This window comes from Barbus barbus (genome assembly GCF_936440315.1).
Source record: "Barbus barbus genome assembly, chromosome: 39".
NCBI lineage: Eukaryota > Metazoa > Chordata > Actinopteri > Cypriniformes > Cyprinidae > Barbus > Barbus barbus.
The window spans coordinates 16440310-16728667 of record NC_136717.1 but is presented as its reverse complement, the minus strand read 5'-3'; the positions used below and the strand labels follow the sequence as shown (position 1 = coordinate 16728667).

At 39.3% G+C, this 288358-nt stretch overlaps 1 protein-coding gene across 2 annotated transcripts; it reads right to left on the bottom strand.

Moving 5' to 3' along the window:
* Positions 1-69523: 69523 nt before the first annotated feature.
* Positions 69524-279793, bottom strand: plxna4 (plexin A4). Of its 2 annotated transcripts, none has more exons than XM_079398683.1 (32): positions 279309-279793; positions 262667-263980; positions 247864-248046; positions 161050-161181; positions 146117-146217; positions 125199-125322; positions 118852-119005; positions 116147-116246; positions 115932-116046; positions 110313-110513; positions 109820-109916; positions 107885-108075; positions 104455-104606; positions 103646-103763; positions 102010-102146; positions 101388-101555; positions 101091-101184; positions 99392-99631; positions 99158-99304; positions 98475-98709; positions 98112-98254; positions 96580-96848; positions 92650-92716; positions 91066-91212; positions 89234-89393; positions 85463-85566; positions 83005-83104; positions 81371-81561; positions 79182-79351; positions 75461-75673; positions 71498-71648; positions 69524-71341 (listed from the first exon to the last, which is right to left on the bottom strand). In XM_079398683.1, exons 2-32 carry the CDS (start codon positions 263879-263881, stop codon positions 71246-71248), a joined length of 5715 nt encoding a protein of 1904 aa, XP_079254809.1. In that variant the 5' UTR covers positions 263882-263980; positions 279309-279793; the 3' UTR covers positions 69524-71245. The 2 variants fall into 2 exon arrangements, with proteins under 2 accessions (XP_079254809.1, XP_079254808.1); XM_079398682.1 differs by lacking the exon at positions 279309-279793 and adding an exon at positions 275051-275120 and having other exon boundaries at positions 101388-101558.
* Positions 279794-288358: the final 8565 nt, after the last annotated feature.

Sequence of the window (288358 nt, the reverse complement as noted above, 5' to 3'; positions counted from 1 at the left end):
AATATTTCAAAAGGCTTTTATTAAAACAACCCGACTGTGCCGTTATAGTAATATATTAAGATCCAGGCCCCATCGATCCTGTCTTCGTATTCCGGTTTGTTCTACAGAATCCAACTCGGCAAATCATTAAATTTTTAGTGTCTACTTATATCCAGCTGAATAATTTATCAGGCAGTGGGGCGAGTGATTCAGAAAACACTTGATTGTCTGCATGCTGGGGGTCTGGGGAGGTATTGAACCAGGAAACATGATTTAGAAAATGTATTGGATGGAACGGTGGCAGTACGAAGATGATTGAGCAGAAGGACAATGTTAATGACTGGAGAACTCTGTGCAGAATCTTTTTGATTCAACATTACTTTCCAATGTAATAAAGAAGACATGAATTAAAAAAATTTTTTGAAGTTGAAGCACCATGCATTTCTTTAATTAAAATAAAACATAAAGGTCAGTTTTTGTAAATTGAGATTTATACATAATCTGAAAGCTTTCCATTGATGTATGGTTTGTTAGGATATGACAATATTTGGCCGAGATGCAACTATTTGAAAATCTGGAATTTGAGGATGCAAGAAAATCAAAATATTGAGAAAATCGCCTTTAAAGTTATCCAAATAAAATTCTTAGCGATGCCTATTACTAATCAAAAATAAGGTTTTTATATATTTACGGTCTTCATGGAATATCTTCATGGAACATGATCTTTACTTAATATCCTAATGATCTTTGGCATAAAATAATTTTTTTTGACCCATATAATTTTGGCTATTGCTACAAATATACCCGTGCTACTTGAGACTGGTTTTGTGATCCAGGGTCACATATGTGCTTTTACCTTATAGCCAATCCAATTATTAATTTGAAAACCCCAAACCCCCCAAATTCTAGTCTGAATGCTACAGGTGAATGTTAGAGTAGTGTAGGCTGAATCTTACCTGTAAACTTTTGAACTTCATTTGCTACATTTTGACCATATTAGTTCCTACTCTTATATGAAATTTCCATCTTTAACTGAAACAAAACAAGAACATTCAGTTCAGCTCATCAGAACCTCCCTAAATCCCTCTAGATCCAATTAAGTCGGCCGTCCAGAGTGAACAGGCATCGTTTTCTCTGACAACTCAGTTTTGACAAAAAAAAAAAGAATTGGAATGAATTGCTTTTAAATATTCAGAGATTTAATGCAGAAGTTGAAAGAAGCGTGACGCCATCAGTGGAAATCAGCAGCATCCAGTATAGCTGTAGTGAGAATGAGAGAAAAATTTAGCCTCACCTCCTCCTTCCTGCCACCTCCTCCTCTCTCCTTCCTGCCTGCTCGTTTGATTATTTTTACATTCCCGCATTATGTAAATATGTGCATTGTGATTCTTTGGGGAGCATCTGAGCATTAGCCAGGGCAATCTGGGCCTTTGCCAGAAATGCTAGATAACATATGTCCACTTGTCACGCAAACACAAACACACAAACAAATGGACATTAATACACTCGCGACCAGGTCACATCTGCAATCGCGCACCATTTGCGGGGACCCCCAGGTGTCATTTACGAATGCCGAACTTACGGCTGTGAATAGACATTATTAATGGAGCCCAAAGTGGAGATACAAGGAGCTGCTTAGCCCTGAACCCTTAGCGAATATGGATAACAATGGGTGAGGGATCATTACCTCGGCCTGGAGGGAACATTTAATCAGGTTTTGCGTAATGAATGCTGTTGGCGTAAATCGGGCGCATGCATAATGTTCTGCTGACGTGTGCTCAGCATTGCATTAGCATCACTGCCACTGCCATGTTAGCAGAGGTGTAATTGAGTCAACGAAATCTGAAGTCCAAAAGAACAGCCTTTAACAGAATCCCCCCCCCCCCCCCACTGTCATCAGCGCAATATTCACAAGTAGGTTAGATGAATTGAAATGCTTTTTAAATTCACAGGCATGAAACAACATTGATTTATCCACATTATGCTAATATCAGTCAAGATACCACAAATTCCTTTTTTTAATATCGAAATAGCTTTTAGTTTGTCAAAACCACCCTTGACAAGTACTGTGGACGAAAGCAATGAAGTCACTTTCAAAATGAATGAATTCTAGCCACTTCCTTTGCAGCATATTGATGGCCTGGAAAAAGAAAATAAATTATGAGCATTAGTGTTACTGAAGGCACACCGAACCATGATTTTCTACTTACTATTGCAGAGCCAGGTGGTTATTATGGTTTAGGGGGAGGGACATTCTTGTTCTAGAGCAGTGGTTTTCAACCAGGGGCCCAGGGCCAACTTGGGGGCCTCCGCAAACTTGTAAGTGGGCCTCATGGTGACTAAAAACTAATAAATGTGTTATTAGTGTTATTTTAGTGACATTGAATATTTGAATTTATTTGAATTTTATTTTCATTTTAATTTTTTTATTATCTTTATTTTAATTTTAAACACCTTTTTTAAAAGAAACTTTAGGGTCAAATATGGAATTTTTTAAATTAAATTTTAAACCCAACAATTGGGTTAGTCCATATTTGACCTAAAATTTGGTTGAAACAAGTTTTAGTATTTTTATTGTGTGTTTTTGTCATTTTTGTAAAATATAAAATATGTATAGTTTTTATTAATTTTTATTTTAGCTTTAATTACTTTAGTACATCAAGTTATACTAAATGAAAATGAGAAATGTCGCCCTGGCAGCTTGCTGAAATAAACCATGTTTTGTATTAAAGGTTATTTATCAACTATAATGACCTTGTAAATCAATTAAACTTATAAATAATTAAACTTTAAAATAATTAAACTTTAATCTAAATTGAAATGCTAAAAAAATGAAATATAAGCTTAAATTTAATTCAATTATTGAAATTTAATAATGATTTTAAAGTATAGTGTTGTTTTTAATTGAAGAAAGTTGAGTTCTTGAAACTTTTGAAATCACACAATCAACAGTCTCAGTTTGTGTTAATTAAAAAATAGCAAAACAAACAGCTTTGTCATAATTATGGTAGAAATACTGAATATAGCCTAAATTGCGGGGTTTTCAATTATTGTGTTGGACATATTGGAGCCCTTTGTGTCAAAAAAGATTGAGAAACACTGCTCAAACTGTATTCCGTTTTCTATTTAAAAGTGTGTGTGTATGTGTGTGTGTGTGTATATATATATATATATATATATATATATATATATATATATATATATATATATATATATATATATATACACACACACACACTACATTAATCAAAAAATCTCTTTGGTTTCAGGACAGGTTTCAGTTCTTTACATGGTAAGCAAGAGGAAAACTCTGGAGTTGTTTCAGCAGGACACTTTCAAGATGATGGTTGATACAAAATACTGAAGACGTCAAAAGTAAGTAAAAAAATAGTTTAGTCAAGTTCAGAAAATGCTGTTTTGCAAGGAAGATGCTGGACATGAATAAATATGATGCAGATCAACACGAATCCTTTTTTAATTCTCTGGAGTCAATGCGGCAGACGAGTCAAAGCTGATGCGTTTACCCAGCTGTTCTGACTAATGAAGTGCAGCGGTGAACAGCGTGTCACTCTCATGTCCGTTTGATGTCGGCACGTCCTTCCTTTGTACAGAGGGAACAACAGCGGGGGCCTCGATCACAGCCAAACCCTGTTTAATCTAAATTAAAACTCACTAATCTTGTTATTATGCTGACCCCTTTGTGAGACACACTTCCACAAGGCCCCCTCATCCCTGTTACCCAAACATTTTCATCCGACTGAGACAAAAGGATATGGCGGGGAATTAGATGACAGTGTGGTAGTCTGAAGTGGGAACATTGATTTCAACAGGCTTGTTTTGATCACGAAGGCTTTTGAGTGATTAGGGGTTTCACTTTTTGTCCCTTTTGAATGTTTGTAGTAAGTTGCATGATGAAACGTCTTAGGTCTGTTCGAAAATGAGGGTGAGTTTCATTGTCAATGCCGATTTAGGATCAGCCAGTTTGGGTCACATTGCTTAAGGTTAGGATTTGGGAATGGAATAAGCTGTGTATGGTGCCGTGAGGATGAACGTGTGACCTCCTCCTAATCCTGTGATGTGTCCTGCATAAGACTTTTCAGAGGACAGGCCAGACCCCGTGCTGGAGATGGAGAAAGTCCCATTTCCATATGCATGAGATGAGCCGTTGTTATTTTAATGAAGGGCATCCTCCCTCGAGCAAATAAAAAAGACTGAACTGATGCTAGACATGCCTCTGTGATCAGCTTTAATGGTCTATCTTTGTAAAGAGATGTGGCAGAAAGAAACACATTAGGGTGATGCCTGTGTGTGTCTCAGGAAGTCTCATTTGAATCATTGCTGTGATAATCCTAGACAAACGAAAAGTGAAAAACAAAATAGAAAACTTCCACATTTATAATGTCTCTGCAAATGTCCTTGTAAATGCATTTTTTCTTTTATTTCTCCCGCTGTTTTTTTGAGGAATGAACCTGGAGCATTTGTCACAAACATCCCCTGCTCAGAGAAAGGGTTGTCTATTGTCTGATGTGCACAGGCATTCGATTCTTTTGCTGTACATTTTTGTATTTATATAGTTACCTTCGATCCTGTGAAGTAATTGCTACTTTTTTAATGAAGTTTGTTAGAAGGTAGTAAGGTAGGTCCGAAAATATAATATAATATAAGATAATATTAAGTAAAAATAAATGATTAATTAGCTTGTACCATAGCAATTTATTTTACAGTATACTTAATACAGTAGCAGTCTTCAAGGGTTTTCATACTAATTTAATATTTTATCCTTTACCCAAACCGAATCTTCATAATAACCTGTTAACATTATTAGATTTAAAGAAAATGTGCTTTGGCAGATTTATGAACTTTTTAAATAGTGAGGACTGCTTAAAATGTCCTTTATTGTTATTATTAATATAATTAAGTTGGCTTGAGAAAGCCAACTTACTGAAATCCCATTTAAACTTATTATTATTATTAGTGGTGCTTGCCAAAGGCAAGGCATCACTATTGTTATCTTGCATACTACACATTCTTCTTCTTCTTCTGGACAAAATTTCGGCGCGCTACTCCTCCCGCACAGTTTGTCACAGACCCATGAATGAGGTGTCAAATCGACCAGCTCACTGAGGATGCTATATCTTTTCTAAGCGATCGCACCTACGATGTTCACACAGCAGACGAGAAAACAGGCAAAAAAGTCCCATTGACTTACAATGGCGTAATGTTCGTGCGAATCTCACACACAAGCAGGCCCTTAGGAACCCCTTCTCTCTCTCTCTGTAACTCACACACACTTATTTGACTCATCTTTTAAGTAACCAATAAGTAATGACCTATGATCTTCATTGCCACACCCTAGCAACCACTTACAGCACCCTAGCAACCACCCCATAGACCTCCATTGAAAACAGATCAAAACGGACATCTTTGGAAAGAAGTGTCATAGAAACGTGTGTTTTGCTCTTTTGACTCATGATCGCAAACAGGACTTCCCTCATGCATGCTACACATGCTAGCAGTGAAAAGCTACATGCTAATAGTGATTAGCTAAGTGTTAAATCAGGTTAAGAATATACCAAGAACTCTATAAAACTACATAGTAATGTTGGCGTTGGGCTCTGTTGATTCAGACTGTCAAATAGTCTTTAAATACCATCCCATCAACTGTATAGCCACACCATAGCAACCATTTAGAGAACCTTAGCAACTGAACAAACATATGAATAAGCAATTTCTCAGCACCAGAATGTGGTATAGATATGGGGGTGGCCTCTTTTGTTTGGGCTGAAAAACCAGTCTGTAAGTATCACCATGGCGACTGTGCAGCTGCACCCTAGCAACCTTATAGCAACATAAAGAAGCCATATCTCAGCTCCACAACATTATACAGACATGGGAGTTGGCTCTCTACAATCACGCTGAAGACTCTACTGATGGCCTAGTGCCAAGTTTTGCCACGGTAAGCACCACTCACATTTTCTTCAGGAAATGTACATTCTAATTATTATTCTTCTGAGACTAAATTTCTGACTGCTACTTTAACTCTACAGACTCCAAACTCAGCCCAGTTCTTAAGACTGATCTGACCGAGTGTGCTAACTGATCTGATCAGACTTACGGTTTTCATAAAAATGAGGATTAAAAATCATAAAAATCCCATAGACTTACATTGATGGAATGCTCAGATGAGCCAAGACTATTCAAACTCCAACTGTCAAAATTCTATCTATCGATCTATCGATCTATCTAGCTAGCAACACTATAGCAACTATCCAAACCAACCTAGCAACTGCCCAGAGTACCTTAGCAACCTCATAGCAACACTCTAGCAACCGTCCCAGGCACACTAGCAACCACTCCAAGTACTCTAGCAATCACATAGCAACACCCTAGCAACCATCCAGAGCACCTTAGCTACAACATAGCAACACCCTAGCAACCACCTAGAATACCCTAGCAACCACTCTGCGGTTCTTAGCATCTATCTATCTATCTATCTATCTATCTATCTATCTATCTATCTATCTATCTATCTATCTATCTATCTATCTATCTATCTATCTATCTATCTATCTATCTATCTATCTATCTATCTATCTATCTATCTATCTATCTATCTATCTATCTATCTATCTATCTATCAAACTTTAAGCTTTTAAAACTACTTTAAACTTTTAAAACTTTTAAAAACTTTCTGGTCTGGCTTTCTCAAGCCAACTTAAAGTTTGTCTCGACAAACTTTTTTTATCTAGTTGTTATTATTATTATTATAACAATGTTTCATAATTTTAGCCACACAAGTGTAGTCAAACCTGCACTCAAAAACACACAAATTACAATAATCTATATCATCATTAAAAGTTCTATTCATTAAACAAGTATTTTCATAAATAATATGCAAGTGTGTCTCATTAATGATTAATGTATTTTGAGGTTAATGGAAAGCTTGAGTTGCTTTATGATACAATATGCATGTGATGTTCTTTACAATATGCTTTTGTGTCAGTTCAGAGTAACTTGAACTTTATAGCACTGGCCATGTTCATAACACTGAATAAAGCCTTATGCTGTATAGATGCCTGTAGTCATGAAGAGACATCTACTCAGTCACTTTACACATAAATACTAGTGTAATTGATTCTACAAGTTCCTGCTGGGTTTCTGAGCTCTCAGGAGAGTTTCTCCTCAGTAATAATTTTTCTCAAAGTCAAGTGTGAAAAGATGGGATGTCGTCTCCTTTTGTATTTGTATTATAATAACCTACCTAATGATTATGCGGCAGCAAAAGTGATATGAATCATAAGTAATGAAAGAACAGGGACCTTGTAGAGATGAGAAATTCATAAAATGAAATTATTATTCAAACAAGACTGAAGAAGAGGCGTCCAAAAGCCTAAGTAAGAGGGAGAATAAAAAAGGAACTGTGGACAAACCTCTTATAGATGTCTTTTATTTTGGTTTTGAATTACGTTTATGTTGACTTTGTTGTGCATCCATATTAATGAAACTTTGTCTAAAGGTCTATGTCTGAAAGTTGTTGGTTTCTACTGTAGGTTTTCTAAGTTTAAACTGTAAATTTGTCACCAAAAGGTCATATTGAGCTGTACTTGCTGATGACGCCCTGAACCTGTCCAAAGACGGAAACTATTGATTATTTAATTTGGCTCTCAAAATAACATTCTCTATCTGTCAGTCTGGAAACATTTCAGATAAAGGTCACTATTTTATAAATAGGAGAATCTAAAATAGACTTTCAAGGTTAGATTTTTTTTTTTTTTTAAACTAAATGTACAAGACTAATTTGGGAAGAATATGTGTGTCTGCATGTATGTTTGGATTCTTGAGTTAGCAAATATTAATGAAAGGATAGTTAAACCTGAAATCAGCTACTGAACATTATGGAAAATGGCTTATCAAACAATATCTTAACAAAAATTTTAAAATGCAAAAAGATTTCTGTGAGTATGAGATTTAGGGGTAAGTGATGTAAAATTTAATTAACTCGGTACAAAAACAATAGAAGTCAATAGAAAGTCCCCACCCTGATAGAAAACCAAATGTCTCTCTGTGTGGGTGTGTGCTCATGAGAAGCAGTGAAAGAATGAGTGCCACCTTTGACTTGCTCCTCATCCAGCCTCAGATCACTCACTGTCAAGATTTTCAAATTCAGTTTATCTATAGATATTTCAGAAACTCATTTGGAGGTGATTTTCTCCCTCTCCACACCCGCTGGCTCCGGCTCCAGTCATATACACCTCTCCCGTAGGCGGCCGTAAGCCCGATCCTGAGCTGTACTATTTGATTTAATTTGAAGGGCCATCTGTAATCCCCCGCGGCACTCACTGAATCCCTGGGCCCCTCTGCTCTGCTGTGCTGCGAGTGTTTGCCCGTTATTGTGCTTGCTGCTGTGCAGGGCTCCTTTGTCATTTAGGGCTCACACTGCTGAAAAACCAGCAGCATTCGGAGAAGGTTTGAAAGAGTTTTCAGCTGCTGTTTATCTGCAGGACTCAATATGACTCATGTAGGAGTATTTATCTGTCACGTCATGAAAAATTCATTATATCGCACAACAACATACATATTACACATGCACAGAAGTGTATGAATCAGCGACTTAATTAGGAAATAGAATCTTTTTTTTTCAGTTATATTTGGATATTTTGACTTCTAGTCCAGTAATGATTCTCTGGTTTTGTTTCAGGACCAAGTTTTGATATTTGACACCAAGTGGCGACTCAACATGGTATCGAAAATGTTTAAGTATCAAATGTGTAATATTGAAATGTATTTAAATGATCATGACTGCATAAGCTCAACAATAGGCATGATTGTTAACGTATTGTTAATAGGCTTATCAACTTTTCTGTTAATTTAGCAGTTTTTTTCTTCACATTTTAAAGTTTCATTTAATTTACTGTCATAAAGGCACAATTACACTATAATTTAAAAGTTTGGAGACAGTAAGATTTAAAAAAAAAAAGAAATTAATACTTTAATTCAAAGATGATGCATTAAAATGGTTCGAAAAGTGACAGTAAGACATGTATAATGTCACAAAACATTAACACTATTTTAAATACGTTTATTAATTCAAAGAATCCTGAAAAAAGTATCACACTTCTATAATAAGAAATGTTTCTAAAGCACCAAATCAGCAGGTAAGAGTGATTTCTTAGGATCATGTGACACTGACTGAAGACTCGAGTAATGGCTGCTAAAAAATTCAGCTTGCCATCACGAAAAATAAAATACATTTCAAAATCTATTAAAAAAAGAAACCAGGTATTTTAAATTGTAGCAATATTTATTTAATATTTATTAAATAAATACAGCCTTATTATGTGAAAAACATCAAATCTTACTGACCCCAAACTTTTAAACAGTTGGATTTTATTATTTGCATTTTACCATTGTTTTTTCCTGCTACCCATGACTCTTCGAACAAGTTACAACTCACCAGTTGAGCTCCACTGTTTAAATGAAATATGAATTTGTTTTATGTTGTTATATTACTTCAATGTGTCTGTTAGATCCCTCTAGTGGCTGATGCTGGTATTGCTTCAATTCTTCTCTTGTGGTTTTCAATCTGAGGGTGCAGTGCAGGGTCGAGCAGGGAGTCTCTCAGGGTGAACAGCCAGATCTGTGAACACTGGGCAGAGATAAGCACCTGGAGAGCTTTTATATTTTCTTTTTAAAGTGTCCAGTCAAGAGGAGAGTGATTCGGTAGCACAGAGGCCCTAAATCCTGTCTCCTCTCTTCCTCTGCCGTCCTTTTTGCAGTGAACTAAATATGTTTGAGTACTAGAGTAATACACCCATGGCCAATCAAATGAGCTGTAAATACCTTGTGACTAATGATGTTAATGGATTCAAACTAAAAGGAATACATTGAAGAAGTAATGTTAATTGAAGAGTTGATAAACTGAAGATGATGAAATCTTCATGCTAAGTCTCAGTCAGTGTGGATGGTGAGGGTAATAACCCTTTTCTGTGCAGAGGCAGTGAGTCAGCAGTAATTACGAGTGCTGCTTTGACTCCCCTGACCCTTAAGTTCTTGTCTTGCATCTATAAATAACAACAGTGATGGGTCAGCAGCATCACCCACATGAGCACCATCACAGCATAGCAAATGAGATCCCATGAGCTGCGTGTAGTGTACATTTAATGATACAGATTCTGCAACCATAGGTTTGTCTGTGTGTGTGCGTTTATGCATGCGTATGCATCACACGTGACCCCAGAAAGGGCTGAATGTATGATTAATACCGTGTTTGAATTTGTAATTCATAGAGTGTAAATCGGTTGGGCCATAAGTGTCAGCGTCAGGGTTGTAACAGAGAACTGCTGTCTGCACTGTAACTCCTTCCCCGATCGATCCACACGCAGAGAGCTTGATAAAAGGATCGAGCCGGGCCGGACCTCAGGATCTGCTGCAAAAGCAGTTGAGGTGTCAAGTGGGCTGGAGAGAGAGGGGGGTTGATAACTTATGGGTACCCTCGCCGTTTCCCGCCTACTTCTTAGTTGTGTTCTGGGTTTTCTGTTGGATGAGTGATTAGAGCCACGGTTCTCAACCTTGGTTTGTAATGGTTTTTTTAGGTTCCAAAATTTTTACAATCTCACACGCCTGGCTCACCCACATAACATTAAGCTGGTTTGGATTTCACAGATGGCAAATTATGTTGTATTAAATTCTTAGGAGTAAGAACACATCTGAGTTTAGATAGTATTATTTTTTTTTTATGTATATTATTTATTAAAATATTTTTTGTGTTTATAGAATATATGAAGAATCTTTTTATCCTTGTATGTATATAAATATAAATGATTTTTTTATTTTATTATTGTCACGGTGCACATACGAGGAGGACACAGGAACACGCAGACGAGGATATAACTTCAAATAATAGTCCTTTACTGGAGACATCAAGGCAAGACAAGGCAGGGCAAGACACAGACAGGAAAACCAGGGAGTAACGAGTAGACCAGACAACAGGAAACTCAACAAGCAGGAACTTAAATACACGCGTTAATGAGACAAACACACCTGAACAGAATGAACTAATAATCACATGAAACAAGGACAGGAAACAAACCAAATAAGGAAACATGAGGCGGGAACACATGACAGACATGACAGAACCCTGACAATTATGTATCTATTACTTAATTATATTTGTTTCCTTTTTTAGTATAGAATATTTACAGATCATAATACATAAAGAAATTATATTATTATTTATGGTTATTTAATAATAATCATTTTTATCATTTATTGATATCTAATTTTTTATCAAAAACAAATACAATTATTTTTGTTATTTTTATTTTATTTGTTATTTGTTTATTATATTATTTATTATATATATTTGATATAAAATGTGTCTTAAATTAATATGTTTGTTATATAATAAATTAATAAAATAAATGACAATTACATTTTTTATTTTAGAATATATATTTATAATTTTATGTATTTTATAATTTATTAATAACATATTTATATAATGTTTCTAAAATGTTTTATATATATACAATTTAATAAAATAAATGATTTGAATAATAATACACAATAATATGATAATTGTGTGTTTGTGTGTATATCATTGTAATCATTTTGAACAAATCAGCTGGGGCACAGCACAATTCAATTTTGATCTATTACAGACTCTTGTGACAACATCCTTTATTTGGTATTTAAAGACTCAGTGCCGCCCTCAGACTTATTATTATTAATTCATGCTTGGTGTGATGGTGAATTTCAGATTACTCTCACTGTCTCACATGTCTCATTGTGTTTCAGGTAATGATTGTTTTATTGACAAGGCCCTTGTGTTTACGGAGTGAAGCTGTTGGCTTTGTTTGTCACACTGAAGTCTCAAGGACATGGATGGATTTTAGTCCAAGTCATTAATATGTATTGGAAATTATTTTCTTCTTTGTAGAGAATTCTAACAGCTTTGAAGGCCACTGAAGTGTTGAGGAAGGTTAGAGCGCTTCGTCATGTTCATTCTCTGGCACAAAGGTGCTTGGTATTAGACTTTCTGCCCTGATTCACAGGGCCTGGATCATCTCATTCTGTCTGTGGGCTTTTTTTTCCTTGTCTGCTTTTTGGCTGGCGGGTGGTAGAGACTCTTATTGCACTGCCCTGACGCGAAGTAGAGAAGAAAAATGATATCCAATTCGAACAACAAACAGTTTGTGCCCGAGAGATATTTTTGAGGAATTCATTTTGGAAGAATATAAACCTTGTAATTAGTTTTAATGTCTGTGTATAACTTTAATCCACTTAAGTTTTAATCAAACCTCTTTTTGTAAATCTCATTAGTAACTTTAATATGAATTTCTGAGTAAGTGCTCTTTATGCCTTTTGTAAAGTCTTAAATCTTCTCTCTCTTTTTCTTGGTTTTCATTCATTGTTGTTGAAGAGAAGCTGTAAGTTTTTTTCCTGATGGAGTGTGATATAGAGATTGCTTGGGGTGTAGCTGATTTTAATAACCCTTCAGATCCTTTCTAAAGCTGTTTATTAAACAGTACAGTCGCAAACAGAGAAGACAACCTCCATGCATTTATTATTTCCAGAATTAATGAAAAATGAAAGGATAATGCTGATGTTAGATTTCATTTATATTCTTCACATAGATAAATGATCACAAACGTAATCCTACTTTTGTGTAAATGACATTTTCATATTGCTATATATATATATTAAAAAGTGAATCATGTTTATTGTGCACTCTCAGAGGAATGGGACCTTAAACATATATTTCCCATGATTCTCTTGCTGTTTTTTTTTTTAAATAACACTTTTATATAAAAGCGTTAAATTATAGCGCTAGCATAATTTAGAGTAGATTTAAGCACTTTGTGGACCGTTTAATCTAATAAAATCCATCAGTCAAACTTATAGTACAAATTAAATTAGCTTTAAATAACATCTTATGCCATCAGAACATTAGAGCTAATTTTATAAGAATAGCATCAGAAAATGGGCTTATTAGATGTTTAGAATTAATACATTTCAAAGTACAAATTTCCCTAAAGTAACAAAAAATATTTGATATAAATGTCTATTGGTAGCAATGTCATTATTTTAAAGGATGTTGGTTACTGTTAAATGAGTCTCATTATTGGATTGATATAGTGCATGTACATAAGCCTAATTTACACTGAAAAGAGGCATATTTATGCTGCAAATAAGATGGTGCAATGCTCTTTCAACACATTTAACACCTGGTTAAGCTTAGGACACGGTTTTGCACTAATTTGGTGCAAATGTTATAAATTCATCTCATAACATTTTAGAAGGTGTTCTGTTATCCAATTGGTAAATGTCACTTAATTCAAGAGGATATTGGTTACTATTAATTGATAAATGTTAGGATTTTTTCTTGTTCAGTGAATGAGGCACATGGTTTTGCACTGTAAATTGGTGCAACTGTTGTAAATTCACCCCGTAATATAGAAAAAGTAAAAGCATCTCAGAATGTATGTGAACGAGAGCAAGTGTACATGGAAGAAAGCAATGATCTTCGGCCTGCATCTCTTTAGAAATAAGAGGCAAACATTTAAATGGATATGTCAGTTTGAAGATGGATAGGACTCTGTTAATGCATTTTCTCTCACACGGCGAGGAATTAACTCTTCGCCGACTCTCCCGCCCCGGATTGAGGCTGTGTAATGAACCTGAAACAGAAAGTGCAGAATGTGTTTATCTTTCTTTTCGCCTTTCCACCGCCAAAAATAAGAAAAAAAAGGAAGGAGAGCTTGAGAAAAATGCCTTGACACAGCTTTGACTGATTGGAAATGCAGCACTCAAAGCCCATTTGAGCCACACAACAGAAACTCTTCCTTTAACTCATTTCTGTGAGCTGGGAGAAAAAGTGAGGTGTGGAAATGAGAGTGTGTGTTCTGAAGATGCATGGAGGGAACTTGTGAAGGATATCCAACAATTGGAGAATGTGTGTGTGTGTGTTGGTTTGTGGGATTTATGTATGTTCCAGTCTCCACAGGGGCTCGGGAAGCAAATCAAATCGGTGTGTGTGTGCGTCTGTGCAGACAGATCTCGGTACTGGGGATGTGAGTAGTTTTGAAATGCATGGCTTCTCCATGCCGGCCACCGGTCATGTCTCATTTCTGGATGAAAGCAAAGAAACCCCCACCCCGCTGTTCTCGTCCTCCATTTTAAAAGCTGGATGCTGAAGCTTCCCATCAGAGCAAGGAGGCCCTGCTCCTCTTCATCTGCGTATGAGGGAGGGGGTCTCTCTTCTGTGTCCCCCCCATCAAGCTGCCCCCAGCCGGGCCTTTGTCCCGTTCCAGCATCTTTTCTCCAGCACTGCCGCTTCAAACATCTCTCACGATGCTGTGAGGACTGTGAACTGTTTCAGCAGGGTAAAGCACAGTCTACTGGAATGTATGTGTGTAAAAAAATGTGTATATCTTTAGACTGTTACCTCAATCCAAACTAGGCTGGCCAAAGGACTTCATGTGGTGACACATGTGGCATATTCATCGAACTAAGCTACTAATACGGGGGAAGTCACGGGGAAGTCGTGGCCTAATGGTTAGAGAGTCGGACTTGTAATCCGAAGGTTGAGTCTCCGGCCGGCAGGAATTGTAGGTGGGGGGAGTGAATGTCCAGCGCTCTCTCCACCCTCAATACCACGACTGAGGTGCCCTTGAGCAAGGCACCGAACCCCCAACTGCTCCCCGGGCGCTGCAGCATAAATGGCTGCCCACTGCTCCGGGTGTGTGTTCACGGTGTGTGTGTGTTCACTGCTGTGTGTGTGCACTTTGGATGGGTTAAATGCAGAGCACGAATTCCGAGTATGGGTCACCATACTTGGCTGAATGTCACTTCACTAATGTGGTAAATGAGAGATGTGGTCTTGAAAGGTACTTGAATTGATATTAATACTTTGTTAAATCTTTGTTAAATAATAGGGCAGTCACAAGGCTACAATTAATCAAATTCATTTCATGATTCGTTATAGTATTTAAATTACATGAATTATGTATTTTTAAAAGTATATTTATATATCTATTTTATATTTATATTTTTTCTTTTTCATTTTCACTTTTTAATATGCCATTCCCGTATGTGACCCTGGACCACAAAACCAGTCTTAAGTCGCTGGGGTATATTTGTAGCAATAACCAAAAATACATTGTATGGGTAAAAATTATGCATTTTTCTTTTATGCTAAAAATCATTAGGATATTAAGTAAAGATCATTTTCCATGAAGATATTTTGTAAATTTTTTTACCATAAATATATTAAAACTTCATTTTTGGTAATATGCATTGCTGTGAACTTCATTTGGACAACTTTAAAGGCGATTTTCTCAATATTTAGATTTTTTTTTGCACCCTCAGCTTCCAGATTTTCAAATAGTTGTTGCCAAATATTGTCCTATCCTAACAAACCATACATCAATGGAAAGCGTATTTATTCAGATTTCAGATTTTGAAAAATTGACACTTATGACTGGTTTTGTGGTCCAGGGTCACATACAATATCATTTTAAATTTATGGTTAAAAAAAAAAAAACTGCCAGAAAAACTGCCAGAAATTCACTGTAAAAAATTTACATATTAGTGCCAGCATTATAATTATATACTGTAATGTTTAATATAAAAATCTACTTTAAATATCTACTTTGTACCTTTAAAACATACTAAGAACCGCTACATTTATGTAGGTGGTACAAAGGCACATGTTGAATTAGATTTCATTGTAAGTGGTTTGTCCATTAAACATGGACGATACTTGTATATACAGGGTCATACACAAGACAAAACATCATTAGGGTAACACACACCACTAAAATAATGCAATAAATGTGATCTGAATAACATAAAATGTAAAACAAAATCCTAAGGTACAAAGTACAAAAATGAGAAGAAACAGACCTTTTAATAAAGTATAGTATGTGATGTCACACAATGACTTCTGGGAAAGTCCTTTTACTTTTTCACCATAAATTACATGATAGTATCATAATTTTACTGTAAAATACTATTGAATTGATGGCAAATACTGGGAATTGATGGCAAGTAAAAACCAAGTATACTGAGGTGTTATACCAACCTTCACCATATAGTAAAGTAACTTACAGTTAACTGATTGGGTTTTTCTTGTAGCATTTTTTGCAGCTATAGATAGATATATAGATAGATATTTTGCATTGTTTTATTCATGTACATGTATACAGTGGTCACAAAATACCGTTTTCATGGCTTATAAGACATATTTATGGATGGTAATTTTTCTGAATGTACCTGCCATGTCAAAAGTTAATTGCAGACCCTGCACATTCCCATAATTATTTTCTGCACTCCAGGCACTTAAGCCTGCCCTTATAGACAACTTTGATTGATTTTGGTGCTAATTATTGCTTCTCTTGCAAACCATCCTCCACAGTTTCTCTGCATGGTTTGTCTATCCATTAAAGTTCTGTAATGTGCATATTGAATATTTATTTTTTTGTAACAAGATAACTCTTCATCTGTCATTGAACAGTATTGAGCTCTGCTTAATGAATGGCTTTGGCTATAATCACAAATAATGCTTTTACCCTCTATTCTATTTAGCATGATCAACCTTATTGATGCTTTCAGCAATAGTGTATTTGATCGAACTGATTAAAGGGATAGTTCATGAAATGAAATTTCTGTCATTTACTCATTCTCATTTCATTCCATTCCTTTTATTGAAGAATTGTACAGGTAGTCTTTCACTCCACATATGTCCACAGGTATGTGGAAATGTGTATTAAGAAAGTTAGTTAGGTTAATTTTGATTTCATGTTAACTTTAAAATATACGGTGAATGATAGTGATGACATCAGTAACACTATTAACTCTTTGAGTCTCTGATGATCTGACAGAAATGTTGTTTCGCATCACACGAATGTGCGATTCATTCCTTTAAATATTACAGCCTCCAGTGAATAAATGTAAAATCTGCCCCCTTCCCTGTTATTTCCCCTGCCAGCTGTCCTGAAGTTAATCTCTGTGGGTAATGACCAGAATTTGATTTGCCCCCGAGGAAATGTATTAATTTAATCCTTATCTCTTGCTTGTAATAGATCTGTGCTCTGATTGCTTTGGGCAGCATTTGACGAGATTAGATGTTTTTCGCATTGTGTTTCTGAGTATATGCCTGGAAAAATTGTCCCGTATGCTTATATTTATATTTAAAAAAATGCATGCATATATATGATGCGCAATTAAATACAAATAAAGATGTTGTCTCTTCTGACAACTCTAATTCCTAATGTTTTTAATATTAAATGATCTGCAGGAAAACCCTTTCTCTTCAGTGAAACAAATTTGATAGGATTTACTTTGAAACAATTTTCACTCAGAAACTGCCAATAAATATCACAAATAATAACAAAGAAACAGCAAGTAACACATTGAATTAAACATGAAATATATAATATACAATTAAACACACATATATATGTGTATATATATATATATGTATGTATGTGTATATATATATATGAACACTTTTATACTTCAATTCAAGTTTATTTGTATAGCGCTTTTTACGATACAAATCGTTGCAAAGCAGCTCTACAGGAATTTAAGTTTCCACAATATATTTATATATTGCAGAACCTTAATATGCTTGACTTATGGTTCATCCTCTGACAATTTAAACATGACAACCTTTCTAGCAAGTGAATACAGTGAGCAGCTGATGCTCGTTTCAGTGCAGTGGGTTGATTTGGACAGTGGGAAAGTACACTAATCTAGGGAGCTGATTGAGATGCACCTGTAAGGTTGTTTTTGCAGCAAGTCCTGTAAACTACTCACAAGGAAAACTGTGAGACACGGGTCGCACATTTGATTTGGCATGCTGAGACCGCAGATTTACCTTTCATCCCTTGCAGAATAACAATAACAAGATAACTCTGTTTGTCTGTTTTACTCCAGCTTCCTGAACAGCCCGGTCTCTAGGTTTATGCTGGAAAGGCTGCTATGAGTAAATATCTCACAGATAAGAGTGTGCACACACGCAACCGCATTCATAGTCATAACCACTCTTAAAATGAAAAACAAGCAAAAAACATAAATTTTTAGCTTGGTATTCCAGCAGCCTTGAAATATATCAGCCTGGTGATTTCCGTGGTTTTACTTTTGAGTCACCATGTAAGCTGATCTTTTCAATATTAAAGAAGGATTTTGAGAGGTATCATGTGCTTGATCCTGCACTTCAGATTACATTGAAAAAGAGCCACCTTAACTATACTTTCATATTGGTGACCTTCATCACTGCTATGTTTCTTTATTCTAATCTGCGCCAAACATCATATTGAGTTTTGGACCAAGGAACGGACTTCCTGTTTATAGTATTGTGATGATTTCTCTGGTCCTCCGAGTGTGAGACCCAGAAAAAGAAAGCTGATAACTCTCTTCACAGGCCTCACATTTCTCTATCAGCGATCTGTCGACATGCCATGCACTCTCCGACTCGGAATGTCATTTTTATTACCAGCTTGCCACAATATTGGACTTTAAACAGCTCACTCTCACCTTCTCTCTCATGATAGACACCGGCGCATATAGCACATGAAGACCCCAGCCAATATCAAAGTTTAGATAAAAGACTGTTTGTGATTAAAGTAGGAAGGGGTACGGACGGAACGTGATGGATTTGATACAAATAGGCTCCTCTGGATGTAATGCATATCACAGCCTGGTGTGGCTTCAGCTCAGAAGATTGCTTTTCCCTTCTGCCTGCTGTTACAACCCACCCCAAAGTGACCGGCACTCTGTCACTTTCTCAAAAGGATTGGTCAAGATTACCGCATTACGCGCCGTAGAACCGAAAGGCCTCGGGGTGAATTTAATTGGCAAGAACAGGAGTCGGCAGTACACTGACGTACACTGTGATGTAGCATTTAATATTACATATTTATATAGATAGCCTAGAGGACATCTATAACTTTCATTTAATTTTCTTACATCTTATCTCTTCACCTCTGGCAGCATTTTCCATTTTTCCTGCAAGTTTTATTTCATTTCGATATTTTTTTTTAAATGCCATTATAATTTTTCTTGGTATTATTATTACTATTTTTCTTTGTAGTAGAAAACAACAAAAGAGTTATGAATGAGGACAGTACGTTATGTGAAAGGTACTTTGTACAGAGTGCTAAAAAAAAAAAGAACACAATTTTTCAGCTGTTTTCTCCGTGTTTATACTCTCTTTTATTAATATTATGTGACTTGCCATCAAAACGTAGTATCTTTGTTTTAAACGATTCATTTCAAAATGTATCACAAATGAACTATTTTTATTGTGAGAATTTCTTTTCTCGATTCAGTTGCACTTCTGGATATGCCTTAAGAGGCACTACAATAATCAGAGTGACGATTGGTTTATAAATCACAAGTCCAGAAGTAATTGGCTGAAGTGAGTATAATTTGATTGCTAATTGGTCCATGCGGCAGAATGTAATAATGAAAAGCCTAATTATCTGACAGTTTAGATGTGGTGCCATAATCCAGTGTCTGGCAGAATCGGTATTTATAAACAGTTTAATACTTCCAGTCCCATGATTCTGAGTAACATTAACAAAGCACAAGGAACTGATACAGGAGTTACAGTGGCAAGTGCAATTGTGTCAATTATGTTCTCGTTTACTGTTTCCTTGAAAAATTGCTCTGCAATTAAAGTTGTTTTCTCTCTTTTTCTCTGACTGTGTGTAAATTTATGAAGAAAATAAGTGAGGAGAAATTGAATTGTTTTGTAAATGTTTTTAAGAGTTGCAGTTGATCCAGACATTATTTCATGTACTGATCTGGGGTGCGTTTCCCAAAAGCATCATTAGCTAACTATATGGTCGTTAGTTCCATTGAACTCTATTGGTATAAAGACGAAACTTGCGACCATAGTTGTTTTTGGGAAACGCAGCCCTGGAATGGACTGAGATCTCTGTAGTTTTTTCTTTAAAGAAATTTATTTTAAAGAAATTCAGCAAGGCTTAATTAAAGTGATGAAAAATGATAAACATTTGTTATTTCTATTTCAAAGAAACAGTATCATTTTGACTTTCAACATTAATAATATGAAATGTTTCTTCAACAGCAAATCAGCATATTAGAATATTTACACTGAAGACTGGAGTACATTCAGCTTTGCTAGAAACAGGAATAAATTAGATTTTAAAATATATTAAAATACATTTGTATGTTTTAATGTTTATAGTGTTTTTACTGCATATTTGATGAGATAAATGCCTTATTAAACATGAAAAAAAACAAAAAAATATTACCAACCACAGCTTTTTAAACTGTTTTATTTATGTGATATACATCATTTAATGTGGATATATTATATAAAATTATGTCTATATTTAAAGGACAGAATTAAGGGTGCTACTATAATGAACTGAGCAGTTTGTGATCTGACTCTTCTTATTGATTTAATCAGAGGAGTTCCTATTCTGGCAGTTTTGGATTTCTCTGAGGACTCCGAGTGAGCTGCAAAAACAGCAGGCGATTCACTCTGTAAAAACCCATAATGTGTGCAATTCAGACAGGATTAAAATCATAAAATGCATTTGTGAAATGTCCAATTTACCTCGCCCCAGTGAAAACTAGTCCAAATAGGGTTATTCGCTCTTTTTTTTTTTCCTTTTTTGTCTGCTTCCCTCCCTTTCCTCCAGTTCTCCTTTCATCTATCGCCCCCTCCCTAAAATAATCCTCCCTTTTTCAACGGTGGTTCTTTGAGCAGTAACTGCAGGAAACTAATCAGAGGATCAATACTGTGGATGTAGCGGCCGGCTCATCCCTCTGATCGTCAGCAGAAACAAAGTGTTTATATAGCAGAAGCCCTGGCGATGCAGCAGTGGCGCAAGCGTCAGAGGCTAAGGCTCTGCTGGCCCTCCTCCTGTCGATACCCCCTGAGTGTAAAGCATGCCTGTAGAATCTCGAGAGGAGTTTATCTGACAGCATTCTTAATTGCCTGATCCTTCTTTTTTCGCTTACACAAACACTTTCCCTGGTCACTGAAGCAAAATGTTCTTTGTTTTGTGTCTGACGCTGCAGCGGGGTTGAACTCCCGAGGGCAAGTTTAGCTCTCAGCAGCAGAGATTGATATTTCTCATTCCAATCGATCAGCTGATATTGGTGATTATCAGGCAGATCATAAATGGCAGGTCTTTGTGGTTGGTCATTGACGGCAACAACCACAGCCAGTCTTAACCTTTTCTACACAGAATTATTTCATGGCAGATTAAATGTGAAAGGAGGAAAATGATTTTCTGTGGAAGATGGAACAATGGCAGGATCACATGCGTGGAATTAATGATCGATTCATTCATTAATGTGATTTACTGCTTCTTCCATACATTATTGCACCCAGTTTATCAAACTTATTATCAGACGATATTTGTGTTACATGCATGTTTAAAAAAACCATAAATAGCAATTATAGGGATGCACAGATATTAAAATTCTGATACTGATTTTTATATTTTTTATTTTATGAGCTCTATTATCATGTTATAGCTGATAACTAATAAATGGATGAAAATTCTATACTATTTAATAAATTCAAATATAACATTATAAAGTCAAATTAACTGCTTTAAATGCAGCTGTTTTAAAATTGGCCAAAAATGTCTTATATTGGCATGTTATCCAATATAGTTCCAATATATTGTGCATCCATAATATACATGATTAGCATTTTGAGACTATGTATGTTTATGTCGTAGCTAGGAAATATTTTGCATGGATTTTTTTTTAAATGATGGCTCTAATCATGTTGGAATGAAACATGTTCACACTAATTACCAGTGAAAAAGTCTTTATTTGAACACTGACTTGTGAATTTCATAAAATTTGCATGCCATTTTATTGTACTATTAAATGCATTTTTATTGAATTTGGATCACTGTGTTCACTGTGTGGTTTCACTTGTAAGTTGAAACTTCCCAGGAGAACACAGACAGCGTAAGGCCTAGTTTAGCAATCTATCCTGTGTGTGTGTTCTTAACTCCCTGCTCTGGTATTTGCCAATAATGTGATTGTGCACTGCATAGCAAGTAATTCTGGTAAGAAAAGATCTGCTAAGAACATAAATGTACCGCTGTTTTCCCTGATTCTGCGTGATAGACAGAGGAAATAGATCTATGCCACTCAGAGCTCCAGCTAGGCAGTGGAATAATCAATCTCCCATTAATGGACTAAGTGGCTGTGCAGGGATATTAAATGTTAATTGCTGTAAAGTATTGATCACGTCCATTGATCCCCATGATAATTGCAATCGGTGCAAACAAAGATACATTATACAGGGTTTGTGGAGCTTACCTTACAGTGGATCATGGACTGGAAGAAGGGATGGAAGGATAAAGAGCTTTAAATGGATGGGTTTGAATGGGTTTGATTTATTGATCTTTTGATTAATGTTAAAAAGTCATTTCCCATTACCTGCTTTTGCATTTATTCTTTAATATGTTTTTATTCTGTACTCTTGGGACTTCCTGTGAATAGTTGTAGATGTTACAACAGACTGGTTTGAAAACCAAGTCGCCAATTTGCTCAGGTTTGTTTTTTTCCGTTTTCATGAATTTAATTAAGAACCGAATTTCAAGATTATAAAGGAAAGCAAATTATATAATTATCACATCAAGTGTGCGAATAGTTGTATAAGTGTCCACAGACATGATAGAAAACAAGAAAAGCAGGGCGACAAGTGTCAGACTTGCCATGCCAGGTCAGTCTTCAGACTTTCAGATGGTTGCTCTGGATGTTTGACTGGTTTTGTTCTTGTTGTTTTCCGCCCTCCACTGGGTCAGAGCAGGGGGGTTGTGATCTCAGATTGTCTGCTTCATTTTCAGCAGGTATAGACAACTAGTCTGTGCGCAGTTCATATATTAACCTCTGGCTGCTTTGGGTCGATGAATTCTCAACAACAATCTGGCACCAAAGCGGGCTAGCCAGGGGCCAGTGGGTATGTGAGTGAGCGAAAGTGTGTGCGCGTGTGTGTGTGTGTGGCCAGGGAAGTTAGTCACAGCTGAGCTCCTGTTGCCCTGGGATTGCTGGCTGCCAGTAGAGCTTGTCAGCTGCCTGTTGAATAATGCATGGTAGAACGGTTTGGGTCCTAATACCGCATGACTGAGACATCCCCTACAGGTCCCAGATCAATAGCACTTAGCTGCAGCTTAATAATCAAGAAGACTTTAAAATACCATCATCATGCAATTAGATTGAGTCTCCAGCCATCTTTATTTTTCTCTCCGACATCCACAGCCTACTTACCCCCATTCACAACCCATTCATGACCCACAGGCCATCCTTTCTTCAAAGACATCCTACTCATAGTAAGAAACACGTTTTAATGGTGAATTCCGATTAATTTAACGAGGCAAATGTCAAGCAGTTTACGTTCAGGAATGTTTGGAGAGATCTGCCAGGGAAACATGAGGGCTGCTAAGGCCTAAAGCCTGTTTCACATTGCATGGGAAAACAGTGTGTATTTATTCCGGCACCCATGTTAACAGGTTGCAGTATTGACAGACAGCAAGTGTGAGTAGAGTTTTCATCCTAAGCCACACACTAACCATGTTGATAACTCAACAGAAAGTGCATTAAATATATTTATTAACATAGCATTTTGTAATATAGGCACACACAGTGACAAGTGCAAATAGCATATTTTTTTGGCAGCGGCTATTTGCACTAAGTGCAAATAGCATATTTTTTTGGCAGCGGCTATTTGCACTAAGTGTAAATAGCGATAGACGCTATTTACACTAAGTGCAAATAGCAATAGATGCTATTTACACTCAGTGCAAATAGCATATTTTTTTAGTGACAGATGCTATTTACACTAAGTGCAAATAGCAATGGATTCTATTTACACCAAGTGAAAATAGCAGTATTTTTTAACGATATGCTATTTACACTAAGTGCAAATAGCTATAGATTCTATTTACACAATGTTAAAATAGCAAGATTTTCTGCTATTTATACTACTTATTGCAAATAGTGGCAATTATCTGCACCTCAGTATTGTAGTACATTATAAAACAGTACGCAATAATAATGTACTGAGTGTAAATTTATAATTTTAATTCAAATTTATTAAATGGATGCCACCTTATTGGGACTATAAAGGCCTCCCTACACCTACCCTAACCCTGCCCGATACTTTTTTTTCAACCTTTTGATTATTTCCTTCATTTTATTGAAAATAAATGCCTTTCTGATGCGATATGAGATTTGAAAAGGGAGAAAAAAATGTTTGGCAAAAGGTGGGCTCGAACTCGGGTCGATCGCGTCAAAAAGCATGCGTCTTACCATCTACGCCACTGAAACTGATATTGAACTAACTTCTTTTTTTTATTGTTGACTAACCCAATCACACGTTAGTGGGCGGAGTTAGTGTAAATAGCCTTTGCCAACAAGTTGGCTATTTGCACTTAGTGTAAATAGACACTCCGTACATAAAATGGTTGTTTCTGTTTAGTAAATCTGACTGAATCCAGATGATTTAAGCAGTTAGCTACATTTTGGGGTTTGGCAGGTTTGAATACAGTTTTTGCACTAAGGTGAACACTTACCATGCTGAACTCAGCAGAAAATGTTAAAAAGTCATTTTAAATCTATTTATTATCATAATATTTTGTTTTATAGACACAGTGACAAGTATATAAAATGGTTGTTTCTATTCAGTAAATCTGACTGAATCCAGATGATCTATGCAGTTTATAGCTACATTTTGGGGTTTGGCAGGTTTGAGTAGGCTACAGTACAGTCGCACACTTACTGTACCATGCTGAACTCAACAGAAAATCTGTTAAAATTCATTTTAAATCTAATTATGAACACACTATTTTGTAATATAGGCACTCATAGTGACAAGTACATAAAACGGTTGTTTCTATTCAGTAAATCTGACTGAATCTAGATGATGCGGTTTATAGCTACATTTTGGGGTTTGGGTTCTGTTCTGAATAGATTAATTACCATTTGTACATGTGGTCCTCCTCATGTAAATTAGATTTCATAACATTTATCATGAATTCTTTGGAATCTTCTTATGCTTAGCTGCTTTAAGTACTTTTCTGTATATTTGAGTTGCACCTGAGTTTAAGCTTCCTTGTGTGTGAAGCTGAAATGCATTTTCTAGCATGCCATTTTCTGTAGATTGAGTTAGTGATTGTAGCCTCAGGCAGATGCAATAAAATCTAAAGTCACTGCATGTACTGTGAGTGGTATGGACGCATGTTAATGTGAGTTCACATCTTTGTGGTTTCACATGAGTGACTTTCATTAAATGGCAGGTCTAATGGTGCAATCCATGATGGCCTGAGCAAATGAAAATGCCCTAAAGAAAAACAAAATATGCAAGTATGTTAGCAATAGCACTATAAAACACAGTCACTTGACACAATGGCAAGTAAGCCTAACACTGAACTGGTTTTAACAGTATTCAGAACTGACATACTAGTCATACAAATGCAATTCAAACAATGTTAAAAGAAGGAAGTCATACAGGTTTGGGATAACATAAGGGTGAGTAAATGGTGTCCAACTTTTAATTTTTTGGTAAACTATAACTTAAAGATTTGAATGCAGAACAATGAATGTACATCAGAGAAGCATCTTACATTTTTTCAGGGCTGTTTGTATTTGCTCTGATGCCAAACTGTTGAAAGATATCTAATGTGACCAGAGTAGACGTTAGCACACGACTAAGATCAGTCAGTAAGGTGGAGACGGGCACTGAAGATTGAGGTCAGTTCATTAGTACATCCTGCCAACATAAAGATGGCCTGGATCATTACAGTCCATTATGTATGGTTACATCATCCCATGTGGTCAGATTTAAGTGCTTCTCAAAGTCCCTGGACAGATGATCTTATCCACTGAAAGTGTCTTCTCCCTATAGGGGGAGGCATTAGTTGGGAAATAGTTTCAGGATATTTCAGAGAACATACAAATCTTAAAAGTCTTAGAAGACATCTCCGTTTTCAGAAATCCAGATATTGTCAAGAACTTTTTTTAATTTATGGAATTCATTTGGAATATTTTGTATACTTTTATAAAGCAAAGCTACATTATATTGATTAAATGAGACCGTAAAGAAATGTATGTTACAAAACAAACAGCCACTTTTCTAAAAAGACAATAAATGGCACATTTGGCATCTACAGAGCTCTCCTCAATGTCAAGAGCAGCTCTCCACTGTACCACCCCCTCTATCTACATTTACATTTATTCATTTAGCTGACGCTTTTATCCAAAGCGACTTACAATTGCTATATATGTCAGAGGTCGCACGCCTCTGGAGCAACTAGGGGTTAAGTGTCTTGCTCAGGGACACATTGGTGTCTCACAGTGGATTCGAACCCGGGTCTCTCACACCAAAGGCATGTGTCTTATCCACTGCGCCATCACCACCCTATCTAATTCATATTTGGCATTAATATACATCTAATGCATTCATCTCCAGTTCTGCAGCATGCAGAGTGGAGGAGTGGGGCCTTCAGCTGAAATTGGCCAGCTCTGCGGATTCTCATCACTGGGCAAGAGACTGGCGCCGTTCCTCAGTCAGCTCTGAAGAGCTCTCCTCATCGCTAAAGACTACAAGGTTACACCTGTGGCAGAAGCCTATCAGTCAATCTGCAATAATAGAATAATTGCGTAATTAACAGGGAGGAAAATTGCCCCGGGCGAGAGCGCTCAGTCTCTGCCATTAAAGGAGATCATAGGGCCATAATTAGGTCTTCGCCGGCCACTAATTGTCCTGCCGTTATGGCACTGGGGTGTTTCTGTTATTTATAATGAGGGCGCACACTCACCCACAGAGCGGGGTCAAACTCTAACACTCGGGGGTCCGTTTTGGAGAAGGCCTACTGTGTATGTTCATGATGGATAGTGAGGGAATGAGAGGGGAAGAGACAATGAAAACTAAAATATTAAATCAATAAGCTATGAACGAACTGGCAACATTTTGTCTGAAATGTAAGTTACTCGATATTATTGCTTTTTTATTGATATTATTACTTTTATACAACAGTTTTGCAAGCAAGGTCTTATTCAAAATCAATTCACCATTTCAACCCAGGCTTATTGAAAAAACGTTCCTTTGGCGACATTGCTGCAAAATGACATTCCTTTGCCTCTTGCATGTTTCGCAACACTTTCCAGGTGAAATGTCCAGTTAGTGAGCTAAAAGCGTTTTCTGATTGATCCAAAACAGATGAAGGTAAATCTTGCAATGTTTTATTATGCTGGTAGTTGTATGCATCGCAGCAGTTCAGAATAATGGCAGTTAAATGTTCTATCGCATAAAAATAACGTACCACATACACTAAATCTACCCTAAACCTAGCAGATAATGTTATCCAGAGCAAATGTGAGATGAAAACCTAAGTTGTTAAAGCAACCATGCCATTTTAGCTTGTTTAGCTCTTTAATAGTCACCCTTTCATGCGACGGTTTCATATCCAAATGCACTATATCGCAAGTACAATGCTGTACCAGGTGAGCTACCGAGCAAGTTTACCAAGTCAAAAAATCCATACATATGGATATGTTTTTGAGATGTAAATATTAAAATGTATTTGCAAATTATGTTAATTGATAATCTTCCCTGGAATCAAAATTTGTGTGAATAGGAATAAACATTGGTGGTGTTTTACCTCCAGTATTTATTTCAGCTGGAATGACTGTAAATATTGTATTGGAGTTTATGTTGACTGTTTTGTGTTCATTTTCACAGTGAACACTAAAGCCAAATAGCTTTCTTTTCTACTTAAATATTTTAATAAAATATTCAGTTAATGTGCAATCTAATCATAAAACTGTTTGTGTTCTTAAGAGGGAAGCAAATCATTTGCATTCTTGTTCATTTGTAGCAGCTAAGAATGTGCTCTAAATCAAGCTGCAAAAATTGCAGCACAATGCCAATGTACCGTTTACTCTGTAGGGTTTTTGTAGAAGAGATCAAGATGCATTAGGCAAACTCTCTCTGTGTGACTGATTACCTTTTTTGTGAGGAGACAAAATCCAGCTGAAGTGACAATTGGCAATAGATGTTTGAAAAATGCTTTCAGCAACTATTGTTACACGTCAAGTTAAAATGGCTCTGTCACGTAGGACAAAAGCGAAAGGAGATGGAGGGAGAGAGGAAGAATGAGAGCATGATAATGAAAGGCGAAGATTAGGAGAGGTGTGTAAGAGAGGGAGACAGCATTGTGATGAACCGCAAGTTTGTGCTGTTCTGTTGTCATAAGTGCTGCTCTGCGAGGACCGTGCACGCAGACACTGGCGCATTGCAGTAGAGAAAGTGAGAGGAAAAACGTGAGAAGAGAGTGTGTGAGTTGAGGAAAATTTGACAAGCTTTTCATTTACTGTCTCTGTAAATCAACTCATTTCAGTTCTCTTTCTCACACACATGCACACAGGCTCGCTCTCCCATGTCTGGGCTCAAAGATGTGCCTATTGACCTTTCATGCTATTTTTTTTTCTTTCTCTGCTGTAAAGAAGGAAAATCACTTTGAAATGTAAATGTCACATTCAGCTCTTTTTTTATTAAATGAAGTGTAGAAAGAGGAAAGAGTCAGAGTTTGAGGTAAATGACACTCCTCAACTTTAAAGAGTTTGTTCTTCATGGAATGTGTTGTAACCCTGTCTACTGATGTGACCGTTCTTTAATGCATTTGAGGGGTGAAATGAGATCGAAATGAAACAAATCCATCAGAAACAAAAGACATTTGTGAAATGAATTCAAGCAGACTTGGTTAAGGCAGACTCTTGAACCTTTTCCAGGCCAAAGACCCCTTGATGGATAAAGAGACGGATCAGGGATTCCCTGCATATTGTGTGAAACTGAGTGTTGCATATTACATCTGGCCTATAATGTCATGCATATAATATTTCCTATAATGCTGTATGAACACACTTTATGATGCTTACATTGCAAAAGGCATCAACAAGCTATAATCATTGATATAAGCCATGCACATTATATTTTAATTTTGCTTAATATATTTTAATATGCACAATAAAACATTAATATGGAACAATGAAACATTATGGACATCACAAATTTTTGTTAATGCTTATATTATTTTATTCCTTTCTCCTTTCGCTTTTGTCCTTTCCTTTTGTATTATTTTATAAAATAAAATAGTCAAACCAGATTGTAAGCTGTGCCACATTTTATTGAAGATGTACTATGAGAAAGAGTTATGAATAATATAAATAATATGAATATGCCATATATTATAGGTTGCATCCTAATTTAATTTATTTAATTTAAACTGACATTATGATACAAATCTACAACAAAAGAACTTATAACTTCTGATTTATCAAGAAGAAAGAAAGAAAGAACTGCAACTAACCTCCAACATGGGCTCAGTTTGTTTGTTTCTTTCTTTTGAATCAGAAGTTATTTTATCCTTTTGTAGATTTTTGTCATAATTTCAGTTTAAATTAAATAAATGAATTAAATTATAATATTAAATTAGTGTCAAGTTAAGCACTGACAAATAGGTAAAAGATTTGCATTTCAATTACAATGCGAACAAGAAGTCTTTGTCGGCACTGGATAATTTTTTTATCATGCTGTATTTTCCTTTTTCACAGACAAGTAAGTTACTAATGAAGATGGGAACTTATTCAAAACGACTGTTTCTGGAATTGTGTGTTTTTGTGCTATGAAGTCTTCCTGTGTGGCAGATATTGCAGCGGTTCAGGGATGGTGCTGGTCTTCGTGTTTGCTATAGAAACAGTAAAAGCCTAATTTCATGACTGGCTGGGCTTTATGTGTGAGACATTATTTAAAATGTGCAAAAGTCCACACAATATATCAACCGGTTTTCTCTCTCCCCCATCATCTGTACTTTTTATAGCGCCCTCAGCATCAGCTCTTTCTTTTTCCATTACTTTCCCCCCTTTCTCTTCTCTCTTTTTTTCCCTCACCACCCTCCTCATTTTTTGGTCTCACGAGTTCCTTCAGCACAGCTGATGACAGAATTTGACTAGCTTGCAGCAACCACAAATAGATGTGCTAAAAAGCAGAGAAAAGTGTTTTATACTATAAAAACTAAAAAAAGCTTTAGAATAATGTAAGCCTGAAGAACCAAGGTCAAAAATATACTGTATGTGCCTTGTCAGTTTGCTGATTTACAGCGGTTTCTCTGACAAAGGCAAACATATTAGCGGGACCAGGGCTAGTTACAGTTATTAGTTACAATATTTGTTATTCATGTCTGAATAATTTCCACCTTGACTACATGTTAGTAAATATTTGTTAGTTCATGTATTAATTAACACATTGAGGTAAGTTTTCACACATGAATTCATAAGGTTAGTTCTGTATTAACTCATCATTAACTCAAATTAAAGTAATATATAATTCAGGTATCACTACATGATTATTCATGTACTCTTACTGTATAGTAAAGTGTTACAACATTTTTTGTAGAGACTAATGTTTTTGAAATAAGTCTCTCATGCTCACCAAGGCTGCATTTATTTGATTAATAATACCATAAAAACAGTAATATTATAAAATATTATTACAATTTAAAATAGCTGTTTTTTTAATATCTTGTAAAATGAAATTTATTCCTTTGGTAGCGAAGCTGAATTTTCAGCATCATTACTCTAGCCTTCAACATTTAACATTACACTTAACATTTTTTGCATGATTTTGTTTTGCTGAACATTTTGCAAAATTTTGACATGCTAATTTTTAATGTAGAAAAAAAAAAAACTCATAAAATCTCACATGATTTAATAATGCTATTTAGTAAATCCCCAGAGAGCCTCTTCTGTTTTGGGGAAAAATTAGTATATTATACTGCTTGTTTGCTCTGAGCCAGTGTAGAGATTGAGCTAACATGTTTACGGTGGACTGCATAATCCTGCATAGCACTTTGTCACATGCCCGCAAGGTCCAGAGACTGATAACCTGAACCGAAGATCTGCAGAGGAGCTGAAGTGTGCTTATAGCCCTTAGCATTTGTTCGTCTTTGCTGTCAGAACACAATCTTGTCAAAATTTGCTGGTACTTTACATTTTAAATGTGGAGATAATCCTTGAAGCACATTTACAGGAATAAAAAGTGAAATAAAAGAAATAAAAATTCATGCAAGACCTTCTAAAACAAAAATATAAAGGCACCAAGTATCCTTGGTTGTTATTGAACAAGCCATTACAAAAACACAAAAACAGTCTTCAAGTCAAGCAGATCTTTAAAAACGGTCACGACTAAGTTCATATTGCACAAATCGGACTTCAGAATTGAGAGAAGAAAAATCTTGAGTTGAAATGCAATGTAAACTTGCAGTTGCAATGAAAAAAGTCAGAATTGTGAGATAATGTACAGTATATCTTTTTATAAGCGATTAAAAACCTTTTTATTTCATAGTGGAAACAGAAAATAGAATTGTGAAATGTGAGATAGAAACTCAGAATTGTGAGATATAAACTCAAAATTCAATTTAAAAAGGCAAAATGTGAGATTTCTAATGTTTATATCAAATACAAACTTAAAACAGCAGCTCACCCTTTTAGAGAGAATAATTTGACACCAGAATATAAGTCGTATATGTTTTTTTGCTAATTTATTTGATTTATTTATTTTGCTATTTAAATTTGTCAATCTGCTAAGTTTGCTGCTGGCAGAGGTCTTATCAAGGCCACCAGGTGACGCTTATCCAGCGCTCTGGGTCAGTCCTTATTCCCCATAGAGCCAGACTACACTGTAAAAAAGATTTGTTTTATCATCCACATAAAATCAGCATGGTGAATGATTTAGCAAGTGTCTGTTAAAGCAGCAGAAATACTTGTCAATTATCGCTTGGCCCTTTGTGTAGAGTGCGCATGATGTTTACATCTTAATGCCCCAGTTTGCTCTTCATTAAAGCTGAACGCAACAGTTCAAGATGTCAAAGAGAACCTCAGGCCTTCACACGTCTCAACACACAAAACTGAGACGCAGCTGTGACCGAGCCCCATCCATCCAACCTAACTCGCCCTGCAAACTGTGGTGTCAGTGACTGAGATGGAGGGTTTCATTAAGAATAATTAGATATAGCTGTTTTTGAGGAGCGCGTGGGAGGCAGGAGCGCGTATGTGTGCCGCAGGTTTGAACGCTGGCATTCGCTGGCTCCTATCCTTCTGTGCCATGAGTTTTCCCTTCACACTGATGCACAAGATTCAGATGCCATCTGTGGTCGTTCTTCTGCAGTATGTGTGTGTCTTGTGGATGACAGCGCAGTGTGTAGCTCAGATGTATAGTGGCGATGGATGAGCCGGGTCAGTGCAGAAATAGAATTTGGAACACGCTGCGGCTGTGACTGTATCTTCTGGCTATATTATCATAACAGTAAGCAGAGAGACTCTTAGAAATCAGCGGTTAGAAATGAATGCATTTTCAGATTCTTGGCTTTGAATCACAGATTTGTTTTTATAGGCTTAGATTTAAAGCTTTGGATGAAGAAATGCATTCAAATTAGTCCACATCTGCTGCAATCAGGCTGTTTTTTGGCTTGTTGTTCGACCTATTTGTTTTGTAATGGCACAGTATTGATGCTTCAGTCAAACCCTGAAAATATACGCGGTTCTTGCTTAGTAACCATAGTTTAATTATGGTGTTTTAGGAAGAGCATAGGTGAAACTTTGGATGGTTCCTAATTTTCATTGTTATATCAACAGGTGTTTTATAACCAACTCATTTACTCCTTTGTTACATGAATGTCACATTTAAAGTATGTTTATTTATTTATTATTGATTTAATTAATTATTTTATTTATTTCATGCCTTTATTTATTTTTGCTATTTATTTCAGACCCACCCTTTTACTCTTAAAATAAGAAAATGCACCATATACGTATATACATTTTTAAACAAAGATTCAACTGGCATATGATAATTTCAGTATTTATTTGAAAAATATTGCTTTTTCAAAAAGTTAGTGTATTGTATGCACTACAAAAATGTGTGTTAATACTTTAGAACAGAATATTTTTTGTACATAATTACAAGTCAAGATTTAATTTTGTCAAAAAAATATCTAAAGAATATTGTGAGTGTGTGCATGCATTAAGGATACATAAATTTGCTTAAATTAAAAAAAATCTATAAAAAAAGCTTTGTGGCTATGTGGACATGTTGCAGCGGGCATCTCTCTTGACTGAGGGCCCTCGTCTGTGCAGTAATGACTGGGTCTTTCTGCAGAACAATGCTGTAGTTCACAACAACCGCCTGATGAAGGCCTTCTTCCAGGAGAATAACGTCGCTCTTTTAGACCATCCTGCGTGTTTCACTGATCTTTTTTGGGTCTACCACTTGACTTTTTTGTCCCATAATACTCAGGATCTTTTAAGAAATGTAAAATGCCCGGGGGAGCAGTTGGGGGTTCGGTGCCTTGCTCAAGGGCACCTCAGTCGTGGTATTGAGGGTGGAGAGAGCGCTGGACATTCACTCCCCCCACCTACAATCCCTGCCGGCCCGAGAATCGAACCTGCGACCTTTGGATTACGAGTCTGACTCTCTAACCATTAGGCCACGACTTCCCACAAGGCTATATAAAGGCTATGGTCTTAAACTCTTGATCAGCTGATGAACAGCTTGTTTGAGTTTAAATGCAGTTTTCAATAAATTGCTTATTCTCTACTTTTTGTCTCTTGCTCCTGTTTCTTCTTTTGGCATTTTGAAGCAGCACTTACCACCTGGTTACGATCCACCAGCGCAAAATGCAAATACTTGTAATGTTTCCACCGGTCTTAAGATTTTGTTCAGGAGTCTATATATATACATACATATTTACATTTATTCATTTAGCTGACGCTTTTATCCAAAGCGACTTACAATTGCTATATATGTCAGAGGTCGCACGCCTCTGGAGCAACTAGGGGGTTAAGTGTCTAGTCTTGCTCATGGACACATTGGTGTCTCACAGTGGATTCGAACCCTGGTCTCTCACACCAAAGGCATGTGTCTTATCCACTGCGCCATCACCACCTCTGCTCATCAAGGCTGTATCTGTTTGATCAAAAATACAGAAAAAAATGTTATTTTGTGAAATATTATTGCAATTTAAAATAACAGTTTTCTATTTTAAAATACTCTAAAATAGAATTTATTTCTGTGACGCAGCGCTGAATTTTCAGCATCATTACTCCAGTCTTCAGTGTCACATGACCATTCAGAAATCATTCTAATATGCTGATTTATAATCAATGTTGAATCCGTTGTACTGCTTCATATTTTTTTGGGACCTGTGATTTTTTATTTTTATTTTTATTTTTAAAGGATTCACTGATTAATAAAAAAGTTATAAAGAACAGCATTTATTAAAAATAATAATTTTGTGTTACAATATACAATGCTATTCAAAAGTTTGGGGACAGTACGTTTTTTCTTTTTTTAATGAAATTAATACGTTTATTCAGGAGGGATGTGTTAAATGAATAAAAAGTCATAGTAAACTTATATTGTTAGAAAAGATTTCTATTTTGAACAAATGCTGCTCTTTTAAAACTTTGTATTCATCAAAGTATCCAAGAAAAAAGTATCACATGTTCCAAAAAACAATATGAAGGAGCACAACAGTTTCAGCACTCATAATGAATCAGCATATTAGAATGATTTCTGAAGGATCATGTGACACTGAAGACTGGAGTAATGATGCTGAAAATTCAGCGTGCGTCACAGAAATAAATTCTATTTTAAAGTATATTAAAATAGGAAAGCAACATTAGAAATTGCAATAAGATTTCTCAATAATACTGTTCTGTATTTCTGATCGAATAAATACAGCCTTGATAAGCAGAAGAGACTCCCTTAAAAACATAAAAAATCTTCCTGATCCCAAACTTTTGAACGGTAGTGTATATTTAAAGATGAAATAAAACCGTAAACACTATAGGTGGCAGTAAAAAGTAAATACCAAATATACCATAATTATCACAGTTAATGTTACTTTACTAACATTTTCATATGTGACCAAAAAATGTTTTCAATACTAAGATTATCTCTGTTTTTTATAATATACAAACAGAAATTTGTCTTTTAAAGTAAAGGGATTTCAAAGCATTGAGTTTCCATGCAAGAAAACATTTGCAAGTGCAAGATATTGTTTTTATGTCATCTGGAGAGTCTAAATATGATGATATAATCACTCAGAAGCAGCATCACAATAAATCAGCTCAGGCTCTCCATTCTGGCACTCAGCATACTATTCTCAAATCAGATTGCTTCATAAGGATCGTATGTGAGGCCCCGGCGATGGAATGGCATCTTTTGTGGTTGACTGCAGTTGTGTGTCTAGCCTGTCAAAACAAGAAAGTGATATTTTCTTTTCTCTGCCTATAACTCCTTTTCGTCAAATCCAGTGTTTACCATTATTTAATCACTCTATCTGTGCACCAGCAGATAATGGAATAAAAATGAGCCATGCCATCATCATCATGTCTAAATCATTAAATCATACAAATGTGTGTGTGTCTGACTGCCTTCTGTGCTGGCATGTAATTACAATCAAAAAGTCTGAATGACGCTCGCCTTTTTCCCTTCTGCCGCACAGCCTCTGCCGAGTGTCTTTAGCAATTCGTTAAAATTCAGCATGTTTTCTTTGTGTAGGCATATTGTCCTCCTCGCTCATCATCGTGTTGCAAACCGGTTCAGTTTTAGCAGTTTTTGTCATCACGTTCAGTTACATTTATTGTGCAATAATTTGACAACAAACCCTTGCAAACCCCATCAGCTGACCACTAATTTGAATATTGAGTGTGGACGTGTTTAAGGTGGTTACAACCCGGCGTTCAGTATTTGTTGCCATTATGTAGGTGTGCAAGTGAAATGTTGTCAGCATGATTCATCAAAGTCAGCCCACTAGCTAGATTGTCATAGTTTATCTGGCCTGTGAATGAAGGTGGGCAGCAAAATAAGCCATTCTGCCCATAAAATGATTGTTGCAATCACACAAGCCTGTATTTCCAATTTCTCCCCAGCATACAGTGCTATACAGGTCCTTTTAAAAAAATTAGCATATTGTGATAAAGTTCATTATTTTCTGTAATGTACTGATAAACATTAGACTTTCATATATTTTAGATTCATTACAACACAACTGAAGTAGTTCAAGCCTTTAATTGTTTTAATATTGATGATTTTGGCATACAGCTCATGAAAACCCAAAATTCCTATCTCAAAAAATTAGCATATTTCATCCGACCAATAAAAGAAAAGTGTTTTTAATACAAAAAAAGTCAACCTTCAAATAATTATGTTCAGTTATGCACTCAATACTTGGTCGGGAATCCTTTTGCAGAAATGACTGCTTCAATGCGGCGTGGCATGGAGGCAATCAGCCTGTGGCACTGCTGAGGTGTTATGGAGGCCCAGGATGCTTCGATAGCGGCCTTAAGCTCATCCAGAGTGTTGGGTCTTGCGTCTCTCAACTTTCTCTTCACAATATCCCACAGATTCTCTATGGGGTTCAGGTCAGGAGAGTTGGCAGGCCAATTGAGCACAGTAATACCATGGTCAGTAAACCATTTACCAGTGGTTTTGGCACTGTGAGCAGGTGCCAGGTCGTGCTGAAAAATGAAATCTTCATCTCCATAAAGCTTTTCAGCAGATGGAAGCATGAAGTGCTCCAAAATCTCCTGATAGCTAGCTGCATTGACCCTGCCCTTGATAAAACACAGTGGACCAACACCAGCGTCACTGACTGTGGGTACTTGACACTGGACTTCAGGCATTTTGGCATTTCCCTCTCCCCAGTCTTCCTCCAGACTCTGGCACCTTGATTTCCGAATGACATGCAAAATTTGCTTTCATCCGAAAAAAGTACTTTGGACCACTGAGCAACAGTCCAGTGCTGCTTCTCTGTTCAAAAGTGGCTTGACCTGGGGAATGCGGCACCTGTAGCCCACTTCCTGCACACGCCTGTACACGGTGGCTCTGGATGTTTCTACTCCAGACTCAGTCCACTGCTTCCGCAGGTCCCCCAAGGTCTGGAATCGGTCCTTCTCCACAATCTTCCTCAGGGCCCGGTCACCTCTTCTCGTTGTGCTGTGTTTACTGCCACACTTTTTCCTTCCCACAGACTTCCCACTGAGGTGCCTTGATACAGCACTCTGGGAACAGCCTATTCGTTCAGAAATTTCTCTCTGTGTCTTACCCTCTTGCTTGAGGGTGTCAATGATGGCCTTCTGGACAGCAGTCAGGTCGGCAGTCTTACCCATGATTGCGGTTTTGAGTAATGAACCAGGCTGGGAGTTTTTAAAAGCCTCAGGAATCTTTTGCGGGTGTTTAGAGTTAATTAGTTGATTCAGATGATTAGGTTAATAGCTCGTTTAGAGAACCTTTTCATGATATGCTAATTTTTTGAGATAGGAATTTTGGGTTTTCATGAGCTGTATGCCAAAATCATCAATATTAAAACAATAAAAGGCTTGAACTACTTCAGTTGTGTTGTAATGAATCTAAAATATATGAAAGTCTAATGTTTATCAGTACATTACAGAAAACAATGAACTTTATCACAATATGCTAATTGTTTGAAAAGGACCTGTATTATGATAATAGGTGTTTCTGCTAGAGCCTGTCTTTTATTTTAACCCCCATAGAAATCTGCAATTAAGGGGTCCCCTAAAATTGTACATTTATGTGATCTCTCCTCACATTTGGTAAAAACAGTGGGAGCAGTAAGATATCAGGTCATTTTGACTCTGAATCTTCTCTTCCCAGTCATTTGAAGTTTGTTACAGTAAGTATTACTTTCACCATAGACAGTGTTTGACCCAGTCATAGGGTGGTAAAGTTCGTCAGTCTCTTATCCGGATGCTCTCTTTTTCAAGTTAAATCTCAAAATAAAGTGCAACCAAATACTGATGTACTGATATACAGACTAACAAATGCAGTAAGCTATTTCTTTCTTTTTTTGCTCTGTTGTGCAAAATCACTTAAAATTGTCTTGTGTTTTTGAATGTTAAGGTGCAGTCATATTTACCAATTTGGCAAATTTTACAAATTATATAAACACATTTTCTCTTAATGACCATTGAAATTATTCACCAGCATATACTGTATAACCACTGTGGTTGTGGTTCAGCGTATCTAAATTAGTTAATACAACAGTATAATTTTTTTTATTAATAGAGCAGCAATATTTTTAGATATAATACAATACATCTAATATGATGATTTATGCTTTTGATTAGGATAATGATATGATTATTGAAATATTTCACATGAGACAGATGTTGGTATATCATTGACATTTTAGATTTTATTTTCATACGTGAACGGAACACTTTACCGTGCTTTCTGGACATTTTTATGTATTATTTGTTTTTTATTTAGTCATGGCAACCAATCCAACAATTGCATTATTTAATTTTTTTAAATATACATTTTCAATATACAATAAATATTTGGATCACCTTCTTTCTCATAAGATTTTAAATATTCTTATGCTAATATTTAGCAGCTTGAATGTACTTAACATAGCAGGTGCGTCCCAAATCGTGTACTTATGCACTATTCTATGACGTTTTGTAGTATAAATAGTGCGAGTAGTGCGTTCACACTGAAAATTCCAAAAATAAAAAGTGCACTTTAAATACTCGGATGATGCACTTAAATAACCAAAAAAATTAAGTATGGAATGTTAGACACTTCATGCACTCAACTGTCCCAGCTTTAATTGCGTCGCGAAGGGGGAGGAGCTATCAGACTCCGATTATAAATGACAAAATATCCTTAAATAATTCATACACTACATTGTTGAGAACATAAGTGCATAAGTGTATAGTGCGTTATTTGGGATGCAGTAAGCTTCAATATTTGCTAAAATACCGTGTCATCATGTGTTTATGATACTGTTGAGGTGCTCACTGGCGCCCCCTCTAGCTGGTGGCACTTTAGGCAACTGCCTAGTTTGCCTATGCCTAGAAACATAGCTATACTATTATAAATAAAAACTAACCTTTTTTTGCAGAAATTCTGCTACTGTGACTGCACCTTTAAGCAAGTATTGGTGTTGCTAGAATTAATGGACTCTGTTAGACACCTAGTATTTGTGTTGCTGCTTTAGATGAAGGTGCTTCCAGTAAGTTCCAGCGGCTGTTGTTTTCTTCCGTTTGGGAGAGTGATGGCTCGAGATGTTGTAAATTAGTTCGCTAATCACAAACATATTAGCTGCTCTCATATTACTCCCGCCCACTCCCACTTCTCTTGATTATTATGCCTGAGCTTTAATAGAATCTCTAAAACTCCCCTAATTGAGAAAGAGAGATGAAGATATGTGAAAGTGGGAGACGTGAGATTAAAAAAAATAATTTCATCTCTCAATTACTCTGCAGTAATTTGTTTGTCCATGCGCATATTGTTAACACCTGTTGCTATTTTGTTTGAATTCAATTTCAGATTGAACTTTTATAGCTTGCAGTATTGGCTCATTCATATAGCAGTAATGCTAGTTTTGTTAAAAGTTTGGTTTGCAGTGTCACTTTATGCAGGCGTCCCACCAGCCAATATTTCAACATATTTTCTTCATTTACATAATCAGGAGTTGGTGTGAATGGCTGGGTGGGTGTTAACAGCTTCTTCGACTGAACTCTCTTCAGAGTTAATGGCCTTATCGGCCCTCAGACAACATACAGCAAGTTTGGAAGTATCGGAGGCAGTTGATACTTTGCATCCTGCATCTGATGCAGACTTTTCCAAACACGAAGTCACATATTACAAACACTGATTGTTACCCATGGTGATTGTGTAACCAAGCATTTTTTATGAGGTTCACCTACACTTACTGTAAATAACTGAAGCGAAGGCAGAACAGTTTGTTATTACTTGCAAATGTTTTATTCCTTGCTGAATCTGTGTAGAAATATAACTATATTCTGAAATATATAATTAATCATTGAATGTTTCTTTTTAGAAAAAGAATTTACAAATACAACATTGTACTAAACCTGTAATATTCCTAGTGTGACAGGCCTCTGACAACAGATGGACAGATTTCAGTAAGTTTTTATATATATTTGTCAGTTAATTTACATGATATGCTGTCTGACTGATAGGTAGAAACAAAAGGCCCCTTTTCACCAATGGGAATCATTTTACTAAATCAGATCTGGGGGTTTGGACAGAAAAGGTACTTACAATGTTTGACAGTTTCATACTTTCTGAGCTCCTCTGTCATCTAGTCCACTCATAATAATTACTGCAGATCTGTTCCTTACTCTGTACGTCCTGGTGAATTGTTGACCTTCATTGCATTGTGGGATTTAGATGGCCAGCCATTTATCAAACACAGGTCTGACTGAAAGTGCCTTTCACAGTGCCGCACAAAAAAATAAATAAATCCCATATTGCAGACTGATGGAGAGGGAAAGTGTGTGCACGGCTGCGCACATTTTTAGTCCTTAAACTAGATTTTGCTTTTATTTGCTCGGTTGCATCTCACACTATCGTCCTTTTGGTACCTCAGGGAATTTCCACAACAAAATTAGCCTAAATGCAGACAGAAGTTTATCGCAAACTTCTTCTACTCGCTCGTTCGCTTACTTTTTTCTTGTCTGTAATAAATCGCCAGAGGTCTGCACATCCGAGATTTAACGCTTTCCCTCATCGGCTGCTTATAAACTGAAGATGAGTGACACAATCTAATATTCGGCACTTAAATGATGAATAATGTCAGACAACAAGCAGCGGAGGGTACCGAAGCCTCTGAATATTAAACGCCCAAACTCAATTTGGATCCGAAGGGAAATGAGTCGTTAATGGGGAGAGAGAGGCATGCTGTCGTCTCCGTATGAGATTTCAGGTTTGTTCCATCAATCCAGACCCCCAGCCAGGTAATGGCACTGTGGCCACAGAGTGGCAGCTTATCTGCCCCGTCATTAGGCCCTTAAGTGGCGGCCCCTAGTGTCACAGCTTGTCTATCAGGAGCTATTTGGAGAACAGGGGTTTCCTATTAAAGGCCTGGAGGTTAAAAGAGGAGTAATGGCCTCCAGAAATGCTGATAGAGCAGCACGAGGAAGAGTAGCGCAGGGTATCAACTGCTCTTGGAATTTACCCTATAACGGACACTTAGTATCAGCACCTCTTTCCTGTTCTTTCTTTATCACAATCTCTCCAAGGGTTGAGGAGATAAAGCATCAACAGTCCAGCAGCTGTAGTTTTTCTGTTTTGCTTGCTAACGTGAATGAGATTTGCCAAGGACTTCCTCATCCAGATCAGATTTCAGGTCTGCTGGCTAATTAACCAGACTTAGTTTTGCATTGGGTCTGATAAGGGAATGAAAGCTAGAACAGCACACCGGAAACAACAGAGACAAGGTTTGATTAGCCAAATTAGTCTACTTTATCTTCTTCTTGTTTTCATAGGTCTGACTCTTTTATTGAGTAATCTAGAAGGCTGATAACAACGTTCCCTTTGATTCTTTTGCTGCAGTGCTATAATTTGATGTCTTTAAAGTCAACATGAAACAGCATTTTACAACACATTTTGCTTCTATAATGGGTTTGTTCACACTGGTTCAACACAAAAATCTATATATATTTTTTAAAGTTAATAATTCATATTTATTTCAAAAGAATATATACATTTACACAAAACAAACAAAAAAAATAGGGTCAGTAAGAAATTAATACTTTTATTTAAGATGCATTAAACTGATCAAATGTGATAGTAAAAAATGCTGTTCTTTTTGAACATTAAATTAATCAAATAAACCTGAAAATAATTCCTTAAAAATATGAAGCAGCACAATTGTTTTCAACATTAAAAATAATAAGAAATGTTTTTTGAGCAACAAATCCGCAAATTAAAATGGATTGTTATTCATGTTATTAAAGGATTATTTATTATTATTATTATTCATATGACTGTTTTTACTTAATTTTTTTTATCCAAAATGCCCCGGAAAGCATAAGAGACTTTAAAAAACAAAAAATAAATAAAATAATACCAACCCTAAACTTTTGAACAGTATTTATTAATTTAATTTTACTTATTTATTTTTTTCCACAGAGAACCAAATAATTAAGCACTGGCCCAATAAACAGGTGACCGTTCTATCAACTGTCCTATAAGCTACTCCCATTGAAATCAATGAGAATACTAATAGATAGCTTTCTCAATATATTATAGACCTTCTTGGTTGTACAGCAAGGGCAGTCTGAATGTACTGTAGCTTTTTATTACATTTTTGTGTCATCACTATTTGATTTTTATCACCGACTAAACTACTTTAAGGAGATGCTAATTGGTCTAGACAGAATTATCCTCTTGAACCTGTGGAGAAAAGCGATGTGGGGGTTGGTGAAGTTCAGTGTATTATTTCGATGGCCTGCTCATTGCTCATCCATTGAGAATATCACCATGCTCTGACACTGCCAACACTCTCGATTGAGTATCCTGACAACACTCACATCACCACTTGCTTTTCAAATCTCTCTGTTTGCTTCTCTCTTGTCCTCCCCTTTCAGTAGTAATTAGTGCTTCCATCACATTGCTGTGAGCTGATTGGACCTTATGTCATTGCGCTGGCTTTATGTCTGCATGAAATGTGGGGTAGAAACAGGGAAAAGCAATAGGTTGCCTCCCATAGCGATCAATGCTCAATCACCAGAGAGCATTTTTCTTCTGTCGTGCCATCTTTTTTCCCCTCGATGTCTCTGTCATCTTTTCTTTCTCCATGATTCCACACATGATTAAGGCCTTTAGGCAATTATGATTAATCTCAGTGTAGATGGGGAAAAGAAGTATCAAGATCAATCTTCTATAAGCTCCCTCACTCTGCCCACCCCAAAGCAGATTGTTAAATCTTTTGTGTAAAAGCAGCATTTTTTTCTTTATTATCTGCTAGACTGTAAGCATTATAACACCCATATATTATTTTTTTCCCAAAGCTTACAGTCTGTTGTTTGATACAAGCTTTTACTGATTGTCTGATTTGACATTTGTTTTACTGAGAGATCCTGTTTTTTTTAAAGATGTGAAGCTGGAAGATAAATCAAACAGTTTGGATGAAGGCCAGATATTCATACTCCATAAAAACAGGATATTAGAATGGCCTTTCATGAATACAGAATCTCAAGAAAGATTGTCTTGAAGAAAAAAAAGTGCATTTCCCTCTTTGTATCTAGAAAATTATTCTAAAACCTACATATTTCTAATTAAAATCGCATTTGCCATCCTCTTTTAAATTGGTAAAAGTTTATGAGCAACATTTTAGCTTTGTGTTCCTCTGAAATAGTCTCTGTTCCCATTGAAGACATTCTCATAACAAACAATACCCCTGATGTTTTAGACGCCTCCAATAATGCCCTCTCGTCCCCCATCTACTCTGAGATTCAATTAAGCTTCGGTATACAGTTTATGGAATGTGTTCTAGCGCACAGGCCTTTGTGTACATGCCCTAGTGTGTACAACGTGTGTGATGTGGAATATGTGTGTATAAGGGACAATTTGTCAGTGTGTCTGCTGAGGGGCACAATAGCTCAGGTCCAAATCGTTTAAGCGAGGCAGGTTTGTGGGTCATTAACCTAGCTGGCTAATGCTTTAGTGTTCATTACATTGGAATGGGTCTGAATAGACACAGGGCTCATTAAAAAAAAAAAAAGATAATTGAGAGAGATGTGAGAATAAGAAACCATGCTTTTATTGAAAAATGCAGGCAATTTTTTGAAATAGGAAAAAATATATTTCTCTTTTCATTTTGCTTCTATGTATTAAAATACATTTATTTTATATGACTTTAAATATATTGTTTAAAGATTCCTAATAATTTATTGTGATTATATGTTTTTCTTGCTGTGGGACTTTTCCCATTATATTAAAACAATTACTCATTGAGATGCATTAAATCAGTCTTTAGTGTCATGCATTCTTAGGTGTCAGATCAGTTTTTAGCTGTACAGATTACAATTGATACTTTTTAATTACTAGATTCAGCCAGTAACACACAATGATGTTTGGGTGAAATATTTGGGGCAAATTAACCATAAACTATGAAAATGAAATGATATAGCATTTTAGAACAAAGAATATTGGAGCTTAAAAAATGGAGGAAGATATAAAATGCAATAAATATATCAAATATAGAGCAAAGAAAGAAAGCTGTTATTGTAACATTGTCTTCTCATGTACCAGTCAAGGTCTCCTCCAGTTTCCTTGTTTCCTTGTTAATCAATTTAGTAGCATGTGATGTCATTGGCCATCCCACTAATTAGGCCAGTGAGCGGTTCGACACTGATCTCAATTGTCAGAATGTAAATATCTCCCATTTCCATGACGAGAAGTGCCTCAGTCACACAGCAATGCAATTATGCGATGGGCCGCAGAATGTGCTCTGTTAGGAGACCAATTAGCTTATCTCCATGTCCATTCAGTCTTTGTTTTGATACCACATTACAGCATCTCCATTTGCATTGATGAGGGGCTTGTCAGAGAAATAGGAGAAATAATGCGAGATGGATTTTTTCTTTCTTGGTTGAGTGGAATAAATGTCATTAATTAGAATAAAGGCTGTGAAGAGGATTTAATTTTCTAAAAATAGCAAAATGAGAAATCCTGCTTTTAGGAAATGTAACTATGGTCATGCAATAACTAGACCAGGGTTTTTTAAAGTCTTGGTGGTCCTATCCTCAGCTATTTGTTATTTTATCAAAATGTATTGTATTTTAGCTGCTGAATATTTCACAAATAATGATCAACAGCTTTCAATTCAGTCTGACAGGCATAGTTGGCAATATTTCATACATGGGTGAGGGGGAAACAATCCTATTAGATCAAAATTGACTTACTATTGCCACTGTATGACATCTATCATTGGTGGGTGAATTGAAAAAAAATATACCAGCTATAAATATTTCTTATATATTTGTCTCTATGACAACATAATTACTTTTCCTTGCAAATTTGTGGCAAACAAAAGGTAACTGTGCCACTTAAGATGATGAGCAGGTGAAACTTCACCTCCTTAAGATTTTGACTTTTATATCATTAATGACCTATATTTTTAGTTTTTCTTCTGTGGAAGCCTATTTCTTTCTCAAAAAAGTGTAAGTATTTATAAGAAAATAAAGTCACATTGTGAGAAATACAGTTGCATTCAAGAGATATGAAGTCACTATTGTGAGAAATAGTTTTTTTCTTGTCTTTATTAATATGACAGTAAAGCTGACAATTCACATCCAATACCTTTTGTTATTTTATAGGTAGTTCAGTATTAGTTTAGTATTTATGTTCCATTATAGTATTTAATAATTGAATTAACTTTTAATTTTTTTATATATATATATATATATATATATATATATATATATATATATATATATATATATATATATATATATATATATATATGTGTATGTTTTTTTTTTTTTTTTTTTTTTTTTAAATAATTTTAGCTCTTCAACTTATTTCAGTTAGCTGCCAAGGCAACATTTCTAATAATAAAAAACAATTTATCTGATATTTATATTATTTTATTTTATTTCAGATTTATTTTAATAATAAAAGAAAAAGAAACATTTGTAATTTTAATTTTAGTTAACAGTAACAATACTGGGAAATCACTGGGAGAAAAAGTCTAACCAAAATCAGGCTAAGCAGGACTCAAAATTAATGCAAAAGAACCTATCAACATATGCATATGCAAATATTTTTTTTTTCTCCTGAACTGTCATTTCAGTTTAATAGAAGAAATTCCACCAGCATGTTGACAATAACAATTTTTGTTCCAGTGGTGGATGGTTATTTATTTATTTGTGGTGCTGCTGTATTATTAGAGGGCTTTTGAGTTTCTCTGACTTTGCATCAGCTGAATGATGTTTTTCAAGGTTGACTTCAGGCTGCTGTGGTCAAGACATAATTTAAATGTACTATCAGCAAGCCTCTGCCCCCAAGCCCCAGCGGCCACAAATACTCGACTTTAAACAAATTGGACTCCACCATCTCTGGAGTCTGCGGTTATCAAGTCATTTCACAGGCCATTTCCTAATTGCCATCTGAAGCCCATTCGAGCGTGCAGGTGCTCTGAAGAACACTTTAGCATTCAGGGTTTTCGAGTTCTGCTCTCGTTTTTCGAAAGCAAAACGGTGGAATGGATTTCTGCCAAATTGGAACATGTTGAATAAACATGCAAAGAGGCTTTAGTAAAAAAAAAATACAGACAGCTATTTAATGAAGAGCACATAATCGTTAATTCAAGCTTGATTTCTGTGCATTAGGGCCTATGTATGTTATGGTTATAGTGGGTTAAACCTTTAAAATCTTACCTGTTGTGCCTTTTTGTTTTATTGGGTTTTACTATAGGTCTGGTTCTGTTAGACATCAGCAGTGACCTTTTTTCATCTCAAAGTCAGCTGTCAACCACCCAGAGGTCACAGTCTACAAACTGAGTGCTGACCGTCACCTCTCTGGTCCAAGGCTTTGGGTTGCACAGACATTTCCGTCTCCCACCTTCTGCTCCAAACCCCTAGAAATAACCATATGGGGTCTTGACTCTGGGCCTGTGACTCATGATTCGCCAAGCAACAGATGGACGCCTCCTAGAATATACAACAACAGCTTCGACTCACTCTAGTGAACATAACGTGTCTTATTCACCCTGAACCTAGAGTCAGATATGGTACAGTGCATGTCTAGCATGTAGAGACAGCACCTACACTGCAAAAAACTATTTTCTTACTCAGTATTTTTTACTTGTTTTACAGTACAAATATTGTGTTATCTAATCAATGTATTCCAATCGAGTTTATACTTAAAACAAGAAAGCATATGTCAATATGTTGAGGAAAAAAGTAATTCAGAGGGAAAAAACAAGACTTTATATCTTGTAATTTTCTCAAGTAAAATGAACTTGATTAAATGATTCTTTAGATTTTTTTAAATCAAAAACTCAAAGACAACATACTTGTTTAAAAAGAGTGTGCAGTGTGTATAATGCACATCTGCTTTATAGAGGAATAATAATAATTTTCTCTTCCTTAGGAAGTGAACTTTGGGATTTGTTCAAATCCCACAATTAGCTTTTTAAAAAAAAAAATCATATAAAACAGAGTTATCAATAAAACTGTCCACAACCCTCATAAAACTACACAAGACTTTGATTCAGTGCATAAAACACATGTTGGTTGTGGTAGGATTATGCCTTTAAATCCAACTCTTGCGAATGTTAAATTGTTGACAGTACATCCAACAAAATATCCTAAATGCCATCTCTTGTTGTAAAAGCCACGATGGCGCGGTGGTTTAAGCATACTCTAGTTGCGTACTTGTTAGATTGCAAAATTGCAGTGGAATTATGGATTCAAATCCCATTCTTGCACGTTTAATTGTTGTCATTATTTCTAACAAAGTGCACCAAATGCCTTCCTGCAATACAAAAGCCATGATGGTACAGTGGCTAAATGCACATTAATTGTGGACATGGTTGCAATGGAGTAATGAGTTCAAATCCCACTCTTGCATGTATTAAATTGTTGTCTTTATATCCAACAAAGTGCCCCAAATGCCATCGCTCAGTGTGAAAGCCGTGATGGTGCAGTGGCTAAACAGATGTTAGTTGTGGACATGGTTGCAGTGGAGTCATGGGTTCAAACCCCAGCTCAGTTTGTAACTTTAATTGATTTATTGTAAAATCCCAAGTCACATACAACTGAATAGTGAAATATAAGTTCCTGCACATGGTCAGACAAGAGATCTGTGGCTCAGTGGTTAGAGCGCTGCCTCATGGCTTCAGAGGTTGTTGGATCAAGTCCAGCCAGATCTCCGCGATATGAGTGAATGGTCTGATGTGAGTGAGAAGGTGTGGGGGATCATGGTCCCCCCCCTGAACTCCAGCACAATGTCCAGCAGGGGTTATACTTCTGCCTGAAGAAAATAAAATTTGCTATAAATTTTTTCAAACCCTGTCCCTTCCCCACCTACTTAGGTTACCATCATTTGCTTTTCAAAGGGGGGGGGGGGGCCTTCAAAAAGAAAACGATAGTAACCTATACATTTACAAGCCAACAACACAGATTGAAATGTTATAAGCATTACCTGTGCATCAGCAGATGTCCATCATTACAGTCAATGTCTGTCCACATGTCCTAGAGCTCTGTTTCTGTTGGCTAGATGTAACGATTCAGACACATCCCTTAATCTGCAGGGGAAAGACAAAAACACAGATGTTACTTCATACTGTACATGTAAGAACGCAGGTGTCTACCACTCAAGGTTTTTGAGGTCTGTTTGCCTGCTTTAACTCTACATTGGATCGGTCAGTATTTTGATTCGGTTTGTTTGCCCAGGCTGCTACAGTGGATGTTGAGTGCGATACACAATTATCTCACTTCCTCAGGCATTTGGATTATTCCATTCCATTCTGTCTCCTAACATTCCTCCATGTGCCCAAAGGATTGTGGGAAATCTGATAAGAATACATGTCAGACTGCCTGAGGTTTTCTGCCCTGAGATAACACCTGTGTTTTCTGAGACTGCAGCATCCTGTTGTGCAATAAGGCTAGACTGAGCTGATGTGTTCATGTATTGTCAGGCTTTTCATTCAAACTGTAGCTGAAAGTGATTGCTTTCCCCTGTTCTGTGTGCCAAAAGGCATGGTGTTTATAGCGTTCTCAGACAGTCACGGATATGTTTAGATGTGTAATCACTCTCATGCCATTCCAAACCTGTCTTCAGAAGACAAATTAAGATATTTTTGATGCAATCCGAGAGCTCTCTGTCCCTTCATAGTCAGCAACACAACTGTAATGTTCTCAGGACCAGAAAGCACATCAATAAAATAGTCCATGTGACATCAGGGGTTCAACCGTAATTTTACGAAACCACAAGAATACTTTTTATGCGCAAAGAAAACAAAAAGAATGACTTTATTCAACAATTCTTCTCCTCCGTGTCACTCTATAGAGCCATTTTGAAGAGCATCACAATGCATGTGCGTACTCTCCTCTGAATGTAAACAAGGCGCAGCGCATGCGCACAAAAAGTATTTTCATGGCTTAAAATTATGGTTGAACCACTGATGTCACATGGACTATTTTAACGATGTCCTTACTACGTTTCTGTGCCAAGTTGATCGTGGTAGTACCCTTGCTGTCTTACGGGTTTGGAATGACATGAAGGTGAATAATTAATGACAGAATTTTCATTTTTGGGTGAAATATCACTTTAATTTTCTGTGATTCTCTGCTAGTTATGGAGGGATTTGGCCGAGCAGATCCACAACAGCTTTGCCTGTTATGCTCTAATGCTATAAACTGTCATGATTGTTTTTGCGTTCTTATTGGTTGGCTTGCATGTGTTTGATTTCATGCATAAGAAAAGCTGTCTGTGAATTGCACTCCCAAGTGTAAAAATGTGTTGTTGCTGGCAGATCTCGATTATCGAAAATTGTATTTAATGCAAAACTAACTTGACTAAATCAAAAAAAATTTTTTTTTTCGTTTTCTCAAGAAAAGCAAATCTGAAAGTCCACTGTTAACGTACTATGTTCTTACTGTTTTCTGGCTTTGACAAAGTATTGTGAAGGTACACATTATTTGGCAACATAATTGAGCAAACTAATCAAAGTGAAATTTTCAGAAGATTTTTGTTCCATTCGTTTTCTCAAACACAAAAATCTTGTGTTTGTGACGTTTATATAATTATATATACTGTATGTGTGTAAGCATATGAAGGCACTGTCACCTAATGGCTATTCCTGGCAACTTACTTTTAAATCGACACCTGCCATGGTGTTTCTTAAATGCCAGTTTTGTGAGAGAGGAACAGTAAGCTGACAATAGATTTGAAATATTATGGGAGAAGCTAGAATAAAAGGCTGAACATATTCATTCCCCAAAACCAGAGGATAGATAATAAAGAATAAAGTAGATACATTACTGATGATGACCTTCAATGCCATTTGCTTATCACGTCTCCCACTTTAACACACCTATAGAGGCTATAGTTTTCCTGGATCAGAGATCATCTTCAGTGGTACCTTACATACCATGTCCATTTACGTTTTCTGAAGACATATGAGTGGTTCTAGCCTATGCAAAATATGCTGCCATAATATTAGTGTATTCTGGATGTCATTGCTTGCAATACTTTTCATATAGGCTAACGTCTTTCTGTTAAAAGATATTTGTCATGTCTGAATTCATCCCTAATCCTAAATATGTTTTTTTTTATAGCTTGCCCTAAAAATGACCTTTAACTAAAAATCTGTAATAATTGACATAGTTGCAATTTGTTAACATATGATAGATGAGTTCCTCTAAGGATCTAAATTTAATTTGTAATAATAAGTTGAATTATACATTACACATCAATTAGTTTTTTATTCTCAAATTTGATTGACTAATGTCACTAATCTCAGTCAGGGCATTAGTGGTGAGGATTTTTTTCAGTGACTCTTTCTATAATTAGGTTATTGCGACAGTAGGTGGCACCAAGTGACTTTATAAGTCTTTATAAGTGAATCATGGAATCGTTCAACCGATTCATTTACAAACACTGATTCATTCAGGAATGAAACAAGTGAATGCCTTTATAAGTGACTCATTGAATCAACTGATTTATTTAAAAACACTGATTTGTTTATCAACAATTATTGTGATGAATCAATTAATGAATCATTTATTTAATCGATTCATTCAAAAACACTGATTCATTCAGGAACAATAACTTGCTTGATTGTTTTATTGTTAAACTTTGTTGTTGTACTGACATTCTCACAGGCAGTGAGTTTACAGTGATAACAAATTTGCTTTCTCAGGTTTTTAATTAATTGAGAACATATGGATCTCATTTCAACAACAGCTGCAATGCTCTGCTTTCGAGCCAGAAATAACAATACAGAAGATTAACCAGAAAGGGTCACTTTGTATAGTAATTTTTGAACCTGTCAGTAATTGGGTTTGTCTGGGCAGAAGGCCATACTGCCTAAAAGATGTGCTGCTGATTTGACCAATTTGCATGAAAATTCATGAAAACACATCAACCATCATATATTTTCTAATACATGTAATCACATCACTATAGTTCTATCTTAAGTGCAATGTTAATTTTTGCATGTGCAGGTACTAAAATGTGCCCCTGATTTTCTGTGTTAACTAAATAAACACTGCAGAATCTAATCACTAAGTCAAGTCATTTTAAAACAGTAATTGCTAAAGGTGTACTTTTCTATTACCTTTTAGAGTCAGCATAATGCAATACATTAGGGCTGTACAAAAAAAAAAAAAAAAAAAAAAATCGAATTTCGAATATTCTTCGAATTTAAAATAAAAATCCACATTCGAATGCAAAACGTTGCATTCGAATTTTAGGTGTGCTCAGGCAGCCTTATCAGTGGCGCACGAGATGCGATGAAGATGTAGGTAGGTGCCATTGCATTTTAATGCTTTTTTAACCTATCCAGTTGAACCCACTGGATACATTGTTCATTCAAAATACTGCGGAAAAAGAGAACATCAATGCGGAGATGATGTTGTTTACACACCGTTCACACAGAACGCATATTTTGCGCATTTTCTAGAGGGACATCTATCACCGGTGCACTCGCGTCTCGCAAAAGGAGTCGGATATTTAGAAAGCCATTTAAAATTATTGTAAGTTCAACTTTGAAAAAAAAAAAACATGTCTCTCAACTTTATGGCGGAACGGGTCTCTCCCCATTCCACTGCATCTCATGTTTTAAATGAAAAAAGTAACGTTACTCTTTGTGATTGCTATTCCGTGCTTTGTATTACACTGTGTATATACATGATGCTTTTTGTTTCTAATTGTTTAAGCAACTTAATCAATAATTATATATGCTTAAACATCATTTTAAATATCATGCACATTTTTCAAAGATAGTCGTGTTATTTTATGCTTTGAAGAACCGTGCATTAGTAATATTTTGCTCGATGCGCCCTCGTGTGGCCTCAGGAGAGAAGCCAAAAGCTTTTTTCCCTCTTAACTCACTGGTCTCAAACTCAATTCCTGGAGGGCCACAGCTCTGCACAGTTTAGCTCCAACCCTAATCAAACACACCTGGGGCCCGTTAAGTTAAGTGAAAACTCTGAGTATGTTAACCCTGAAATCAGGGAAACTCTGGGTTTTCTGTTTCAAAATGGGAGGTTTGTGAAACCCGGGAAAGCAGGGTAAGTCAAGCCCGTTTCTGAACGAGAGGTAACTTATACTCAGAGTCAGTTATCGTGGTAACTTACTCTGTGAACCTAACCTGGCCGGGAGCAGGTTTTCTTTGGTAAACCCAGAGTTTCTTTCCGTCTCCTTCCCCTTTTTAAAGTGTAAGCGATGTTTTAATACCTCATTCATTCATTCACGCTGCAAAATTGCTTTTCTTACTGAGTATTTTTGTCTTATTTCAAGTACAAACAAACGTTAAGTTAAGATGCATTTTCTACAGATGAAAAATGATCTAGATATTTAGTCTTGTTAAAATATAAAATTGTTCTCCATAGGGTAAGAAAAATAATCTTAATGCAAACAGAAACAAGAATAGGCTATTTTTAATGTCTTACCCCATTGCCAGATAATTTGGAAAATAAAATAAAAAAATCACTTACATATATTTTTCCCCTTCATGGAAACAAGACTAAATACCTTATAGCCTATTATTTATGTTATTATAATTTTTTTACACCGTATTCATGTGCATATTTATTTGAGCGGTAACATTTTAAATGGTTCAAGATTCAAGATTCAAGAGTTTTATTTGTCACATACACAATTATACAGAGTATAACCAGCAGTGAAATGTAGGTCAGGTCCGCTCCAAGGACAATGCAATTATAAAGTATACAAATATTAAGAGAAGAAAAGTAGAAAAAATAAAATAAAAGAATAAAATAAAAAGATAAGATAAAAAAATATAAATATAAATGTGCAGGTCAGTATGTTGTTGACTTAAATAGTACTAAGAGGAATGTGCAAAATAATGTGCAAAAAAGTTGTACAGGGTATATAATAGCAGCAATATGAGGTAGAGAAATTATGAATAGCTTATTGATATGGTGATATTTACATGGAGTCAAGTGATGTTATGACACAGAGTTAGAGTTTAGGAGCCTGATGGCCTGGGGGAAGAAGCTCCTCCTAAAGCCGGGCTCACACTGTGCGATTTTTAATAATCTTTTGCGATTGCTGCTTGTCACACTGTACGAACATGATCCCCATGTCAGACTGTAGGATCTCAGTTGTCTTAATGTCAGACTGTACGACAGTCAAGACGCGATAAAAACGGACGTACTCAAGAAGACTTGTCCGGAGTTTTACGTCATCAATACGTGACCCGCGTTCTCTCGCTATAATGGTAGCTAGCAAACAACAGCAACGTGTAGCGTTAGTTTTATTAATTACATGCCTTGATGTTAAAAAAAAAACGAAAAAGACGACGTGTGTGGAGCAAGTCATGGCTGGGCAAAAGAGGACTTTATGGACTTCCGGTTCTACAGAACGAACTTGAGGTAATTTTGTTATTCGAGTTTAAACATCCTGCCCCTTAATAAATAAACTTTAAGTAAACTTTACGTTGTACATATATTGTTTTTACAAATAATGAATGGTTTGAAGTTGTCGCGCTAATTGCGTCATCAAGTTCAGTGCTCCTATTGGTTCTTGGTTTGACGGTCGTCGTAGGAGATGTCACACTGCAGGAAACTTGAGGAAAGTGTCTGAAATCTTCTGACACTGCCAGAATTTAATCGGAGGAAAAAATTGATCGCAACGGCCATTAATCGGCTGTCGGTGAACATGTCAAACCAGCGATCTAGACAACCGATTTTAGCCTAGGATTATAGAAATCTTTTAGGATGTTAGGATTTTCAAAATTTGTCTCAGACGAACAAATCGTGGCCAAAATCGCACAGTGTTAAGTCTCTCAGTTTTTGCCATCAGGCTACGGAAGCGCTTACCAGATGGAAGCAAAGTGAATAGACGGTTACCAGGGTGATTTGAGTCCTTGATTATTTTGACAGCTCTATTTTTGCAGCGTTTGAGGTAGATGTCCTGCAGAGAGGGGAGAGCAGACCCTGAGATGCGCTCAGCTAAGCGCACAACTCTCTGTAGTGCTTTGCAGTCCTGATTGGAGCTGTTTCCATACCACACTGAGATGCACTGAGTCAATACACTTTCTATGGTCCCTGAATAGAAAGTTTTCAGGATTGCTGGTGAGACCCTGAATTTCCTCAGCTGTCGCAGATGGTACAGTCTTTGCCTGGCTTTCTTAACCTGTGTTTGGATGTGTGTAGTCCAAGTCAGGTTCTCGGAGATGTTTACACCGAGGTACTTGAAGCTGCTCACCCTCTCCACAGGGGTCCCACTGATCCTGAGAGGAGAGTAGGGCTGCTGCTGTCTCTTCCTAAAGTCCATGATCAGCTCTTTAGTTTTGCTCACATTCAGAGAGAGACAGTTGTCCTGGCACCATGATGTGAGTCTCTCTACCTCATCCAAGTATGCGGTCTCATCGTTGTTGGAGATGAGGCCCAGAACCACAGTATCATCAGCGAATTTGACAATAGATGTGGAGCTGTGAGAGGACACGCAGTCATGCGTGTAGAGAGAGTAGAGCAGGGGACTCAGGACACAGCCCTGTGGGGCTCCTATGTTCAGAGTGATGGAGTTTGAGGTGAACTGGCCAACTTTCACCACTTGAGGTCTGCCGGTGAGGAAGTCTTGAATCCAGTCACAGAGTGAGGAGTTTAGGCCGAGGTCTGTGAGTTTAGATGCCAGCTTGGTGGGGACTATAGTGTTGAAAGCTGAGCTATAGTCAATGAATAGCAGCCTTACATAATTTCCATTGTTGCTATCCAAGTGTGTGAGGGAAGAGTGGAGAACGTGAGAAATGGCATCGTCCGTGGATCTGTTTGGGCGATAGGCAAACTGAAGAGGGTCCAGAGTATCAGGGATGGAGGAGCAAATGTGGCTCTTTACAAGTCTCTCAAAAACCTTCATGACTATAGATGTGAGGGCAACTGGGCGATAGTCATTCAGGCAAGAGGGTTTATTGTTCTTTGGCACAGGGATAATGATGGATTTTTTGAATGAGGTGGGAACCACGGCGGTAGCAAGGGACTCATTAAAGATAGAAGTGAGCAAACCAGCGAGCTGATCGGCGCAGGACCTCAGAACACGGCCGGTTATCCCATCAGGTCCGGCTGCTTTCCTGACGTTCACTTTCTTTAGCGCCCTCCGAACCTCATCCTCCGACACGGTGATTACAGGATCATCGCTGCTCTGCCTGCTGCTTCCTGACGGGCTGGTCGGCAGAGACGCGCTGCCGCCGTTGCCATCGAAGCGGCCGTAGAAGATGTTTAACTCGTCGGCCAGCAACGGATCTGCTCTCACCTCCGCGGAGGATTTGTTTCCGAAGTCACAGATGGTCCTCAGTCCCTGCCACATCCGTCGAGAGTCGTTGAGCTGGAAATGAGACTCAATTCTCTCTCTGTATCTGTGTTTGGCGGCTCTTACTGCAGAGCATAGCACGATGCTTTGTACTCGCTCGTATTCCCAGACAGAAGAGCCTCATTGTAAGCGGCGGTGCGTGTGTTAACCGCGGCACGGATTGTTCTGTCCACCCACGGTTTCTGATTGGAGAATGTCCTTATCGTTATTGTTTCTGTAGCTTGCTTGGTTAGCGTGTTTACGAAGCTTAATGCTACATCCGTGAACTCGCTGACGTCAGAAGAACTCGCCCGGAACATGTCCCAGTCGACGTCATCAAGCGCCGCCTGCAGCATAGTCTCTGAGTGGGAGGACCAGCGCGTCACTACTCTCTGCACCGGAGGTTCCTGAACGAGCCTTTGTTTGTATCTCGGTGTTAGAAAGATGGCGGCATGGTCCGATTTGCCAAAAGCCGGTAGTGAGCGGGCTTTGTAGGCATCCTTGAACTGAGTGTAGCAATGATCCAGTGTGTTTGGTCCTCTAGTTGGACAGGATACATGTTGATAAAAGTTCGGCATGACCTGCTTGAGGTTGGCTTTGTTAAAGTCCCCCGCGATGATGAAGGCAGCGTCAGGATGTTTGTTAATGTAGCCGCTGAGCACATCGTGAAGCTTAGACAAAGCCAAGCCAGTGTCCACCTGTGGTGGAATGAACACAGCAGTAGGGATGCAGCGATTAACCGGTTCCGCGATTAACCGCGCTTTAAAACGTCACGGTTAATTAATCGTAAAGGTTTCGCAAAACCGAGTGTTTCTGTTGCACGGAGCTGAACTGTTGCAGCCTGTGCAAAATTAAAACAAAGGTCACACTAGTGGTGCACCAGCTTCAAATGACGCGCTGCTTATCAGAGACACAGAGGCTACTACACTAATTATATTAGTGACAGAGGGACTAAACAGCAAAGCTTTATTTCCACCAAAGAAATGCCTGTCGATAGTAGTGTGCAGGGCTCCACAGTGCGAGCATTTCACTCGCATTTGCGACTAAAAATAGATGTGTGCGAACTGGAAAATGTATTTAGGAGCACAAGTGCAAATACAAAAAAAAAAAAAAAATACAAAACAGCCTAACTTATACAGTAGCCTATAACAAACGTATTAATTTATTATGTTTATTTACGGAAAAATTGCGATGCAGCCTCATATGATTACTTTAGAACTTTAAAAAGGCAACGGTTTAATTTAAATGAGCACAGATGAGAAGAAAAGCGGAGCGAGTTAAAGTGAAGACGCGCTGAATGACGCACATTCGCCACTAGAGGGCGCTGCCGTTACCCCGGTAACCCAGCAAACAAATCAGCTGCGCTAATTTCCTAAAACTGTGTAAATAATGTTTCACACTCACAGTCATTTATATATTTATATTCGCTTTAGTCTTCACAATAGCATCAAATAATTCTTACTTAAAGACTTAATGAGCTATTTATTTTCAAACATTATTTCTAAGCTAAAGCATGGCCCATCCACTGATCTATAATAGAGAACAGTGGCCTATCTATATATCAACGACTGATTCGTTATTATTGTTCAGTAACACAAGTTCCATTAGTTAACATGAAAAAAACAATGACTGCATTTATTAATAATGCTATCTTAATTTAAACTTTTAATAATACATTATAAAATCAAAAGTTGTCTTAATATAATTCAATGGAGCTAACATTAACTAACATAGTTGTATTTTTTATTAATCAACATTAACAAAGAATATTAACTACTGCAACAATTAGCTATTGCACATTTTTAGTTAATGTTAACCTGCTTTAACTAATGTTAATAAATGGGACCTACCTATTGTTCTTTCGTTCATTATTTTCAAAAGAGAAATACTGTCATGGATGTTTACAGAGCAGCGGTCACCTTTTTTAATTCTAATGGAAGAGATGGACTTTTGTTTGTTGTTTACTTTGTTTATTATTATTTTGTGCTGTATTGTTGGTTACTGTGTTATTTCTGTTTCAAAAGCCAGCAATAAATAACACTTTAACATCCAAAGAGTGTTCATGTGATTTTATACATTATTAATGTTGGGAAATGAATAAATGCCTAATAATCGTCATAATCGTAAAACCGTGATTATTCATCAGACAATAATCGTACCAGCAAAATCTATAATCGTTGCATCCCTACACAGCAGTAACTATGATCGATGAAAACTCCCGGGGCAGATAAAACGGGCGGCAGATAATGGAAAGATGTTCCAGATGAGGCGAGCAGGAACGTGACAGAATGGAGATATTCCTGGGATCACACCATTTCTTGTTGATCATGAAACATACTCCTCCACCCCTGGATTTACCGGCCTCTGCTGTTCTGTCCGTCCGAAAGACAGAGAAGTTATCACTCGGCATTACAGCAGTGTCCGGGACCGAGGACGAAAGCCACGTTTCTGACAAACAAAGGATGTTACAGTCCCTAATGTCCCGTTGGAAACTAATCCTGGCTCTAAAATGGTAGTTTTTTTTTTTAAAACATCGGAGATGCCGAGCACATTATAAGTCCTGTATGCAGATTTTAAGGAAAGTGTGCATCGCTCTCACGCTCTTTCTGAGATTTTTTTCCTGGGCACAAATCCATCAAAGAGGAGTTTTCACAGGACTGTAGGTCAGTGGTGTAGCAATGGGTTTAAATGAGGCTAATCTGATAAATGATGTTCGTTTGATAACATCTTTCTGTGACCTGTGGAAGTAACCCGAAATAATCAGAATTTCCTTCAGGATTTCCAGTGTGATTGGATGCATTGATGACAAGCATATCCCCACCTTTTGAAACTGATTACTGTATGAAATAGAAGGATGCCAGATGGAGGGGTAGTACGAGCCATAACCACCACCTCAGCTGTTAAATAAAAAAAATTCACAATTTTTTGGTCATCTTTATTTCCTAATACAAAAGCAAAAGTTATTCTTTTTACTTTTGGATTTTAGAAATCTTCCAATACTTGAGCATCTCCTCTTCATCTGTCAGTGGTGCTGGTGCAGGTTCTCCCTCTGCCTTCTTGCTGTCCACAAGTCACTAGTTAATTTTATTACTCTAATTAAGAAATGTAACAGGTTGGATTAGAGAATATTTAATTATGTGAAAAGAGTGTTAGACTATGTGGAAAAAGCTGCAGCGCATTGAAATAGACATTGAATGATATTTAATGTCAAATGTCAGTAAAGTCATTTAGCCCACACCCATGAACCTTTCATGGTTAAAGCTTTACCTTGATTTAATTGTTTTTATACTTCATTTTTAGCTGCTGCCATGTTCTTGTTTCTTTTTCTGTCTTTTTCCTTTTTTTGTGGCCATGAGACCATTAAAATGAATATTAGTTCAATAATTTACAGTTTTCACTTCTGATATTATAACAGTTATTAAGTTATAGACAGTTATTAAGAATTAATGTTGCCATGGTGAATCGTAATTTCGGTGCTCCGCTGATCATGACTTTTCATAGTCGTGGTGCTCATGCTTAACTCAGAGTCAACCTACTTAGAGTTGAGTAAACTAACTCAGTTCAGCTGTTCTGTAACCGAAATCTCAGAGTAAGTCAACTCAGAGTTCACGTTTAAACTCAGAGTTGGTTGAACCTCCTTATTGAAACGGGCCCCAGATCCAGCTTATCAAGCTCTTCAGGATCACTAGAAACTTCCAAGCAGGTGTGATTTGGAGCTAAACTGTGCCCCTCCAGGAATTGAGTTTGAGACCAATGCTTTTAAATTTGAATATAATTTGAATTTTTATAATATTTAGGTACAAAAAATTACTTTTTCAGCCATTTTGACAGCCCTACAATACATTAATGTCTTAACTATATTTTAATTCAAAGCCTACTATATAATATTTGATATGCGGTTTTTATATTGGAAGTAATATTTCAAGACAAACATTTATTGAACCAAATCACACAACTTTTCTTCAAATTGTGAATGGATTGTATACAAAAAGCGAGCAATAGCGCTTCAACAAAACTCTCAACAGACATGCCTGTGACTGCCTGGATACAATACCGAAACCTGCAAAATCACACTGTAAATAGAAACCTTTGCCTTCTATTAGCAATGCTGAAAAAGGCTTAATGTTTTTGTGGAAACTGATTATTTTAAATAGGAATCTTTTGTAACATTTTCCTTTACTGTAACTTTATAAAAGTATTGATTTTTGAAGTATTGAAAAAAAATCTTTAAAAAATTAAACTTTATAGGTATCTTTAACTTCAAATGAACTGTCATATGCACATATGAACTACGAGGACTTCAGCAAACACGATTGGCAAGCTCTGTTAGTTTAAGCTAATTCACTAAAAAGGATCATTTGGATCATTCGTTCGGGAATCGGACTACATGCGGTGTATGTCAGTCTGTCATACTAGTTGCTTAGCACTTAAAGTTTATCAGTTGTAATCTAATTTATACAGCCTATGGTTGTAACATTTGTCATTTTCAACAGAATTGATTATCGGTTCATATTTCCACTTAGGAACGCCTGGTTACTAACAAGAAGACCCTAACGACGCCTGGAACAGACTGTCTTTAACATAAGTAAACACTGACAGTCTGACAAATACAATGCGATTAAATGAAAAAGAGACAAGCGACTCACCTGTAAGTAGGCTACGTTTCCGCTTGAAGCCTGTCTACTTGCATGCATTATAAAGCAGTAAGGCCTGTTTTACAATAAAATGACTTTAAAATGACTCCGTTTTGCTCATAGCGATTAAAGCCGAAGATCGATGTTTTTGCTCTGTAGCAGTGTTTCCTGCGCTGCTGTCATCGAGGGCGCACGGCACAACATCTTTGCAGTTCAAATTGAATGTGATATGATTGTACCTGCGCAATAATGTCAAGAAAACATGTATTTTTCTTGAGTTGTCACTGTTTATATCACTCTGATTACCTGTGTTTGCGCGTTTTCAGAGACTCCGTCTGCTGTTTATATCGTTACGCCAGTAGCCGTGACTACGGTGGCCGAGAAAGCTCAACGCGCTGCAACTTCAGAAAACATGCAAATAGACAAAGCACCAGCAAATCAAGAAAACATCTTCATCAGGTTGACAGCAGGGGCCCGTTTCAATAAGGAGGTTCAAGGCGCTGCAGCTTTTTCCACATAGTCTAAACACTCTTTTCACGTAATTAAATATTCTCTAATCCAACCTGTTACATTTCTTAATTAGAGTAATACAATTAACTACTGACTTGAGAGCGTGAGAGCCATGCACACTTTCCTTAAAATCTGCCTACAGGACTTATAATGTACTCTGCATCTCCGATGTTTTAAAAAAAAACTACCATTTAAAATGTTACCGCTCAAATAAATATGCACATGAATACAGTGTAAAAAAATTATAATAACATAAATAATAGGCTATAAGGTATTTAGTCTTGTTTCCATGAAGGGAAAAAAATATTTAAAATATTATTTTATTTTCCAAATTATCTGGCAATGGGGTAAGACTTTAAAAATAGCCTATTCTTGTTTCTGTTTGCATTAAGATGATTTTTCTTACCCTATGGAGAACAATTTTATATTTTAACAAGACTAAATATCTAGATCATTTTTCATCTATAGAAAATGCATCTTAACTTAAGGATTTTTAAACGTTTATACTTGAAATAAGACAAAAATACTCTGGGTTTGAGTATTTTTGCAGCGTGAATGAATGAATGAGGCATTAAAACATCGCTTACACTTTAAAAAGGGGGAGGAGATGGAAAGAAACTCTGGGTTTACCAAAGAAAACCTGGGGTGTATTCCAGAAAGCAGTTTATGTGACATACCCAGGTAAGTTTGAGGATAAGCGAGCAGATAAACTCAGCTTTCGGTTCCAAAATCTGAGGTTAAGTAATCATAGTAACTTGCTTTCTGAAGATAACCTGCTCCGGAGCTAAGATAGATGAAAAAGAAAAGTGGTACAACTGTGGGATTTGAACCTATACTTGTATTGTGGTTTTGTTTGTCAAGGAATGTATGCTTGTGTTGTAGGGTTTTTTTTTTGTCAAAGATTTGCTATTAACCACCACACCAACTGGTCTTTTAGGAAAGCAGTTGATATTTTTTGGTGAAAACTCTGCTTTTATATAATGAAACCTTTAAACATTATGGGATTTGAACCAAGACATCCAGGTTGGAAAGCAAACAATTATTCTGTGCGCTAATTAATTACTGGATGTCAGTATCTACTTGTTCAAATATATGTGTATGAATTTAGGCTAGGTTAAAGTTAAAGACTTAAATCTGTGGGATTGGAACCCACATTTGTGTTGTGGAATTGCTTGTCAAAAACCTGCTGTTAACCACCACACCAACCAGCCATTCACAGAAGAAAAGGCAACATTTTTGAGATAAAACAGAAGCCTGTATGACTTTGTTTTATATCAAATTTTAAAAGTTACATAATTTGAAAGAAGCCTTTAGAATTGGAAGGCAAACAATTACCCTTTGTGTCAGTGAATCGTTCAACATGTAATGGTACTTGTATATGGACAAGGAAAAAAAAAAAAAAAAAGAACACCTAATCTACTTGGTTTGTACCTATGCTCTTGTACAGTAGCTTTTTAACAAAGACCTGCAATTAACCACCACACCAACTGCTCTCTCATAAAGAGCTAGGGCAGTTTCAGTGTGCCATATGTTTAATATGATGAATAATAATAAAAAAAGATATGAGTGGCGGAACTTTGAAAAACTAAAAATAAATCAGCATTTGTGTCTTGATTGATGTTGGCATCTGAGTCTCTACCATCTCAAAGACAAGGATCTTTCTGCCCCTCTCAACAACATTATACTAAAGATTAAACGGAACTTTCAAGAACGCCACCTTGAAGGGCAATGTAATAATTCATCAGTTTGTTTTAATTCAGCATGACCCTTTATTTTTTAGATACAAACACAGATGGTGACACAATAACACATTAATTAATGGTTAAAACCTTGTCGCATAACACAAAGGCGGCAACAACTTCAGAGCAAATAATGCAGTAAAGAGTAAAAACATTGAACAATGTAATTTGCATGATTCATTCATACAGTGCATTCTGGGAAAGTCCAATAAATTGGTGCTGTAAAAAGTCTAACCTAACACTTGGTAGCAGAAAACAATACTGTTCCAGAAGGCCAGCTACAAAATAGCTGTCTTCAGATGTATTACTTGGTCAGGGGCAACCAAAAAAGCTCCATCATGTGTTTGATCTGTGCATTGCCCACTGGGGGTGGTGAGATCAGTCAATGTCTAAATCAGGGGTGTCAAACTCAGTTCCTGGAAGACCACAGTCCTGCAGAGTTTAGATCCAACCCTGCTCCAACACGCATATCATGTAGTTTTCAAATAAGCCTTTAGGACCTGATGAGCTGGATCAGGTGTGTTTAATTAGGGTTGAAGCTAAACTCTGTAGGGCTGTGGCCCTACAGGAGCTGAGTTTGACAACCTGACCCCTCTAACAAACACCTTGATTTTAACCCCTTGTTTGCAATAATGCTGAAAAAATTTTCTTCCAAACCTTGATTCAATGAAAAGGGTTTTGAACCAGCAAGTTCAGTGTCATAGTCAGGACTCAAACCCAAACTTTTTGTGACTGAACTTGACTATAGTACTCAATGGTAACCTACCAGCTCCTTAGACCGTTTCTGGTAAAGTCTTAATTTCATCATACAATCATAATTTCCAAGCCCCATGTCTATGACTGAATGACAGTATGGAGTGTAAAACCTTCAAACTTCAAACTTTCAGACAAGGCATTGTCAAATTATTTTCAAACTTTGTCTTGACAAACTTTACCCATCTAGTTGAATGACTGGTTTGTCTTCAGGTCTTGCTGAAGTTGATAGTTGTGGTGCTTTTTTGTTTCCCTTTTTGTATCTCTATCCATCTAAATGACCAAGAGAGAAAGCCAACCATTTTTTCTCAGTATCACACCCTATTTTCCCACGAAAATCGATTGATTTTGTCTGACTATTAATCATTTAAAGTATCATTCAGTGACAACTGGAAGGTCCTTGCCTCCCCTGACAGGATTGATTGATGTGTTTTGAAGCCAATAGGAGGTACAATGTCAAACTTTTAACTTGATAGTAAATGTCATATCAAACATTAGCCTCACAGAAAGCTAATAGTAAGAGATGTGGATTTGTATTGTGACATTCATTCTCTCATGAAGATAAATGGAAATTTTTATCTTAGCAGGTGTTTAAGTTATAAAACTCATATCAATAGACAAACATTATGGGCAAATTGCTCTCATGAATTGTAATGTCTAGTCATGAAAAAGGGTTTCTGTGTTTGCTGCTTAGATCTAATGAGATTTCCAGAGGGTTACCGGCCAGCTAACATCATTCGCATTCTGCCTGTCTTTATAGTTAATGGTCCTCGAGGCAGTGGTAGTGTTTAGACAGTGTTTAGCATTCTTACATAGTACTTCATTGTATTAATATTTCTTCATTGTAAAGGATTTATACTGTGCGCCAATTTTTTATAGAATAATGGAATAACTGGCTGCATTTGCAAAAAAGAGCATTTTTGATTATGTTTTAAAAAGTAGTCAGCTGGTCATTATGGCAAAACAAACTCCAATAGGGTAACCAATGTGACCAATCAGAATCAAGTATTCGAATCATTTTAATTACTCATTGAAAATGGAAGCCCCACACCTTTTCCTGCCCCATAGACAAACATTTTATGAAAAACAGAAACCACTGAGTTCATGTTGATGAGCTTGATATTTTGAGTTCATTTTGGCCCTTATTTGGATAGGAAGCAAAGGGAGAACACAAGCCAGGATTTGAACTCCGAGCACTACCCACAAGGCTATTGGCTTCAACAGTAAGCTTCATATTTTGCATAATTTTAAAACGCTTGACTAAAAGTAAGGTTTTGAAGGAGACAAAATGGAATGTACTGTACTATACTATACTATACTAACTGTAATATAACAGTTTCTCATCGACTTGCTGAACTCCTTACCGTGCCTTGACCTCTCACCCATCACAGTGTGACAGTACCATCAGCAGAACGAATAACATGCAGACAACTTGCCACAATGATGTACTTTTAACGCAGAGGGATGTGAAGAAAGTACACTTTGCATAAAGGGCACTGCTGTTGATTCGTTTTCATGCCAGCCTTCGCCACAGAGTCTGTGTGAACGATGACTTCCCCATATGGGTGGATAAATTGAAATGAGCTCCAACAAAGTATGGTGTTGCAAACTTTCTTGGATGCACCTATCTGCTTCACAGCGGCCGTGTGCTGACAATCTCTGCATTTTAATCTCATACCCAGTGGGTGAAAGGAAAGGAAACTTTACAGTGCGGATGAAATATGAACAGTGCAGCGTGTGCAGGGTTGCAGGGGGTACGAAGATGTTAGCATATTTTATCTAGCTGGGTTGCTGTGAAATACGGGCAATTGAATCCTCATCCATAGAAGTTTATTTGCTGGATCACAGGTCACAATTCATCAGACGCACACTCACCTCTATACGCATCCTCTCAAAACCGTCCCACACTATCTGAGAGACTCATTGGCGATGTATTGATTAAGCACATGAAATTTGAATAAATGAGTCATAGAATCTGTATGGAGCTTTTGTAGACACCCAAAGCACTTTACATGCAAATGAGACTCACCTCACCACCACTGCCCACATGTGCGCATTGCAAACACATGAATATGGATGAGCAGACAATTTTAAGATACAGTACACAAAGCTCATCACAGGTAGATGCAGAAATCCTACACAGCACTGTGTACCACTCAGCTATGGCTGAAGTAATGATCTTGTAGCAGCATGCTAACTTTTTATTGGTTGCATGGCGAAATCTAAGTGTATAAGAGGCTGTGAACTTTTGTAACCACCTGAAATATGTCTCCATTGATATTCAAATTGACATTGTTGCTGCTTTTCATTAGAAAATATTGTTTGTTCTTCCCAGTGCACATGTAATATTCCCAAAGGGATTATTACCTAACCCTAACCGCAACAAAGACATGGCAGTCATGTCTGTCGGCTTTTCTGATATTAATCAATAGTATGAAAATGAATGCACAGTCAGTTGTTGATGTTTGAAATGAGTTTATTCAGGCAGTGCCGGGAGAGGGTGGCCAGACACAGGTGATGGGCATCTTTCCACTGTTTGACTGAAGCGATGGGGAAGGAATTTAATTACAGCAGTGTTCATATTGGAGAAAAGAGTCACCGGCATTGGAAAAATGAGATTCAGATGGATTGAGTGCATATGTTTGACAGAAAAAGTACAGGTAGCCAGTTGCAATCAAGTGCCGTTATGCTTTCATGTACAGAAATGCTAGTTCTACACTGTTGATTGTTGAAGCTTTTTGCATAAAAAAAATGCAGAAATCATATTAATGTGTGACATACGGGCTTTAAGCTTGACAAACGGGCTCATATGTTATGGAATGTTTGTTGCCAGACAATATATTCCGAAGGACGTTTTCAATTTACACCAACATCAGTCAGTCCCTACAGCGTTTAGGGTTGTTTTACAGTGCTTGGGCATAATATCCCTAAAGTTGCATAATGAGTCATATAAAACAGAGAATCTCTGCAGAAAATGGTTTTGCTGCAGGACCCACATTTTACTTTGGATATCAAACGGCAAACCAACACTTTACCAGAATTGATTTTTGCACAAAAGTAAAGAAAAATTAAATGTATTCATATTACCAGGAACTTAATAGACACAACAATATGCATTATTAGGATAAGCTAAAAAGGCACAGATGTATTATGCCTGTTTGATCTCTGACATCATCAACAACAAATGATGATACTTTTTATTGTTAGCATTTTATTGTTTCCTGATTGTTTCCTTTGATCGGTTGTGATGTCCACAACCCATCAAAACAGAATTGCAACCCATTTTTAAGGTTGCAAACCACCAGTTAAAAACCACTGATATCAAACAAGAAGTTTTCTGCATTTTACGACACATTATATACTCGTCTATTGAATCCAATATATGCACTCTTTGGGAGAATACTTATGTTAGATCTCACCACACAAGAAAAAGATAATTAGACTATTAAACAGCCAATTCTGTCGGAGACATGCAAACATAATAATGCAATCAGAAATTGAACATGGTCTGCGCCACAATCAATTTTTCCTCATATGAAACATGCATTTGCCAGAGTGTCACGCATTTATTAGGAAATTAAGCATCGCTGTGCACATGATGAAATCCATTTTGAAAATGAACCTGGGCTGGTAACTGATTCCAAAGCAGACACTACTTGTGAGTCAAACCCATGTTTTGGTGCTGAAAAGGAACAGATCAATAGTTTTAGAGGGGTTGTGTTTGGTAGAGACAGAAGCAGTGGAGGGCAGTGCTGCTCTATCACTGATACAGAAATTTACAGTGGATGTGTAAAAGCTGTGTGCTTTCCCATTTTTCAACTGCGCAACTGAAATGGTACTTTTGGAAAATGAGCAGCACCACAAGGGATTCAGCATGACTTTAGACACTCAGAAGTCTAAGAGTTCTTATTCAGCTGTCTGTTTCTTAGCTCTACCTTTTGGACCATTTCTGGTGAATTTGATAATGATCGTGTCTCCGTTCCTCCAGATGGGCGCAGACAGCATGTTGATATTTTTATCAAATTTATTTCTAAGCTGTTCGGTTTTCTGTGTGGGCCGTAGATGGCAGATCTCATTGCTGTCTGCAGCGTCTCTGTTCAGTTGAGCTGTTTGGTTTCTCTGTTTACTCGACGGGAGCCTTTGCCTGATCTGTTGTCTTTTCACAGATGTTTACTTAGACAGATAGGACAAAGCACAACCAACTAATAATGCTAATTGCTTCCATCTGCTCCCCCGCAGCTGTCAATAGCCATTTTAGTCAATCCCAGGAATTAGTCCACCATCGTTCACCCTGCATTCTTATTAGCCGGCCCGCACTGCATCTGCAGCTGGAGATAATTCTGCCGGAACGTTTCGGAATTAACAGATGCGGAAGAAAACGAGTTTGTAGATTGGAACAGAGGAACTAGCTTTAACATTTGAAAAGAATCAGTCAGACCACTATGTGGAAAATCCTTGCTGTTACGATGACCTTGCGCTCAAGGCTAAAAGGCAAGAAATCACTCAAAAGGGGCAGACGCTTTTAGCACCTGTTGTGAGGTGGCATTTTTGTGAATGGGTTTTAAATCTCGCTCTAACCTTCCTCCAAGAGAGCCCAGAGACAAACGCTGAAAGGTCAGGAGGAACGTACTGGAGTTGTGGAGGGGAATGGTTTCTCGTTAACTGTGAGAAGCGATACAGTGCAATGAGATGAAATGTAATAAAGGTGGCAATTGAGCCCTCTGGCACTGTGAGACAGGAGGAGGTTAAAGTCTGAGTCTTTGTTTTTCTGCAAGATGACGGTTGTAAAAATGCTCTAGTGTTATTGAAGCAGGAAAAGAAATAGTAAAGGTCTGGTTTAGAGGAGTGGACGTGAAGGTTGAGGCCTTATCCAATTTAGATTAGAGGTTGGTGCACATAATTGAGATTATATTCTTTCATAGACAGCTGTGTTGAAAATAGTTTATTTGGAATTGTTTTGAAAGTTGTGCAAATGGGCTTTGTGGGAGCAAGTGCTGCTGAGCTCTTTTGCCGCAATTTCTGTTTCTATGGAAACCGCCACTTCTCTGACTTCCCCATTAGGCTAATTCAAAGCAAGGTAGAGACACAAAATGAAAGACAGAAAACTCAATTTTTTTCATAATAAAGTTTATTCTATATTACAAATAGTATTTTGTTCTTGACTGCAAAATAGGAATGCATTATATTTACATACACAGGTATACAATTAATTATAACAAAGTTAGAGAAGCTTGCATTTCCGCTGGTCTCTCTCTTTCTCTCCTCCCATCAGGATAACTCTATCTTGCATCAAATCTGGAAATATTAAAAAGTCTTTTCGAACAGGTCTCTGTAATGCCTGTTGTAACACTGAGCTAAAGGACTTTTTAGTTCTAACAAAATGTTTAAGGTGGAAACTTTATCAGGTCTTTTGGGGCGTAAAGGGAAGGGGGTCGGTCCTGTTAAACGTACATGAGAGATGAAATGTGAAACACAGGATCAGTCATGAGGGAATCCAGGAACATATCAGCTTTCCAATCCTATCATCATCAGCTCATTTTAAACCTCTGTAGACTATAAATGAGTTCCCAGAAGAAATAATGAAAAACTTTCTACTGTCAGTTCTGAACTCATTTGCAAGATTTGTTATTCATTACCATATATCAGTGTTGAAATATTTACTAAAATAATAATAATAATACCTAACGTGGTGACAGTGGTATTTTATTGGTTTATCTCATTAGAATCATTAGTCGGGGGCAGCTGTGTACCTGAAATCCTGAAATACCTCAAAACAATCCTCTGTTACTAAGCTACACCGAAAAATAACACAAGGGAGCCCAAAGCAATCACACATACAGAGACAATATCCAAAACAACATTAAAAAATAATTTGGTGCAATGCTAATGGAATCCTGAAAACATTAGGTTGCATCAAAATGATTTAAATGTACAGAAAAAAAGCAGCAATATAATATACGGAGAACAACAACTGAACACATTCAGGGAATCAACTCTTTAGAGTTGCACATTAAAGATGTACAGTAAAAAACACAAATGTAATGTGTTAGGTGTGACTGGACTGACATTGCGATGTCATGGTCACATTTGCTCAGCGTGAACGAGAACTCTCAGATGGACGGCCTTCGAGAAAGGCGATCCACCTGACAGGAAGAGCAAAGGAGTCTGATGAAAGTCTAACAAGAGTTTGGTTCGGTTTAGAAAACCCTAGTAGTATTCGATAAATTGATAGCAAGGCAGTTCATTTCATATCATCCAAATAGGTCAGCATGCAAGGGTATATACTATATCTGCTTAAGGTTTCACCTTAGTCTTATTAGCATCTAACACATTCACAAAACATGGTCATGGCAGTTAAATGGAAGGGCAGGATAAAGGTTCCACCTTAACAGAAGTTGCAATTTTGAAGATGACAGCCACTTTTTTCCATCTCGTTCTTCCAAGCAAAAGAAAGAAAAGAACACATCCACATCATCAATTGCAAGGCTTATTTTTTTCTGTTTTCCTTTTTTCTTTTTTTTGAAGTTTAAATTGAAATACATGCGCTGAAAAAGCCAATAAAGCACCCAAGGTGGACCTGGGCAGATTCTCCACACATTCACATCACCACATAGGGTACGCTGTCAAGGGGAAAGAGGGTTCAGAGGACAGAGGAAAGGTGGGCAGCTAAATTGTTTCTTTCTCTTGGTCAAAGTTACATCCAATACTAGTTACGTCCTCGTCACGCCATGCGTTTGCTTTTGGAGTCGTTAAGCCCAGGTAAGATTCTTCTCTCAAGGCCGCCAGCAACACTTAAACTACAGCAAGCCCTTAAACTTCAGATCGGGATTTCTTTCCGCCTTCCCAGTTGTGCAATAACCGAACACGGACACGCAAGGGTCAGTACAGCCTCTGTGCTGCGCACAGAATCATGGACAGAAACAAATATGAGGCTGCAGACAGAGCGATAGCTTCGTTCTGCAGGTCATAAAACAAACAATGCCTTGTGTTCGCTTTCTCCGGGGTAATTTATTCGCTTTGCTATTTTTTAAATTGGGCTCCTTTGGTTTTCTGCAGACCAACTTTGTCCACGTCTGGGTTTTTCTAGAGGCTTTCAGAGTGTTCGTTTGGGTGGGACCCTGTGGCAGTTTCAACAACGCACCATTCCCCCCCTTTAACGGCTTATTTTGAGTAGGATAGTTTGTAATTAAAGTCCCCCTACTGGATGTGTGAACTGAGACACCTATTGAATGTGCTTTTTTTTTGTTAAGATTACTTTGTCCTCTTGCAGCACAGCGTAGGTCCTGGCAACCTCACTGGAGTACAGAGAGAAGGCGTCGCTCTCTGGAAGAGGTGTGTGTGTGTGTGCTTGCTTCTAAGGGGGTCGAACCTTGGCTTCTCCTCCACTCATCTAGTTAAGAGAGGATAAATTCAGATGTGCACAAGCCAGATAAATGCCGAAATGAAGGCTGGGGGTGAATTGGTGAAGACGAAAGATGATCCCACAAGATGATGGTCTAGTCTTTTTGTTTCACTGTCAAGTAAGGTCCCGGAAGAGACAAAAGAACTGAAGCACTAACTTGCTGCTTCCTTCTAAACGCCGAGGGTTTTAAACAAACCTCACTGTCTTCAAAGTGAGAATAAGCAGTCGGGATTCTCAAGGCTTGATTGTTCTCTTATCAAAGCGTATAAATGATCTTGCATGTCCCGTAAATTCAGTGTCCTCGAAGTGTTTTGTGTCTTTTGAAATGGCCCGAATGGACTGCATTCTTCCGATGCATGCAGTACCATTTTTCGTCTTGCGTTTCAGTGTTTAATAAAGGTACTACAATGAACTGGACTCTATATTAGTGTCGTACACTACCCTAGTCATAAAAGTCAGAACAAATTGACAGCAAACATCATGATTTCTGCTTATCAGCTAAATTTTGAAGGCAACAGAAATGTTTTTTTTTTTCTTTTCCAGTCAGGGAGAAGGATGGAGGATGCAGTGACGTGGAACTCATAGGCAGCCACCCCTCCTCTACACAGCAGAGCCGGAAGGCCACCCACTCTACTGCATCATGGATAATGTAGTCCTTGGCTCCTCCGCCCACCCTCCAGTTCCCATCTCTACTCTTCTAGGAAGCAGAGCTAATATGATGCAAATGCTTGTTTTTGTGGGAAGATTGCAAACAGAAGAGATGAGATAGATGGACAGGTCTTCACTCAGGCACGGCTCGGTTTCTGATGGATCTCCCAGTGCACTCTGGGAAATGCGGTCCTCAGCTCTCCAGGCTCATGAAGGCGACCACCTGCTCCAGCTTATAGGCCAGTCTCTGTTTCCTGGCACCATCATCCTGCTCCAGCGCAGACACAATCTGCCAGAGGGAGATGACACATCAGTTATACATGCCTCCAAATAACCACATATATCCTCTCATCTGCACTTCTCACTTTTATTTGTTCTTATTTTGGGTAGAATATATCTTGGACATGTTCTTAACAGGCATTTTGGCGATTTAACAGGTCCATACCTCTTCTGTATATTTGCCCACGTAAGAGTAGATCTCGCTGAGGGAGCTCATGGTGTTGAACTCGTTCATGTGCATACGGGACTGTTCAGCCAGATATGCGTTCATATCCTGATCACTGATCGCAGACATCTTACTAATGTCGGAGTAATATCTGCAGAGGAACGTAGAGAAGCAGAAATAGCACAGGTTATTTAATGAACATTTAGAACTTGGACAGGTGACAGGGCATGTTTATATGAAGTCTTTTTATAATTAATGTAGAATAAGAATAGCATGTTTCAGGGTCATTTCTGGCACTGAGTGAGAGCTTTCACGCCCCTTCCAATCAGTTCGCCATTTACTTTCTGTGGCAGTACAGCTGCGAGTGACTGAGTCTTAATGAGCTTCTGTCCTTGAAAGTTTTCCAGAGATCAGCAGAATCTATAGGATGCAGGAAATATTGAATAAATGTGTCCCACGCATATGCTGACACTAAACACTCTAGCACATCCAAAACAAAATGTGCATATAAAAGCACACCGTTAATATAGATACAAGTACTCTTCCAAAACCACTGCCATGGTAGGCAGCATTGCAACAGTCATACTGTATGTGATTTGGAACACTCTAGAAACGTCAAAATTTGCAATTGTGTTTGATGTTACCATGTTGATAAGCTAATGCTGTGATACACTAATAAGCTTATAAACAGTGCACACAAACATTTTTATCCATAATTTTAATTTTGTATGAAATATGGTTATTGTAATCCATATTTATCTTGCTTCATTCACCACCTTGGATTTTTCCACTCAACTCGTCAATGCATTCTGGGATTGCCTTTTCATGGAGGATACATGTGACGCTACGGGGTATCTTATGAGGCAGTATAATTAACATGCCTATCTTTTGGAACAGCCTTCGTGCCTGGTGAGCACCCACGATGCCTTAAAATGCTGTCTCTGTAGGCAGCTCACTAGGTTTTGGAACAGAGCAACACTATCTGTTGTCTTTGGGTGGCTGGTGCGTGTGAGTGAGTGGAAGAAAAGCAATCAGTCACTCTCACCTGCAGCTGCAGCGGCTCTGTAGACTCTTTAATTAAGGCAGGTCATTTACATTTTTAATTCCTGCACCATGCCAACTCCTGGACTCAACACATTGACTGACTAACCGGTGGTGAGCGTGTCTGTTTCAGGCTCCCGTGAGGACCTTGAGTGGCAAGTACGTGCTGCAATGCACCATGGGGCATCAGTGGGAGAGAATGGCATGGTGTTGAACGAGAGAGATAGTGAGGGTTTGTAATCTCCAGGTATGGCCTTCCCAAAGGAATCTATTCTCCAGTGACAGGTACACTCCCCTAGAAGAGTTTAGCTTCTCTCTCTGTGTCCTCTCCTTCCCAAGGCTAATGACTGGCAGCTCGTCTGGCACTAATTAATACCACGTTTAAATGTCAGCTGTTCGTCAGCCAGAACGAGTCCATGCTGGTTATTCTCTCGTATCGTGCATGTATTGCAAATGGCTAAATACGGAGTTGTTACAGTTTCTGACCAATGAATGACCATGAATTTTACAGAAATAATAATGAAGAACTGGAAATGGCATTTAAAAATAAACTGAATAGAGATTAGAATTATAATATATATTGTAATTAACATATTTCATATATATATATATATATATATATATATATATATATATATATATATAGTTTTAATATACCTTATATGGCCTTATATGATAAATTGACCTTATATAATAAATATAAGACCTGATATTTTTAGGTTTTTCATTTGAACCCTATAAAAAGATGATGTATATGAATATGTTCTCAAGGGCATGGTACCCCGACAATGAATTTAACTCTCCCCCAAAAACACCCTGACCAAACGCTGCCTGATTTACCTCTTTCCCCTAAGACAGATCAACTCCTGCATTTATGAAGACATGAAAGGTTCAAAGGCAGCACTTCAGCATCTGTCCTTGACTCACTCGCTTTTCTTGCTGTCTTTTTTGCTGGGTAATTTTAGCCTGGCCCTCTTCATGTGCCCTGCAGTCTTGTATGTGTGCGTGAGAGAGTCTCAGCATGGTGCACATCTCTAATCTGTAACTCTCTCTTCTCAATTCATCTGACAAAAAGGAAATAAAAGGATCGTCTCAATTCGCACAGATTTGTCACCTATCAGAATATTACCGAAAACAACCAAATAAAGAGCAACATGAGAGCTGTAACTCAGAACAAAGAATGTATCTTTGAGAACGTATTTTACCTGGTTTAAACATGTCGATGTCAGCCCCTATAATTAAAGCAGGTTTTTCTCACCTCAGTAGGCACGTTTTAGTATGATTTCAGTCCTTAAAGATGTGTGACACATTAGCTAATACATGAAAATGAGCTTTCTCTCTATCTCAGCTCTTTTGTAGTGAATGTGAGCTGGCAGCATGATTACAGTCTTATCATTTTCCCCATCACGCTCGTCTGCCAGCTAGCCATCTCCTCCTGCAGCCTCTAATACCTCACGGCAAATAAACACGTTAGTCAGAGGCTGAGGGTCAGCATGCATAAGCAGAGACACACGGCGCTGATGAGTTTTATCAGAGCTGTTTACTGTAGGGCGGTGGGCTTGAATAGACCAGCACTGTGTGCTGAATTGAGCAGAAAACAATAGAATCATGCCTAATTCAATACTATATAGTAGAGGTCTGCTCCCCGACCCGACCCGAGCCCCACGGGTCCCGAAATACTTTTTCAGTGTCCCGAAATACAGTGTGATTTTACCACACTGCATCTCTGTGTCTGATTTAAAGCAGGCCGAATGCTAACGAGCCTTAACTGACAAGAATTACCATAATTTGCACGGTGGAAGAATTATCGCCTCGTCGTATACAACCATTCAAAAACTGCAGAATTTATGTGACCGCTGCACCTGATATTCATAAGCTTTCATAACTGGTTCATGTTTTTTCTTTTGCCTTGTGAACTGGCCAAGTCTCAATGATTCTATAACTTTAGATGTATTTATTTAGGCTGACCGTTGCATGCAATTGTGAAATACAACATTTTTAAATTGGCTATTCGTTGTGGGAAAAATAAATAAATTTGAGTTCGGGTCGGGTTTGGGCTCTAAATTTAACTGTTGCCGCTCGGGTTGGATCAGGTCGGGTCAGACAATCTCTACTATATTGTATGCGAAAAATGCCAGTATGGAAAAAGAGTAGTATGTTAAAACTCATAGCATTCCAAAAACTGTTAACGAGAAGTACCATGAAGCCATGTGAATGGCATATACTACATACATTAACGGTCACAGAGTAACTACCTACTAGACAGCAGCAGCTTTTTACAGTCATTGCATATAGGAAGATGGAGTTCTTTAGCTGCTTTTACCCATGATTCTCCTTTCTTGGCATTGTTGAATGCAGAGTTTCTGACTCAGAGGATTGTGGGAAAAGCAGAAAAGTTTGTCTCTCTCACCAAACAGTGACTAATTGCTCTGGTGCAGTGTTGGCTAGACCCAGAAGATCTACTGAACTACAATAGAGCTGCAATTCATCATCCTGGAGCTCTACAACACACTTCAGTCTGATTACCAGCAGCCACACACACACACACACACACAATACCTGCAGGACATAAAATACTGGGCTTTTATTCACACTGATACCCACACAAACACTGTATCTTTGCATCTCCTCTGATTAAAAACATTCACAAGTGCACCTTACATATAGTCTATCATTCTCCCTCACACACACACACACACACACACACACACACACACACACACACACGCATACATACATTAAAACAATGCAGCAGTTTCTACCCAATCGCTTCACTCTAAGACCTTAGAACCATGCAAAGCGCATGGTCTACTTTTTCTGATATGGGTTTGTCAGGCTGTGGTGGTCCACCAGATACCGTGATTGACAGTCTTTGGGTTTGTCTGTTCAATCACTTATAAACATAGAAATGTTCTTGCTCACCTCTCCACCCAGCTCTTGTAGCTGGGAATGTCCTTGGCATACAGCAGCTTGTTAGAGGGGGAGTCTTTGCCCAGGCGGTGCTCTGACGTCGAGCAGGAATCCATGAAGGTTTGCGCCACCACAGACAGACAGGCGTCCGTGATGCTGCTCTTATGGATGTCGAACACAAACTGTGGGTTCTTGATCACATTCACCCAGAACCGTAGAGGTAGACTGTGGAGAGCAGAGAATGTTTTAATGGCATTCTATTTTCAAAAGCTCTTTTAATGCACAAGAAAGCAGTTTTGGAACAGGAAGCAGTGGCTTCATGAAACCACAGACAGCTTTTAAATGATCTAAACACATATTGAATATATACTGGAATGATATTGATAAATTAAATTATTTTAATTTAGATGTGTAGAGAAAAATTTTCCAGTCTGAAATGGCACCATGAGTATTTGCGCCAAACTCAGAGAGCTTTACTAATACATCTCATATTAGTTTGTTTGTATCCGAGTGCTGCCTTGCAATTGTGCACCTGTCCAAAACAATAGACGTATACAAGGCCACTTTATACCCCAGCCCATTTGTGCTAAAATGAAATCAACTTAGCCTAGGCCTTAGGAGTGTGCGTGCACGTCTCGAGGGTCCCAGATGTTGTTTGGTCTGGGACTTTGTGTGCTTGTGTCTGAAACTGCAGAGTTCTCATTAGTTTTCAAGACAGCTTTAGTTTTGTCTTAGATAACAAAAACTGAAGAAAGGAGACGAGGGAATAAGAAAGGACACTGCAGTGAAATTTTGCATCAAAGGAAAAGAGAGAGAAAACAGTCAACAAAAGCTTTTCCATAGCAGCCTCCTCTCTGTTGCCCTCTGAATTCATTCAACAATAACAACTGCACCAAAGAGGATTTGGAGTGCAAACCATGTATTATGACTCCCAAATTAATCAGAGAGAATCAACTGGGATTATCTGCACTCTATCAAAAGGATATCAATGCTTTAACAACGAGATGACACTCTCGTAAACCTGCCACAGCTGACCTCTGTGAAGATCATATTCTCTGCACAGAACAAAAAGCAGGCTGTGTCTAAAGCGCCATACTTTAGAGAGCTCTCAGCGGAGAGAGTGAGTGGATCGGGAAATGGGAATGATGTCTGGATGGACTAGATCCCAGTTAAATATAGCACTCAGCTCAGCGCAGTCCTCTCTGGGAAAAGCCTCACTTTCTTCTGTCAGTATTTTGGGTTTCTTCTGTCTGTTTTTTGTGTAAAGGTAGAAATATTTGTAACGCGCGAAATGGTTCTGATGTAGTAGGGAACCATTGCTTTATGTCCAATAAAGTGCCTAAAATAATGTCTTGTGTATCTCAATGTTTGAACTAGTTGATTAGTGAGGTTTATCTAGAAATGCATTTGAGGTCAGGTGAAATTAATTGAGGTGAACCTAATTCTACAGGATTTAAATGTGCGGTCACATCATCAAAATTCAGTGAAACTTCTGCCAAATTTCACAGGCAAGAAAGGTCCACCATGTTGACCAATTTGTGAAATCCGCATGGGAAAATCTTCCCGATTGTGTGGAATCCTACTGAAATAACCAACAAAAAATAGCTGAACAACCCTGAATGTGACTGCAATTTGGATCAATCGACTAGTCATAGTGTCTGTATGTATAATAGCATAATGTATAATGCATCTCAGCTTGACTAAAGTATGCAACGGCATCAGAAGAATAGCACATTGGTAGCTGCTGCAATGCACCACTGAGCATTTGCATAGTTTAACTTTTTTGAATTAACTATGCTGCATTGTCACTGTTTCCAACTCATTGAAAACAATGACGTACAGTTGTTTGTTGCTACAAATCACTGTCGGTCTGAATGCCCCTTCAAAACTAAAGCAATAGCATTCATTTTGGTCATCTACATTTTGAGTAGCTCAACAAAGAGAGTTAATTTAACTACATCAAACAAACTGCTTTGATTATCTGTATCTCTGCATTGACAACTTCTACTTTGATTGACAGGCTGTACCGCCCAATCCTCGCCCAGTCACAAGATAGACAATGGCATGATGGATGATTCACAAGAGCCTCGTCCATCAGTAATCCATCTCTGCCTGGCTTTGGTTAAAGATCTGATGCTTGAGGCTTCCTTTGATGCATTTGAAGAAGAGATTTGTAACAAAACTGGGGAATCCATCATTAGGTTGTGATTTGTTTGAATGAATCCTTTTGGGTTTGATAAAAGTCAGTCTAGATGTTTATGGGATTCACACAGAAAGAACTGCACCCACTGATAGCAGTGTTAATTTGCATTTGCTTTATGCATTGTTTTAGCACTATATTCGCCTAATCTATGTGAATCAGATGGTCAAAAATCTGTTTTTAAAATAGCTCTTAAAAAGGTTAAAATGTGCTTGATTATGGGTGGTAAATGAATAAGATTAACGTTTTTTTTGCTGAAATACTCGATTTGGCCAGTCTAGACTGTTATTCTCGCCATTAATATTAAAGAAGTGTTTGTCTGTGTAGGACACATTCAAATAAGAGGATAAGGAAGAGACTTGGACATCTTAAGTTGCCATCTGGATTGTCTGGAAGTCTCTCATTTGCAAAATCAATCAAAACGAGAAACCCCTCACTGCACCCTGCACAAATAATTTCACTTCAAGAATAATAATTGGTAAAGAGAATTGATGAGCAAACACTAACAGGCTGTAAACAAAATAGTGATTATGCCTGTGCTTTCATGGCCAAAAGCATTTAGCTTTAGAGTGTTAAAATCCTCTACAGACAGCAAATATGCCGCACCCACGGCTCTGGTCCAATTAACGGCCTGTGTGGTGGCAGCAGCACATCTAGCGGTACCAATAAAGCTGAGCCTGTTGTTTTGTGCACAATATCTGAAAATGGAGCTATTTCATTCTCTGTGAGAGACATTAGTTGTCAGCAAAAAGCTGGGTAGCAGTGCATTAGTCCTGTAGAAGACCCTCTCACATGCATTAAAAAATATCACAGACGCTGCAGTGGCATCGGGCTGTAATGCCCGGCGATGAGTGTGAGATGATAAATCGCTATTTAACGTTCCACTCTTTGTGAGAACGATTCCATTAATGTGCAATGCAAGAGTGACCCTCTGTGCTCTCCAAAAACACTTAAGGCTCTCAAATGGCCCCGGAACACACTGCGGGGGGAGAGGGGGAGAAATTAGGTCTATAAAACAGAGCAAAGAGGGACTGTACCCACCGCCCCCCTGCCGTGCCCTCACATCAATATCATCGCTTCATCCCCCATATCCCTTTGGGGTGGTGCGTGATGGGACGCTGGCAGAGGCTAATGATAGATTACCACTCATTAAATGTAATGCCAAGCTTTCCTTTCCCCTCTCATCCACTCCACTCCCTCTTCCTTTCTCACTCGATCTGCTAGTTGTTTATTTAACCCCCACAACCCCCTTCCACCATGGGGACGTGCCTCTAAATTGGTTGGGTGAAATTAATTTGGAAACGAGCGTTATTAATTTCTCTCATACTCATTTCCATGGTGATGTCCATGGTTACAGCTACATTAGTAGCAGTGTCAAGGTATCTGCTTTTATGAGTCTGTTAGTATAGTTTTTCATTTCATTCATAGCTTTTAGTTTCATTTTAATTTATGTTGTATCATATATAGACCTATTTTGGACCTACTTTTCATATTATTCAAAATTATATAATATGTGCGTATGAGGCCTCTTACCAGTTGCTCTTCCATGTGTGTCTGACGTGAGGGTCGTGAATGTTGTGCTTGTCAGCCTGCTCATCCAGGAAGTCAAACATGTACTTGATAGCGAGAGGAAGGGCACTTCCTCTGTGTGCTGTGCTGAAGATGGTCTCAAACAGGTCATCCACAAACTTCTGTAGAGTGCCCTGAGGAACCACAAATCAATGGAGAACAGGGTTAATTTCCATCCATCCCATCCAATTCACTCTGTCCTATGCTTTATTTAAATGACAAACACTCTGGTGATATCAGCATTACAGAGGCAGGCCATAAATGAAGACCCTGCATGGACCTGATGTTTAGCAATGACATGAGCTGCTGTGTTCCTCAGAACAGTTATCTGTGTTTATGAGTATTTGTGGGCCATCTGTCAGTAATCCCACCAATGAAACCAGCGTTCCTGAATCAAGCTCTTTGATAGTGAAAGTGTTACTTTGAAGTTCACCTTTAATATCACGTAATGATAGCGATTCTGCCTAAGCTGCTTTGTGCGGATGGATTAACGTCCACCCCGCACCATTGACCCTAATTTGATTTAATGGCAGCGAGTCTAAGAAGGAGAGAAGATGACAGAATCTAATCCACTTGTAATGAAAGAACTGATAGGATGCACAGAAGAGAGAGAGAGCGAAAGAGAGAGAGGAAAGTATCAAAAAGCGCTACCCGTATTTCGCAGCCAGCACCGGCTTCGCATCCGGATGAGGTGTGCATAAGGCACAGCACACAAAATCTTATTTCCGTTTGAGCAGACAGCAAGAGTCGACGGGGAAGAAGAAAAAAATCCCGTTAGCTGACAATCACGACAATAATTCTACTGTGTCCCAGATCCCTGACAGCTTATCTTTTCCCTATGAAGATGAAAATACATATTTCTCACTCGCGCCCTGTATCAATGCAGCGACAGCTGCAGGAGGCTGGCAACAGGGATGGCTGCGAGGGTTCTGACAGGTGTCATCCTGTGTGACGACTGACATCATCATTAGTCGCCCAGAAACCAAAGTGGCTATTTGCAGGCGTTTGAAATGTACCTGGTCATTATAGCGCACTTAAAAGCATGCTATCAGACACAGGCAGGCAGTCGGAGAAGCATTAAACTTCAAGTGATCTCGTTCCGGACAGGTGAGGAAAGAACATTTGTGTAATTGCAAACAGAAAGAGGAGGGAAAAGTGCAGAAGACAGAACGGTAGAGGAAGAAAGATTAAATAAAGCCTGGCATAATGGAGGGAGATGGAAAAAGGTAAAGCTCACCCATCCTCAGAGACACTGATGGACCGAATGCTGAAAGCGTCAGCACCCCAGGCAGATCACTGGTATTTATCGCAGGGGTGAAAGCCAAACAGTCAATTACTGTGCTGTCACACCAATCATTTTTCACCAAGAGAGATGGTGTCTGCGATAAACTGGTTATTTCACAGAAATAATCCATCTAAAAATATGACACTCGGTCTGCAAGCGGAGTAGGGTAATCACTAGGGCATTTGTGCATGTGTTTGAAAAAAACTCCTGCTTGGTTACATCAGGAATGTTTCTTGATGGTCAGAATCACAGACACATGCAGTTCTGCAAAAAGCAGATTTCTGTGCCAGTACTTCAGTTTCCCAGCCTTTAAGAAAACATGGACAGGGCTTTCACATCCAAGTTTAACCAAACACTAAATCACAACTGTGTTGTTTTTTTGTGAATCTCTTTGTGGATCTTCCAGTTATTTGTTTTGAGGTTTAAAGTGTAAGATAACTTGAGTGCTAAAGTACAATTCTAAGGGTTACAGATTTGAACAATGATCTAGTAATAGTGATGCCTACTTAATCAAACTAAACCTTCTATTCCATTTCTTCAGCTTCCTGATGTCCTTGAAGCACTATGCTTTTCTGGTAGTGAGAGATCTGTATTCAAACCAAAACAAGTGCCTGTTTACCAGCTCTGCTGATGCTGTGACGTCAAGTCTGTCAGTGTGAAACTAATGGAAAAAAACAGACAAACTGGAGTTTGGAGCAAACAGCATTAAACATGAACCAATTGACACTGTGGCCTCTTGCGACAATCACTAACTCCACAATCTTGCCATTTGATCTCATTCTAGAAGCTTTGCATGTTTCAGGAAGGATTAGATCTGTTCTGGCATGTGTCTAACGGCTGGAATATTAAACATGGTGGCACAGCTTACCTTGGTGGCCAACAGTCTAGTCAAGTAGATCTCCGAGACCATCTTGCTTCCACGGTCTCCCTCCTTCTGGTCTCCATGCTCATGGTTCTTCACCAGATGCCACACCTTGACACCGCTCTCCAGGTCAGGTGTGATCATTGGTGTGCGGGAACGCAGGCTGTCCGGACTGCCCGTGTACTTGATCATGTTTTCTGTTGGAGTGAAAAAGACAAAGACCCATCAGATTGCGGTTCCTCCTCAATCTTCCTTGCTGACAAATGTCCCATGCAGCTGTTCAAATCTGTTCCTATCTGTACAAAACACATTGCCTTTTGTTGTGCAGTACTCGAGATTGGATATGAATCATTTAGAACGTATGGATGCTTAATTTTTCATCCCTTGCTCTCTTGTGCACTTTCTCTCTGGCGAACGTGCGCGTTCGCTCACTTTGGCGGACACAAAATCGAACAGGTGTCAGGCCAGATGAAATATTCATGCTTCAGCCAATAGGGAGAGATCAGCCATGACATTTAAAAAAACACAAGAGCTCAATGAATGTTTACACAGTGTGAAAAAAAATTGATTGGCAAAGGCCTGATTTGGTAAGATAAAAAAACGGTTCACAGTGGCAGATGCAACAGAAATCAATCTCTCCAGGGTAAAGAAGCAGAGAGAGAGAAGAGGAGGAGGATCCTGATAAAGAAAGACAATAACACCTTCAGGAAAAGAAGAACAGAGAGGATGACAAACAAGGAATGATACTGCGCATGTATATTTGCATTTCTTTCCCTGGCACTGATCTCGGTGTGGCTATTCAAGACTTGACCAAATTTTGAGAGTGAGTGTTGACATATGCTGTATGAACCAATCTAGTTGTCTGAAGCACAAATTGTTCATTATAAGCACTGACTGTGTGAACGTAGCCTATATTTGGTAGAGATCTAATTAATAAGCAGCCTCACAAAGGTCTCACAAAATGTCTTTCCAGGTGTTTCAAAACGTGTCTCTTGCTGAACCTGTTAGAAGAACCTCAATGTCGTTTGAACCTAATTCTGAAAGAGTGAAGTGATGTATGGCATTTTCTTTCTATCTTTCCCATCTGTCACACTCGCTCTCTCTCTTCTTTAAGGCTCATTTAGAGTGCAGGAAAGTATATGGAGATGAGATGATATTAATGGTCTATTTGATGTGTAGGGGGAGTGCTCGGACAGCCCTGAGCTTTGATCTTGCGCTTTATTAGACCCAATCGTACGAGGAACTGATGGCGGGAGAATGACAGGGATGGATTCAGAGTCTCAGGAGGGAAGTCAAGTGCAAAGAGACTCATTTTCCCTGCTTTTACCTTTGTATGCTGCCAGACTATCTCGGCTCTCTCCACGTAATTCCGTTTGAGCTTCGTTCCTGTTCTCTTTTGTGAGTGGCTGAGACGCTACACATTTAACATCTCTTACCTCCCTGTGAGATGGCAAGACTGTTTTTTAAACTCCTTTTCTGTTCTTAATGCAGCTCAGGTGGAATGATACCCTATCCTGCTGTAGAAACTTTAGTCAGTTGATTATTTTTTTATATAGTGTGCCGTATGTCCCCCCCCCCCCCCCCCCCCCCGGATATATGGATGCATTTTAGAATTAGAAAAGGAGTTGAGAAACACAAACCATATTTGCTAGCAGAGGTTCTGGAGACAGTGGAATTGTTTACAGAGTTGTATGCGGTGACCTGCTTTGGTACGAGAGCTACCACAGCATTATCAGGCACCTGCGGACAAAAAAAAAAAACAAAGATTTTCGTACACAACATTTCTTTAAAAAACAAGTATGATGTCTTCAGCACCTTAATGGTTGCATAGAGTTTGGTTCATTGGTCTAAAAATCTTTTATTTCCGATCTAGGTAAATGTTAAACCGCATGAGTGAGGGATGGGATGGGATAATCTGCTTCCATTTCAATAAGTCCCTTCCAGTGGGATGGGTCGGGCTATTTAACTATATGCCTCAGCAACTGCTAACCACAATAAGCCTTAGCAAGCCAAATTCAATTAACACATGGGGGCCTCTACTCCCCAACCACACATCCCTCCATCCACATAATTTGCCATTGGATGCCTGCGGCACTTACAGGGTTAATTGAGGTGACTGTGTAGATCTAGATGATGTGGGCTCAGAACTGCATGGGGACCCAAACCACAGCAGAAGGGAGAATATGAGCTTCACCGACCATTAGGACATTATTCTTACACCCTTAACCTCTTTTCTCCTCGGACAAACTCGACATGAAGTCATCCTCGTTTACTGCAGCGGCCCATGAGGACAGCTGTCCAAACTTCAACAGAATCAAACATATTTCTTACACCTCAGTATAGATGAATGACTGTGTGAAAGGAGACTTCAAACAAGGGCTATATTTCCCTGAAAAGGGGCTTTTTAGAAAACAGCAGAGATTTTCTCTTTTATCTTTCCTCTGCGGGCAAGTTTACGCTTTAAGAGAGTCTCTGTGTTCCTGATAGCATTCAGACATGTCAGATATCCGAGATGGGGCTTACACAACCCAATGTGAAGCTTCCTAAGAAGACATCAAAGAATTCATGTCAGAGCCAGATGCATTTGTAGCACCTCGATTTGGAGGAAAGTATCAAAGATGACTTGAGATATACATTCGAAATGCACAAAGGATCCTTAATGATTTAGTGTGACACTGTATGACTTTTCATGTTGTATACTAGACTAAACAAGGGAATTGGGTGCTATTAGAAATGAAAAGGAAGTCAGTTATGAACACATATGTGGTGCAAGGACATAAATGAAGAAATGGAAGATGCTACGGGGCTCAAGGAAGGTCTCTTCCCCCTCTTCAGCAACTCTAACAGGCTTAGGGTTTCTGATAGCTTTTTGTCAAGGATAGCATGCCCTCCCCGACTGAAAATGAATTAACGTCTGTCTTCATTATCTCATCTCCGATTCCAATCAACAGCTAATCCATCCTGCCGCTTGCAGCCCTACACCCATGCGCCGCCCTGTGACATTTAATTTAAGTACTGTGCAGACTCCTCTCTCCCGAAAAGCTCATTTGGAGGGCGGCTTATGGAGGAAATTATTTACACCGTAATGAAGTGCCGCCTGTTTCCTCTCCACCCTAAACTGCCCCTCCCAGTTCTCACATTTTGAGTGTTTATATAATTGCAGATAGACCGATTTTATCAGTCCCCTGCTGAGACAGCATTGCCATACCTGACCCCTGAAACTCGATGGTCCCTGTCCACCACGTTGAAGATCTGTCAGTCAGATTAGTTTTTCTAAATGACCTGAAGGTGCCTTGACTGCACCCTATTATAGAGGTCAATAGGGGCATAAAAGTGTTCGATAGGGCTGAGATCCAATGAATGTTAACAGTGTTTCCCTAAACTAGATCAACTAAGACACACCAACCAAAAGCAATTACCATCACAGATTATCTTTTCTCTGCTCATCCTTTTTTTGTGCTAATCACCTCATAAAGATTCCTTGTTGCATCTGAGACGAACACAAATAGAACATTACACTTCTGAGCTTCATAGAAGACATTCATCTCGCATTCAAATCTCTTTGTTCCAGTATTAGTTACTCTGTCAGAATCTGCGCTATTATTGAAAGCCCACGCCAAAACTCACATCACGCAGAGAGCTGTTTATCAAAAGTCATTAGCTAGATCATCTAACCTGGGTGTCAAGCTACAGATCCACCTGCACCTGCATCCCACTGCTGTCAGATTAAATGTACTGGGACATCTGGAGATGCTGCTTTAAATAGAAACCAGCAGGTACAATTGCTCGTCCTCCTTCTGATTTAAGATAGATTTCAAAGGCTCAAAACAATCTTTTGTGACAGCAGATATCCTTCTATACTCACTAACTGAAAAAGATTTCAGTCTAAAGCAGCAAACAACCTTTAACAATTTTTCTCACAAGAAGCCCTGAAGTAGATTGTAGGGATGATAGAAAGAAGAAAGAATGCACCCCTTCTGAAGCATTCATGTCTTGGACCTCTGACTGTATAAAAATCTAAAACGGAACACCTCGTTACAGGAATAAGTTTACCTGGAAACGTGTCTGGTCGTGTATACTGCATACACAGGATATTACCTGGTAGTGAGTCAGCATGTTGAGTCTTTTCCAGTCACCCTCAATCTTTGTCGTAACATCTTCATCTTGAAGGATGACTCGTACTACTCTGCCTTGACGCCACTCTGCAACAAGAATACAATAACAACATCAAGTGATTAATACTCAAAGTAATTTTGAAAGTGCAGCTTTACAAAATATGTATGTAGATGAACACGGAATCTTACATTAAAACCCATAATTTCCTTTAATCTCTGATTAAAGATATTAACTGTTTACAGAGTGAAATAACTTGTATAGTTGTCTCGGAATATTAATTGGACATAGAAAGTATTCCAAACACAAAAACTTTAGCAAACCACAGCAATTATTTTTCTTTCGTTTTTGTCCAAGCAATATTTTCTATGCACAATGCCACTTTAAACTTTCACATTCAAGCAGACACACCTATTGTGATGATAAATATTCTGCTATTTATAGTATACAGTAATCTTAAAAATTATTCTCTTCAGCTTTGAAAGAAAAAGTGGAGCTAAAAAATTACTTTTTTTTTTTTTTAAACTTAAAAATGAAAAGGAACAATAGAAAAAAAGAGGCAAGGGACAAAGTCTATACTGAGAGAGAGCAGGAGAAAGAAATAAAAACGAGAGCGAAAATAAGGGTACGTGAAGGAGCATTTGAGAAAGGGAGGAAGGAAAGGAAAGGTAAATGAATCCCCTCTGCCCTTTGTTAGAGAGCCGGGCCTTCGTGGCCAGTGGATCGATGGGCATGATTACAGCCACTGCTGAAAGCCACTTCCTTTTTCATCTGTAGTGGGTCGAGCATTCTGAGCCCAAACGGCCCCGATCGACCGCATTAAGTGAGTTACTGAGCTCACTAGAGATGCACAACAAAATTCAAAGATTTTCTCCCACCCTCCCCACCAGCCATTGTCTGCAGCCTCAGCAAAATCAGCAACGTAAAACGGCGATGCGATGGGAATCAGTGCTGAATGAAATAAACACATCCCTTTGCAATGTGATGTACAGATAACATGGCCAGGAACAAGAGAGACGTCTCTCTCATTCTTTTTTTTAACTCCCCTCCACTGCAAATGAATGTATGATTGGAACGCTAGAGGAGTGAGGCCTCTTCACGCCGCCTAATGCTATCTTTCACTCTGATCCCAACCAGAAAGGCAAAACAGCAATCACAGGCAAGATGATGAAACATGCCTCTGGGTGATGAGAATAACTTCAAATCTCCAGGAGAGGCCCGACCATTGTTTTATATCTCACTAAAGTGCTGTCTATAAACATGCAAATGAGCCTTGACTTGAAGCGCAAACAGAAAAGTAAACAGAGGGAAGAATAGAAGCTAAAAGAAAAAGAAAACTAGAAGAAAAACAAACGAAAAGAATAAAAGAATGATAGTGAAAAAAGTGACGTGACATACAGCCAAGTATGGTGACCCATACTCGGAATTCGTGCTCTGCATTTAACCCATCCAAAGTGCACACACACAGCAGTGAACACACACCCGGAGCAGTGGACAGCCATTTATGCTGCGGCGCCCGGGGAGCAGTTGGGGGTTCGGTGCCTTGCTCAAGGGTCTCACCTCACTCATGGTATTGAGGGTAGAGAGAGCGCTGGACATTTACTCCCCCCACCTACATTTCCTGCCAGACATGAGACTCGAACTCGCAACCTTTGGATTACGAGTCCGACTCTCTAACCATTAGGCCACGAATTCCGCATTTGAGAAAATGATGTGAGAAAAAAAAGGTGAGAAAACCTAAAAACTTCATAAAAGACTAAAAGTGAAACGAAAAGGACAGAATAGAAATGACAATAAAATAGGGCTGAAAGCAAGAACAGCAGGATGTAGCTGGATATAGAATAAAGCCAAAGAGATTGTTAAAATAGAGACTGAGATGGGCTGAAGTGCACTGATTTGTCTGCATCACTCTCTCATTCTTTCCCTCTATCTTCCGTCCCTCCTTACCTGCCCTCAGGGAACTGTGACAGAGAGAATTAAAAACAAAGGCAAGGGACAGAAACACTCCGGTCCAATCTGTCTCAGAGGGATTGCGGAGATGGAGGCTACCTCATTCCTATTACCCATTATCTTTATCTGGCCCCCGGATCAGGGCCAGAGAGTGTGCTGGGGCTCAGGAGACCCTGAGATCCGTTTACGGAATGCCGAGATGTCTCCTCTCAACCAGGGACGCCCATTGCTTTATCTTACAACACACTCACACACAGTCCCATAGACATCGTCCAATTCTCCCCCCTAATAAAACAATAATAAAACAACACGCTCGCCCTCCGGGGCCAATAAAAGCATTTTACACAAGAGAGACTGTCAAAGAGGGTAAAATTATTTCTTCACTTATCATGGTCCTAATCCCTTATGGATAGACTAGCGTTAGGCTATGACTTGAGAAATATGCTAAAAAAATAATTAAAATAGTGTGGAAGCAGTGTACAGCATAAACAATCAGATTCTCATTTGGAATTTGTGGAAAAATAGATCTGCACGGATCAGCCTACCAATTTTTTCCCAGTACCTGTGAGATGCTCCCACCTGTCAATTAAGTGTGTATAAATAAACTCACATACTGTCACAGCTGATATTTGTTTATCAGCATGCATGTTCAACACATGCAAGGGGGGCGGGAAGAGCTTAGTTATTAAAGTGTTGTGGTTGTAAATGAATAGGCTGTCAGTTCAAACTCTACAAACCAGGACTGATGAACTTTATAGTTATGGCATCTCTAATGAACTTTATGCTCTTTGAAATCAATGTTTACTTGTACGTTCTACCACTGCTGATCAAGACTAAACCCAGAAAAGGGGTATCTTGGACCATCTTTGATATTAGTGTATTGTAAGCTTTTGGCTTTGGATAAGAAAGTGTCTGGCAAATAACAAAATGTGCAATTTGGAGATGGAAGGTGTGTGTACAACATAATTGTAGTTCCAAAGGTTTGAAGTTCAAATTCCAGAGGAGACACGGATCCTCAGCTGGCATTATGTGATTGTGTACACTTCGGTACAGTATAGGTGCATTGACCCTGCTTTGTCTCATGTTTCTTTGGATAAAAAGCGAATGCCAACTGTCTTTGCTAGTGGAGTGTTTTTAAAGCCCGGTACACACAAAGCCGACGCAGACGAACTAGTGGCGACGAAAGCAGACTGTGAGGTCTGCTCACGTCGGCAGCGTCTGGGTCCAAATTTGCCCTGACACACCAAGCCGACACTCGACGGCCAAGTAACACGTCTGTTCTGCGCCTTTCTCGCACACTGGTTCACCAGCTGAATAGCCAATCAGAATGATCAGACGAGCTCCGACACCGATTCAACATGTCAAATCGGCCGAAAAAAAGCAGACGAGGACCAACTTCAGCCGATGGTGCGGAACACACTGAGAAAACTTAGTCGGCCGACGAACAAAAACTGCCCAACGGCCGACCGTAGGCTTGGTGTGTACCGGGCTTTAAAGAATTGGGCTAATAATCCCACGGTCAGTGGTTCGAATCCCATAAGGGGCAATTTATGGACTTTATTATTGGAACCTCTATCATGATTATGCCCTTGGACCCTGTCTGTCAAGTGTCAAATAACAGATTTTGAGACAGGCCGATATAGATATAATGAGCACCAATCACCTTCATTTGACCCATCATTCCACAAAAGTCAATGTCATTGATTCACACATTGAATCTCCTGTCTAAGAACAAATGAAGGGCTGATGAGGAAAACAGATCTTAAAGGGTAAAGGAATCTAATGTTAGCATAATGTTAGTCATACCTAGGTCCATGTCAGAGGCTTTTGGTCTGTGCGAGTAGGGGACGTTCTTGTAGATGGCGTCCAAGATCTTCTCTTTCACCTGGCTGATAGTGTCACAGTTCAGCACCTTCACCTGCACCTCTGAGCTCTTCTCATTGTCTGGATGCATGCAGTTCACCACCTACACAACACAGAACAAAATTACACCAATTAGCACACGTGTGGGAGACACATGAATATTTATGTGGCTGTAAAATGATCTTTCTGCATGATTTGAAATGTATTGAGAGTTTAAAGAATGCTAAAATGCATCTGTGTATGAGAGCCGAAGAATCATGAGAACAAATTTCTGTTAAAAGGTTTAACCAAGCTATATGAAGAGTAACATGTGCAGTAAACATCTACTGAGGCCATAGTGACTGATCTAGGATCTATGCTTAACACCTAAAAGATTGTACTTTAATGGATGACAGTTGTCTAGTCAAATCTGTAAAGGTGCGCTTTAGTGAACGTAGTCAGCAGGTGTAACGGCGCAAATGTAAAAGCCCATTGGCCACCCTGAGGGAGCCGTCACCTCACTCACCTCAGCCTGCAAATGTATGCAATTAACACACTAATTTTCCTCATCTTAGTTCCTGTTAGGTTCTCTGTCTCCCATGATAGCCGTCATTAACGCCACCAATGGTACTGTCATCATCATCAGATGTAATTGCATAGCTCATAGTTGGTATATAAAGGCTGTGAAGGCCATTGTTGGCATCTGTTATGATAAAATACCCACACACTGCAAAATAGCTAATTTACTTACAGTCCAGTAGTATAATGGACTCTCCTGAAGGACCAAAACCAGAATCAATACAATTAAATGCACTGTGTGTGGGCTGTAAGGAAAGGCTTTGTCAGACCTTTAGAAAGGATAGAGCGTGTTTCCCCACAGAATAACCTCTAAACATTAAAGGCCAGCGCTAAGCCCTTTCTTGGACTAAAAAACACTGTCAGAAAAGCTTTTGCATTGAAAACAAAACCAAACTTTAATCCAGATCTGTATCTAGGTGCCCTGAAGTTATTACAGGAAATATGTGTAGAAGAAGAAATAAAAATAGTATGAAGAATTTCAAATCAGTGCTAAAATGTTGTGGATGCTGATTGGTCAGTATAACATAACCAATCATATCTTATTGTGTAAGAAATTAATTGACTGGAAAATGTCGTCAATATCTTTCTAGGGAAGGGAGAATATGCTATTGGTAGTGGTTTGTATTGTGGTGAGTCTGCAGCCTTTTAAGTGTTTTGGAAGTGAGGACAGAATGATGAAGCTGAAACGGCTCCTACAGTCATCAAATCAGTGCGGTATTCAAAGGAATGGGTCGGATGCCAAGCGATGACACTATTCGCCACATTCCTCCTCTTTCGTTTCTTAGTTTCACACAGAATACAGATTACCCTCCTGATGTGCAGTCCCAGTAAACAGCCCGTCCTGGCATACGTGCAGCCCTGACAACACAGGCTTAGCTCATGCCTGTCACAGTGGCCAGCCAAACACAACACTGCCAATCACCACAAGACAGCAGACAAAGGTCAAAGGTCAAAGGTCATAACAAGCCTGTATGTTCCCTGTCAGGCGTGAAGACTGTGGGCATTGCATGCTGCGTCAACCCAAACAAATTACCTTACCCTTTTATCTACCTCCGCACCTGTCTGCTTCTGGATACTTTCACGCTCCTTAGCCTCCTTCTCACCCATTTATCCTCGTCTTTTTCTTCATTCCTATTTTATTTACTCCTCTCCTTCTCTATCCCTCCAAAACTGCTCCTCTTTCCTTTCTTCATCCACGCTGTGGTTCAGAGCCTTACCAGAGTCTTGTAATCAATTTGCTGTCTGATGAGCTTGTCTTCACTGAGTGAGTAGCGGGCTTCTCCGGTGATAGAGTCGATGGGGCCTTTTTCCATTTGCTGCTTTATGGCACAGAAAAGAGAGAAGAGGGGCTCCCCGGCACACTCCTTCACAAGGAAAAAAAGACACTTTCACTCGCTTAAATTTCACACCAACAACCTACAGAGAATGTGGGCTGCCATTCTCTCATTCAGTAACAGTAATAGACATTTTGAAAGGAGCTTTACAGTTGTGGCACTAGTGTGTCAATTTCAACTGACGCAACAATATCAGTCATATGGATTTCAGTAATAGTTAAACTCGATCACTGGTGGACAGACAGAGCTGGGACCCACTGTTAAATATTGTAAAAAATGTTGCATGTTTAGCCTGGCTTAAAATTTTGTTATGATTATGACACATTGCGGCATGCCGTAGGAAAACATGTGCATTCTTAATGGCCACATCTGTACATTTACATCACAAAGCCATTAAAATAATATAAATAATTTTTATTTTTACTGAACATTGGTTTAATTTTACTACATACATTTTAATGTGGCAGGGACAATGAAACATTTAGGTTGTTAACTATTTAAAAAAAAAAAGAAAATGTAAAAAAAAACACAAAAGATCAAACAACAATTGGTAAACCCCCTGTTGAAGATCCCTGAACTAGAAATTAAGCTGAAGTGCAGTGTCTCTAGCTGAATTTGGGCAAAATATGCTTGTTGAAATAAGAAATGGACTGTAAAACCGACTAGTGGTCTGGGCAGCTGGTCAAGCACTGTTCAGTAATACTCAAATCAATGTGCTGTGACTACAGTAATAATGTTATGGTTCTGCATAGATGAGGTCACAATAAAGTCCTTCTCTTACAGTAGAGTCCAATTTGAGCTTAAATGAATAATGAAGCTCTCGAGTGATGTTTCGGCTTCATTCACTCAGGTCTAATCCGTTAAACCAGACTGGACAAAACAGCCTTGACTTCCAGAATTTATTGCCTCTTTGTACATTCCAGAATTCAGGAAATTTCTGTAGACTTCTGATTGCAGCAGATGTGTTTATTAAGAGATTAATGACAAGTGCTAGAGAGGACCACGGTGGTGCTGACGGCCACAGTGCTATATGTAGAATTGAGCATCACCTGCTAAGCCGACTGTCTCATTACAGGAACAGAAAAACGCTGAAGTCAGCAAGACTAGGCTAACTTTAAACCCTCTTTGATTAAAAGTGCATGCAGGCACACTAACATACAGATGTACATACACACCTACACATATTCATACACAAGCCACACACACACGCACACACTCTCTGTCAAACACCTGCAGTGAATCACTGCCAATGCTCCTGCAGGACTTCACTTGATTCCTCTGTGCTCAACAGTGCATGTGCCAAATGACCTTGAAGGTGACTGATCTCTTTTCTTTGCATATTGGCCAACTGCTAATCTGAATATTCTTCAGCAATTTTAATGGTTGATTCTTAATCATTACATTTAGGCTGCCCAGACCAGAATATGTGGTACCAACATATATACACACACACATACACGGATTTACCTTGAGGAATTTGTATAGCAGAAAAGTGAACCAATTTGTGAGCATTTTCTCAGCCACAGACTCCGTTCTGAAAAACAAACAAATAAACAGAGTAAATAAATAAATAAAAGCAGCACAAAGCCACGATTATCACTGTGAGTGTCACGCACAAATGCGATTACCACTACCATGAAAAATTCACTTCACAAAGGACGGTGTCTCTTAATGAATAGGACTTTGTTAAACAAACATAATTGCTGGAACATGAATTGCGCTCTGGAATCTATAGCCCCGATCTGCAGGCTGTCTTTATCACCACAATAATCCACAAGACCCTAATACAAGAAACCCAATTAAAAGCCTTTATATGATCCGGCTGGATTGATGCCAAGTGAACCTGCTCTGGCCTGGAATAAGACCGGACTCATTTCCTCCCCCCCACAGTCCGGCCATTGAGCTCGAAATGGATCAGGTTACAATAAAGGGTGGCTGAATGGAGGGCCGGGGTGCATCAGAGTACATCATGATTGGCTAACACCTTCACTTGGACCACTGGCTCTGATCTGGCATGAGAGATGTACATACATAATAAATATAACAAAGTGAAACTCAATATACGTGGATCTGGTGTCTCCAGCCTGTGTGTGCCGCAGGGAGCTGGTGAATTGCCAAGGCACCCTGCAATGAGCCATGGCACAGAGCATCAATATTTCAGGATTACAGCATTGTGGTGTGTGTGCATCTATGCCTCCTCTGCCGCCCTGTATCCCAGCTGCCACCTGCATTCCCACTGTCCCGTTGCTGTATTGAGACCTGCCACTGCGCAGTACCGTGTGTACATGTGCACGTATTCGTGTCTGTGTGTGCCCGCTAAGCTTAAGCAACACCTGGAAAGGATTAGTGCCCCCTTGTTTTGTAGCCACTGCCTTGAGTGGGCCAAAGGAGGACAGGTCCAGGGGTCAACGGGGTCACGTTTCATCTTTCCTTTCATCTCCATCCTAACACTGCCCTGTAATCATCCTCACTCCCGACTGTTCTCAATGCCTGGACCAATTACAAGAGAAATGGTAGGCGGGGGAATACCTGGAGATGGACCGCAATATACCCCCCCCCCAAAAAAAAAAAAAACCCCATAAAAGACGAAAACAGCTTCTTGCCACCTTCTTGTCTCGGTGTACTGCTATTCCCATTAGCTTTTTCTTTCTTGTGCTATCGGCTGGTTTGATGGTAATTATTGTTGGCAAGTCCCCATAAACTCACTTACCCATATCCTGTGTTACCTCTCGGCTCACCGGAGGGGGAATAAGTAAACTCGTTGCCAGACAATCCTGGCACAACCTCTCCATAACTTTGCCACAGCGCCAAGAGGAACCAACTATAACTGTCCCCCAAATCCTTATGTCACATATCACTGGCACAGAGAGAGTGAGCGCTTGTTTGGCTTTGGTATAGGGAGGCAGGAAAAGTGATGCCCATCCAGCAGTGAGGAATGGGAAGTGGGCAGCACCTGGTGCTTAGTTCCCCCTGATTAAACGGCCATTTCGAAGTGGAATGAAGCAAAATCTGCTGGAAGATTCCTCCACGCCGAATGTGCAAAGAGGCACATTGGAGCTACGCTCCATAAACAAGAGAAAGAGAGGAAAGAGCTCCATATATCTTCCTCATCATCTCTCGCATCCAGCAAAGGACATTTACATTTGATGCTGCTTTCTGCCACTGCAAATGGATGTGAACAGCCAGCTCTGCCAACTTCGAGGACCTGAGAGTGGTTTATGATTCCAGACACCCTGCAAAAATGAGAACTGTCACCCTATGGCAGATACTGCACTGCAAATGTGTTATATGCAGAAAATGCATCTCGTAAACATGTTCATAGATTTAACTGTGTTGCCAAGCGAGTGGAGTTGACTGAGTAAAGGTTTTACTGAGAGTTAGTCTCAGCTTGCTATGAAATTGAAACTATGCTTCAGCTAAAAGCTGACCAGGAACAGACACACACCTGGCTAATGGGCTGATGTTTTTCATTTTGCAGCATCATAGGATTTATTTTCTTAACCAAACAATCGTCTGTTGAAACAAACTCTCCCTCCTTAATGCACATGTGTTAAAGAACGCAGCTTGAAGCCAGGAATAATTTCAATTTCGCACTCCGCCTCACGTGGAGAAGATTGTCCGCTTGGCGCACTGTCGGGTCCCACTGCGTAACCATGGTCCCCCTTCACTAAGGATTATCCCCAGAGAATAATCACAGGACTTCTATTCAGCTCTGCCTGACTGTGTGTATGTGTATGAAAGTGTGCACGAACGTGTTGGTCACTAAATGTCTGAGTAAAAATATGTGTACGAGCATATGCAGGAACAGGAGACCCACGTGGACTTCACTGATGCCATACATATAGAGAAAATGGGCTACATGATCTGAGAGGTTATTTTTATTCGTAGACGAGGAGAGTGGGCTGCAGGGAGCCAGGGAGAAGGAGAAATACGACAGATGGTTCTAGAAGCCGCCCGTTAGTTAGTTAGCCTGTGTGTGCTTGTGAACTCAGGTTGAGGCTGGACAGATGGGGCGGCCGTCGCAAGCGCTTTCTTGGAAATGGGGAAACGAAAGCTGGTTGGAGGCTTCTGCCAAAGATGTCCTGCTTCTCTGCATTTTAAACACAGATTTAGAAATCATGCAGTGAAAGAGAGACAGGGATGAGAAAATTATTCTCAGACACAGGTTAAGCTTCCCTGTTCTGGTCCAGTGCTCTGTATCGTGCTTTGCTGAGCAGGTGCTGGAGGTTAGACAGGTTCCATGTGATGAAGATCGCTCTATATACCCGTGAGGGTTTAACCCATTGAAATAATAGAACTAAAACAGTGCTTCTCATCTACACACTTTATGGTTTAATACATTTTAGTGTTTTCTTATACTAATTATTTTTATTCAATAAAGAATTTTTGTAAAATGTTGAATCTGGAACCTGAAGCAGAACCTATTGAGAGCCACAGGTTGAAAGCTAGGTCATGATGAGACATTGTAGCAAACATCCATCACAATGTGTAGATGTTTCAGGTGCATACAAAAAGGTGATAGGGTTGGATTTGACTCTGACAGAAGCCTGACTGAAACAAAGAAAAATCTCTTTTATTTTCCACCGCTAATATGCACAGCAGCTCTTTGTGCAATTAATCTTCCCTTCGCTTGTTTCAATTAATCACGCCTGCCATCAAGGGTGTTGAATCAGTTATGATTCAGTCAAGGAGCTCCTCTTGTAGTTGTCACATGATCAGCCTATCGCTATTAGCAAGCTTATTTTGACCAACACATTAATTTGTATTTCATGTCATTATTTTGCTTTGAAAGCACTCTATTTTTTCATCCCAGTAGTTTCAGTTAGCAAACATATCAGAAGTGTCAGTCAACTAACTTTACAAATCGATCGCTAGAACATTAAGAAAAATGAAATAAACATTAGAAGTGTTCAAATGAGCGAAATTAATGAAAAATCAATATGATATGGTATTAATATTGTCCTCTATGCTGTTAGAATACAGAGATGCAAAGGAGTTGATTGCATGGGGAATTGAGGTTCACATATCTCCCAACATTCAGTAGGTTTTTAGTGCACTGTTAATTGGATCTCAAACTAATTAATCCTAATTACAATTCAATGACGAACATGTCAGTGCATTACATGTTTGGGAGAGAAAGTGTGCATTTTAATGTCCCCAAATGCAATTACTCCCATTCAGTGCACTAGAGTCCACATATCAAAGACAATTCGCAGAGGTCATCTGCTCTCGTTTATGAAGTTGACTATAATTAGAATTATAGGCAGATTGAAATGATCCCAAAATTTAGAGCATGTTGATTACTCTCACTTGAGGGGCATTTATAATCAGTAAAACCCACTGAACTGCAAGACTAGATTTTTTAAGATGACTCTTCATGTGCAATGTGTCTAGTACCTTCTGAGTAAGAGTTTGGGATGGTTCTTGCTTTCCAGGTTCTTGTCAATGAGGTCAGACAGCAGGTGTTTGAGCACGTCCGTTGCATACTCAAGTTTACTTTGCAAAACGGTCATGATCAAGGAGGCGACATTACCGCGGTCTCGCATGGAGAAGCCTCTCTGAGACTCTAGGGTTCGGATGAAGGACAGCAGGAAAACCTTGTTGTTGATAAGCTGTCCAAATAGTTTTAGGCCCTTCTCCACCTGTTCCTGTCTGTAACCTGGCACCTGCAGAAAAAAAATGGTTACAAACAGATGACATTTCACAGCCTGAATGTGAGAATTCACCAGCATATTTATACAGCATCAACATATTTATGACACCATTTGCTTTATAAATACACATTCTAGATCTTATTTTGTACAATTTATTAGTGAATGTTAAGAAAAAAATAGAATATTTTATTCAAATTGTTGAATTTATTTAATATTATTATTATTATTATTGTTTGATAAATTAAATTCAAGTCCTGCTCTACATTTTCTCACTGAAAGTCTAATTTCAATCAGAAATGCATCCAATTATTGCATTATTTCATGTCGACTTCCCTTCAGAGCTAACCAACTCATCACAAATATGTCAAATGTTATTTTTGTCATGCATTTAATTATTTTGTCATCCTCACAGGCATTTAAACTGAAGAGAACCAAATACAATCAATATTGTATTTATTGTGCAATATTGCATTTATTGTGCAATTAGAATACCCGATAACAAACACTTAACCACACAGAGACCTCATGACATCATTTGATGTAATTTGCGTCATCAATAATAATTAAACACCTGTCAAAATCTCAAGACGGCTCCTGTCATTAGCTGTGATTTTACAATAAACTTTTCCAGAGAGTGGGGACGTTTATTCCAATTAAGTCTTAATTGATATAGCTGATTAGAACCAGAGCTCAGCTGGCATAAGCAAGTAAGGTATGGCTCATATGTTGGCTGAAGAAATGTGTGTGATTCAATTAAAACTGTCCATCACTGTCATAGTGGGGGGAGTAAATAACCCATAGCTCGGTGTACCCTGCGTTAGATTTTAATTCTGTTCCCCACACTCTGGGAAAAAAACAGTTGAGTCGCATGTCATTACTGTTATTAACGAAAGACTGATTGTGAATCAGAGAGCAGCTCATTACTTTAAGAAAAAAATGAGCGAGAGAGAGAAAGAGCACACATGTAGATTATAATGAGAGCTGCTGCCTTTTGTTTACTGAGGGTGAACACAAACAGCACAGTGACAGCTTTAATTTCCAACAACCCCACTGTGCTGTTAGTCCTTCAGAACCGAAAAACAGAAAGAAAAAAATATATACTTAGCAGCCATCACTGTGAATGTTCCTCACACAGGTACAATGTGCAGTAATTACATGCATACATGAATATGCAAATGTATGCATGTACATCTCAGAAACTCAGTAAAGGGCCCTTTGGATGCAAATTTGTTATTGCACAAAACATTTTTTGCATCAGTAAAATTGTTAGATTACCTCCAGGTCTCTAAGGACTGGGTGCTCCTCAATGCCAGGAAACAGGACTCGCATTGTGTATGTGCGGTAGTCTAAGAATGGAATACCAGCTCCGTCCAGATCGCTGGTCAGCTCGTGAATATCCGTCTGCAGCTCTGCAAATGCTGCGGAAGATGCAAAACACGAAGAACAAATAGACTGAGATCACTAAATACTTCTCGTAAAAACATAAAATCTGTGCAAATGTCTTACAAATGTTGCAGAGGCAGTTAATGAAGCATTTTGATCATTTTTGATCATACTGGATTGTGCAAATTCTGGACTCACAATCTGGATTGACATCACCATTTTACTCCAGAGTCAAACCACTTCCCGACTACTTACCCTCCTTGCACTCCAAGGCTACTCTGGACTCCAGGTTGTCCATCTGCATCTGCAGGCGCTTGAGAGTGAGGTCACTCTCACGGGATTTGCGCTTGTAGGCAATGAGGACAATGACGATGAAGAAGATGAGGAGGCCACCTGCCCCAGCAATGCTGATGACAGCGGTGCTGCTGAGGGGACTGTCAGAGGTGATGTGGACTACACCTGGAGAGAACTCAATGCCACCTACACGGGCCTAAAATGAAGCACATTTTGTGAAGATTTGAATGAATCCAATACTTCGTAGTAGGTAAAATTAGCAGACTGGTACCTTGTTCAATCACCTGAGCTACCATTCGAAGAAGATCAATATACATATACGTTTGTTGTTACTGTGTCATAATGACCCAACAGCAGAGGCTAATAATGTGTCTGTTCCATTTGTGAGCTCATGGCTGTAAAGGTTTGCAGCACTTTCACTTCACATGACTGTCAACAAGCAGGCAGTGAAGCAGACAGACACCTAAAATACCCACTGAGAAGCATAAAATGTTTTTATTAGGTTTTTTAGCCCTAATAAGTCTTATTGAGGAGGTATTTTCTATTTCTCTGTCAACTTCTCAGAAAGTACAATAACCACAAAGTCCCCAAAGCATTAGTTCACTGCGAAAAGTGGATATGCGCCCCAGTATTCAGCAACTTACCAGAACCTTATGTCGACCAGTCAGATTGGGCGATTCGCAGAGCAGTTGAGTATCTGATACAGTTAATGTGCATGATTTGTCTCCAATTAGAACAGTGTAGTTGAGCTTCCCGTTGCCACCCGGGGCTGGAGGGAGGAAGTTTCTACCCTGAAAATCACATTCACAAAATGTAGAAAGCACAATGGACAATTGAAAGACCAACAATGCTGAAATTTATGTAAATGCTTGATTTACCTTGAGTATGATGGGAGACCCTGGCTTGAGCTCCTGGACCCCAGACACGCTAAGAGGTTCAAACACTGGATTTGGGTAGTAGATGAAGTTGGTGTTGTTGAGGGCCAGCACAGACTGAACATTGTCCAGGATGAAGCCGAACTCATCGGGTCTCTCTGGCACTTCCTTCTGCCTGCTTAGACTGTAGGGAAGCTCTGGGGCCATGCATTGCATAGTGGTGGGACTCAGAACCTGACATATCTGGAAACAGATGACATTGAACATTCAATAAGTCATTTGCAGTCCATGTGCAATTCAGAATAAAACAAGCATTTAGATTTAGATTTACATCTATACTCCATTTACATTACAAAAAGTAATTCAGACTAAGACTGTTTTAATCAGTTATGCAATAATAAAAATAGCTGGATTTAACCTCAACCTCCTAGAAAAGAGGTTTTGTCTCAACAAAGCAGCACTAAATTATTAGCACTTTTAATAGGGCCACACTCTGATTGTGCCTGAACTGCTGGTGACTCACCAACTGATAATTAACCGCACTTCCCTGAGAGAGATTTGACATTGCCATCTCTCCTTGACTCTCTGTCCTTATCTCTCTTCTTTCTCTAACATAGGTCACACATATATACTAAATGCAGTTATCAGGCATTTGACTACATTTGACTCTGATTCTGTACACATCATTATTTACAGGAAGTCAGTGTTTCTCAGCCCACTTCTTTAATTTTCCCCCTTTTTCTTATTAACAGGTCAGGTTTATTAAATGCAAAGATATGGCATAGGTTTATTAAAACCTATATATGCATTCACTTTGAAGTGTATAAATAAAAAGCCAGACAAGACCCTTGAGTTTTGTGAACCCACAGTGCTTTGCAGTTGGCTGTTAAAATACCCAGACAGCACACTCGCCATCAAAAACATCCCTACAGATATGTCCAGTCATTTTAATTGGATTTCTCTCAAAGCTGTAGCAGCCAGGCCAGTCGAACCTTCACTTCCTCTAACACAAAGGCTTCTTTAGAAGGTTGTAATGGGTGGAATTGTTCAAGATAAAATAGATTTCAGGTCACCTTATTTTTTTTCACCGCACAAAGTGTGGTCAAACTCTTTTCAGACTAGTTATGAGCGATCTCATTACAAACAAGGATATGAGACGTCTTGTGCCCCACAAACAACTTCTTTCAGAGACTGCGAGGTAGGGTATGACTTTTTTCTGCTGTGCTTTGAGGAACAGTGTGCCAAAGCCTAATCATATCGCAGCCCAGATGCTAAACGCGGCCATGTGTGAGATACGTGCCCGAGATAACATTACGCTCTTTTGTCTCTGTTGCCTTTCAATCAGATCTCATTGAGTGCAGCCTCCCCATGGCTCTTTGGGTCCATTCTGAAGACGGGGAACATGATATCCTTGTCTATGCATCCACCCTGTGTTATGGCATTCTCCTCTTTCCCGCACAATGGGAACATTGCTGCTACTACTGCTGAGACCTGGCAGTTTTCCTGTTCTCTGTCTGTTTCTTTGTTTCATTCTCTCCTTATTTCCCTCTTTTATGCAGCTACTGTCCCAGATCCAATGGTGCGCAGCCGACACAGGTGATTGGAGCAGGGAGAATAGTCTGCTAATGGTCATTCCAGTTCACTAGCCTCAGGTTAGATGAAGGCCGAGTGATCATTTACTGTGGAAAGCGTTTGCACTTACGTTGACTGTCTCCAAGTTCTTATATTTGGCTCTGATGAGAGGAGTCTGGATGATGTCCAGGTTTGTCCCGGTCACAGTCACTGGTGTGTTGCCACTGTGAAAACACCATGTTTGTTAAACTTTCACTTTTTGAGGTTCATTACAATAATCTTTAGATCATTTTTTTTTTATTAAAATCAACATTTTTAACTACAAAAAGTTCATGATGACCATTTTGAAAAATTGCGCTGTCTGAGGGCAAAATTAAGGGCTATTTCCCCAACAGCCTTATCTTAACTGGCTTTGTAGTACACACACCTGAAAATGCTCCACTCAGGTTCAAGTTTGGTGACAGTGGGGTCCTCCACATACTCGAACTTGAGATCTTTGTGAATATGGGCTTTATCCACAAATACCGATACGGATACGTTTCCATAGCCTTGCATAGAGGCATGAGAGCGACACGTTATCCACTGTCCTCCTCGCCTGCTTTGCCAAACAGAAAAAAACCCCCAGTGTATGAGTAGACTTCCTTTACACTTTTTTCAACATTTAAGTGTTTCAAAAATTGGAAAAATTTAAATAATGCAATTATTATAAATGTATTAATACCTGCTTTAGGAATTGGTTCAGTTAATTGGTTTTATATTATTAAAGAGTTGTTGTTTGTGGCTGTAAAGAGTATTCCCATTAAAGCAAAGCATACTAATTTAATCTTCTGTTCATATGATCAGACACTGTGGCTGCACCTGATGCAAGAATAGAGTGATGGCTATTGATGTTATAGATTACAGATCATAAACTCTCAAGCTCTTAAGATCAATATTGACTTTCTTTGGTGGTTTGGATCGATCAGAGGCTTTGAATGACCGGCAAACTAACCAAAAAGCATGATGACATCTCAAAGGGCAGTGTGCTCTACCTTTCCATTCAACCCTACCTTTGATAGGTGCACTTCTGGTCTTTAAACATGATTGAGACATTGCTGCCCGCATCCAGGTTGCTGCCGGTGATGTTAACTATGGTGCCTCCAGATACTGGCCCTCGGCTCGGCTTTAAACTCAATAGTCTAGGGATCTGTAGAAAGCAAGGCCAAAACAAGCAATGGGACTTATTTATAAGCTCACAAATCACACAAAAAAGGTGAGGCAACAATCCCTCATGTTTTTCATTCCTCTGTATCTCTTTCCCAATCTGATTATCACCTCCTTTTGTCAGAACACCAATTGCCCTCCTCACCTAAGAATCACATAATCCAATTACTACATCTGAATGAGACATAAAAGCCATTAATGTTTGCATAAAACTGATAAACGCTATAAAATGGCTCTATAACGGGAAAAATTACACTGCAGCTCAATTCATTTGGATGGCTCGATCACAATCTGATTATGGGTGTTATATCAGCTTGTGCACTGGGAGTACTAGAAGCAAGAGAAAATGGCCAATGTCATGCAAAATCCTATCAAAGACGGAATCCTACTGGCCGAAAGAGCTTTTCTTAATCCAAAAAATCTTACAAAATCACTTTATGTATGTGGTCTCAACCATATAAATATGCTGATGAATGTCTTGTATAACCAAAACAAAAAATGCTAAAAAATTCTATGTAGTTTTTCTCAGTTGGTAAGCACATTGGCTTAGAATACCACTATGCTGTTGGCTTAGCATAACAGTAAATAATTCACCTGCCAGCCTTCCTTATGGGTTTATGAATGCATAATTTTCTTCAAAAAGAGATGCAATGCAACGCGTAAAAAGACAGTATACGTCATTATAATCAGTAATTATGTCCCCACTGGATGCAACAAATGCCTCATTTATAATGGGTTTTCACTGTTTTTGTGTCGTCGCGCCGGGACACGGCATCACAATACGGTGAGGGGCATAACATTACTGTCTCACACTTGAGGTATTCAGTCAATCACAACGCACTGGATAGCTGGCCAATCAGAGCACGCCTCGCTTCTCAGAACGATGAGCTTTGTAAAAACTGACGCGTTTCAGAAAGGCGGAGCATAGAGGAGCAACAATAATGTACAGTATGTGGAAAATAATAATTATTATTATTTTTTTTTTTTACCTTAAAACGCATAAACACATTGCATTACACCAAATACACAAAATAATGTTCTTTTTTAGGAAGCTTGCATTGTTTTTTCACTAATTGTTTCAGTAAATCATGATCCCTATTAAGGGAAATGTTTAGTAAATTACATTATGTAAAACAAGCGCAAAAATGCCTGTGCAAAGGAGGAAAGGATTCTGTGGGAGGAAACAATCTTGCACAACAGCAGTAGTAAAATGTATGTTTTATGGGTAGCCTCTCTGGGTGTTGACCGAACACTTGGCGGGGTCAAGTGCCCGCTGATATGACTAAGTACATCAGCAGGGCTACATGGTCAAAGTGTTCTAGTGACCACTTCACTTTATTAGTGACACAACTGTAAATCCAAGCACTTTCAACCCTGAAGTGGCAAAGACTTTTAATTATACAGACATGATTCTGAACATGGTAGACGGGCCAGCAGTTCATTGGGGGGTATTTTACAGCAATGATTTACTGAGGTACTCACCACAAAGTAGTAGTACTTAGATGACTTGGCCATGAACTCAGGGCGACACTCTCCAACACACACTTGGACATTTCCAGCAAACTGGCTTCTTTCCGCTTTTCCCATTTCGCACACAATCCTGCAAAACACACACACATATGCAATCAGTTGACCAGAACAGTTCCACAATAACAAGCAAACCATTTATAACATTTTACACGAGAGACTTTAATGTCTGTCCCTGCCATAATAATACATGCATGGTTAATATGAATGGTTATGCATGGTTAACATTCTATGACAGGTGTCAAACTCTCTCATGCACCACAGTAAGAAGCTTATCATAGCGTCCAAAATAATAATAATAATAATAAACTTGTGCTGCAGCAACCTGCAGCAGAGAAACTCAGAATAAAAGAGAGGGTTTTTCAGGTCAGGACAATAATGCTGGAGAATTTTTCATGCTGTCAGCAGGGCTCTCTCAAATGCTTGCCAAATAATGCATAATTATCTTTTGCTGTCCTTTAATGCTTTCTCTGTGTTTACTGCCAATCCATATCAGGCACTTTTAAAAGACACGGGGTTCTTGGCAACATTTATTAGGCCTGCATTATGCTAACTCAGGCTGCGTCTGTAAAGAACAACTGTTTAGAGACTAAAAACAAATCTATTGAGGCAATTCAAGAGAGATTACATAATTTAGCCATTAAATCCAGGTTAAAAATATGCCATTATTACAAAACAACAAAGAAATGTCAAACCTGTCCAGGTACTATCGTAAACACTGAATGCTCTACAAACAAAAAGGGTTTCTGAATTTAGACACTTACTGTTCTGCTGGGATATATCCCTCGGGTACTGGTGTACATTCCACATCTGCAACCTTCACATGGTCCTTAATCTCACTGAACTCCAGTCCCAGGTTCTCGCCACGAATAGTCACCAGTGTTCCACCTTCACGCGGTCCTCGAAGTGGAGTGATCTGTAGACAAGTTGCCATAGAGACATTCCCATTGAATAAGAAACAACATGGAGATCTCCCACATCCCCTGGCATCTCAGTCGTTGGTACGAACCAACAGGAAGTGGAGAATGACTCGGCAACCGATTCCTTCATGCACCTGCAGGAGTCAGTGATTGCGAGATGGTGTGAGGGGCGGGCGACAGCGAGAGAAGCTGTGCGTGATTTGGTTCAGTGGGATAATTGGGCTGCTCTGTCAGAGCAGCAAAGCCTGCATGCTTATGGTGAATAATGATCAGCCACACAGCCAGCTGAGCCAGCCGAGCCCTGCCTATAGCAAAAACAAAGCCATGCTAATTTATGAACACAGAGTCGGCGTCTGGGAAGAAATATGCCGACACCAGCATGTAAAATCATATGCTGCTAAGATTGGAATATAAATACGGGCGTGCACGAGGATGCTTATTTTCATCTGTGCATGTCAGGCGATCAAACACCTTTTATTCTTTGCTCCTAGGGATGCTAAGCAGTACCAAATCCGGCTGATTAGAGTTAATGTATCTAATGCACTCGCACAGTGCTATCTCTAGCATCTTCATGCTTTCGCTGGTGTTATACCATTAACACAAGAAACACTTGGCTGCCGATTCATTAAACACTGTTAAAGGAAGGCATTTATGGTGCATTAAAATGTAGCGAATCACACTTAATAATTTAATTTCCAATTCATGTGCCATAAAACATGCCTTGTGATGTGAAGACAGAGTCATGTCTGCTCGATGAGGGTATTATTAAATGCCATAAGCCAGGTCCATATAGTCATAACAGAACCAGCAATCCAATCAGAATAAATTATTCTTCCAACTCCATGGCTCTGATCAGTGGGGTTATAACAATTTAAATAATAAATAATAAAATAAAAAACAGATGTACAATTTCTCTGGTAACATTAACCTGCTGAAATGTGTGTGTGTGTGTGTAGGGAGGGTTAGTAATGTATGCATGCAATTCATTCCCACAATGCATTTTTGAATAGATGTACTTGTGAATAACACAGGCCAGTGTTTAGCTGAAACTACACAAGATGAACAGCTCTTTTATTGAGTGACTATTCATCAGCACTATAAAAAGAGCCTATCAAACATATTCTGACAGTCTTGACCCACGTGTCTGAGGTCGGGCCTCATAAGTGTATTGACAGCTTGGCTATTAGGCCAAATGTAGGACACCCATTCCTCATCTTGGCAAAACGAGGGACCGTTGGATCCCAAAGGGCAATATAGACATGTTAACATCTTGGCTCTGTCATTATTTCCAGCCTGATAATGATCCAACTTTAGGTCAGAGATCTCATTAGCAGCCTGGTAGAGAAGTAATTTCCCTTTAACCCATCACATGTCCTGATCGTAGCAGAGAGATTCAAGTTTTTCACAGGTTCTTTATTGGCTTCAGAGCACTGTGGGAATATTGATATCCCAAAGGCTCTGACTGTGTGTTTAAATTTTAAACATTCCAGTGTACTACGAACACACCCTGTCTGGACCAAGCATTTTAAGGAACATTATAGTACTGTCGTAATTTATCTCTACAGTAATTCAGTTTAATCAGAGTTTTCCTCTTCTATGATACTATCAATGTCTTTACTATGCCCTTAGGGCGTTATAGCTTTTTCGGACATCTTTGAGTATTACGATACACCAAATGATTATTTAAAATTAAATAACAGACCCACTTTACTGATACTTTACTGGAAAGTCATTGTAAAACTGCAACCTTCCGCTAAAAGAATAAAGCAGGAGTGTAGATGAGTATGAGCTGGAGAGAGAAACAGAGTAGTCTCTTTTCATTAGGAGATGGGGAGTTGATTAGATTTGTGACTTTGACAAGCTAATTGACGGTTGTTGAAGGAAAAACACTTAATCACCATCCACTTCAATGTCAGCGAAAGATTCCTCATCTACAATGTCACAGTAATAGTACATTAGAATACATTACGACCTGTGAGCCGATCAATTGAAAGAAAGACACCGAAAGTGATAATCAGAGAGAGAGAGAGTATTTATGAGGCACGAGGAGAGCTCAGATCTGGAGATGGAATAAAAATAGAGGAGCTCAGTCCAGGAATTCCCTTCACAATACTGCTTGGCTTACTTCCATTTCAGACTTTCAAAGTGTTAATTGGCAATTACAACTTCAGCTATGATCAAACAAAGCACCGAAGTGATTGTTTGAAGTGATACTTTAAACAGATGGCAGAATGATGCAGAATGAACTGGGTTTATGATGTAATTAGTATTAAACGTTAATAATAGTGCAGCTTGTTGAGGATAGGCATACTTTTACTTTTCTAATCGACTGGACACATGATCAATGATAAAACTAGTCAAAAAAATCGATTTAATTACAGTACTTTCTATAATTTTTCTTGTATTTTTCTGTGAATGAGCACTTCCTCGTACCAACAAGTTTCTGAGTTTGATTAACAAGCTTCAGACACAACTGCTGTTCGTCATTCAGAGCCTGGGGCACTCAAACAGGTAGCGTTCCCTTTCCGCTATATGTTCTTCAATCATTTTGATGGGGCGCTACAGATGGAGTTGATGGTGCAGAGGCTTCAATGTTTCTCCTCTCCTCCATCCTTCCACTCTTCCTCGCCATTCTTTCACCCTCAGTATTTTGCCCAAGGTCACACTTCCATCATAACTCTTTCAGCAATGCACCCATCTGTTCCTCCTCCATCTTTTCTTTCAGTTTATATCAACTGTTCATCTTCACAATGATGGTTAACCATAAAACATGCATATTTCAGTGAGTACAACTGAGCATTTCTGTGACATCTGTTTATGTTATCAGAGTTTTATTGTATCTGTGGAACATAATATACTAAGAATGACAAAAACCCAGACTTTTATGATGTAACAGATAGTTTAAGCTTGACTCTAAATAAAATTGTTTCAACATTTGTAGTTCACCTTTGAAAACTTTTCACCTCTAAACCAGTTGTAAATTCACGGGCTTGGCCCTGGGAAAGACCTCAAATGTCATGGGTAGTGACCTATATATACTGTCTACAGTGGGGTCCAAATGTCTGAGACCACATTAAAAATCTTATATACAACATCTAATTTAAACCAGGAAATTTTACAATGAAAAAATTATTAAGTGTTGTAAAATGAATTGGATTAGAAAACATTAAGATTTGCATTTCAGAAAACTGAAAAACAGATGCATTTCCATTAGTGATCTCATACTTCTGGACTCTATACGGTCTATTTTGTGTGGATTGGTGCACAGTTTTACCTTTGTGATTCTGGGGTGCGTGCACTTGCTATTGATGCCATTGTGCTCGAGCCACATGCTCTGCGGGTGAGGACAGTGCTGTTTCAGAGAGCAACGGTTCTCTCCCTTACACCACACACAGCCAAACAGAGGGTCCGCCTTCAGACACAGTCCACAGCTCTCCCGCCGTGCGTCACACTTGTACAGGTGCACTGGGGATACAGGGAAGGCAAAGGGCAAGTCAGGTTGGGAGACCCATGGGACATCGATCAAAGCAAAATGGAAACTGATGTAATTTGCAGCAATGGCTTGAAGTACTTCTAAAATAATAAAAAAATATAGAATCAAAATCATATAGTTCCCAATTCGCGTGTTTCCTCTCAGCTCTGAAGATAACTGCTCATCTCCTGCTCTCCCTGGTACAGTGATATTATGTTTCATCTCCATGACAACCAAAAAGGCAACCAAAATTTTTAATTGCTATTAGACGCTTGTATGATCTGTCCATCAACTGCTGCCCCCTGAGTGGCTCCCCCTCAGTGGGAAGCAAGAGAAAAATCTCACATACGTTACTTCTCCTCTTAAATTAGCCTAACCATCACACAGACACAGCACTTTAATAACACTCAGACACATTCCTGCTATGTTCATTGATTTGGATTAAAGCAGGGGCACGTTTAACTTGAATCCAAATCCCATTTCATATCAATGAAAATGTTTTCAGAACTTCTAGTCTTGACATTGGGCATACATGTTTAAAAATCTCTGAGGGCTCAGAATGCCTCTGCAATATATATTATATTATATAAAAAAAATGTTTCTTTCAATGGTCAGAGCATCTTTTTAAGTGCAACAATTAATTTTCTAAATCATTATTTTTGTCTTGTTTTCCAGAAAAACATCTACACATCTACTTGATGAAAACCACTTGAGAAACAAAATTGCGTAACATATTAAGATGTGATATCATGGATTAAGTTGATTTTTCTAACCCCACTGGAAACAAATTCTGATAAAGAAGTATACTATAATAATTTAATACTACGTATATTGTTATTCACATAAATTATAATATTATAATTGCAAAATGGACTATAATATCAAATTATGACCAGATAAAATATTAATGCGAAAATAATCTCACATGTCCAGACCTTCAAACTGACAGCAGAACAGGCCAATGAATCAGCTTTAATTCGACAACGAAAACCCAAGAGGCCATTTGACTGACATGTAAAGCAACCAATCACCGTTAGTTTTGTTCAGCTTCATGTTTAGAGGTGTGAAAATGTAAAGTTGATGTCCCTACAACAACAAACTGGCGTGCAACCACTAAATCATTCATTCAAAAACATCGTCTTCAGTTGTGAAGGGTCTATGCTGTGAACTTCACATTCTTTTGTAAATCTAGTGTTCGATTCAGCCAATCAGATGAAGACTTTAAAAGACTTCACTTTTTATGCATCAGACGTGAAATTGACATGAAGGGTGAAAATCATATTGGATTTCATCTTGTACTGGGTTGAGATTAAATTCATTATATTTAGTTGTCATTATTATATCCCTGTTCCTCTCTGTGGAAAGTGTTTGTTGGCCAAAGAACAGCTGTCTTTGACTACAGATCTCTGACTGGCTGTCTAACAGGTGGATACACACACAGGTTAATTTAACACACACTTAAAGACTATGGTCTAATTGTCACAACATGTCTCTGACCTTCTGTGTGGTGCAAAGATATACACACAGGGAGAAGGGTGAACATGAGATATTGTGATGTATTAAATTAAACAGAAGGTCAAAAACTACAGAAATAAAGAGATGAGGAAGAAGTTAAGCAAAAACAGAGGCTATCTGCAGTCAACTCTATCAGGATGTCAGGGGATGGATGCTGCAAGTCTGTTGCTATGGAGACTGAATTCAGGGGTACTAGCAGGGCTGCCGGATCAGAGGCCTCACCTTTGTTTTGGGCCGGGTTGTCAATGCTGAAGTCTCCGTTCCAGATGACCGTCAGATCCACAGGGAGGCTACTCAACTCCATCCCATCATATGAGTACTGTAGCCATGGGAACAGAGTCAGAAAGAGAGCAAGAGAGAGAGAAAGACACACATTTTAGTTGTGTTCTGCCGGAAGAGCGCTTTTATCATTCCTGGCAGGTTCATCCTCGGGTAAGTCATCACAGCACACAGTGGAGAAGACTCCAAAATCCCTACACTGCTGATGCTAGGAGAACAAGCAAACATGCACTAAATATTCAGGACAGAACGCACTTGCGACTAAAATAAGCTGCTTTCACACAATCTCCAAACAACCGCTCGCTTTTATCACGTCTACAACTTTTTGTGTTGCTTACAATTCTGCGCCTTGTTTCTGAGAATACCCTTGTGTCCACAGACAAATTCGCTGAAACGTTTACTGAACACACACACACACACACACACACAGTCTTACCGATGTGTTCTGGCACTGTACGCTGGAGCTGTTAAAGCGGAGGGCGGGAACTCTCTGCTCCACACCCTGTATTGTGAGTACACACTCGTACCCGCGCTGACCCGACTGTGGCTGGGGCAGGTTCTTGGCCCGAAGGGTGATGGGTTTCACCACGTTCACTGGAACCAGGATACGATCCGCTGGAAGCAGCTGAGGACATTCCTGCAGGAGAACAACAAACTGCAAGGTCAAAAACAAACCAAAAAGTATCCCTTAGCACAAGTCAGAGTGTGAGCCCAACAAATCCTCAAAATGGGCATGGGCCTGTTCTTAGCATCAAAACCCATCTTGACTGCTTCTTAGGCTGAAAGGACGGGCCAATAACGATGGTCTGAAGCTCATTAGCATGGCTGAATTGCTCTGGGGCAGAGTTTAAAAAAGCCGTTATAGATAAGTTGAGAGGCTATCTACAAAAAGAATAAAAGTGAGTGCCGTTAATTAAAGCAGACAAAAAGATGTAATTTTAAAGGAAGAAAGAGGAAAAAGAACTCTTCAGTGTGTGTTTTTTCTCTATGTCCCTGACTACAATCTAAAAGACTGATGTAACGCTGTCTTTCGGATACTACGATAGAAACCAACGAAGTGGCATTTATGCAGTGTAGGGCGTTCAAAGTGCTCAGGTGGCTTTTGTAAGATGAATACAAACTGAGGTCCTATCCAGACCAAAGTGGCTATGGAATGCAGATTGAATACTGAGTGCGAATTTAAAGATGCACCGCAGTCCGACTGCAGTGAAGTAATATTTTGTAAGGGCATGAGATGGATCCATAAGCCCCTTTCATTTTAACTTTCATACCAGATATTTACAGTACAGGAGACACTTAGTGTTTCACTTCACCACACATGAATGCACACCTTTGCAAGCACACCAATGCTGGTAAGCATAAACACTTATCTTAACATGCCAAATAAACAAATACACCACCCACATGCATAATTGCAGTCTTAAATAAAACAGCATAGACACTACAACACGCCTGACTCTCATATCTCCACCCACACAGGCTCCAGATATTAAAGTCATCAGTAAATGCCGGGCGTAAAATGCACACCCATTCCGCAGAGGGCAGCCTTACTGTGACCCGACGTTCGGGTCTCTAAATCCCCATTTAGAGCCCTCTCACCTTCATAATAGCTACCCAGCCCCGTGGTCTACAAGGGCCTCTCTCTAAGTCCTTCCCCAGACCACCCTCCAAGGATTTATCTCCCTATTACTCTGATATAATGTGAACATGTTTATTGGCAGTGGTCTTAGTCATAAATAAGGCACGACAAGGGAAAACCGCCCACTAAAACACCAATATCTCTGTCCATCCACGCCCAAGTCTCTCCGGTATGTGCTTTCTTCTTTGAGGAAGGTGTCTGGCCGGTCCTCCCCTCTCTCCACGCTTCTTATTGACGGATGAGCAGGGCTCTGCTGGCAGCTTTATGTGGAGGGAGATTGACTCCAAGCATAACAACACTATAATTGAAGGCTGGGAGGCTCTAATATGGAGTCTTCAGAGACACTGAAGACTAGGGCCAGGTTATTAAGTCTTTACAAGGAGGCAGAGAAGAAAGGACAGAGATAGACAATGAGAAAGAAAGCAGGACGGGAACAAATGAAACGCTCTATTGCTGTTTCCATTTCAGGCCTCTATATACGATTTGTCACCAAAAACTTTGAAGGACACATCACCATGTCAGCATAAAACTAGATCTTGTGGTCTTGCTTCTTTGAACATAATTGAAGCAGATCAAAAAAGTGGCCACACTTCCTGTCTTGAGGCTCAGAAAGAGAGCCAGTGTCCGTTGAATCCAGGAAGAGAATGATTCCTGTTGCCTCAAGCCAGATACAGCTGAAGAGTCTTACTGGAATAGACGTTAATAAAAAATGCAGAGACGGTAATTCAACATGCATTCATGAGACAAATGACTCGACACTGCAGTTTCCGTCCTTGTCCATGACACGCGTCAAATCTGACAAGAGGTGCCCGAGGCGGCTCATTTGAGGTGGGAAAACAAAGCAGGGATTGATTTAAAAAAAGGGAAATTATTATTAAGAATAGGCATTTTACAGATAAAAGAGGCTCTTGAGAGTATGTTTATAGTCTTGGTCTGAGAAAGAGGCCGGAGGGTGAGCTGAAGCATAATGATGTGTTTGTCAAAGGGACGTGGAGTGATGCAGACAGCAATTGGTCTCTCGATTGTTTACTACTTGGGGGGGGGGGCTGCATTCAACTCACTGCAGCTGAATCTCCAACGTCTCAGAACAGGACTGATGTAATTAGATGCCGAAGAAAGAGATACTGTAGGTGGGGGAAAAGATTGAAGTTCAGTGCTTGCGCTTCTGTTAGAGATGCAGAAGACAAAGATAGTCATTGAGTGCGAGCAGGGAGGAAGACGCCCTGGCACAGAGAACAGAGGGTAGTGAGCTGGCACGGAGTGATAGATCCATAATTAGAGCTGTTTGAGTATGTATGCATAATGGCAGTGTTCAGTCGGGTAGAAGATGAAACGCCTAATTCTCTCCACAGCTCTCGCAGTGTTAGCTGGATGATTACTGAGGCTTCCCTGCACTCCTTGTGCTTTAGCGTGCCTCCCTACCGCCACGGGCAAAAACCCTCCCCTCCCGTTCCTTGCCACATTTCACTTCCTGCGGTATCACGCGTGTTCTTATCTTTTCTTACCTCTGACACTTCCCTCCTTTTCATCTGTTTGTTTTCACTCTCGCCTCCCTCCCGAGTTGGTCTTTTCTTCTTCAAGTCTTGTCCTCCACCTCGATCTAAATGATTTTTACCTCAAAGTTTCTCCCTGAGGGCTGTAGGCGAAGCAGAGAGGCCATCTCACGGTTCTGAACTCAGACCCAAATCCTCCTACTCACAATCTGCAGCTCAATTGCGCAAAGCTGCCAATTTTGCCTGTCAATTAACATCTTAATAAGATGGTAGCGAGTTCACTGGATCGACCAGTTCCTGCTTCCCACAACTCCTTTTCTTTCTCGCTCTCATCTACCTCCATATTGTTCCAAAATTGAGTGAGCTGCCTTGCTTTCTACTGTCTACATAGGCAGCTGCCTTCTGAGGCAGCTTGTAAGTCATGGGACCTCAAGTGACTCATTTGGACAAATACTACTCCTCACGCTAAGTGCATTGAAGACTCCTCCCACAATTGATTTCTCTACAAGCAACATGAAAACAAAATGTGGTATTGTAAGAAGCATAGATTTATTAGGTATTCTTGCATAAAATGGTCAGTTTATTTAAAATAAATACTATTTTCTCATACGTTTTTGGAAAATTGAAATTTCCAAAATTTATTTCAGTCTATTTAGGCATAAGCATTCAGATAAAAAGGTTTATGAGTTCATGTGAATTGGTCTAATGTCAAGGTTTTAACTGTTAGTGTATCTATTATTCAAAATCACACCACAATTTCACATTACCCAAACAGGCACTTTGCAATTCCTAAAAGGATGTAAAAAGCCAAGCCATAACAGAAGTTGTTTGCTAAAGTGCAATGGATGTCTGGGTCAGACCGGTGTGCGTTTAGTCATGCAGCATTACGCCAGCGGCCAAGAGTGAGACATGGGAGACTAACACAGTCAGCAACTGACAGGATTCAGCACTATCCTTAGTATACTCACTCTCGCCAGAGAGGAAATCATAGCACAGCTAATCTAACTCTCCTGTACAGGTCTTGATGGAAAAACAGTGTTTAATCAAAATCCCTGGACTGAACAAACAACAACAATCATTACTACATAATTCCATAATTCTGAAACAATTTCAGGGAAATATGACAAAATTTACTAGGCTTACTATCAACCATTAGATAATCCACTGACCGTGCGCCTCAAAGCATGTACAACACTTTACCCCCACAGCTACTATTTTGGAAAAAATGCTTCATTAATTCTTGTCTAATCCATAGGCAAAACAAGTGTGCATGGCCATTTGTACAATGGCAATTTATCAAAATACATGACATATTTCTAGACCTGGAAAAGTTTGCCATCACAACACTTTTTACTTGCCATATAGAAACTCCATTAAAAATGCTAATCACTTTTCTCACATGCATTTTATGCCAAGTTCCCCTACTTTATATAACAGGATAACACTAATGCAGTACATCCTTTTCACTAGATAATTTATGATGCAAAACTAGAAAATCTAATCAAAATTTGTTAGAATACAGAGAAGCGAAGGATGTGACTTAGAATATTTTGCCACTAAACAATTTCTCTTGCTGTTGTTGTTAAACAAAAAACAAGTGTCACACAAATTGAAATATGATAATGCAACAAAAAGCAGACAGCTTAAGAAGACCCGTCAGATATTTAAATGTGAGAGACTGTGAATAGCACACACAAATCTTGCCAGAGACGACATTCTGATGCCGTGACACGTTATGTTTGTGAATGTGGACTGTTCTCCTGTGCTCATGGGTGCATACTAAAACAAGCTCTGATTACAGGGGGGCTTCTCACTTCCTAAAACCATTGAAAGACAAGTCTGGATTATTCAGATCACTCTCAGCAATCCCTTAATTGGTATAAAACACAGAAATTCATCTGCGGAAGGTCAACGCAAAAGGTCATCTCATTTCTTCATGCAAAGTTGACTCGTCAGCGTCTGCTCAGAGGATTTGCACGGTAAACATCGCCGGTCATTAATTCTAAGCCACCCGGAGTTTGGAAGCGGCTCTGAGACCTCCAGTACGAGGGGTTAATGAAATCCAAATTAAACTCATTAACCGGACAAAACACCTGCCTTAAAACAAAAATCAAACAAAAACATCCAGTGGAAATGTCATTAATGTGCTAATATTCAGTCACTGCTTTGTGTGCAAGTCGCTCGACACACAATAGGGAATCCTAATAATAAACTGGTCAATATTGACAACGTGTCCATTTGAACGCCAAATGCTGGCAGCCTGAGAAACGCTCTGTTAAGAGATGTTAATGAATGCTAAATGATGAGGCTACACATTTGTGTGGCTAAAACACATAGCCTCGGGGGGGCAGGTGTCCTCATATTCCTTATTCCATTTCAAAGCTAAGCACACGAGCAAGATGTACATAATCGTATCTTCATGGTAGCTGCCGATTTCTCTCTTTAGTTGCGTGACGCAAATGAAATAAACACATTGTGATCCGCGCCATGTAGACCCTCAGGGAGGGATTAAAGGGCGTTTCAGTGATACAAACTCGATGGCTCGACCCTCCTTGGCATCTCGGAGAGTGAGCTAGGAAAGGGCTTGGCACTGGCAAAAAGCAAGAGCCCCAACAGAAGCTTTTAATTTATCTGATGGCCTGCGGTGGCCTCGAGGCATGCAAGTAGTGCCAATATTATTGATAATTTATATGGAATAAGATGTTGGTGGGAATCCAGACAGAAATATTAGAGATGATTGAGAATTAAGTTAAATTCAAAGCCATCAGATGTGCTCAACGTGACGGGGTGATGCTGGGTAACTTCTCACAATCAGGACGTGACCTGAACTGTACTCCTGCACCAATCAAATCAATTAAGTTCAATTGAGAATGATGACGGTCAATTACAAAACCCGATGTGTGGCCAATTAGAAGTAACTCACCTCTGGCTGTTTGACACGGCCCTCCTGGAAAGAGCAGCTGCTCGGATCGTGGGTGCACGTGTGACGATATTTGCACCAGTGGCACTGGTATGGGCTTCCAACACAGGACAGACACCTGGGATAGGGAATGGGTGTGAATTAAAGCAGTTAGTTTGAGTGTTCATAAAAAATAAACACGACTGCACTAAATCATGGCAAATATAAAAGATACTCACGACTTGTGAACGCTGCAGTTGTAGAAGACAAAGCTAGTGTTGGCAAAAGCTAGTCCTGTCTCCTTTGATTTGAGGTAGAGCTGGACAATCTGATGGTCACCTAAGAGGCGGAGGAGGGAAAACAAAAAGTGTGTTGAAATAGCTGATAGTGTACTGCCCACAGAAATATCAGTTTAAAGCCCAATGAGCTGCCTACAGAGACCACAGTTTGTTCCTAAAGGTGGGTGACAATGAACTGCAACAAGGCTTACTCAATATTTGTCAATTTACAGTACATACCAAGGCGGTTAACTCATATTATGATGAAAGGGAGAATGTGCACAGAGCAATACGGCAGAATGTGTCCTGTCTTGTAAATAAAATAGCCAATTACCAACTGGCAAAATCATTGCAACACTGCCGCAGCTTTTAGAAGCTCCGGTTCCCATAGAAACAGTCCTGAAATGCACACTTGGTACTGTACATGCGCATTGACTGGACCAACCTATATATATATATATATATATATATATATATATATATATATATATATATATATATATATATATATATATATATATATACACTTTTTTGAGCATAACATATCAGATTTTGTTGCTGATTTGAGATATTTCAATGTGAGTTTGGTAGCAGTTTGTTATTTCCTCATACACTGACTTTCCTTGAAAGTGACTTTGAGTCTACTGTGCATTTTAGTGCTTAAGCTGTAAAATACCAAACACACTCTACCAAACTCTATATAGCACACTTGCAGTTATCTTTTATACATACAAGCTAAACGTCTTAATAGCAAGTAGGTTATTTAGTTTGTGGATGCAGGTGACTGCTCCTCTCTGACAAAAATGAGCCAAAACCCTTCCCAAAAAACATTCTTGAAGAAGAGGAAGAGAGAGACAGCGAGCGAGAGAAAGAAACCTGTAAGAGTTAATGGAAATGTGGCACAAAAGTGCCCATCTTCAGCGTGTTTTTGTCTGAGCTAATGAAGAAGCTCATGTTTAATTCAACACGCCGGACACGACATCTCCCCTCTTGAAGGAAGATCGTACTTTTTCAGCCTCTCTATCTATTCCTATCTTTCCTTTTTTCGCATACTATTCTTCAACCACTTTCTTGTTCTCCTAAAGCACTCCCCTTGCCTGTCATGCCACATTTCTTCAACAAAGAGCGAATCATTCATCAATCACTGTAAAGTGTGCCTGACAATGAATCTGTCCTAATTAGTTCACCTAAATGTTACCTTGATGGCTGGTATCTCCGGAGTGTGTGTGCATGTGTGTGCGCAAGCCCCTTGCCACCCGCTGCAGAGTGTGTCTGCCTTTAATGAGTCACTCAGGACACACTGTTACCATGACACTAAGAAACGGAAGGAAAGTGAGGAATATGGGAGAGAGAGCAAATAAATGACCTATAACTGCAGGGGTATGTGAATGTGTGCACACAGAATCCATAAAAACACATCTTGATCCACAACTTTAACAGTTTTTTTTATGACGTATCCCACTATTAGGGGTTAAATACACAGTGTGACAGTGTGTTAAATGACAGTGATGGTGAATGTATCTAGTAGTGTGTGTGTGAATGTGTGCACCCTCAGGTGTGTAATAGTGTACTTATCCAGTGGCGTGAGAGTGTGTGTTTGCACTGTGGCATTTCAGAGCTCTAGGCCCTAGCAGATTGGGCCAACCTGTAATTTCATGGTGGCCTGACTAGCCTCACATCTCCAATGAGACTTGCATGCATCATTATTCACACACCTCACACCCCTACGCACGGCTCTTTCTACCTCACATCCAGACCGCTGTGCCACTTACTAAGGTAATTTGCGGGTGTTTCTATACGAGACGCTGTGACAGAACATTGTTGCTTCTATTCCGCCTTGTATTTTGTTGCGTTTTACAATCTTTCCCCCCCTCTTTTCGCCCTGGAAACACATGCAGAGAAGTATTCCCCCGTATCTGCTGTAGTGTGCGTCTTCATTATCTTTACGTTGAGACGTTTTCATATTATGAAAAATTACCAGCCTCTAGACAGCTGCCCAGATGTGCGCTCGTTTCAATTACGTCAGGGTAACCAAGCACGTCGGTGAGAAAACAGAGGCCTAAGAACAGCATCAGTGAGTACTGAAGAGGACAGCGAAATGTTCTCTCTTGAAAAATCTTTTCTCTCTCTTATCTGCTGGAGTGAATGCTGTCAAAACCATTTTCAGCCGAGCAGATGGAGTGAAGAGTGTCATCAGTTCAGGAGATCCAATCCAATCACTTTACTTGAAAAATCTCTCAAACCTCAGTGCCAATGGAGCCTCAGAATGAAAGAGCAAAATGGTGAGAGACAGACGAGAGCGCAGGAGACAGAATGCCAAAACTGCCTCCCTCTTGACGACCTTTATTCACTCAATTACAAAACACATCCTGCGGCAAAAGTCAACAGCTGCAGGCAAGATAATGAGCATGTAAACTTCCATCTCTGCTCAGGTGTTTGTGCCTATCACACTCTCTCTCTTTCTTAGACTGTCTTCCCTCCTTCCCTCTGATATAAATCCAGCTTCTCTGGAGTCTGAAGCAAATCTCTCGATCCAGCATCTCCAATTATAAAGCTTTCATAGTCTCACTTTTAGTCTCACTCTGCCTCAGCAAATGCCAACATTCAGTCATTTCGCCCAATTTTTCCATTGTATTTTATTGGTTAGTGACAGCATATCTTCATACCTTGGTCTACAACGATGCGTGGGACTTCTTTCTCTGCAGGAGAGCTGCAGGTAATGCGGTTCCCCTCAACCAGACCGTCCATCTCTGCCAGGTCCTCAAAGGTGCAGTTGACCCCTGCAGAAAGTTCTGGCACGTTATGAGCCTCCAGCACTAGCTGTCAAGGAAAAAGAAAAGACAAGTTGAAGTTATTCAGGAGAGAAAATAGAAGGCAATAATGGACAGGACAAACTTTGGTGTGCGTCACAAACTGACACACTAACTTTGTGCACAAAATAAACAAATTTTTGCTGCTGCTGCTCCTAAAACTGCTGTAATGTGGATATTTTCTCATGTCCGTGATTTGAATTGCTCTTGAGAGAGTAGGAAGTCTACAGACTCCACACATGGGAAATCTCAATCCAGCCACAGACATCAAGACATCCCAGAAAACACACGCAGCCATTCCATAAATATCCCAGCTGACACATGGCCAACCACACAGCGAAATCAGGCCATTGAACCAGCAGCCACATATCTCCTAAATTTCCTAGAGGAAAATGTCCAGAGACATCAAGAGACTTCAGTCAGCCATCAGTCAGCATGTACTGACTCTAATGTGTTTCACTGAACACAAGTGGGTGGGAAATTGAGAGAGAGAAGGAGAGAATGAGGAAGAGAGAGGGCTATGGGGTGAGAGTTTATTCTCTTTTTTCTTTATGACTCTCATCTGGAGAGCCGCTGCTCTCTCTCTCTCCTTGTGTCCTCTCCATCTCTGTTACCCACAATGCCCTCTGGCTCCCAGCCTTCTAATGAATTTCAAGCCCTGCTCTGAAGCACATGTGTTGCCTGACACCAGAGTCAGATGAAGTGAGAAACAGAAGGGGATGATGGCAAAGAGAAGAATGAGAAAGAGCAACTGTCATGAGACTGAAAGAAATGCCCCCTTTACACCTGCCACCTACATTGGCATTGTTTACTATCCACATACAACTATGCATTTAACATAGTTGCACCACCAATAATCAGTCATTTTACAATTTAAATTTTTATTGTCAGTAAAACATTAATGCAGTAAAATATACTTTTAAATACTCAGTCATTTATATTTATACTTTTTGTGACTTTGAACTCACAAGAACTTTATTTTGCTCTTATGAACAGCAACTTATTCCACATTTTATAAATTCTTATTTTTTTTACCCCTAATACCCAGATACTGTCTGAATACTATACGAATCGCATGTTAAAGTTAAAGAAAGCTCAAAAATAAGGAGATCGCAGGAAGAGAGAATAATGAAGTTGTGTACAGTAAGCCCACAGTGGCGCTCTCTGCCAGTTTGACTCTGTTGGGGTCCATTTGGGAAAGCGTGCAGTAATGCTTTGTGAGGGCATCATGGGAAGTGGATGAAATCGGAATATCCACACTAATAGGAAGTCGCAGCCTTGCATAGAGTGGCCCTGCACCCTGCATTACACTGGTGATACGGCCTGGAACACCCTTTACTCAACAGAACGGCTGACCGGGGCTGTTTTTAGATTGCTGTTTAATGAAAAGGCAGGGACATGTAGCAGACACTCTTTTCCCATCTCGCCCCCTCTCTCGCTGTTTTCCGCTTTCCCATTAAAGTTCAGGATGCACCGGTGGATGGCGGCGCCACTCTGGGATTTAATTTATTTTCCCTTTTAGAGAGGGATGCAGACAGAATTTCTTCAATTACATTTCAAGCAGCGGCGAACAAACCCTCGCTGCCCACGATAAATATAAAAGTCATCCCTCTCGGAGAGGGACCCGACAAACAAACAAACTCGCAGCAGAGGGTACGACATGAGGAATATGGTGTCTTTGATTACCTCCTACCTCAAAAGAAGAATGCATCAAGACGGCAGACTCTCACGGACTTCAGATGCTGATGTGGGTTTCTAATTACGCTTCAGGATTTGTGAGTGGAGGGAAACAGAGATGTCGATGTACCCCCAGAGACCCCGAGAGCTATGAGACTCTACATATTGTACCCCCTTGTTGTACTTTAAAATCGCATGGATAAAATCAATCTACATTTAAATGAATTCTGAGAGCACCTATAGTGTCAAATCCAGTCATGATTGATGTTTTCCGTAAACGAGTGTAATCCTTCTTCAGAATAATGCTAAAGCTGTGCTATGCTCTGCTTATCAGAGCCTCGGTATTATCTAAAAATAAACTTCTTTGGTAAATGCACTTAGCAATTCAAACAATTGCAGTTTAAAAGAGGCAAATTCCTCTTAAGATAGGCTTTACTGTGGTTTGGGAGGAAGTCCGGGAAGGCTTATGGATAAAATGTGAAATAACATGAAAATATGAAATAGTAAAAAAAATGTTTTCTTTTTTGACGAGAAACTTACTTCAATCCCTAAATTCTCCATGCAGACTGAACAAAGGAGCTTTGTGCTTATCTCCTCAAACAAATATTTAATATTTAAAAAGGTCAAGAAGCAGCATGAATGCCTATAATGTTTTCTGTGCACAGTTTACAATTTATCGCATTGCAGAAGTGTTGTTTTCCTCTCAGTAATTCCAGTTTGAAGGAAAAGGTCAATCTCTCTCTGATGCTGTCTGTGTAAATTGCATATCAGTCATTTCATAACAAACATACGTTTATAAAAATACTGTTAAAACTGTAACATTGTGCACAATTTAAAATAACTTTTCTATTGCTGTGATTGCAAAGCTGAATTTTCAGCAGCTATTACTCTAGTCTTGTTGACATGATGCTTCAGAAATCTTTCTAATATGCAGATTTGCTCAAGAAACAAGTCTTATCAACATTGAAAACCTTGATTTTTCCAGGATTTGAATTTTTTTCCGTAACAAATGTACATTTTTTTAGTCACTTTTGATCTGCTTAATGCATTGCCAAATAAAAGTTTTTACTTTTAATAAAAGTAAAAATAAATTAAAAAAATTATTATGCAACCCGAATTCCGGAAATGTTGGGACGTTTTTTAAATTTGAATAAAATGAAAACTAAAAGAATCTCAAATCACATGAGCCAATATTTTATTCACAATAGAACATAGATAACATAAATGTTTAAACTGAGAAATTTTACAATTTTATGCACAAAATGAGCTCATTTCAAATTTGATGCCTGATACAGGTCTCAAAATAGGCATGTTTACCATGGTGTAGCATCTCTTCTTTTCAAAGAGTTTGAAGACGTCTGGGCATCGAGCTTATGAATTTCTGGAGTTTTGGTGTTGGTATTTGGTCCCATTCTTGTCTGATATAGGTTTCCAGCTACTGAAGAGTTTGTGGTCGTCTTTGACATATTTTTCGTTTTACTGATGCGCCAAATGTTCTTTAAAGGTGAAAGATCTAGACTGCAGACAGGTAAATTCAGCAACCGGACTCTTCTACTACGAAGGCATGCTGTTGTAATAGCTGCAGTATGTGGTTTTGTATTGTCCTGCTGAAATACACAAGGCCTTCCCTGGAATAGGCATCGTCTGGAGGGGAGCATACTGTATGTTGCTCTAAAATCTTTATATACCTTTCAGCATTCATATTGAATAAATGAATGAATGAATGGGATCATTGTTATATTGCCTTCCAAAACATGCAAGCTGCCCATACTGTATACACTTATGCACCCCCATACCATCAGAGATGCTGGCTTTTGAACTGAATGCTGATAACACGCTGGAATATCACCCTCCTCTTTAGCCCAGAGGATACTGCGTCCGTGATTTCCAACAAGAATGTCAAATTTGGACTCGTCTGACTACAGAACACTTTTCCACTTTGAAACAGTCCATTTCAAATAAGCCTCGGCCCACAGGACACGACGACGCTTCTGGACCATGTTCACATATTACTTCATTTTTGCATGATAGAGCGTTAGTTGGCATCTGCAGATAGCACGGCGGATTGTGTTTACTGACAGTGGTTTCTGGAAGTATTCCTGGGCCCATTTAGTAATGTCAGTGACAGAATTATGCCGATGAGTGATGCAGTTTCGTCTGAGGGCCCGAAGACCACGAGCATCCAACAAAGGTCTTCAGTCTTGTCCCTTACGCACAGAGATTTCTCCAGTTTTTCTGAAACTTTTGATGATGTTATGCACTGTAGATGATGAGATTTGCAAAGCCTTTGCAATTTGACGTTGAGGAACATTGTTTTTAAAGCGTTCCACAAGCTCTTCATGCGCTCTTTCACAGATTGGAGAGCCTCTGTCCATCTTTACTTCTGAGAGACTCTGCCTCTCTAAGACATCCCTTTTATAGCTAATCATGTTATAGACCTGATGACTATTAACTTAATTAGTTGCTAGATATTCTCCCAGCTGAATCTTTTCAAAAACAATATATTTTTCAGACCTTTGTTGCCCCCGTGCCAACTTTTTTGAGACCTGTAGCAGGCATCAAATTTGAAAGGGGCTCATTTAGTGGATAAAAGTGTAAAATTTCTGTTTAAACATTTGTTATGTTCTCTATGTTCTGTTGTGAATAAAAATTGGCTCATGTGATTTTAAAGTATTTTAGTTCTCATTTTATTCAAATTTAAAAAACGTCCCAACATTTCTGGAATTCGGGTTGTATTAGTATTATTATATTGAACATACTATAATGTGATGTTTATTTTTACATACATACACATATACATATACATATATATATATACATACATATATATATATATATACACACACACACACACACATCAAACAAACTCAAATCTACTGGTCTAAGCTGGTCTTTTCAGCAGGGATGTAGTCATATTAAGATTCAAAGGACTGAGAAAATTGAGAGGATTGAGCTCATTATTTAAAGCTTAAAACCTTAGCACTCTCAGAACACACCTGAAGAGTTTATACAAGGACTTCTTGTGAAATGGGAATCTGGCGATACGATCACATCAACTCTTCAATAACTGTGAACAGCTACTACTGAAGCTCCTGACATCTGCTTTGACTGGTTTCCTAGATACGGTTGACACGAATGCTCTGATTGAAAGAAATACAGTACTTGCATATGGAGAAACACTGCTGTGTAAATTATTTAGTGTTATCTAAACATATCTAGGTCCTGGTTAAACATCATGCCGTGGAGCACAGATCTTGTGTTATATGGTGACATAATAGGAGTTTATTAGCTCTTATACAGCTTAGTAGTTGAGGTTTTGATTTTGGGCCCAGAATACAGATCCTGAATCAGCTGAAAGGCCAGCTTCTCTTGTGGAGACGTTAATCTGATATAAAGGCTCAGAGGAGGTGCTGGATTACATGAGGATAAGGTCTGAAACCATGGCCTGCTTTGATGGATTTTACACACACACACACACACACACACTCAACAAACGAGTGGTAGAGTCAGCACTTAGCAGGGATCAGCCAACAAAAAACACCAATAGAAAAAAGTAACTGTCCTGACAAGGCATATGGGCACATAGTGACTGGCATGAGAAAACAGACTTGATGACACCCTGACTGTATTTACATACACAAAAATAATATGATATTAATCCAAATTTGGTCACATTCAGGTTATCATGTAAAACCAAATTAAGCCAATTTTCTTGTTTCCAGAAATCTGAATAATATAGATTATTCACAAAAACATAATATTCATTCAGATATGTGTGTGACCAATTAGGTAATTCTGGGTGATATTTGGTACAAATAGTCATAAAATACTAAGCTTCAAAGAAAAATGTATGGGGCAAGGAGGAGATTCACATTAAAAGAAACATGGCCTACATTTATAGGAGTCTCTTGTCCTACATTTTGCAATTAATCAAGCTCTTGTGTGTTATTGTAAAGACCATGACTGAAAATTAATGAATTTGTTACATTACTGTCCAAAATTACCAAAAATATAGCATAATAAATGGCAAGAGCAAGCATCTCCAGCATTTCTTAAAGAGAATAGCAGTTTATCCAGATCAAAAGCAGTGGAGAATGTAAACGTCTTTTTCAGAAAAACAGCTGGATTTTAATCATAAAATGACACGATAGATTTCATGACGTACACCTCCCAGAAAAACAGTAAATCAGCTTTGTGTCATGTGTGTGACTCGATGCAAACGTCACTGAAATAACATGGCACGTGTGGTACGATCAGCCTGCATGACGTGTCTTCATAAACCCATCAGTGTAACAGGCAGATCCATAAAGGCTCAACTTAAGACTATGATCACATTAATGATGGAGCCAGAAGAGTAATGGGCTCCATAACTGAATTAGTGAAGGCTAATGTCAATATGTCCAGTGTTTGGCTTTATCCTCAGAAACACTTAAAGGGGTTCTGTAATTCCTCAGTATTCCTTAAGGATACTTTATGGTGTTATTACACAGACGGAACTGAGGTGAGAATTGAAAATTAGCGCTCACCATGACACTGTATTGAGACACGGAGATGTTGTTGGGGTGAACGCTGAGTCTCACACACTGCTTTATATCAGAGGCAAAACGACGAGGCTCGGATGACCGCTCACACTTCTCCTTCCTGGTGCACCTGGAAAACAAAGACAAAAAGAAATATGTGAGAAAGACAGCATGTAAAAGGAAGACAAAGCATTTGATAGAATGTGGGGGGAAATCAAAACAGCTGCACAAATGCGTTCAACCATCTCCCATCTGTGACCAGTGCAGCATGAAGGAAATAGAACACAAGCTTGGTTACTAGTCCAAATCCATGCATTATATTTCTGTTTCATATTTCAGGAGAGAGGGAGGTGGTTACAGAGAGAGAAAGAAAAGACCAGTTGGTTGTGGTGACTCTATCCTGTTTCTGTTCTCTCGGCAGCGCTAAAACAACAGCGACTCTATTTGTGGAAGCAGAGCAGGCCCAAAGGGCCGAGGGACAAGCTAGCTTTGTGCTCTACCCTTAATGAAGCGTATTCATGGCTGCTGGGTTCTGCAGGTGGGGAGAAGCAGAGCTCAGAGACCCTCCTTTTAGATCCAAACACTCCCCACTCTGATCCGTTCACAACACTGGGTCACAGAGCCGACGAGGAGACCACCCTAACACTGTGACATCTAATCCAGACACATCAGATTACAGGACCAAGGTCCAGCGCTCTCTCCACCCTCAATACCACGACTGAGGTGCCCTTGAGCAAGGCACCGAACCCCCAACTGCTCCCCGGGCGCTGCAGCATGGCTGCCCACTGCTCCGGGTGTGTGTTCACGGTGTGTGTGTGTGTGTGTGTGTGTGTGCATTTGTTCACTACTCACTGCTGTGTGTGTGCACTTGGATGGGTTAAACGCAGAGCACCAATTTCGAGTATGGGTCACCATACTTGACAATACGTCACGACTTTAAAAAAAAAAAAAAAGAACGTTTAAGACTATTTTACACTTGTGACTTTTAGTTCTGACCGCTTGACTTGCAAGGTACAAACCGGTGCTAAAGAACCCAGACACCAATACAGAGTGCTGTTTTCCTGGACCAGTAAATTAATGTAATATTTCATTATAAAAAACAATCAGCATTAAAAAGATTATTCATTTATTTGTTTGGACACTACCTCTAATCCTTCATAAGATATAATGACATGAATTCAGTGCTATTCAGTAGAAAAGTAAACAAATGTCCTTATAATAAAATATTAAAATAAAGTTAATATTTAATGTGTTTAATTTAATTTAATGTGTTTAATTTTTATGTATTTATATAATTATTATATTGTTATTATAATTTATTATTTTTTTATTTGAAATCTTAATTTAAAAATGTATTAGATTAAAAATACAAATTATACAGTAAGTATTTATAAGAACCAAGATAAAATGGAATAAATATACATACATACGAAAGCACGCAATTGAGTCCTACACTTACACATTTCAAAGTTTTTCTTGCTTGGATAGTTCAACAGTGGATAAAATAGTCTGCTCTGACTGGGTTTTTTAGCCTGTCATTCCCCTGACTAATCCAGATTGGCTTTATTCAAATCTGTGAAGCAATTAACTTCGAATCAGCACAGAGTCCTTAAGAGAGGGAGAGAAGTTTATAACAGATGACAGTTATGACAGGGTTTTCTTCCACTGGAGAAAAGAAGGCGGGAGAGAGAGGTAGGACAGTGAATGAACTGAAAAGTTAAGAAGCCTAACGTGGAGAACTCTGAGAACAGAGTGGGAATAATCTGCTGGTGAATGAAAGAGGAAACGAAAGAGATTTAAATGGCAACAATCGTCCTCTTTCTCTGTGCTTCTGCGCTAAGCAGGTCTAAGATGTGTTTAATCAGAATGGCCTCTTTTGTAGCTCCAATCACACAGCCTGAATCCCTTTTCTGCAGCTGATTTAATAAGCATGCTGTTTACTACGTGTTCAAACGTACACACACACACTTACGCTAGGTGGAAGCTATGGGTGGTGAAACATTGAACTCTACAACGACAAGAGTGTGTTGCATTCTCAGAGCGCTGTGGGAGAGACAAACTGTCTTGTGCGAGTCTCTGGATGATTTAGCGCGACTGTGCATCCCGCAGTTAGATGCACTTGTCAAAGGCCTTTAATAAAACATCACACCTAACAAGTCCCTCTCGGTCCACACCCATTACGTAACACTACAGGAAAGTATGTAGGCAGCAAAGCCTGTTTAAACACAGACATTATTCTTTCTCACCAATAGGGGGCGTATGAGGGTTGTCTGTTTATAATTTGGAGATTACAGGGGCTTTGACATGTTGTGGCTGAAACAAGTCAGCTCAGCTTGTAAGAACGGGAATATTTCTTATTTAAAAGGGCTATAAAGGAGATGCCTGCTCATGGCCTGAGAGCACTGTAAAAACATTTATGAGCCTTCATTTACGAGCTTGTGTAAAAGGCCCGGGCATAAATATCAGCAGGATAAACAGCACTGTGTGTGTATCTCACTCCTTTAATAAATTAAACATTTATTGGGCAAATAAAATGAGTGTGAAACTAGCCTTATTTACTTTATTCACATTTCCAGTTAAATTGTGAACAGTATTTCTTTCTTTCTATATAATATTCATTTCAATGTCCAATCAGTTCCTATGGATAAAATCAGATTTTTTTTTTCTGAAATTTCTGTTGCACTTGGAAATATTACACAATATTATAAATATAAAATGTTAATATATACAAAACAGTATTTTACACATTCCATAGTAGATATTTTTTTAAATAAAAAATATAATACACTAAATTTTATACATATGAAATTATTGATATTATTAATACATTGCATTGTGTAACTGACTTCTATTAGTTAATTATAATATATTACATTATATTATATTTGATCTAAGGTTAAAATGGGTTGCATTTCCAGTTTCAAGACTTTTCTGGTGTGTATTTGTGTGTGTACTTCATTAATATTTCTACATGTGTATGTGCAGTCAAATGAGTTTATTAAAACCATCTCAGCTCTCTGCAAATGCTTTTCCATCTGATCAATTTGGTGATCTCCTTGATAAGTCATCCAGCATGCACCTGTCAGCACGCAGGAGGTTTGTTTTAATACCTTATCATTAGTAAAGTAAACTGCTCTATTAGACGACCAAGGAGTAATTTGTTTCCCTCGTTATGTAAATGCTGCCTGAACATGGAGAAATGCGGTACTTTGATGAATAATGAACAGGAAATGAAATCGCATCAAAGCGATCAGGCAGACGGGAGCATTGGAGTTGGCACATGCAAAACACTCAGGACAGCCTCCTGGCATCTCACCTGCCCTCTCTCTTCCTGTTCCCCTTGTGACCCTCTGTTCACTCTTCTCTCTGACACACTGACCTAGATATCATTACATCACCCATGCTAGCAGAGGAGGAAATAAACAAATAAATAACTACGTACATCAGCAAATGAATAAAAACATGTAATTAATGCATCCAAATTCATTATACTTGCCAGTTTTGTATTTTCATCGGGGGAAAAAAAGTCTAGCAAGTTTGCAATGCCACCCTTCACATCAAACCCACAGATAGAGAGAGACTACAGATGTCTTCAGAAGAAAGCAGCTAACAGAGTCAGCCAGAAGCAACTAAATTAATAAGTTCTGTTAATATAATAAATCCCTCAAGGAGTTTTATTCAACAGAGTTTCACTTGCTTTACTACCAAAACTGTTAATTTACCATAAGAATGAGTTGGGGCTCATACTGGAAAATAGTACCAACCTCGCTTTGCCAAAACTAATTTACAATAAACAAGAGGAAGTACATTTCCCATTTGTGACTGATGACAGCGGCCTAGTGGAGTTTAAAGTGTGGGAACTTCCAAGGTCTGACCAGCAGCATGAAGCAAAGACTCTAATGGGACAAACATGGAGAAGAACTACAGAAGTAGCTTTCAAAGGAAAGAGACCGTCTATGCTTAGAAAAGCAAACCAACACAGTAATTTTAGGATTTACGGAGTTTACATGTTGGTGAGGTTACTTTGGAAATGTAATAAATTACAGATTACCCTATTTAAAGTGTGATAAGTAGTGTAAATGTCAATTATTTCATTAAAGTAATGTAACTGATTACTTTGATTACTTTTCTGTTAATCATTTTGAAACATTTTAAACCAGGCAGGGATAACCTTACAGTAGTACAAAACACTGATTACTGTCAGACTTTCAAAATCCTTCCATAACTTGAATTAAGATTATAATCATTTAATTTTAAAGCACAACCACCACAAAATCAGTCTTTAGCACCGCATTTTACTTTGAGATCTTTCTGAGGTTAAATACAGATTTAAAATGATAGCAAAAGATAGTTTAGTACTGATACTGTTTTTGAAATGAAATCTTTTCAATTAAATCACTTATCGAATAAGTATGTGTCCTATTTGGCGTCCTAAACTCCTGGAACAATGGTGTCAATGCGAGAGCAGTCGATGCATTTGGGAAAGAATGTATCCCCCTTTGTAATAATTAACATTTTTCTAACTAATTTAATTACACTTTTTGTTTTCTTAGTAACTGCAATAGATTACAGTTACATTTATTTTGTAATTAAATTACGTAACACTATTACATGTAACTAGTTACTTCCCAACACTGACAGTACGTATATACAAATGTGATCAATGGGATAATCCAGAAGACCTAATAAAAAAAAATAGAGCACACTGCATAGAATACTGTATCCCATGATGCAATGCACTTGATTTGACGATCCATTTCCAATGTGAAGAATAGAACAATTTTTACCCTTTTCTTTCTTTCATGTCTTTAAGTGAATTCAATTAAAATTGAAAAAAAAAAAAATGTTGGACTATACATCAAGAAAGAGAGAGTAAGAGGCAGATAAAGTGACAAAGGAAGAAAGTGAAATGTAAAAGCACTAAGTACTTCGACTTGATTTCAACCGTTTGTTATTAGAATGTGGCTAAGCTAACAACACAATACTCTAAATAAGCATAAAATAAATACTATTCAGTATTAAATGAAATAGAAGTTGAGTTATAATAGCCATTTCTCCCATCTCACCCAACACCTCAGTTTTTTCCTTTCACTGAGCTTGTTGCAGTACATTCTGTGATTGCAGCTTTAGAATTTGGCCCAAATTACTGCAGTTAACTTTGGAAGCAGAATAATTAAGATCCTACTTTTTACAATAACCTTGGAATTGGAAGTGTGTTTTAAAATGCTACCACAGTAGCCATAGTTTTTACAGCAGAAGAAAAACCTTTTACCGTGAAACGCCTACCGTTCCTAAGCCAATTCTACTCCAAACATCTCATTGAAATTCCATTATGCATAAAATAAAAAGCAAAGCCACAGTACTACCGAGTTCAGCTGCTGTAAGACAGACTTTTGATCTCTAGCCAGTTCATGCTCTACATATAGTACAGTAACATATTAACATTACTTATAGATGAGTCAATGCATATTTGAATATGCACTTAAACACACATTCATCCCGATGGTTATCAAGCCTCCCTTTGGGACAGATTCCCAATGATTAACGGATGAGGAGCAAGAAGAGAAAATTGAGCTGAACTATTGCCCAGTGGCCAGACAGACAAACCCTGTCCAAGTTGCACATATAGAAAATAAGATGCTTTTAAAATGCAGTGAGACCCAGAGAGAAAGGTGCTGACAAAAGAAGGTGCAGCCACACTGACAAATGGCAGGTTTAAATTTAGAGGCAGCGCTGTGAGCCAGACCCTCAGAGCCCCCTGCGAGAGAAGAGCCAGTCGGTCACCATCATTATGGAGTGAGCAAAGAAGAGGGATGGAGGGAAAGAGGGAGCCATGAAGCAGAGAGAAGGAAGGAGAAAGAGGAAGAGACTCGTGGAGGGTCATTACGCAGCCCAGTGGCTCTGACCCGATTATTCCCAGCGGAGACCTCGGGGCCACTGCCCCCCATTGGGCCACAAACCTCAGCTGAGTGGAAAATTAGTGTGGAGCACCCCGGGAACGACCCCAACACACTGAGGCATACTGAGACACACAAACAAACGCTTGCACAAAAAACATCCAGGCTGCAGCACTCATGTCCAAAAATAGAATCCAATATTCATGCAGCAGTATATAATCACAAACATTCTATTTTCTATTTGGAACTTTATGGACACAAACCAAAAGACAAGAATATTCATGACAAATGAACGATAACAGTGCAAAGATTACACAATTCGCATTCTGTAACAACTCAATCTAAAACAAAAGACTCAAAACAGAGCCAATTCATGCCCTTTGTAAATTGTAAGATTTGTATAATTTGTATTAAAATAAATATGATTTATGGTTATGTCAGTCCAAATCTACAATGGGGAAATAAAAAGTAACAAATCATGTAAAATAATTGATAATAATAATAACTGATTATTGCCTTATGGTTTACTTTCTTTAGTGGAACACAAAAAGACGATTTTTTTTTAAGAATGTTGGTAACAGTTTGGTGACAATTGACTTCCACTGTGTGGTCAAAAATATCATGGACATCAATAGAAAACTGAAAATATTTAAATTAAATGACAGAATTGTAATTTTTGGGTAGACTATGCTTTTAATGGTTGTTTGGAAGTACAGTCTACAAAGCCTGCCATGGATTCTTGTACTTTTGCCCAACCCCATTTACTTCAACGCCAAATCTGCCTAAAAGTAGCATGACCTCTATATTGCATTTGCTTGAGTTGCATTTCTAAACACTTTCATGCGACTTGAATCCATCCGACTCCAGACTACGGCACAGCTGGAGAGACTCATTACCTATCAAAGTTGCACACACCCAAACAAATACCCACAATTCATCTCAATGCCATAAACGCGTCAAGTTTTCCGTAATGCATGCAATTTCAGGAGCTGTCAAAACACCTCAGACCGGCTCCTTCATCTCATCTCCCTGCTGTCCCTGTTCCTCCTGGGCCAGGGGACCCATCTCACCCTGCTAATATTAAACAGTTTATCAGTCTCCTCCAACACCACGTCCCCTACAGATCTGATCAAACATTGCACATATTAACACCCAATCTGTCTCCTGTGCCTGCCTTCCAGCTGTCAGGATCCAGCTCAGAGGAACGTTTACAACTCTTTTTTTTATCTCTTGCTGTTTAGATCGAGCAGACAGATCTTTTCCTTTCAGCTGCAGGGGTCAACTGAGTTTTCAGCAGAAAGAAATACAGAACACGGAAGACCTCTAAGAATGACCGAAAAAGACAAAGGCAGAGTGGATGTGAGGACATTTAGACCCTTTGTCTTCAAAGTTATACAAAGCATTTTAAAGAGGTCACACTCAATAAGACTCCACCTAAGAAAGGAGAGTAACTTGAGAGTGTGTGTGTGCTATAGATAGAGCGTCTGTCCTCTATCACAAAGGGCAAACAAGCGGGTCTTCAGCCACACGAGAGAATGATCCAACAGGTCCCGCGTGCCCAGAGGAAAAATCAATGTGCCGCTCAAATTAGAGAGAACAATCAGATCTGGTCTAACATTTATGAAAACATTTTGCTTCTGTGCCAATGCAAGGTGAATGGCAATTACAAAGAGTTTGCGAAATGGCATATCACGTTTCTGGAGCTGTTTGGAAAAGAGAAACACGCATGACATTTGAAACCTGTGTAAAATTAGGCTACGATGAACACAAGACTGTGTCTCATGCCGCATCCTACCTGTGCTGGTTCAAAACCGTACACCTGCTGTGATGAACGCAATGTTCTTTCCATAATTCACAGCGGTGTTTATTCCCACAGCTTTATAGACCATTCAAAGACTTCAAAATCATGAAAAGGAAATTTTTCACAAGATAAATTTAGAAGCACATTCTAACAGCACTTTTTAGTTGCTATATCACACTGTGACAAGAAGTTTCTATTGTTAAAGGAGCTCAGAAAGGTTATTGTAAACCTCAAATATAATTTTTGTAGCATAAAACTTGCGCTGAGAAGTTTGATTTACTTTAATGATTTGGTTGGAATTATTCATATAAATCGATGGATTCATTGAGTCTTTTGTGCAGTATACTAAGTAACGTTAAAGATTGATTCATAATGTAACATTTCTTTTTTTGGTAATGTTGCATGCTTGCAATGCATTATTTAACATTAATGGGACTTTATTGGATATGAATAAATATTGATAAAACTATTTTACGGTGTCCTTGTTACACAAGTTACATGTGCTAACTATTATAATAACAATAAATTATTCATAATTACATGCAAGTAACCATAAGCCAAACCCTAATCCTAACCCTAACCATATAGTAAGTACATGTAGTTAATTAATATCACTCAGTACTTAAATGTTTAATTACACTGTAACAAGAATACCTTAAAATAAAATGTAACAAATATTATTAGAATTTAATAACAGTTTGTTCAGTGGTGTATATATTACCATCAGTATCATATAATAAAAAAAAATATTAATAAAATAAATTAACTTTTGTCATTCTTATCTTGGTGTCACTCCAAAAATGTATGACTGACATTGTTCTGCTAAACACAAAAAAATTAAAATTTGAATTTCTGAATTTCTTTTCGCTTGAAATTCCAGCGCTTTGGAACGACATGACGATGAATACATAATGACAGAATTTTCATTTTTGCTTGAACTATTCCTTTAACTTCCTCCACATCTATTTCCTGTCTTTTCAATCAATGCCTGCGTGCTTTCTCTCTTTCTCTCTCAGGTGTGTCTGTCTCCATGTCTAGTTCACGCTCTGTCACACCAGGACAGGCCACCCCGCTTGCTGTCTTCTACCCCCTCTCCCCTTTGCATTCTCTCTCTCTGTGTCTCCTGCTCTTTCTCTGGTGACAGCATGGTGACAGTGAGGGATAGGTTGAGTCGTGTAGGACTGCCTGCTCTCTGAGAGATCTCGCTGACAGTCGTGAGTGTGGCTGTAGTTCTGTCCTGATGCTTCCGTCACTTTTAGAGCATGTTCCTTTCTCTCAGCCAGTGGAAAACTCTTCCTCCCGGCTCTTCAGGAGTTCAGCACCAGGGGCGACAGAGCCGGTCTTGCTCCCCCGGGGAGACACCACTCTGCTGGGCACAGAGGGTGCCGTACATGGTTTGGGTCCAAAACAACTCAGGACTGACTTGACAGGCCCAGGTGGAATGCACTAAGAATAAATTGCGCCTGCTGATAGTACCGTTTATTTGCATGCACAGTCTACATCATTTTAGAAATGCCACATGAAAAAGTGCTGTAACTTACTTAGTGTCATTGTTAAAAAAAAAATTAAATTAAAATAATTGCCTAGCTCTGACAAAATTTCTTATCTTCCAGATTAACTTGTTGAATGAAATTTCTATTACAACTGTTATGTCAATTTGATTTCACGGTTAAAGGCAGGTGTACAGAAGTGTATGTTGCATTGAAGAGAACATACACATGAGAATTTATTTTGCTTTTAAAAATGTAATTTTAAAATGTAATCAATTTAAAACAGAAAAATATTTAACAATGCTAAAAAAATGTTTGAAAAACGCAATTTTACTGACAAAAACATACATAGGTAGCGCCATGTACATCTCGTGACATATGTTAGTTTTTTTCTGGAACAGATGAACGTACATATGGTACATTTTATATGAAGTTGGTTTTGTGTGTGTCACCACAGTTCTGACTTGAAATGTCCATTGAGTGGCGCTATAACTCTAGCGCTACGTGACATTTTAAATTAAATAAAAAAAACTACATCTGCACTACACCTAAACCTACCCGATAGTATGAACAAAAGCGAATGTGACGTAAAAACATTTAGCTTGTTTTTCGATATCTCATCTTTGAGCTCTTTCATTGCGAGTCATGTTTTTAATGGGATTTTCTGGCTGAGCTACCAAGCAAGCATGTTACATCCAGAAAGCGAAACATATGGAGCTGTAATCATAACTGTGTACGAAAACGATTACAAGAGCTCACTGTTTTACCATCTCTAGTGTTCATTTCTGTTGGAAACTGCAGTGATATGTACAGTACTTATTGGTAAGTATTTTGCATTTTGCGAAAAAGTTTCCACAGTTTTAGTCGTGAGATCAGGTTGAAAAAATCATTACTCGCGTGTTTTTTGTAAGCATTATTGTTAAAGGTTTAATGTTTTTACCTGATACTTTATTTTGAAAAATAAAAAAGCTAAATACATTTAAAATATGAAATTAACAAATAAATAAAACAATAAAACCATAAACCCCATTCACTTGTGGATGCAATCTGTAAAGTTTGTTCATGAAGGACACCGTGGCCATTACAGTTTTAAACAATGATCTCATCTCTCATAAAGCCTCAGTAACAAGCTGTCAAAGATACTGATGGATAGAGATATATTGATATTCTTGATATGCCCCAAAATAATATCCATCTCATACCCATCCTAATAAAGATACATAAAGATATTATAATGGAGTGTGAATTTGCATCTCTGTCAATCTGCTCCAGTCTCAGGCTGTCAGCCTTCGAAAAGAGAGACGGAAATCTGACAGCCTTATTTTCCCTGTCTTAATTATGATTTACAGCCTATCCGTCTCCACGCCATTCCAAAGCATCACAATCGCAGCTCATTTACACCCTATGCAAAATCACTGCCTGCGAAACATTCTGGCAATGTTTCCAAGACATTTGTAAAGCAGTCAGGGGAGTTATTCATTGCAGCCCTCGGGAACTAGTGCGATCGTCAAGGGTGGATGTAATGTTGTTAAACTGTGGTGAATACGTTTTCCACTCAATCTGGGATTATAAAATTCAATGAATAATAGACTCCACAGATTGACAGAATGCAAACATCCTTCATTCACAAAATACTATGCTGATCGCAACAGCACTTTCTCATTTATTTATTTAATTTGCTCCCTAATTTATAGAAGCCCGTTTCCGCCACTGAATTAAAAAAAAAAAGGTTATTGCGACTTTTTATCTCACAATTCTGACTTTTTTTTCACAGAATTGCGTGATATAAACTCGCAGTTGTGAGTTATAAAGTCAGAATTGTGAGATATAAAGTCAGAATAATAAAAGAGATATAAACTCGCAATTCTGACTTTTTTTCTTGCAATTCTGACATGTTTTCTCAGAATTGTGAGATATAAACTCGCAATTGCGAGTTAAAGTCCAGTTTTGAGGGGGGGGGGGGGGGGGGGTGACTGATATGTTCTCAGAATGGTGAGTTTATATCTCACAATTCTGAGAAAAAAAGTCAGAATTGCGAGAAAAAAAGTCAGAATTGTAAGTTTATATCACGCAATTCTGACTTTATTTCTCAGAATTGTGAGTTTATATCTCAGAATTATGACTTTTTAACTCGCAATTGCAAGTTTATATCACGCAATTCTGAGAAAAAAAGTCAGAATTGTGAGATAAAAAGTCGCAATAACGTTTTTTTATTTTTTATTCAATGGTGGAAACGGGCTTCCATACTAATTCGATTTTTTATAAGTATAAAAATGTGTTCATTTTGTGTGGGTCTAGAATATACAACAATACTAATGGTCTTTTTTCGCATAAAAAAACCCTCCCTCTTCTCTCATAAACATGAACAAATGATCCTCTCCAAGTCAAAGGGGCAGAGAGGGTTCAGATGGGAAAAAATGAAAGCCTTAACAAGTAAACAAACCGCTTCATAAATTACACATCTGAACATTTAAACTTAGGGAGCGCCCTCCCCCTCTCCCAGAGTTATTGATTTTTGCCTCTCTGGTCCTGTTTTCCAAGACTAACAGACTCTTCTGGAGATCTTCTGGGTAAACAGAAGTCTGGAGCAGGCGGCTTTGCTCCTGTGTTGACAGCAAGAGGGAAGGTTATCTGAAGGTTGATTGGAAACAACAAACTTGCAGAGAGTCTCTTAAACTAAACAGAAACTCACAGATATTTGTCTTTTATACCTTGCTATTAGGGCTGGGCGATTTGGGGAATTTTTTGACAGATTTTTTGACATATTGCGATTCTATTTGCAATTTTAAATTTGTGAAGTCAAGCTTCAGCTCAATATTGTCAATAGTGTGCAGCACAGTATGAGTATCGTTACCCTGCTGGAAAACAAGCAAACAAAAAAAGCAATAGAAACCATCACAGAAATTCTTATAGTTTCCATAAAAAACATTACAAAATTCCTTTTTGTTTCGGGCATTATTCCAATAGGAATTAGTGTTATTCTATTGGTTGCCACCTGCTAGATTACATCCCACCAATAGAATGCATCCAATACCAATAGACACTATTATAGTTTACATTAAAACCAATACAATTCCCATTATAACCCTTAAATCCATTACATTTTCTATTATGTTTTGGGAGGGGTTCTACTGGTTTTTTGTTTGTTTGTTTTTTCTGCAGGGAAGATTATAATGGTATTACTACTTTTACAGAATTACTGAATTTCACAGGAAAGATTTGTTTTTTATTTATAAATAAAGAACTGTATTTCTTTAGTCAATTATTAAAGTATTACATGTTACACGGCAAAACCGGGCGCGAGACCACAAGTATAAAAGAGCATTACGAGACAGGCTGCGTGTAAACGGCTTGTCCGTGAGCCGCGGGAGACACGCAGCGTGGGGCAGAGCGGAGCGGGTATGAGAAGCATTCAGACACACGGGCTGTGTGTGCGGTCTTCTGAATTAGCGAACAAACTTATTTAAAAATTAATCTGTTGGGGAGATAAAATGTGTAAGATAACGTTCATGTAGCCTACAGCTCTTGCAAATTACCTTTTTTGTTCCTTGTCTATCATTTCGAAACTGAAGTTACATACGTTTTTCTTTAGTTTTAATTTGCCTAACTTTTGATCTGACGGTTTTTAAACGGTGGGCGTTTACGCAGTTGGCTAGAGCAGTGCTGATCGGGGAGAACGGAGGTGCGCTCACTCTATTGGTTAGTAAGACCGCCACTCATGGCTGGCAGTCATGCATATGCTCTGGAACAGAGTAATATCGCGTCAAATCGCAAATTAGCAAATCGCAACGTCTCAAATCGCGATTTCGATTCGCACAGCCCTACTTGCTATCCAATCAGCTATTAAGGATGTGCGCTATGACTAATTTGACTGTCGTTTAAACATAAGTTTTGTATCCGACTAGTCTAAAAGCTAGAAACCCCCCAAAAATGGCAAAAAATAAAACAAAATGTGCGTGTGTCTATATAACAGCCTAATACTTAAATCTTTGAATCACATTGTCAAATCCCTCAAAGAATTCTGCTAAAAATAGGTCATGATTATGCCATATGCTTGCCTCGCGTTATCATCATTTAATATTAGGCGGTCGTTAAACAGAAAAAAAGAAAGAGCATACTCTCAACATAAACCGGTGCATAGCTTATTTATTCAGATCAGCTGGAGCAATGCAGAAATGGAAAATCAATCAATAGACTGACAGAATTCTTCATTTTCATATAAAGTTAGCCAACATATTAAAACAAAATAGCAACATTTATCAAGGAATAGCATTAAAACGGCTTTTAAAAATGTACTTCATGTTGGCTATATTGTCTAAATACAAAAGAATGCTAGTTTTACTTACTCAGACCATGCGCATTTGTTCAGTGAATTTAACCCGTTAACGTGGTCTGGCGAAAGACGGGACTAGACGATTCTGCACTTGAAAAAAAAGTTAAATAAAAAAATCGCTCGGCAGGAACTGAAGTCACAGGCACGCAGAGAGATAACTACAAGCAAGCAGACAGTTTCGAAAAGAGCCTAGAAATCCCGCAGCACCACCGAAGTGGGTCTTCGTTTAGAAGAATAGATTGCGCGGATGGGCTCACGGACCGCAGCGACGTATGAAAGATTGACATTTTCTGGCTTTGGCTAGCCTCCAAGCTAACGCATGCGTGCCTGTATTGAATAAGATTACGCATCGCTCCAGTAGAGTTACTGTAAGCCAATTTGACATTACATAGTTTACACAACTTTTCCATCTCCTTCTAATTAAAAAAAAATCCCACACCTTGCTGGTCTTTCATGTGGTCATTTTGAGCTCACCGCAACTGACATGAAGAAAACGCATGAGAGGTCTGAGGTAAAAATGTAGTTTCTGCCCAGATATGCTTTTAAAAATATTTATATATTTAAATATTTTGATACGTATTCTTTTTCAAAAGTTTTATTTTAACTTATTTAAAATGTTTTAAATGTAACGTTAAAATGATGGTAATTTGAATGATAAAATCATCATGGTTTTTTTTTTTTTCTCTCGTGTAATCGACTATTGTTTTCAGTGTTGATTAGTAGGAGCTGTACCGTTTAGTTGACTAGACCTGCACATCCCTAATAGCTATAAAATATATTTAAAAGGTATTGTTGTTGCCACAGGTTTGTCTTATAACTCACATTCAGATGAAAGATGCATGGAGGCCATTTTGTGTTCAAGACTTCAGATTTCTTTCTTTCTCACCTCCCCAGCACAACTGAATTCAGCTTAGTAAGTCAATTTGTTGTATGTTTTAATGCCCATTGCATTTAAACTTTCAAGGAATCAAGATTTAGGATTAGTTTACACTGTTCACCAGTGGTAAAAGTGAAAAAACAGAGGGTCTGAGGGTTTGTGTGGTGATCCAGTCCACAAACTGAAGGTCAGAGCCAAGCATCCTGAGACTGAGTTAATGCATTGTTAATTTAGTGACACACAATCTTCCCAAGTGGATTATACACACACACACACACACACACACACTCAAATGGACCCCCTGACCCTTAACCCCTCTGCTCCATTTTCCCGATGATCAATAGTAGTGTGAGTTAAGCAAGAAGAATCATGAGAGAGACAGAGACAGGAAAAAGAGCTAAAGGCTTCCTTGAGTAATCTGAGCAAACCTCTAACCCTGGTGTTAAACTGGTGCCTCAGAGGTTTTGTGACAGACATGAATGATACCTAAAATTTCCTGTTTCTAATCCAACATACTTGAATTTGGTGCTGAACACTATTAATGTTTTTTTAACCACAAAAACTTGTATTTCTTTCCATAAATAGCCAGATATTCCTCTTCATGTTTCTCTATAGAAATCCATGGGTAACTATGGTAACTGGGATTTTCTCCGGAGAGGAAGAGTAATTGTATGAGTTAGCAGAGGCAGTATTACGGTCTAGTAAGATGAGCAAAATTAGGCAATTATTAATAATTCCAGTTCTCGTTAAAACATTTTTAAATGAATTATTTTTAGCTTTTACTTAGTTAATTTATCATCAGTTCCTGTGCCTGCCCTGATACGCTTTGCACTTTGAGTTACACCAACAAAAGTAAATTAAATGATCAGAGCAGCTAGAAATAGTTGCTTAAGGTGACAAGTGCACCTTTTCCCTCTTTACACTAGTTTTTTTTGTGTGGTTTCTGACATCTTGAAAAATAAATGTAAATTAGAGGTTTTTTTTTCACTTATTTGAATCCAGATTCTTATACGACCTTTAAGCATCAAACAGCTCACAAAAGTGCTTTATTTATAGTGTTTTTTTAGTATTTTATATACTAATAGTATTTAATCATTTGAATTAGCTTTTTTTGCATTTTCATTTTAGTTTGAGTTTTAGTAATTGCATGTGCTTTTGTCATTTTTATTTTATTTATTTGCAATTTTAGTACTTTAGACTTATTTTGTCAGTTAAGGCAACATTTGTAATTTGTTAATTTTTCAATGAATGTTATTTTATATGAATGAATGAATTTTACCCATTTTAAATGAAATATTTTGGCTTTCATCACTACATGTGTTTATCTTTCTACAGAAAAAAAAATAAGACAGAATGACTATAGAATAGAATGAACCTTAGAACTGTATCTCTCAGACAGACAGAGAGAGAAACAGACAGACAGATCTCTCAAAAACTCTGAAATGATCAGGTTGAGATGTGTAGTCCATCTGATCTCTGTACTTCTCTATTGATCTGTTTACGGTGTCTTTCATCTCTCATTAAGAAGACAACCATACAGTTGCTGTATGACAGAGAATATCTTTGTGGCATATCAGTGTTAAGATATGCTGCTTTAAGCATCATTACCTATTAAAAACAGGTAGATTACAGCAGACAAATGGGGGGAGCACTGGCAGGAGTCATGCCTGGCGTGAGAGAGCCCTCTCTGGACAGGACTCGAGTTACAGGGACCCTGGTTAAGTATGCAGGGGAGGAGAGGAGGGGAAAGGTAAACTCCAGGGCAATCAATCAGCCGGGGACCCAGGGAGGCCAGGTCAGATTGCCTGACTCCATCAGAGAGTGGTGTTGTTCACTTTCTCTGGGCATGAAGCCATGGGAGAGGAGACAGAATGAGAGAGTGCTATGAGAAAGTAATGAAAAACACAGAAGGGACAAATAGAATGGGGATATGAAAAATGCAGAGACAAAAGAGTCCAAAATAAGAAATGACACAGGGCCTGAATGGAAGCGAGGGCTGGCCTATGCAGATGCAACCGTACTGGTTGTTTTGCCAACCAACATAAAGACCTCCTGTGAGTGCTGGCCCTTCTACCACCTGAGGCTAAACAACAAACTGCTGCTGTTTTTATTAGCATGAGTCCCGTGTACACTTGACACTGTTTCTGCTGCCAGAGGACAGAGAGAAATGACAGAGTGAAAGAGAGAAAGAGGCAGCTCTCTCTCTAGCTGCACAGTTTTCAGTCACAAATGACCTCCTTCCTTCATGGACAGTCATGGCAAGTTGATCAGCCTGCTCCTGCAGTGCAAATACAGGACTCGATCCAAAACTAATAACATCATTCACAGCAGCAAAATAAATAAAAAAATATAACAAATAGGACAAAATTCAAATAGTATAAAAACACACACTGCACACCTTCCTTCAACTTCACCTGAATCAATAGGTAAATCTATGAAGTTTATATCCTCTATTTGTCTTACGTCTTTTTTTTTTTTTTTTTTTTAAATGTGATTTGTATTTAGTATTTAAATATTAAAAACAATTGTGGGCCAATTAAAAGGTGAGTAAAAAAAAAAAAAAACAATGATTTAAATAAATAAATGAAACCGAAGTGGCTACATGAATAAACAGCTAAATAAATATTTAAATGGCTAATAAATAATATATGAATAACGTGACTTAAATATGATAAAAAATACTGCCAAATAAACAGCTAAAATTGGTAAAGAGCTAATAAATTAAATAATTAATAAAATGACAAATTATGTGATACATTAATATAATAAAATTGCCAATTAGCTAAATAGCTAAATGTCTAAAATGACTAAAAGGATAAATGGTTAAAACGACTGAACGAATATTATATGATTCAAATATAATGATCGATGAAAAAAAAAAATTTGCTAAATAATTAAAATTGCTAAATGGCTAAATAAAATTTTAAAAATAACGGAGTATGCTAATGTTTACAAGGAGTACAAAGTGTCTCAATTCACCTGTACTCATCCTTTAAACATCGTCTGGATCAGGAAGTGCTCTAGAGCTGACGTTAAGCAACAAAGCTTAAGACTGAAACTATCAAACATCTCAAGAGGAAACGATACATGCACAGGCCATTTGAGCACCTGTCTCACTGTCCAGCACTAATGCAGCTCTCGCTTTTACAAAAAGCAAGAGAAAGCGAGAGAGTACGGGAGGGTGAGAGACAGATGAGTGTGAGATTTTAAGCATGCCTGACCTTGGGCAGCCATGTGGCAAACGCCATGCCCATGGCCCATGTTGTCTTGAGCACTCAAAAGCCCTGAGAGAAACAGAGAGAGATAGGCCCTGAATCTCTACACATCTATTTACTTTCCTCACTCTCCCTCTCTTTCTTCTGCACTTAAGAGTGTAACGTTGCTTTTGGTCTGAAATACTGCCAATGTCTGCTAGACCCTCTCTGGCCCTGTCGCCCTTTAGTGGCACTGGTGATATGTGCATGTGTGTGTAGAGTGTTTTAAAACCACGTCATTGAATATGGAGCTGCTGAGATGTGAGAAAGCATGCCGCACACAGACACTCCCCTCTGGGGTCCTCAAAAGTGGAGTGGGAAATGTGGCCATCCCTTGAGGGCCTGAAGCATCCATCACCCTCGTTTCTACACAGTGGGTGGAAAGGTGGCCATGTATGAATATTCGTGTTTACGTGTTTCCATGTGTGTGCACGTGTCTGAGATCCATTAGTGGGAAAAATATGAGGTGGTGAAGAGAGCTGTTCCTCAACTCTAAGGCCACACACTTACTTAATTGTGACTTACTTGAATTACTCTTAATGAGAAGCTATTACCCCACATGCCTCCTAAATGGATAATCCACCCAAAAATTAAAATTGTGTCATTGAACCAAAACTGTCTGGTTACCAACATTTTTCACAATATCTTATATTCCACAGTCCAAAGAAAGTCACATGTTTGGAATGACATCAGGGTGAGTAAATAATGACAGAATTTTCATTTTTGGGTGGGCTATCCCTAACACCTTGTACACATACTGTCCGTCCTTTATATTATCCTACCTGTACATACAGGACAGTGCAGGAGGGTTGTACTCAGGGCTGGACTGGGACAAAAAAATCGGCCCTGGCATTTTGACCCAGACCGGCCCACTACATACGATCAAAATACTACCCATCTTTGCACGCTCTTGAATATGTATACCAGCTCCTATTCCATAAAAGCACTAAAGCCATATAATAATAGGTAGGAAAGAGTGAGAGTTGACACATTAAAAACTTCTAAAAAGTGTAATTTATTAATATAATAAAACTATAATCCACACTGATGAATCCTAAACATCCTGTGTATGTGCCTGTGTGTTTGAGGGAGAAAGGGAAGAGACATGATAAATTGTTGATCAGATGATCACTGTTTCCCATAGTATAGCATTAAATAAACTGTAAACTTACTTAGTCAAATTTGTTAATTTGTTAAATTTGTTATCCTTGGATGAACCTTTAAAAGCATAAGAAGGCATCCTGTGTGTGTGTGTGTGTAGTGGTGTATAAAGTACCCGAAAGCCATACTCAAGTAAAATTACAGGTACCTTACCAAAAAATGACTTTGGTAGAAGTTGAAGTCTTCGTTTAGAATACTACTTGAGTAAAAGTCTTAAAGTATATGATATTTATTGTACTTAAGTACGAAAAGTATTTTTTAAAATCTTAAACGTACTTAAGTATTGAAAGTAAAAGTACAAGTAAAAGCAAAATGGAAAAGAAGCAAATATATATATATATATATATATATATATATATATATAAATATTCATACAGCTTTAGTAGCAAGAATCTGTTCAGTTTGAACTCTTTCTTCCATTTTGTATTTTTGGGTAAGAATAAGAAGCACTTCATCCGGTACTTGGTGTCTTTCATTCCAACATAAGAAAACATTTCTGGAATCTGCATCTGAAATAGTATTAAGATGTGTTTATTTACACAGTTTAATGTATCTCACAGGGGACATGGATGCATTTAAACTGCAGTTACAGATGCATAAATAGGCCTAATGTTGTGTTTTTAACATAAAACATCGAATACTGATATTTGAAATAATTTAAAACATGAAAAAAATAGTCAAAATGTGAAATTAAAGCCGCTAGTAGGTGACAGCGAAGACTTTGGTGACAGAAAGTGACCATTAATGACTGAATCATTTATTCAACCTTTTCATTCAAACGACTGATTCATTCAGGAACAGAGCATTTGACTGTGTTAATGAGTGAATCATTGAATCATTTATTCAACCGATTCATTCAAACGACTGATTCATTCAGGAACAGAGCATTTGACTGTGATAATGAGTGAATCATTGAATCATTTATTCAACCGATTCATTCAAACGACTGATTCATTCAGGAACAGAGCATTTGACTGTGTTAATGAGTGAATCACTGAATCATTTATTCAACCGATTCGTTCAAAAAGCGGATTCATTCAATAAGTACACCGTCCATTGCTCAGAGACACAAAACAGTGCTGTGATCTTTGTTTGGAACTATTTTCTTTGGCAAAATTGAGCAAAAACAAGCAATACGTCTAAAATGTAAGTTACTTATTGCTTTTCTGACTTGTATGAAATGATTATTAAATGTGTTCATGCTGATATCTGCAGAAAAACGGTACCCTTTGTGTGATATAGATATATATAAGTTAACTATATTATATAAATATAAAAAGCATACAGAAGCATTTTTGCCGTCTACAATTTAGAATGCCTGGAATTTTTTAATACGTTAATAAATCAACGTGCGTGCACTCTGTGTGTGATTTGATGATATAGCCTACTTGATAATGTCAGATCACACATCATTACAACAACACTTACCCTATTATTGCAGAAGATATACTGTATATCACACACCCCAGACTCGACTTTGAGCTGAAAATGAATCATCCGCGATTGTTTGCACAGTTTGCAGATGAGCAAAGCTGTTCTAACTTACAAACGCCAGACCACTGATTCTCAAACCTGCTTTCCTGCAGTCTGTGTTCTTCTGACTATTTTGTTGAAAGTAACGAATATGCTTCGGGGAAATGTATCGAAGTAAAAGTTGGCTGAAATATAAAAACTCAAGTAGGCTACAGATATTCCCAAAAAATACTTAAGTACTGTAACGAAGTACTATATTATTACTTGTGTGTGTGTGTGTGAGAGAGAGAGAGAGCGAAAGAGCCCAAAAGGGGAGTTGTTTAAAGATGTGATTGGGTCAGCCCAATGTCAATTAAGAAAATAACCAATGGGCTGCTGATTAAATGTCTCATGGGCCGGTCTGTCTGGGGGAAAAAAATCCTAAACCGACTTTTTTTTGACAAATACATTAAACAGCCGCAAAGACCACAGTGCCGTCAACTATTTAGGCAGAAAAACTATAGGCTGCTAAGAGTTTTATGGGCCGATCAGACAAATATGGTATGAGAAGATGTATAGGCCCGGCCCAAAAAGTACATCGGCCCAGCGGGAAAATGCCCGGTCTGCCAGATGGCCAGTCCGCCCCTGGTTGTACTCACATGCTATGAAGCACACACCAGCCACAGTGAGGATCTCCAGATCCCAGACACTCTTTACAGGACGAATACTGCTCGCAGGCCTCCACTGGGACACGGGTCAGCTGCAAACAGAGAAACAGAGAAGTTAGACTATGTGTGGAGTAAGACTTTGGTGTGTTCACATTGACTACAACATTGGAGGCAGACAAGATGAACTCATCTCAACTGTGCCTCATCACAAAGGTTCAGAATGTCAGATCTCATTGAAAATTAAAGCTGCAAGCAGCGTTGAAAGGGCCCTCGCACCCGGGCTCACTGCCACTCAGCGGCTTTAGGAAAACAGCGAATGGTCAGTAACATGCATTTAAAGTGGCAAATATAGGTGGAATAATGTCATGAAGTTTGGTGCAAACTGAACATGGTATGTTTGAGTTAGTGTAAAACATGACATATCCTGTTGCCAATAGGTGGCACTATGATTATAACTATATATTGGCCTTTAGATGTCTTCAGGCCAGGTCTCTTATCGAACATACTTCAATCTCTTATTGAAGTATGGGGCTAATCGGACATTGTATGGCTGAGTTACAACAACTTCCTTTTCCATCTTCAAACTTTATCAGGCCGCCAAGGACACACCCTTCAACGAAAACTTAAGATCTTCACAGTTAAACACTGCAAAGGCCTTTAGAGTAGACTGACCAAATATAATGTTGATGTCATTAAATCTCTAGGAGGAGTTCATTAGAGCGCAAAACATGCCACTTCCTGTTCCCAGCAGGTGGCGCTATGACTATAACTGAACATGTGCATGGGCATGTGTTCAGGACAGGACTCTTATCAAACATATAAAGTCTGGGGCAGATTGGACATTGTATGCCTGAATTATAACAACTTCCTATTTCATGGCGAAACAAAGTTTGTCAAGCTGCCACTGACACGCCCTTCAACGAAAGAAATTTAAATGTCACAAAGTGCTTTAGATTACACTGACTAAATTTGTTGTTGATCTATTTAAATCTCTAGGTGGAATTTGTTTAAATACAATGCCTGAAATAGCAAAAAATGGCCCAAAACTTGCAGAGAAAATTGAAAATAACAGACTTCCTGTTGGGTTTCGGACTTTATACCGGGAGACTTTTTTTTTAGGTATTGATGTGTTACTTGTGTCTACCGAATTTTGTACATGTATGTGAAACATAGCTTGAGGGGCACTTCGTTGATATTTTATAGATGGCGCTATTGAGCCATTTTGCCACACCCACTTCTGAAACCCATTTCAGATGTAAATTTGCCACTTCTGGTGTGTGTGCTAAATTTTATGAGTTTGAGCATGTTTAGGCCCTCAAAAATGTTATTCATTTTGGAGAAGAAGAAACAACTGAACAATTCCAAAATGGCCCAAAATCGGTGCTCAGGCCCTAAGTAACACTTTCCAGGTGTTCAATAAAATGTGTGGATAGAATGGCATTCCTCATTATTTTAATTAATCTATATAAAAAAATAATCTGCCTAGATTTAAAATGAAGACTTTTATTTTTCTCCCTCTAAAAACCATCATTAAACCGGTAATAGTTTGTACATTAACTCAAACAGAAAGCAAAGAGACTTGCAGAGAGGCTCACGAGAACACACATGTACACATCTGCTAAATGTGGCATTTCGTCACACACAGCGGGATAAAGATGTGCCGAGAGAGCTCATCCTGGGACGTCAACTTCAGCTAGTGCATCTTTCCGTTTACAGCCAATTAGCACTTAAGAGAAGAAGAGGCGCTGTGGAGCTGATGGGAAACAAAACGAACAGAGCCAAACTGAAGATGTAAGAGCTGGGAAGGCGAGGACCCTCTGCCATTCCTGTCTCCATGGATACGGCCCGGAGCCCTCAGTTTTCTTTTGCTTTGATTGATGACTTTTCATTGGTGGATGACTACTGTCAATCACAGCTTAGATGACAGCCGATAGGTCCAGAGCGGTCAGGCAGGACGAATGACAGACGACATCATTACTGGCCTCCCCAAAGTGGCATTTTTATTTTTAAAGAAAGAAATGGGCCTTTTTTTCCCATTTCAGTCAGGCTTGAGAGTGAGACGGTGTTTTAAGACTGTTTTAAGATTTGACTATAACATTTATAGAAGAGTAGAGTAACTGGTCGCAGTGATTCACGGCTCATATTTAAGCACTTCGCTCTTCTTCTATTGTCAGTGCTCATCCATCAGCATGTTTACTGCTTGCTGTGTTTTGAAGTTCTGTCAAACTCTTTCTCTTTCTGGAACATTCTTACAGATATCGCAGCGACATTTACGTGAAATCATTTGGACACATGACACAAACGATACAGAGTTCAAAACAATGCAGAAAAACTAAATCAACAATGTCATGACGCCCACTCAGGTGGTAAACTTTTTGCGAGGGGATGTGAGGTCATTTCAGCATTCGTGGAGTTATTTTATTGTCAGTGTTTTCTCAAACTACCCAGAAGAAAATTCTAGACTGAAATATCTACTGCCTTTTTTTTTTTTTACAGAGGCACCAGATATGATTAAATACTCCAACCCAAATTGACATCTTAGAGTGTACAAGGAGAACAAATCATTCTGAAAATCTCATTTGACCACTGCTAAATGCCTTAGGGCGACTATTTGCCACTAATGACAATTTAGGTATTAGGCACAATGGAAATGAATAACATGAATAAAATTCATCACAGAGACTGGGAGCTCGTAAGAAAATAGGGAGGTGAAAAAATGAAAACCCTGCTGGGTTCATAGTCAAAGCGTGCAATTTTGGAACGGTCTTAAATGATTGTGCAAGTACAGGGCAAACTTTTGGTATTAATGGGCAATAGAATTAACTGAAGGACAAATTTAAGTTGAATGTAAATGTTTGCATTCAGAGAAACATTGACATATGTTACAATAAGCACTTGAATACAAGAGTTAAATTGCTCATCACAGCTCTGCAAATAAAGTCTTAAACTGGCCTTTTGACACATTTTGAGAAAGACAAGATGAAAAATATCTTTCACTAGGCTCCGCGGTCTAAAAGCACATCCATTTAAACCGTATCTAATATCACCCTCTGATTTCTCCATCCTAAGGCTCTTACAGTAACATTTTGACTGGGATTTACAGAAATTATCTTAGACTTTTCTAAGAAAATGTGAGAAAGAAAGAAAAAAGCAGTCATTTGAATGGCTTAAAAAGGATAGCTACATTTATAGCTATTAGAGAAAGATAAAGAGAAAGCAATAGGTGAAAAATAGAGACCAGGAGGTTGCGACTGACAGAGGGTATCCTTTGGAAGAGTACTCCAGATGGCACGATCTCAAAGCCGTCTGCAGGTCTAAGGTTCTAAATCCAAAAGAAAAGTAATTTCTCTCTTGTCACGGACACATGAGGCCTGTCAGCTGGTCTTGGTGCCGCCACAAAGCCCCCGTTTCTCCCCGGCTGCACACCTGAATTCTCTTTCTCCATTTCACAGCTATGAAGAGGTAAATTATCAGGCATTGTGATAGAGCGCCTACCTTAGCATAGGGGGCCTGAGAGACTGCAGGTTAGGCCTTGGTGAGCAGAGAGGGAGATTGACTCTCATTACCTTTAGAAAATGATAAGGGTTTAGGAGCCGCCTGTGAAATTCTCCCCTCTGATACGACGGGTTTTCTTCCTATTTATGAAAGAGCTTGTTGCGCTTGTGGAAAGGTCTGTCTCACTCTGTATGTGTGTGTGTGGGAAATCACAGCTTTCACAAAGCATCAGATCTGTATGCAAAAGGCACACATGACTGATAAAAATATGAAATTAATAAAACCAACCGACAGATGAAATATATAATCTCATGTGCGAGTACGGATGTGTGTGCGTGTGTTCATACTTCCTCCATTCAGCTAGGCATAAACCCTATCATCACATGATGTGAAAAGCAGCCTATTTTTAGGGCAGAAGCAGAGCCATCTGTCTGCACACCTCTCTTTTAATAATAATACTGATAATACAAGATTTTCACATTTTCTGAAGAATATGAGAGTGGTGCCTGCCCATGCAAAACCCACTGCTATAATGCTAGCATGCTTGACAGGGTGATGCAATGCTATTGCTAAGGTGTTGTGGGCATGTTGCTAGGTTAGTCTGGATAATTTTTGGCCCAAATCGAGACTCGACCCTCAAGTCAAAAATTACATTCACATCTCTAGATTGTGCTAAAATCAGTAACCTTAAAGGTCAAGTGTGTCATTTCTGTGCCAATAGGTTCACCAAACACATAGGCAAAAATAATGACTGCTTTCAAACAGGTTTTCCAAACACCCAACTTCAATTAGTGGAAGTATTTTAACAGTCAAAATCAGCATATTTCATTCAAGTTCTCACGGTACTTTAAATATATTATGAACAACAACAACAATAAATATTTAGAATGATAACTTAACAAAAATGGTTAATAATAACAACAACAACTAAAAATAAATGTTTAATAATTATCATCATCACCACTCTTAATAAAGTGTTATTTTTAGCAGCAAACAAATGATTCATTTAAACCAGTCCTTTTAATGATTGTAAAGTCACGTGTTCTGAATGGAAACTGAACTGCAACTGCAATGTTTTGTAAAAGTAGAAGGTTCTCTGTATAATTTATCAGCTGAGAATATAACCAGTATAGACAATATAACTATAAGAGATATATCCAAATGGATCAAATTGAATCAAAATTTAAATAAAATCAAATCCAATTCAGAATTAAATCAGAAATTGCATCATCCTAGGTAGCTTATATTCCACGCACTTCCTGTTAGATGCAGCGAGCGAGTCTATGAATAGCGCACTCCACTGGTGTAGAGAGGATGTGTGCTCTCCGCTGCCGCTAACACATGACTGTGAATTCTGCACCGTGTCTCAGCGGCCCAGAACAGAGCGTACTTTAACACACTCCCCATGGCGATAGAGAGAGACGGAGACAACAGGAGAAGGAAGAAGACAAATGTGTCCAGAAAGAGGACTTCCCGCTGCCCTCCCGAGCTGGAAAAAGACCGGCTGCGACTCAGGAATCTCATTATGTCGTAAATCCGTTAGATTATTAGTCATTTATCTGAGAGCTCTGTAAAAGGATTGAGACCAGCAGATAATGAGGCAAACTGACAAATGACACTGCCCAACAGATTAATGCAGCCGTTAACTCAGAGAGGGGCATCTCTCGTTCTCTTTCACAGACAGCATTTTAAGGCATCATAGGCTCAGTCTTGATGGTAGGAATGTTGTAGAGCAGAGTGCACGTCTGTGTCAGTGTGCATGTTGATAAAACTATATAAGAGCTTCCATAATAATGGCTATAGGATGACACACTGCGTGTCAAATTAAAAGTGGGCTTCTCATCACCAGTTTTGTAATACCTGGTCATTAAAGTCCGCTTTAATCACCCTACTAACCTAATCAAACTTAAAGTCCTCTTCCATTTCTCTCTCCTCATGAAATCCGTCAGTAAATCCCACAGACCTGACTGACTGGCAGAGTTTCTCAGTCGTCTCGGAGCTGAGCTGTGGTTTATTATGGAGTCTAATCCACTGGGCTCATCTGTAGCTCAACGCTCCTCTGCTGGCATTAACAAACTTCCTCTGACTCACTGAAAGCCATTTCTTGCAGCTCTTTTGTACATCTACGAAAGTTCAAGGCATACTGATGCTGAACTAGCATGAAAGGTGACAATACATGGCTGCGTTTTAAAACCTTGTAAGCTGCCTATCTGGACAGCATTTTTTGGGACCCTGTATATGTTTATACAATCAACGTGAGATGGCTAAGTTTGACACTCAGACTTGAGAAACCCATCTACAAGACTATGTGACAAGGTCAGTTTTTATTAATTAATGTATGAATAAAAATGTTCTGGAAAGGTTTCTGTAAATGTTAGGTTTATGGGTAGAGGATAGATATATATTATTATCTCAGTATAAACACAATAGGAGTTTCCACCATGATTAAAAAAAAAGTGTGCATGAGACAGCTGCCTTTATCAGAGGCATAATGTTTGCAGGAAACGATGATTCACAGAATCAACAAACTTCAGGGAAGAAGCGGTACTGATAATATCTGCCATACAACACACTAAGCTTGACCTAGCCAATCACCTGCTGAACAAACGTTAGCTGAGCTTCAGCCAATCACAGACAAGCTCTATTGTCCCTAGGGATAAGACAGCACAATAAATAAATATTATATAAATATTACTCAAATATTAAAATAAAATAAAAGTTTAAAAAAACAAAAATGTTGGCTAATGCCAACAAAATCACACTCATTTAAATGAAATCTTCCCTCGGACACACACACACACACACACACACACGTATCCCTCCCTTTCTGTATTTCCCAATTTTGGATGTTTAACCACCTGTGAAGCAGAAGACAGATGACAACATCCCATCATAACTGATTTATGAAATGAATCCATCAATGTCCATCTTAAATTAATCTCACTGCTAACGCACACACACAGAGCCCGGCTGACGAGAAATATCGCTGTCATTTGGGTATCAGAGGAGGTCATGAAAAGTGCATTTATATGTGTATAGGGAGCGTGTCAGTGGAAGATGAAAGTTGGTAATATGAGCTGTGATTTTCTTGTCTCTCATGGTAACAAACAGCAGCACTGAGATGTTGCGGCCTTGATAACGTCTCATTAATACACATAACATGGAATACAGTTACACACAATTTTGAGATAAAAATACACCCCTCATTAAAGCGTCTACAGTTTACATACATTTGCACTAACACATTTATATATACATACCATTGTGGGAAACTCCTATCGACATCTATTGCTCTAAACAATTCAGCTGATGTTGGGCCGCTTTGTGGTTATACTTTTTGAGAATCAAGAATGGCTTACTTATAGTCATGGTTTTAAATTGGTACTGAAATAGGCCTATAACATAAATTGGAAAGATTTTTTAGATGAAGCTAGAATAACTATCCCTACAATATCACGTGATTTCCCGCATAGCATCTTTCTAGAGACATTTGGTCAAAATCTGACACATCTTTCCCTAAAACCACAGCGGGTGCTCAGGTCTGGTAGCTGGTCATAGTCATGGTTAAACAGGCTGTGCCCTGTGAGGCCCTGGGGGCTTCCCAGATGGAAAATGCAATTACGTGTGCTGTGAACCCAGCCACTCTGTGTGCTAACTGGATTTACATTCAGGCCTTGATACTCCACTCCCGGCCGTCACAAACATATCAGAGCTGATTCTATCCAGACGACATCATTAGGCCTACAGGCACCAAACCCAGGAACCACATCACTAAACACACTAGAAAACAGATCTGGGCAGCCACACACACAGACACACACACACACACACACACGGATGCTGAACCAACAACACTCTCCGTCTTACCTTTTATTGCTTTCCTCTAAACAGGGACATATTATAGACTTTTTGTTTTTAAAGGTGAAGCGGATGATTTTTGTGCTACTAGAGGCACAAATGTTAAAAAACTTACTTGTTAAAAAAAAAATTATACTCCTCGTCTTCCGTTGGTTGGTTAAACTCACATCATTGGTTGAGCCAATGTTGCTGTGTCAGGCCACTCAAACAAGTTATGAGAACAACACAGCTTTGTTTACATGCTTTGGGGAATCAACCAAGTAAAAGTCTTACTACTGCTGCGTGTGCCGGAATTACAGTAATTATGAGATAGTAACTTGGAGATTCTAGGCATCTGACTCAGAAGTGTTTAGTTTCTACGGTAACTCTAATAATGGGTCAACATGCAGCTTTGCTGATCATGACAGCAAAATACTTAAATTATTACATTAGTCCTCCTATATGTGCTCAAAGTTTTTAACAATGAAAAAACAGGTAGCATTAGCTAATAAAATAGCTAATTAAAATACTAAAATAGTATATTAAATGTGCAGCATTAAACTATTCTTTAGCCTACATTTTAGACCTAATACAGTTACAGTAAAATCTTTTTACAAAATGGTACAACTTATCAGTAGCTGCGTTTCCATTACCATTCAAATTGCACAAATTAAAATTGAAAATACGCCTACTGGAATCATAAATTTCGCAAGAACATACATCGCAAAAAGGTTTTTACTTGTGTAAGGTGGTTTTTCAGGCAATTCAAAAAAAGGAATAGGCTATATAGTAAAACTGCATTTTTTTTGCATTTACAGGTCACCTGGCGTATGTAAAAAAAAAAAAAAAAAAAATTCAATTGATCATCTTACTATAACCTCCAAGAAACCCTCATACGTGGCTGCGTTCAAGTATAAGGGGTTTTTAATGCTTGGATGGATAACCCCTTATTTACACTGCACACGTCTGCAGCGCATTACAGCTCTAACACGGTCACTCTAGTCAGTGCTTGTGTTTATACCAGCTGCACCGCGGCACGCAAGAACCGGAAGCAGCTCTCTGCACTGCTTTGCTAAAGATACACGCAAACATCTCCTTCAATTAAAGATAATGGCAAGGGCTGTGGCTGTGACATACCAGTGGTGATTTCTTTAAGACTGCAAGGGAAGCTCGGCTTCCCCTATAATGTCAAAAAAGTAATGGTCAAATATGTACTTTGTGTTAACATTTTATTGACTAAAAATGCGTTAGAACACTTTCATCTCGAAGACGAGTTTGTTCAGAATCAGCTACATATAACAGGTCGGCTGACTCGATTTCCTTCTCATACATTACGGTAGCGTCACAGTGTATTTCCCTGTTGAAGCCTAGCGTCCACTGACTTCAATGGGGCTGCTTTGAACAGTTTTTTTCAGTGCTTCGAAACTAGACGGTCATTGGATAAACGCTGCGATTATGTCCTGCCCCCTCTGGAGGTGAATGGAGGAGTGGGCTGGCCTGGACTCTGCGTGATGACTGCGTGATCATCGCCTTTTGATTGACAGCGATTTTGTACTATAAAAAGTCGCTGACGCTGAAGCTATTCGAGCTCAGTCCAATAGCAGATTTTGCAACTGCTGCAACCTATTTCTTGGTATTTGCTTGGCGAAATTGCTAGCCAATTTTCATCATACATTTCACACAATTATACACCACATTCCTTGTTTCAGTTGAACCTAATTCCCACATTTCCTCCGTCGAGTTTAATATATTTTTTAGATCGTTTGTTCATTCATTCATACAGTAAGCTAGGCGAGCATCGTAGGGGTGAACTAGCCAGCTAGAAAACTGCACACGATAGCAGAGAGTGCTAATATTGTCGACCTGATTTTGGCGAAGCCATTTGAAAGTCTTCCTTACGAGGAGAAACTTAGAATTAAACAGCAGGGCAGATCAACACCTAAGATTGATTTAGTGCAAAAGATAGGGAAAAGTCTTTTCATCTCTCCTGGTATGACAAAGTTAGCTGTCTGACTAGACATCAGTCTAGTCATCACATCAGTCTCAGAGAAGATTTGTTCATATGTGTACAAAATGAACACAAACTCAAAATCCTCCAGTTTCCTCACAAAGCCTTTGGCACAATCCAGTCTATCATCACCCATTGTTGTATTAAAATAAATTAAAATAAATCTGCAATTGATACAGAGTAACCCTATTTCTGAAGAAAATATCTGGCCAAAAAACAAAGTTAAATTAAATTGAATTTTTGTCCCCAAAGTTTAATATAACCACACACACTTGTTGCATGTGTTCTTCTATATGTGTGCTTGCAAACTTATATTTGTGTTCACTCAGAACTCCTTTAATCAAAATCAGCATTTCAGGAGAACTTCCTTTGCTCTCGTTGATTAAAATTCCCCCAAAAGTATGCCAAACACATCCAGAGGTCCTGAGTACATCTATTCACTCAAACACAATAGGCTGCGGTCTAAGTAGGCCACTGCAATATCACAACGAAATGTTCTCAAGATCCCGATGTCACACTGGGGGATTGGTGGCGAATGCTTCATATGGGACCGCCGTTAAACGGAAGCTCATAATTGAAATTAAAGGTCGTCTTTATTAAACCTGTTCTGATGAGGTGGCAGATGCCTTATCCCACCTATGAATGCCCAGAGCTGATCTGCAACGAAAGAGTTTGACTTTGAGCTGTTTGGCTGGTGTGAGACACGCTTTAAATTATTAACACTTATACTACCCTGCAGTTTCAACTTGCCCTACATGAATTATGAATCCGAAGATCCGGTGTAAAATGACAGTAAACTGCGGGAGAGAAGAACACAACTTCCATTTGGATGGTACTGACAGAACAAAAGGCTTTAATGTGCCAAGACCAGCAATTTGTGTAACATTGAGCTCTGAACTTCCCTGTCATTCATTTAATGCAGGAGGAACTATAGCTGAGGCCTCTGTCATTAGCGCTCCCAGCTGTCCCTCTGACCACACACACACACGCCTGACGCTGACATTGTCTAAAGTTACAATAAAAACACTTAGCCCTAGAAGAAAGGATGACAAACGTGGACAAAAAGCCAAGCGCAATAATTAGCTGCGAGCTCTGATAACTGTAATCTGCATCACTCTCAACAGACAGTCTGGCCCCTTTCCTTAAAAAGACGCATTTATCTTGCTGTTTAAAATGATACAGGAAAGTAGCCAGATTTAATTAGAAGGATAATCAGGGGATTAATTAGAAAGCGAGAGCAAGAGAGGGAGAGAGAAAGAAACAGAGAGACTTCGAAGAAAGAAAGTGATCAGTAAAGGTAAAAGTGAAAAAATAACTAATTAAGTCAATTAAGTGACCTTATAATTTATAATACAAAGTAAAATATGTACCCAACTTTTCTAATTCATTAGAAATATTTAAATTATCAATATTATTATTAATATTATTAAAGATCTTATTAATTATCCAAGTGTACCACCTTTATAATGCATGAATTATCTTATAAAAACACACTAAAATGTCTCTTATTAGTTCAAAGCAAGAATTTACTGTATTTACTGATGTTAGTCACTTTGAATTTATGTATTTATTCAAAAGCCACAATAAAGGCAAGGCAAGGCAAGGCAAGTTTATTTATATAGCACATTTCATACACAGTGGTAATTCAAAGTGCTTTACATAAAAGAAAGTGAAATAGACATTCAAATCAATAGAAACATGGAAATAAAAATAATAAAAACAAGGAATTTTAAAATGATATAGAAAATGATTTAAAATAAATTTAAAGAAAATGATTATACATAAAATGTATTGCAGTCAGTTCGGACATATAGCACAGTGATCATTCAACAAATGCACAGTTAAACAGATGAGTTTTGAGTCTTGATTTAAATGTGGCTAATGTTTTAGCACATCTGATCTCTTCTGGAAGCTGGTTCCAACTGCGGGCCGCATAATAGCTAAACGCAAATAAAGTGCAACTGTGTCCGCCAACTTTTTCACCATCCTTGGTTGCCGAAGTATTTGTCCCATAGCGATTTCTTCTTAGTTCAAGAGTTATAAGCCATTAGCCCAACCTTAGTCTCGCATGAATCTATCGGATGTATTTTAAAGATTATATGCCGCGAACATTAAATATTTCACATACTTTTGAAAATCCAGCGTTTAGTTGACCCTGATAAGTGTTCGTCGTCACATTTGTAAACACGACGGCTTTCTTCTTTCGTGAGGGGGTTTGGCGCCACGGCATCTTTGTTTCCCGGCGGACCGAATGTAAACGCGACACTCGCATCTCCCGGAAATCCGGTTTAATTCAACCAGTCAGATGACGACTTCGACATTCCTGAAGTGTTTCCGGAAAAGTGTGTCATATGCATCAGACATGTCTGAAGCTGAGACTAACCCAACCTAAACCCAACATAACACAATATAAATCAAAACTATACTGTATACTATTGGTTTAAAGAAGTTTATTGTGTATATAGATCCTTACTTGTCTTGATTCTCTGATTTGGGCTGATTTTGTTTTGGAAAAATCAGGGGTATTGAAGACTTTCACAAAGAATTCCACTGTTAAACAATTATTCTTTTTTTAATAATTATAATTATTGCACCATCTTCCTTGTAGCTCACAGCAGATCTTTAAAGATTTACAAATTATCTTTAAATATCAATTCCTCTATAGAGAAAATTAATGGGATTTTAATACCCCATCTGTTATGCAATATAAAGAGGACAGCCATAGGAATTATGGTTGACACTTGGCAATTAAAAATGACTTATAAGTAAGGTAAGTCCACTGTAGTGGGCATCATGTATCCGACGGCTCATACAGTATAACCTGGATATCAACAGGCCTGGTTTCATGGGAAGCGTGATCAGTGCTGTACTTACAGCTGACCTCAGCAATGACCCAATGTGGGGGACTATGGGCTCTCGAACCCCAGCACAACCTGAGCTCTGTTCAACCAATCGACCATAATCACACACATAAGACAGACCTCCCCCGTTCCCAAACACTATCATTCTCTGCCTCCAAACCCCTCTCATTCCCTCCCTCCATCTCTTTCTCTCTCTGCCTTTAAGGCTGGACCAGCAGGAGATTATCGACCTACTGTTCTTGTTTTTCTCCTCCTCTCTCCCGCAGGGAATTTGTATGACAGTGTGTGCTCATGATTGTTCTAGCATACACTAAACTTGGGATGTTGCAGGTTAATCCAAATGTTTTTGCATGTTCCAGTTGACTAAACCTATCATTTCCTTGTGCACACTTAATTCAGTCACAGGTGTATCATGTTGAATTTCCAAGAAGCCTCCAAGCTTTATCATAACAGAGACCACAGGAATATCTCACAAAGGTGACACAAACAAAAAAGATAAGTGTGTGAGAGAGGGAGTTTAAGGTACATGAAAGAGAAAGTGGTGTTTTAAGTGGTACAGGTTGTGTGTGTGTGTGTGTGTGCGCGCAAGCATGGAGCAGATGCACCTTTTCCCAACCGCAAAAACCGTCATGAGAATTTCTGCATTTTTTTATCAGTCATAAATATTAATGCGGACATCTCAACCACAGAGCTAGAGACAAACTGTGAGAGTGGGAGAGACTGAGACTGAAAGAAACAAGCCAAAAAATGGCATGTCTCTGTTATTCACAGCATAACAAACAAAAGTGTAAACACAGAGATGAAAACCATGTCTGTGTGAGATCTGAATTTGTGCAAATATATTAAAAATATCAGATCATTAAAACAGTTCACTGAGTCACAGACTCTGCGTTTATTCAATGAAAGATTTATCAGAATCAAATCAACCTGTGAATCTTTGTGTGATTCATTAAAAAAAAGGATTTGGTAAATCAGACTGCACTAGTCGTACTGTATGTTTACGTCCAGGCATGAGGACAACACAATCGTGCTGTTATTTTACATCGCATTAATTCAAGATCACAACTCAGGTAAAATATAATTTGGCTTGCAGAGTTGCTGTAGATTCAGCAGTGGCGCTAGAGATGCAAGAAACGCTGTGTTACATCACAGATCATTAAATTTTAAAGCAAACTGGAATAAATCTTTCAGAGTGCACGCGTGTGCTGAAGGGGGGCAGAATTACAGGTGGGACAAGAGAATGCATGTTCACTAAATAGCTTCTAAATATATGCATGATTCCCCAGTAGATGTGATCCCCTGATGTTTGGGACTAAACAGAAACCAGACGACAACTCTAACTGGGCTAATAGGCTAATTGCAACAGGGTGAGATTATTCATTGGCAGAGCACCACAGATCCAGCTCTGGTATTTATTCACGTCAAAGAAAACATCTTTCCTCTCCCATAAGACTCGAGTTGATGATCATGGCCTAGTTTTAAACCACACTTTCAATTGGTCTTAAATTATGTTTACAGCATTTCCAAAGTTGGTGAGAGTGACCTAAAGAACCTAGATTCTAGTTTAACATGTGTTGATGGCAACACAGCGAATTTGAATCCATTGCGAAATCTGCGTGGGCAAATCTTATGCCCTCACATGAAATTCCTGACTGTAAATGTGAACCTACCTTTATCAGAGTTATTAACAGACAGTGTGTGCAAACACAACTAACTTTTACAGACTAGGCAATTCATAAGCTGTGTCCAGCCAATGTGATTATCTAGCTCCACCTGAGCTGTGCCTTCAATCCCAGGATGCCATCCACTGACCCTCACTGCTAGTGAAGTGAATTTTACTGAATGAGATTTCAGATTTATAGCCCCTGCTGTAAATCTTGAAATTGGCTGAGTGTCTGCTTTCAGGTCTGAGAGTGGCATTACAGCAGCTTTGTATTGAAGTAAAAGGATTTGTGGGTAAAAATGTCATCTTGAATTTGCCACAATATTCAAACAAAATATTGGGATACTTGGGATAAGTATGTGTGTGTGTGTGTGTGTGTGTGTGTGAGACAGCTGGGAGCCTTAAATCCTGCTAAGTGCAGTTAAGAGTGTTCAAGGTTATATAAAAGAGTGGAGAACCTCATCTAGCGGTCAGAGGTCAAAGGTTAAAACCCCTAATAATCACATAAACAACCTTTTAAGTGGTATTTTGATTTATGCAGCAGACTTGATACTTTTCACCGAATGATAAACAGGTGGCATAAAACACTGTGTTGGGTAATATGAAAAGCATTATTTATGTCACAAGAAATAAAAGCCTGAGCTGCAAACCTGATGACAGGTTATCTGAGTAAGGCTGTTTTTACAGCACTAAGTGCATGCAGTGTTTTTCTGATTTTGAGATTTACAAACTTCAGTAGTGCTAAAGATATCTGGGACGGAGCCAAACCTACTCCATTACACCGATTGGGCCATTTTGAGCCAGCATATCCTGATGTGTAAATTGTGTGTGTATTTTGGACACACACAGTGTGTAAAAGTCCAATCCACCAATCCATCACAAGTCACTTTTTATAATGTAAAATGTCCCTCTCTTTGGCTGTCCAAGCGCACCTCTCAGGCTATAATTACAGTAAGTGAAACCCCTAAATTCTGGTATAATTTTATCTCTCCTTCTTTCCCGGCTTCCACGTGCTGCGTAAATCGTGATGCATTTCTGGCAAATAGTAGCAGTGACTCACCTGTGACTCTGACATCACATACAAGAAGTGCTGATCAGAAGAAAAGGCCATGTCTCGTAGGATCGGCCCGTCGTCGACCACCTGGATGGTTTCGTATTGTAAAGCGCCATAGGTGGGACCATCCACTCGAATCTGAAAGGAGAGAATAAATTGTGTTACTCGACCATTAATAGGCTACTAAAACATGAAAGAGACAGAGTAAAGCAGAGGGGAAGGGGAAAGAGTTTTTAAGTTGTTAGACAGCTGTAGGGGACGTTACGTGCCATAAATCGCAGGTTCAGCAGAGAGCTGTAACATCCTCACACAGTTGGGCCGCAGTGATGGAGGTCTCATGACTATATTTGAACATCTGTTGTTGCTGACGCAAAACTGCACACTCACACTCTGTTATAGTCTTGATATAACCCTAGCCTCCCTCCAGACTACATCTTCCAACCAAACACTCACTAAAGGGCCCTGCGAGAACTTAAGTCTTTATACCTGCCATTAAATATTACAATGCACCTGATAACCCATTACGACAGAATGAATCAGCAATTTCCTTTCCCTTTTTGACACTAAACAGTTTAGGAGGTATCAAGTCCATTCCCATCGGAATCAACCACTTTATCTTTGCGTTTATGGCCTGGAGTCCCATCAGACCGCAAGTCCTGTCAACCTAAGATCATCTTACCACAAGAGACGTCTAAAATTATTTTGTGCCACCACTTCAAAAAGTCCCTCCCTAAGTCTCGGTGATGTTTCAAGTGTTCCCTTTGGCTTTGCGTTCTAACTTCCTCTGGGGCTTTTTGCTTTGTATGCTGAGGGTCACAAACAAAAACCAAAAAAGAGGTTGAACAAAAGAAGAGAACAGAAGGGAAAGAAAGCAAAAACCCTTCACACGAGCAAAGGCCTTATTCATCAAGAGGGTTATCTAATCTCCCCAATCGAGGGCTGGTTAATTTGGCTGGGATTGGGTTTCGGCCAGGAAGAGCTGCAGTGTTTGGGATGGCAGCGTGTGGACAGTGGAAGAATGAACAGCAGGAGGTTTTGCGAAGCCCCAGTCGAGCCCCAAGAGAGATACATGGAGAGATAAATGGTCCGACAGATCACTGGAGGGACGGGGTGAAGCGGATGGGCATTATCCCAACCGTATCTAAAGAAATTAGCCACAGGGGATGACTATTAGCAATAGCATGGTCATGCTATAGGGCTGAGGAGAGTATCTGATCACGGATTGAGGGGGAAAATAAAAACATGGCTAAATCAACATGCTAAAATACATGACAAAATACATAGCGGCATAGGACTGTTAAAAGTCCCACTTTAAACTCAAGCAGCAAGTTTTTATTAATGGTTGAACAATACTGGTTTTTAAAAAGTTTTTTTTTCTTTCTCAGATTATAAACTGGTGAATTCCTAAACCTAGAACAAAACAAAATAATTTTCTCCCTTTCATTCCAGTATCAATAAAATGGATTATATTCTTTAAAACCTGATTGGATTACACTGCTAATCTGTGTATCATATAATCATTTGGATTTAATTCCATAGTGTCACGACTGACACCATTTTAACAGTTATCTCATATTCAATATCACACTTTCTCTGTTTGAAATGCCTCTGATTTTGAAATAAAAAAAAAAGTAAAAAAAAAATGTTTTGAAAAAAAAAAAATCTATGTTGCATTACAATAACAATTGGTTGCAGACTGTGTATTCTTAGAATAGAAGAGCTTTAATTTTGGAGTAGAATAAGCCTGCACATTTCTGCTCTGTGTATTGTGTGCTGTGGGACCTCAGGTGTACAGCCAATGCACAGTATCAAAACATCCCCCTAGTGGACATAGACTGTAACAACAGTGGCCAGTCATGTGAGACACACTATGCCAGGTTACACAATAAATGAGTAGTGATTAAATGTGGTCAAGGGTAAATTACAAACAAAATTGATGTTTAACAGCTCTTATTCATCATTTACACCAAGGTCACTGTATTATGCATAATAAAAGTGCTTTTAGCTTTATTGCATTTTTTTAAAATTCTGTATAAAAATGAAAAAGAATGATTAGGTTACCGTCACAGCATTGCTCATTTGTGATATAGTGCACAGGTTAAAGCATCACACTATCAAAAGGCAGTATAATAGAGAACATCAGGCTAAATCTAGTTAAGATCAGCTAAGCGAAGAGCAAACAGAAGGAGAGGTGATGAGAGCAGCCGTAACCACAGGAGCTCTGCAGCTTCATAATGTGGGCAGGACTCTACCCAGCATCCATGGAAACTGCAATTTCCTCTGGCTCAAAACAACTTGATCTTAAGCCCTGCAATCAGGCCAGTGGTTTGACTATAGATCAAAACTGATGGTATAGAGCGGTTTCTCAAAAACTGGGATGAATTCACTAAACAGTTGGAAACCTGTATCTCAAACCTGTATCTTATTCTCTAACCACCAGCAGTTCAGTTTAACCAGGCACCGAGGACCCAATTTAGGTGCCTGATTCGAAATCAAAACTTTAAAATTTACCCTTTTGCCCTCCAGAGACTGATGAATGCAGAACTTTACCACATTGTCACTCACAATTTTACCAATTTCTTTTTTTCAGCTCAAGTCATTGTGTATGTGAAATTGAGATCTAAAAAGCATTACTGTTAATCTTTTTATTTTTCTTTTAGTTATCTTAAAAACTTCTCATCAAATTAGAATAAAACATACAAAATCAATGCAATTCTCAATTGAATGCATATTTATTTTATTTATTCTTTTCAAATCTGTATAACTGAATGCCTACAAACATTCAGGTGCATTTATTTATTGATTTTAACACACAACAGCCAAAATGAAAATTCTGATGTGGTACAATTCAGAGCAAAGTACAAATAACTCCCAAGAAAATATTCAGCCGTCTTGTAATCCCCACTCAATAAAACTCGCCAATCCAGTTGTATTCAACTAGTGATAGCTGCCCTTTCAAACTTTTTTATGCTCTATCTAGCTATTGCCACTGACTTCAAACAATCTGCATAAGCACGTAAGCACTCGTCTCAGGAGAACGCTTTACTTTTGGCACAAGGCAGCCCTTGCTAAAGCCTGCTGTTAACTAAAGCATTTCGCAAAGGAAAGAGAGCGACAGAACTTTCTACCAACCCTAAATTTAACCTTGGCAAAAGCCGTCTTGTGATCTTTCAGTGAGCTTTTCTTCCACAAGCTGCAGTCACTTGGGAGGTGTTCCTTCTGTTACCTTCAAAATGAGCGAGAGATAGCCCACACTCTCCATTTATGAGTGCAACAGCGGTGCCGCGAATACAGAGCAAAAGTCTGTTCACCTCGCCACACGGGATGCTTATGGTTGCCCGTTACATTACAGCTCAGAACGAGCCGACACTGATATAGAACAAATCTGAGAAGAGGCACTGAGTCACTGAAGAGCTGTGACAAAAGAAAACTACAAATAACTTCAACAGAGCCGCTCTTGAAGCAGTATTGGCTGCAGAGGTGCACATCTGACAGTACAAACACTTCCCGACTCAAAGCTTGTGGGACACCAGACACTAGGCAGTGTTTGGGTGAAGGCCACTACGATTAAGGCAGTGTGCTGATGCTCCCTCGAGAGTTCCTTTACAAGCAAGAGCTACTCTGATGCACAGATATTGATCTATGACATTTAAACCCCGACTATAACAAAAATAGAGCCGCACGTGTCAACAACTGTAAGCAGATCGGCCTCGCTACCGTGAGTGACTCTGTGTCAAGGCGTTGAGCGATTGTTTTCTGTTTTTTTGAGCCAAATCCCCTGGGAGAGTTTGAGATAGAACCTGTGCATCAGCACTCTTACCGCGCCGGGAGATCTTGACGTGTTCCAGCCTGCTATAGTCAAGGAAAGTGGAACGAAAGGTTTGCTTTGTTTTCGACGCCTCCATTGGCTAAGCCAGAGTGTGCTGTAGTAAACAGCCAGAGTGGGTGGACTGGGAAGTCTCTTAATGTCAATCAATGATGAAAGAAAACTGCAAATTCCCATTTTGCAACATCGATACTTAGCTGAAGGCGACTGGTTGTGCAAAGGAACTTCAATGGGCTGACGCTAAGCTGGGGAATTAAAGATGATCATGTCCTGAAAGCCATTGTCTGCCGTCACGGTGAGCACTAAGTATTAGGCAATAATAAAAATAAGATGATTTCAGTGGGGAATAAAAACTATGGTGGTCAGTGTTTTTAGATTGCAAATAACAAATTCAAAGCCGAATTCACTGAACATCTGAAAAGCTCCAGGGTATGGCAACATTTAAATCAACGTTTCTTGCATTTACATTTATTCATTTAGCCTACAAATGAGGAAAACAATATTAAAATATATTTTATATTATATATACACATTAAAAGAGAAGTTTAAGAAAATTAAAAATTTCACATACATATATATAAAACCATATTTTAAATTTGTTTGCAAGTGTGGTTCTTAATTGTTCTATAGCTTTTATACAATTTAATATCCAATGTATTTTATAGCAACCTTGGTTTAGCTGCTTAAAAAGAGCATAAAATGTAACTTTACTGTCAAAGTCTGAAATTTTCCTTCATTCACATTTATTACCATGAGTCACCAGATTTTTACAATCTCATATATAACAATATAAAATTTCACAATAAACACTACAGGAGGGGGAAAAAAAGATTCAATGTTAGTGGATATTTTTCATAGGCCATGTTCAATTCTAGGACAGCTTGATGCACAGAAGAATGTTTTAATCTCAAAATAATAAAATTTCTCTAAATATCTAAATTTCTTTCTATAGTTGCACAAAAGCTTACTGAAAAGTTTATGGTCAGTGTTTTGCATTTCAGTGCCACCTGATAATTTGCATCATTACCTAATTTGCATAATTCCTTAAATGCAGCGGTTCTTGATCCTTGTCCTCGCGACCCCCCTGCCCCCACTATGCATATTTTGCATGTCTCTCATTTAACACACCTGATTCAAATCACCAGCTCATTAGAAGAGAGCTCTATGAATGAACTGTGTTCCAATTGACATGGTCCCTACACACTGTTCACTGCTCTCTACTCCCTGCACATGGGAAATCGGGTGAAGTTTACTTCACTTAAGAACAGATTTGCGCTACGCCACTGCCTCCGGTGTCTTCATACACAGACTAAACTTACTACAGAAGTTATTTATAACTTATTACAGAGGTTATTTAACCACCACGTCTTGCACACTTATGGTCAAATGGAACAAACCTCTGAAGCGATAAGAGAAACAAAATATCCAGAGTCGGGTTGTGAGGACCAGGATCAAGAGTGCATCAGGTCCTAAAATGGCATAGATTGAGTATACAAATAATACCAGAAGTGCCACTTTTAAAGCAAGACAAGCACACCAAACCATCAGACGGCTTCATAATCCGGTAGCCCCGCAACCAGGCAACTGGCCCTTCTAATATGGCATTTCCATCACTAACGAGTGAACGAGACATGGACCTGTTCCGCTCTAAACACGTCGCGCCCAGCATGCTGCCATGTTCACAAGAGAGAAAGGCTTTGTTTTGGTTGCCGGGTTATGTGATTGAGGTTGTTGAAAAGCTCTGATCCGCAAAACACGTGTGCGTGCATGCGTGTACAAAGCCAGGCCCCGGTGTCTCAGGGAGCTCACAGGCAGAACCCTGCGGAGGAGAGACCTAATCAGATTTCCTGATCCGTTCGTCCCTCCGGTTTCTTCTTTGCAATCAGCGGATCGGTGCCACGGCAGGATTTTAATTACCAGGGCTCTAACAGCGCGGCACAAACCTGCTCTGACACACTGATTGCGGCAATGTCATCGCCAGCCAAATTAACTTTACTCTTCAACAACAGGCCTCCAAATAAGCTTAAAGCTTTTAAATACATCAGCTCAAGACCAACATAGTCTGAACTTAAATTGGCTTAAAAACTTTTACATTCATTTTCTCATTTAACGCTCCGTAACACACTGTAGGACATGAATACGCAATTTAGGGACACAATTTAAGCCATTGTTTCCCTGCTTGTAATGTAGTTAACCTTTATGTAATTGCGTTGAACTCTCAGTCGGTCTGCGTGAACTTCGAAATCTTGGGATATTTTGTACTCCTTTAGCGAAGTCGAAAATGTAAAAATGTCCTCGTTCTGCTTGAGGAAGGTGTGTTTTATATGCAGGGCTTGTGCTGGCTGCAGGGAGGATGGAAGCGATATTAGCAGGCCGAAAGTTTCTCTGTCACCTCTCTTACCCTGCAATCCCGCAGAGAGGAGAGCTGGGATCACACTGCTATAACTGTTAAAAACCCCTCTCCGAGGGACAGAAGGAGAGAGAGAAAGCGGGAGATATTACCCACGAGAGTCTGGCTGGGGAATGTTGTGAGCATGTCCATCAAATTTCTCCTCTCTGCAGTTTTTCTAAAAGCGCTTACTAGAGGAGATATTGCCATGAATAGTGAGTGCCTAAAATTGGAGATAATATCTTTGATGCAGCATGTATACACCACCAGTCAAAGGTTTTGAAACTTGACAAAATTGGTGCTTTATATTTTGACTTTACCATGTTTATCAAGTTTTGATCTAAAGCCCAGGGCCCAGAGGGTTAAACTTAAATGCTTGAAACTAGGTCAATGACCTGATGCCCATTTCTCATTTTATACTACAACATATCTCACTCTGAAAAAATCTTTTGAAGTGAAGTGACATTCAGCCAAGTATGGTGGCCCATACTCGGAATTCGTGCTCTGCATTTAACCCATCCAACGTGCACACACACAGCAGTGAACACACACACACCGTGAACATACACCCGGAGCAGTGGGCAGCCATTTTATGCTGCAGCGCCCGGGGAGCAGTTGGGGGTTCGGTGCCTTGCTCAAGGGCACCTCAGTCGTGGTATTGAGGGTGGAGAGAGCGCTGGACATTCACTCCCCCCACCTACAATTCCTGCCGGCCGGGGACTCGAACCCGCAACCTTTGGACTACAAGTCCGACTCTCTAACCATTAGGCCACGACTTCCTTTTAAATTATTAAAAATCATTATATAAATCTATTATATAAAAAATATATAATTCTCTAATAATACTCTAAATGTAAATTAATATGACAAAATAAAAACGTGATTGATATGCTGTGAAGATGTGAACACTCACGTGTGTTCAGGGTGCAAAAAAAGTGTTTGCCTATGTGTTCTAAAGTAGATTTTGAAAATATTTTTCCTTTTCTATATTATGAACACTTTTGTATATTACTGACTCAAATTGTGGCCACATACTGTATGGAACTGGAATTTCATAGTTATGTTTTAAGCACCCAAATACTTACCTGTAGTTCGAAGGTTATTTTGGCTGTGTGTTTGTAGAGGCAAGTAAAGGGGACAAGTGTCCGCAGGGCGGCCCGTCTTTCCTCCTGTGTGACAGACAGGACACCCTCTCACACTCTCTTCAGGGTGTCTGGGGAGTCTGACCTTCCACCAGTCTATCTTTCTCCTCTTCCTCTCTACTTTTATCACCCATGCTTCCTCCTCTCATGTGCTCTTCTTCAGCTCTCTCCATTCCATTTTCATCTCTCGCTAGGCCCATGTCACTCAAGATTTCGCCATCTCTTTGCTCATTCCCATCAACCCCTTAAAAGCTGCCTTGTGCATCAATTTCCACCGTATTCCTCTGACTGTCTCTCCATACTCATCTCTCTCATCCTCTCCCACTGGGTGTTCCTGGTTTAATCTGAGGTTAGATGTGACCTCTGGGCCACATGCTGTTTCTTCTCCATTTTCTACTCTATCCCTTTTTCTGTCTCTCTCTCTCTCTTTTCAGAGAGGCCTCATTCTCTGTGTATTCAGTCTGAGAGGAGGCCTCATGGCCTGTAGCTGCTCTGAGTAGCACTATATCTTTTTTTCTCATCACACTTATTTTGAGAAGTAGATGTCTCACTGTGGCTCTTCAGTCATGAACGGTGAGGGCTCAGGGCTGATGCTTGACCAGCACATGCTATCAGATCCTCCACATCCATCAGAGAGAAAAACACAGCACACACACACACACACACACACGTTTCTTCAGCAATGCTTTGTTTATGTTGCACTGACTGAAACGTACTGTTGTTTCAATCGGGAATGTGTCACACTGCAGAATTAAAATGGGTTGTGAAGGCAATTTCATGTTTATTTTAAGCCGTTTGGTCGTTAAGAACTTTGCAGTCCCTAACATGGAAAATTCAGTTTTTCATTCCACACACATCTTTAAAAACCCTCCACTATTATCGCTTTCAGCGTGTATTATTTTCAGCCGTCAATAAGGCCATTCATTATTTAATACAGCTCTTTCTCTTGCTCCAGCTCCTCATTATAGTCACTGCAGGGTGGAGGGACAGACGGGCGTTGCTGGAATTTTTAAATGAGGTAATTTATCTGAGACAAATACCTGCAGAAAGGAGACAAACTTATTCTCCATCAGCCCCATTTTTCCAGCTGGGAAATAAAAACAATTATTTTGCACTCTTCCTATTTTATCTTATTCACATACACACCCAGTGGCCAAAAACACACACTTTAAAACATCAGGCTCCATGTGTGGTAAGGGTCAAATCCATTCACACTGACGGCGACACACTGACTCAACAAAGTTGAGAAAATGTGAACTTTATGCAAATGAGAAACAACATGATGCAGTGACTTCCAAAGAGAGCTTATGTGATCCATTTCCTTGAGATAATTTATTAGAAATCTCTCTGCACATGTCCGCTCCATCTCTGTCACTGTGAATGGAGCCTGATACTGGCTACATATGGTGAATTAGCCGCCATTAACAGCGTTTATGTTGTGCAAATGGTTTTTATGTTCCATATATAAGGTACATTCAGCATGAATGATGAGACCTGTAAGATGATGCACATTAAAACAGAAAGGAAGTGTGAGGAAAAGAGGGGAAGGTGTGTGCTCGAGCACCTGTGAGAGTTTTTGGAACAGGCTGAGAGACATATGGTGGATGAGAATTTTGATAGCTTTGAAGTGAGAGAAAAACAGGGAGAGGAAAGGAGAAAGATCACTTCATCCCTCAAGAAGTAAAACTGTAGATCTGACCAAAAACAAAAACGAGTGCACCAACTTCCAATAGTTTGGGGTCAGTAAGATTTTTGAAAAGTCTCTTATCCTTACCAAAGCTGAATTTACATAGTAAAAATACAGTAATATTGTGAAATATTATTACAATTGCTGGCAAAACTAAATTTTCAGCAGCAATTACTCCAGTTTTCAATGTCACATGATCCTTCAGAAATTATTCTAATATGCTGATTTGCTGCTCAAGAAACATTTCAAGAAAAGTTGAATTGTTTTGATGCTTATAATGAATAGAAAGTTTAAAATAACAGCATTTATTTTGAAATACTTATTAACGTACTTATTTACTGTCCTCTATGATAAATTTAAGGCATCCTGGTTGAATAAATGTATTGATTTCTTTCTCAGAAGCACATTTTTCCATAACAGATGACTTGCATGAGCAACAGCTCACAAAATGCACCTGAACGATGTGACAAACAAAGCTATCCTGTAACAATAATTCCCTTTCTCTGTAGTGTCTGGCAGACTGAGGCTGTGGTAGACCAGATGCTGATAGAGTTACATAGAGGCATTTCTTTCTCAGGGATCTATGGTCTTTGGCAGTAAAAAGAGGCTATTGTTTGAGCTGCTACGGGTTTGGGGCTGTTCAGATTGCTACTGTGCAGCAGGTAAACAGCTTTCAAATCGGCCTGTATGAGTGAGGAACAGTCTCTTTATAATAAGAACAATTTGCCTATAATCAAAATTTCTGTCCTTCCATAAGTAATAGACACTTAATTCTCAGACGCCATTCAGAAAGCAAAGCTTGAGGGTATCTATTTAACTTGCTACCAAGTTGTACTTTGTACTTATGGAAGTTTACCAGTGAAATGATATACTCGCAGAGCATTCTGAACTGTTTTGAAAAGCTCAGGAATGATTCAAGGATGCCTTCGCACGCAGTTGATACCTGTGGGCTGATTAACTGAAATAGCGATGCTGATAGACTCCTGCAGAGTGTGTCAGTCTCTCTGCCGTACCACATACACACACCTGACACTTTCCCCTGTCTGAGCTTCATGCGGCACTTCAGCAAATGATAGATGCTCTGACAGCTAAAACAACAGGTCTGATTCCCCACTCAAACACACACCCCTCAATTAGCTTCACGACGGCAGACCTGAAACAGACATAATGTCACTCCATTCACAGCAGCTAACATGCCAACGGGACAGAAGAGTGGAGAGAAGCGACAGGTAAAGAGTGCGTGTCTCTTCAGGTGAAAGTCTGATAAATGCAGGCACCGATAATAGTGTCTCTTCAAACGGTCAGGCTTGTCTAATACATGAAGATTTAGACAAACAAAAAGTTTGCAGGTTCACACAGGGGTCACCGAGAAGTTGGACAGGAAATCACATCACAGTATTTGTGCAATGATCAAGCCACTGAACTCCATGTTCTCCCACTGATTCACCCGAGACTACTGTATTAGTGTAGTAGTGGTGTTTCTGTAATTGATGAATCAATGTTTCTGAATGGATCTTTTAACATAATGAATTGATTATTCTTGTTGATTTCTCTTCCTTGTGAATTACATTACTTTTTTCTGCTCTAGAAAAATAATAGAGGCATAAATGTAGTAATTATAAAGTAGATTCAAGATTCAAGATTTTTATTTGTCACATACACAATTATACAGGGTATAACCAGCAGTGAAATGTAGGTGAACAGACACAGACTTGTTTCATTTGATTTCAAACAAATTAATTCAGTGGATCATTTATTCATATGGTCACCATCTACTGATGCAATAATGTAACCTAAAAGATTCAATCAACAAATCAGAATGAATCTTTTTGAAGAACTGAATCAAAAGAATTAAAAACATCATGACTTGTATTGGAAAAGTGGCTGCTTATCAGTAAGAATGAAACGGATTTAGAAATAGAAAATGTCAGACGAAGTCAGGAGTGTGACAGCACTCTTTATCCTTCCAGGGAGCAGAGAGAGGGGTGAAAGGGAGAATGAAAGAGGGATGAGTGAAAACAGTCCTTAAAAGGTGTGAATAATGCATGAAGAGCTGAGGCCAGACGAGAAACAGTCATCAGACCAGAACCCGATCACTGATCCAGTTACCACTGAGCCGTCCCTAAAGCCCTGATATCTGCCTCTCTCTCTCTCTTTCTGTCTTGCTAAAACACACACACACACACACACACACACACACACACACACACACATTACACAGAGAAAGTGAGGTGAATTGATTCTGTATTGGTGTGTAAGTGCCCACAAAAAAATGAGAATAATTTAAAATGACTGTAGGTTGATTGGTCCGCACCATCCAATCATATTCTCTGTGGTACTCGAGAGAAAATTCTCTCGTAGGAGCAGTTCACTCAGGGTTTGTTCTTGCGTTCACACAAAGTACAACAGAACAAAACAGAAATGCAGATATCTCACTACACATTTTTTAAACATGAGCTTCTTTTAACTTTTTAAAAAAAACAGACACAAAATTGGTATAAGATGCTATTTTGAAGCCTGTTTACTAGTAGCTCACCTAATAAGGATGTATTGACAAAAGAAGTGTTCTTGCATCCATCTGCATTTTTTCTCTTCACTTTTTTTGCACTCTGTCATTTTAAGGAATGTGAAAGGCTGAGAGACTGAGAAAATAAGCAATAAGCCTCATTTCTCACCTTACTGGATTTTCACATCTCGAAATGTGTTTGTCACCTCACAACAAAGATGGTCGACCACACATACAACCAATCTAACAATCCAGCACTTGTGCAATAAATCAAATTACCATAATTCATATTTTACACACTGCACTTGTGAGAATGCCCTCTGGTGAATTAACAGATGATAGAAAGACAAATAATTGTCACTTGTCATCAACAATCTATTGCTATAAAAACAAATCTAAAATAAACATGTCTAATTAAAATCTAAAGCATTAATTATAAAATGATTCACATATATTATTATATTGTATATGCATTGTATAGCTTAATGTTTCTAAATTACTCTAATGAAAATAAAAAATACTGAAGATTGACTCATTGATTGAAATTATTATTTTTTTATTTTAAGCATGCAATATGCAAGCTCAATGAAAAGCACAACTTTTGCTACGAAATGAATGTGAAATCATGTTTTATTTATCTAAAGCTAATTTTGTCCATGCATTGTACCAAGCCTTAGATGGCTGCATAGATGGTCATGTGATAACTTTGCCTATGGCTTCAGCCACTGATTCCTTGCTATAGCTTAGGCTATATGTAGCCTTTATTAACTCCATTCTAAAACCATCAACTCCTGGACATCCACGTCCGCTGAGAGGTGTGAGGCCATTCCTCTTTCTCTCGGTCTGTAGGTGTAAAGGTTGTATTACGCCTTGTTAGCTCTGAACACGGATTCTCAGTTGCCTGAGAGAAGTGTTGGCACTTAACAGCAGTGCTCTGTCACTAGCTATCTGCACTCCATATGAGCCCGGGGAGGGATCTATCTCTCTCCACACACACACACACACACACACACACACACACACACAATGTAAACCACACACCACAACAAGACACTAAAACACAAGCATGCATATGAAACTAACAGAAGCTATATAGAGAATATCTATTCTGATTTCTGTTCATGGTTGCGACTCTGGTGTAATATCATAGTAGCGGCATTAACCTCTGCTTTTCAAGTGACAGTGACAGTAGGTGGGTGAGTGAGTTTATCTGAGAGTTTACGGTATGTGTGTGCTCTCATCATTTTCTGCATGGTGGCATATCAAAGAGCAAAGAGCGAGACCTGGCAGGCGTTGTCTTTGTATACAGTAAGGCTGAGTGACAAGGCAAAATATGCTGCAATAAATATGAAGAGAGAAAGGTGTGTGTGTGCGTGTGTGTGTATAATCTGAAAGACAGCTCTTATAAGCATAAAGCTTTAATTCGGGAGAGACGGGAATGGGTTGTTCCCCACAGAGACAGAAGTCTAAAGAGGATCAGAGATTGTGTCTGTCAACAGCCATAAGAAATCCTTTCATGCGGTTTCAATTAGAAAACGGAACTGGAACTGTAGGGAGTCCATTTCCTGTCCTCCTTCCCGTTTCTTTTCTTTTTATCTACTAATCCACCCAGAAAGTTGTGTTTTACTTAATTTCTGTATCATTAAGCTCCAGGGATGAAGCTACAGATTGTGGGCCCCCTGGCAAAATGTATGCGACACTTGGGATCAAATCCAAATGTTAACATTAAAGCTGCAGTCCGTAATTATTTTTGGTTAAAAATGATCCGAAATCAATATTTGAGAAAGTACATAACCAGCCAGTGTTCAAAACTATCACCTTACTTTAGCCCGATTCACAACAGTTAGCTTATAATAATGTTTTCTAATTTGAGTGGTACGGGTAGGTTTTCGCGGGAAATTTGTGCATGGCACTGCGTCATTACGTCATGTCTGTAAACATAAAGAAGTTTTCCCGGCTAGTAGGCTATCGCATGTGAGGATCCTGCAGGTGGCGGATCATTTATAGCCTTATCTCACAGCAGCTAGAATAATAAAACTTATCATTTTGATGGCGGATTGTGATCCAGAAAGGCTTATGTGTTTATGAAACACATGTGAATGAAATTAGATTATATTCCAGTTTTAAATGTGCTTCTGATTACAGATAGACCAGGTGGGATTAGACAAGTTTTTGTATTTTAAATAGAACCAGTTTGAAGGAAGATTTATTTGCTTTTTGGATCAAAATAATTTCTTAATATGAAATTTGAATGGTATGACAATTAGATATTTGACTGTACAGAAATTGAAATCTACACGCCAATACACTATACTCGTAGTCTGCAATGCTGTTGTTGTTAACATTAATAATTTGAGAGCAAAGTATAACAATGAACTCTGCACGGTTTGATGTGATATGAGCTAACTGATCTTTAGATTAAATCACCATTGGTAGCGCGATTTATTGTAATGCTTTTTTCCTCAGTTGGTCAGACTTGTTACTTGTTCAGATGACAATGTACGGTGAAAATTCTGATTTGGGTCATATTTTCTAAGACATAGTCTAGAATCTGTGATTGCGAAGTACAGTAAATATCCACACCGGTGCAGTGACTGACAACTACACATTCACCTCAAAACATTAGATTCATCCAGTAGCCCCTTACTGCAGAACAAAGATCCAGGGGGCGGGGTTGGATCCACATCTAGGGGGTGGAGATGGTAGGTTTAGGGGTGCGGATGGGTGGGTTTAGGGATCAGGGGGTGGAGACGGGTAGATTTAGGTGTATGTAAGGTGGGAGGAGTTGGATCTAGATCCAACCACGCCCCCTGGATCTTGTGTTCTGCAGTGAGGACCATCTCGATTCATCCGCGCTGGAGCCGTCCCGGAACACCTGATCACAACCCCACGCACGGAAGATAATTCCGCAAGAAACTGCAATTCCAGGTTTTCAAACAGAGATGGCGACAAAGGTGAAAGTTATGGACTGCAGCTTTAATGTTATATAATATTGTGTATTAATGTGTTAACATTTTAATGCATAATATAATAAATTACAAAAATATACTCTGCTGTTCAAAAGTGTGGGATCAGCTAAATTTTAAATGTTTTTTAAAGAAGCATCTTTTGCTCTTCAAGGCTGCATTTATTTGATCAAAAATAGAGAAAAATCAGCAATATTGTGAAATATTACAATTTTAAAAAACAGTTTTCTATTTTATCATACTTTAAAATATAATTTTTTTCCTGTGATGCAAAGCTAAATCCATTACTCCAGTCTTCATTGTCACACGATCCCTCAGAAATCACTCTGATTTATTATCAATGTTGGAAACAGTTGTGCTGCTTAATTTTTTTTTTGGGAGGGAACCTATAATACTTTTGTCAGGATTCTTTGATGAATAAAAAGTTAAAAAGAACAGCATATTCAAAATAGAAATCTTTTCTAACAATATGTCTTTACTATCACTTTTTATCAATTTAACACAACCTTGCTGAATAAAAGTATTAATTTCTTTAAAATCTTAAAAAATATATATATTTAGTGATCCCAAATTTTTGAACGGCAGTGTATAAAAAAAAAAAAACATGCATTTATGTAAATACTGAAACTACTTGCATCAAACCAATTGTGACCCCCCCCCCCCAAGTAAAATACTTTGAATTAATTCTATCAGTATTCTACATCAATCTTGCTGAAATTGTTGTGAGCCCTTTGAAAACGTGGGCCCCTAAAATCATTCCTACCGAACACCCCATTAAGTACAGCCCTGCTGCGCTCTGAATCCAGAAGAGAATGATCATCTGTAATAATTTGAGTGAGTTCGGCATGTCTGTTACTCCACTCATGTCATCACAGGTATATATATATGTGTGTGTGTGTGTGTGTGTGTGTGTGTGTGTGTGTGTGTGTGTGTGTGTGTGTGTGTATGTATGTATGCATGTATGTGTGTGTGTGTGAGAGACAGAGAGAGAGGCTGCTCTCTGGCTCTGCGCTGCCCTGCAGGCTTTCATCTTTCTCAGGTTAGATTACTGTAAAGCACTCCTGTCTGCCAACATTCCTGGAAGCTTTTTATCCATGCACTTGTTTGTTTAAAAAAAAAAAAAAAAAAAGGAAAAAAGCGAAGTGGAAAAAACGACAGATAAAAAGGGAGCTGGGAATAAGAGGAGCTAACGGTCCTTCCCTCAACTGTGTCTAAACATATTTCAAAGCACTGTTAGCAAACTGACTTAACTCTAGACCTGTTGGCACACTTCTACTTCTCACGCTTTCACTCAGGGTCATTTACATCAGTGCATGAAAGCTAATAAAAAATAAGATTAACCATAACAAGAGCCATAATGACATACTCTGGGCTGAGGATTCAGTGCACCTTCTGAGAAAAAAAAAGCTTAGACAAAAAATAAAATACTGTAAAACAAATATGTAAATGTAAAATGTTTTATATAACAAATATTTGTATTTATTTATTTTTAAATGGAGCCAGAGAAAATGTTATTCAAAATCCAGCCAATGACCTATTGATCAAGCTAGATCCAAAACATACTATTAATAGCCTAGTTGACAAGTGACCGAATCCAAAAAATAAAATATAGCAACATGTATGGTTTAGTGTAGTACATTACTGGCTTAGATTAACCTTTTTTGCACATATCATATAAGGTTATAAATGCTCTTCATCTCCATACACAAGTTCCTGAAGTGTTAAATGCAGATTTTACCAATCAAACAACAGACTATATGCTTTTAAGAAATCGAAAACATGAACACAGACCAATTGACCGAGCATGTTTTAGCAGATGCTGACAACTCGCAAACAGCAGCACAAATTTAATAAGAGCTGCCCTGAAGCTGTTTGTAACTATTAGTGCTGGCAGTTGGACAACTGGAGGACCGTGTGTGTTTGTATGTGCGCCTGATGCCACTGTGTGTTTAATAAAGGGCAGTATTACATCATTAACATCCCACCTTGGAATGCCTGAAGGCAACATCAATAATCACAGTGCTCATCCCACACTCGCTTGCATGTTTCTTATGTTTATGTATAGAGACGTGTGTGTGCATGCTTGTATGTGTGGGACAGAGTCTTGACTCTCTGCATTGGCTGGTAGGGCCTAAAACTGGAATGGAGTTCCCGCACAATGCTGTTTAAGCATGACAAGCCCAGGCAGTGTTAACCCTGCAGGGCTTGGGCAGACCGGGCCGCCCCTGTACCCAAAGACAGAAGCTGCAGAGAGAGTGCAGAACTTGTGAGTCGGATGGGCAGGTGTTGGCAAAGCTTGTGTGTACTCTACGACCTCTGTGTACACACACCCACCAACCCACATGTACTCGTGAACACACACACACTCCAGTCGATTCATTACATGGGTTTGCAACATGTAAAAATTTCCGGAAATATAGGGAATATAGGACTATCCCCTGGTAAGATGTAGCTCATTTCTGAAAACAATTTTGTCTCTAAACTATAGCCAAATAAACAAACTTATGAATGAATGATGCATTTATATAGCACATTTATTGTGTATTGCCGTACACCCAAAGCGCTTTACAATCATGTGGGGGGGTTCTCTCCTCAACCACCACCAGTGTGCAGCATCCACTTGGATGATGCGACGGCAGCCACAGTACAATGGCGCCAGTGCGCTCACCACACACCAGCTACAGGTGGAGAGGAGAGTGTGATAGAGCCAATCAAATGGATGGGGATTACTAGGAGGCCATGATTGATAAGGGCCAGTGGAGGGAATTTGGCCAGGACACCGGGCCATTGGAACATGTTTTACAAAAAAAATACTATTTCAGTCTTCCTACTTCAAAACTGAATGTACTGCCAATGTGTTACTTGCCATTTCTTTGCAAGTAATTGTGAAATTTACTAGCAATTTCTGAGAGAAATTGCTTTTACACTTTTCCCCTTCAGTGCATACACAGACACCAACAGAAAAACCTTACTGGACTCATATTGAAATTGTACCCATAATGCAATGCTGGGTTGAACAATGCTGACATTTTTTAATCTAAAGTTAGAGTTCAGGTCTTGTGGACAAATTGTGGACACATTCAACCTCTTTTATCTCAATGCAGAGAAAATGGTTAGAAAAAACTTCAGGCACAACGCTTTTAAACTAACTAAAAGCATTAGCACTAGCTGAAAATGATTTTAAACTATTATTTAATTATTTCCTGTTGTTTATCTATAAACTTAGTGAAGTAGGGCTGAAATGATAGTTTAATAAATTAATAAATTAACATGTGGTGTCATTATTAACAGCATCAGAATGAACAGAGCGAGCATAGCTTAGTGTTTAATTATCTCATGAATTTACAAAAAGGCTAATTGGAAGGATTTTGATTCACTGTTTGTACAGAATAATTCTTTAGGTAAGAAGTAAAACAATGAAAAAATTCTGCAGTATTTACTGAAACAAACATAAGGTGTGCCAACATAAGGTGTGTGTATTTCGCCTTGGCCCCAGTACATATTGCTGAGCCAATGACAGCAATTGATGAAACCTGTCAATCAAATACCTCCAAAAAGCATACAAATAGCTAATACAATACAAACTAAATTTAGATTTACAAGCAGTCCTACAAAACGTCAAGCTTTGAATTGCATGAGCTGCAGTGCTAACACACATTAAAGCTATTAGACATGGAGCTCAGAGAGAAGCAGCCAGCAGATATTCAGCTGAGAGCTAGGCTCTGAATGAGCAACTATATGATTGTTATAGGTAGACAGATGGTCGGCTCTCGCTCATGTCTCCTCTTGGCCGTGTCAGCATGACCTCAGTCCCTTCCCAACTGCTCTACACGCAGGTCACCTGCACTCAAAACACCTGGACCGGACATATGCCACGTCATCTGTGCTCAGGCTGTTTATGCACCTTGACCACACTCTCAATGCTTAAGCAGTTTTAAAAGACACCATGGAATCAAAATCAGAGTTATAATCCAGCTCTGAGGTCATCCAGAAGCGTTGACAATGTTGTACGTGTTTAAAATGTACAGTCTTTCTCTTCAGGGAAAAGATACCATAAATATTGATGACTCATGGGACGAGCCCTTCAACTCTCAAATCTCCCAACCCAAACTTCCTGTTTCAATAGAAAATACATCAGCACATGACAGAAAACGCAGCTTGCTGAGCAATTTCATGCAGTCTTTAACATCATTAGCAATAAGCGTATGTTCCCTCTACTGACATATGAACTATGGAAAGCCAAAGTGGTCATAAATGCCTGCTCGGGCGTCTGATTGCACACTGACATGTCAAAAGCGTGCGACTTGACAGCAAACCGTGCGTACTGGGCGTGTGTTTGCCATGAAAACGCGCGTTCTTAGCGCGCGCTTTGGGATTATGGATTATGGAGAACGCGCGTCGGAACGCGCGCCCTCGACGTGTGATTTCCTATAAAACACGCGTTCTTGTTCAAGCTTTGGAGTCACCAAAAACGCGCGTTTTTTGACGTGCGTTTATCATAACAGGAAATGGGCGTCGAATATGTATGTTTGGAGTTGGACAAAACGCACGTTCTGAACGTGTAAACAGGTAAACCAAACAGGCAGAGCCAACATCTTTTGAAGTATCCACACAGGCGAAAACAACGTGCTCTTTCTGTAGTGTTCTCAAAATGGCATGTCAAAAGCGTGTTGACTTCATTGCCCGATTCTGTCATGTTGTGTCCGCTATATCCTCCTGAGACCCCCCCCCAAAAAAAAGCTTTGTGAATTTAGTATTTTTTCATGTCATTACACTGTTTAGAGCATTAGAAAAAATGGAAAATTAACATTCTTGAAAAAATATATTTTATTCATATTTTTTTCTATGTCCTCTGTAGAGGACACTAGGACTAAGTTTTCCTAAAAATAAAATGGCATGAATAGACATCAAAAAGGCAAAAACAATGGGATTTTTTTTTTTATCACCAATACATTTTTAGGTTTTAGGATTTTTTTCTTCTAAACTTTAAGGATGATTCTCAACTATGTTATAAATATATAACAAAGTGATTTGATATACCATTTTGTTTTATGCAATATGTCTGTACAAATTTCCATAAACTGGTTTTCCCATTAAACACAGTGCATCTTTACACTGCATCTAATTTGCATATTAATGTGTTGCTGTTGGGACAGCATGTTGAAAAAAGAATTGTCATAATGGGAGTAATAATTGGCCAGATGTTCATAATATGTAATATTTCATAAGAAAATTGATATATATAATTTATTTTCCTATTCAATTGTTATGTCTCCCAAAATGCACAATAAACATGCTTTTAGTCCTGGTGTTCTCCACAGTGGACATGTATGAAATGATGTCCTGTTTCATAACAGGAAGTCATATTTGAATTTGAAAACCCATAACATTTTCCTGACATGTTGCTTTATGACAAACAATTAGAAAATGATTCAGATAATTTTCCAGTACGCGCGGTTTGCTGTCAAGTCGCATGCTTTTTACGTATCAGTGTGCAATCAGACGCCCGAGCAAGCGTTTATGATCACTTTGGCTTTCCATAATGAACAACCCATGCAGTTTTACCTTCAGGGGGAATCAACTCAACACACAAACACTTAAATCAGTGACTCATATGAGAAGATCTATGCTTATAGGCAGCATTCTACTCTACTGGGAAGTCGTGGCCTAATGGTTAGAGAGATGGACTCGTAATCCAAAGGTTGCGGGTTCGATTCTCAGGTCGGCAGGGATTGTAGGTGGGGGGAGTGAATGTACAGCGCTCTCTCCACCCTCAATACCACGACTGAGGTGCCCTTGAGCAAGGCACCGAACCCCCAACTGCTCCCCGGGCGCAGCAGCATAAATGGCTGCCCACTGCTCTGGGTGTGTGTTCACGTTGTGTGTGTGCAATTTGGATGGGTTAAATGCAGAGCACGAATTCCAAGTATGGTCACCATACTTGGCCGTATGTCACTTTCACTTAATCACCAGCAGTGACCACTCTACTGTATATAAACCAATATAAGGGAATCCAAAACAGATTTCAGACCAGCTGACAATCCCCAACTTGCTATTTTCGAGCATCATACGCGGAAGGCCTGCTCCATGACAAACCCCTGAAACTCTTTAGCATTTTAATGAGATGCTTTATCCTGCGTCAGTCGACTGTGTAAGTGTGGGTAAGGAGAGGAATGGCGGGGTAAATTATTAAGCAGAGCTGCCCTGTGCCTCCCAGCTGATACGTTCTGAACCAGACGACACCAGGAGAGGAGGGGTGCACACCCCAGAAGTATGACCATAATTTATGACCACTGATGGAAAACACCTTCTGAAACCATTATAGATGAGCTGTGGGAAATATGCAGATAAAGCAGCACTTTTAAATTTTACTGATAATTATTACAGTAGGAAGGTGATTATAGAAACATAAATTTACTGACAATTTAATAAAAAATCATTTTAAAAAGCAAGCCAAAGATGTAAATGACAAAATAGCATATTATAATGTATACATTATGCGTTTTTATTTGAATAGTCTTGCTATCAGTTTTGAAAGACAATAACAACATTCATATAAATCCATGAGAAACACCTACTACTCATTTACATACATTACTCTCTACAACAAAGGTTGTTCAAGTGAATATAAAATACCACAGTCACAGTTTCAATAGTGTGATCTAATATTTGAATCACACTGAAAGTGAACAGTGAAATCAAATGTGACTGTACAATTTACCATAAACTTTACTAATATTGACACACAGACGACCACATGCTTTTGTTCCAAGACAGGGGATTAAAATACTACTCCCAGTAGAACTAAATGGAACAAAAGAGGACTAGATGAGGGTGGAGATATTTTTTGACATTTCGCGTCCATCTAACGGTTTTAGCAAAGCAATCTTGTCGCCAAAGGACGTTTTCCAAAGAAATATCTTGAAGAGCCAGAATACAACAGACAGACAAATCCCATCCTTAAATAAGGGCCGGAAAGAGGCTTTTCTATTGCACATTCAGAGGTACCACTCATCAGGGGCATTTGAGAGGCTTGTTTAGTGTTCTGAAAATAATGGAGAATCAAAATTCCAAAGATTCCATCTTGTCTTGGAGCCTTTGATTGCTGATGAAAGAATGCATGGATAATCTCATTCAAAAGGCGCTAATAACCTTGACTGACCTCAACTGCCATGCATCAGAATGGGACAGAAATGAGACTTTTTTGTGATAAAAATGAGTCCTTCACAAAGAGGTGCTTGGCTGTGGCCTTTTCTTTGTGGTGCGAGAGCAATATGAATGCACAGGGGCCTTTGACAGGCAGAAGTCAGTGTTCACGGTCAGCGTCTGATGATGGAGACTTTCTGGGAGACAGCCACAAACTCTGAGGCAAAGAGAACGTCAGTGTGAATGGTTCTTTGCGGCATTCACCGTGGAGCCCCAGGGCAGAGGCCTGACTTCAGATGAAGACCGGGTCAGTGACTATTGAACTTGAGAAGATGCAGAATGCATGAATGAATAAATGGACGCATTTACACCTCTATAAATATGCATCTTGCATGTCTGAGCACAAATGATGAGTCAAAGATTCTCCATGGTTGAGTCAGCTCTAAACTAGAGCAGACAAGAACCAGAAGAACAATCAGTGAGCAGATGTCCCAACTCCAACACCTTCCAGTCGGATACTATCATTATGGATTTAATTATTGCACACACTGTCGCAGATGAGGGATGAGCAAGTTTGTGTTTGAAAAACAAAAGACTTGGGCAGTGGGAGAGCTCAGCACTGATTAACACACTTTAATAAAATCCAAAGACAATTGGTTGGCTGTAGATAAGCGGATGAATGAAAAAATCAGGAGAAAAGCGCAAGGCACTGATTTAGGGTTTAATTAATTCATGAGATAACTGCAAACTGTCCCGCCAGAGAAACAGACAGACGAACAGACAGCATGGCTGAGACAGGATAAAGCAGCGAAAGAAAGACAGACAGACATAAAGACTGAGTCAATTTGGAAATAGGAGAGGAGGAAAACAGAGAAAGAGAGAATCAAAGAGATTCAGGGATCTAGGGGCAAATTACTAGGGGTTTTGGGCAAAATGTAACCACACGTTTGTGACTGAAGACTACATTTTACCATTTATAAGTCAACAACGGAAACACTGAAAATTTGAAGTATACTGAAGGATATTATGTTATATTATGGTTTGAACCCCACCATATATAGTCAAAGTGAAAGGATGGTGGTCTTAAAAGCATCTTTCTAATTCTACAAATGTTTTAAAAGCATTTGAAAAAACATCATTATCCATCTAAAATTAGATTACAAATTAACCAGAATGCTTATTTATACTTTTTACTTATTTTCCTAGGATCATTTCTAATTGGGTCAGTATTGGACAGAGCATTGAGAAATTAATACTATCATTATTTACCACTTTATTACAGGTTCACATGTCATGCAGTTTAAAAAACAAAATACTTTAAGATGGTTTGCTGTTAGCTAACTGAGCTAGGGGGCAGCAGAAGACATCAACAGACCACAAACTGAAATTTCCCTACAGAAATTAAAAGGTATTCTTAAAAAAAAAAAAAAGAGTTAATGTAAAAGCGCCCATGAGTTGGACTGAGAAAGAGAAAAGGAAGTGTGCGTGGCGAGTGTAGTCTCAGTGATGCAGGGGTATTTGTTACATAATTCCTGCTAGCAGTGTAACATCACGGCTGAGTGCTTGTGTTGGGTGAGTTTATGCAGTGCTGGGCCTGTCGGAACGGTTTGACACACATGGCACATATGCGGCTAAAGCTCTTAATGCAGTTTCCCCATGACCCCAGCAGGCCATGTCCCAGCCAGCTGTAGCATGAGACGGATGGCCAGCTCCCGCGGGGACATACAGCCACTGGGGTGCAGGGGTCTCTAAAGGATATTATCCACATAGGACATCATGTTTAATTTACTCAAAGATGTGGTAATTATCATAGATGCATGGGGGAATTAGAGACATCCTGGAGAATAATTATGGTACGTTCAGGTGCAGAAAAACGAGTGTGTTAACATAGCAAGTTGCATCTAAAAAAAAACTATTTTTGGTCTTGTTGATACTTTTACTTACGGGTTTAATAAAATGAAAAACAGAAATTATAGAAAGTTAGTAGGTTTGAGAAATAAGCAAAGTTCGAACTCAAATTTCCCACACAAGCACCAAGGCCCAATGTTAAACTGCTAAGCCACTGCTCCATTTGATCGATCCTATTTTTGAAAGGATCATGAAGGTGTGGTACAGTCTGTGTGTGCATGTATGAACTTCTGTGTGTGTTCAGCAGGAGGGAGGACAGAAACGCAGCAGGTACTAGAAGAACACCTAAAGTACATGAGTGATCTGTCACAGTGTGTGTTGCACGCCTGTTTTTCTGTAAGAACCAGCAGAGATCTGTGGGTTTGTGAATGTCACCCACATCAAACGTACATGCATGTGCTTTTAATCAAGACATATCTTTTTAACAGAAGGAATGTGTGTCTTCCTGTCTGTCTGTACATGTGCCTATCCCTCTGTCTGTCTAGTCAGATGAGACAGTGTGTTTGTGTGTAATTAATTGGATATGTTTGTAATTAGGAGTGAGTGAGCAACACATTTGGCTTTGTTTGGCTGCCTCAGCACAGCAAAAAGGAGTGCAGAAATAAATTGATTACACAGAATTGTAATTACACTGAAATTATCTCTTTCACTCAGGGGGTTAATTACTGTCCACACAGTAAACATGCACTGTTATTACTCATGGGCCTACATGCAGGGTCTCCCTATTAGTTCTGACGACAACACTGCAAAAATGGGCAATAAATATAGCAGAAATGTGGTCTGGTGGTGACCGATCAACATCATGATGGCAGGCCATCTCACCTCCTATTGTTACTAAAGGTCAGTATGCGATTTTCTTTGAAAATGTTGCATTTGGTAGTTCATTGCACATGTACACAGGTTGCTTTCTTCAACTCATCTGTTCATTGGCATAATTTGAGGGGAGGCCATTTATATTTAAATTATATTGCCAGTTATCAAAGACTCAAAGAAAGTTGAGCATGATTTCATAAATATTTTTTAACCACACATATATATGCTGTTTTTAATCTATGTTTGTTCAAATAAATGCAGTCGGAGACATAAATGTGCATAAGTGACTAAATGATGCAGAGTTTTGAACCAGGGTATTTATCCAGTATAATGTGTGCATTTAATCTTAAAACTGAAAGATCAAATCACAGTCGACCAATCAGTGTCAGAGTAACTCCGCCTAACGAATGAGTTTCACATCTCCCTTCTCTATTCCCCTCAATCTTCTTTATTTCCTTCGGATAGTGATCTTTTTTTCCTAGCAGGCTGTTGGAGGCAGGCAGTAATGAACCGTCTCCGTTTAAAGAGGAGAGAGGGCAGTAGAGAGATGAACGCTCACACTGAGATGTTATCTTTTATAACTGTGACTAAAACACTGTTTAATGGGTGACTACTCACTCATCAGGGCTCTTGGCTTGACTCTGTTAATAAGCTCTTCTCCCAGCCACTTATAAAGACCCGTCAAAAGCTCATGACACGAGTTACTCATAGGCACAATTATAAGACATAAACATATAAACTGACATTATACTACACTACGCAGGGAAAAGGAGTTAAATGGGTGCTATAAGTTGGTAAGTCGGTAACTCTGTGCACTTGGCACAGAGTCTTGCCTTTTTTTTTTTTTTTAGGCAGGGTGATATTTTTACAACTGCAAGTGTTATGGTATTGTCTATTCTTTTTTCTGCCCTTTATACAGTGTCTATTGAGACTCAACTCAAGCTAACACACACACTTGTGGGCCCATCAAAAGAATGTGAGCACAAACCGACTATCAGAGAGATGGAGAGCACTCTGAGAGTTTGAACGTTCACAGCAACAGAGAGGAAGAAGGAAACAGTTTGGCATGTTTGATGTCAGACCACATTCCAGAGATTCTGTTTGAATCCCTCCGACGGCTCTCCCTCCATCGCGGCGGCTCTCGCTCCGCCAGTTACCATGGCAACAAGGGCCTGAATGGTGGACCGGAGTTGGAGGGTGTGGATGGAGAGAGAGGGAAGGAAGAGAGTCTCTAACTGCAGCCAGGTACCCAGAGGCCTATAGAGACCCAACATCTTGGCACAGTGTGACGAGCGCATTTCAACTCCCTCTTTCCGTCTACCTCTTCCCTTTTCTTCTCTGAAGAAACAATACGGTCTCCTCTGAATACTAAGAGCGCTCACGCAAATTCCTCGCAACTGCTTCCTGACTGAAATGTCCTTCAATATCAACACGGAGATGTATGAGGACTCTCACTTCAGTGTGCAAAGTCGCATGAATAAGTCATTTGTCAACATTCCAGTTGGGATGTCATAAGACCAAATCGTAATTATCAAATTGTCACTCTTGGTTATGAACAAAAGCCATTCCCTGGAACTTAAGACTCGTGTCTACGCGGACACTTTAGGGACTGATCACTTCATTATTGTGAGCGCTTCCAACTCAAAATACGCTCCTAGTGTCCATCACTGTCTTAAGCCAATCGATGCAGAACGGGTTTATATTAAAGACTGATGACTTGTGCATGATAATGAACGTTTATGAAAAGGCCTACATGGAATCTGTGGCCACAAAATGCTTGTGGAAATTGAAGGCCATACAAAAACTTCATACAATAATTTGTCCTCTAAAAAACAAAAATAACACTGATTCAAAATCTAGATGCACATAACTACACTAAACATCATCAGATTGGCTGAGACTGCGATGTCACAGAAAATCTGCATTAAGTATGGACAGACAAATTGCTTGTTGACAGTAGCCTTCTGAATTTATGTATTTAGCAACTACTTCAGACTGTGTAGCATGTTGACTGAGGGTCATTTTTGAGCCATTCTCCTGGTGACTACCCATCCATTCGTCACATGTGAAGACCAGTGACTTAGGATTGACACGTGTTTATTTTTTTAGCTTGATTTTTTTTATGACACAAATCAACAGATAATACTGCTGAAGCTTTAAATGCAGAAAAACAATCAGCAATAGCTGATGATTATTGTGATTAGCTCTTGAGACTCTGTAGGACAGATCGTTAATGTCTGCAGTGGTAAATGGAGAGAGTCGTGGAGCATCACCACAACCCTCAGCACCTTTCAGATCCAATCAGGACAGCCATTCCTCACCTCTTCACTCCATTAGAATATCCTTCAACAACAAGCAAATTAATTACAACTCATGGTAAACTCAACACGATTGTGTGTGTGGGTGAGAGTATCTGTGTGATTTGGTAAAAACTAATGAAAAGTGCAAAAAGCTACGCATGCCAGCTTTACAAATGAAATGTTCAATCCATTCATTAGCAAGGACCATTAGGCAAAAGCTCACAGCAAAACAAACAAACATTACAGCCTATTTGGAGCAATGACGGATGGACTCAGAGGAGATTTTTTTGTAGTTTCTCTTAGCTGAATGTGACCTCTGAAAAGATAAACCCTTAAAAAAAAAAAAACACTAGATATCTTTACTATTAGAAAACACTGATTTCTAAACCTGGGACTATTGTTGCCTTAGATTTTTTTCCTTAAAAAAAGGAAACAACTGAGACAAACTAAAGAGCTATCAAATTAATGTGGACAGAATTTGTCTAAGAAATGTGTGAGTCTTGTTAAAATTAAAAATTAATTGTAGCCTTTGATATACTGGCAAAGATACTAAAACTGAAGTGACATTCAGTGGAGGCACTGAGATTACTAAGGTCTTTTTCTCAAGAGAAAAATCTGAACAGCAGAAAATTTGAGTAAAAATTTCCTCCATTTATTGTCTATGAGAATGAAACAAGATAAAGATGTCCTTTGTGATTTTTCTTTCATATGGGTTTGTTCGTGATTGTGTACGCCTTATGGGAAAGGGGGAAACAATTCATATCACTGACTCATAACCAAGTAACTAACTGAGAGCCAAGGCATATGTGTGTGTGAGAGACACTGTTAGAGAGAGCGAGTCGGAGAGAGAAAGAGATCCCAAATTCAGCTCGGAGTACTTTTCATATCTGACTCACAGTGCAAAGTCACTCTGCAATTAATCTCTCCTTTAAAGTTCCTTTCTGACCCTCCCAAAGGCTTTCCTCTCATTCTCCTCTCTCGCTGTCTGTGTGTTTGTGTTCGGTGAGGAGTCATTGTGGATTGGGGCCTATCTGATGCAGAATCACAACAGAAGTGGAAACGAGAATGAAAAAGAGGAAAATGAGAGTGCAGGGCCAGTAATGCTCAAAGACATTTGCTCCTTTTCAAAACCCAGTGAGCACACGGAGAGAGCATTTTAAGGCACCAGGCACACATCACCAAAAGCTACTGTAGGCAATTTAATGTTACCTTCCAAGATAACTTGTTTCATCCAAATTCTAAGGCCGAATCTTCTGCTAGAATGAATTGCATTGCACTAAGATGCAAAGTGGAAGATGCAAAAGAAGTGTTGAATATAAATACACAGTTCACTGAAAACTAAAAGGTATCAATAAAAATAGCTTGATGTTATTAAAAATAGATTATTGTACCTAATAATTGAGTGTGTATGTATTTTTTTATGCTTAGCTCTACTTCACTCAAGTGTGAGTTGCTGTCTATGTTCCAAATCGGTTCACCGATGAGGTCCCATGACTGTTAGGAAGCTGTCTATGTAGGCAGCTGCTTGCAAGGCTGCTCTCTAGGTTTTGGGACAGAGCTTTCATCTATCTTGTGACAGTTCTCTCTCTGTCAAAAAAGAGACCATGCTGGTGGGGAAGGTGGAGGTCATTTTGAGAGGCCAGACTTTTATTCTCCTGGAATTCTCAAGGAAGAGCAAGAAAAAGTGAGGAGAGGATGGAGAGAGATCGAGAGACAGGAAAGGACAAACAGGTAATATTAGCTCCTCCATCACTCCACAGGATGCCTCTGCGATGTCTGTTTTGGATGGCGATCAACAAAAAAACAGAACCACGTACAAAACTGACTCCAAATCAGCGCTCGGAAGAATATGAACTTTGTTTCAGACTTTCTCCGTCATGTGATGTCAGTGACAACTTCACACAGTACACAAACACCCTGGTGGGGAACAGCAGGCTGGATAGCTTTGATTAATGGGTTTGATGGCTTCAGAAGGTGGTTTATATTTAGCAGGCTAGGCTCTGCAGAAGCGGGGGAGCTCTCTGATATATTGTGTTGAGTGCTCTCTAAACAGACCTCTCCATTAAAACTTCTGTAGTATGCTCTGGAACTTTTTTGAGATGGATGACTGCACCTTTACATTCACTGAAGAAAATGAAAGTGATGCTAGCAAATGCAAAGCTCACCGTTTTCTTGCTAGGGTGCCGTGTGTGCCATGGTGAAAGTATTTTCTTCACCTGTTTTATTATCACAAGGCTGATTTCTTAGAAATGTAACAGCACGACATCTCCTAAAGCAGTTAATTACTTAGGATTAAGGCACCTCTCAAACAGTCACATTCAAACCAAACAGCTTTCTGTTGGTCAACGTGGCAAATTTGTGTAACCAACTTGAATCCCATGCGAAATCTGCATGCAGAATTTCTGATCGCATGGGTTCTGACTGAAATCACTGTTTCTTGTTAATGTGACTGCACCTTTAGAAGTTTGTACACAACAATAGTAATAGTTATGATGGCCTCAGCAAACAATACTTAAAAAGCAAGTCATTTTGCTTTATTTATAAAATACAGTGGGCAGAATCATATTTGTTAAGATTTTCACACCAGAGATGGCTAACAGCTTTGTGGAAAGAACAATTTTGGCTCTAAATTAGTGAGAGAAACCGGTTACATTTATATTTTACCTAGAGTAAATATACTTCTGATGAACGTTTTCTTGGATTCATAGCTTGGAAAAGTAGTGTGTAGGAAAAAGCTTATGAACCTAGAAACCTTTCTCACTATCACATTGTCTGTAATTCTGCCCCCTTTTCTTCTCTCAATGTTTTTATTTTCTTCTTTTCCATGCCTCCTGTCAGCCAGAAATCATGCCGTATAAAGAGAGTCTGGTACATAATACAACCTGTGGCCTTGGCAAGCTTTTCTATCAGGCTGCCATTGTGGCACAATGACACATTACCCATGGTTTACGATCATACACACACACACACACACACAGAGCAGAAATGTGCTGTCTTGATGATGTCTCCATGAGTAAGAATGTAATGAATGCTGACTTCAGACCCATCAAAACAGACGAGCATTAGCCCAATCCAACCGTGACAGACAGTCAATAAATACTAATCAGACCTTGCTCACCTTTCCCCAGCCTGTCTGCATGACACAATGCCTGTGCTTGACATGAACACCCAGATATACCCCCCCCCCCCCTCCCCAATAGTCAAGTGACCTGATTTGAGTGTGCTGTTACCAATATGTTGTGCTTTTTTGGTCTTTAGCGCCTAAGCAATTCACTATGTATGATTTTGCCCTCTGATTGTCCTAGCAATTTTATATACACACACACACATCTGCACAACCAGTATAAACTTGACAATATTTCCTCATTCTCTTGCTCTTTCAGCTGCCTTACTGTATGTCATGAGAATTGCTGCCCATTCTTCTTTTCTTGTTGACAGTTCATCTAAAGGTCACTCTTTAAGAGCCGTGACATGTTCCTTCACTTCCTACTCCACACATCCGTCCAATTTTATGAGCTGAAGAGAGAAAAAGAGTGGGCTAATTATCAGCCGGATACTCTTGCAGGAGGTAACCCCCTACTGCTTTTCTGTCTAACACTGAATTTTCAATAGTCTAATCACTGCACTGTTCTGCGGGCTCTGTGGTCTTTAATATTTTAGGCAAAGAGGTTGACCTGTTGTACCCAAGAGCTGGGAATTCCCAGAGGACCACCGTGATGGTGGAGAACTGGCACTTTAGCAGTGGCCTCGAACTGACTCATGACTCCTGCGGTTTACACAATGTTTCATCACCTGCCTCCAGCCTGAGCCAAAGAGTTTCCACAGAGATCTTATGATAACCAGGATTTAATGTGTCTGCAAACAAATAGTTGTAGTAAATCACATTTTGAGCTATTTGGGGAGAATTTAATTGTCTAATTTAATTGTTTTAGCACCCAAATTGTTAAAGGTTTTGTGCTGAAATACTGTGCATGCCAACTATTTAGCAAATGCGCCCTTTACTGTAGTTAATGTGAGCATCATTATCTAATGACTGCGCTAATCTCTGAGTGTTCATTTATGGGAGTGTGTGTGTTACGCTTTGTTAATAAGCTCTGCCCCAAGGCACTCACAAAACTCCATCAGAGTCAAACCAAGAGCCCTGATGAGAGAATGGTCACCCATTAAACAGTGTTTTAGTCACAGTTATAAAAGATGACATCTTGCAGCGTGCATTCATCTTTCTTCTCCATTATTTGCGCAATTAATACAACTTGAAATGTTTCCCAACGGAAGCCCCAACCAAACAACTCGCCTTCCGCTTTCCGTTCTCTCTCCTTCTCCATCATTCTGATCCAAAGTTCTGTCTCCGCACTGGATGGCTGAACCGGAGTTCCACTGTGGGCAGGTGTTAATGCATATTCATGAACACGCTGATTCTCATCCAGGCTGTCATTGTGAAGCCAGTACCGTAGGTGGTAACTAGCCTTCACTTAAAGTTAAACAAACAATACGGTTGTGAAAAAGCTTCATGGACAGCAAATACATGCATATACATGAGTGAGTCACAAAGGTGGATGGCAGGCTAAGCAACAAATTACTGCAGTTCAGGGAGATTTTAGGGAACAAATTTGTGTTTTTATACAAAAACTGTTTAACCAAAACATCAATTCGCCAATGTATTTGCTGGGAGATTTAACAAATATAGACTAAGCGCTAAATGGTCTTACCATTTCAGAACTCTATTGGGGAAATGTCACTTATAATCATTCAATTTAAATTCAAAACCTAATAATTGCTGCTGGAAAGGTTTGCCATGATCTTCCTGGTTTATAACTTAATGCAACTGCAACATGGTCAAAACCATCAGTGCAACATCAGGCCCAGTGACTTTTGTGGCTTAAGTCAAAATCTGTTGGCTTTGAGACCATCTGTTGTTTCCTAAATCTTAAGCAGATATACGCAATTAAAATGTTATTTTTTTCCCAATCAAAGAATGAGAATGTTTACCACAACTAAAGCCTGTTCGAAAAAAGATGAGCCATATGATACACCCTGTTTTGACAGGAAAAACACCAACACGAGGCAGAAAAATGCCATTTCAAAGCCATTGCATAGATCTTTAAGACAGCAGCCATACTAATGCAAATGAAATCTTTTTTAACTGATAGCAGTGCATTTTTTGGTATAATGTGCTGTAACAAATTCTGCTCCTGAAGCTATTTGAATTCAAAACTTTCAGGCCATCAAAAGAGGTTTTCTTTTCAGGTGGAAGATACACTGTACGGCTTGTTGCAGAAATCAGGGTCACCTATCAGTTACAGTAATTACCCAACAAAACACAACTGCGCCGATAGGTCCTCTGCAAACGGATTGCTTTCAAAGCTGCATTCAGAAGAATCAACGTTTAAACAAAAACCAGGTTATTTCAAAAGTGAAGGACACATCGCCATAGAAAAAGACATGCCCACACACACAGATGTCAATTTAATTAAAAAAATATTTTTCATACGCGCACAATAAAGTGCATTTTTGAGAGCACGTCATTTCCATGGAAACAACATTCAACAGATGTTGCACTAACATGCCACATCAGGCCAGTAAGTTTATGCTTTTTCTCTCAATTGATTCAAGAACTGATGGCCATACATAATTGAGAGAGACTAAAGACACGGGAGACTAGATTTTCACAGGGTTTTAAAAGACAGGCTTGGCAGAGACCACCTATATATCCTAAAGGACCTGGATTTAAGTGCCACCTCTTGCTTAAGACTTAACATTTATTTAAAAGAAAAGCGCCTAAGAGAGAGACATCAGTAAATGATTTATGCTCTCTTTATATCATTGCCTGACAGAATAATCAGATATTCACTCCTGGGAGTGATGATACTATGATAGCACTACGATGTGCCCGAGGAGTCAGTCATAGCGCATAATAATGAGGAGGGGAACTTGAAGGAAGACCACATGGTCATCACATGTGCAATGATAATAAGGCAGGTCCAATGGCAAGTTTTTAACAACCGTAGATATATTCAGTGTTGAAGCTGCGATAACATTTCTTTAGATCATCCTATGCAGGAAAGCTTCAAGATGCTGTGTTAGCAAAGTTACCGCTGTTCAACATAGCTGGAGTGTTCAGTCTGAACGAGTGACTAATGTAAATCAGCACGAATGAGCTAAAATATGATAACACTCTCTCAATGTCATGATGTTGTGATGTCATAATCCCTTGTAAGGGCGTTATGATACGTTTTGGCACTCCTGATGGGTGTTAGTGTGACCTGTAAAGTCTCAACTCTGTCACTCACGGGGTGTAATGACACTGAGAGATAATGACTCAGCATTTCAGCAGGGTGGAAACGTTCTCTGTGAATTTCAATAAAGCAGATGGTGGCGATGCCATCAAATATGCAGCTCACAGTTTCACTTTCCCTCCGCTGCGAGGACAGTTGGGTCTTTATTTAGCAGCTTTAGCGAGACTAGTCTGGCCGTAACTGGTAGCCGAGAGCATGAATCACAAATGGCGAGTGATCTGAACTACGTCGGGTCTGGAGAGGACACTGAAAACCAGGTGGTGTCATCTTGAGTGTGCCATCTATTTTCAACCTACCATTCAAAATCCCATTCAGCATGAAAGCGCATCTCCACTCAATGTGCCAACAAAAAAAAGACGAGCTCCTTTGGAAATGAACCCCCCTTGACTCGTCCCCCCGCTGCAGCAGCCAATCACACTGTGAGACAGCTGCATCTCTTCTCAGCGTTCGTCCTACAGATGCTTGTCTGGCTGCTCCTGCGGACCGATGAATCCTGCAGGTAACGAGTCAGCACAGGGAGGCATGCTGGGACACGTGGCTCTTCTTTCGTGCATCTCGTTTGCCTAAATTTGCATTCATTACGCATCAGGCAGGGCATGGAGAAGGGCTCAGAGAGGAAGAAGAGTGCGCAGTGTGGGGCCGTGGTGGATTGTGGGAGCTCTGAGGGGGGCAAGAGCTCTGAGGGGCAGGAAAAACAACTGAGTGGGTTATTAAGCACAAGGGTGCAGCAGTTCACCGAGGTGAGAGGGAAGAAGAGGAAGAGAGTTTGCTCTGTTCTAAAACCTAAGAGAGCTGCATTATAAGTGATTTTAGAAACAGCTTATTAATGCCACCTTATATGATACCTCATTTTAGCCAAATTGTATGTTGGCATTGGATCTATCCTTTTCAGAGTAAACAAACCCAGAATGCACTTCAATGAGTTAGTTTACTGAATATTTAGAGTAATATGCCTAACTCAGCAGCATGCTAACATGGTAATAACAATGCTGTCATAGGAGGCCCATGTAAGAAGTGTGTTTGTGGGTAAATAAGTATGTTTCAGCGAACTGCGTGCATTTTGCTGGTTTCAAGGTGGAAGTGAGCCACCCTGGGAGTCGGAGGTGACGGAGCAATGAGACAGAGGAAAGAGACGACGAAAGGAAGAACATGTTTAAACATCTTGGTGCACACGCTCAGACAAACCCCTCTGACACATCACAACTCCTCCAGTCTCCTGACAAATCCTGACAGATTAAGTGCTTTCATCTATTCACCATTTGCCACGAGAAAAGCGTTTATGAGAGCCGGGACAGTGTACATTAGTGATATTCCCTTAAGCGCTCAATCCCATCAACTGCAATTTGGAAAAGAAAAAAAATGCAAAAAGGTCAAGTCTTTTCTATTTTTTCCTTTTCATCTGACTTCTAGATATATTACGATAGGAGGAGGATGGTATTTGTGTGAGAATAATTCTCTGAAACAGATCAGTTCCTGATCCTGGTTTCCCTTTACTGAGCTGCAGAAACAGAGGGTTATGTGTCTTCTCATAACAACAAATAAAGAAAAATGCAGCAGAGCAGAACAGGTACACAATCCATGTCTTGAAAAAAAAGAAAGAAAAAAGAAGTTGCACAGTTTTACTAGGAACACAGGAGTTATTGCTTAAACTGACAAAATAATGGGTAAATAATTGCACTGAATTAGATTAAGTTAAAAGCAGTATAGTCTAGTGTTTTAACCACATATCAGGGTCAATCTTTAAAATCCTGCCAAAAACATGTCTAAAACTAAATTTGTGGTATTAATAGTAGTAGTACGCAAATCCCCAGGGTCTAATGTGCTATTTAAGAGTAATATTTAATTTACTGCTTTAAAAATAAATAAAAAAATAAATAACATTGGGTCCAAAAAAGTGATTCTTAAGCATGTCACCAATGAGAATAAAGAGTGTTTTTAGCTACAAAAACGCAATACAAAAACATCTCTGAACATTACAACATAAATTGAGGAGAATATATGCATAACTCATGAAAATAATGCCAGAAAGCACCAAATGCTAAAATATTAATTTTCTCAACGCATCATATAATTTCTTATTTTTACTTTTGGTTTTGCAGGACGTGTTTTCACCCTTTCATGTACGGTTTCATGTATGACTTGATCTAACTTCACTTTTGTGGCTTATTTTTCCAATACTGCAATCTCATTACATGTCTGTATGTAGAGAGCTATGCTTAAAAAGCGTGTTATGCTCTTCTGACCCCACGTAAAATGATGAGGAAAAGATCAAGTCAACCAGCATGTTTTCAAAGGCTTAGAAGGAAAAAAAACATCACGACCAGTGAGTCTTAACACAATTTAAACTAATCACTTTCATTACAGGCCTCATAGGTATCTGTCCTTGTTGTAAACAGCAGGGATATTAGGTTTATTCAAACTGCTCAAAATAGTCAGAGAAAATGGAGTGAAAATGCCAGTAATTAAGTTATGCAGCTATGTTCAAGGCGTAACCAAGGTGACACTGAGCTCAGTGTCCATGCCGGTGATGAAAGCCAATCATGACAGAGAGCAGACCCGATGCGGTCTGATCTCCTGAAATTATATCTGATATAGCTCATGTATGCGCATAAACAGATAATGCAAGAGAAATTGTATTTATGGGAGCACATTTCTACAGCGAGAGGAGGCTAACTGTAGTCTATACTCCTTTGAGAAGCTTATATAAAAGTAATGTCCAATGTATACATCTGCTCGGTCCCTTTATTGACTGCTGGGATTGGGTCAGAGCTGTAAAACATGCTCTAAATAATGTTTACCAGTGTGTTTATGTGTGCAAGTTGTGTGTAGTTGGCTTTCATTATACAGAAACAAACAATGCAAGGACGTGTTCGTACACACATACTGCACATACAAAAGGCATTCATTTACACTGTAAACACTTTATATCACTGACCAAAGGCTGAGTTCATGCCAGAGAGGACACGAGGGACTGAGAGACTGTGCCAGACACAAACATATCTGTCATTTCCTTCAAACAGAGACGAGACAGAGCCATATCTACACAGAGCAGCTCATTCAGATCAATACACACAAACACAACTCTGCAACCCTTTCTACACACCAGCACACCTGGATCTGTTGCATTCTGTCTCCTTAAATCAAATCTCAACCTTTAAATCAATATCAAAAGTGTCAGGCTGGCACAAGGAGACAGAAACAGCTCAGGAGTCACTAAGAGGCCAGAAAATCTGCCAATCTCAGTTGACTTCCAGTGAGTGTCTGGAAAAGATAGCCTCACCAAATGGCTAAGATGCAACATTTTTTTTCCTGAAGAATTGTGCTTAATAGCACCAGTAAAGGAAGTACATAGTCTTGATTTTGACATGTTTTCTTTGCAGTTAATATCACCACTAAAACTGCCTCCGATATAGTCCCCAAACTGAAACCCCTATGGTTCGAGTCATGTAGTCACTGAAGCGTTGCTCTACTAAGTGCAGGATATGATACGTTGACTCATTGCTTTGGCGTGTGACTGCAGAGCCCGTCGCAATATGGCCTAAAGGTGTGGGGTCTGGTCACAAGCGGTCAGATGAAGAGACAGCGGAAGAAACTCAGACGAGGGCCAGTGTGCTTCATTAATCTCTCAGTGGCCATCCCATCTGGACTTGGATGGAAGGGTCAGTGGCCACACGCAAGTAGACGGGAGTGAGAAAGGACAGAAGAGATGTGAAGATGGTCAATAAGGAAAGGAAAAAGTGGCAGAGGGTGAAGAGATATGAACAAAAGAGATATGTGCCGTTTCAAAAAACAGTGAGCTATGTTTTAAGGGTAAATTCAGTAGTTCAGCTAGCACTAGCATTGCTGTTCTTTGTGAAGTTTAATTACTGATACCACAATGGTTGGTCTTTAAATGTCATTAATGTAACTTCAGACCTTTTTCGTCCATACAGTGAGTGATTCTCCCATTGTCTCTGCTGGTAAAACATGATAATAAATGTGTGTTCCAGTGTCTAATTTCCGATTTTTGCATCAACAATCTCCTTACTAGCATTTCTGCAGAGATGGTAGCCAAAGAGCATGAGAAATCTCTTTCAACATAGCGAAATACAATGAGCATTTTAGGTGTGCTATAGATGTGCTTAACATGTTAACATGAACTGGAATATATTGTTAATCACGTCTCTTGTGGTGTTTTTGTTTCATGCAAAGTTGTAGAGTGTTCAAAACCAGTCAATTTATGTGATGTTATAATGCTGTCCTAAAAGGCAGCTGCCTATGTAGGCAGTGAGGCAGCTCACTAGGTTTTGGAATGAAGCTACAGCAAGAAAGTAAAAGAGCCAGCGAGAAACGGTAATTACCAGGTGCTCTGGGTGCACGTTTTACCGCTCTCGACCCCGAGATGGCTCTGTGTGAGTGGAGTGGGCTGTCTGGCAGGGTGGGCAGTTCAGAGCAGACAGCAGATGCTGCCTGAGCCCGGCACACAGATGCAATCTGATCAACGCTCAACACTGCCAGGGGCAGAAAGAGACAGACCAGACATACGGCACTCTGGCAGGTAAATCAGCGCCGCCTCGTCTTTGCTGTGACTCCATAGCTTAAAGTCCTCTGCTACCTCTTTGCAGATGGAAGAACATTTATTCCTTCTCGTTGCCTGTAACCTGACTGCACCAGAGGTACTTCCTCTCTGCATTTCTTTACAAAAAACCAAAGAGATTAAGGTTGAGATTTATTAATCAGTTTCAGACCCAAGAGAAACCTTATTCTGTTCACCCTGACACCCCTCACTTCTCAATGCTGACCGCAAATCCCCTTCCTTCTCTATCACTTTCCTCCTAAAGTATAAATATGACAATGTGTTTATAAGGCAAATCCTCAGGGGAGCTGCCTCTGAAGGAATCTGCCTGTTTGGAGGGAAACAAGGATTCCGCAGATAATTAGCTGAAGGAAAGGTTGCTTTTTATCAGAAAGCTGCACATTTCTGTTGCCTTTCTTTCCTCTCACCCAATCATGTGTCTTTTCTGCATGTAGCAAGGCATTATTAATCAATGTCCAGAATAATAAGGTCCTACGTGGCCAGAGATTGTGGATTGCAGCAATTGCACGACAATTTTAAAGGTCCACCGTGCAACAGGCCAAAACAGGGAACCTCTAAGGGCCAACACATGCCTTATTGTCCAGCTAAATGGAAGGATGTTCGGATTTAGAAGAATGCGGGTATGGATTTAGCCCAAAAACTAAGTCTGCAATAAAGCCACTTATCATAAAATAGCAAGATGTCACTGTTACACGTGCTTGGAGAGAGATAAAAGTGAGAAACTTTAATGTTTGCGTTCTCTTTGATCCTGCAGAGCATAATTAATTCATTTTCAGGCTGCTAGAGCAGCATAAATCTATAGCAAACCTGAAGGATGAGAATTGTCTGAATACAGCTGAAATTGATGTCAAAAACCTTTTAGAGCAACACCTCCACAGTAACGGATCAAATCTAAACTCCTGGCAAAAACTTCTACTATCCTGATTTATTTATTTTTTTCTAAATGTTGAACTGAGTCAATGCTAAATTTGCTGAGTGTAGCAGCTGGCTTTAGTTGCATCTCCTAATAGCTCTGATCTCCATGCCAGCTCACTGGCATCCACTCCAGCCGCCCTGAGAGTGGCACTGCACGTCCTGAAGCATTGAACAGTCCTGTGCGGCCCACATAGGCATTTTCTCAAATAGCCCAGAAGGGGTTGGATGTTAAAAAGGGTAACCGGGGGCTGTCATAACACTGTTTAATGCGCTGTGGCACTCAGGCAACCCAGAGTTCACATTTCTAATGGATGAGCTTTGGGAGGGCTGCTAAAACTGTCCCCGCTGATCAGAGCAGGCCCATTCCAGTCATGTAAGAAGGATGCATGGACAGTGAGACAGCCTTTGATGTATGCTAAATGTTTATGTAACACGCACAACTCGCAAGGAGATGGGATATGAAGTATTTATCAACGGTTGTTCCTGAAAGAACCATCTGGATTTTGAAAGGTTTACATCTGGAGTTTAACAGAGGTTTATTTAATCTAAATAGCCTGTGTGTTGAAGGATGAGGAAGTTTTATTTCTTCAGTGTTTATGTCATGGCGGAGACACCAGATTCAACCCTCCTTTAAACGATCTATCCATTGAACCTAAAGACATCCAGCAACATCGAAGGAATACAAAAATGTCCTTTTCCAAAGCAGCTGAAGATTGTTATAACTGAAACAACTCTCCTTTCCGCACGTGCTGTCAAATATGAGACTGCTATATTCTCCTGACAATAATGTCTGGATTGCATTGGGTCAAAGGGGACAGCCATATTGATATGTGTGGTCGGCATTGGCGAAACACAGAGGCCAAGTCAATTGTAAAGCAACAACATATCATTGGCTCAGACGCTGACCTGGGAGTAATTCATTGATCTGCGACTGTTTCCTCACCCTGGGAATTCCCACATGAAGCAACTGCAATATAATACAATAATGCTACAATAACCCAGGCTTTAAATAAACATTATAGCAATCTGAAGAGACTATGACTTTTGCAGAGTGAGGCATTACATTTACAGGAGATCCAAGGCAAAACCTAGACACAATATAACAATACAAATGCCTAAGGAACCACATACATTTTCTTTAAACTCTTTTATATGCAAGGCTACATTATAATATAAATGGTTTGAAAATATGGAAGCTCATTGCAGGAGGATTATACTTCCGATCACACAGATTTATGTGTGAGATTAATAAAAGCCAATGAATGTTAGTGTGACATACAAGAAAGACACTCTATCGCATAATAAAAATATTCAGAGTGTCACCATGTAATCAAATATGGCCGAGGTGCTTCGCGCCTCGAGTCGCTACACTTCTGCAAAAGCAATTTCTGTTTAGATAAACGCCCACAAAAACAGAAGGAGAAAATGCGAGAGGGGGAGAATTATGGGAACGCTGATGAGGTCTGAGCAGATGGGAGTCATCAAGCAAAGCTTTGCATGGCATTTCACCACTAGGAGAGGTCTATGATACAAATCGTGCCAAGATATAAAAAAACTCCACTTAAGACAAAGTAAAAATCATTGCTGCGTTAAGTGAGAGAATGAGTGCAAGTTGTCCAAGGCTGATTTAGAATGAGCCCTATAGCAATGCTGTGGTTCACTGCCAATTAAATGTGAGCATCGGCCCTAAATTCACATTGTTACTTCATACTGAACGATGATGGCGTTTAAAATGATGGTAATTACCTGTCAATTGGAAATAATTGACAATAACAACAGTAGCGACTGTGCATATGAGGTGGGGACAGACACGTCAAGGGTTCTCCAAACGGGGCTGATGGGTAGACATACTGACAGCTCTGATTTAATGGACCAGAGACTTCCTTCCACGTTTATTCTCTCCCCATCACTCTTCCTCCTTACACATTCCTTACATCCTCTTCCGTCTGTTTTTCATTCTTCGTTTTGCTTGCATTGTCTCCTTTTGCAGCTGGCAGCACAACAGGACTCTCTGCTATCACTTCCCTATTTAATTGGAGCATTAATCTTATTAATTTTTCTCTCTCTTTCACTCTTTCGCTGTCAGAGAGGCAGGTCAGTGACAGCTCCCACTGTGTCAGTGCACTGGACTGTCTGCACCCCTCCCTTTCCTTTCACACAATCTGTTAGCTCCACACTAGGGCCATTCATTATTGATCAGAGCCGGGGCCGTTGCATGTCCATGAGGCCAGCAGCACCATTTCCATCAGGAATATTTGAGGCCATAAAGTCATTCAGTGAGAGATTCCTGGAGAGACGCACGTCTCGTGTTGTATGGCTGTGGGCGCTGAGGGGCTCATGCTGCTTGTGTGAAAAATGAACATCTTGCCCACAGTATGTCACAGTAAGAGCCTGGGGCTACAATACCAGAGAATGAAGCAGGATGACACTTCCAGTTAAACACACAGCTCTGACTATACTTTGAGTGTGTTTAGTGTAATCTAGGAATTATACTAGCAAAAAGGATTTTGGTAGTACTTCACTGCATTTACATGTTGGAAATTGACCAAATGTGTCAACGGTGGTTTCTCTATTACAGGGCAGCTTAAAATGTTGCATGTTGTCAGCTGCCTACACTCTTAAAAATAAAAGGTTCCAAAAAAAAATAAAGGGTTTCACAGCAATACCCTAGAACAGGAATCCTCAAATCTGGCTCGCGGGATCCACCTTCCTGCAGAGTTTAGCTCTAACCCTAATCAAACAAACCTAAGCATGATAATCAATGTCTTCAGGATCATTAGAAAATCACAGGTAGGTGAGTTTGATCAGGGTTGGAGCAAACTCTGCAGGAAAGTGGATCTCGCGAGCCAGATTTAAGAATCCCTGCCCTAGAAGTACAATTATGGGTTCCCCAAAGAATCTTTCAGTGAACAGTTAGTTTTAAGAACATTTTAAAATTCCAAAGAACCAGTTGTTTCTCCACTAATTTGAATTTCTACCCCATAAAATATTTTAGAGCTTTTTATAAAAATATATAAAAATGCCCACAAAGTTTTACAATTTGGTCTAGAAATCACAATCCATAACAGGCTTAGTCACATATCTGGATTATTCAAAAATGTATAGTTTATTAGTTTTTTTATGCTTATTTGTCTCTTAAATAACTCTAGGTCATCTTGAGGCTCTCTAGAAAGTTTGCTGAGGACCTCAGTGGGCCCTGGCCCCATGGTTGAGCGATTACTGCTGCATTGCATTGTGCTGCTATGGAAAATGTAGGATTCTTTTCCCACCTCTTCTAGCCATAATTTTCTTGACTATTCCTGTCATTAAAAACTATCCACGCACATTGATTTATGATGCTAATGCAGGTGATTCAGGTTTGAGTAGAGCTTACAAAGTGTCCATTAATCCTTACTTATTCCAATTATTTTATGTCTCCTCACCATTTATTAAAAAGTGTCAAAGGCCAAAAAAGGGATCCCATGTAGGGTAACTAGAAAAACAAGACTCGGTTATTGATCATGACTATGGATAGTGATGCAGTAAACCAAGACTTCGTTCCCTTTTTAAGGTCATTTTACTGTTGGGGAGTGTAACATTTAAGACATATCTGAAACAGCTTTGACATCCCTGTGCAGTGGCTGCTGTTCTAGGAACAGTCGTGATTATCCAGCAGCGAGTAGGTCGAAGGCAAGTCACGACAGGGAAAATCTTCCCTTTTGAAAAGGTCACAGGCCTCTCCTTTTGTCTCATGTCAGGATTTATCCACACGCACATGGTCAGCGAGCAGCCCACTATATTTCCATTTGCTTTCATATAGGAAGGGATGAGTAAAAGAGACCGCCACAGACTGCGACACACTATTGTATAATATCTCTGGATTAAAACCGCACAACACTGTTCATGTGGACCACAACATCCTGTATCATTATAGAGCGAGAGTGGCTTCCTGAGCTGAATTATAAATGATCAATTGGAGGTCCTTATGCATCTAGCGTTAATCAGTTATGTGGCAGTATGAGAGGAAGTGGGGCTGCTTTATAGCCGTGTTGAGACTCCCTGTGAATCTAAGTGAGCTCCACATCCTGTTCTATAGCTATACATTAACCTGCAGTTCATTAATCACACGGCTCTAATTATCTCAGCAGCAGCAGCATGGGCGCAGATAACCGCACTAGGTATGTCAGCACGCACTACAGATGTTTCCAAAACCTAGCTGGCTGCCTTGTCTTCTACGGCAGCATCCTAATTGAAACATTTCTCATACTGCAAGTGGCAGATTTGAAATGCTCTACATAAGCAAAAACAAAAATAGCGCTACTCATATGATTCCAACAGAGTTTGACATTATCATGTAAAAATGTTTGTAAAGAGATTTGTGCGTACACATGGTTAGTGAATGAGACCCACTGTCTTTGTAGATGGCTTGCTTGGTTTTGGAACAGCTAATGTTTTTACATACATACACTGGTGTCGCAGTCAGGGTGTGTAAGTGTGAAATGCAATATGGATGTTCACACACTCTTAGTATGGTGTATGCTGACAGCAGAGACAGCCGTACATGACATAAGAGCTCCCATCAACTCAAACTGTGAGCGAAGAAACGCGCAGAAAGAAAGTGGCTCTATATGGCTGAGGGCGAAAGAAGAGGAGTACAACCGCAGAAGCCCATCTGTTGTCTAAGATGAAGTCACCCTCTCATTTGGACTTGAAAATATCTGGACGTGTGTTCTCAAGCCCAAAGCCTCTTCTGGGAAATGAATTTGAATATTGGTATAAACAGGCGCGCTTGTGTCTGCTGCCACACTGTAGGGAAAAAGAGAAAGAGACACATACTGTCTGATGTCCCAACGGAGGACGCATCCTACACATGGTCATATGCCAAAGTAATAAAGACACTTCCAGAAGTTTATCAACAACATGTGCATAATATCAGCAAACCGATGCGGTCATTAATTACATACCTGTACATCTGCTTGGGTCTTCAATGCACTGTCTTCTGTTTTCTTAGCATTTTTGTGATTTAGTTTATGAATAAAAGGCGACAATGAAATACCACGAATGTCTGAAATTATCAAAAGATAGATGACAATTACTACAGTTAAATGGAGTCCAACAACTTGTCTGTCGTAAGATCTAAGGACACACCTGATTTTACCACCTATTTTCAAGTCAACTTGAAAATGTATGAATGTTATTAAACAAACCTATCTAAAAAAAAAAAGTCCATGTAGACTGAAATCTCTCCCAGTAGCCAGTGTCTTTTTCCCCAGGAATTAATTTTGCACTCTTAACAACAAAGCAAAAAATTTGATTAACTCTTATTTAAAAAGACTCACTGATAGACCTCTAGATAAGGAGACAGACAGGACAAATTTCAAGCACACACAAACCAGCATGAGGATTCAATCAGTGTTTGACAATAAAGAGGTAATATGCAAATTGGAAGCAGATAGAAAGAACAGAGAAGGGTGGAGGGAGTAGGGGGGAGGTAAAGCACTTGACCCTTTTAAATATTAAGTATCAGGGCCACTATCTACAGCCATCAGCTCTTATTGATTGAGCATGAATGTGGACTATATACACACACACACATACACACAATTAGTCACACACTCACAGTGCCCTGTATCCCCCCTTATTCTGACCTCTCTCCCTCCACTGTGCTGCATGGCAGTTTTAATTGCTGCGGTCAGTGCTACAACCCCTTGGGGTCATTTCAATTAAACCGAGTATCTAGAGAAGAGCGAGAGACAGGGAAGTCTCTACTTGTGTCTCAGCCTGAGCCCATTATTCGACTCCAACTGGCTCGCACACACGCATTAGCCATAACAAATGAACACAGATCCAGCAGTCCTTACTTAAATCAGAGGAAACCCCTCACTGACTGAAAGCTCATTCAGTGCTTATCACTTAATAACATTTATCAGGCTTTATTTGGGAATCTAATGGGACAGTATATTTGTAATTTCATTACATCTAGACTATATTTCATGCTTTATTTGCATTCCCGTGACAGGAACTGTTGTAATATTAATGCTTACCTTTGCATCTATAAATCAAAATCTTCATTCATATGCAACATTTTACAATATTAGTTCACGCTGGCGGTCGCACACAGGGGACGATTAACGACTCAATCTTCATAATCAGCGTCCATTCAGAAAGACTGGAAATGAGAGAGACCTCATGCATGTATAACCTTATCACACGCTTGCATGATGTGCTCCAAACACCCTGAGGTGACATCAACACAATCATTTCTCTTTCCATTCAGCCTGACCTTCGACCTGTGGGGTTGATCTTGCGGCACAGGGGTTGAATATGTCTAGACCAGTCATGGCTTTAGGTGGAGGGCCTGACTCTGTGTGTGATTAAATAAACAAGGACATTTTCCTGCTCGGCTTTTGAAAAAAAGTCACTAGATGCCCACTGGGCCTTTGAGTGGGATCAGGCTCCACTGCACTCTGTGATCAGCCGGCTGTTGCAGGGCAGCGGTCAGACTCTGTGATCGGATAGAGAGGTCTGAGAGTTCTGGCCCACAGGGCTGAAACACAAATCAGAGACTCAATCAAACACTAGAGGAGTCTGAAGAAGACATGGCCTACATCTGTATATAAACTTGTCCAGTCCTGACCACCGAAAACAGCTGTAGTAGGATCAGATGCTTCTGTTTGAACTGAAGGGAATTATAAACCAGAAACATAGCTTCCCGTCTTTACTTCAAAGACACCATATAAAAATAACATCATAATATAGTAATTTTTACAAACAGCCATAAACTCTATTTTTAAATCAGCTTTAAAATTTTCAAATGCTCTCAGATTGTCTGTGACCGCGAGAAAATAAATTAAATTTAAATAAATTCTTATTTTGGCTGTTGTTGATGACATTGTATCTTGGTTACATTCAGTTTTCACTCCTGAAAAGACACAACTCAATAGAAATATGAAAGTAGGCCCTGTTCTACAAGACTGTGGAGAGAGGGGATTACGAGGAGGAGGAAAAGGAAAGACTAATACATGTCTACATCTATCTTGTTAAGCCCTAATCTGTTTTCGCTTGTACGAGACGCCGTCGTCTTTACCTATTTTTCTTTCTTCGGCACATAAAAAAGTCTGTAATAGGATTTCCCAAATATTACACCAGGATTATTATAGGCTTCCGGAAGGCTTCTTTGCCTCCTCTTTCGGAGCATCCGAAGGACTAGCATGCTTCATCATTCATAATGCAGCTGAGACACAACGGAAAAGCAATCAGCTCAGAGTTCACATTTCCCGAATCCGTCACTGTAATCTAAGTCATCTGTTGTGCCAACACAATGGGGAAATGCATGCATAATCCATCCCTTAATCGATAGGGGAGGCCAGACGTGCGCTATTAAAGCTACCTCATCAATCATAACATATTTAACCTCTGTAGGCTCAGATTGTGCACCCCTCTCCCACTCTATCCCAGCATTCCCTGTGATCCTCGCTATTCCCACAAACATCATTGTGCCTGGCACAGAAGGCGATGACTAGGAGGCAGAATGGATGTCCCAATGGAGATACTTATGGCTATATTAGCTATATTTTAAAAGCCCATTTGCGGTGTCCAAAGCCTCGCCCAATCTGGGCAGGTCAGTGAGGTAAAAGAACCCTTCTCGTTCTCCATACTGTTTTTGCCTGGAGGAGGAACTCAAGAGCTTTAACCCCCTCCCAGAGGAAAGAAGCCCATCAAGCAAGTCAATATCCTTTCATCCCTGGATATGAGCCATCTTAAAACATACATGAGCCCAGGAGCCGTTCTGCCTGCAGGAGGCCAAACGAATGACCCAGGACTAAGTGGAAAAAGGTTTTACTGGATTAGGGTTAAACATTTCACTCATCAACCAACATTCCCAATCCCGGCTCAATCATTCACCTACTTCCCACAACCGTTTTCACTATTTACTTTAGCCTGACCTCACCTCCATACATGCACCCATAAATATTTAAACTTGAAGTGTGGAAATGTTGCACCACTTACGTCACCAAAATTGAATCCTAATTTGGAAAAAAAAATGTGTTTGCAGTGAAACGGTGCAGTAGAGATTCGTTCTCATCCCTGACACAACCCTGGTCTTTCTTTACAGTATCTTAGCAAGCATTTAAAGCTTCCGCAGGTTTGTTTTAAAACATATACCTGCCATTTCCGTAGGACGTGCTTTAGGGAAATGAATCTTTGATGAACCGAAATGGCTTTATCCCTCAAACAGCTGCCAGGACACGAAGGGCTTTTAGTGTTGCAGAAGTGCAACTAAATGAGTTTCTGGAAACAGACAAATGACAGGAGAGTAGTGTGTATATAGTTGAAGAATAACGTGTCTGTGTGGTCTTATGAGGATAATGAACAGGACTGATACAGTATACATCAGAATCAGAATCAGAATCAGAATGAGCTTTATTGGCCAAGTATGTTTACACATACAAGGAATTTGTTGTAGTGACAGAAGCTCCACAGTGCAACAGAAAGACAGTAACAGGACAGGACACAGGTAATAAAAACTAAATAACAAGAAATAGCCAATAACCAATGTACAAACCAGCAAAAAAAAAAAAAAAAAAAAACTTGCCTCCTTGTATGTGTCAACATACTTGGCCAATAAAGCTCATTCTGATTCTGATACATTCCATGAACATACATTACATGAGTGCACAAATGATATTCCAAACTCAAAAAGGTCAGAAAAGTTGTCCGGGGTACAGTGACTTTAATGCAGTTGTGCCAAAACTACAAAGTGAAAATGGATCCGAATCAAATTCTGGTTCCAATCAAGCAGCCGAGCAAGTGTGGAAACATCTCAGGATGATCCATTGTCTGCAATATGATGGACAGCAAGCTAATAATGCAGATGCAGACAAGAACCTTCACATATTCGCTCATTGTCTGAATAATGAAATATGGGTGGAAACAAATGAGGGACAAAGGGCAGAGGGATACAGGCCTAGAGTAATGATGAAACAGACCCCCTGCTTAGTTGCGCATTAATCATTAAAATACAAAAGGAGCACTGAGACAGACAGGCAGCAGACGCAGCCTTAATTCCAATTTACACGCACTCTTCTGAGCACTCATTTTTGTTTCTCACTTTCTATTGGACCCTCTTTCCCGCTCTCTTTGTATCTCCTTGAGAATGATCAGTGTTCTGCCTTCACTCCTTAAGTGCCACCATTACAGCATGCCTTTATAGCTTTTACTGCATTGATTGATCAAATCAATACGTCATCCTCAGCGCTGCTTTGGAGACAATACATTAAGAGCTGCATACAGAAGTGTTTCAAATGTACTACAGCCATTTTTGATTGTTTTTGTGGTTGAACAATCGCTCTGTCTGTGTTATATGAGTATTTGTGTTTATATAGTGCATAGAATCTGCCTGAGATTTGCATTATTGCCACTTCATACCTTTCCCAGTTTGTCTTTTTGAGCCCCACTAAAGACTGATTGCAATCTATTGGTTGCAAAAACATAATTTAATACATCATACAGTACTGCAGCATTCTGCAACCACATGTACTGAGATCATAATCTCTGATAAGAAAATAAATATCGATTTCACTTTTATACACCGTTTACAACCAGAGTGGGAAATTCAGGAGAGAATTGGTTCTCTATTTATTCTGAGATGACTAACCACAAATATGTTCAGGAGTTATATGGTGCGGATGTACTGTAGTATTCTACAAACTAGGGCTGGATATCTTGAATAAACTGCATCATGACACTACGCATTGCAATGTGCCACAATATTATAACTGAATCAGAACTGAAACTGCACCAAATGTGGATATCAAATTGGAAACAATTTTCCATTTCTCAAATATTTGCTTACCTTTTGCGGAGTACAGCACCTTAAGACCGCAGTGAGAAACATTGTTTTGGAGTTGCACTGCAATACTACTTCATTTATTGTACTGTAAAAAATTATATAAACATGCACACACTTAAAAAAATTTAAAATTCCATTTCCAAGTAGCCTACAGTTTTCTTGAAAAAAACTTTTGAAAGTTTGAAAACAGTAATACTGTTATAATACAGTAATAATGTGAAATATTACAATTTTAAATTACCGTTTTCTATTTTAATAACCAAGTTGCAATTTATTTATGTGATGACAAAGTTGAATAGCTAAATCTTCAGTAGCCAATAATCTATCTTATTATACGATTCTATAGACACATTCCTACAAACACGAATGCAGTCAGTTTGATTCAGACATTGTCTTGTTCTCTATCTCTCTTTTCTGTCTTTCTCTCCATCTCACACAAACATGTTATACAAGTTCAAAGCACAGCTTCTACACTTACAATTCAGTGCAGACTTTGCACTTTCAGCAGATCAATGATCCCTCGTGGCTCATTTAATACCTCTCCCACAATCAGTCTTTCTTAGCCTCTCCTGCTTCCAAACTTCTCCCCTCTTCCAACATATTCTTTCCCACTGCAGCATTTTTACCTTTCCTTCCACCTTCCCTCTGTCTGTGTGCTGACTCAGGTCTGCGTGGGGTCAAATGCTGATGGTGGTCATCAGTAGCGTGGTACCCCTGAAACGGCTGAACCCCCAAACATCTGCTCCTCGTAAGAAGGAGGGGGATCGATGATTGATGAACTTGTAAAAAAGACCCGAGGTCAGTGATGTATGAAATCTCATCACTTATTCATACGAAAGGGAGCAAAATGAGACGGGATGAGAAGGTTTCGTCTTGCAAATAAGAGCCCAAAGAGCGAGGCGGCGGGATTGCGTCCTTGAGCATTTTTCTTAAACAAGCCCCTGCATCAGAGCCCTCTTCAGAGCCATTAAAACCCATTAAAACTGAATGGCATGCACAAACGCTTAGACAAACCATTTACGCAAGGGAAGAATAGCACAAGTAATTGACAAGCTTGTCATGTCATTGAAACGACTGCACTTTGGAGTAATCTGGGAGCCCCATTCAAAGGTTTTAGCGGGCATTCGCACACACATTGGCACACTCTTTGCTCGTTGAGATGCAACAAAGGAGTGGACTCTGTTTTTCTCTTCCCCATTTACGGGTTGAATTAGGATTCAGAGAGAGGCCGTTCGACCCGGCTGCAGGTGCTGAGTGGGGCTCACTTGCATTGATGCAGGCATGGTTGCTATATTAGTGTGTGTGTGTGTGTTTTAGCTCACAGCGGAGATGGGATGTCTCTGATCCCAAAAGAAACCGATTCAACACTTCTAACAAAAGCAGACAAATTCAACACACCCACTTCACGTCACACATATTTAAAAAGAAAAAGAGAAAAATCAGGGATGGAAAGACCGAGCTGGCAGGAAGTAATGAGCAGTGTATATTCAAAAGACAGATTAAACAAATGTTGGCTGCTTAGTTGTAATTAAACATTGTGCATAGTGGCGTTCCAGCAAATAAAACACTGGCTCGGGCTCCGCTCTTCCTTTCAGTAGGGCCGCAGGTGGCGAAATTGGCAGTAATTGTTCCAATTGTTGGCAGTGCTTCCAGCTTAAGATATGTAGCTCTGTTCAATCAGCTGGTCAACTAGGAAAGAAATGGGATGGAGAGAGTGAGAGGAGGAATGGAGAGTGAGCATGTGTGGAATGGAGGGATGAAAAGAAACGGAAGGGAGGAAAGACAAAAAATTTGTCCAAGTGTTTACTGGTGGCCAAAAGAATATCCCTGTCTAGCCACTAAGCCGGAACAGAGAGACTGTCTAGAGACAAAACGATTTCTACTGTGCTATTTTTGAATTTATTGGTACAAATGCATCAGGTGGGCTTTTTTGTCAATAAAATTAAAAAGCTTTTTTCCATTGAGGAATTATTTCTGACAATGAAGCACATCTCACCCACAATTTCCCATTTTGAGGATAAATCCAAACATTCTAAATTATCTTTTTTTTGGTAATTCCCATTTTAAAAGGTGTTTTTAGACAATATTTTGCCAAAAAGATCTATTGTCTATTGTTAATGGTGCAGCGATGTATAATGTACAGCCTACACAAAAGTCACTTTCAAATCAAACTGCTTTCCAATGTAACGAATCCTTGCAAACCAAATTGAACCTGCTGCAAAAACCCTACTAAAATGACTGGATTTCACCTTTGAAAATTTGCTGAACAAGTTAATATAATTCATATTATTAACAACACCCATATTGCAGTGTACTTAATTAGATATTTTTATTTATTTATCCTTTATTTAACCAGGAGAAGCCCATTGAGATTAAACATCTCTTTTACAAGGTACAATTTTGGTACAAATGAGAAATGAAGCAGAAACATGCTGAACTCTTATACAAAACAAACAAAAAAAATTGTAACAATGCAAAACATTGCACTGGCCCTACAAAAAATTATTTCTGCAAAATAGTGCCTTTTCATTTTGGTGTGAAATATGAACACTTCTTGAGAAGTTTTGAGACATTTTCCCACCCATGCTCATCTCTGGGTCTGTGACGGTAAAGGAGAGGAAAGAAAAAAGAAAGAGTGAAAGTTAGAAGCTCTCATTGCATCAGACACAGCTCGAGTCTGTTCCGTCTTATTCCCCAGCCTGATGCAGCAGCCATTAGAGACCAACACATCATGTTGCCCCTGGCAAACAGTGGATGCCAAGTAAGCTTTGTTGCATGTGTGAGTGTGAGTGGTGTAATACCTAATGTTTTTTCTTGCCCCCAAGAGTGGGAATGAGTCTGGTATGACGCAGCACCTGCCAGGTGTGAACAGATGACATGCGCTGTGAGGTCATCAACAAGGGACACCATAGACCCGAATCGAAACAAATCGTCCAACAGTAGAAACTTCACCACACAATTGTGAAGACAAGAGGAGAGGCTCCAGGCGAAGGTTTGTCAGGAGTCTGTCACAACTATCTCCCAGGTTACACCTGTACACTGCATGTTTCTGTCCGTCCCTGCGTGTCAATCTCCACAGAAACAAGCATGAAATGTGTAGAATGGCATGCTGGGATTTGTGTGCTGCTGTGAATTCCTGACAGCTGTGTTTGTGTGTTATCCTCCAGAACTGCTGATAAAGGAGTTGAGCAGTGTATCTGCGACTGAGCTAAAAGCAGGAGAGAGGAACTTCTCTATTCTGAACTAGCACTATTGCCATGGAAACAGGGGCAGTAGAAAGAAAGTTCAAGGTTAAGAAACTTGTTTTCCTTCGGTCTTTACACAGATCTTGTTAGTCTGCAATGAACTAAGTTGAAAAATGGTAATACCGCATCCAGGTGAGATCTGAGCTATATACCTGCTGGTCTCGGGTGTAAAGGTGACGCAGGTGAAAGTCATGCTTTATTGACCTCACTGGTGCTTTCAGCCATGCAGGTGCAGTATGGGAAACATCTGAGCTTACTTAGAACACTGAACTTGCAATTTAATTTTAAAAAAGGCTAAATATTAAACCCTGTTTAATGACTCTTGCTTAATTTAATTATTGAGAAATGTTCATATTTTACGGCTTCATGTATTTAATGAGAGATTCATAGACTTTGCCATAACCATTCATAATCTAAAATTCATTATTAGCTTAAACACTCAAAGTTGATTTCAAATGTGAATCAATGCATATGTATGAATGCTTATATAATCATTTAGCTTTTGAGCGGTTCTACAAAAATGCGTTTATGTACCCATCCGTTTACATCATGTTCATTTCCCCTATGCACAATTAAATAAACTTAGTAAAACCTCATATATGCGATTTGGACTTGATGTAACCTGACAGCGTTTACAGGCAAACACATATTCCTGTAAAGTGCATTTGCATTCCTTTAATTTCCAATCCTGCATGTTCCAGCTCTCACTGCACAACCAAACACTCTGTCTATTCCGCCCCAGTGAGCTTGTTGGTGTAATTTGTTGGGCTGTTTTTCTGATTCTCTGCTGTTGACAACCCTGAATAATTCAAATCAACTGAGCAAAGTTGTTTATTTGTGGAGGTGACTCTCTCCCCCACCCCTCCTTCTGTTCTCTCTTCCCCCCCTTCTCTTTTTTCCTCCCACTTTCTCCATCGCTCATACGAGTGTCGGAAAAAATCCCTCCCCTCTCTGATTCAGGTGCAGTGGTGGTTATAAAGAGCAACAAACACGGTCTCTCTCTCTATCGTCTGTGCTCCAGTAAGATGGCTTCCAGCTAAGACACAACAGCTCATTTCTCACTCGTACAGTTCAGCTGAGCAGATTTGTAGCGCGCAGCTGCGTCTAACATAATGCATTGAGAACCATTATGACAAGCTTCCACACACACACCAGCTGAGTGTTTGACATTAAAACTGCAGTCAAATAACCTTGATTGTAGACACTGCTATCAAATATAGCAACCAAATTTGTACTTATGATTAAAGTAAAATTACTTTAAATATGTACTCCATCATGGACCTATTGTGCACTATTCATCAGTGCACGTAATTCCACATATATATTTCAATATATATTTCATGTAAGTTCATTAATGCACATCACTTCAAACAATGAATTTATTTAAAAAAAAAAAAAAAAAAGTGTATTTTTTTTATGTTTTTGAAATAAGTCTCTTATGCTCACTAATACTGCATTTATTTAATCAAAAATACAGAAAATAACAGATTTTTATTTTAATATATTTTAAAATGTAATTTATTGCTGTGATGACAAAGCCAAATTTTCAGCAGCCAGTCCTCAGTGTTATATTAGCTTTTAGAAATAATTATAACAATCTACTGTTCAAGAAACAATTACTAGTATTATCAATGTTAAAAACAGTTGAGATCCTTAATATTTTTGTGGAAATCATGATACATATTTGTCAGGATTCTCTGATGAACAGAAAGTTCAAAGGAACAGTATTTTTTAAACATTACAATTAATAAAAAAAAAAAGTTACTGACCTTTGAATTGAATATATAATTTAATAATAAATTGCTTCACCTCTGAAATGACTTTTGCCTTAAGTTAATGTTGTAAATCCCTATTATTTATTTTTTTAAACCTATTCAGCTCCTTTCTGTCATGTACTATACACTAATTTTTGTGGTCAAATCAATTCCTATTAGATATTTCTTCTAGTGTAATAATATTTTTCACTTGGAAATATGCTAGATCACAAAAGTAAAATAGGCTGTGAACAGCATTTCTTTGTATAATTTATGAAAACATTATCTAGTTATATACTACAGTTTCCTTAAACAGCGTTCATGTTTAACTAAATCAAGAAGAGGCCGAATGGAAAAGCTACAAAGTCCAAAACAGAGTGATGAGGTCATCTCGGATGCTGGTTTTTAATCATCTAGACTCATTCATCCCTTCATCTCTTCTCGTGCAGGTTGGTCCCTGGGCCCTGGGGCAGATCTAATGGCCTGGGTACGGCAGGGGGGCAAGAGGCCACATGTCTGGGAGGATTTACTGGGTCACTGAGCTAAAGAGTCTCAGCACTGGCACCAAAAGCTCACTGCAGAGTTCAGAGCCAGTCAAAGTAATGAGAATGCATGAAAAGAGATGGAAATAAGCAACTAGTGGTTAACTGATTTGAGATTTACATTAACTGATGCTGATATATCAGGGTGGCCAATGGATGATGTAACACTTAACACAGTATTTACTCAAATTACTAAAGAACTGAATACAGAAATTGTGTACTATCTACTGACAAGGCAATAAATGCATTACCAGGTTGAACTTTATGTCTTCAATCTACCATACAATCAAATGATAGAAAAGCACATGCATTGTTATGGGGTTAATTGCCACTCTCACCCAAGACTAACATCTAACATCTGTCTAATGTTCAATTAACACCTGTGCTTACCATTTGGCAAGGCAATGTTGGCATGCTGGCATTCGCTCTAGGACATCAAGGGGTTAAAGAGAGGAGACGCATACACACAAACACACAGCCTTCCCAATTAGTTCTAGGCATGAGCATCAGCGCTAGTGAAACATTTAATAAAGTATCAAGTTTCCATGCCGATCAGAAGCAGATTATATCAGTGTGTTTACACCAAGCTTTCACAGGGCTGCCAGACGTGTCAAGACCCACGGGCGAATTGATTTATTACATTATGCCGTTCCAGCGCGCAAAGTGCTGTATGAAGGCCTTTACGATGAAATTGTTTATAGACATTTCTACCCAAATAAAGAGAAACCCACTTGTGCATTAGAGCGTGAACTATTAAGACAACATGATTTCTCTAAGGCTCAATAAATGCCAAGAAGCGTTTTCCCTAAAACTACTCATTGATCTCCGAAACTTCAGTTTAAACTTTCTTGGACGCAGAAAACAAAATGGCTACCTCATGAAAAAACAAACAAATGTAGGGATAAAAGTGAAAGGGTTTCAAATTCGACTACAAAAGCAGATCAGTTACTTCAAGTAGTGTTAGACATCTACACAACAACAAAGTCAAAATCATCCCACTTAAATCCTGTTGCATGAGCTCTGGTAAACAGAGAGATCCCCTGAGAGGCTGAATTTACTGACTGCAGGTACACGCAGCACTCTTGGGGGGGAGAGATGTCTACACAAGACTCACAACAAGACCGTACAATCCAGTCCAATTAGAGAGCCACAGTTGTACCTGTGTAAAACAGGTTTAACAAACACCCCACTGACAATTTCATTTAAAACTGAATTTAAGGTGAGGTAATATTTTATAGAGAGAAATTAATATTTAAAACCATGATCTATTACTTAGTTTTACACACTGCTGAAAACGGTTCACAAACTTTCTGGTTACATATTGGATTTAATATTTTTGAGTCAGAAGTCCTAACACAAATAATGGGATTAAAGCACTTGATTCTTGAAGAATGTGTCACTGTGTAACGTCTCCAGTGGTCAAACAATATTAAGATTGCATCTAAGTGAAAATCATGGTGCATAACTGCAGTAGAGATGCAGATCACAGAGCCTTTGTGGTGCAGAGACATGAGACAGCATTACAATTCATCACAGAACTTGCTCTCTTTCTCCATTATTCCTTCTCTGCAGATCTTTATGTTTAATCATTTTTCTTTCTCTAAGGATTCTTTCTTTGTATTCTCTCTTCTCGCTCTCGTTCCGAGTCTCTCCCTCTCTCCATAAACAGTCAGTTTTGGGCAGTGAGCGAGTGGAGTTGAACAGAGGAGATGAATGTCTGGCGGTGTTTGTCCACCCTGCCTGAGTTACAGTCTTTTAAAACCCGCTGCACTGTCAGAGGAACTACAAGATAAATCTCAAAACAGACACCAGCCCATTGATCAGACCGAGCATGTGTGTGTGTGTGTGTGTGTGTGTATGTATGTATGTATATGTGTGTGTTTTCCTGCAGGTTGATGACAATACTAGTCGAGGAAAACGCCATGTCCTCCAGAGAGATTGTGGGAGAGGAAAACCCCCTCCGGAGAACTCCCTGCTCCCTCATATTCCACAACACGCAGTCCCTACTGAGACCCTGTAACCTGGAGTCAACCCCACACGCACTATTGTAACTTAGTTCAAAGGCTCGTAAACGTAACTTTTAGTGGAAAGATTTGGATGTCTATTGTGTTTCCATCAGAAGTTCCCAGGTGAAAGAGCAAGCCTAAACATGGTACGGAATAACACACATGCATGTGCACATACACACAAACACACTTGCACTCATGGGTATTCAGTCCACACGTCATCAGAGTGACTGCAGAAGGAAACTCACCACCTCCGTAGAGTGAAAGGGCTCTCCTGATCCGATATGGTTCAAACCCACACAGACTTATGAACGCAAACTCATTTACAAATATAATCAGTTGTCAATGTCGAACCTGTACAACTTACTTTCTTCGACACAAAAAGGTGATATTTTGAGAAAAAAAAAAATTATATATACTGTGACGAGTCGGCTGCCTCCCCCCTGTCCATCATCACCACCCCGTCCCTTATTCGCCGCCCTTCACCAGGCTCCCGACGGGAGTGGGTGTGTGAGAGAGGAGGGGCGCTGAAACAGCCAGGGCTGGCGGTGTGTGATGAGGCGCACCTGACGTGAATAGAGCCTCATCACCGCCGCCGTTTAAACTCCGAGCGCGCCTCTCCTCGGGAGACCGGTCTCTTCCCCGTGCATGCACGCTGGTGTCCTCGTGGGTCCAGGAAAGGGAGCGTAGAGGGAACTACCTGCCGCCGCCAGAGACGCGAGCGGCCGGACCCTCAGTCCGGCCGACACTGCACCCGCGATACGGCCCCCTTACCTGGACCCTTCCCTCCTGAACACTGCCCTCCTTCACGAGCCCCGCAGCACAACGAGGACACCAGATCCCTGTTTATTTTGGACACTTTTCCCCCTTTGGACACTTTATTTTAAATATTGTTTAATAAAAACCTCTCCGAGGCTTGACGCCACGCCCACTGTGTCTGTCGTTGGCTCCTCCCGCCACAGTGGTGGAGAATGCGGGCAGGCGGAGCCTAGACAGCACAGTTGGGCAACATCTGATGACGTCATCCCCTCTCGCTCGCAAGAAGCCGTAGAGCCCGTACGGGGACGGAGGAAGGATGGGGACAGCCTCCCAGCCACCAATGGGGTAAGTGACATTCTGTCTATTTGTCATCATTACCCCGTGGTTGGTTGAGGCTGTCAACTAAAACCCGCTTTCTCTGTCCCGGCTCCGGCGCGGTGCGAGAGGGAGCGTTGCCCGGAGAGGAATCCCTGCCCCGCCCACTCCGACCGCTGGAGCCTGGTTGAGGAAGGTAGCACTCCTGCGTGGGCGGCGACCCTAGGACGGGGATGTCGCTTGGGGGGGGGGATGTGACGAGTCGGCTGCCTCCCCCCTGTCCATCATCACCACCCCGTCCCTTATTCGCCGCCCTTCACCAGGCTCCCGACGGGAGTGGGTGTGTGAGAGAGGAGGGGCGCTGAAACAGCCAGGGCTGGCAGCGTGTGATGAGGCGCACCTGACGTGAATAGAGCCTCATCACCGCCGCCGTTTAAACTCCGAGCGTGCCTCTCCTCGGGAGACCGGTCTCTTCCCCGTGCATGCACGCTGGTGTCCTCGTGGGTCCAGGAAAGGGAGCGTAGAGGGAACTACCTGCCGCCGCCAGAGACGCGAGCGGCCGGACCCTCAGTCCGGCCGACACTGCACCCGCGATACGGCCGTCGGGCAAGGACGCCGGGCCGTGGAATCCCGTCGAGCACCCGGGGATGAAGGAGTTGGACGAAGCCGCCACAGAAGCCGCCGTCACCCGCGCCCCGGGACCTCCAGACGGGAGCGCGTGTGGCCGCCGGACTCCGCCCCTTACCTGGACCCTTCCCTCCTGAACACTGCCCTCCTTCACGAGCCCCGCAGCACAACGAGGACACCAGATCCCTGTTTATTTTGGACACTTTTCCCCCTTTGGACACTTTATTTTAAATATTGTTTAATAAAAACCTCTCCGAGGCTTGACGCCACGTCCACTGTGTCTGTCGTTGGCTCCTCCCGCCACAATATATATATATTTTTTTTTTTTTTTTTTTTTACAATGAAAGTGAATGGGATCCAAAACAACAACTTTGCATGGACAAAAAAGGCAAAACAAAAACACAAAAACAAAAGAAATGAAAGCAATACAAAAAAGCATACAATTAATCACCCTCATGTTTTGTAAACTTGAAGTTTTACATGGTTTGAAGAAAAATGAATGACGCTTATCAATAAAACTCTCCAATACAGGTGCTAAAGCATTGCTAGGTAGTTGTTTTGTTTTGTTTCTACATGGTTGCTATGTTTTTATTCCAGAAGGTTTCTTAGACTTAGTTCACACTGCAGGCTAAAGTGGCCCAAATCTGACTTTTTTGCCCAAATGTGACCCATATCTGATTTTCTTATGACAGTCTGAATAGCACAAATCTGATTTTTTTCAAAACAGGCCCAGGCCACTTTCATATGTGGTCCTAAATCGGATACATATCTACGGTGGCCGAGAGAGCTCAACGCGTTGCAACTTCAGAAAACACATGCAAATAGAAAAAGCACCAGCAAATCAAGAAAACATCTTCATCAGTTTGACAGCAGGTGGTGCAAATGCTCACAACACAAACAAATAATGAAACACACTGCAAACGCTCACAACACAACCAAATACATTTTATTTGCAGTGCGTTTCTTTGTTTGGTTTTGTTGTGAGCATTTGCAGCGTGTGCATTGTAAAATTGAGGAAGTTGTTTTCTTTATTTGCAGGTGTTTTATCTATTTGCAGCACGTTGAGCTCTCTCGGCCACCGTACATATCCGATGTTTTGCAATGCGAATTCTGAAGTCTGAACGGCCATGTCGCATTTCATGCGATTTTTATGTCATTGAAATGCGACAGACGTCACAATTCTGCGCTGGAGGAGGCGGGAAGATTAAAATCACAAATGGCAGACAATATAGACAATAATATCACTTCGTTATTTAGGCTCCGATTGCACTTTAACTTAAAAATTGCTAAACACACGGTGCGCTGCATCTGACGTCACGTCTTCTGCGCATGCGGGTCACTTCAGGGCCGTATACGGTTCATACATGAGACTGATGGCAGTCGCATTTAAATGACAATGTGAACAACAGCGCAAAAAAATCCAATCTGAGAGAGAGAGACTGGCAGGTGAGACTGAAGGAGAGACAGGTGCATAAACAAACAAAAGCATCATAAACATTGCCAGAAACAGACACAAAGAAAGCTGTAGGCCTCGTGGAGGCCTCCAATGAAACACAGCAAACCACAGTGCTATGCAGACAAAGACGTAGCATATGCTTCCAGCGTGTGGCATCTGGAGAAGTCTGGTGCCAAACTCAACAGGTCGCACAAAACACACCCACACAGGTCACACCATGTGAGACTCCTCTTCAGGGGACGGCTGATTATGTATATATATGTGTGTGTGTGTGTGTGTGTGTGTGTGTATGAGCTTAAGGCGTCAACAGAATGAAGGACAGTGAAATTAATGTGTACAATGTGATTAGACTGGCATGAGTCCAGTGAGGAAAAGGAAACTCACAAATGACAAGACTTTGAGCTCTGATGTCTGAGATCAGGCGTGAATGTGATGATTTTGGGGTTCTGTTGTGGGTGGTAGAATAGAATAGAATAGAAACGTTTTTAAATAGACATTGTTCAAAACATCTGCTAGTAGATAATTAATTTAATTTAATTATAAATAATTTAATTTATTCCTTCTAATGTAGTTCCACCATGTGAAAACTGAAGCACCAGCAAGAAAATGTGTAAAAGCTGTTGCCAAGATGACAGGGTAGGTGGTTGCTGAGGAGTTACGCATACATCAGCACTAGTAATAGTGATTAGTAAACACCACTAATCAGTCTATATGCTATGCGATTGGTGTATAAAGACTTGTCCAGCTCAAAGAGACCCAACAATTTCACACTCGCACACACAAAAACCCACATAGTCACACAGCAAATGTTCTGTGGCAAGGTGGCAGACAAACATTGGAGCTGAAATGGAAATAAGACAGAAAGGCAGACAAATTAAGAAACAGAGCGAGGGCGAGAGAATTGGGAGCACACAGGGCAGAATCAAGCATGATGAAGCGCTTTTTACATAAATGATTTGAGGCCGAAAGAATGGCTGTCTCTATTCCTGTCTCTCTCTCTCATCGTTCTTCCAGCAGGACGGGTACAGTTTGTTCATCTCTCTTCATTAATAAGCACAGGCTGGAAACTTTCCAACAGAGCGTAATTGTTCAGTGTGGATGATACGAAGGGTGTATGTGTGCACAGGAAGTGTAAGTGTGGATATACTCTAATTTAACGGCCAACACGAGTTCAAAGCCATTAAAGCAATGCTCGTGTCCTGCACTCTGCTCGCGGGGTGAGATCGCACACAGCTGCTGCGATATTGAACCAACTCAGTCGTACGGTCACCGACCTGCACTTCAGAAGCAGACGCGCACGAGTGTCTGATGTATAGATGTGTGTGTGTGTGTGTGTGTTGAGGAGGTGTGCTAATGCACACATGGGACTGAGGGTAAGTGGCCCGGTGTTGTTCTTGGGTAATGTAATGCCATAAATCTATGACAACACGAGCAGATACATGGCCCAAACAGACTGTCAGCAACACTAGAGGCTGTCATTAAACACACAGACAACTAGCATATGTGAGAACCCATAAACACATGGCCATAGGTCAACCGGCACCTATTTAAAATTCATTCCCATTAGTGTTGAAAGAAACAAAGGAGTTGACGTGCACACAAAGAAAACACACCCATACGGCTGCATATAAATTTTTTCTTTCTCTCCTTCTTAGGAAATATTGTAAAGCCTGATGAAATCTTTTTACAAGAACCCAGACACCAAAACCTTGATCCAAGGAACTTGTCATGTAACATGAACCATAAAGCCACTTTAAAAACACTAAGCTTTTGAAAAAAAACATTTTTCAAGAGTGCAAGAATGCACCCATTTTGAGAAAAAGCACTAGCCTAAAGTTCATTATACAGTTGCATAATAGAGATGTTTCAACACTGATCTCCTCAAGGAACTTTGCTTGACTGACTTGTGTGCCAACAGCATCAAGCAGTCGTTCTTCAGCACACAGCTGTGATTTTCTCTCAAATACACTTACCAACTATAAAAACTCTGCGTGAAAGGCACAGAAACTATGAAGAAAAGTAAAAAACAGTTTTCTTTGCAAGTTCATTGAGCTGTTCGCAGCATGAACCTCTATTTCATAGTGTAATGTTTAGTACTGGGGGCTGAAAGAGCTGGATTGGTTAGGTTACTGATTTGCATATACGTGCTGATTTGGAGAGGGGGTTGAGAATGTCACTTTAGCAAAGTGCTGAGTGTCTATCACACACAAATATACACAAACAAAAGAACAATTACAACAGAGCACGTCAGGTTCTAAAAAAAAAAGCTGTCTTCTGGATCGACAGCGACAACCTTTTCAAAAAGACAGCTGACACTTCTCTAGACACATGCCACTTCCTGTCTGTTCCTGTGGACGCCTACTGTAAGCTCTAAATCACGGAGAACAGCTATCCCCAAAATTACGCTCTAAAAAGTGACACCTTTAGGGTGTTGCTTTTAAAAACTCTTGGCTGAGAGCCTCGCGCTTCAATGTCCAAGCAAGAACCAAGAAAAACGAGAGCGAGAAATGCTACCCTTTCCGAAGTGTCACCTCTCAAGACAAACAAGTAGGATTGATTCAGCTTTGACTTGCTCCGTTTCTTGCTCTCTTTCAGTCTCTCCTTCTCGTTTCACACCCAGCAACAGGGGAGGGGGACCTGCCTCATATTGCTTATTATTGTGAAACAGAAAAACAATGTGAGAGAGACAAAGAAATGGAAAGAAACTGCATGCTACCACCGAAAATCACACAGATTTTTGAGCCAGGATTTGTAAAATTCTTGTGAAACTATTTTGCAATTCAACTTACTTCAGACCTGAATAATGAAATAACTGAGTATGTACCATAACATTTCCACAAATAAATACTGCTCATTATGGGCCTTGTTTTCAGTTTTTATGAGTTTTCACAATGTCATTTGATTCAGATGCTAAATCAAATGCCAAATCAAATGATCCAAATTTACCAAGTTATTCAGCATCTGATTCAGCCATCACAAGCTAAAAATGTGTAGAACGGTTCCAGATCGTGCATCTGCTACGACACTATCAAAAAAGTGGGAGAAGCAAGGGAGGGTTTCTGCATGAGAAGAATATATTTCATATATTCTCTCCTCTTCTCTTCAACTGTCTAACTCAGTCTGGCAGTCTGATCATCACACGCATGTATTTTTAATCCAGACATTTTGCCAGACACAGTCATGGGACGCTGTTAACCCTCTAGCCTGCAGCAGTGTCTCTCTCCAGAGGCTTTTCCTGAACCAATGTCACAGTGGGCTAAGGAAAACAGATGTGGACATCTAATCAAGACTTTAAGACAGGACAGTGGTGTGTATTTAATTCGGCTACAGTATCAAAATGAATGAACTGTACTTCACCCTTTTTGGAATATACACATGAACACAGGCATGAGAACGTCAACTGATGTAATAAGTTTGCCTGATTTGAATCCGGTTATTGATATTCATATCCGCAGCTGCCCGGCACTTGACGTGGCACTTGAGCTGACGGAGAGAGATCAGGACCCCAGCCCCACTCCTGCTGTTAAAAGAGCAACACTACTGCACTGAGCCCACTCGCACACTTAACACATCAAAGAGCAAACCACCGCCTTCAGCTGTAAAAGATCTGCCCTCATCCTTCCTTCCTTTCTTTCCATACTTTTTTAATGAACTATGCAAAACTGCAGCTGAACTTGACAGCCAATGATCAACATGCATTTTCATTGTTGTGTGTGTAAAAGCACAGCTTTGACATTTTGACACTAACTTCTTTTGTGTTCCACGTGAAAAACGTCTCGCACTGCATGTAACTGGGTAAGTGACACCAAATTCATTTTATAGCAAATGATCTGTGAAAAGTACAGACTGACCAAATTTAGACATGTGAATGTGTAATTATTCTCGATTTCTGTCAGAGTTTTAGTCTTGGCTCGGGTGAAAATTTTCACTTGGCTCAAAAAATCTGAGAGGGCAGTTTTTAACGGGCATGAAGCTTCGGGTAGAGATTTATTGAATGTTATGCCAAAATAAGCATGTTTTGGAGTAACTCTAAAGAAATAATCTCTGCATTTCTGTTTCTTTCTACTCTCTGGTCAGATGAGTGACATAAGGCCCTTTGTGATCTTTTATTGACCGTCCTGGGAGATTAATCTGTGCGCCAGTGGTGTCAGGTTCAGCCCAAACGCAGAATGATCCCACAGGGCGAGTGTTAAACCAGTCATTAGCGTCATTTCAATATACTTCTGAAAGCTCTAGGAGATCCAGACGCCGAGACCGTGGCTCTTTTGATATCAGCCCTCCAAAAAGAGGAGCGTCACACCCCTCTGTGCAAGAAGTCGCCTTTGTTAAAAAGCAGGCAACTGAAAGTTGGCATGCGGCTGAAGGGGTAATTAAGGAAGGGACGCACGTGTCTTGCCTTGAGAGGTCCCCCGGCGAGACACGACTCAATCAAAAGCCAGCTGCAGGTATAAGGAGCTCCTCAGATCCTACTACTGTGTTTAAGTGCGAAGGGTTGATGAGCGTGTGTTTATGTTAATGCAGATAAATCTCCAGAAACTGGGTACAGCTGTACCTTCAACCGAACTCATTAATTATTATGACACATAAAAACGTGATTAATATTTTGGCACGCTTGCGATTCATATCGCACCCAGACACGCATGCGAATGGTGCCCCGGTGAATTGCACAATAAGGACGCCACACTGTGCGCCATGGAACAAGGAAAATGACACCAGCGTGTTGATGTGTGCGTGTCTTGATGTGTATAATTAGAGGAATCTATTGCCCACAGGCGGAAGCCACAAAGGCAGAGTCGCAGTGAGGCGGTGTGTTTGGAGAGCGGGCATCTATCCAGAACAGCTGTCCGGATTACGGTTTAATAAAAAAAAACACTTCACAATGCCCGGCTTCAACCCCCACTGACACACGCCCCACGACACCCCTATAATACACTAACTCTGATGTCGTCCCGTTGCCCACGGGGGGCTGTACCCGGATCCCTTGGCTTGTTCCCGGATCCTACTCTGCGCAGCCTGCAGCAAGAGGCAGGCTGAGGAGGGGCCGCCATCTCTCCCCGTTCATTTGGGCTCATTGAGGGCTTCAGAAAAGAGTCATAGGGAGACTTTCATCTTCTGACAAAAAGAAAGAGCCCGTGAGATCAAGATGGTGAAAGAAGGTTGACAATGGGGGCATGGGGTAAGAAATAAACACTTTCTATGAAGTCTGTATACATAATGAACACATAATACCTTATATTTAGTTGTATGTTCTAGTAAACAAAGGTAACCATAGATATAATACCCACCTATTCATAATTTATGTAATGTATTAACACAGAATGAGCAAAAGAATGTACAAACAAGTTAGCGTTAAAACTTTTGAAACTTGCAATGAAAATTTGAAACAATTTCATATCAAACACTGCCAAGGTACAAGTGTATGATGTTATGAATGTGGCATTACACATTAAACCCGTTTATAAAAAATAACAGCATTAAAAAGTTCAATTCAACTCTAGTTTATGTAATTGGAAGTGATAGATGTCAAGTATGAATAACCCACATCTAACTATAAATCGAACGTGACATTAATACTGTGCCTATCACTGTAAAGATATAAATGAGTTACAATGTGCATTATAATGCATTTTTATATACACTGGTTACAAAGAAAGTGTTATCAAATAAAATGCCTGAGGGAGGATTTATCTCATCCCCAAATCATTAAATCTGCTAATAAAAGAATTTCCTGCTCCTGAGCGTGCTTATCTAGAAGAGGGGATTGGATGGTGCTGTTGTCTTAACAGATAGACGCAAAACATTGGCACAGGAACTGGGCTTAGTATCTTGTGTGTGAGTGGAAAGATGCTGTGCTATCTGATGGGGGGGCAGGTTCTATCATCCCTCCATCAGCAGCACTCAGAGCCTATCGTCCCAACTCGCTGAAATGGAGGAGAGATTAAAAATAGAGCCTTATTCTTCACTCGCAATTCAATTTCTGTCTTCGCTGTATGACAGTTTTACCAATGCTGTCTCTCTCTCTCTCTCAACTTCACACCCACTTCATACTTAAAAATAATCCTATAGGCCAGGACTGGAGTTTGACTTCAATTTGGGGAAATTTCCCATCATGATTATCATGTTTTTCTAGCTAACATGGTTCAAAGCTTGTTTCGCATCAATAAATTAAAGTCCCCTAAAGGCCACACATGTTGCTGTATGTAGCCAGTGTGTTAACATCACTGGTTTGTAGCTGTATTCAGTAATGGAAAGCAATTTATAATTCATGAGTGTAAGAATAATAATCAAATATTCAAACAGGGGCTGGAGTGTCAGTAGTTTGCTATTCTGTAAAGCGTATTAATAAGCAGGCTCATTTACAATACTAATTTCCTGGTGTTTGCGGGTGCGAGAGATCACAGTTCTGCTGTAGCGGTCAGCTGGGATATGTCAAGCATTAATCTTGGAAATGGGAAATAGACTTGTTATTGCACAGATATGTACTTCATCATTCATCGCCTTTTATGTTTGGGGTGCCATAATTTATACATCATAAATGTGCATCTTTCTCTACCATAATAACAACCATTGATGGCCTTCTAAACTTCAAATTCATAGCGGAGATTCATTGACGAATTCTAACACTGAATGCAAATGTCATTTTCATGTCTCACACCATAATTTGATTTGAATTAGTGAGTGTATGTGGTGAGAATACAGGAATAGGTCACCAAAAAATGTATCTTTTTCAGGTCTTTTCCAAACAATGACAATGAATGGGACATCATTGAAGAAAGAGCAAAGGATATCCCATTCTCTTTTTTCAAACTCTAAATCTAAAATATTAAACTGGTGTATAAACTATTTTTGATAAACTGAGGCTGTTGGTTAAATACAATCTGCATGTTCTGATGTCTTGCATAGTGCACATTTACAAACGGAATGAAAAAGTCCTGTGAGGGTGCGCTGAGGTTTTCTAATACCGCAACAAGCAATCTAGGAGGTATTTTTATTCGATCTGACACTCAGTTTGGGCTGACTTCTTACAGGAGCACATGCTGCCTCCCAAAATGTTAATTATTCAGAGATGCAACGGAGATCTACGTGTGCGTGCATGTGATATCGCAAAGCAAACCCAAACTGTGCATTACAGCAGATGCTACTTTGGAGATGAAAACACTGGAAACCTTTGCACTATTCCTAAACCCTTCATCCTAAATGAGAGATGACAGCAAAGAGAGAGTGAGACAGACAGAAGGAGACAAAGGGAGAGACATCAAAAGAAAAGTGACATACTGATTTTCAAACAAACCACAAGACGATGAGTCAAACCTTCCCTGTTGTGTCTTTTTATCCCCAGCTCCTCAAAACAAAACATAACAAATGCACTCAAACCAACCCTGGCCAAGAAGCATAGCAGGGGTCTCTGGGGCCTGAAGGCTCCATCAGGATTGGGCAGGTGAACAGTACACAGTTTTATCAGTACAAGTGGGGCAGCCAAACTTGATTTTCAAATAATGGAAATTCAAAGCATTGGATAAACAAACAGAAAAATGTGATTAAAGACATAGTCAAACATGTGAAAGGTCACTAAAATCAATGACAGCAGCTGTCCATATCTTCCCAAACACATTACATAAAGGGGTCAAGGTCAGGCATGGGATCAAGGTCAAAGCTCAAGGGCAACAAAGTATACAAACAGCTGGTCAGTTGCTTTAATGTCTGACCGACCTAGTCATCAGTCACATATGCCAGTTTTGTTGACATGTGAAGGAAATGATTCCCCTTTGTATCCTTGAATGCAATTTGTTAAAAGAATATTCCAACCAAAATATATTGTAGTATAATAATAATAATAATAATAATAATAATAATAATAATACGAGCTACAAAGTTAGAAAAGGCTACAAAAAAAAAAAAAAAAAAAAAAAAAACACACTGACACCATTAGCCATCATTGATATCTAACACTTTTGATTCTCAAGTGTCTCATGGTCAAACATTGACATCAGACCTAATTCTGTAATTTTTTTGCTACAGTGGAGTGAAAGATTTTCAGTAAATAATGAGTGTGAGTAGATTTTCATTTTTGGATGAACTATCCCTTTAAACAAGCTCAGCTCGGTTCAAGTCAAAAAGTCAAAGGATGCGCTGCAAAAAACATGACAGAAAACCTCCAGATGTTGTGCTTACTGTTATCAGCCTTAGAAATCCAAAATAACAGACACCCAGCACAGAAATTGAGGGATTTTAGGCTTGGCCGACAACATAACCCAAGTGAAGGCCTATTGTGGGCAGTCTAAGAGATTTTACTCAGCACATAACCTCCGAGCTACACAAAAAGCCATCAGCAAATCATGTCCTTCCGGTTTCTCTTCACTCCCTCCATTACTCTCCCCTTCACACCCACCAATGTCATTTTATTGTCACCATTCAACATCACATCACAACAAATGACATAGTTCATATCACTCCAATTAGAGACACAACCGGGGGCTGTGGGATGCGCCGAACGCTGGTGAGAGAATGGGGAAAAAGCACTGAAAAACATGTGTACATGTGTGGCATTTAAACACCATTATCACTATTTATTGTGTTGTTTTGCACTTCCGCTAATCAGATTCAGTATCCATGTTAAACTCCGAGTAATGATCCTATTTACACTCAATGCCAGATTAATCAACTTTTCTAACCCCGACCCCTGGTTGGGGGCTGAGACGTCCTTTGTTTCGATCAGTGGGGTGTCTCGTTTGAAAGAAATGTGAGGTTTCGTCAACAGTAGGACATCTGGGGAGGTATATTTTTATAGTCTGTCTTCTTTTTACAATCCCATGCGTTTCTGCTCCCGGCTTAATCGCATCTCCATATCACAGAGTGACATTTATTACCTGCACTCAGGGCCACATGTGTTTACAGGTGATCAGCGTGACAATAAAACATGTCTCTCATGTGGATTACTCTGTGAAAGATGCCTTCCCATGATGCATTTCATCAGATCCTTCTCTATGAAACAAGTTTTGAATTTATGTGTAGTCTCTCTCCATGTAGTCTACTATTTACAGGCCCCAACCTGCTAAAGGCAATCTTATCTATTTATATACAGTGAAGTACGCACTCAGAAATAAACACAGTTTTGTCTGCTACTGGGCCAAGATCGAACCCCTGCAGCCCGCAGGGAGAAAATTATATCAACGTATAATAGTAGATGGCTATCAAACACAGTAAATAACAGCCACAAGCCCTTGTAAGGAATTTGGCACTTTGCCCCATAGGGAGTGTTTTTGATTTAATCACGGTCATTTGAGGCCTGTTCATTTTGACATCTCCTCATCTTTTCCAATCGAAACAGTAATATAGACCTGAATTAGCAGCGACGTAATAGTGTGGTAGCATGTGTGTGTCTATAGTCTAAAGTGCAATTGGACTGAATAGTAATACTGCTAATGGAATGGCTGGGAAGGACACACTATCACCTCTACGGGAGCTCAAAAGGAGAGCATAATCAATACTGTTGGACAGGTGAGAGAGCGAGAGCGAGCGATGTATAAATGGCCTCTCTCTAACAATATGATGTGCTGCATAGTTCACCTCTAAACCTATAAATCAGCAGCTCATTCAGAAATGAGGTGAGAACAGCTCAAGTGTTATGACAGCGCGCAGACAGGAGACTGTAACTCTGGGCTCCCATGGGCTAAACAAATGCGTGTTTCTAATATAGCTAAAAGCCAAGCTCACATGCAGTACACAGGCTAATGGCGGTAAAGTCTGAGGACAGATCTGAGGGTTTTAATGCACATTCTGTGGCACCAATCCACATAAAACAACATGCCTTTGTTACATAAAGTATACCTGTTAAAATAATGTAATTGAAGACCAATGCAGTATCTCAGCGTTATGCTATACTAAACCTGAAACGTTGCTGATTCCACCATTCACTAATTACTAACAAAAAAAGCAGAAATGTGTCCAACAATTCAAAATTAAGCTCCAAAGCAAAACATAAAATATATTAAAATAAATGCAATTACAAATCAAATAAAATAACCTTGCTTGTTTTGTGTCCCATTTGGGACATTCATGTTAGCTCACTGTGCAACAGAAAGCTCCTGACATCTGAGAGAGTGGCTGTATGGATGGAGAATGGCCTATCAGCTGAGAGAGTAAGAGAGAGAGACATTACTAGCACTCAGATCAGAGATGAGAGACAAGAGAGAGTCCCTCTCTCTGCAAAATGGCCATTCATTAACCAACGGCCAGGGGAAAACACCACACACCAAACTCCACAGAAATGGATCGGCCTCATCGATTGTGGCCCGTAGAAGGTGTGGAAACAGATACTTCAGCTGCCGAAACAGTGGATAGCGTTTCATAAAAACACCAGCACTTCACTGCTTTCCAGCCCGTATTGGGTTTCTGCCACACACAATACAAGCGTAATGCTGTTATATCAAAAGACGGAGAAAATATAGTACAAAACCATGTGTCTGAATCAAACCACAGACTTGTCACAAGACCTTTTTATTTCAAACAGATGGCTCCACTGAGAAGATTAAGAGCAAACTGGCTGTTGTTGCGCAAACCTGAAGCTCATTGAGGTAATTTACAAAAATGTTCAGGTTTTGTTTTTACTTAAGTATGTTTCAGATCTGTAGAAAGCCCAGGCGGCAAGTAGACTGTGTTCATGAAAACCATCCTGAGGTTAAGTGAGCTGTTAGACACCCGTAGAGAGACAGTTTCCGGCCTGGCAAACTTAAAATAGTCACGCTGGTCTGAGTCGGCGTTTTCCGTGGATCATCGTAATTTCACTCCTCATTCCTGAATCAATTATGCATGTCCGCCCCTGATAAGAAGAGCGTCAGTGCCAATCCAAGGGGTGAGGGGAAATTGGGGGTCGACGAGTAGGGTCTGCCGTGAAGAGCGCTTTGCTAAAACAATAAAAAGAACGGGCATGTGTCTTCTGCTCTGGACCACGCAGAACAGAGTCTGAGATTAATTAATGACACAACAGGAGCAAGTGTGCAGCGCAGCCCAGAGCCAATAAAGCAATGCTAAACACTGATAAGTGCTAAGTGAGTGGAGCACTCCAGCTACATTTGAGCAGATGCCAATGGGGTAGAGGATTATTTAAACCCGATATTAGCTTTGAAGTGCAATGAAGAAACAGGTCAAGGTTAGTGTTCAGGCGTGAGGTCGGTTTGAATGAAGCACTCTGAATTTTTTCGCAGTGTCATGCTGTGGGGCTTTTTTTTTTTTAACAACATGCTACAGAGACAATATGTAGATTAATTATTCACTTAAGAGAGCCCCCCCTTTCACTTCTGCTTCTTTCCTCAAACCTTTTGGCTTAAAGCCAACCCCCCCTCCACCGCTCTCTATTTCTTGGTTATTGCCTAATCAACCCAAGAGATCTGGCTGTGTTCCATATGTTAACCGAGAATTGGACTGTAGTAGCCATAAAGATATCAATAATGATTATGTGCTGTAGAAATCAAGGTAATAATGAAGTGCTGAGAGGTTTAGAAAAGATGGGAAAGATTTGAGAGTGTAGAAGTACATAGAGTTCTGACATGCTACAAGAACCAGCTAGACTCTTCAGGGGAACACCTAAAGGCCATATATGGTCCATTAGACCTTCTGCAGCAGAAGATTACATCAATTCTCAGCTCCCTTAATGGTGTAAACAGAAGGGCTTGGTGACAGAGTGAAACGTGTGTTTGTGTTAAGAGCCTACCGTATAAAAACAGATGAGGCCTTGCAACGAGTCAGCATGAGGTATAGCCCACTGAGGAACAAGTCTACGGTGAACGAACGGTTGGTTTGCCAGGCGAACAGCTGAGACTAAACAGCTATAATGAAATAACAGAAACCAATTAAAGACAAATCCAATAGAATTGTCCTGGTCCTTCTCTGGTGCTTTTGCTTAGCTAACAAAGAAAGTCTCTTTAAGGAGGGAAAGACAATATGGCATGCCTCTTTAACTTTACAAAATGCAAAACATTTATGACTAAGCCTCGAATTATCATTGTCATTTTCAGTTAAAGATTTGCTCGATTACACAAACTGTCTAAACTAGGACACAAACTCGAGAGAGCAAAATAGCTGTCAGCAGTTTCTTTTGTTAACAGCATAAAAACTTAAAGATATCAAATATTCTCATCTGAACGCTCTTGAAACTTAATTTCTCATGATGCCTTGTATTTTTGGGGGTGAAGCCTCTGTCTTGTTCGACATTAATATTTCTTTTCATAGAAATGCCCAATATGACTAACTACTCTTTTTTTTTTTTAACATATAGAAATGTAGTCAACCAGTTAGCTAGCCAAAATTTACTGATGGCCAGCTGAATGAAAAGCCGTTTTATGTGATCCACGGCTGGGTGAAAACCATCGAATAAAACAACAAAGATTCTTCTCTCAAACGTTCCTTTCTATTGTCTTTTACTGAAAAGGGCACATCCAACTGCAGAGAAAAAGACAACCCAGATCTATCATTATTCATTGGCTATTATGGCTGAACAAACCAAATATCAGAACTCTTGTAAGATGTGAGAAGTAGTAAGAGACTGCAATGATCTGTCCACAGAATCTCAAAAGCGTGGTCACATTTATCATTATTCTGTGAATTTTTGCAGGGAAAATTCACTTATTTTAATAGGAATCCAAGTGTGAAAGATTTCCCCACGCAGATTTAGCAACGGGTTCAAGATGGTCTTACAAATTCACCAAGTAGACTAACAGAAAGCTGCTTCCTCGAGAGTGAACTGTGCTTCAGACATCGCTACACTATTGACAACAGAACAAAAAAGAAATTTCACAAATGTGACTGCACCTTATTTCTTCAGCCTGGTGAAACTGAGTAAATGAGCAGCAGGCTGAATTAAACAGTCTAATATCGCAGAGAACATGAAAACTTATTCCCAGCACTTCTATCTAATTGAACGTCCAAGGCCCTATTGTGCTACTAACCATAGCAATCCCATGTTTAGGAGTCTTTGTGACTTGCTTTTTTATTCATTAACATCTTTGGACAGACAAGCAACTCTCACAGGTTAGGGTACGATTAATGGAAATTCCCATAATGCATATACAATGGATTTGCAAGCAACATACACTTTTATACCCTTTAAGTAAACACAAAGGACACAAAAGGCGCATGATGAATTCATGTGCAGTCAAATGCAGGGTACAAACTCCAATGAGCATCCCATCTCATGTATCTCTCATCCGCTGGAATAGAAAGTGTTTCTCTCAAAGATCTGTAATTACCATTCCATGAGCGTAGTGACAAGCCCCATAATCCTTTGGGAGAGACGGTGTAGCCGAGATAAAAATCCACTTATTAAGGTTTGGGTGATGGTTATGTCGGCAGGGGAAGAAGGGACGAGAAAAAGGAGGGAATGAAAGAAATGAGTGCTGAGAGTCCTAATTTCCGCATCATTTGTACATCTTCCTGCTATAGCGCATGTAAATTCAGTGTAACCGTTTTCATATGCAAATTATATTTATCCAACAAACAGTGGTAAAATGGGGGGGGAGTAAGGAGTTCTATAACAGCAGACACACACACACACACACTCGCTGTGCACCTTTTCTAGGTTGTTCCTACCTTGTATTGTCAAGGGAACAAAATGAGTGACCCAGTTGTGAGGAAGCCCATTTTCCTGCTTCCACAGCAGAGAGTCGCACCGGTCACCTCTTGAGACCGGAGGGAGCGCTGTGATTGGCTAATGTAAGCTCACCTGCAATATGTCCTCTACTGTTACTGTGACATGTGAAGACCAAGGCTCATAAATCAGAGAACATGAGGAGGAGGAGGAGGAGGAGAGGGAGAGAGAGAGAAAGGAAAGAGAAATGAAGATGAAGGAACAAAGGAAAAAGATAAAGAGCTGGCTCTGCGATTAAGCAGGACAGCAGATATTTCTCTGTCGCAATGCTAACACAACACGTTCAATGACGGTCATAATTTATGTATTACGGTTTCAAGGAACACAAATCAGCTGAACAAAGGAGGCCTCGCATATTGAGAGTTATGTAACTGTAAAGTTGAATGTTCAAAGTAGCATAAACTCAGGGGACAAACCAATGAATTGTGCTTGTGTAAAAACCACATCCTTGTGCGGCCTGTTGGGGATTTTATTGCAGGTTTAAATGACAGGTGTACGATGAATAAAAAACGAGTGGAAAAATGTTGACACATTTAAACCCCTCTACTCAAACTCTTTATGCTGGTTCTGCTTTCAACTATTAAACAACTGCTCTCAACAGTCATCCTCACACACAAAGACGTTCTGAAGACTAATTAAAACAATGGAAGTTTGGAGTTGCCGAACGAATATGAATAACCTTTCGCCACACTATTTAATTAAAGATCAACTTTGGTTTTAATTAAATGTTTGAAAGAGAACGTTCACAGTCTGTTACACAGAGTAATTAATGTAGAATCAAGGAGTTCCTATCTGGCTGAAAGGAGTGGCGCCTCAGCATGTCTGATTCTAATCATTCCCTCAACATCTTACACACTTACTGCTTCCGCAGGCTTAAGAACATGTTGACAAACTCTGTCACTCGCACACACAGTTGATTGGACATCGCCTGCACATGGATCAGATCAAACCGAGTTGATTAAACCGAACAGTAGTATCTTTTGAACATGAGGCCTGAATTTGGTATGGTTGTCTGCTTACAGAGTAATACACTTGACAAGACATTACGGAGTACAAACAAGAATAAAGATAAAAAAGTTCTAAACCTGTTTGGACAGGATGTAGTCCTTGTTCAATTGGTGAACGTGACCGGCAGGAGTGATTATGGTGGTGATGATTTATGGGAAATTACACTTCCACTGGTGATTTATGGGTTTTATGCAGTTGCTTATGCAATGCACTAAACTTGATCATTCATTTCTAACATGACGAATGATCTGTATGTAAAATCAGACATGAATATTAACTCCTCAATGGGATAGTCACCCCAAAAAATGGAACTTCTGTCATCGCATTTTTGGTGGGACATGAGGGTGAATAAATAAAGGAAATTTTCACAAATGTCTCAGTGTTTCTGTGTGTAAAAAGTCAATGGGATCAAATGTTTTGTATTCCACTGACTTTTATTGTATTGAAAAAAAAAGTATCTTGAATTCCTTTAAGGATGAGTTCGATATCGCTCTCTTTTTTTTCTTCTTTTTTTTTTTTAAGAGTTAGGTCATTTTTGTACAAGTGCAAAATATTGCATGAAGGAAACTGTTGCATTATGCATACTACTTCACATACAGTAATTCATTCTGAATATATCTAGAGATTTTGCCGAAAAAAAAATCAGAGGCTCAATAAACATTGCTTTTCCATCTTCTAAAATTCATCTTCATACAGCAGACTACATCTCATAAGTTCATTTTAATTCTCACACAACGGTTCCTTATGGTTCATGACAGTTTGACTGTCTGTAAGAGTTCAGAGACTGCTGAAAAAGAGAGAGATGGTTCTAACAGACAGCTGTCCATTAGCTCTGAGAAGCTCTGGTATCTGAAGCTGCCATTTGTATGCGGCCATCTTCTCCAGAGCATTTGGGTGGTTTTACGGCAGTCTTAATGGTCTGGTTACAGCTGTTTAAAAGGAGAGGTCTGGCTCATAATGCTTCAATAGGACTTCTCATAAAATACTAGAGGCTTCTGGACTTTCAGAGGGTGGATCCAGACATGCTAATTACGGTAGGTGGAGAGAAAAGAAAGCGGGACAGTCATGGTGTTTGGAGGACTGATTTGAAAGAATATGTGAATATATACACCCAGATGAGCACACCCAGATTCCAGCATTGGGGAATATTGCAATAAAGGCAGTGGTCCTGCTAATGTAATTTTTCAGCAGCAACGACAATCAGCCATCTCTAAAATAGTACCAAACAGGTGATGGTAGCCATCCATGGTAGATGCCGTCAACTGTTTGGTTACTCTTTGGTTCTTCTTTCCTCTTCAACAGAATTAATTCATATAGGCTTGAGGGTGAGTAAATGATGACAATTTATTTTTTGCTGAAATATCCCTTTAATACTGCCACATCCCACAATGCCTGTTATTCACACACAAATGCAAAGAATAACCCCTTCCACAGACGCTATGCAGCCCAGCTAAAATAGACATGGTAATCTAAGTCCCGCATATCTTTAACTGGTGCTGAATGGTAGAGCGGAGCCCGTATCCTCCATTACTGCAGTATGATTACAGAGCTCTGGCATTCGCTTCACCTCGGGATGAATAACCCTCCTCATGAATGAGCACAGTCAGGAATATTCTCTTTCCCTCTCCCTCTCTTTTTCGCTCTTTTGGTGTCTCTGTCAGCTTTGATTTCTCACTTCCTTTCAGAAAATATCCAAGAATTTCACAAATGTGGAACTGTGGCTAATATATGCTGAATTTAAAATGGTCAGGGTAAAATATCTTTGTTGCACTCAAAATTTCCAACACGAGAAGACTTGAGCATGATTTATTTGTACTTACAAGACAGAAAACCAGCGTATTAATAATAAAGACAAGCACATAATGAATAACACAATGACTACATGTCCCATGATGCTCTGCTCCATCTATGCTGCATGTAATCAGTGATGTAACAGAAGAAGCCATGTGCACTGTCACCCTGCTGAGCTGCAAACGGGCTTTATCAATTATAGAGGACACAGAGGAGAGGTAGACCAAACAGGGCTCCACTATAAATAGACACACATCAAATGCATGATGTGTCATGGCTATTTTTAGACACAATGTGTTCAAACTGTAGTTCAGACCTCCCTGCCTCTCTCTCTCACTGATAAAGATCTAATAGACATCCTTATGCCAGGATCATATTCTACACAGGTACACAAACATGGAAGTGAATGCTTAGCCAATGTATTGCAAGTGTGAGGTGGCATACACCACCTTTCAAAAGTTTTGGGTTAGTAAGATTAAGAATTTTTGGTCACACTTTATTTGAAGTTATTTTAATTCTTGGTATTAACAAACCATTAATTACGACTTTTGCATCAATAAACTCCTAATTTGCTGCTTATTAATAGTTAGTAAGGTAGTTAAGTTTAGGTATTGGGTAGGATTAGGGATGTAGAATATGGTCATGCAGAATATGTGCTTTATAAGTACTAATAAACAGCCAATATGTTAATGACCATATTAGAATGATTTCTGAAGGATGTGACACTGGAGACTGGAGAAACAGAATAAATGACATTTTAAAATAAATTAAAAAATATCAAATAAATGCAGTCTTATTAACTCAAAGGGACTTCTTTCAAAACATTAAACAATCTCAAATGATCCCAAACTTTCCAAAGTATACATACTTTTCAGCACGATAATAAAGTTATTAATACAAATGCAATACATGTAACTAGATGTAAAGTTATATATATATAGAACAACGTCAAATTATATACAGAAGATAAAGAAAGCCTATGATATCCCACAGTCCTTTAAGCTATCATCTAGGCAGTTAGCTCATGACAAAAATACTTTCGACAGAGTTGTTGAAAGTAATATAGTAATTTTTCTAAATATCACTTTTCAATTCAAATTATTCAGAGAAATAAGCACTGCAGTAATTAAATATTAATTTGCTTATCTCTAAAGCTCCCTTGAATTTGTTCAAGATCATTAGGCGTGACGTTGCGATGCCTTGGCAGCTTTAGGAAGGCTTTCTGAAGGTCACTTTTGTTTCCCAGAATGAAAAGGTGAGGATGCATCCTCCTATTTCTCAGTTAGCTTCTCTCTGCCATGTGCCCTCTCTTTTTTATTTTTTTGAGGCTGTAGGTGAATAACAAGCCTAGCAGAAGAGACTGGTGTGTGTGTGTATCTGACCCCAGACACACTAACAGGCCAGCATGTTGTCGGCGGTGTGGATCTCAGACTGCTCCCAGGTCATTATTGCGCCTCACTTTTCATTTGCCATTTACAGGCTTTGCCCACAAAACAACCACAGCAAAGATTTCCAGCTCTGCCTCAGAACAGACCAACTGCAGCTAAACTCGCCTCAAAAACTGCACAAACAAGTCATTAAAACTGAAACAGACACAGAGCGTGAGCAAAGGTCTGTGGGCAATAAGACACATTATGGTGTGGACACTGAAACCACGTCAGCTTCAGGAAAACAAAAGACAACTATTTTGAGATATACTACAAACAGCAATGCTAGCTTTACCAAGCACCCAAAATATTGAGAAATTGTTTTCTTATGATTGTCTGAATGTGATAAGTTGGTCCAAAGCAGACTGATGTATGTAACAGAAGTCTGTTGTTTAATCTCAGGCAGTCTGATAGATGTGACTAACATTTGATTACCAGATTGGGTTGTTGTCGGATGACAGGAAATGGTCCTTTTCTCTCTGATAAGTGAAGCTATTGCAGCGTGCTATTTCAACAACACACGGCAGGCGAGAGAGAGCTGGCTGCCATGGCAACCCTCCTATAGATTCATAAGCACGGGAAGAGGCCTAAGTTTTGCTGTCATCACAGATGTATTCAGGACACACACATATTGAAGTGTCTCTTACAAATGAGTTGTGTATTTTCACACTGCGTGTTTCTCTACAGAAAGGCCCGACTCGAAACCACAGTTTTTTCCTCTGGGGTTTGGCATAAGCAGCTGCAGAGAGAGTGATAAAACTGTTGTATACAAGGACATGCACACACTCAACATGCCCATATTCACGTATGCACTCACACACACACACACACACACACACACATGCGGTTTCCCCTGCATCTAAAGCACGCTGTCCTGCAGCATATTTCATCATTAAATTTCAACACTTAATCCTCTGCTCCAATGGCTCCAGCTCTCTCACATCATTTCAATAATCTGCATCTGTGGTGAGCATCCAAACAAACACACACATGCACGAATGCAAGCCAACCCACCTGGCTTGGGCACACAAAATAGGGAAGGGGCACAGTGGTCAACCGGTTGACTAGTCATCCAACAACAGACAAATTTATATTTATAACATTTTACTTATATATTTTTTTTTTACTTTTTAAAACTATTTATCCATTCATTTACTCTTTTATTTAAATTTGATATTTTTAGAAGTCTGTTAGTTTTGAACAATTGTAGAATGGCATGCCTAAAAAGCTGTCTATTCACCCATACAGAAGGATGGGAAGAACGTACAGGCAGAATCGCGTCTAAAGGATAATGTGACCTTTTCCCCACCACCATCTACCATTCATAGACAAATTTAAGCCTTTTCCACCAGCCATCACCATCGACAACCTGCAATCTGAGCCGTCATCCTGAAACAAACTGTCTCCACTGCCTGAACAATTTTACAGTGTCTGAATAGCACCCTTTGAACTGTGCATCTCAGTGGCGTCTCCAAGGGCCAAAGAATTCACTTCAGTGCACACCTCATGGCTAAATGCACAGAACCTCATCAGATAACGCACACACTTCGACCCATCTACACACAGGCACACACTTTCCCCTCCATCCTTCACGTAGGGCGCTGTCAGCCAGACTTCCTGTGCCAGGTCTGCTTCAAGGTTAGCTGCTCATTGTATTGAGTGAGTGGCTGAGGTTCTCTCAGCGGCGAGTGGGCCTACTGGATGCATTATCACCTCGGCAGGGGGGTGTGGGCGGGGGAGCTTATCCGGCCCTCCTGGTCTGCGTGAAGCAGGCCGCCGCGAATGCCTCATGCGAAAGGATTAGAAGCCTGTCGACTTCACCCCTGGCTCGACACGGATGCGCTGACCGCAATTAATAGGTTTAATTTCACCCTTTTTGACATAGCTACCGGCCAAAGGAGAGGATAGAGGCCTCGGCCATATGGCCTATTTATTATACGTAAACACTGAAAGGCATCATGAGGGGTTTTTGAAAGGATAACGTAGATGCCAATGAGAAGAACTAAAGGGATTGGAGCGCTTTAAGCCAACGTGTAAAATCATATGTGGTGGCATATGTACTGACTGAAGTCCTGCAAGTTATTAAGAATTGGGAAACAGTTATTATTACACAACATGATTTTTGGCAGAACAAAAACACGTTGACCAATTTCAACTTCCTGAGTAACAGTATTCTTTGTCCTTCATTTTTGCACTAGTACTACAAAGAAAAAAGAAGAAAAAATATATATATACAGTGCCCCCCAAAAGTATTGGAACAGTAAAGACAAAATTGCTCTGTTGGTTGTGGAGACAAGACATTTACAAATATGCTTAAAAGATGAATATGAGACAAAACTACAGAATGTCACATTTTATTAATTGGGTGATTCAACACATACATGTTTTACCAAATAAAAAGAACAGCACTTTTAGTTCAACCCACTCATTGATGTAAGCATAAGTATTGGAACAGTTGAACATAAGGCAGATATAAAAGATTAAAAGCTATTATTTAGTTGCAGATCCCTTGCGCACAATCACAGCAGTGAGTCTGTGACCCATATACATCACCAGACTCTTGGTCTCATCCTTTGAAATACTTTTCCCAGTCTTTAATGCAGCCAATCCCAATTATTGCTTGTTTTGGGGAGTTTCTGCCTTTACTCTCCTCTTCAGCTGGTGAAATTCATGTTAAATTGGATTTAAATCTGGAGATTGACTTGGGCAATCTAAGACTTTCCATTTTTTTGCCCTTATAAATTCCTTGACTGAACTGGCAGGGTGTTTTGGGTCATTGTCCTGATGCAATATGAAGCACTTCCCAATGAATCTGGTGGAATTGTCTTGAATATTGGTAGGCAAGATGGTTTTGTAACCTTCCAAATTCATTCTGCTACTGTCATCATACATTAAGTCATCAGTAAAGTTGAGAGGGCCTGTTCCAGAGCCAGCCATGCATGCCCATGTCATAACACCACCTCCACCATGCTTTACAGATGAGGCTGTATGCTTGGGATGATTTGCAGTTCCCTTTTTTCTCCACATTTTTGCTTTCCCATCCAAGGTTCATCTTTGTCTCATCGGTCCATAAACACAGTTCCAAAACTCTTCTGGCTCACCTTTGTGCTTTTTTGCAAACTCTAATCTTGCCTTTTTATATTTGGTGCTGGTCAGAGGTTTGCATCTTGCTGTGTAGCATCTGTAATCTTTGTCAAAGTCTCCTGAGGACAGTAGATTGTCAGAGCATCACCCCAGCTTTCTGGAAGTTGTTGGTGATTTTACAGACACGTCGTTTAGGGTTCATTTTCACAGCTTTTATGATTTGTCTGTCATCAGCTATTGTTGTTTTCTCAGCCGATCAGGTCGTTGTTGGTTGCTGGGGTTACTGGTGGTTTCCAAACTCTTGATTTCGCCATGCCCTTTGTTTTTGCTATAGCTCTAATTGACTTCCTCTTTTCTTTTAGCATCCAAATTGCTTGCTTTTCTCTCAAAGTCAGCTCCCTCATCTTCATCCTGGTTTGTGTGTGTCATCATCGAATGCAAGATTCAGAATGCAGAAGTAATGGATATAACTGATATGACACATTCCCTGCTTTTAATATCTGAAGAATTATTCAACAGGGCACAGCAGATTACTTAGAAAGACCTGTGAGGCAACTGTTCCAATACTTTTGCTCACATCAGATAGGGGGATGAAACTCTAAAAGTGCTGTTCTTTTTATTTGGTAAAACATGTATGTGTTGAAACGGCTAATAATAAAATGTGACATTCTGTAGTTTTGTCTCACATTCATCTTTTATCATATTTGCAAATGTCTTGACTCCACAGCCAACAGAGCAATTTTGTCTTTACTGTTCCAATACTTATTGAGGGCACCAGATAGATAGATAGATAGATAGATAGATAGATAGATAGATAGATAGATAGATAGATAGATAGATAGATAGATAGATAGATAGATAGATAGATAGATAGATAGATAGATAGATAGATAGATAGATAGATAGATAGTGACGAGTCGGCTGCCTCCCCCCTTTATTATCATTACCACCCCGTCCCGTATTCGCCGCCCTTCACCAGGCTCCCGACGGGAGTGGGTGTGTGTGAGAGGAGGGGCGCGGAGCCAGCCAGGGCTGGCGGCGTGTGATGAGGCGCACCTGATGTGAATAGAGCCTCATCACCGCCGCCGTTTAAATGCCGAGCGCGTCTCTCCTCGGGAGACCGGTCTCTTCCACGTGCATGCACGCTGGTGTCCTCGTGGGTCCAGGAAGGGAGCATTGAGAGGATTCCCGCACCGCCAAACACGCGAGCTGCCGGACCCGCAGTCCGGATAGAGCCGAGCACCCGTAAGACGGCTGACGGGCCAGAATGCCGGGCCGTCGAATCCCCCAGAAGTGCCGAGGACGGACATTGGACGAAGCCGCTTAGGAGAAGCCGCCGCCACTCGGGCCCCGGACCCGAGAGGGGAGCGCGTGCCGCCATCGGACTCCGCCCCTTACCTGGACCCTTCCCTTCCGAACACTGCCCTCCTTCACGAGCCCCGCAGCACGCCGAGGACACCAGATCCCCTGTTTATTTTGGACACTTTTACCCCCTTTTGGACACTATATTTGACAATTTTGTTTAATAGAAACCTCTCCGAGGCCTGACGCCACACCCACTGTGTCTGTCGTTTGCTCCTCCCGCCACAGTGGTGGAGAATGCGGGCAAGGCGGACCTAGACAGCGCAGTTGGGCAACACCTGACGACGTCATCCCCTCTCGCTCGCAAAAGAAGCCGTGGAACCCGCACGGGGACGGAGGAACGACGGGGACAGCCTCCCAGCCACCAAAGGGGTAAGTGACGTTTCTTCTATTTGTCATTTTACCCTGTGGTTGGTTGAGGCTGTCGACTGATACCCGGTTTCTCTGTCCCGGTTCCGGCGCGGTGCGAGAGGGAGAGTTGCCCGGAGAGGAATTCCTGCCCTGAAATAAGTATTTGATCACCTACCAACCAGCAAAAATTCTGGCTCTCACAGACCTGTTAGTTTGTCTTTAAGAAGCCCTCCTATCCTCCACTCTTTACCTGTATTAATTGCACCTGTTTGAACTCGTTACCTGTATAAAAGACACCTGTTCACACACTCAATCAATCAGACTCCAACCTCTCCACTATGGGCAAAACCAAAGAGCTGTCTAAGGACACTAGGGACAAAATTGTAGACCTGCACAAGGCTTGGATGGGCTACAGGACAATAGGCAAACAGCTTGGTGAGAAGGCAACAAATGTTGGCGCAATTATTAGAAAATGGAAGAAATTCAAGATGACCGTCAATCTCCCTCAGACTGGGGCTCCATGCAAGATCTCGCCTGGTGGAGTATCAATGATCCTGAGAAAGGTGAGGGATCAGCCTAGAACTACACGGGAGGACCTGGTCAATGACCTGAAGAGAGCTGGGACCACAGTCTCAACGGTTACCATTAGTAACACACTACACCGTCATGGATTAAAATCCTGCAGCGCGCGCAAGTTCCCCCTGCTCAAGCCAGCACATGTCCAGGCCCGTCTGAAGTTTGCCAAAGACCATCTGGATGATCCAGAGGAGGCATGGGAGAAGGTCATGTGGTCCGATGAGACCAAAATAGAACTTTTTGGTATAAACTCCGCTCGCCATGTTTGGAGGAAGAAGGATGAGTACAATCCCAAGAACACCATCCCAACCGTGAAGCATGGGGCTGGAAACATCATGCTTTGGGGGTACTTTTCTGCAAAGGGGACAGGACGACTGCACCGTATTGAGGGGAGGATGGATGGGGCCATGTATCACGAGATTTTGGGCAACAACCTCCTTCCCTCGGTAAGAGCATTGATGATGGGTCGTGGCTGGGTCTTCCAGCATGACAATGACCCCTAACACACAGCAAGGGCAACTAAGGAGTGGCTCCGTAAGAAGCATTTCAAGGTCCTGGAGTGGCCTAGCCAGTCTCCAGACCTGAACCCAATAGAAAATCTATGGAGGGAGCTGAAACTGCATGTTGCCCAGCGACAACCCCAAAACCTGAAAGATCTGCAGAAGACCTGTATGGAGGAGTGGGCCAGAATCCCTGCTGCAGTGTGTGCAAACCTGGTCAAGAACTACAGGAAACGTCTGACCTCTGTAATTGTAAACAAAGATTTCTGTACCAAATATTAAGTTCTATTTTTCTATTGTATCAAATACTTATTTCATGCAATAAAATGGAAATTAATTATTCAAAAATCATACAATGTGATTTTCTGGATTTTTTTAATATTCTGTCTCTCAGAGTTGAGGTGTACCTACGATGAAAATGACAGATCTCTCCATTCTTTGTAAGTAGGAAAACTTGAAAAATTGGCAGTGTATCAAATACTTATTTGCCCCACTGTGTGTGTGTATGTGTATAGGTGTATATGTGTATATATATATATATACATACATACATACATACATACATACACACACGCATGCATACATACACACACAAGATCCCAAAGAGCAAATCAATACTATAAAATTGCCAAATATCTTTTAATTCATATAAATGTAAATCTAAATAAATTTAAAGCATAAATTCCTTTATTTGCACTAGGTACATATTAAGAAAAGAGAGAGAAATATTGGAGAGGGAGATAGAGATGGGTGATTGGATGAATGAAGAACAAGGGAGCGAGAGGGGACAAAGAGGTTCCAAAGTCCCAAAACCACATCTGGTCTGAGGGTCCACCGCAGTGCCAGGGGTGCTGAAAAACTGCTGCAGCAAACGCAGCAATTTCGTGTTTTCAGCTCTGTGCTTTTTATGCTGACAGCCGTGTGTGTGTGCGCACGTCAAAAAAATGTGTCCGTGATATTCTCTGGAGGGTTTAGAAGTTGTTTACTGCTTCTCTCTGGAGTTTGGTTATAGCTCTTTCTTTAAACGCGGTGAGACACAGAACATTCTGCCATTGCACCTCCTCTCAGAGTCAATCACACTGAGAACGCTAACTACAGTTAGAGAACCATAGCCATGCTGAATGCTGTAAGCCTTGGATTATCCTGTACAAATTTAAAATATATGGGTATTCTGCTGTCGTGTTCCACCCAAGTAATCCTAATACCAACATTTACATACAGAAAATACCGCATGAAATGAAAACAATCAAACATAGCAACACGCACACAAAAGAGAGACATATCTCATAACTTTCTAGTCTCAACAGGTCTACATTATCTACAATGTTGTCGTTTTTCCATTCAGTTGTACTGTTGAAACAAGCCACTTAAAGACCCCAATGAAGTCGCCCGATGAGCAGTTTTCCTTTTCTAAGCATGTGCTTATGTATTTCCAATTAAAACAAAATTTGGGAATGGAAAATTATTTTTCAATAGCCAATAAGCTTAATTTACAACTTGCTAGTCAGTTACAGGTGGTTTTAGTAGAAACATTGTTATTTTAGAGACTGGACAAAAATCCTGTGAAGGATGAGTGATTTGCCTTATTGCTCCAATTTTCCAATTTTTTTTTTTTCAGAATAAAGAGAGTGTAAATTTATAAATTGCTTAATGGATTTAGTCAACATTTTAGAGTTCATTAGCATGTAAATGACAAAACTAACCAACATGCATCAAAAGCCACAAAACTCTAATTCTGATTTTATGGAGTCTCTTTTTTTCTGCCAAGTTCCTGTACTCCATCTCACAAATGATCAGAGTTGCTCCAGATAATATTTACTTTTCATTATGAACTCGTCTTCAGCTAGTAAACAATTTACTGAGTGTGACGTGCTGGTGGCCTATAAATCACCATGCAAAAGGGACGGTAATAAACTAATTTTCATTGATTAATGACTGCCAGTGCGGACTATTTTCTTGTTTTGTCTAAAAGGCAACAGTGACATCATCTGCTGTTTTCCCGCAGAGATCTGCAATCACCAAAATGGCAACTAAAAGGTTTCTGTGTGTGTGTGCATGGCTATGTTTGTCTGTCTGCCTGAAAGAGAACGTCACTGTTGTCTGTCTGTTCCCTGGAGATTTGTTTGGCTGCACACTTTTGTTTGTATCTGCAATTTGGTGTCTGTGTCATTTCGTCAATTATAGTCTCTAACAAGAAATGGATTTTTTCATTGGAATGGCCCTCAGAAAACATCCTTATTACCTAAAAGGCATCACGGAGTTGTCTTGATGCATCAGTGCACCATCTCCAATTACATTAGTCTCAAAAGTATATTTCTGGATGGAGTTTGAAAAAGAAGCATGTCTAATTAAGCGGCTAAAGGCCCATTCACACCAAGGGAGATAACTATTAAAATAACTATAAAGTTTTAATAAATCACCCTAACTCTATGAAAACAGTATACACTAGCAGTCAAAAAATTTTTAACAGTAAGATTTTCTCATATATTTAAAGAATTCTCTTCTCCTCACCAAGCCTGCATTTAATTCTAAAACTAATCTAAAATACAGCAAAAGCAGTAATATTGTGAAATATTTTACAATATAATATATAAATTTAAATATTAATTTTCAGCATTATTCCTCCAGTCTTCAGAGTCACTTCAGTAATCCTCCAGAAATCATTCTAATATCCTGATTTGCTGTTCAAGAAACATTTATTACTATCATCCATATTTAAAACAGTTGAGTACATTTTGTCAGAAGTCTTTGAATAGAAAGATCCAAAGATCAGCATTTATCTGAAATAAAAAGCTTTTGTAACATTACACACTATACCATTGATAAAGACATTTATACTGTTACAAGAAATTTCCATTTCAGATAAATGGTGTTCTTCTGAACTTTCTATTCAAAGAAACCTGAAAAAATTCTACTCAGCTGTTTAACATAGTAATAATAATAATAATAATAATAATAATAATAATAATAATAATGCGTGTTTAGCAGCAAATCAGAATATTAGAATGATTTCTGATGGATCATGTGACTAGAGTGATAATGCTAAAAATTCAACTTTGAAATCACAGGAATACATAACATTTAAAAAAAATATTCTTTTAAATAGTAAAAATATTTTTTGCTGTATTTTAGATCAAATAAATGCAGGCTTGTTGAGCAGAAGAGACTTCTTTAAAAACCTTACTGTTCAAAAACTTTTAACTGGTAGTGTACATGCACTCATTATAAACACAACATTATCATGCATTGGTGTGGGCACTAATTTAGTTAAGGCTATAGTTATCTTTCTTGGTGTGAACAGGCTGACAAGTTCCAGAAAAGCGTTTACATCACCAAAATGGCTCCTCTCTTTCCTTCTTCAGGGTTGAAATTTTTTGGGAAAAGGACTAGTCCGTTATGCCACGGATTTTCATCCACAGCCAGATCCAACTACAAAACACACCACCACAATAACAAGAATGCGTCAAATTGGAATCCTGCCTTTTGGCAAAGATTTGCCCGTCTGTAACGTCAACACCCTGGAGGTTTAGCACTTGAGAAAAAGAGAAAAATGATACTCTCATTCTCTCTCTCCCTTTCTGTCTGTCTGTCCCTCCCTTGCTGTCGTGCTCTCTCTCTCTATTTTAATGTTATTTTCTGCTCTGTGCAGTGTCTGGCTGGCCCTTGGATTCGTCTCAGACACGGCTCCTCTGAGGCACAGTCAGAGAAGAGGGTACCAGGCCGAAAGCCCCTGCACCGCATCATCCAATTACCCCCGACAGCCTCTGCCTGTGCAGGGATTCCCATGGCCCTCTCTGCCTGCGCCGCTTACCAACCGCTCCTCTCTATATGCGTCAAACACAACGGCAGAAGGCTGCCGAGCATGACCGCGGTTGCAAGACTCACTGGATCTAACGTTCTTACAGAGCAGGATGTAGTGGACCACGCTCTGATCTTCTCATGTGTCATAAAATGGCCTATGTCAGCAATTACTACACAAGACTTGCTAGACCTCTGAGGCTTTTTAGAAACGCACAATCCATGGATCAGTCAACTTCGTGGTTTATCACTCTCCTGCAAAACACAAGTCTTACCTTTTTCAGACGACCGCCTTTGGTCCCCACAAATGCCAGAGAGTGGTTCTTGTACACGTAGGCGATAACTGACGTCAGTTTGTCATTGGATTCGGAGAACAGTGGAATTCCACGAACCATCTCCGAGACGCCGAGTGGGGCGTTCATATCCAGACCACAGAAGTTGTCATCAATGGTGAGAAGCTAGAAAGGAGAACGATAAATAATGTTTAATTCATCTACTTAGAGTAGATCTGCATGAGACTAGTCAACTAACTGGTTGTAAAGTGGCTAGCGGAGTCAGTTCTGGTTTAGTAGAGAAATGTGATGAACATTAGCAAGGATATGGAAATTGCTACAAATGTTGCAGACAAAGCCATTTCTATTCTCATTTGACTAGTTTATGATGCAACATACATGTTTACTGGACCATTTGCAAGGCAGCTTCACAGCAGATACATCATTGTCACTACTTACCAACAATTCAGCCAGTCATATCTAAAATGGGGTTGTGAGGTTTATCTGATATAAGACCAAGTGTATTTATCATTTCAGGTGGAAAAGCATCTTAAAAAACATCTTTTAAATATGGCATTTCAGGTGATGCTGTGCGACTTTATGTGACATATAACATATGGCTGGGAAAGTTGCCAGTGTCAGCCAGAATGGAGTGATTTACAGCTTCTGATACAGAAATAATAATTTGGTAATGCTTCCATATTTCAGTCTGCTGCGAGGGCTTTGGAAACAACGGCATCCATTGAAACAGCTGCACAGACCTCAGGATAAAATGTCAAACAAATCGAAAGCATGATTAATGATGCCCAGGGCTTTGACTCATTGAGGGCATGAAACCATAACACTTCTCAAGCGCTGCCAAATATGATATGCTCCCGGCCTTTGATTCATTCATGAGTGTCTCCTCAGGCTCTGATAAGGCCTGCTCAGAAAAAAAAGTTTGAATGTTAATTTAAACATTTTTTTGTATTATGCAAATTGATTCATTTAAAATCTTTATCTTTCAGAACAAAAGAAAAAAAAACTATTTAATATTTTACTTGAACACATTCCTTCTAATTGTTCACTAAATGTGAACAATTACTCATGTCATTCTAAAGAAAAAAAACTCCCAGTATCGATCAAAATTGAGTAACTTGCCTCTAAAAAGAAAAATCAGCAACATTTTCTGTAAACACATTATGCAAAATTAGGGAAAAATTAGAAAAAAAAAAATAGACCTTACACAGATATAATGAATAATGCAACATCATAAAACCTTAATGTTCTTTTATTCGGTAAAATGTCAGAAAAACTGATCAGCCACAGCATCAAAAAAAAAAAGAAATAAAGAAAATTGAAATCTCTCATGTAAACCTACATGTATGTACTATAAAAACCTCCACTGTTTGTGTATCATCTATAGTAGTTTGACCTACATGATGATGTAAGGCACTTTAAAAAGGTCTAATTTCACTCTGAAAGCATGACCCATAATTGTCCATCATTAAGCAGCCTAACAGGTGTCTCAAACTGCTTTATTAGCATTAATATTTCAGTTTTTAATGGCATATACTCTCAATTGGATCATGAAATACGAGACAGCTTGAGCTGTGCTTTGCCCCCAGGCACCAACCCACAGCACAGTCCCCAGTGATCAAGTAGGCGAAGGGCAATCCTGAGTGATGCCCAGGCTGTGAGAGGAAGCATCTGGATGTACATTATCACTCTCAGACTCTTTGTGTATGTACTGATATATGTACATACTCCCTTGATGAGAGTTCAATTATTTCTGAAGTGGCATTTATCTTAATAATAATGACTCTCAGCTAATGCTGTTTGAAAATCCATTGCAGGCCAAGGGACAAATCCGTACCGGAGCAGCAAATCGGACCAACCTCGGAGCGACGCGATCAATCAAGTGACCGGATGGGTCTTTACATGCAATATAGCAAATGTCTATTTGTCAGCGGTCAGGAGATACAAGACCCTTCATTAAGCAAATGGAAGACAGGGGCTGTCTCTCTAAAATGGCAGTTTATGAGTGATCGGCCGAATCGATAGGGAACACCGCACTCAATTCTCAGTTCACTCAATACAAGCCGGAATGAAGAATAAATAAAGAAATGAAGGAGAGAGTAGAGCGGGAGAGGGAACAGGGAAATGTTCAATGTCCTATATGTTTTTTCTCCTTTCTCTCTCCGCTGATGTCTGACCTTTAGAAATGTTCTGCTGTCAGCCAAAGCCTGCGTGCCGCTCGGCTCGTCAATGCCGGCCCAGAGTAATGGTGCTCATTTCTAGCGCACGGCTCTTGTTAGAAAGCCGCAGCTACATGAAAGATCTGTTTTCTGCATTGTTAGTCTTTCTGCAGATGTCTCCTGTCCATATCGGGGGCCATGAATCATCGTGGGTTGTTGAGGCAGCAGCAACCTGCTTCTACGTGCACACCTGCTTACACACGCAAATAAAAATAACACTCGACCGCAATCGCGGCCTCCAGCACCCTTCATCCTGCTTACACGGGTCAAAATGTGTAAAGGCCCAACGCAGCAGAGTGGTAGCAACATCTACAAAGACTTGCCACCTCTGAGGTTAAGAAAACTGCGCTAAGAATAAACACAATGACAGTCATAGCTGTGACACAGACTAAAGCCTTTTGGCATTGCGGATATTTTTATCTGAAAGCCCAGGCCTGTGCGTGGCAGGGCGCATATGCCTGTGACAGACTTGGGGGGGATAGAGCATGTGTCGTCACGTCTTCTCATTGGCATATGCCACGATATTTCTGGCAAGGTGAACATCATGCCAATCAGACCCTATGTGCTGCAATCTTATGAAATAGGCTTCCTGTCTGTCAACCTCTCAGGAAGCAGACACGTTTTCATTACCTAGTCACATAAACATGACATTTCCTCTCTCTCCCCATCCCGATACAATAAATAACATCTCTCAACGCCCCATGTGCGAGAGGGGGCGCCCTGCCTGCCACCCTCCTCTACTTCCTCATGTGCTCCGTTTCTCCGCCTTTTATGCTTTCTTTTCGTCTACGACTGCCTTGCTCGCTCTCAGTGCGGTGCGCACGAACAAGCTGCTGCATTATTGGCAATTTCACGCTGCGTGTCTGAAGGTGTAAAGGAGGGGGGGGGGGTGAGAAAGGAGGGAATGGTTTCACGAGCACAACTAAAAGCTTCTGGATCGGCGCAAGCGCCGTTTTTTCATTTGAACTGGTTCCAGAGAATGGGAAAGCAGAATCAGGTCATTCGGAGCACTCGCTGCCTGGCTACGTCCTGCAACACAAAGGCAGCTCTCTTTCCTAGCGCCGGCGTCTCTGTGTCCCTGGATAGTAAGACAAGTGAAATCCAAGCTTTTTTTTAAAAAAAGCTTTTTTCTAAAAGTCTTTTTGTTCAATCGGAGCACATAGGGGACTAACCTTGAGCATCTGGCAGAAGAAGTGAAAGGAACCCTGTTTGTAGGTCTGGGGCACGAACTACACACTTTTTAGTTTAAAATGCCTTTTGTATTCCTCTCTGTTAGCTGAGAGGGCACAAAATATTTTAATGCGCTATTAATAGATCGCAGTTTGATCAAAATGCACAGTTTATGCAAATAAACCCTGATCACTGCTGCAAGTGTACATCATTCAGATGATGAATCGGCTCTTCAAGAGCTAATTCTGCAAAGTCATAATTACCCTTTCAGAGTCTTTCCTTTTCATGCTCAAGTAATATCTCACGCAGGGATTGTTATTTGCAACAAAGACATTATTTCCCACAAATCTCAGCTCCATGTTCGACGTAATTATATCAACACTCAATCAGCTCTGAGAATGGCAATCCTTGTGCTCGCACAATCCTGTGGCATTTAAGAGGTTGTTTTTGTGTCCGTTATGCATTTGATTAGGTGCATTCTACACTTGCTCCGTCTTAATGGTTTCTATCAGGATTGAACGATTGGATAGACAATCACGCTGGCTCTTCACAGAGATGAACCTTTCGGGAGAACAGTGTAATGGCACTCTATTATGGATGCACAAAACCACAAATTGGTTGTTTGGTGGGTTGTCTGAATAACTACATTAATGTTTTACAATTAGGCTGATTTTGGGTTCACCTGACCCAACATGAAAACCAGGGGCCCTGAATGTCTACTTTTTTTGGTTTAGTTAGTGAGTTTAGCTCACTTGCCTGTAACTTTTTAGTAAACCTGAAGACCATGATTAACTTGTTCAGGTGTTTTTTTTCTCAGAGTTGTTATGAATGAATTAAAGGCCTCATCATCTCTGTTTCCATCCTGCTGTGGCCTCTACCCAGTGCCGACTTTACTAGAGAACTCCGCTAAGAGAGAATGAAAAGATGTGAGTGATGAATATCGCACAACTATCTGCACGTAATGACATTTAATGACTTAATGACTGTGAACCCTTTCGGTAAGAAAGAGATTCGGCAAGCTTCCGCTTCCATAGCAAAGACCTCCATTTGAAAGCACTTTGCTAGTATTATTTGATCCAACATTGGCCTTTTCTGAGCAATATCACTACTTCCAACTGAATCTTCGAGCTTTAAAAAAAATTGTCAAAAGATATCAAAATGAGAGTTAAAGATACAAAAATCAACCCCCAAAATCCCATCTTATGGCACTTCGCTGGCATAAAGATATACAGTAGAGTTCAACATCTAAATGCAGCCACAGGACAGGATATTCACAGATCTGTGATGGTATCTAAAAAGAAGATGCGTTGTGAAGTCTTCTCACATCTGCTCTACACCTCCTCGAGCTTCTTTAAACATAGATATATAAAACAAAAAAAAACAAAAAAAGTCATCTGCAATACCTACCAGAAGTAAATGAAAACTGTCAGATTTATACGATTACAACATTTATGCATACCTCAGGAGACCAATCAGAAAAGAGTCATTTGTTTGATTTGGTTGAGTAAAGCTCAAGTGACAAAAACGCATTCAGCAGATGTCAATGATGTCACCGCATACATCATTCTTTGTGGATCAATGAAACCCCTGGGATGTGAAATGTCAGCACTTATGAAGAGAGGTTGTGTTTGCATTTGTGTGTTCTTAAGCCATTGTTTGAGGTTGTGTGCTGGATGGATATGAAAAATTAATGTATGAAATGCTGAAGGCAGGTTATACTGCACATTGTGTTTTCAGAGATCTCAACTGTCAGAAGCAACACAACGGCAATGCAGCTCGCCGCTTGAAAGTGTTTGTAGCTGTGCTTGAGTACACATTCCCATATGTCAACATGCGCTTACATGCATGTGTAGAACTTCATAAGGTTTATGATGGCACCAACAAATGAAGAGAAGGCAGTGAAATTGACGTACTGCTCAAGAAACATCCAACAAGTTCTGGAGCACATAACCTTTTCACATGTACATGTAAAGTGAGTTTAGTCTGATTAGGAGATAACGATCTTATGATGGATTATGACCTTTGCTGCAGTAGTTACGATGGGAGATGTAATTACTGAGGCCAATAAACCTGGAGATCGACTTTAATGAATGGAAATGCACTGCACACAGTGCAAGCGACTGATTAAAACCATGTCACACCGTCCCATAAAGTGGTTCTCCCAGAAGGGTCACCAAAGAGAAAACTTGGCGACGAACTGGATCCATGTTAATTAAAAATCAAGAGATCTCAGGGGGACTGCAGCATTTCAGACTGATAAGCATGTTGTCCAATTCAGAGGTGCACTTAATTTGCACTGAAAAATAAAGCACTGCTCACACAGAAGTCACTTTAACGGAGTGCATTTGCTTAACATTTAAACCCATTGCAAAATCTCCATTGAAAATGTTTTCGCCCTAATTGTGAATAGCACATTTTTGAATAGCAGCATTATCTGAAAACGACTGCTTTTGTGTAACACTGCATGTCAGTATAAGTCCAACATGACTGCCAGGTCAACGCAGCACAGTAATTACAAAGTGCACCTTTAATGCGGGAAAAAAGTACGACTAGCAGTCGGAAACTAACGAGAACTGACATCCACTTCGATAGAATGAGGTCTAAAAAAACTGATCTGTCTAGGAGGGTGAAAAGCGCTAATTATTTGGCAATAATATTTAATGAGCATGCAGAGAGACTGACAGCTGTAGGGGGAAAGCCTATAGCCTGATTTTAATGACTTATAATTGAGATGATTATGAATAATAATGAGACCAATCTTAAATTTAAAATGTTCTTATCTCTCTGACCGCAATGTCTCTATAAGCAAGACTGAGGTTGAGAAAAATGCATAAATTAACCACAAAAAAAATCCTATTAGTGTGTGCTGCCCCTTGTTTGCTTGAATACATCACTCCAGGAGATGAGAAGGGTGAATTTACTGTGCTAGACTCATTTTCACACCATTTCTTTCTGCTGACGTAGGGAACATGGGGCGCTGGCAGATTATTTTTTATAAGTCAGATGTCAACCAAGAATGATCTATAGACACCAAGACTTCCACACTGATACATTCATTATGTGATACCGCCATGCACATTTGTATCGTCACAAGCACTTCAAAATAATCTTCTCCCTTACTAGGATTTGTAACTGACAAGAGATAAAATCTCAGTATTAGCAGGAATAGTATTAACGAAGACACACCTGAAATGGAACACGAGACACAATGGATATAAAAGTCTATGTAAACATAAAAATATTTGGCCTTACAAAAACAGAACAATACAATTAACTTGTTTTTGTTCAAAATAAAAAGCATGGCAGGCAGTGACATTCCAGTCAATCACAAATCAGACCCATACACTTTAAAAGCAAAAAAATAAATACAAACATGAGAATGCCTTTTGTTGTTCAGGTTTGAACACTCATCTGTCTGGGCCCAAAGGCACTTGGGAAGTCTGAGAGATGTTTGGCACAAGCAAAGCTACAGTAGTCTTGAGCGAGCTTCAGATCTCTGCCTCTGCGTTTGGATTCCCCTTCGGTGTGTCTGATCTTTAAATAACAGCACACAGCTGCCAGTTGTAACCCTGTGGGAGTAAAGCTGTGAGCATGACTTATCGAACCCTGGACTTGGGATTAAGAGAACATGGGCCTGACTTCAAATCTCACGAATGCATATCTACATTGGGCAAATAATACATTTGTTGACTGTGGGGGGAGAGTGGGGATAATATTTATTACTAATAAATATTTGTTTTTTGTTCATAATTAACTGAAGTAGAAAACAAAAGTAGGAAGGCATGGAACATAATTAAGAGCTCATGTCACATGTTGTGGTGCATATTTCAAAGAGACACAATGTCTTCTTAATGAGGGTGACAGCATGACCATAGTGTGTGACACGCCACGCCTCTGTGTATGTGCGTGAGAGATGACTTCATTACCGCCATCTAAAAAGATCTGTTGTAATGAACTGATGATGGCAGCTAGTCTGTCTCACGTAGTGAAATGCACACCCTTTCTTTTGTGAGTTTGTGTGTGCACGTCATGTTTGACATTAACAGTGCCCCTTCATGCAGTCTGACTGCCCTAATGAGCAGTAGGGCTGCTCATCTGTTCATTATTTGGGAAAAAAATAAAAAATAACACCATGGGTGCTTGAAAGAGTCAGCACAGAATACTGCTGCTGCCTCAGCAAATACATTTCTAAGTTTACCATGGTAACCATATTTCTACAGTAAAACTATGGTAATGTGACATTAGCCATCACTGTAAATCAAAAAAATTACAGGAAAAGCTGCTTGCAGAAGTTTAAAAGACAGACGCAATGCAACAAAACACGGGTATCTCAGGATGCGTTTTACAAAGTTGAACTTGACACGTCATCCTAAATGTGGCACATGGAGCAAAACACAGTGAGACACATCGCAACAGCCACAGACGCCCTCTAGCACATTATTGTTAAAAAACAAAAACATTTTTGTAGTGCTGTCAAACAATTAATCTCGATTAATCACATCCAAAATAAAGGTTTTCGTTTACATAAATATACACAGTACACGCTCATGTTATTATGCATATATAAATACACACACAGCATACATTTAAAAAATATTTGCATGTATTAACGTATATATTTATATACACAATTTATATTATATAAAATATTTAATACATAAACATAACTTTTTTCTTAAATATATACATGCATGTGTGTATTTATATAAGTGCTGTCAAACGATTAATCGCAACTAAAATAAAAGTTTGTTTACATAATGTGTGTGTGTGTATATTTATTATGTATATATAAATACACACATGAATGTATATATTTATTTGTAATATAAATTATCTGAATATAAATAGACATGTAAACATGTAAACATTTTTAAAATATATACTGTACGAGTGTACATATTAAATATACACAGAACACACATATCCAAACAAAACCTTTTTTGTGTGCGATTAATCGCTATTAAATGTTTAACAGCACTACATTTTTGAAAGAAACCCTTGCTAAAATTCTAGACGAAATGCCATTACAGCAGTAATGGAATTCATGCCAAATATTCTGACTGTTGGTTTCAGCAAGATCAGATCATAGTTCATATATTTTTATATATTATGTATGATATACATCTAAAATAATAAAAAAGCTATTCATCCATGTCATCTGTCTGCACATGATGCATCACGATGACTGCTAGTAAAGACCTGAATTTTGGACAGAACTAGAGATATATCTCATATGAGCCAGGCTTCCATTATGCTATGATTTTTCACAGCATAATATCCTTATCATTTGCAGAGGGCACAGAGAGGATATTAAGATATACATCACTTTCATATCTTCAGCGAACCTGCATTACTATCATGTCATGTTGATGTAATGTTTGCAGAGGGCTGAATATTGAGAGAATGTTATCTTTACATTCATGAAGATGGGCTTGCTTGATCTCACTGCGCTTCTCTGCTTACTTAATTAGACTTTCATATCAGGAAAGTCAAAAAGCTACTGCGTCGCTACCAGGTTTTTTCTTTTTTTTTTTTCTTTCTTTCTTGCTTCTTGGTTTGTGCTGAGAAGATTGTATATGTTTGATAAATGATGACGTGCAATATTCCAACTCGGCAGCAGTGAGTTTTTCATGCATTATTGAAAACACAAACCCATCCGAGACCAACAACTGCAATTCTTGTAAAATCATCCGAGTGATATTAGAGAAACATCCATCAGCCCCACTAAGATAGCAGGTTCATGTGCCATTTTCTCACTCCTGTCATTCCCCACTTTTTATCTTGTCAACGTGGTCCCATTGAGTGCAGACTCAGGAATACTACAGCCCAAGAGCGTTTAACTTCAGTCACAGAACCACCTGAAAGATGTGTCATTCTTTTTTGCCCTGGGACGCTTTCGAATATATGCGTTTGTGTGGGTGTTTTTCTGAGACACACGAGTGTCTGAATGCATCCATCTATGAGCGTTTGCTTTTATTCATAGGTGAGTCAGCACAATCGTGCCAATGTTTCTTCTGTCTGTGGGTGTTTGGAAGCTGCTTTATACCTAATGTAGTCTGCGCACTGTGAAAAACATCATGAAACAGCATTCACAATGCATTCAACTTCCATAATGTACCGTATATTTAGGAGACAATATTCCGTGGCAAGCAAATATAGGACGAGACTCAGTTTTATACATTGGATGTAATTTTACCATAAAAAGTTGTCGTTGTTATGATAATTTACAAAATAATTTGTTAAGGTTATCTTTCTCCCCACCCATAGTCTTGGTTAAATCTGCAGACATGACAGCTCATTAAGTAGAAAAAGTCATAATATTTTAAGCATAAATAACTATTACACATCATAAACAAATATATAACTACATAAATATTAAATATTATTATAACTAAATATATTGATATAAATATAAAACTATTACATTTAATATAACATTTAACATAATATGTCAATATTAATATTTTCCATTTAGTCCAAATAAATAAATAATTAAATAAAAATTTACAAGAATTTGGACATCACAGTATAAATTTACAAAAAAATAGATTTTTTTAGACTTAAGAATTAATAAAAAAATATATATTTGAAATAGGGGTAAACATACCTATTAAGCTCACGTACCCATTAAGCACACTTCCATTTTTGAGATCAGATTATAAAAACAAAAAATAATTTATTATCTTACTTGATGTCTTAACCAATTGATGTGTTTGTTACTATATACCTCCTATAATTTCAAGTCAATCGGATCATTGCACACAGAGATATGGCTCTCCATGTGCTCACACTGTCTGGCGGACATTTTGAAAGCTGTCTAAAAGCTTTCACCAAAAGAGGAGCCCCTTAAATGTGCGTTTTTTAGATGTTTAAGCCTTTATTTTGGGTAAGTTTCACTACTTATTGTAAAATTATGAGATTAATGTTCAGACTTTTGCATATTATAACCTGGAACTTGGATGTGAGAAATAATTACATTAGATCCAAAAGATGCTACAGAACACAGCTAGCTGACTAGCTGTATAAGATTGTGTGCTACGCTAACATATTACTTCACAAGCATTGCTAAATTGACAGTTTATTGCTGGTCTGTGGTTTTACAGTGCTGTAATTTTTAAAGATTTCATAATATTTTAAGGTGAGCTTAAAGGGTACACGACTATGAAAATCACACAGCTTCAGTGTGACATCAATAAGAAAAAGTAAAATTGTATAGATATTGTTAATAATAGTTGTTCATATTAAAATATGTTTGAACTTAATACATGACAGACAGGGATTTAAATGAACTTTTTCACTCACCAACCAAATTGTTAAGTTACCGGCCATTCATAATTTTTACTAGCCAAAAAAAAAAAAAGAAACCAATAGCTTGAGGTTGTCTACACTGGACGTGACAAAGCGACCGTTGAAAATCATTTTCTTTCATTACCAGGAGTTTGCGATATTGACAAAAAAAGTCTCAATATTTTCTGGGATTTTATAGATAAAGATAATTAGATGATATTTTGCAGTGTGTTATTGTGATGCAGTGTGTTATTGTGATGATATCTTAAGGACTACCGAGGACAGCTGACTCCTAAATTTTTTGATATTCATTCTGTGTGGTCAGTTCACAGCAGTGATAGAAATTAATCTTTTCCAATAAGTTTAAATTGATTTGTACCTTTTATGGACATTTTTACCTTCATAAAGCCATTTTTTTCTAAAAGTGTGCATCATCTCTTGAGTCAAATTCTTACATTTAATCAGTCAAATATAATACATTTAGGCTGTTACTAAAACGAAATCAGTATCAACAAAGTTCATCTTTGCAGAAGTTGCATGTGAAGTGCCATTTAGTGCCATTTTACACTTTAATGCAGCTTAGAGGGACATGGAATGCTTTAACCTGCAGTTACAAATGCATAAATAATATTTTGATATTTTAAACATGAAATGTTGAATACTGATGTTTGAAATTTAGAAAAATGAAAAGATTCTTTAAATATAAAATTAAAAGCACTAGTAGGTGGCATCAAGTCACTGTTAAGTGAGTAATTGCGAAAATGAACCGAATCATTTAAACAGTCGATTCATTCAGGAATGAAACACCGTCATGTTGCTCAAAGACACAAAACAGTGCTGTGGCTGTGTTTGGAATTAATTTTGTTGGCGAAATAGAGCAAAAACAGCCAATATGGTGTCTAAAACGTAAGTATCTTGATATTAATCTATTATTTATTGAACGGTCTTATAAAATCAATATCACATTTGTAACCATGCAGATTTTTAAAGAAAAAAAAAACGAGACTCTTCGTGTGATATTAACAATATGAAATGATAAATATATAAATTTTTTGCCCCCTTATCTTGAATTATGCGATCATTCATATTAATAGACTGAATAATGCAGTGAAAGAATGCACTCTAGCGTTAAATGCGCACGCGCACTAAGTTAGTCAAACCAGACTTCATCAGGTAGTTGTAGCCTACACAGTGAAAATACTGTAGGTGTTTTAATTGGTTTTTGCAATATACTCGATAATGTCATGATGTCTCACGAGTTCAGTATTTGCGCTAAACATGCGCAGATTTGACTTGCATGAACTTCCCCAAGACATTAATGAGTGAACAATTTTCAAAAAGTAACCCGCCAAATTAGCAAGTGATTTGACAGCGTTACCCGCCACAGCTGATTTTTACCCGCATTTGGCAGGTTGGCGGGTGTTAATTTCAAACACTGGACATAGACTATTTATTTAGCAAAATCCTGTCATTTTAATAAATATTACAGGAAATGCATTAAAAATTGTTGCCGGTCCAATTAAGCTCAGTGTGCTCTCTTTAAGCGCTTCCACATTGAACGTCTATGTAAATACTTCAGAAACAGACTTTAAATATTAACTGATGGTTGTCACTTTAAGTTAATTGATTTTCTATGGATTCTGTCGACTTAAATCTGCAGACTGGCTCTGATCTTTGGTAACTAGCATCACCTTCTCCAGACTGTAAAGCTGTGGAAAATCGGGGGGAAATCATGTAGTGTATTCCAGTCTTAAGAGACTATAGATAAGTTGAAATCAATTTAAAAAGAGGTTTCATAATGAGGCTAGTTTCTGTGTTCATCCTCATGTTTTATTGGATTTTTGAATGTGTTACTTAGCTGAAAGTGGCCTAGTCTAGATTTAATGACACTTCATTAGGATTATATAACTGATCGACTTGAATGCCTTGTTGCGTGATTTTAGTGTTCTGTGTTTTTTTTGTGATTGACTTTGTTCCTTCAAAAAATATATATATTTTTACAATTATTCTTTAAAAATTTTCCTTAAAATAAACAAGATTTTTTAATGATATGAGCTTAATGGGAACAGGTGTGTGCTTAAAGGGTACAAAAATGTACCCATTAAGCACAGCCGGACTTTTTGAATTTAAAGATGTATATCTTAATTGAAATGCTTTTGTCATTTAAAATAAAATTTAATATTTTTGTGAGAAAGATTAATATTTTAACAACTTTTTGTACTGAAACCAATATCTTGTGCATTAAAAAGGTCTCAATGTAGATTTTGGTGAGCTTAATAGGTACGTTTACCCTATACAATAAAAAAAAAAAGAAAAAAAAAAAAGATATATATATATATATATATATATTAGTATTTTAATAATTTTGATGAAATCCTGTGTTCTTCAGAATAACATAAATCAAAAATCATGAAGCTCTGGTGAATCATGCTTAAGTCCAGGAGCATTTATTTAAGTAAATAGGGGAAATGTTAATTTCATGTTGTCTTTAATAAGCCTGTGTAATCATGTGTTTGCATATTTCCGTGTTTATATTTGTGTGTGAGATCTAACAGCTCTCAGAGAAGATAATTTAAACGGTAACAGAGCATTTATCAGTCTCAGATATAATGTGTTTGAGCTCACTTGTTTTTTTCTCTTCCCCAATCAAACACTTGCCTGGCTTTTAAATGAGGAGCTAGTAGCCATAGTTACCAGAGGAGGAGACGCAGGCCATCCATCTCTCTCTCCTCACTGTGACGCTCTCTCTTTAATTTATGCTGCAGTGGCCATACTGCAGCGCACGCAAAAATGGCACCATTCCTCAACATAACTCCTTTCCTTCCTCCCTCTCTAGCCGTATACTTATCACGACAGCACTCTCTCACAGTCTGCTTCCCATTTATTCTTGTGTGTGAGTGCCTGTAAGTGTGTGTGTTGGTTTCACTTCCACCTCAGTTCGCACACATCCTCTCCACATCAGGTAAAACTTGACAAATCGCACCCTTTACGCAGAAACCCTCATATTACCTCATTTACCAACTTAAGAAAAGCACATTGGCAGTATTATGGAACAGTAATGGTAAAATCATATGACGACATATACCATAGTATTTACATGCTACTCCAAGGTACTTCAAAGGAATGCTAAAACAACGGAATCTTTCTTATAAATGCCTGAATAGCTCATTCTATTGCTGCAGCGTTTGACCTGACTCTATTCAACCAGCACTGATGTTTCTGAAAGTAGCAAGAATTTGTTGGGTCTGGTGCCGAGCGGTATGTGTAGTAATAATTCATTTATTCCCTGGCTGGAATTCAGTAAAGTGTTATTATAATAATAGTTTGATTCTTTGAGTGAGGCACATTTCTACAGCTTGGCTGTGTTTTATCAAAAGGTCTAGAAAAACTGAATCCCCACCGAGTATCAGCCTAAAGGAGACATTGTAAACATGTGACAAACATTTTGACCTCATATTGAGGGAATTTCTGGACCAAATTAGTTATTTTAATTGGAACAGGCCGCAAGTTGGTAACCAAAATATTAGCAATTATGTTGTCACTGCTGTGGGAATTAAATTAAGAAAAATAGGCCAAAAAAATGTGACCTGCATTTATACAGCTATAGTAATCAGATCTACTGCAAGATAAAATATCATTGTCCTTCTGTAAATATTGGTTTAAAATGCAGACTGAAATTGGAAAGACAAATTCTCCAATTCATTCAGCCCAAACACCCACAATTTAAAATACAAGCTTTTTGCTTTCAAAACAGTCAGCTTCTGGGGAACCATTAAAAATGTCACTTTATTTCGATACCTTGTCCTGTGTTGTCAAAAGACTCGTTATAAGCACAGCCAGTGGTAATTGATCAAAAGTGATATTGTATTGCTAGTGGGCACTACCTCATACGTGCGCCTTTATCAAACCAAAATTAGCTCTACGCTCTGGTAAAAACTTGAATGGTCTCATTTCAAAAACTTCAATTTGTATACAATTTGATGACTAGCCCTGAATGTAATAGCAGTGTTCACATCAATCATTGTGAGTCATAGAGTGTTACTATAGTAACTGTCACAAGTAGAATTGTTCCACTAATGGCAGGTAAGCAGGGGTGTGCTGAATGTACTCACCGCGCTACTGCACGAGATGTCTTTCACTTTGAGCCAAGCGAGATCCAGGGTTCCCTCTCCTTTATAGCAAGACTGCAGCCGGTCCTTAATTCTTTCGTTAATTTCTTTCAGAGTGAACACGCATAGAGCTGACTCCTGAGATGACTCCTTGGGCCTCCTTTTCTGTCCTTTGGAAAACACGGCATAAAGGATGTCATCATCAGGTCCTATGCCCAGCGAACGTGCCAGGATGGTACCTGCCTTGGACAGGTAGGCCGCCTGCAGGAGGCGATACTCAACCCCACCCTTAACGCAACCGAGAGGAACCTCAACGTACGAGTTAAACGCAGTGTCGTCCTTGCAGAGTCGCACCAGTTTGGAAGTGTACACCTGTTCACGCCCGGCTGAGGAAGACCCAGTTGTTGGGCCTCCTCCCATTTCGGGTTGCAATGTGAGAAAATACACAAAATTTCCACTGCTAAACCCATATATGTAATAGATGTCAAAGTCTGGTACCACCGTGAATGTATCCGATGGGATTTTAATCATGGAGGCAACAAATTCATCATGGAAGACGTAGGCGAACATCCCATCCTCCTCAGAGTTACGGGTGAGCTTACGACTGGATATCGTCGGGAAGTACTCCGGTCTTCCGTCGACAGCTGTGGCCACGAACAGCTTATCAGGCGAGGCATCACCGTAAGACACAATGACCCCAAAAACGGCGCCACTCTCGTTGACGCCAGAGAGGTAGTGCTCTTTTTTATGGAATGGCTCTCCAAGCTTAAAGAGATCATCCAGGCGGAGGAGTTTGCAAATACCCTGGTACAGGCTGCCGCAAGCCAGCAGCCGGTTCTCACGGTAGTCCATGAGCAGCATCTTGTTGACATTGTTGGTCAACGTGAGTGGTTCGCTACAAGGCTGCACTATACGGGGCGGGTAGCAGTTCCGGTTATCCTCATCTGGACCGGTCTGATGTGACACCTGTACGTCCAACCCAGGTGAGAGTTTGTAGATACGGTTCACTGCCCCAAGGTACACATTCCCATTTCTGTGGTCCACCGCAAGATGGTTAAAGGTCCATTCAGGGTATTCCACCCGGAATGTGCTGTAATTCTCATGTACTCTGGATGCCGCTGAAGGCTGTTGTGGCCTCGTAGCCACAAGGGGGACCAGCAGCACAATGATGCAGCAAGAAAAAGTGAAAAAGTTCCATCTCCTGTTGTGGGAAGCCATTGTCCTGTTGCCTTATGGGAAGAGTGTCTCTGTCCACTACTTGCTACCTGTGCTCTGTATCAGTATTCAGGCTTCTTGTGAAGTTGGGACATTCTGTACCTGCACAGAGAGAAAGAACAGAAGAATGTTAGCATTAAAGATATTAGCAGTAGCTTTGACAGCAATAAAACTGGATACCAAAATTCACTGTATCCTCTACAAAAGATTCTCAGAGAAGGAGAAATGAAGACAAATTATTAAAGCCACATGACAGTTTTCCTACCATTTTAAAAGAGCACAAGTAATTAGAAAGCGAAAGAGAGGTGGAAAAGGGCACTCTGGGAGCTCGCACAGTTGGCATGAATGGATGCCATTCTCAATGGGATAATGCATTTTCCCCAGGAGTTAACAGCTAGGATGGGCACAATTTATCTGCCGGTGCCCCACCTCACAGCCGGACCTCTGGCCCTCTAATTGATTTTCCCCTCAATATGCGATTTGCATGCTTTGCCGATTTTCTTCTATCTTTCCAGATAGCGTAGTTCACCTGCTGACACAGCTGAAGGAGAGGCAGAGCTCACAGTCATGCCTGCAATGTCTGAGTAGTGGTGGGACCACAGGGCCAATTAGATGGAATCTCTAATGGCTGCACAAAAGACAAGGGACAAAAAAAACAACAGTTTGCTGTTTATACTTGAGGACAATAAGCAACTTTTGACTCTGTAGTGTTGAGCAATACAAATGCTAAAGGTCTGAATATGAATACATACAGAGTATGGTATAAAAGTCATATTTTTAGTTGTAGAGAAAGCTAGAAGTGGTACACTAGGCTGGCACTTAACTGTGGAGGTTCACAGCAGATGTGAAAATCACTGCCTAGCCGTTGTAGTGGGCATTAAGACGTTATACAGAGTAAAGGGTATGGACTCCACAGTAATGATTAGCCATTGAAACAGAAAGCAGAGACACACTAGGGGAGGGAGCTAGCCCACTCAGAGGCATAGGAGAGTAATAAAGAGTTCAGTACGCTTTCCATTCAGTGTGAGAATGGTCCTGTGGCAGCTGTGTTCATGTGCATGGAAGAGAATATGGTAGTGTGTGTAATCCGAGCAGTGGGGGATAATGTTCTTTGATAGAAAAGTCTAGCAAAGAACCACTTCAAAACACTACAGCAGATATCATTTACTAGCGATTACATTTAAAGTGGGAGAAAACGGAGATGTGAGCCGATGTAAAAACATGCATGAGGAAATGGTGGTCTAGTAAAGCTGAATCAAAACACAAATTATGACCCCTCGGCTATTTGGTGGGTTCAAACAGAAACCAAAAGACGAATCAACATCTGTCCCATAAAGCAATCACATGTAGAAGCTCTATAATTAAATACTATTTTTTACACGGACAAAGTAGAGAAACAACAGGAAAGTATATGGGTTGAAAACAGGAAATAATGGAATGAGGACTCAAAACTATATCTCCTATATGAATACTCAATGGACCTGTAGCTTGTTTACCATTAGGCTATGGCTCCAGCAACTCTCTGAAATATTAATGTGCAGGTATCAAACTATTGTAAAATAATAAGCAGCTTGGTTTGCTAGAGGATTTTGTGCGCGTGGTTGGATGTTAAGGGCAAGTATCCATGCCAATCCATGGTGGTAAAATATTTAAAAATGCATCTAGTGTTGGGCTTTAGGATCAGCTAATCTGCAAGGTCATCCAAAAACAGGGGTTTATAATTATAGCATCTTCCCATAGGTTGCTTTAGGAGATTGACAGTTGGATTGGATACAGCATTCCCAGTATCTTGAACAGGAAACATGAGTTGACCTCCAGACCGGAGATACTCCAACAGTCCAGCATGTTGCCAATAGAAAACCAGTTCTTCAATTCGAAAGCTTGTTTGCAACACACACACACACACACACATACATATACATGGACTGGAGACCACATGCTGAGTAGCCACATCAAAGAGTGCTAATGAATTCATGTTTAATACCACACACAAGCAACATCTCTGGGAATGTGAGGAAATGGCACATTTAGGGTTTAAGCTGTGTGTGTGTGTGTGTGTGTTCACTTGATAAATAATTGGATGTTCATGCTTCACATGCCAATTCTTTGTCTTTCTAGGATACAACTGCGACAGTGAAGTCTCACTTGATGCGGTTTCTTTTGTGCTTCCAGAAAACCAGCACAAATAATCAGAGTAACACAGCCATAAAAAGAAAATGTGTAATTGTGAGTCAAAGGCATTTTTGAAAAGACAGGACTACAGAACTGGAAAAAGCTCTGTGCTGCAGACAAAAAAGCAAGATACATCTATATTGATTTCAGTCCATTATGAGCTACATGAAATAAAACAATCTAGATTTCAAAATCCAGTCAAAAAAATATTTATTGAGCATCGCTGTAAGTGCATTTTCATTATTATGCTACCTTTTGACATCTCAGATTGAATCTGCTGTAACAAGCCTATGTTTCCCTGTCCAGGCTGTCTCATTCATGGCCTTCTGGCTGAAATGTGCACCAATTGCAAAACACCATACGCTCCACACTGGGTATCAGTATGGCAAACTGAGTTGACACCAGGCTGCTTAAATCCTGGCTTCAAGTTGGGTGGGTGGATACTGGCAGTGGTAGACTCTTTTCATGCTACTTTTTGCATTTCGAGCTAAACTCCAGGCCATCGGAGTGTCAAATGAGGTCAAGTGAAGGTCTCAGAGACCAGTTGGCGGCATTAATTGACATAGGTCCAAAAAACCAATGGGAAAAGAATAAGCAACTAAATTCACCTAAGACCAGAGTGTTTGACTGGAGCCTTTCCAGGCTTTGCAAACACTCAACCTTGAATTTCATCAGATGTGTGTGGGAGAGGGTGGGGGGCCAAGGGCATCTGAACAATCCCGAATTTATCCTCCCTGATCTAAGAGCATTATCTCAGAACAGTGCAATTCTACTTTGATTACGGCATGTCATTAATCTCATACTCTGACACCCGCACAGGCAAAATCGCGCATACACACAGACGCTTACGCACACATCCTCCTGTTCGACTTTCATTAGCACAGCCTGCGCTCCTCATCCCTCTATGGACAGATGGAGGGATCCATCCCTGATGTGGGTCTGAAGGAAAGGGCGACAGAAGGATGCTAGGAAGAAAAGGAGTTATGCTTACAAACCGAGCACATACAGATAAGGGTTTTTAAATGATCTACAGCCCTCCTAGAGGGCGAAGGAGCTCCGCCCACCAAAATATGATGGGACATCAGGATGCTCAAAAGAGAGAGAGCAACAAAAACGTCACACTCGACAAATAAGGTGTAATTCACTAACTCTTATAATATGGAATTTAAGGAAATAATATGGAATTTAAGGAAATAATATGGAATTTAAGGGCCAAAGCATCTATAAAATCAGATTTTCAATACATTTATCATGGACAAAAATAATTCACAATAACTATTATATAGATAGATATCTAACTTATTTTGTGTATGGCACTGAATTGCTTACAATATTAAAATCGCATTGTATTGTTAAAGCTGCTAAATTAGCTAAATTATGCATCCCAAAAAAATTATCCATTGTCAATAAAGCACTTTTCACACACACAAGTCACTTTCAAACAAAACAGTTTTTTGTTGGTCAGCACAGCACAAGGTCAAAGTAACGTTAGCACTAGTGCATTATTGTACTTGTCATGAACTAATGTGGTGTTTGACATCTGCATGGATCAAACTTACTCAGTTATTTACAGAATTCATCAAAACTACAGCTCTCCCTGAATCGTGGCATTTCAAAGCAATGGATTGAGACCAAACGTTGGTCAGACAAATCCAGTGGATCTGAGAGACATGTTGACATCTGCCTGTCCTCGCTCTCTCTCCCATTTCCTTCTTTCCATTTCCTCCCTCGCTCTGATCAGAGGGACCGTAATCCTCCACAGCAGCTCTCGGTTCAAACAGACTCTGTTAACTGCTTTCCATCCATCTTCCTCTCCCTAGCTCACACACATACACAAATCACTTCCCTTCGCTTTTGCACACAAATGCATTTTTCCCCTCTCACACCTTTATCAAACAAGTCAGGGTCTCACTCCAAGATGAAAACGTGTTTGTCAGGGGTGCTTTCTGCCTTGAGCGGGCACATGTCTCCTGTAGACCATAAAAAGATACTGCGGCCAGCTGTACTGGCTAACACACACACACACACTTCACACAGACTCATATGGAAATGATAAACGATCAGATTAAGATACAAACTCAATCATGCATAAAAGCACATCAACATACCTTCTCTTTCCCACTCGGTCCACCCGCACGCTATCTGTGCTGATGCCCAGTGTCATGGGCGTTGACTGCACAATGTTATCTCTTCAGATAAAGATGTTTCGATACTGTTAAGAGGCCTATTGATCCTTATTGTCATTATCCTGTTATTAGGTTAGACTCCGAACTGCTTCCTGTAGCTGTTTGCCATGCCCAGCTCACCACATAAACAAATGTCTTATTTGTCACTCATTATTATGACTAGATGAGGCATTGTATTCAATTAACTGATGTCTCAGGAAGACCACAAAGTAGTGTGTAATATTAAAAGGGACAGTTCATCCAATTCTGTCATCATACACAAACTCAAATGTAATTTAAAACCTGCATGACTTTCTCCTGCAGAACACAAAAACATGTTTTTCAAAATATCATCTTGTGTACCACAGAAGAGAGTGAATAAATTAAGACTTTTTGAAGAATTGTCCATTTTAACAAGGACTCAAACCATTGTGTGTCATTTCAGAGGCTTTAAATCCTTCTTTTCTTCATTAGACATTCATCCAGATTACAAAAGACTAGCAAGCAGCCTAAAAGAAGACAGATTATCAAGCACACACAACTGTGTAGAAATACACTGATGTGAGGACAAAATAAGTCTGTCTGACATCCATATTAAACACTTAATTCCTTAAGGCGACTGTGCATTATCAAAGCTGGACCAAACATCAACACCAATAATGACATTAAACAACAAACATAAAAAATGGATATGAAATGAACACTTTTACACAACATTGACTTTGAATTAAAATAAACAAGTCAGTAGTCAAATACTGGTTAATTACTTAGCCTCACTGATATACTGGTCTATCACCACTCTTGAAATAGAAGCTAAACAAGGGATTTCCAGTCATCAATGGCTGCTTAACCAAGCAGATCCTAACCAAGTGTATCTTTCAAACTCCCAAATGCTCCTAAAAAGCCTTTAGACAAGAGAAGCAGAGTTTGTAGACAAATCAGGTCTTTCCTCTTTCAACTCAAGGTCTACTATTCAGTCTCAACACGTTCCACACATTCCCTCTTCACTTCCGCATACAAGATGCGGGCAGCTAAAATCATATCCTTGGTCAGTCACACCACGTTAGACTGGCACACTGAAACTTTTATGTGCTCTCCACTGGCTTTTCTGTTCCTTCTCTCTGCTCACTTTGTGACCTTTTTTTTTTTTTTTCACACTACTTGATTAGTTTTCAATGGCATTCATGAGAGGTCACCTCTCAGTGTTTAAGAGGAAGTCTTATTTATGATCCCAACACTTGCTGTGAGACGAATGCACAGTTCAGCACCTTAAATCAAAACGTTAGCCACTTCCACAGCAAATATATTCAGCACACTAGTGTTTCGGAGCAGTGCTGCTGAATCTGCAGCGTCACAGCAAAAATATGTATTTCAGCTGAGCTGTAAGTTTATGAACTGCATGTGATACGAGAAAGACTGGCCAATGTGAAATATTGCAATAAATTGGTTTGATTTCTCCCCCAGACTGAAGGCTTTTCCCTTCAGCTTTCCTCAAAGCAATCCTGGGGCGTTTCAGAGGCACTGATGCAGGTAATAAATCAGAGATCATAAAAGTTAATTTCCCACACAGCAGAGTCTCTAATACAGTGCTGATGTGTGCTGGGCCAGCCGGAGGTGGGGTCTGACTGTCATCACTGAACACCCACATATCATCATCTAAAAGGAAGGATGGCTACAGGTTTCAGCTGACTTGAACTTAGTTTTGCCTTCAATAATGAATGTGACTATGACAACAGCTGCCTTAGATCAGTAACGGAACGGCTTCCTAGGTTTTTTCCTTTCTATGGAACCAACAGTTTTTGCCTAAAGGCAAACTGCATAGTCAAAGTGAGCTGAATAGCAATGTATGAAGGGCAAGCATGTACAAAATATAGTCAGACATGATCTCTGAAAACAACAGCCAACACAGTCCATATTAAAAAAGATGTGTGAGACATTCATTTTGTAAATACTTATCAAAAGCAGGGTATGTATAACCTTGGCGTTGTTAGTGCCATGCTCTACAAGATGAACTGGAGATGACCCATCTAGCACTGCTTTACATACAGTATTAATACTAAATCTCATCCAGTACAGTGTTGGATGAACTGGACCTGCAAGATTAACTGCTTAGACATGAATGCCTGATAATCACAAGCTTAGAACTGATTATAATAAACCATTAAACTGTGTTTTTAATGTATATATGTGTGTGTGAGAGTGTGAGTGAATAATCTTGGGATTGGGGCCCTGATACACATGACTGGATTCAACATTGGTAATCCAATTTATACCCGCCCGCACGCACACACACACACACACACACACACACATCTAGTGTTCCTTAAGTGGAATCTTGGAAGCTTTCCTCCAGTTATTCTCCATTCAAAAGTGTCTCAGAACTCCTAATTTAAATTACAAAAATCCAATTGAGACATGTAAATCTTGTCATTCGCCACATTTATTGTGCGTGTGTGTGTCCAAGTCTATTTTGCAGACCTTCCCTGTGGGAAAGACTCCATTTGGAGCATTGTATCAAGAACAATATTTGCATCCACACCAACAGACAACGTTCTGTTTATTAACACTCACTGCAGTTTTGTCATCTGTGGGTTCAATGTCTTATCATTCATCATTCTTAAAGTAATTCCAACAATATCATTCCCCTGCGTCATTATCATTACAGCTGTGGTGTGGACTTCCCTGCTCTCATAGAATTAGAATGATTATTAAACTATATTTAACTTTACAGTTAAAATGATCATTAAAGTTATCGTCCTCGGGGTGAATGGCCCTTAAGACTGGACATAAGCCCTGGCCATAAACCATGAAGCCTCTTCCCTCTTGTTGGCAGTGATCTGATGAGAGTAGACATACTTTAGGAGCATGACCGCTGAATTCTAACACTTATACAGCAATAAGACCCTTCCTTAAAATCTAGCATTCTGAAGGCAGATGTGTGCAGATTCAAAGCCTAAAATAAATCAATGCCCCACTGAAGTCAACTGAACAGACTGGAACAGCTTGGAAACACATTGTAATAGCCAGCGAGGCTACGAAGCACAGTTTTAAAGAATCTGTCAGCTCTGCCTCTGTTCTAAGAGAAAACCCATTTTCTTACAGGCTCAAACAAGTGATAAATCACCGCCTCAACATTAACTGTGAGACCAAAGGGAAGAACGGACAGAAGGAGAGAGAATAGAGATGGAAACGGTTTTCCAAAAGGTCACAAGAAAAGCAACTAAAATTGTGCCACTAGCAAAAAAAAAAAAAAAACATTGCATCTATGTGTATTACTTCTTGGAGTGACACGAGAGACAAATCAAATAACATTAGCAACACAACAGCCGGCAAAGTCACCCAGTATAATCATAAGGCAGCAGAGAGTTTAAGAACAAGGGGACGATTTTTGCATGCATGGCATTTTATTGGATTTCTCCTCCTCATGCAAAACAAATTGATTTACCTTGTATTTCAAGACTGTTTATATTAGCGCGATTGTGATAATTACAGATGGTTTTTGAGGAATCATGCTGCGAGTCAAGTCAATATCTGCTTGTATCGAGTCTTATGAAGTTATTCTAATAACACATTATTCAGACAACCATAGCTGCTAAATTACTGAAAAGAATGAGTTCAAGAAATGACTCACTCATTTAGAGGCATTTTGGAGGACTTGGATTTAAAGTGTGAGTCATCAAAACACAGAGTGTGTGCGCACTCTCTCTCCCACTCTCAAACACACTCAAAAATGCATAATTCCTTTACTTCCCTCTCCAAGGCTCCACGGTACAGATGCATCCATAAAGGCAAAAGCAACGCAACGCCACAAAACCATCACTGTCTGCACTATGGTTTCCTGGTCAAACTGATGTTCAATACCACCATTCAAGTGCGCGATGACAAAGACGTTTGCATGAGCACATACACACAGACATATGAGCAAATAGCATGAGTGAAGATGTCATATTGGTAATGGCCTGAAGGCAAATCGTCATGGGTGTCGTATGTAGAGATAATGAAGAATGAGAGGCACACAGAAGCTTCTTTGATGAGGGCTAACCATGATGTGCTCACTTCCATCCATATGCGTGAGAGTAGACAGATGAGCTATTGTCCACCGCTGGCAGATCACACACCACTCGAGCGTCGCAAGTGGCTAGAAAAACATATGCAGATGAGCCTCATCAATATGCATTTTATACAAATCAAAATGTAAATGCGGTCCGTGGTTGCCTGCGGAATCACTAGCTGAACTTTCTGCCACAACTTTCTCATTGAATGAGCGGCGGGTGCTGCTGCGCCCAGCTTTCTGTGCCTGGCCTGACGCCAGCCCTCTTCTCCTCCTCATCTGCGTGCAGGACTCGGGACAGGAAGATAGCACTCCATTCTGTTTTCTATTTACCTTCCTCCCTCGCTCTGTTTGTCAGAGCCGTTGGCGTAAACACGCAAGGCTGCTTTCGAGTCCTTTCAGCAGGGGCTCCTGTGGTTTGGGATGAAGGAAACGTAATCCATTCCTCTTTTCTTTCCCTCTCCGCAGTTGGTCAGGCGGTTTAGTTTGATTTTCTACATGCTTAACCGCGTCACATTTCTTGTGCGAGTGAATCCAAGGGGTCTTGGTGAGCATGCATGATCGCTCCCCAGAAGCTAAATCACAGTGACACTGGAAAAGTGGAAATAACCTGTGTGTTTACCACATTTACCTTCTATTTTACTCTAAGTGGATGTTCCATCCCATGGCACTGCGGTGACATGAATCGCTCTGACAAGATTCTGATATCACCTTCATTCATGTTAGCTGCGCCAAATAAGACTACTTGTGAAGCGCGTCCAATGAGGACTTGAAAACGCTTATCTTGAAGGTGCTGGAAGAATGTGGGATGCCAAGGGCACAAAATGCTGGTGGGGAGGATCATGCAACAGCTGTAATTTCTTGTCTGCATCCATGAAATGTTTGGAAATACAACACCATTCATAATCCTGGAAAACATGTCGACTCCTATAAAGGAGGAATAAAGCTTAATACTCAACTCAGCATTCAGTGTCCAATTCCATTCCATGAACCATGCTGATTTACGAGACAAGTTTGATCATTCCCCCTTGCATTTTATCAATGCTCATGATGACAGACTCACTGGCGCCCTCTAGCCCACACTGCAGTTGTGATTTGTATGTGTAGGTCTGCGTGTGGGGAGGTACATTAAGAGGGATAATGGAGCTAAAAAGTCATGTTTCCATGGGAACACTTATAGATGTGTGAGTGGGTGGCAGAGGGACTGATGCTCAGTGATACAACAGAGATGCTTAATGCACAGAGCACACAGAAAGAAACCCACATACACAATGACAAACTGACAAACTGACTAGCCAAGCTTCAATGCATCTGTTATATAGTATAGACATTCACAATATGGTTGCAATACGCTGAATGGATGCACCTGTGCCTGCAGAAAACGAAAAACATGTTAGTTTGTCTAGTCCGATGGTTACTGTCAAGGGGAATTAAACCCAACCTTGGCAACCCAGAATGCATAATGTCAAAGGCAGATACACCACGGTCTATCTCCCAGACAAACACTAAACAGACTGAAACCAAAGTCAACAGGAAGTTAACACTTCAAAACATGAGTACGTTTCACTGTCCTAACAGCAAAGGACAAGTGCATCATTAAAGAATCCTAAAGTTTTCATGAGTGGATATTAATGGCAAAATAGAAATGTTGCTGACATCCTGAACACACCTGATAATAAAAAAGCAAATAGAAAACCAGTATGATCTTCTTGCTTCATCTTTTCTCTCTCTTTGCAAGAAAGAGAAATGTTGTTTATAACTCGTGAGAATTAATGTGCACATTTCAAACAGCGAGTTCACCTACAAAAGGAAAAAGATACATATGCCTTTCTGAATCATTTCATGCATCTGAAACAAAACTAATTTATTACCTGTCACGCATGGCTTAGCAGAGGCAAATATAAAAGCCAGCATAGAGGGATGTTTTCAATATAATCCTCCTGACCTAACCCATGGGAAGATCTGCACCAGAAATACTCTGTTCTGCTCTCTTTCCTCAGGTATATTATTGACACTACACAGAAACGTCACATCATCAAGTTCATGGTAACAATGTTCCAAATTTGGAACAACCTAAATCCCTGTTCACAATGACACTGTACTGACAGCTGCCAGTACCATTACTACCATTGGATGGCTTTTGTAGATCAGATCATAAATTAGACACATCACCAATTTGAAAAGGCACCAATATTCTTGTTGCTAAAAATTAAGTGCAAAGAAAACACTTGTATATATAGCAAATTGCAGCAGCACATTGTTTCATCATAAACAAAATGAACAATCATCAGTGAATAACATCTGACAATGTTTTCAAGCAACTCTCATTGAAAACCAATGACTTACGGTTGCTTTTCCGCCCCAAAAATGCCAGAAGTGTGAACAGGGTTTAAAGTTCAGTGCACAATGGTGTTATATCAGGGATCCGAACATCTAACTTTTGATTTACTAGCCCAGATGTTTAGCCACTAAGCTAAGATCACAAAGCATGCATGTATAAAGTCTAACATTGAACTTTAAACACTTAAGCAATAACACCACCACAAAAACGACAAATTCAAACCTTTCTCTTGCTACATTTCCATCACTAGATAATCAGCACCACACAAATGAGGTGCTAGTGAAATTTACGCATGCAACCTAGAAAAACATACTGTAAACACAAGGCTTACGTTGTTTAAAAAAATTACAGCATTTTGAAAAAATTGCAAAATCAAAAGGTTTTTTTTTTTAAAGCAGATTTACGCAAAGACAGATAGCCTGTAGTTTCGTAATGGGACTCACGTGTATAACAGTAGTGACGGGAAGAGGAGCTTGTCACTGGAGGAAATAACTCTCTCCTCATTATCCACACACGCTCACGGACTCACCAGCACGCACACGCGGTGGGACCTGGGGACGCACAGCAGGAGTCTATTCTGAAGATGTCACAAGCACACAGAACTGTCACTCGCAATTCACACATTTACCTACAGACAATCCCATCCAGTCTCACACAGAACAGCACATGAGCATATGTGCATATGCATGGACAGATCTGCAATAAGAAACTCTCTCTACGTTCCTACCACAAATATTTACTGCGCAAATAAGCTTTGCACTCTTCCAAGGCACAAAACACTTTCCAGGTACAAGGTTAATTTACTTCCCAAAGAAACACTGCATGTTAAATACACAGGACAAAAATCAAGGACGCGTGTTTGTTGCTAAGCTAACAAACAGTGGAACGATAAGTCGTAAAAACTGTTGTAGTAACCCGGTCATAACAGAGGGGTTAGGTACATGGTTCATTTGTTTCACCGCACACACGCAAACACGTTTTCAACAGGCCGGTAGAGGGAAACAGTCAAGCAGAGTCTCATTAAGCACAAGAAGATTAAAAAAATTGATTTTTCTTCCTCTTAGATTCCTGTTGGCTATTGTGTCTTAGCGAACGGTTCAAATAGCACACATCTTTAGTCAAAGCTCATGCAGTTCAAGATCATTTTCCTAAAGTCAACTCATCAAGCTGCTAATTAATTGGGTTATAGGTAAAGATATACACATTCTCACAGTATACAGAACAGCAATTGTATAAGAGCTAACCAATGTCAAGTCATTGTCCCAGAGGAGCTTTACGGAAAATCAAGATGATGACGTTTATAATATCTTCATGCCTTATAGGTGCATTTAGGTGATTATAGTTGGGCAATAATATACTTTACATTTGTGACCCTGGACTACAAAACCAGTCATAAGTCGCACAGGTATATTTGTAGCAATAGCCAAAAATATATTGTATGGGTCAAAATAATCAATTTTTCTTTTATGCCAAAAATCACGATTACGATATTAAGTCAAGATCATGTTCCATAAAGATATTTTGTAAATTTCGTAAATATATAAAAACCTAATTTTTGAATAGTAAAATGCACTGTTCAGAAATTAAATTGACAACTTTAAAAGGCGATTTTCTCAATATTTAGATTTTTTGCACCTTTAGATTGCAGATTTCCAAAAAGTTAGTATCTCTGATAAATGCTGTCCTATCCTAACATTTATTCTGCTTTCAGGCCATGTATAAATCTTTTTGAGATGATTTGAGATGTGGTCCAGGGTCACATTTTGGGTCAATACAAGCAATAAAGCTGTTGAGAAATGCTATATAGTGTATATCGCCATATGAGAGTATACTGCATGTATGCAGATGAAGTTAAACATACTTGTATATCAAATTTTATGTAAAGAGCTTAGCAATAGAAGTTTTGCAACATAAGTCAAGTAGTTGAGATTTGCTATATAGTATATATGGCTATACTTGAGTGTAATAGTGTAATGATAAAGTTGGATATAATACTTTATTAATTAGAAGATGCCATTATATTGCCATTATTCTCACCATAACTGCGTCAATGAGATACCAAAACAGAGCAACAGCCAAATTCAAATACAGATGCTGTTGTCTTGGAGAGCAAAAGCAAAACTTAAACCTGATTGGCTGGTACAGCCAATCTGCAACCTATAAGAACAGAGGGGGCGGCTCTTCTTTGGAAGACCGGACAGAGAGAGTCATTCACCAGTTCCCAAACCAGTCATTTAGCCTCATGTCAACTACTCCGAGTTCATACTGAAGAGTGAACACACTCTCTTTCTTACAGTCCAGTGGACTCATCCTAACAGCTATATTTCTAATATTTTATTAAGTCTCACTCTCATATCATTAATAATGCCATTCAATGCATTCCATTCTATCTATTCTAAGCTCATCTCTAACTTTGGCCAAGAAGAGAAAGATTTTGAAAAATGTCAGCATTATATTCATCCTTGCTGATTGCACTGTGTTTAAGGTCTCTGAAAGCTCTCTGGGGCAGAGAGACAAGCAGACTGTCACGCGTTCAAGGCTGAGATGCCATTGGAACACACTGAAATGATTAAGTCTCGTGTTTTATCACAGTCTGATGGTGCTTGCTGTTTCTCCTTGAAACTCAGGGGCACTCTGACTGCAAAGGCACGCACGGAGTGCTTAACACATTCATCCACACCTACACTTTTAACAAACGGATGCAAAAAACAGCCATATTGTTGCATGCAAATGCACACACATACTGGCATTCACCTATAGCTTTACTCTATTACAAAGCAAGCCATAATTGGCCACATACAGACACAATGTACACTCACAGTACAAAAGCCTTGTTTCTTATCAGCCTCTAAAGAGAACAAATTCCACTCAGTTCACAAAAGCTTAAATTCTTAATTAACACAATCTTCATGAATTCATAATACACAGGCAGAAACCTCCAGATACAGTCAGCGGCTGTGAACACTGTGAAATCCCACTATGAATAGAATCCTTACTGAAATACCACTCACCACATGCATGTGAACTCCTCTGATTACTTTAGAGTCCAGTACAAACTCCACAGACTCACACTCTCAGCCAACAAAAGATGAGTGTAACAAAACAAAAAATCTAAAAAAAATCTGCCAATTACAGGGTTGGCAAACAGCAGTGATGCGTTACTAAAGATGATGCTTATTTCCACAGCTGTGAGGGCAGAGGACTGGTGACGTGTCCACCGGACAAACTGAACATCAGAAACATGCGTTAGATGTGTCCTCAGCTGATCTATGCTGCATTGAGGCAGCCATAAGAGTTTGCAGATGCGTTGCTTTGAGACACAAAGCAATGGCTCAAATGGAAATGGTCAGCGGCTCCCTCAGAGAACAGGAGTCATGACATTACTGCAGCTGCCCCTGATTTCACATGTAAATTAGGGAAAACTCTTGACCCACCCATAATTGCAACTGTGTATGTAAATAGACCGGTATAAACAATGCAAATACGATAGATAGATAGATAGATAGATAGATAGATAGATAGATAGATAGATAGATAGATAGATAGATAGATAGATAGATAGATAGATAGATAGATAGATAGATAGATAGATAGATAGTGACGCGTATGAGCGCTTAAAACGAACCTCTATATTTTAATGACCATGATTAAATGACTGAAAATGACGCACGATAACAGACAACCACTGTGTCAAACTCACAGTGTCTGAACATCATAGAGTAATAGCCAGTAATGCTGAGGGTAAAATCTCACGTATGATAGCCGCTCATTCTCCACCCTGCGCCGTCAGGTAAAGCGCGCACGCTGAGAAGAAGCGCTCACGCACGCGGCTCAGAGAGCAAGTTGCGCTCTCTAGTTAACGCTCTCGCGGCACAGACGCTCTTAACGGGCTCTTTTTGCTGAAGACTTTTGACAGTCTCATGCGCGCTGTTTGTAGCGTTTCATCTCTGGCCAGCCATAAAGAGGGTTTCCAAAACAGCGCTTTTGCGGTGAAACATGTGCGTATAATGAATAACATGTGAACTGCGTCAGCACCACTTTGTATTATAAACCATGTCTTAAGCCTTGTATGATGAGACAAACTGAACAACACCGCCTAATCTAAACGCGTTAAATCTTATAAACATAGCTCAGCCAACACTGAAAATTGTGTCATTTAAGCCTTCTCAACCTCATGTTGTTCTGAACATGTATGACTTTCTTCCGTGGAACACAAGATGTGATGTTAAGGCACAATATTAGTGACTGCCAGCCTTAGTCACCATACAATGAAAGTGAACTGGCTGCATGCCCAGCATCTGCTAACCAGAAAGTAAAACGGTTTGGAAAAACATGAGATTAAGCAAACGATGACAGAATTATCATTTTTTTGGGTGAACTATCCCTTTAAGATTCGTATGCGCTTGTGCGCTTTTCATAAAGCACTGCACATTTTAAATTAGCAGTTAAAACAGTCTCCATATGCTGTTCTCGGTTTTAAATGTTTAAAAGCTCCAGAGAGTAAAATATCGCACAATCCTGTAACGCGCGGGTGCGGATGCTGCATTGCCCTCCTCACAGCACGCCCTTATACTACATACCAGGTAACACGCCTTGCTTACCTGCTCAAATAACCTTTCCCATACGTTATTCCGTTAAATAACAAGTTAAAGATGTAAAACGCCAATCCCGTTACACGGTTGTCCCGTGTCAAGCGCTTACCTGTTCTCGCTGCGGATTTCACCTCACCGCCGCAGTCGCGCTCACACTGCGGATGATGGGCACCTTCACAGGAATCCCAACTCACTCACTCCACAAATACAGCCACAAATAAAACACTCGATTTGGTGGCTTTCGCGTATCGCCGACACTTAATTCTATCGAAAAGATCCTCCGCGTTTAATTTCCCAAGGAAGAAATGACAAACGAGCTGCAGAATCCCATCAACGACTAAGCTGAAGCGCTGGTGAGCGTTAAAACTGCCGCTCGCGCTATAGTTTCCATCATGACTCGCTGATTGAGAGAATTTAAAACGCAAAAAACGGCAACCGGAATCCCGCGTGCAGCAGTTGAGCAAGCGAGCGAACGCGCGCTGCGGTCAGAGCGGCTGTTTCGGAGTTTGCTGGTTCGCAGCTGACTCCCAAGTACCAGAGGAGAGGCGTGAGTCTGTGGCTTTCTGCTGAGACGCAGCGACTGTCTTGTTCTACAAACCCTCCTGACTCGCCCGCAGTGACATCCCGAATCTGGCCGCTGATTGGGCTAATTGTAAAATCTCATTGGCTGCAATCAGCGCGCGCGGCTGGCATGAATGAGGCATATGCTGCACCCCAATGTCTTTTAACATGTCTATAATGCATGCATTACACAGTGGAACGGATTTGGGGGGGGGGGGGGGACACGGGTGAATGTGATACTGCGGACAGAATGGTTTACGGATTTGAATAATCTAATCGACAAAATGATTTGGAGATTAGGATGTAAACATAATACAAACATCATGTCAGGAGATTAGCTTTACACTAATTTACTTACGCTCATTATTTTATTCATCAGAGATTAATCAAAATAAATAGATTCGTAAATTAATCAATCCAAGTGAGGATGTTAATGTAATTAATAAAAAGAACGTGCAAATGTAATTTAATAGGATATTAAAACATTAAACATATTTCATAAAATCGCATTGCAGACTTGAAAATATAGTCCAGCAGATTTTTATGATTTTTGCCCACGTGCATTACTTTTATAACCAATAATCTGACAAACTTTTTCACCTTGCTGTATATGAAATATACTGGTTGGCATGATGGTATACTTGATTCACTGCAATATTCCTGAACGCAAAGCTCTCAAAACACTGCATCACAGCTCCACCTGCAGGCCCATACAGTACTGCATCCATATTCCATGTGCTACCCTGCCACAGACAGACCCTCGTGCAATGAACCACAGTCCTGGTCCTGAAGAAATCCACTGTACATTTTGCTTGTCTCTCCTATTTGACAGTTATTTTGGGACACAAAGCATGAAATAATGAGATAATGAGTTGTGAGTGTGTTTGATATGGAAGAAATGGAAAATGGCAACATCCATTTATAACTAAAGACAACAACCTTCCTTAATGTCTTGTGTTCATTCATAAAGACAGCATTCGGCTCAGATCTTGAGGAATCTGATACTCGTTTGTTTGTACAATGCTGAAATGTAAACCAAGCTTGTGTTCTTCTTTAATGTAAACTCTTCACCCCAGTTGTTTTTTAAACATTTAAATAGTTTTTCCAAATTGTTAGGCATAATAGGCTTGTTTAACAAAACAGATTTACTAGCACCCCTTGAGTCATTTCCTAACTTCAGCAAGGTGAGCAGTGTTGATGACCCATGGGAATATTCGGAAACTCCCTCCGGTACATCGAGTATTTGGGAAGGACGAACTAATGAACTGTTTTAAAGGCACCAGTGGAGATGTTTTGGGCTGATGTTAAGGATCTAGAGTTTAAATGATTAACATATAATTACTTGAGGATAGTGAAGATGCTCTGGTCATCTAATGGGTCGATTCTTTCCAATTATCCAATTTAAATAAATGAAGAGTTCAAGAAAACGGTACATCTTAATGAGTTAGCATGGCCTTGTGCATGTTTTGCATGCACTGTGAAAAACAGCAAATAGATTTTAGGACATTTAAATTCAAGCTAACTTAATCAATCTTAAATGACCAATAATCAATACACAAGTCTTTAGTATAAAGATGATAAATGCTCAGAATGTGCTGACCTAAATGGATACAGTTCTAAAGTCGCTATATTATATATTTTAAAAAAGTTTTTTTTTGCTTATTAATAATACATTATTAAACTGCAATATTACACTAATAACATTAACTGCAAACAATTATATATATGTGTGTGTGTGTGTGTGTGTGTGCATAAATATATATAAGATGCTTATACAACAATACTTGTAGGTGAGTACTGCAACATATCTTCTCTATGAACATTTCATATTCAACTAAAGAAGATTAGGACAGGATGACTGCAAAGTCAAAGTCATCTGTTATAAAACTAAGGGATTATACTATTGAAAGAATTGTCATCTGTGAAGAACATTGACCTTTTTATAAATCAATGCAGAGACTATAAATCAACATTGAATATGTCTGTGAAAACACCAAAGTTCCTTTGTACAATTGGACACCATTGATTGAGACTGCAGCAGGGTCAACTTTGTAATCTGTTACACTTCTAGACCTTGTCCCAGTGGCTGGGACCTGTCCGATAAAATTAATTTAAAGACAAAATAAACACACAAACAATTTGTCAGTTTAAACAAACGGTCCACAGTGCAGTGGAATTAAAACAGATCTAGGTCCCGATACTGACCATTTTTCTATCAGGCTGATCAATAGACACTGTGTAGACAGGATTCGGACCAGAGGAAAGGCCATTGATAACAGCACAACAGTGTCAAACTATAAAGACAAGCAAATAGAGTGACAGCATTGTTTCTTTTTCTAAAGGTTTATTCCTCAAACCATCACATATACTGTATGTTTTACTATTCACATCATTTGCCATGCATAAATGTCTTGTAATGCAATATTTTGCCTTCACATGACAGACCTGCATGATATAGTCGTCTGTCAAACAATCAGTGTTTACAGTGATTTTGTGTCAGTTATTCTAGATAAGAATCTAGTTAAGATATATTATTCCCGTCCATGACAGAGAAATACAATCTAGCATCACTCAAATGATCAGTGTATGTGCAGTGAAGTAGATTTAAAGTTCATAAATTTTTCTTCACTGACACCTGCAGATAGATTCCTCAGACAGGTCGAGCCTGCTGAGGAATGATCAATACCATTGATTGGAGTGTTTAGTGCCTAAAAGAACAGGATGAAGGAAGCGAAGCATGAGGGCGACTCATGTTGAATTCTTTTGGGTCCTCAAGTTTGTGTCAGCAAGTATGCAAAAGGAATGGGGGTCAGTAATATCAAGTAGCTTGCGCAAAATTGGCAGCTAATTTGTCCAATTTTGCTCCACCAATGACAAGAGTTGAAGTCTCAGCAAAATTATGAATCAGAGTTTTGAACGAATTAGCTGAGTGAATAATTCAGTGAGTCACTCGAATACAGACACCTGTATAATTCCGAAATCAATCATTTAAAAATAAAAACAGTTGTGTAAATTATTCAATGACTCACTCAAAGATTTTCATTTGTATCAGTTCTAAATGAATCAGTGTTTTGAATAATTTGGTTGAAAGAATGATGCAGTGACTCACTCCTAAAGAGGTTCAAAGTTTTGACCAAATCGATTGAGAGAGTGGTTGCACGTACCAGCTACAAAATATTCATTCATTGTTCATCTTTTCCTGCATTATGGGGCACCATGCTAGATTTATGCCATTAAGTCATGCATACAAAATGTGTACACACACACACACACACACACACACACACTATGGCCAATTTCAAAGTCATTTTACACCATGGGCAATATTATTTATGGGCTGCCAATGAAAGGACAGGATTTATAGTGTCTGCCTTCATAAATGTGTCCACCCTCTTATTGGCTGCTTTCTGTGTGTTTCAAGACTGATTTCTGTCTGATGAGCATCCTTTTGAAAACAGCATCACTGTCACTGCTGTGTACAAGACCTCATCTGTTCACGATCTATCTGCCATCAGCCATATGTCAAAACACCAGGATGGACAAAGCTTAAGACATTTTTACAGCTTGGTGTAATAATTTTCTGAAGAAGAACTAGTTTTCCAAATTAAATCTTTAAAGACTTGATGTCTGAAGTAAAGTAGCAGGTTAAATGGGCATCCATGAGCAGAATTCTATTCAGTTATGTTTACTGAGTTATGCACTTGTTTTTACAGACATATTCATGTTGATTCATAGCCTTGCATTGATTTACAAAAAGGTCAGTGTTCTTGACCGATGACAGTTCTTTCAATAGTATATGATCCTTCAGAAAGTCTGTACTAATTATGTTTACATGGACAGAAATTCAGTCTATATACACTATTTCCACTATTTTCCAGTGTTTCTTTATAACTGCTCACAGATGACAATTTTAGAACTATATTCACTTATTTAAAAAAAAAAATCATAAAACTACTTAAAAAATTATTTAAAAAAAGATTGAAAGATCAAATAAGGAAAAATTGTTAATTAAAATATAGTACCTAATATTAATTTTAATTAATATTATTTTTTTCATACAATCTTTTATTGTGGTATAATCTTCAGATCAACCCCTAAATTCTATGCAATAAATACATAAATAAATTGTGGTTAGTCACTGTTCATGAGCAAGTGGATGATTCTTGGCCAGAATTAGCTTAATTGAGGTCCAGATTGTTTGGTTTTGTAGAGGTTTAGCAACACGACTACAAACAGATAAGCTAACGCTTGTCCGCTGGATTAACGTGTGGTTTCATCTCACCAGCACGTTCTGATGTCTCAATGTGGCCTCACAGTAATGATCTCACCAGTCTGCTGAATTTGGATGCCTATATGAGATCCTGTGTGTATTCATGACTGTTGTCACTGTTCCTCGCACACAGCTGGTCACTCCATCCTCTCGGTCAATGGCAATCATTGTGTGCAATTGTGTGTGTCTTCCAGGCACGGCGGGCAAAGTCAGACAGTCTCATCTGGAGAGATGGTTTATTACAGAGGGAGACATACTCAAGGAAAGCTGCAAAGATCCTGGGGCCTTCAGACACACACATGAAGATTTCCACAAGAACTTGCCCTTCATCAGAGCCCTTTATCATTTGCATGGCTGAGACGCAGCAAGCGTCTGTTACCCAAGGCTGTGGCGATAAGCCCAAGTTACAAACACAGACTTCACCGAAAACTTTTATAAGAGAATCACTGGAATGTTCTTCCACCTCAGGCTATTCAATCACGTCTGCTGAAGGCGAGGTTATCTGTGTACACGGTCTGGTCACCGACAGCAATGTGTGCAATCACAGCGCAAGGGCTGCTTCACCGACTCTTGTTTTGTAGTTCGGTTCTTCTGCATGATGTTTCTCTCTGGCGGAAAACCTATTTCCTATAATATAAGAGCCTGTGCAGCAAACTCATTCCAACAGGGTTTTTGACATCAATCATTAAAGAAAAACCAAACCCAGCGATACACGCAGGTTAATAAGAGAAAGACAGGCTGTTTGTAGTTTTAAATACTGAAACAGACATGCTTCTTTGTTTGAACTTGTACTAAAAGCACTCTACCATTCTCCCTCTTGTCTTCAAGTATTGATTTATTTTTGTTAAAATTAATATGAAATTAAAATGGTCTCCATTTACTTTTTAATGCATGCTCCTAGTCTTATTGTGAACAATTGATTGGGCATGTTATTTCACAGGAAAACTCATGTTTGTTTTTATAATCTATGCACAAGAGAAGATGCAGCCATTTTTAACTTCAGTGTGCAAGGCTTCCTTTGACAGCTGCTTGATATTGCAAACTGGTATTTATTCGTTTTTAAACTTACTTTCATAATCAAACACATTGGTTTCTAGAGCAAATAGTTTTATAATTTGTCGCACTGTTATTTTTCTAGTTATTTACAAATTGAATCAGAAACAATATGTCGACCAGAACATTACATAATAATGCTTATGATGAATGTGTATATTGTAGTTATAGAAGCCATTTATCACATGGTCACTTCTGCTTTAAAGGTGCCATAGAATGAAAAACTGTCTTTACCCTGGCATATTTAAATAATAACAGTTCTGTACATGGAAATGACATACAGTGAGCCTCAAACACCATAGTTTCCTCCTTCATATGTAAATCTCGTGATTAAAAAAGACCACTGAAAAACAGGCGAATCAGAACATAACACCGACTGTGACGCAACAGTCGGGATCACTACGCCCCCAACATTTGCATAAACTCGCCCTTGTTCTAAGCCGGCCGAACCATCAGAAGCTCTGCAGGTATTGTAAATAAACAAGCGCGGACAACAGCGAAAATATCAAAATAAATGTTATGTTCCAGGCCGTGCAGGGGGTGTGAAGTGCAGGGATGGGTTGGTGTCTGTATTCAGAAAGGCACAGAAAGCAAATAACGCGAGCCACTAAAGGGACATGGTTAGCTCCTTGCTAGCGGTAGCCTGTTACAGTACATACGATTTCACTCTCAGTAAGGAGAGATGAGGATGATGGCGAATGACTTACAGATCCTGAGCACCACTGACAAGCATCTGATCTTGTGAAATGTGTGGTAAGTACTGTTGCTCCATAATGTAAACATAGTTTGTGTGATCGCCTCTCTTGAAAGTGAAACTATAACGCGATCGATGGATCGTTCAAAAGCAGTTTCAATGCCTCGCATATTAATAACGGCTCCCTGATGCCCGCGTTTTATAATACAGTATAATTACCCGACGATATAACTGCGAGAGAAAGTATTTAAATATATATTTTCCTCCCTGTGCTTCCTTCTTGCTGATGAGCCGTACTGTGAAACAGCCAATCAGAGCAGAGCTCAACATTGAGCAGCACTGTGAAACAGCCAATCAGAGCAGAGCTCATTATTATTCATGACCCTGCCAAATAAGCCAATAACAGACCGTTTCATTCTAGGGAGAAATCCTAGGGTTGTAAATGGACATGTAAAATCGTTTCTGGAGATTTTTTGCCCTTACCTAAGCCACATACCTTCTGTGTAGATATCAGAGAACAATTTAAAATACTGTATCAATGCATTCTATGGCACCTTTAAGCTTTTAGAAAGTCTGCAATCGTCGTTTAATTTAAATACAGCAGCACAAAGCAATGAGGTATACAGAAAGGTATGAACAACAGTGGAGCTGTAATGATATCTTTTGTTCTGTGGTGGAAGGAGAATTCATTTGTGCTATTCTGTGACTGATTGAATGTGCATCTTGTTGCGGATTTAATTTGTGATATTTGTTATGCTGACTGAAAGAAAAAAAAAACTCTTCCACTCTTTCTTGAGTTGATATATGGAACTCCATATTTCATATCTGACCAGTTTCATTTACACAAACTTTGCCTGTACCTGCCATTATCAGAATACACTATTATTCTCATCCATTTCTCAGACTGGTCTGTACATAAAGATATGAAAGACAGAAAGGGAATGCAACAATAAATAAGATTAAATATAAATATTAGATGAAAATAGAAAATGCTGCCTAAACAACTAACTGCAAGAAGTTCAAGTTGAAGGACTAAAGTTTAGAAATAGAAATTTTTAAGTAATATGTAGAAATATAAACTAACATTAAAATATAAAATAAAATCAACTCCAAAAAAGAATAAACACCATAATATTTGCTAATTAATTCATATTAAAATAAAAATTGTGATGGACCCACAGGTAAGACCAAGTCTAGTCTTCACACTTTTAAGTCGTGACGTATTGTCAAGTTGGTGACCCATACTCGAAATTGGTGCTCTGCGTTTAACCCATCCAAGTGCACACACACAGCAGTAGTGAACAAATGCACACGCACACACACACACACACACACACACACACACACACACATGTTGGGTTTCCATGTTTTATGGGGACATCCCATAGGCGTAATGGTTTTTATACTGTACAATCTGTATGTGCTATTGCCCTACACCAACCCTACACCTAAACTTAGCCCTCACAGGAAACATGCTGCATTTTTAGATTTTCAAAAAATTTTATGCTGTATGATTTATAAGCTTGTTTCCTCATGGGGACCAAAAAATGTCCCCACAAGATTAACTGGTATTACTATCCTTGTGGGGACATTTGGTCCCCAGGACGTGATGAATACCAGGTATATATATATATATACACACACACACACACACACACACACACACACACACACACCCGGAGCAGTGGGCAGCCATGCTGCGGTGCCCAAGGAGCAATTGTGGGTTCGGTGCCTTGCTCAAGGGCACCTCAGTCGTGGTATTGAGGGTGGAGAGAGCGCTGTACATTCACTCCCCCCACCTACAATCCCTGCCGGCCGGGGACTCGAACCCGCAACCTTTCGATTACGAGTCCGACTCTCTAACCATTAGGCCACGACTTCCCAATTTTTATTATACTAGTGAATATTTCTCAGAGTAGGTTAATTTCTGAAGGTCAGTTTCTTTATAGACAAATAAACCCTCATCTACAAAACTACATATTTTCACTGTTGTTCCTTGAATGAACACAAGTTGACCTTTTGTAGGCAAGTTGTCACATAGGAAGTCACCATTAAAAAACTAATACAAAAATACAATGCTACTGGAATTAAAAAAAATAATAATAATTTTTAGGAGAGTTTACATATTTGAAAACATACAAAAGCATGGCTAGAAAAAAAACATGCACAATTAGTAGAAAAAAACTTCACTTACTTAATAAGATATAGTCCATGTGTGACCAACTTCCTTGTGTGCCCAACTAGCTGCAGTCTCACCTATAAATAGAAAAAAAAACAATATACGATATATAAATATTTACTAAAAAGTAGCCTTACACAACTAGAACTAGAACACACACTGCATGAGAAACCACTGTAAACATCTACGTCTTGACTCTTCATTTAATCAGATTGCCAATAATAAAAAATAATCCTAACCCTTAAACAAAACTGGATAAATTGGATTGATGATAACTGGACACCATTCACTGACTAAGCATGCAATTCCACCATAAAAAGTATACTTCTGTTAACATGTTACTGTTAGACAGCTGCTCAGCTGTCACAAGTAATCGCCACAACACACATATATCATAAATCA

Coding starts and splice junctions, on each gene's coding strand:
- plxna4 (XM_079398682.1), bottom strand. CDS start 263,881: ATGGCTTCCCACAACAGGAGATGGAACTTTTTCACTTTTTCTTGCTGC. Junction 248,047..262,666: donor ACATCTCGTGCAGTAGCGCG/GTGAGTACATTC, acceptor TCTCCTTTCTAG/CTTCTCACCATTGATGACAA. Junction 83,105..85,462: donor ACATGCTGACTCACTACCAG/GTAATATCCTGT, acceptor TTTTGTCCGCAG/GTGCCTGATAATGCTGTGGT.